This window comes from Sorex fumeus, unplaced genomic scaffold, assembly GCF_029834395.1.
Source record: "Sorex fumeus unplaced genomic scaffold, SorFum_2.1 ptg000055l, whole genome shotgun sequence".
NCBI lineage: Eukaryota > Metazoa > Chordata > Mammalia > Eulipotyphla > Soricidae > Sorex > Sorex fumeus.
Window position 1 is genome coordinate 14,769,015 of NW_026606112.1, and position 284,540 is coordinate 15,053,554.

Here is a 284,540-nt window from a genome sequence, read left to right on the forward strand (position 1 = left end):
TTTTCACTCCTAATTCATCTCCACATTTCTATTTTACTGATACAATAGACTGATTTTTTAAAAATTATGTGTGTATATGTACACACTCACACACACACACTATGAGACCAAATTAATGATTACCACAAGGAAAAGGGGCAAAGGGGTTTATTGGAATGTGAAAAATATGATTGCACTTTCAGTTGTGAACTTTAGGACCTATATGTATATACAGAGATTTATAATGAGGCATATGTGAAATTTAATAGTATAATCCAATGTGACTTCCATTTTTAAAAATTCAATAAATGTCTATGGATGAACGGGCCAACCTGGGCTATATGCCTCTCCCTGGTTTTGATTTCCAAGGAATATAAAGAGGGAATAGAATAAACTGCACATCTGCCTGGGTGATGACAGGAAACAGCACCTTCAATAACCCTGGGGAGAGTGAAACAGAAAGACTGTTTGTAAAGGTGAGGACAGAGATGGGGAAACTCAAAGAACTGCCGGGCTGGGAACTCCCAGGATGAGAAGGACACAAGGAGAGACAGTTACCAGAATCCAGAGATAATGGAAGACTGAGGGAGACTGGCGCTGCAGGCACCAGCTGGAGATAGCCAGAATGACCAGTTCTCAACTCTCTGGACCTCTTGTGGGGTGAATCTGATGAGAAGCCAAGGGGAAGGGGACCCAGGTGATGTGGCTCTCACCACTCAATCTCCCAGACCGGAAGGACATAGGAGGGATTATATCTGGGGTGCAAGGGGAAGTTACTTCTTGTGTGTGTGGTTTTTCTTCACCCCATAAGGACTGTGCAATAGAGAAGTAATTCACCAGAATGATACTGACCATACTTCCATGGTACATGTTGATTTACCAAAAAAATAAATAAATAAAGGATCTCCTAGTCCATTCGCTCCTTCTGACCTCTTTAGACTTTCCTCTTCTTTCTCCCCCGAGTCTCCCACGATGCTGGAAGCTGCAGGGTGGCTGAAACCTGCTTGCACATCTTCTTTTCCAGGTTGCTGCTGCCTCGGGGGTGGTACCGAAGAAACTGGAGGCATAAAACTGAGCCGTGTGCTGAAATCCTGAGCTCAAAGCTGCAGGAGATGGTAGAACAAGAGATTTGAATTTCATGCCCTCTATCACCTGGCCCTGCGTTTGGGAAATGCAGACGCCCTAAAATGCTTATCTCAGAAATGACATGATTCAAGCTCAGAATCTTCTAAAGGATTTGGGCTGCTCCGTGTTTTCCCTGCAGATTTGGGCGTCTGCTTCCTCAGCACACGGTGAAAGCCAGCAGACGTGGGCGCACATATCCCAAAGATGCCTTGAAGCTTTTTATATGTGTTTTGTTTCTTAGGAATCTAATTCGGGCTTTGCCCCCCTCCCCAGCTTCATATCACAGGTACAATCGAGTATTTTCTAAGAAAATCTTTAAAGGGAGCCAGTGGTTAAACATATGGGAAATGTGGGGAGGGAAATTTTTATATTTAACCTTCCCCTCCTTGTTTAAGGAGGCAAATGTCCTGCTCCAATTAGCACCCCATTGCATGGAAAGGTCTAGTGCATAAAAAGGTCCCTGCTCTCGGACCAGGCCTCCAGGAAACAGCAGCGCCAAGCGAATTTCCAAACCCCAGCTGCCAAGTGCTGTCGTTTCCCCAGACGCTGGCCCTTCCCACTGAGGAGGAAACACTGATTGCGGCCAATGTTGCAACAGAGCCATGAAAGATCCAAGCTGCTTCCTGGGAGGGATTTTGCAGCGCTAATTCAGTGTCCTGGAACAATGGAAGCGGAAGCACCTGGTCATTTGGAGGCAGGGATAGAGGGGGTTTCATGCAGTATCACCCTCGTGTTTTGGACATAGCCCTTGAGTTGAGACCTGGAGCTATCTCTGCAGAAGCAGTCAAGTGCTGGGCTCTGTGAGGGCGCTGCTCGATGCCACCTGTGAACAGGTTAGGGGGTAAAAGTGGAAAGCAGAAGAAAATGAGAAATGGGTAAGCAATTGTAGAGGAAGCCATTCAGAACAGAGCAGTGATTCAAGAGCTGACGCTAGGCCTCTGGGGATTCCTCCTCCCCCCACCCCCGCTCTCAGATAGTGTACTCTGCTTGCCTTTCTACCACAGAAGCTGCCCAAGGCCCTACCCCTGGAAAGTATGCAGTGGATATGCAGCTTGGCAGTGCATATGACAAAAAAAAAAAGACTCTGATGAACTCTGATGAGCAGTAGGAGGGACCACTTGATCACTTGACATCCCCTTACTCATCAATCTGCTCAAGCGGGAGCCAGTAAAGTCTCCATTCATCACTGTCACATGCTAGTGTAAGCCAGTGGCATCTACTCATTCTAGGAACACAAACAGCCTCAAACCTATCTTTCAGGGTCTTGACGAAGAAGTCTGACCATCTCGCTGTTGGGCAGCCATGTGATCATTTGACATCCCGTGAAATCCAGTTGGTAATGGCTCTAATACGGTGGTCATCTCCAAACCTCATTACATGTCCAGCCCATCTGATTTTCGGCACCTTGGCAAACGAGACAGCATCCCTGATTCTTGATGGTCAATGGAGGTCGGAATTCTGGATTCTTTCTCTCATTTGAGTGAAGCATGATACTCCAAGCATAACTCTTTTGATTCCTCTTTGGGAGACCCGAATAGCGTTCTCATCCTGTTTCCAGAGGTCTCTGAGGCATATGTTAATACAGGAAGAACAGTGGAATCGAAGAGATGTGCCCGGATCCAGAGATTCTTCATCCTCTTAGCTAATTCTTTGACACTCTTTAAGGCGTTCTAAGCCATTCTCTTCCTCCTGCGCAACTCAGGTACCAGGTCATTCGTCATGTTGACTTCTGTACCTAGGTACACATAACTATTGCATTCGGAGATGTTCGTCCCATTGAGTGCAAATGGAATGTCATGAATGAGACTGTTTCTCATAAACATTGTCTTTGTGAGATTCAGCTGCAGTCCGACCTTTCCACACTCATGGTTGAAGTCGGCCAGCATTTATGCCACTTGGCTGATGTTTGGTGTTATATGAACGATGTCATCAGCAAAGCAGAGGTGGTGTAGTTGCCGACCATCTATCCTGACTCCCATTCCTTCCCATTCCAGTCATCACATGACGTTCTCAAGGGTGGCATTGAAGAGTTTCGGTGAAATGGTATTACCTTGCTGAACCCCTCTCTTGATGTCAATGTACACCTCCCTGTAGAATGGCGAGATCCTGGTAATGAATTTGTAATACAGCTCATGGAGGATCCTGATGTATTGGGTTTGAACGCCCTGTTTGGCTAGGGCTTCCATGACCACTTCAGTCTCAATAGAATCAAAGGCCTTCTTTAAATCAATGAACATTATACAGAGCAGCATCTTGAACTCCCGAAAAACCTCAATGAGCATGGTTATCATTTAGATATGGTCGATTATGCTGAATCCTTTTTGGAAACTGGCTTTCTCGCATGGTTGTCCTTCATCTTGTGTTCTGCCAATCCTATTCAGGATGACTCGCGTGAACAGCTTGTAGACAACAGACAACAGGCAGATCAGGTGATAGTTGCCAATGTCGAGGATGTCTCCCTTCTTGTACGACTCTACGTCTCCCTTCTTGTAGAGTCGTACAAGAAGGGAGACATCCACTGGGATGGAACCTTGCATTCAGACAGGTAGCGTGTAAAGAGCCAAGCCAGTGTATTGATGAGTACTGACGGCAGGTTATTCAGGTGTTCAGGTCTGACATTGTCTGAGCCAGGAGCTGTTCACTTTTTTACCAAGGAAATGGTGTATTGGATTTTGGAAGGAAGAATGGTGGGAAGTACATATCCATCCTGCAGAATTTGGTATGTGGGCAGGTAGACATGGCTATCGAAGAGATCCGAGTAGAAGTCATGGATGATCTTCTCCATTGCCCTTCTGGAAGATGTGATAGATCCATCAGGACATCGGAGGGCAGTCATTTTGGTCTTGTAGTTGGTGAAGGACAGGTGGGCATTGTGAATGCTTTTCCCAGCTTCTGCCACATCTGCCAGCACTGCTGCTCTTCTCTCTTTGAGGTCTTCCTTGATCGCTTCTCTGCACTGCTTTGAGAGCTCAGATGTTTGCTTGTGGTTACATGAGGCTTGCGCCAAGTTACGGTGGCGAATGAGCTCGAGAGTTTTCAAAGACAAGCATCTTTTTGTGTCTATATATCTCTCTCAGTGTTCTTCACACAATCATGGAGGTGCTGAACCAGTTGACTGTATTCCTCGTCAATGTTGTCAATGATAATATCTTCCCATGTTATCGCAATAGTGCCAAAGAGCTCCCAGTTGGTGGTCGTTCTGGGAGTCCTCTTCTTAAACTTAAACTTTGCAGCCCTTTCTCCCAGCTCTGTGAAGAAGGATTTTTCACGAAGGAGGCGGTGGTCCGATCCCGTTTGGAATTTTGGGACAACAGCGACATTGGTCAGGCAAGACCGTCGATTGAATGTGATGTGGTCCATTTTGTTGTGGAACCGTCCACCGGGAGACTCCCATGTCCAACGTTTAGATTCGGCCTTCTGGAACTGTGAGTTACCATGGATGGTCTTGGTCAACATGATGAACTCAAACAGTCTCTCACCCTTTTTTGTTCCATTCTAGGCCATGGGTACCAATGTGGAGTTCTTTGGCTGATCTTCTCAGTCCTCTCTTGGCATTAAAATCACCAAAAATGTATTGTAGAAGGTGTGGTCTTCTTTATAGAACTTCTCCAGCTCCAAGTAGAACTTCTCAATTTCTCCTTCATCAGAATCGGATGTTGGTGTGTAGACAACAAAGATAGAAACTGCCAGCAGTGAGCCACATCTATTCCAGTGTAATCGTTTGATTTGGGTTGTTAGACATTTTAATGAATCAATGTTTATGGCCAAGTTCGTGTTGACAAGGACACCAACACCACTAACACCTCTTTTGTCACATGTTCTGAGGAACATTTCCTCTCCAGTGTCGAAAATGGTGTGATGTGATTGATGCCTTCTCATCTCAGTCAGACCAATGATGTTGTACTTGATCTTTCATGTTTGCACCATCAGGTCCTCTATGGATGCATCCGATGCCAGCATACGTGCATTGAAAGTACAGACAGTCATTTTTGTCCTTCGTTTTGGCAGCCTAGTTTGCCTGAGATTTTATCAGCCTCTCCTTCCTTATCCTTCTTAACGCAGTTGTATTGGTGGCTCTTTCAGAGTCAGGGGAATGAGACTCATTGTATTTACTGGTTTTGGCATATAGAATACACCACAGATAGCTTGCCAGGCTCTGCATAGGAGGGATATGGTCAAAATTGCTCCTATCTTGTGACTACCCAAGACAAAGCCTCTGAAGTGTGCTTGGTCATTCAAGCTGCCACCTACCACGGTAGAATACTCGGATTTTTTCCTCCTCCTTTCCCTGTGCTCCACGATTCCCAGCCCATTCTCTGGCACACACAGACACACTGAAAATGCATATGTGGAAATCAAAGCCAAAAAGCCAACCAAGAACTGCTCTTTAGAGGGTGTCCTTATCATGTTTAGAGCCACTCTGCCACCACCTAATCTAGTTCTAATGGAAGGAATTTGGGCTTTGGATTTCCTAGAGAATCAGGCTTGAATATATGTCTTGTCCCTTCTACGTTCTAGAGCAGTGACTCTGGACAGGTCATTTGAATTTCCTCATTGTTGCCTTCTGTCTTCTCGCATGTTGGGGTGTAAACACAGAAACATCCTGGGTGAACTTAAGAAGTGTGCCAGAGAATGGGCTGGGAATTGTGGAGATTCAACATAAACAAGTGCTATTATCACCTGAGAAACCCATAGTGTGACAGGAAGGTACATTTGCAAATAATTGGCCAAAGTGAAGGAAAGAGGAGACTAGAAAGTGCGCCAAATAGATGCAGTAAGAGGCTGATCTAGAGAATCACACCAACAAGGTGATATTTGATCTGACTGTGGGGGAGAGTTTGGAATTCAGACAGCAGATGATGACAAGAAAAGATGTTAGAGGCAAAGAAGCACACATCACAGATGATAATGATGGGAACAATGTGTGGAAACATGGAGATTTGATTCAATAAAAGCATCAGTATCCTCCCAAATAGAACTCCATCCCAGGAAGTAAGAAATTCCTCACTTCTGGAAAGGTCTGTGGCAATATGAGTCGTGGTTGAGTCACCTCAACTCCTGGATAGTCCTGCAGGAGTCGGATTCAAGCCTGGAACACACTGGAGTTGGAGAGAGGGGTGTAATGAGGGTGGACATGCTCCCACCATCAGATGCATGGGTTGGACCTTGGTTTATAACTGACTGCACACAGAAGGGAAGTGACAGAGCCTCTCAGCCTAGGCCCTATTCCTATGGCCTCTACCTGCTGCCTCACTGCTAGAATTACATGTCTCCTTTCTTGGTTATCATTTTCCAACTTTTGCTTTTGCTTTTTGGCCTGCCCTATTGCGACTTTCATGGAATTTTTAAAAATAATAAAACTTTCAACATGAAAGGTTGAGAACTCTCCATTAGAAAATCAACCAGAATAGAGCTTTTAACCCAGAGGAACCAAAGGATGAATTGAAATGAGTACATAAAATTCACAACCCCTCCCATTGAGGAGTCTTAAGGCAATTTTTACCAAGAGCCAGTGCTCCAGGCCTCTTTGGCAGGTGTAAAGTGCCTTGGGCTTCCAAGAAGCCACACCAGCCTTGTTTTGCAAAAAGCAGGAGCCTTAATCAGCCTCAGTATTAGCAGCTTCCTTAAGTCCCTGTCCTGCTGACTTCTCCCCTTTGCAGCAGCCCTAAACGATGCTGTTAAGTAATTCAGTTTGAAGAACTCTTATGGAGATCAATTTTCCTAATGCACACACAGCATAATAGAGACTGGGCAACTGGAGAGAGGGAAATCACTCGCTTTCTCTCTCGCTAAATCAGAGCGGGAGAATAGGAATTACTGATCGGGCTGGAGCGCCCGTCTAGGCTTCACTTCCCTGTGGATTAACATTTCCTGACTTGGCACTTTGCAGAAAGGTTACAACTATTTATGCTATGCGAAAGCCATGCATAGCAATTAGAACTTCTGTACAGCTTCAACTGGGACAGGGTTGGGATTTCAATGCCTATATCACAGTCCTTGAAGTTTGGATGACAGTTGTCACTCAGCACTGACAGCAAAGGGCCTGTTTTGGCAGAGTTGTATGTCTCCGTGAGTTCGGTTTTCTAAGCTATTTCTCATTGTCTCCACGCACGGTACAAATCTTGATTTCTTCACTAGTTAACCCTTCTATAATACATTTTTATATCCTGAATAAAAAAACGGTTACATTGTAACTTAGCAACTATCCAGCAGATGCAGATCCTGGATAAAGACAAGTCTGGGGAATGTGTAAAGATTTATTGTAACTGTGCAGCATAAATAAAAGGCTAAAACCTAACAGACAGCAAGTCACAACAGGACAAAGCATTGGCTGGTCAAATGTAAGAGGCAAGAATATTCTAGAAACTGGTCAGGAAATTGTTTTGGAAAAGGATAAGCTGCCTGTTCATACATGCTCAGTCCAACAATTTCTGATTATCGTGAGCAGTCCAACTCGGACATGACATACCCCATGGCTGGTGTTTTCTACGAAAGCTGTTCTCTTCAGAGCTCCCAGCTCCCCACTGATACGCCTCTGTGATTCAGATTTTCCCAGTAGCATTTTATTTATATATGAATATATACATACAAACACACACACACACACACACACACACACACACACACATCTGGCCAGAGCCCATGGAAAAGTAGGACATCAGGGACATTAGATCACCAGGCTACTTGAGACCACTTAAAAGATTAGCAATCTCAAAGGGCACGGGACTTGCCTAGAAATGTCCTTTGCTTTCCAGCATCTCATTTGAAAGAGCTTCCAGGAAGAGAAGAAAAGGGATGCGAGGGAGGGAGGCAGTGGGCATAGACGGGACTGCGGGACATCAGACGCATTCACAGGCACTTTCAGAGAACCCAGGTCACCGTGATGTCACACTCTCTTCCCCATTCCTTGCTTTTGTCTGTTTCCAGAGAGGCTGGTTCATTGCACAGAAGCTCAGAATCCCACTGTCATTCCTCTTGCATTCATTTGGAGTCTATTTGCCTGGCTGGCGAGGCCAGAGGGAGAGAGAACATCAGCAGGCTGCTCCCCCTCCAGCTTGCCTCTTTGCTTCTCTGGGTGGTGGGTTCCCTTCTGCAAAGCACCCCTTCTGCTTTCCTCCACAGTGGAGGAAATGAGACTTTCCCCCAAAGACTTGAACTTCATCCCATGTCAGCATCGAATTCAGGAGAGGGCTGACCAATGGTGCTCCTGAGAAGTCAAAACTCCAGGTGGAAAGCGCATCATGTAGCCTGGGGTCCTAGATGACAAACTGGTGGCAGCCCCTGAAGAAGGGCAGACCTGTGCAACAAAAGGAAAAGAAGATAAGGGAGAAGGGGGGAAGGAGAGGAGGAAAAGAACATCTGGGAGGAGTAAAGGGGGAATAGGAAGAGAGGCAAGAGGGAGGAGAAGGAGACAGAGGACTAAGGGAAGGGGAGAGGAAGAAGAAGGGGAGGAAAAGGAAGGAGTAGAGAAGGAAGGGGAGCGTGAAGAATAGGCAGGAGAGAAGAAAGGAGGGGAGAAGAAGAAGGGAAAGGGAGAAAGGGAGAAAAAAATCGGGGTGGGGGCTGGAGTGATAGCACAGCAGGGTAGAGCGTTTGCCTTGCCTGTGGCTGCCTCGGGTTTGATTATTCCCAGCATCCCATATGGTCCCCCAAGCACCACCAGGAGTAATTTTTGAGTGTATGAGGCAGGAGTAACCCCTGTGCATCCCTGGATCTGACAGAAGAAGAAGAAGAAGAAGAAGAAGAAGAAGAAGAAGAAGAAGAAGAAGAAGAAGAAGAAGAAGAAGAAGAAGAAGAAGAAGAAGAAGAAGAAGAAGAGGAGGAGGAGGAGGAGGAGGGAGGAGGAGGAGGAGGAGGAGGAGGAGGAGGAGGAGGAGGAGGAGGAGGAGGAGGAGGAGGAGGAGGAGGAGGAGGAGGAGGAGGAGGAGAAAGAAAGAAAGAAGAAAGAAAGAAAGAAAGAAAGAAAGAAAGTAAAACAAAAGAATGCTTCTTTGTAGATTTTCGATTTTCCTATGGGGGATAAAATATGGATAGTAAGAGTTGGAAGTGGAGATAGAATTGAATAATTAAGAAATTGAAACAAAGGAACCAGATCAATAGCATACATGGTAGGGCACTTGCCTCACAAGGGGGACGAGCACCGGAGGACTGAAAAGAGGGAGGAGGGGAGGAGGAGGCAGAGGGGGGGGAGGAGGGCGGGGATAGGGAAAAGGGAGGGGGCTCCAAGATCTCAGGGAAGAAAATGCACAAAGGAAGGGTTGGCTCTTGAGGCCACGCCCAGGAAGCCACTTGGCCTTGGCCCCGGAAGTCCCTCCCCATGCGTGTGCTGGGCTGCCTTTCTGAAAGCCTGCACTGGAGCAGGTTACACGCCGAGGTCAGATGGGGAACATGAGAGACTGACCACGGGAGCCAAGGGCAGCAGCCCCCTCCTGGGTGTCGTGGCTTTGTGAGCACACAACAGGGGCTGTGCCCAGCAGGCTGGAGCAGACCCCGGAAGGGGGACAGCGGCCTCCAGCCTCCTCCCAAAGGGAACCAGCCCAAGTTCTAACAAGTCCAGACGTGTCTTCCCTTTTGGCCGGGTCCCACGGCTGGTTATGTTGCTGGGTTCCCCTGACCCAAGGTCGCAGCCTCTCTCCTTCCCCTTTCCTCCAAGTTCTGACTGTTTCTGTCTGTTCTCACTTCCTGCCCGCCCACTTACCTCCCACTTTCACCTGGAAAACGCTTCTCTATTCGTCCTACTCACCTTCCCTGCTCCAGGTGTCTCCCAGGTGACCCCAACTGGACCTCTAAGGTCCTTGGGTCACCTTGGAAGCAAAAAGACCACCTAGAAGCCTCTCAGAAGTCCTGAGTGTGAGGACACGGCAGCCAAGGAACTGAACTCTAGCTGAAGAGATGAACCTTGACAAAATCAAGGAGTCATGTTGACAGCCACAGATGGGGCAGTGAGGGACAGGAGAACCAGCCCCCACAGGCTCAGGAAAGCGGGAGCAGCTAAACATGTGGAAAGAAGTCAAGTGTTGAAGACATGAAGAACAGGGTAGGCCAAAGGCATAACTGGGAAAGCCAGAGGGTGCTTGAGGCAGGAAGGATGGCCTTGTGGAGGCAGAGAGGTGACCCTGTGGAGGCAGGGATGACAGCTATGCGGAGGCAGGAAGAGCGGCCGTATGGGCTGTTTATGGAGGAAGAAGAAGAATCGAATTGTTCAGACTGTGAAGATGCGCAAAGGAAAGGTTGGCTCCGAGGCCACCCTTGGAGTGCTCTAGCACATAGACCTGGATTTCTGGGTTATATGTGACGGGTCTGTTCCCATTAGAAATTGTTTTGTGTGTGCAAGTATGTACATTTGTGATTTGCTGCCACATATGCTGATATTGAGAGACTTCCCCCAGCTCCCTGCTTAGGGACCCCTCCTGGTGGTGCTCAGGGAACGCTGCAATGCTGGAGGTGTCACCCAGGCCTCCGGCTAGCAAAGCGTTCTTTCTTTGACCCCGGAATTGATTTTTGCACAGAGATTGAGATGGCAGAGACAGAAAATTACTGAGAGAAACTGTCTCACAGGAGTAGCTAAGACTCCCTCATCACCACTGTCAGGACTTCCTGCTTTCCAATCAGGCCACTTCCAAGAAAGCAGAAGCAACCCCCTGTAAAAACTTGCGCCCAGAAGCCCTCCCCACCCCTACACCACACAGTTGTTCCTCCATCAGGGCCTGTTCACACTTCTGCATCTAGTAACTCCCTACATTTCTCTACTGACTCAAGTCAATTATTTGACCAATGTATGTAGAGGACTGGTAACTATATGGAAAGCTTTGAAAGCTTTAAGGCCACTCGCCCTGCCCCTCACCACTTGTCCCCTGGACACGGGCACAGGGACAAGTTACGTAGCTGCTTTTGAAGTAGGCACTGGGAGGAAGTGGCAGCGATGAAGATACCACAGCTCACCCCGCTTCTAAATGACAAAACAATGTGGGGTGCAGTCAAATGAAGGCAGGAGAAGAGAACTTAGGGCTGGATTTTGAGCAAAGCAATTCAGCTTTATCTAGAGTTATCCTATGGTTTTCAAGTAAAATGTAGTCAAGCCACACTAAGTCATGGAAGGTAATGATGCAAAAGAAAAGAAAGGAGAAGCTTGAGATAAAAAAAAATATTAGAGATGAAAGAGGAAGATGGATGAGAGGAAAGGATAAAGGAATAATCAACACTCCCAAATATAAACGTTTACTGAGAGCCTAGAAAGGGCCAAGTGATTTTATAGGCAATGGGATTAAAAAAATATGAGAGGGGCTGGAGCGATAGCACATCTGGTAAGGCATTTGCCTTGCACGTGGCCATCCCAGGTTTGATTTCCATCATCCCATATGGTCCCCTGAGCACCGCCAGGAATAATTCCTGAGTGCATGAGCCAGGAGTAACCCCTGTGCAACGCCAGGTGTGACCCAAAAAGAAAAAAAAAAAGGAGAGAATATGGATAAAGACCCTCCCCTTACAGAGGATGCAGATAATTAAAAAGTTAAATACATTCCAAATAGTGATAAGGAATACAAATTAAAAGCCACCAACATAATGCTCTGTCACTACTTGATAGCTTTTTTTTCTCTATACAGAAGAGCCACACCAATCTGTGGCTCTGAATCACTGCATCATTCAGATTGTCAGGACACAACAGCTTGGACAAGAGGCAGTGAGGACAGCCCACATCTGTCCCACATTGGTCACTGGGCCTGCCCAAGGACAAGAGACTAGAGTCACTGGGATATTCATATCTGGAACTGATGCCGGAGGGGAGTGGGACTGGGGGCACTGCATGGTTTGGTCTTGCTCAAATTATGGTGGGTGACCCCAGAGGGAAAGCAGAGATGGAAGGAGAACATCAAGCTGGCACCAACAACTTCAGAGATCATCCAATGCTATTCCCTGGCATTTTACTTACAGAAGTGAGCCGAAGCCCTATTCAGAGGGAAAGTATCAGCCTACTGATGTCTGTGGGAGGAGCTTCAAAAAATATGCAGGCAGCATCACAGGGAAAAACGGGGCCAGGGGATTGATCTTCCAGAGAAGCTGCTTTGTAAAAGCCACCAAATATCAACCAGGGTTCTCCTGCAAAAGAGAACCAATAGGAGATTTGATATATTTGCATATTTTATAGACAGTCTGCATTAGGGATATTTAAAAAAAAAAGAAAAGAAAAGACAGACATACTGGGCATAAGTATACATGCAAAATGAGATGTTTATTCAACAGAGGGACTCTTTCCATTGTAAGAGGTGGCAAATCTGATATGCCACACAAGGCAGTAGCTGGAAACACGGTCAGTACTTGCAAGACTGGAAGGCCCTAGAAGACTGAGCAGGGAGTGTGGACCTGCCCCATGCCTGCTGGCCTGCAGGCCTTAGCTGTCCACAGGAGCCAGTTTGCTGGAAGAGACACAAGAAGAGGAGGAAGAGAGAGCTACTCCCTGGACACAGGAGTCTGGGAGGTGGACAGTGAGAGCTGGGGGGGGGGGGGGGGGGGGCACACTGGGCACAGGCAGGACACTGAGCACAATTGGCCTCGAGACAGAAGCACAGAAACCCAGAGGCGGTCCCTGGTGGAGGAGAAGTGGTCTGGAATGAGAAGCATCGATGCTCTGGAAGCCGAGTGGAGCAGCTTCAGGACCAGCCTGGCATCAGCGGGGCTACACCAACGTTCCCCAACTCCTGGCTCAGAAGTGAGCAGATGTGAGAACACACAGACACCCCAGGGGTAGCCCCTGACATATCTGACTTAGGTTCAAGGAGCAGAAGAGCGGCAACCCCAGGTGAAGAGAACCCATCTTCGTCTGCCCATCTCTCTCCAGGAGAGGCGGGCCAGAGCCAGTGGGGAGATGCAGGGGCATGCATTACTTATAAGCCTCCACTGAAATGTAAATTGGGGTGAGTTTATTGGTTCCCTCGGTCTTAAATGGAATCATAAAGTATTCATTGGGTCCAGCCAAGGCCTTTCAGATCTGGAGCTCCACAAGAAATATGTGGCATGCTAAGGTTACATTAATAAAAAATAAATAAATCTGTGTCCAAAAACGCGTGCGCGTACACTCTAAAACTGCCCATTCTGTAGATATTAATGTTTAATGCGTTGGTTAAAGGCAGTCGGCTTTGCAGAGCACAGCAACAAAAAAAGAATGCCGCCACCCTCACTACTTAACATCTCAGTGCACCATACCTGATGTTCTGTAGGGAGGGGGGTGCACAGACAGGCTGGAGATGTCCCTCCCTCCAGCTATCCTGAGGGGTGCTCTAGCAGGGCTGAGGTCCACTCTCTAAAGTTGCTTCACCCAGAAAGTCCCAGCCTGCAGGTAGCTGTTGAGAATGAAAATTCGAGTTCTTCCCTCCCTGCACGCTCAGGAATGCTGGGAGCAGCTGCTGTTTGCAGAACTGCATACCTGAGAAGGCTCTCAAAGAACAGCTGAATCCCAGAAAACACAGTCCACGTCCTGGGGTGCGCAGAGGCTAGTGGAGCCCAGGCCTGGTGCATGGAGGCCTTGATTTCCCACCCCCCCCCCCACGCCTGCTTCCATGCCATGTAGGGTGCAACCACCAACAAAACTGAGCAAGTTTGTTTTATTGAGAGGAAGTGGGGTTGGGCATCAGATAAGACACACAACTCAGAGGAGCCCAAGTCATGTTTTGCTTCGGGCCGCTTGCACCACCTGGGGGTTTTCTGTTTGTTCGGAGGAGTGTTCGGTACACTGACGGAGCCGGGATCGGATCCCACACAGCCAAGGCGGGCGCTGTGTGGCCGAGCCACATCGCTGCAGTGCTGGACTCAGTCCTGGACCAGAGGTTGCAGCGCCCGGACAAGGACAGGCGGCTCTGGTTGCTGCCACTTGTCACTTCTGGTTCCAAGTCAATGCTGCGAAAGACCGGTTTCTCTTCAGCTAATTTGCAGTCAGAAGTCACCTGCCAGCTACCCCCCACCTGGTTATCTCTTATCCTCAGGCACCACTGGGAAGTGACAATGAAATGAGAAGGGACAGGTTCAGAGAACAGAGCTGCCTTTCAGGGCTGTGTACTTAAGCTGGGGGGGTGGGGGGGAGGGGAAAGAGGGAGAGGGGTAGGGAGTACCTCACAGCACAAGCCAATTCAATGGGTACTGGAGGAATGGCAGGGGGGGCCTAAGAGAATAAGAGAGAATTGCCCTCCTTCCTCCCTCCTTCCCTCCCTTCCTCCTTCCCTCCCTCCCTCCCTCCCTCCCTCCTTCCCTCCCTCCCTCCCTCCCTCCCTTTCTTTCTTTCTTTCTTTCTCTTTTTTCCTCTTTCCTTCCTTCCTTCCTTCCTACCTTCCTTCCTTCCTTCCTTCTTTCTTCTCTCACATACACCCCTTCCCTTTCTCTCTCCCCTTCCCACCCTCCCTCCCAGTCCCATTCCATTTCAGTGCATATTTCCAGAACACTGCATCTTCTCTGAGAAAGGAAATGTTGTCTCTAGCCTCCAAAAGAAGTAGGCTTCTCACATCTAGCTTTAAGACAGTTCTGTGCCCATCCCACCCCCCAACCCCAACCGAAGTATGCTGAAGTCCTAGCACTTGACCTTGGACTTACCCACAAGCTGAAAGGGTAGACAAATGACAAGAACATTCTCCTCATCTGCTTGACATTGCTTACTATTTTCTGCAGTACTTTGGCATAGCTTTTATTCCAAAATTTAGATTTAAAAAAATGTCCTCTTACATACAGATGGCCTATAAGAAAGTACTCTAGTCAATCATGATTAGGGAAATGCAAATCAAAACAACGTTGCAATACTATCTCTGACCTCAGTCCAGTGAAAATGGCACTTATCAGAAGTTCTGGAAATAGCCAGTGTTTTTTCAGGGTTGTGATGAGAAAGGAATCCTCATCCACTCACTATGAGTAGAAATGTCATCTGGTTCAACCGCTATGGAAGCAATATGGAGAGCACTCAAAAACATAGGAATAGAATTCCCATAACCTAGTGATACCACTTCTTGGCATCTAGCCCCAAAACACAAAAACATTAATTCAAAGGAATATGCACCTCTAGGTTTATAGCTGCACTTAGTACCATAGCCAAGATATGAAAACAACCCAAATGTCCAAGGACAGATGAAGGGACTGAGAAGCTGTGGCCTATATACACATATACACAGTGGAATACTATACAGCTCTAAGAGCAAAATCATGCCATTTTCAGCAACATGGGTGGAACTAGAGGATATCATCCTGAATCAGACAGAAGAAAAGGGATAGATAAGAAATGATCTCTCTGTGTGCTGAAAGTAGATAAAGGACCAAATACAATGGCCTTTCACTGTCTGTATTGCAAACCTAATACCCATAAATAGAGAGAGAGTAAAAGAGAAATTGTCTGCCACAGAGGCAGCAGGAGAGGTATGGGGGAGGAATACTGGGGATATTGATGGTGGAAAATGTACACTGGTGGAGGGATGGTTGATCAATCATTGTATGACTGAAACATGAAAGTTTTATAACCGTAGCTCATGGTGATTCAATAAAAAAATAAGATAAAATAAAACTTAAATACAAAAAAAAAGAATGATCTCTCTCAGATGAGGGACTTAGAGATACACAGCAAAGAGAAATGAAGGACCAGCAGCAACACAACAGAAGATCCAATTCACACAACTGAATTTGAAGGTCCTGACAGGAAGGGGCCTTGGGTGTTCCTGGGGGAGGGAGGTGGATATACTTCTGATGGCTGAAATTATGCGCATTAGAAATCATCATTGATGCTACTGTAAATCACAGTATCTCAATCAATAGAAAACATTTGGTAAAAGTGTCTTCTCAGATTCCTGACCTGACTTCAAGGAGATGCAAACCAAGCTGTTAAAATTCATGGGTACATCAGTCTTACAGCTGAAAACTCTGGGGCATCCTTGGGAAGGGCCTGGACAGCGTGAGTTCCTGTCCTGCCAAAGGCCAAGGAGCTGCACCCACACCCACAGCGGCCACCAGGCCCATAGCTCAATTACACTGCTTCACAACTAATCTCTACAGAGATACCAAACCAATGAAAATTCCAGGTGTACCGGTTTTCAGGATGAATATCTTGGATCTTTTCAGAGTGGAGGCATGCAGCCACAACCCTCCCACCCTGTACTTCCAGAAGCCATGCCCCAACCCACAGCCACCACCATGTAATCAATCTCATTGGCCCAGTTCACAGAACCTGAAGTTTCTGGACCACCTGTCCACCTATAATTTCACAACATTAACATTCTGGTAGCAGCACACCAAGTTAGACAGGAAAGTAACATAGGAGCCAACTAAGCCCACCAAACAAAAATAGTAATGCAGAAGATGCAGCTAGCAACAAACAGCTTAGTAAACCCTGAGACAAGGATTTACTGACCTCATGGTGAGATACAACAAATTTCACAAATTTTCTTTTACTGAAGTAGTTTTTGATAATTCTATTACCCATTTGGTAGTAACAAGCAATATAATTTTTTGTGCCTGATACAGGGTCAGGTTTGGGGATGGTAGGAGGGGAGAGGTTTGGGGAACATGGGGACAATGATGGAGAAAAGGTCACTCGGATTGTGTGATTGGTGTTGGAACATTGGATGGCCATAACTGTATTATGAACAACTTTGTAAACCGCCGTGTTTAGTAAAGTAAAGAGCCTCCCGTTGATCGTCGATTTGCTCGAGCAGGCCCAGTAACGTCCCCATTGGAGACTTTGTTGTTACTGTGTCTGGCATATCGAATACATCATGGGGAGCTTGCCAGGCCCTGCCGTGTGGGCGAGATACTCTCGGTAGCTTGCCGGGCTCTCCGAGAGGGGCGGAGGAATCGAACTCAGGTCGGCCTTGTTGGCTGCGTGCAAGGCAAATGCCCTACCGCTGTGCTATCGCTCCAGCCCTGTTTAAATAAAGTTTTTTTTAAAAAAAAATCTTCTCATTCCTGAAGGTCTTTGAAGACACAAAAAGAGCATCTGTCAGTGGGCTGGTGAGCAGATTGGCTGAAGGCAGGATTTTCTACAGAGAGAAGCCCCCAAAGTGCCTGGGCTGGAACCCTTGCCTGTCCCAGCCAAGGACAGACTGGGCTCTGCAGGCTCTCTGACTGTCCAGAATGCTTAGAGTGGGCATGACATATTCAGAACCCCACTCATGTCCTGGTTCTTCCTACATGAACCTGCCACATTCTGTTCTAAGGTCACTCACAGAAGACCCAGGACCAGGCTCCTTCCAGGCACACCCCTGAGGCAAATGGTCCAGAAGGGGGTGCCCAAGGAGAGGTGGATCTGTGCCAGGAAATGCAGATGGGAAGGAGCAAGGGACAAAGAGCATCAGGGTCCCTTGGACCCATGTGCCAACAGAATCCACACACGCCCCAGTACCCCTACTTCCTTACCAGCTCAGTCTAACGGGATCTCCATCATGGGTTTGTCTGACAGTTTTTCTCTGTGCATTGTGGATGGTCACGTGCACAGAATTGACTGTCTCCAACTGTCAATCATCCCCCGAGTCTCACCTAAATCACACCCCAGTTGAAGTGATCCCAAACTTGCTCTATAGTTATTGCATTAAGCCTGACTACTTAAGCACAGCAGGGGCAGCAGGGAGGACTCACTCCTGTTCTCTCTGGAATGTGGCTTTATTTAAGGGAAAGGGAGTCACGCTCAGCAGTGCTCAGGGCTTACTCCTGACTCTGTGCTGAGAAATTGCTCCTGGTGGTGCTCGGGAAACCATATGAGGTGCTGCCGATAAAACTGGGTTGGCCAGGTTCAAGGCACATGACCTACCCGCTACAATACCCATGCAGTCCCTGGCATGCTTTAAGATACTTTTTGCTTTATTGCTACAGGAATTGTGTGTGTGATCTTTAGATCTTTGCTTGCTCATACACAAGAGGACTGGTTGTCACCCACCCAATGACATCCTAGTGACCTTTCTAAACCACTTCTGCTCTCTTCCCAGAGAGCAACTCCCTCCCACTGGTGTCCTGGTGAGGTTCCTGGCTCAGTCCTGACTTCAGGCAACACTGCTCAGACTTTGCAGGACAGAGTGCCCAGACTCATCCTTCTCAGGAGGGCCTCAGGGAATCTAGCACAGTCCCTTCTACTGCTTTTTTTTTGCCTTGCTTTTTTGCTTTTTGGGTCACACTCAGCAATGCTCAGGGGTTACGCCTAGATCTGCACTCAGAAATTACTCCTGGCAGTGCTCAGGGGACCATATGTGATGGTGGGAACTGAACCCAGGTCAGCTGTGTGCAAGGCAAACACCCTACCTGGTGTACTATCAGCCCTGTGCAACCCTTCCAGAAGGTGCTTGCCTCACTACACTCCCATGGGGCTTGCTAAAGTCTTCAGAATCTGTTTCGCAACAGTGTCCCGTCCACAGACTCCAATGCATTCATGCCTAGAGTTGCTACACAAATTTCCACCAACTGGCAAGACTGCACACCAGAAGGTCTCCTGTAGTTCTGGGAATATGGGATCTGAAATGAAGGGCTGGGCCGGCCCCTGCTCCTCCAGACCCTCAAGAAGCTTCCTTTGTGGCTTTCAGCTCCAGGGGCTCCACAATCCTCGGTGTAGTTTGGCTGTGGTAGCATAAAACAAACCCTGCCTCCATCATCACATGCCCCGTTCCCCATGGAACCCTATCTCCTAACCCGTCTCTCTTCAGAGGATGCCAGCCACAACCAGCCATCAGCATCTCTTGCTGACACCAACAAAGACTCAGTGTCAAATCAGGCCTCATCATTCCCTGGTGCTGGGTGTCAGGACTTTGTCATACAAATGCACCCAGCTCCTAAGGGGCAGCAGCAGGTCCTGGAGTTGCAGCTGGTTTCCCTACCCTGGCAGAGCTGCTTTGGGTAAAGGTGTGAGGGCGAAGCTGATGCCATGACAAGCTGCAGCTAACATTAAGTCTCAACTAGGCCTCAGTTTCTGTTTCCTCAAAGCAGGACTTGCAGTTTCTTGTAAGCTCCCAGTTGAGTAATTTGCCAAGATAAGGAATTGGGCAGTTGGGTCTGGCCAGTCACGAGGGGTCACTGTACCTCCTTAGAAACTGTTACTAACCATTCCCTAATTGCTGATCACTGTCATAATAGGGTCAATACTAAAATTAGATCAGTATATAAATTATTTCTTCACTGTGAACCTTATAAACTGCTTGTGATTTGGAGTCAGGGTCTTTGTCAAGACTCCACAGCATTGGATAAGACTTGGACCCTGGCTCAAGCTAGCACTGACTCAGGCTAGTAATAAAGTTCCTTTACTTTTGCATTATCATGTGCAGATTTGGTCTCTCCGCAATTAGGGGATCTGAAACTCAGGCACAAAAGCGGCTTATGCCAAGGGCAGGGGAGGCACAGTTGTGTCCAGCCTGGCGCCGGGGAGAGGCGAGGAGCTTCTCATAGACTGCAGGAGACCTGAGACATCGCCTAGCCCAGGGCTTCTTGCTCTCTTGCCACTCACCACTCTTCTTGGCAAATAAGGACAAGCCCACTGAGCATGGCCGGAAACAATTCAGACTCATTACTCCATTGATTTTGAATTCGGTTTTGGCTGTTGTGCTCAGATACTTTTCGCTGTTGCAAAGTTTTTCACAACCCAGACATTATGTAACCCGCTCATGGAACAGTGTTTAAAACCAGGAGAGAAAGGCAGAGGCCACTGCTGCTGAGGTACGGGTGGAGACACTGAGGCTTCAAAGTGGGCAGTGGCTTGCCCAATGCCACAGCACTAGAGGGAATGGGTCAGGGCTTGAGTCAGGTCCCAGATGCCTCTGAGAGCTTCTCTCCTCCCCCAGAAATCCTGCATCCCCTTGCAGGAGGGTTTAAGCTACCAACCCACGTATGCACCCTGTGTCTATCTTCATGAAAGAGGAGATATTTCTTGGATGTAAAGTTTGGAGTAAATGCTTGCCAGAGCCAGTTGCACTAAAACACTGCAAGATCCACCTTCAACCAGATCAAGAAATTATCATCATTATCTTTATTTTTCAACTGATCTTCATGTCCAAGTTGCCAGAGATATCCAAGTACGCATTTCTTTTTCCTCCTGTGTCCAGTTTTAAGAAAAAAAAAACCAGAGAAATTGAATCACAGTTTCAGCTAAATCCATATTTAATTCCTTATGTATTTTTTATGTTTTTTGTTTGATGCAGGACTGTTTACCTAGTTAATAATGGAGTGGAATCTATTGTCATCAAGTTTCTAGACCTTTCTTTCTTATTCAGTCTCGAAGTGCCCCCTAGTGAAAGGTTTTGATATTTAAGAAGCCAAAAATAAGGTCTTTCAGAGAGCAGGGGAGAATTTTTGAAAGAAATAAGCCCAAATTGGGGGTAGAAAGGATTGTCCTCCTGTTTCAAGGGAATTAGAGCTGGATTCTCTTCAAATCTATCTCAAAGCTCAATTCTGCATGCATACTCACTTCCACACGACCCTTGCACAGGAAGGCATCACCCAGAGAGAAGACCACAGAGAAATTTCACAAGCCGCATCCCAGCAGCCTGTCAGCAAGGCCAGACACTCACCACAGAGATGCTGAGGTGTGGAAGGCAGCCAAGCAAGGCCAAGAACATTCACCAGCATCAGTTTGTGTTTGAGCAGCGTTGGGAGAGTGCTTGCAGGAACAGACATTGGAAAGTCGTCTTTTGGTCAATTCAAGTCATACACATGGACTCTGAGACCACGTTGGGTGAGGGGTGTAGAAGCAGAGATTTATGTTCTAAAGCCAAAATTGTACACGTGAAGAAAATTTTGGGGATCCATAGTATTTAATAGGCCCTACCGTTGATCATCGATTTGCTCGAGCCGGCCCAGTAATGTCTCCATTGGAGACTTTGTTGTTACTGTGTTTGGCATATCGAATACGTCACGGGGAGCTTGCCAGGCTCTGCCGTGCGGGCGAGATACTCTCGGTTGCTTGCCAGGCTCTCCGAGAGGGGCAAAGGAATCGAACTCGGGTCGGCCATGTTGGCTGCGTGTAAGGCAAGCGCCCTACCACTGTGCTATCGCTCCAGCCCTGTGTCTGACATATCGAATAAGTCACAGGGAGCTTGTCAGGCTCTGCCGTGCGGGTGAGATACTCTCGGTAGCTTGCCGGGCTCTCCGAGAGGGGCGGAGGAATCGAACTCGGGTTGGCCATGTTGGCTGCGTGCAAGGCCAACGCCCTACCCGCTGTGCTATCGCTCCAGTCCTATTCCCAAGTTCCGATTTCTCATCTCAAAATGGAGATAACAACATTCATGGGGAGCACAGCTCTTGGCACACCTGGTAGGTGCTTGGCAAATGCTGATTCCTTTCTTAGATACAACTTCTAGTGCCTCTGCACATTTCATTAACTTTTTTCATGGAAAAACATGATGCGCCCATCAGGGGAAGAACCTGCAAAAATGTTAATAACTAATAGAACAGGCCATGCACCGGAGAATAAGTGAAGAGAGCAAAGACGTGTGTGTCCCTGCTCCTCTACCTGCCTGTACCCCTGTTTGCCCATCAGCAAAAAGCCATTTCCCCTACCCCTGCAAAGTGCCCAACACAGCCTCCCCTCCTGCCTCCCCTGCCAGCAAAAGCCCTGGGTCCCTCCTTAATCCTAATGAGCAGTGCTACCCACCCACGCCCCACACCCCAGCCTACCCCCCAAAAGACAGAACTTACAAGGGTAAAGGAATCTGCCAGGGGAAATAGTCAGTGGCAGCTTAGATATTCCTGTTCAGTGGCTTCCAGGGCTGGGAATTATGGCCCACAAAGGTGAATCCGTTCTCAGAGCTGCTTCCCCTGGCAACGTCTCTGGATGCTCCCTGATGGATGTGTACAGAAGCCACAGGCACGGCTCTGCACGCCCCATTGGGTGAGCCACCCTGAAAGTCTCCAGGGCTGATGAAAGTTACGTCTGCCCACCCTGACTTAGCCCATTTATCTGCCTAGAGGGGAAAAATATCACAAGGAAAAAGAACGGCCAATTTGAAGACCGAAGTTGCTTTTTCATTATTGTGAAACATTTAGTATAAAAGGATATTTATCACCCGTTGCTTTCTGCATTCCACTCTGGTGGCTAAAAATAAGGCAGGCAATGTCCCTACTCTCCTGAAGGTGTTTAGGATTGTGTTAGCAAAGCTACCAGGGGTCGAAGCAGCACCCAAGGGTGAACCAGAAGCATTACCCAGTGGAAAGTATACACAGCACCCCCGACAGATGCCTAACAAAGACAAAAGCGCATAGGTCAGGGTCTTGACAGAGGACATTATGAGTTCTTTTTGAAACCAATGAAAACACTCACAACATGAAAAGGTTCCCTTTGTAAAACACACCAAGTGAACAATTTCCAGGCCAAACTCTTTCAACCTTCACATTGTCCCTTCGCTGACCCCTCACTCTCTCTCCCTCTAACCATTTCCTTCTAATCATCAAGGATTTGCAGTCATGAAAGTCAGTCCAATGGCCACGCCAGGACTACACAATCAAGAGGCACAGTGACTGATTGAGAAAGAGATTTGTTGTCCTCACAATACTGGGTTGGAGGGTGGGCAACTCACGTCCTCAGCACAACCTCCAACTCTGCTGAGTCAAAGTAGGGCTATTGTAGAGAAAGGGACCAGGCAGGCATTTACAAAGGCTGGGTTGCATATCTTTGGATGCCAGAATAGACAATAAAATCTCCTCCTGAACCCTGAAGGCGCATTCTGTCTTACTTGCAACCTAAGCAAAGGAAAATGTTGTAGATGACTTATGTGAAGTGGGGGGAAGAGAGATAGGAGTCTGGAGAAGGGAGCCATCTCAGTCACCCAGGAAAGTCCCTGGGGAAGTTTAGAACTGATGAGAGTCTGCCAGGAGGACCTGTATGGTAGAGACCTTATGCATCACCAGCCCCACACAGCCATCATCAAACTGCTCCACATGATTCTATGTGATCTACACGTGTGTAAATTCATCCCTGCCACCCAGTTTCTTTGACTGAAGCAAGAAATCTCTCTTTGGAGAAAAAAGAAACTCAGTCCTAATTTCTACCCAAATTTTTTACAGGTTCATCACTTTCCCTTGCAGTAAAGAATTTCAGGATATGGGGCTGGAGTGATAGCACACGGGGTAGGGTGTTTGCCTTGCACATGGCCGAGCTGGGTTCAATTCCCATCCCATATGGTCCCTCAAGCACTGCCAGGAGTAATTCCTGAGTGCATGAGTCACGAGTAACCCCTGTGCATCACCAGTTGTGACCCAAAAAGCCCCGCCCCCCCAAAAAAAAGAATTTCAGGATATGAGGGAGGAGAGAGAGAAAGAGAGAGAGAGAGAGAGAGAGAGAGAGAGAGAGAGAGAGAGAGAGGCAATAGTACACCTCTCCAGTTGAGAATCAGGCAACCTCCACCCCACCCTAGAATGGGGGAATGCACCACTTGCCTTTGCAAAGTTGATTTTATAGTTTTTCCCCAAACTTCCCCCACTGGGGCTTTCTATGTAGATGAGAATTGGATACTGTCAAGGAGCTCTGGACTTTTAGTGGTTACCCTTTATCTTCTTAGCATGGCCTTGTTCCTGCTTGGGCTTCTCCTCTCTGGAGGGCATCCATCCATCTCTGGGATAGCACTGGCACAAGTTAAGATTCTTATATGCTTCGTGTATCCACAAAGTGGATAAGGCCTTCATAGTTTTTTCCTACCTTAGGACTCGCAGCAGAGTAACTTCTTTATATAATATCTTGCTATTATTACTGTCCAAGGATCTATGGCCCTACCTAGCTGCCTGTTTTTTCAAGAAAGAGTGATAACAAGAATTCTTATCTAGGGAAACTTGATGTTCTTCATTTCTTTGGGTTGGTTTCCAATTCGCCACTCACATAGCCCATGCTTTCTGTTATGTTGGAAGAGGAGAGGGTGGGAGAGGTGACAGCTAACCTAGTTAATGGAATTGGTGCTTTTCAATCTGACCTGCAAAAATGATAACCAGTCAAAACAGGTGACAGAAAGGGCTGGAGGTGGGAGAAAGCAAGATGCAAAGGGAGCCCAGCCAGGCAATTTCTTCTTTGACCTCTCACTAAGCCTGAGTGGAAAGCAGGGGCAGTTCTCTCACATGGCCTGTAAACAGAGAAGAGCCAAGGGGACAGGGAACCACTGGGCCATGGTCCACGGGTGGTAGTTCCAGGGACAGACTGCACAGCAGGAAGCAACGGCAAAGGGGCACGAGTTCCAGGCCTCCAACTGCAGACCTCAGACTTGGAAGCCACCCATATGGAACAGGACCAGTCTCTGTACACTAGACCCAGGACCACGAGGGGACAGAACAAGTGACAGCCATGCACTGGTTTGTTTGTTTGTTTGTTTGTTTGTTTGTTTGTTTTTAAAAGGCAAGAGACCAAGACCTCATGGAGAGGACTTAAACCACCCTAAACTTTAACTTTATATAAATCTGGAGTTTGTGCATGCAAATCTTTTTTTTTTTAATTTTATTGAATCACCATGAGAAAGTTACAAGATTTCATGTTCGGGTTACAATCACATAATGATCAAACACCCATTACTTCACCAGTGCACATTCCCCACCACAATCTTCCCAGCATACCTCCTTCCCACCCTCCCCCGCCTCCATGGCAGACAATATTCCCCATACTTTGTACTTTGGGGCATTATGGTTTGCAATACAGACTCTGAGAGGTCATCATGTTTGGTCCATTATCTACTTTTGGCACACATCTCCCATCCCAACTGGTTCCTCAAGCCATCATTTTCTCAGTGATCCCTTCTCTATTTCAGCTGCCTTCGCCCTTCCACTCATGAGGCAGGCTTCCAGCTATGGAGCAATCTTCCTGTCCCATGTATCTACTGTCCTTGGGTATCAGCCTCATGTTATGTTGTTTTATACTCCACAAATGGGTGCAGTTCTTCTATGTCTATCCCTCTCTTTCTGACTCATTTCACTTAGCATGATACTCTCCATGTCTAACCATTTATAAGCAAACTTCATGACTTCATCTCTCCTAAGAGCTGCATAGTATTCCATTGTGTAGATGTACCAAAGTTTCTTTAATCAGTCATCTGTTCTAGGGCACTTGGATTGTTTCCAGATTTAGGCTATTGTGAACCATGCTGCAATGAACATATAGGTACAGATATCATTTCTACTGTGCTTTTTTTGCATCCTCGGGATATATTTCCAGAAGTGGTATCGTGAGGTTATATGGAAGCTCAATTTCTAGCTTTTGAAGGGCTGTCAATATTATTTTCCAGAAAGGCTGGACCAGCCACTGTGGGCATGCAAATCTTTAAACATAACTTAATGGCCAACTCAGAAACAAAAATCAGATTAAAGCTGGCATCACAAGAGCTTCCAGGAAAGAACTCATTCCTCTGGCTTCCTCTCCCCATCCACTCCTGGAAGGAGCACTTTTGCAAGCACATGCCTGGCCTGTATCAGGCTCTGGTGACAGAGTAGTGAAATACAGGCACTATTGGGCCCATCCACAGAAGGAGGAAGGCAGCTCACTCCATACGCTCCATACATGATTGGCTTCTGTCATGAACAGACACAAGCAGAAAATTCCCCCACTTCTCTGGATTGTTCTTATGCTGGGGGAGAAAACAAATTAACAGCAGACATTAGGAGGAAAGAGCAAATGTGATGACATAAAACAGATTAAGAGTTTTGATCCCTGAGCTAATGGATAGAAGAGGGGTCTGGGGTGTCTGGGAGAGAGAAAGGAAGTACTCCCCAACTCCTATTTACTCTGCAGATACTGACAGGTTTCTCAGCTAGGGAGTCTTCATACATGTGACTCTATCTGGCTTAGACTTCCATATGAGGGACCTTGAGGGCAGGGGAGAGTAGCTCAGACTCCAGCCCTGCAGCTTGTCTCAACTCAAAGCATTCTCCGGGCCTGTGTTGACTACAGGCCAATCCTGAGGAAGCCTCTTATGAGACCCTCTGGGAGGCCAGTTCTGAGCGGCACCAGCAACATCCCAGGAAAGTGATACCAGACAGGTACAACTTCAGTGAGCCAGCAGACAGGGGTAGGAGGCCCTTGGAAGTGAATTTCAAACAGTCCTAAAACCAGGGTGTGATCAGGAAAGGAGTTCCCACTTCCAGCTCGAGGTTGAGACTTCAGCTCAAACCCAAAGGCCGGGTCCCCACAGAGGCCTCTGCAGACTCATAAAAGGGCCCTTCTACAGGGAAAGGGCCTGAGCAGACTGACTGGAGACAACTGGTCTCTCCCTGCTGACCATCCTGGTAACAGACTCTTGTCTGCATAGAAAACCCAAGCCCTGGGAAGCCCAGCATAAAAGGCCTCTAAAGCCAGCTTTGTAAAAATCCAGCTGTGTGTACCATTCCCGAAGTCACCCCTCTGTCTGGTGTGCACCTTCTCCCCTTTCTGGGTGACTCCTAAGCGGGCAGGAGGCATTGTCTGCATCCTTCTTGGGCTGGAAAATGTCTTGCTTTTAATTTCCTTGGGGCTGCTCTTTTCCTTCTCCTCTCATACTTTGCAGTATTTTTCCTCACTCTCCACTCCTGAAATTCTTTGCTACAAAAATAGTTTCCGAGGCTGCCCGTGCCATGCAGAATCTCCTGTGGACTTTTGTGAGTCCTGACCTCCTGGGTATTGAGCAGAAGGTTGTATTGGCTGAGCAGGAGGGCAGCAGCTCTCTCCATGTGCCTAAAACTACCTCCCTCGCTCTGGGCTCCGCATGTTCCTCGGCTGCAGTGATTGTTCAGTCTCTGAGCTCAGGCTCTTGCGATGACAATTCTCTGCTGGTGATACTGGCTTTACTCTTAAAACCCAGCCATCAGGAATGCTTGGGGATCACTTTAGACTAATTTTTGGGGGGTGTTGTGGGGGGGGGGTGCTGGGCCACACCCAGTGCTGCTGTGGGCTTATTCCTGGCTCTACATTCAGGAATTACTCCTGGCATTGCTCAATGGATCACATGGGATGCCGGGGATCGAATGCAGGCTGGATATCTGAGAGGCAAATAACCTCCCTGCTGTACTATCACTGCAGTCTCTAGGCCAGTGTTTATTAACCAGCGGCTTAGAGGGCCCCAAGGATCTGATGGGATACCACAGTGAAAAATTATATATATATAGTTGGACAGGAAGGAAACTGGGTTCGGGTCAGGGAAAGGTTGAGAAACAAACAGGTTTACACTGGTGGGCAACTCCAAGTGTTTAATGGTGCTAAACCTCCTCCAGTCCTCATAGTCTATGGAGGAGGAGATGGGGAATTCAGTTCATAAAAGTGCCATTTTAAATCTCACTACCATGAGGGGAAGCTATTCAGATCAGACTATGAAAACGGCTGAGGGACGGGGGTAGTAACGCTGTAGAGGGGGACACAGGTCAGCTAACTGCCTTCCTGGGACGCTAACTCGGAGCTTCTGTGTGTGCCCCGAGAGCAGGAAGTCACACTTGTCACCCCTATATGTGCTTGTCCGGAGAATCAAGGAAAGCCCAAGGGACAGCACTGGCAAACACCGATCAGGCAATGCAGAGGACAAAGCGCCCACAGCAGACCTGGGCACCTCAGGGCACACCTAACCCCAAACAAATGAGGGACAGAACCAATGCCTGAAAAACAGCCTGAGATTTTGCAGGAGAAATAGTTCGTTACCAGGGTGGCCCCTGCACCATCCCAAGAAGTCACAAGAACCTAGAAGAGTGGACTGAAGTGCCAGGAGAGATGGGGTTGCGAAGGCCCAGGAAGAGCTTACTGTTAACCCTGCCCTGCAAGCAGGAGGCTGGTGAGTCCCAGAATGTGATCCCGGCTCCAACCACAGGCTCAAGTGTGACTGAGCAACTCTGCGCTGCCACAAAGTGACATCTCCCTACAACACAGCGTGAGTTCTGCAAACTAGTGGGGGAGACCCCACCCCGAATCGGAGAAGAAAACAGCCAAGTTGACCCCAAACCCCAGTTCAGGTGTTTGCAGCTTGAAACTGGTGCCACTGGAAGAATAGCATGGATTATTTGGGGCTGCATATGAGCGGGAAGCAGACTGATTCTTGGCTCCCTGCACCCCCTCCACCCCATCTTGAGTACCTGGTCATGGAGGCCATTTTTACAGAGAAAAGGGAAGCACCGCTCCAGGAAGCAGGACCTCAGGGGGTCATTAAGTTCCCTCCTGGGCGGACCCCCTGAGGCTCACTTCTACCTTATCTGCAGATCAAGATTTCTTTTTCTTTGTTTTTTAAATTTCTCTTTTATTTTATTGTTTTTGTTCCATACAAAGCTGTTCATAGTTAGGTTTCAGTCATAGAGTGTTCCAACGCCCATCCCTCACCAGTGTACATTTCCCAGCAGCAGTGTACCCAGGTTCCCTCCCATCATTCCCCATGCACCCCCCCAGTCTCTCTGTCTCTGTCTCTGTTTCTCTGTCTCTGTCTCGTTCGTCTGTCTGCCTGTCTCTCTATCTCTCTCCCCCCCACCCCACTTTTGAGGGGCATTGTGGTTTGCAGTATAGTATCTCTCTCTCTCTCTCTCTCTCTCTCTCTCTCTCTCTCTCTCCTTCTCTCCTCCTCCTCTTGTCCCCTTCCCTCCCCTCCCCTTACTTCTCCTCTCTCTCCTCTCCTCTTCTGACCCCCTTTGGGCACTGTCATTTGCAATACAGGTACTGAAAAGTTATTGTGTATATCCCTTTAGCTGCTTTTAATACTCAGTTCTCGTCCAGAGTGATCACTTCCAACTCTTACTGTCATACCGGTCCCTTCTCTATTTTTACCTACCCTCTGCCCCACACACACTGGTGGTTGATTCCAATCATTGACCAGTCCTCCTAGCCCCTGTTTTCCCTGGCCTTAGATATTAGTTTTCTACGATCATTTTTTTTTATATTCCACAAATGAACGCAGTCATTCTATATCCTGTCCTATGTTATAGTATAGAGGAGCAATCTCAACACTTTTCAGCCATCCTTAACCAGACAGATTCTCATTTCTAATACTGAATTCAACTCACTTCCTTTGGCCCAGCTTCAAGGGGAAATGGAATTAAAGACATGTGTGACCCACATTTTCACTGAATACAAGCATGACCCCCTTCCTCCTGCTTCTTGTATCTGACCTGTAATCGCTGTATTACTGACTCCCTCACTGCCAGATGTATCTTAGGGCTACGGTGGCTTGGCTATGCTCTATAAATATACCGCCACAAATATTTTTACACCCATGTCGCAAAGCCCTGCTCTGGTTTTCTTGGGGACTTTGCAGGGCGGGGGGCAGATGAGAGAGATTCCCCCTCTCTTTTTCTTGGGGTGAGAGACTCTCCTGCTTGTTTTTCTTGGGGATTCTTTTTGCAGGGGGTTTGAGAGAAATAGCTCCTGAGAGATTCCAGAGCTTTCCCTCCATCCCACTAGGCCTTCATTGGCAAATCTGTTCATTCCTTGGAGGGCACGGATTACTCTCCGGAATTTGCCATTGTAATCGTTCCTTGAGAAAGCATTTTCACACACTGTTGTGGAGACTCAGACATTCAGACATTCAGAAACCTGGGAAGGGCAAGGAAGGGAAACCTAGTATTTAAGGAGGAAAAACTGAAAACAGCCTGCACAGTTATTTTTTTTCCTCTGGAAGAAATTCCTCTGATAATCACACTTAGCCAGAGGCATTTTAACAAACTCCTCATTGGAAAGGGGATCTGGGGGAGGGAGGACAGTGGGTATGTTCTGCCATGAGAGCTGCAGGCTTATGTTTCTTTGTAGCAGGTATTAATCTCAACGACGTTGGGCCAAGCTGGCTTTCGCTTAGTCAGCACGGCTCCTTTAAGTGACCTGATTCTGTAATTCTGTTATTAGTATGATGAAAATGCCTCTCCTATCCACTATATTTGGTGCTCTCAATGGGAAACTGTAGTTCCACGATGCATTAGCTGCCACAGGATGGTTTACATCAATATGCACCCAGGGAATCATCAGTCCTTGTGCATCAGAGTTGTCATCAGGCATGTGGAGCCCCTGTGGCGGGGCGGCACCTCCCCTCCCTGCCTCAGTGGCATCGGGACACCCACTGCAGCTTTTCCTGCTCACTGGTCTCAGCCACATCTTGCAACTTTTCCTCTCCATCCCTGTCAGTGATGTCAGCTGTGCCCACGGCCCTCCTCGTGTCTGCAGAGCGAGGTAGGGAACTGCCTGTGCTAAAGAGAAAAAGAAGCGTTGATTAGCAAGAGTAACAAGCCCTGGGAAGAATAAATGTCAGAGCAGCGACGAGAGCCTCTTCTTTCTCACCGTGTGAAATTGCCTTAGGGATCTGCCTGATGGACAATTTTCAACACCAAAAGGATGGGGTGGGGGCCGGAGTTGCAGGAGAGTGCAGATTAGATGCTAATCAGGAGGCTTTTGATACCATCCAATGCCCACCTGCTCTCACCTAAACTGGGATTGTCAGGGGATACCTACTCATCATTGGGCGAGAGGCAGAAAATTAAGGCATTTCCCCCCCCCACACACACCCCAGTGGGTGTGCGGGGGAGTGGATCCCACCTGAATTATTTGAGGGCACCAACAAGTGCAATCACTTAACCCCCTCTGCTGAGAACCTGGGCATCCCAGAGCCAGCTGCTGGGGGCTGGGCACGAGAATGCATCCTTTCTCCACCCGCAGCCTTCTGAGTCCTCCCTGCCTCTCCACCACCCTCCACAAGGACCTTGGACCATTCCCTCCTGCCTCGCCTCTTTCCCTGGGAGGCGCCTCCTCTGCTAGACCATGTTCAGGCAACGCTGGGGTCGGGAGTATTCCAGGCCTTTCCAGGCACAGGAGGGGAGCCCCTTGTCCACGCAGCAGCCTTTCCCAAAACCTAAAGCCTTTGGGACTTCACTCCAAACACCCCAAACAAGGCTTTGCAGTCCAGAAGGCATTTCAGGTTCCCTTCATTCAAGCCCTATGTCTATGTTCCTCTCTGAGATGAGTTACTAGGAACACCTGAGAATTGCGCTTCAGATGGGATCTCTGGATACAAGCAGCTTCTCTCTGACCTGGCCTTTGTTCTGGTCTTTCTCTTATTCCTTGGGATCTTCCTAAATAAGAACTGCTTTTTTATTGATAACTTAAGTTGTTCTAAGTTGCATCACACACACACACACCCCACCCTATATCGCCCTCTCCCCATCAGGTAGGGTCATTATGGTGCCAATACACATGATATCTCCATGACTCAGGCTCATGATGATATCAATACATATAACAGTGGGTTAACACGTATTTGAAAAATGTTACACCACATGCTGGAAAGGAAACTTCCCTGGGAAATTAACCCCCCAGCAGCCTTTGAAAAGTATTAAAATTGAAGTCAATTCTAAATCAGTATATGCTAGAGACTTAGACTGTTGCAGATATGATTATACTAGAGGGATACTAGAGGGGGAAGCTGTATTTTCTTTTTTGATCTTACAAAAGATGTGGGATGGGGAGAGGGAGGAGCCATTTAGCGATACTTATAATGAAGCTGTATTACATTGCAACCAAAAAAATGTCCTCTTGAAAAAATACCCTTACATTAAAAAGCTTCGACTGGCTGCTAAGGGCCAGGAATGTCAGAACTGGAAGGCAAAGTAACAATAATGGACTTCAAGGTCTTCACTTGACTGACGGTGAACCAGTCTCAAGGGGATAAAGAGACTTGGCCCCCTCCCCTGATTAGTGCTACTGTTGCCCTCTTTCCTCATGCAACAGTTAATTAAACTTGGACTAACAAAAAAGGGTCAGAGAAAAGGAAGAGCTGATTCCAACAAATTGGAGTGTCGCAGTGAAAGACTCATACTCTCTTCCCTCTGAAACCAGCCTGGAATGTAGCAAGTGCTAAGGACTTGCATTTTTGAAGCTGCTAATAATTACTGCTACATAGGACAGGGCAAGACTCAACATTATAAGAAACACATTCTCTCTGGAGTGAACAACAGTCAGTTCGAAGGACCTCTGACTGTAGAGTTCTTTTCCCATTGCTATTTTCACAAAATCCTTGTTTTGTTTTGCTTTGTTTTTGTGAAGCCAAAGATTAACCAGCTCTTGATGAAGGAAAGGGTGAGGTTGGTTATCTTGAAGATGAACACTACGATTCCCAACTCCATTGTGCTTTAGGAGCCTCTTTCTGGAAACTTCACAGTTACTCTGACAACCTCTTGTCTCCAATGCACAGAATCTGATGGGACAGGAGAGTGAGCACTAAAGTCCTCCAACCCAAAACCCTTGTGACAGTGACATTATGATTTATAAAGAAAATTTATAATGAAAAAATATTTATAAAAAATTATAAAGATATTTTATCTTCCCTCCCCCAACACGGATCCCCTAAAAACAATGGAATTACCTGAGCCGAGAGTGACAAAGGTGTTATTTGTTTCATTAAAAGAGTTACCTTTCAACCAAATCTAAGGCTGGATTGTAATTAGAGGGCTGGAGTTTTCAACCCTACTCACCCCATGTACCCCAACCCTCTTCAGGGGATGAAGCTTGCATCAACAACCACTGGCCAGTTACTTTACCAATCATGCCTACAAATCAGAACCTTCATTAAAAAAACAAAAAGGGCAGGTTTCAGAGAGCTTCCAGGCTGGTGAACACATGCATGAGGTGAAGAAAAGAAGGGGGACAGTTAGAGAGAGCATGGGAATGCCATGCCCCTTCCCAGTGCCTTGCTCAAATCATCTCTTCCAACTGGTGGTTCTACAGTTTATATAATTGTTTAATAAACTAGTAGTCTATTAAGTAAAATATTTCTCAGAGTTCTGTAGGTCTCTTTAGCATATCCACCAACTCACGAGAGGAGATGGTTGGAATATCCAGTCGAGTATGGGTTACAGCAAGGGGCTGTATGTGAGTGTATGCAAGTGTGTGTGAGTGTGCATGTGTGTGCATGCAAGCTAAATAACTAATAATTAACATGGGGCCTGGTAGATGGTTTGAAGTGCTAGAGAAAATGCTTTGCAGGCAAAATTCCCAGGTTCAGTCTCCAGCATTGCATGGACCCCCATGTACTTTTGGAAATCCACTGTTCACCCAAATTAGGACTACATAAAATGCTATTTTTATCATTCACCTGCAATGCATAGCTAGAGTGCTTCGAACTACTTTATGCAGAATAGTCTTCAAAATAGTATCTGCCTCAGACTTTCCTACTGCTGCTAGAATATTCTCTTGACTAAAGCTAGCCCTCCTCTCCATATAAGCCAATTAATGGTCCCAGAACTCTGCCTACACAGAACTAATGCCACATTTTAATATAGTGATGGCAGGTTACTCTGAACATCAAGGCTCCTTGTCTTTCATTTGTCCTTGAATCTCCTCCACGTTCACAATTGTTTAACCCATTAATGTTCAGGAAGGGTCGCCATGTCTCTGTACTGCCTAGAACACAAGATCTTTGCCTAACAATCAAGGTTTCCTGCACTTTCCCAGTTCATGTCCTGGGATAGCAATTATGCAGTAAGTGCACCAAATCACCTATTCATTTATCTCCTAGAAAATAAGTCCTTAGCAATTGTCACTTAAACCTGATTAGAATAGGAAAATGAAAAGAAACCAGGATTTAAATAGATGGGTGACTTTAAAATGAGATTCTATCGAACACACAAAATCATTAGCAAATGTGAACGTGATGGATGGAATATTATTACATGGAGAGCAATTAGGGAAAAGATTCACTGTGTAGCATTCACTTATGAGAAGGTCGTCAAACCACCAACTTCAGGACTGGATTTGTTTTTGCTCTAAGATTCGGGCACTAGCAGGGAATCATCCATCCTGCCTTCTGTCTGCAGAGCTGCTGTGGGGTCCCCAGAATGGCCACCTGCTAGAGATAGAGAGGGAGACGCCCTGAGGCATCTTTAATGGGGTTCACCACAACATGCGCTGCTCCTTGGAGCTGTCACCCAGAGAAAGAATGTTGGGGGCTACAACAAGGAAGAGCATTGCCATCTCTGGAGCTCAGGGAATACATTACAGAAACATATTTGCAAACAGCCCATTTTGCCATTTGGGGGAATTTTTGGTGTTATGAGTTTTTTTTTTTTTTTGGTTGATGCGATCCTAGGAGAAGCAGAGAAGGCTCCCCATGAATAGTAGGGATTTGAAGGACAGTGCTTAGTGTCCGCAAAGCAGGCTAAGCTCAAAGCCAGGGAGTGCGTATAAGGGTTAAGACTCTCTGCTTGCACGGAGCTGATACAGGCTTAATCTCCAGCATTTGATATATCCACTGAGCACTGCCAGGAATGATCTCTGAGTCAGGAGTCAGCCCTAAGCCCCACCAGGTGTGGTCCCAAAACCAAAGATTTTTCAAAAGGAGAAGGCTAGCTTGACAATGAGGTGAAAAGGAATAAAAGTAGTTTTGGTGAGAAAAATATTTTCTGCAAATGATAAAAGTCAGACCACGGGCAGTTTGAGCTATTAAGACAATTAATATTGATCCCACAGCCCCGGCTCCATGTAAACTCACTAACCCAGTTCTACAGATCCTGGAGTTTCTGTAACGACATCTCCAAATTCCACAATACTGACATCCCAGTAGAAGCACACCAAATTAGACGGGAAAGGAACATAGAAGCCAACTAAGCTCAATAAACAAAATCATTAACATAGAAGGCTCAACTAGCAACGAACAGCTTAGTAAACTATCAGATGAGGACTTAATGACCCCAGGATGAACTATAATAATTTTCACAAATTTTATTTTACTGGAGTATCTTTTCTATCATTCCATCAGCCATTTAGTTGTGATAAACAATACAAACTAATTTTAGGGAAATGGGAACAATAGTTGATGGAAGGTCACACTGGTGGTAGGATTTGGTGTTGGAACCCTGAATGCCTGAAACAAATGTATTAAGAAAAACTTTGTAAACCACAGTGTTTAAATAAAAAAAATTTTCAACAAAAAGACAACTAATATTCTCTCAGTAAACTGTGGGTTCTAGAGATTCAGGGATTGCTGAATGGCTCAGCACTTGTCAGAACTTTTTTGTCCTCCTTCATTTAGTCATGTCACCCCTCAGGCTGCCATCAGTTCAGACAGAGCCTCCGCCAAGGGAGTCTTTCACCAGAAGACATTTTCCCAGACCAGTGCTCCCCAGGTGACTTCCTCTTAATTTTGGAAGTAGGTTATATGTCCAATCTAGTGCAAATGGAGTTGAGAAAATGAAATCGGATTGCTATGAATGAGATCCATTTGGAAGGTCCCCGAGGAATGTCATCCTGTTGAGCTAGTAACCAACAGTGCCTATGAATGTTGGAGACACGCAAAGCAGCATGAAGGATAACAACTCATGACCTGGCTCAAAATAAATAGACAACTCACTGCCAGCATGGTTAAAGCCTCTTCTATGATTCCAGCATTCCTCCTCTTTCTTTCTACAAGAGGAACACCAAAAAAGGAATATCTGTCATGATTTGGGGGGAGGGGAAGATTGCATGTCGTTTACTTGCATTATTTCTCTCTCCCCCACCCCCTCCCTATTCCCAATTTTAAGACATATGCATATACTGAACTTTCATGTAGATATTATACTACAAATATTAATTTGCAAATTGCTTTCTTTTGATCAATATTATGTTTGTGGAATTAATTCATATTGATCCAAAGTTCTAGTCCATTCCTCTGTGCTATGTGGAATTCCATTATAAAAGTACACAATTTATTTCTCCTCTGGGATGTTTCCAATATTTTACTATGAATATTTTTCATGTCTCCCAATATATGTGTAAAAAACATGTGCATACTACAGCTGTATACATGTAAATACACACAAAAGTATGTGTGTATATATATATGAATTCATATAGATTAATATAATGGCACATATCTAAAAGTGTAATTCTGGGCATGCATATCTCCAACTTGACTTATTTTTTTTTTAACTTGACTTATTAATGCCAAATATTTCCCCAAATCATTGTACTAATTTTTGTTTCAATAACATTATCTAAAATGATTATCCATTATTTAAGTCCCATTATTCCACTTCTTTGGGGGGTGGGGTGCCTACCAAACACGGTTGAGGGAACTGAGGATCCTTCCTGTAAAATCTATGCATGCTGAAGTGTGTGTGTTTGCGGGCTCTCTGGACAGCTCTATCTCACCGCCCGTGTCCAGTGCTCTTGAGTCGCTGTGTGTGGCCTGGATTGTGATGGCTGTTGGCAAAGGGCAGATGAAGGAAGAACCGAGAGCCAGGCTGGTTTGTTTAAGTTGCAGTTTATTCCAATTCTCTCTTCATTCACTACTCTCTCTCCTCTCCTCTCTCTCCAACTCCCTTCTCTCTCCAAGCTGACACTGCACCCAGTCAGGTTGCCAAATCAGGATAAGAAAGCCCTTCCTATATTCACCGAATACACATCTGACAAGGGGTTGATATCCAGGATATACAGAATACTGGTTAAACTCCACAAGAAGAAAACATCCAACCCCATCCAAAAATGGGGCAATGAAATGAACAGAAACTTTCTCAAAGAAGAAATCCGAATGGCAAAAAAGCACATGAGAAAATGCTCTACATCATTAATCATCAGGGAGATCAAAACCACAATGAGATACCATCTCACACCTCAGAGACTGGCCCACATCCAAAAGAACAAAAGCAACCGATGCTGGCGTGGATGTGGCGAGAAAGGGACACTCCTTCACTGTTGGTGGGAATGTCCACTGGTTCAGCCCTTCTGGAAAACAGTATGGACGATTCTCAAAAAATTAGAAATTGAGCTCCCATTTGACCCAGCAATACCACTCCTGGGAATATATCCCAGAGAGGCAAAAATGTACAGTCGAAGTGACATCTGCACTTGTTTGTTCATTGCAGCGCTCTTTACAATAGCCAGAAACTGGAAGAAACCTGAATGCCCAAGAACAGATGACTGGTTAAAGAAACTTTGGTACATCTGCACAATGGAGTACTATGTAGCTCTTAGAAAAGATGAAGTCATGAAATTTACATACAAGTGGTACAATATGGAAAGTATCATGCTAAGCGAAATGAGTCAGAAAGAGAGGGATAGACATAGAAAGATTGCATTCATCTGGGGGATATAAAGTAACAAAGTATGAAATTAATACCCAAGAATAGCTGAGATCAGCACCAGGAGGATTACTCCATAACTTAGAGGCTAGCCGGGTATCCTAGAGGAAAGGGCAGTTCAGATAGAGAAGGGAGCACCAAATAAAGTATGTTTGGAGGATCCTCCCAGGAGGGGAGATGCATGTCGAAAGTAGACTATGGACTGAACATGTTTGCCACTCAATGCCTCTTTTGCAGACCACAACACCCAAAAGGAGAGAGAGAACACAGGGGATTGCCCTGCCACAGAGACAGGGGGGATGGAGGGATGGGGGTGGGAGGGATACTGGGATCCAAGGTGGTGGAAAATGGGCACTGGTGGAGGGATGGGTATCTGATCATTGTATAATTGAAACCAAAGCACAAAAAATTGTAAATCTACAACTTTAAAAAAAATAAAATAAAATAAAGGGGAAAAAAAAAAAAAAAAAAGCCCTTCCTGAGGGCCCACCAAGTTCCAAGGGAATACCACCTAAAAGGCATTCCAAAGACCTTCCTGACTGCCCAAGGGCAAAATATCTCCTAAGGTGTTTTTCTCTTTTCCTTAGTCCAAAAACTCTGTCAACATCTTAATACTAGTTATTTTTGTTCGGACACAGTAAGAGATAACATTGAGACCTGTAGGGCAGCTCTCCTGGGAATATCTTGCCACAGACTCAGACTACAGCGCTCAGGCCAGATTAACCTTTCCTAACCCTAGCAGGGTCCAAATCTAGTTATTACTTTTTGGATCATGATAGCATTCGTCCATGACCAAGCTCTTATAGTTAACTATGAGCAATATGGCTCTTTGGCCAGGCCCATCTCAATGCCAGGGTAGCACATAGCTTACCGCTTGCCCTGGTTTCATCCAATCCCTCATCGGAACCCTGCTTTTGGGGGCGCTAGGATGTAAAGGCAGCTGAGGCTTAGGTGAGAGAACAAATGCCCAGGAGGAAAATATCACTGAGAGTCACATTACAAAAGCATGTCTTCTTGTGTCCATACAAAAAGGACATTGCTCTGAATAAACTATGCAAAGGACTTAGGGAGAAGAGAAAAACAATATTTACAAGTCAACAGAGAGCACAAAGAAAGAAGTTACAAATAAACACAGAGGAATGAGAACACTGTAATGGGAGCAATCCAATAAACCTAAACTACCTGAGGCTGTGCAGGAAGGACAAAACAGTATTATCCACACCCTCCCATCAATTTTTTGCCAACTGGACTGGTGGGTCAATGTGAGGGCCCAAGACCATGCTCAGACCCTGCCATGCCTGGCCACCAGCAATGAGGGGGGACCCTCCAGGGCTTCAGCCAGCAGTGCTTGTGAGATCATGTGGTGCCAGGGACAGAAGCAGAACCAGCCATGTGTCAGGCTATGCCTCAACCCTGTGCCATCTCTCTGGAGCCACCACTACTCTACACCTTAAGCAAAATGTCACTGTCACTGTCCTCCCGTTGTTCATCGATTTGCTCAAGTGGGCCCAGTAGTGTCTCCATTGTGACACTTGTTACTGTGTTTGGCATATTGAATACTTCACGGGTAGCTTGCCAGGCTTTGCCATGTGGGTGAGATACTCTCGGTAGCTTGTCGGGCTCTCCAAGAGGGGCAGAGGAATCGAACTCGGGTCAGCCATGTTGGCTGTATGCAAGGCAAACGCCTTACCCGCTGTGCTATTGCTCCAGCCCGAGCAAAATGTGATACTGCCAAATATATTCGTGTTTTCCAGTTTGAGAGGGTGAAACACCAGTTCGATGTGTAAATCAGCATCCAGTTTGTTTCTGTTTTCATTTTGCTTACTATGAACTTAAGGCTCTTTCCCTGTGTTTATTGGGTATTGATGTTTTCACTAAATTATATCTTATCCATTCTTGTTTGTCACTTTCTATATAAGTTAATTTTATATTCTTTCAGAAAAAAAACTAATTTTAATGTGAATTGAATGCCTCTATATTTGCCTTGGTTTGTGAATTTGAAACACAATAAATTCCCTTTCTCCATTAGGTTCACAAAGATACAAAGATGCTCTTCTTTCTCTATTTTTTTGGTAGGTTGGGAAGCCATTCCCAGCTGTGCTCAGAGTTTACCCCAAGCTCTATTCTCAGGGATTACTCCTACCAGGGCTCTGGGGACCTTATAGGAGCCCAGAACTGCACTCAGTTCAGCCTTATGCAAGGCAAGTGCCCTACCCACTGTGTTATGGCTCCAGCCCCCCTAAAGGTGTTCTGTTTTGTGATTAAAATTAGACTCCCATAGTTAAGCCATTCCACAACTAGGACTTTAGGGCAAGCAATGTTACAAATGTCATTTCCACTTTTTTTATTAGTGACCAATTGCCAATAGATATATATTCATTCACGGGTGTTGTGCAGTCACCTGAGCCTCGGTGGGTGCCAGCCTGCAGTGCAGGAAGTGTCACTACAGGCATGTTATGCCCATCACACACTGTCTTGACCATCACACCACAGTGTGACTGGAGAGCTGGTAGGGAGCATCTCCTCCTTTGTTCTTCTCTTATTAGCATCAAATAGAGAGGCAGCCCTAGGTCCACCCTGCTCCTTCCTGCAAGCCTGTACACTACTGACTGCTAACTTGCATCTTTTCCTTATTAATAGCCTCTTTCTTGCCTTTAGTTTGTGAGCCACACCTGGTGGTGCTCAGAGCTTACTCCTGGCTCAGTGCTCAGACAGAGATCACGCCGAGTGGCACTCAGGGAACCATATGTGTGCATGCAAGACAAGCACCTTCCCTGCTATCCCATCTCTTTGGGTCTCTTCTGCCTATTAATAGAGACATTGCATAAAAGGTGGGAGGTGTTGTAGTTCAAACTGCTAGATTAGCTATGCATCTGAGGCCTCATCTGAAAACAGACTTCCCCAGTAGCTGAATCACATTCACTAGGAAGTTCCAGCACATCATCTGTGAGCAAGCAGGGATGATGGGTTTGAAGGGTGAGAACTTAACTGCCCTGACCCCAGGAAAGGAGAAGCGGTACTAAAGCCAGGGCGAGCCATAGTTTGCAGGGACTTCTGGAAATCAGAGTGTGGAAGTAACTGCACAGAGGGCTGGGGCTTCCATGGGAGACATTGCACTTGGTTTCATGGTTTCATCTAACTTCCTCTCTGAGCTCCCACCTCTGATCCCCACAAGCTCATCTTACTCTGCCCATCCATCCCCATCTTCACCCTGATGAACTAGAAAGAACTTTCCAGTCTATGTCTTCTGGGCCTTCCTGGCCAATCCAACTGTCAGGCTTCTAATGTAACACTCAGATTTTCGCACTCTCCACTCCTACCACTTATCCCAGAGTAAGTGTTCTGTGGGATCCCTCCTCCCTACAGGCCTTTGAGCACTTCCAGGGGTGGCTGGGGTTACTCCCAGCACTCGGGGCCCAAACAGAACATCACATTGAACTGTCAGCACTGTTGGCCAAAAAATCTCAGGGGGCAGGAGTGATAGGACAGTGGGCAGGGCATTTGCCTTGCTCATGGCCAACCCAGGTTCAATCCCTGGCATCTCACATGGTCCTCCAAGCTCTGCAAGGAGTAATTCCTGAGTGCAGAACCAGGAGCAACCCCTGAATATTGTTAAGTGTGACCCCCCAAAAAATAAATAAATAAAAATCTCAGAGTGTCCCCCAGGCCTCCTGAGCACTGTTTAGAATCCCCCCTCAAAAACAACAAAAACAAAAGGTCAGGGCCTGGAGCAATAGCACAGCAGGTAGGGTGTTTGCCTTGCATGTGGCCAAGCTGGGTTTTATTCCCACCATCCCGTATGGTTCCCTGAGCACCACCAGAGGTAATTCCTGAGTGCAGAGCCAGGGGTAATCCCAGTGCATTGCTGGGTGTGACCCAAAAAGAAATAAAAAGGTCAAATGAACTGTAGAGTCATGTGTCACATAGAGGAGGGTTATTTTAGGACATTTGAGAATGATTTGTCACATCACAAAATCTAATCAAGATAGGAAGGAAGCCAGGAAGTGTCAGAGAAGCCCTCTAAACTAAAACGCTCAGTAGGGTCCTTTGCCCTGAAACAGTTCTAAGTACTGTGCACCTGAGGTCTGAGATCATCTTCTCCTTTGCACACCCTCCCATCCACTCCTGCTCACTCCCAATTGGAAGGCATTGTAAGATTCCTGCCAAAAGGAGCATTCAGATCCCTGTAGCATCTCATCCTTGCTCATTGCCCAGTTGACCTGAACTTAGTCACATTGAGTTTAGATGGGAAACCGCTGCCATTTCCCCCACTCAGCCAAGCTGGCATCTAAGAAAGCAAAATGGGTCAGCCCTCATGAACTTACATCTAAGGAAAGTTCTGTAGCATCTGGCAGACAATTGAACCCCAGAACACTCTGTGCCTAAACATTCCTGCTACACCTACTCTTAAAAAAATGGGGTCACTCAGCAATACCACTCCTGGGAATATATCCCAGAGAGGCAAAAATGTATAGTCGAAGTGACATCTGCTCTTGTTTGTTCATTACAGCACTCTTTACAATAGCCAGAATCTGGAAAAAACCTGTGTGCCCAAGAACAGATGACTGGTCAAAGAAACTTTGGTACATCTACACAATGGAGTACCATGTAGCTGTGAAGTCATGAAATTTACATACAAGTGGTACTACATGGAAATTATCATGCTAAGCAAAATGACTCAGAAAGAGAGGGATAGACATAAAAAGATTGCATTCATCTGGGGGACATAAAGTAACAAAATAGGAGATTAATACCCAAGAATAGCCGAGATCAGTACCAGGAGGATTGCTCCATGGCTTAGAGGCCAGCCAGGAATTCTAGGGGAAAGGGCAGCTCAGATAGAGAAGGGAGCACCAAATAAAGGATGTTGGGAGGATCCTCCCAGGAGGGGAGATGCATGTTGAAAGTAGACTATGGACCAAACATGATTGCCACTCAATGCCTCTTTTGCAGACCACAACACCCAAAAGGAGAGAGAGAACAAAAGAGAATGCCCTGCCACAGAGGCAGGGTGGGATGGGGGTGATGTGGGTGGGAGGGATACTGGGATCCAAGGTGGTGGAAAATGGGCACTGGTGGAGGGATGAGTACTTGATCATTGTATAACTGAAACCCAAGCACAAAAATTTGTAAGTCTACAACTGTACTTCATGGTGTCTCACTAATAAAAAAAAATTTTTTTAAAAAATGGGGTCACTGAGAATTCAATAACAAGGCGATGGTTCACAGATGGCAAGACCAAGGGCTGGCAAGCAGAGTTCTGTCTGTGGAAATCTTGAGACAGGCATTTTCCCATTCTGGACTCCTTCTTTGGGGATTGGATTCAGTCACCCCCCAGTTTCTCCCTCCGGATGTAGAAAAGGAAAGAACACTCAGAGGACCAATCTCGGCCATGCAGCAAAGCCCATACAGTTGCTCAAGGCCCCAGAGACTTGGCCTAACACTCACCAATTACCCTCTGGGACTTTGTCAGGATTTTATGTTTGAAGCATATTTTGCAAGCGGAATGCTTATGGGAGAACAGAACTTGCATAGGAGTAGAGGAGATAACACCCGTGAGCACGTTGGCCTCTGCTGTGCCATTCATGGGCTGCATGAACAGAGTGCCAGGGGCCTCAAATGTGAGAGATTTCAGCAAGACTTGTGTCCCTGACCATGGAGCAGGGTCACTGACAGCACTCGAAGCCATGTTTTCCCTCATCAGTTATGAGGGTGTCTCTTTATGGAAAGGAGGAGCTAAACATGAAGCACACAGAAAAAGAATGCCAAGTGAAGGAAGACCGAGTTCTGCTGCCTGAGGACAGGAACTCACCAAAAAAACCCGTGTTTCCTTTTTTCCCTAGAGTCTCAAAGAGTAGAGAGGAGGTGGGTCTGCTAAGCCAGCCTTTGGCCTCTCCCTGCAGGCTCTGCAAAGATAAATGCTTGTTCCAACCCCAGTGAACAGTCCTTAGTGAGGGCAGCCCTAGCAAAGCCCACCACAGCCCTAGTGTTTCTTTGCTTCTCGTTCCTTCCCTTTGCTGATCAACCTCTGCTGCAAATGACCTTAGAGACGGAAAAGATGAGCATCTCTTAATTCCTTTTTCTTTCCACCCTTTTACTTAGCAGTAAGCTAAAGGTGGAGAGTATTGGGAGAATGTTCCAAGAAATGGACCTATAAAGCTGAGTGAGTTTTGAGTTTTGTGCAGCCTTGTTACTCTGCTGGTAAGAATATATATGCACTGTAGCATTGTCCTCCCGTTGTTCATTGATTTGCTCGAGCGGGCCCAGTAACATCTCCATTGTGAGACTTGTTGTTACTGTGTTTGGCATATCGAATACATCACGGGGAGCTTGCCAGGCTTTGTCGTGTGGGCGAGATACTCTCGATAGCTTGCTGGGCTCTCTGAGACAGGTGGAGAAATTGAAGCTGGGTCGGCCACGTGCAAGGCAAACATGTGCATAAGCTTGTGCATAAACTTGTGCACACTGCAAAATATGCCTTATGTCATTTCAGTAATTATATGAACAAAATGCTCTTGTATTTCCACTTAAAGGAGGCATTACACACTATAAGGATAAACAATAAAAATCATATTAATAATTAAGTGCTTAATTTTTTGTTATGCAGAACATCAAAGAGCAAGTATAAAATGCTAGGACAAATTGAAAAATGGACCACAGAAGAAAGGATAAGCTCCATATTTCATTACCTTTTTCCTGCTTGCGGAAAAGAAGGACCTACATTTTTATTTTATACTAGCCCAGCAAATTATAGCTCTGGCCCAGTTCTGGAATCAGACAAGGGCTGCAGAAAACATTATTTCCACTTGGTGCTCTGAATTTTTGGCTTTTTCCCAACTCCAAAATCTGGATCTCCCTGATATTGTTCCTTCTAACTATTTCTATGCATATTGCAAACACAAATTTTACATAATCACAGTGCTCAGGTGTGCAAAAATGTCACCTTTTTCATTCCTCCATAACTGATATAAATTTAGCTCTCGAGACTCCATTCACCAGTGATGGAAGAAAAACGTTCTGCTGATTCAAGGAAACTCAGTGACCTTGAGAAGTCGAGCTCCATCAATTCATGATACTCTCCCTGCAAATTCCCCAACACAAATGTATACCCTCACCATCCACACAGATAATGAGATTCAGCCATACACACACACACATAAAAATGAACTCACATACACACACAGGCACTTGCAAATACAGAGACACTGACATTGACAATAACATACATACACATACAGGCACGCAAGTACACTCAGAGACTCGGATATAAACATATGTATACATACATGCACACGCACGGACATATCTATGCAGATAGTCATAGACACATGCAGAGGAATGTCTAGGCACTATGACACACATACACTTGCACATAGATACACTCACACAGAGATTCTAGCATAAAACTACACACACATAGACAGGAGCATGCAAACACACACACACACACACACACACACACACACACACACACACACCTTCCTCCAGGGAAGACTGGAATCTGGGAGGGAGGATAGGAACTGGAGCACAGACTCTGCCTACAGGATCCAGGGGTTCGATCCTCTGTACCATGTGATCTACCAAGCAACACCCTGAGTGACCTTAAGCACTGGGTCTCGTGTGGTCACAAAACCAAAGCTAAAAGCGGGGCAGGAATGCCTGGCAGCAGCCTGGAACATTCCTCTAGCCCGCTTGCTTCATGCTATACAAACCCCCTTTCCTTATTACTCTTCAGCCAGGGCCCCTGGACTGCACCAGAGGCCTCTGCTCACACAGTCCTCACACTCATGCACTGTCTTAGCCCAGTTGCCCACCTCAGCCTCCCCTCGCTTCTCTGGAGTCCCTGGAGATGTGAGCTGGACTCACATTCAGGGTGGCTAAACGATGGCCCAGGGACCAAATCCAGCCTGCTACCTGTTCTCCTAACTAGCATTTTATTGGAACACAATTAGGCCCATTCATTGACATTCTGCCCATGGCTACTTCCACTCCACTGGGGCCAAGCTAATTCATTGTGACAGAGAGCATACAGCCCACAAGCAAAGACACTTATTTACTGACTCTTTATAGGAAAAGTGTGTCAGCTCCTGGCCTACACGCACTGGTTGTATCTTGCGCTCACTGTTATTCCAAGGCAGGAATGAGTCTTCTGCTTGAGCAGGTTTTCTGATGCAGGAAGCCAGGCTTAAGTTCTCTGTCACTCTGTTGAATCCTCAAAACTCTTCCTAGGGTCTCCATCCACCCTTGGGTGTGACCACAGAAGTGGGATAAGGGGCGAAGAGGGGGCCCAGGTAATCTAACTCATCCAGTAGGTCAGTTTCCATCTCGCCTGTCTAGGGGGCAGACTGCCAGTGGGAATGACTCAGGACCTCTGTAGCCAAGACATGAGACGACCAGGGAGAGGTGACTTCCTCTCTGACTCCACACCGGTTCCTGGGTGGGTGGGAGGTCTTATACATATTCACACAGAGCAGAAAGGTGAAGGATCTTGAGGGGCAGAGCCCAGAACCCGGGTCCTGAGTCACCTGCAGCTAATGTCACAGCTGGACACAGTCCATGTGAAGGAGGGACAGAGACTTTGTACATAAAGAGGGACTAGGACAGGGACTGGAGCAATAGCACAACGGGTAGGGTGTTTGCCTGGCACGTGGCTGACCTGGGTTCAATTCCCAGCATCCCATATGGTTCCCTGAGCACCGCCAGGAGTAATTCCTGAGTGCAGAGCCAGGAGTAACCCCTGTGCATCGCCGGGTGTGACCCAAAAAGAGAAAAAAAAGAGGGACTAGGACACCGTCCATGGGAACGAGGCACCAGGACACTATAAACTTTCCTCCTAAGAAAAAGCAACCAGGAACATAGCTTGTTTCCTATGTTTGCAAAGCCACTGTATTAGATCATTTAGATATATTCTCTTATTTAATTCTCATCCTCACATCTACCTGGCCAGAGAAAGATTATTTATTATCTTTGGGGGGGAGGGAGGTGCAATGAGATAACAAGCTCAGAAAACACAATGTGTTTTCTTCAGAGGAAGCCAGAAGGCAGAACAGTGTCACATCACAGATCCACAGCCCTTCAGAATGATCACATAAGGGAGACTACACTGTCCCCCAGCAGCTATCGGCTGGAAGTGTTTAAGAGAAAACTTATGTGCTTGTTAAAATATATTGTGCAACAGGAAAATTAATACACTTGTTCAGGCCAGCTAAGTGCCATACTTTGTTAGGACTTTTTACTGGAACTTCTAGGGTTCAGGCTTACATTTTCTCCATGAAACATGATGGGCCAGAGGGTTAGTCCAGAGGATAAGGCACTTGTTTTGCACGAGGAACCCTGGTTTAATCCCCACTGAAGCTGGTGGGCCCCCATGTGTGACTTATGTGAGGCAGAGAGGAGAAAGACGGTCACATTCTCCTGATCTGCCTCTGCCATCCTAGAACCAACTGGGAAAACTAGGGCTAATAAATCTGTGATGATCCCTGAGCATCATAGGCCAGGGACCCCCCCCCCCAGCCCCACAGGGTGGCTGTCAAGCCACAGATGACATCTGCTTGGCACAGGAGTTGATTCCTGCCACTTGATTTCTCCAGAAGCCACAGACTCAGGTTGGAGTAAGGAATTGCTCTTTGCAGCAAAAAGGAAGTCAGTCCTAGGCCTTATGCTGGGTTACTGGGTTCTCGGCTTACCTCGAAAAAAGAATTTTAGGAGTATATGAGCAGTTAAGTAAAGACAGATGTTATTTGGAGGTTTTTACCAAGGGGAAGGAAGAAGAGAAAGTGAGAGAGTAACATGCTCAAGGGAGAACGTGGGTTTCTCCAAAGGCAGAGAGAACTCCTACATACATCCCAGCATTAACTATGAAAGCATGAAATTACATATCTCAAGAGGGGATATGTGGGCAACACATGTGTTTGGGTGCTAATATGTGCTCTGCCAAATGGGCACAAGCAGTACACGGTTTGGATAGTATCAGTGTGCACTTCCTTTGTTCAAGGTGGCTTTAATAGTGCTTTTCCAACATGCTCCCACATGGGCTTTCTAGCTAGCTAAGAGTCCATTATTAGGTGGTAGAGTTGAGAGTGGTTGATGGTCTTTTAAATTCCTTTGCAGGTCTTTTGTTCCTGTTGGAGCTTCTCGGAGGGGGATTCTAGCCTTCTCTGGGTCTGTTGCTGGCGCCAGGTGAGGGTCTTATCAGGCCTTGGTTCCTGTATTGCAGCCTTGGCCTTACCCTCGGAATTCCATTGCCATGGGCCCTTCCCTGTCTACTTCCCTACATCACCGTCACTGCAGCAGATAGTCTCCAAAGTACCACCAGAAGTGATCCTTAAGCGAGAGCAAGGGGTAAACCCTGAGCACCACTGGATGCCCAAACCTCCCCACCAAAAAAAAAAAAAATTCAAAACCTAATTCTGCACAAGCTTACAGCAGCAATGCATTGATATTTTTTGTTTGTTTGTTTGTTTGTTTTAACACCGTCTGGATTCCCTGTGGGGCTTTAAATGAAGCATCTCCTGTACAAGTGGAAATGGATGCTTTGTCTTCATCCCTATTTTTCCCCCACCCAACCCCACCTTCCCATTTTCAGCTCTGATACAATCCTATGGAGATGCTGATAAGGGAAAGGAATATTTTGACTTGTTTGTTGCTTTCAATGGCAAATCCCTGAGAAATACCACAGCAATTGTGTTGAAATTCACCTGGGGGGTAGGGGTGAATGTTTCTGCTTATTAGGAAACAATCTTTGCAACAGGAACAACCTGTGCAAAGCATGTAGAGATCAGAGAGGAGAGGGGCCCAGAGGACCTGAAGTTATTCATAAACTCTTGAGATGTGCTAATGTTTCCAATTTGAGAGGAAAGTAAAGGAAGCAGAGTGGGACCATTGGAAAGAACTTGCCAGTTGAACAGTTTAGACACCCACTGAAACTCTGGCTTTAGCTTGAACTGGAAAAAAACAGTTAGAAAGTGTGTTACCAACAGTTTACTACAAATTATGCCACAAGCCCCCTCTATTCTTGCAGCAACCCTTTGGGATAAGAAATGATCCCAGTTGGATCCCAGAGAGATAGGGTAGGGGTTAAGGCACATGCCTTGCAGGCAGCCAGCCCCCTGCACTGCCATGGTCCCCGAGCATCTCTGGGTGCAGTTCTGGTGGCTGCCAGCACCAGGTTACAGGATATTAATCTCCAGCACCACATCTTCCAGTTCTTGCATTGACCCCCCCTGCCCAGTTGGGTGAGAACGTCCAGACGGGGGCCCCAAGCCTTCTGAGCACCACTTGGGAGCCCCTCCCAAAACATTATTTCTATTTTAGATATGAGCAAAAACAAGGCAAAAGATCGTGCACTTCCCTTGGTCACTAAGTTATGAAGCAGTAGAGAGGAACTTTAACTCAAGGAGGCAGGGGCATGCAGCATGGGTGTACACACTCAGTCTGCCACGCTGATACCGGCAACATTGTCATCGCAGTGTTGATGTCCAGGTACTCTGGGATTTTGTTACTTTTACATAAGGAATGCTTTATCCTGATGCACTGATGATCTAAAATTCATCGCCCTGTAAGGGCAGCTATCTAAGAAGGTGACTGGAGCACTTTCCTCTGAGGGACCCATTAGAGGAACTGGGCAGAGATGAAGAGGTCATAAGTTATGACCAAAAGAACGAGACAGACCTGGTTGCCTAGGCAGGGATGGGACAAGGCCTCAGGAAAAATTCGTGCATGTCCATATGGAACTTAACACAACATCCACTGCAAAGGTCTGAGCCACAAGGCCATCGCAGGTCCCACGCTGGGCACATCTGCCTTGATAGACTGTCACAACCCAATCTAGAAACTCCATTCTTTAGCTCATCTCCTTTTGTCCCATCAGTGTGTTATCTTGCCTGAAATTTTCCTGCATAAGTGGTCTTGTATTCCTGCTCAGGGGCGTAATTTCAGGCCAGCTCATCTAATTACAGTGTGTCAATATTAATTAAATCTTCTTTTTTGCCTTAAGATTGACACGGTGGTAAAGCGAACTCCTTTACAACACCTCTCATTTGGCTTTTCCTGAATTGTGCCCTTTCATCATAAATCTGTAAACTTAAAACAACAAATGTATTATTAACCTTATTTCAGAGACCCATAAATCTCAAAAGAAATCAAAAGATGCAGTTAGGGCCGGTGGTATGGAGGTAAGTAGGAACCCGTGACTGAGATCTCTAAGCCTGCTTGGATCTCGACTGGGCCTCCTCCCCCCAGGTCCTGAGTTTTCCAGTAGCTTGGCAGTCACACCCACAAACTGCCCCCAACACCATGTAATCTCATCAACCACCAACACCCAGAGACTATAAACGAAAGCTCCCTGAAGAGAACGACACAGAATTTTCTAGACATTATACTTATTCTATCAAAACAAAATGTCTAGCATTGCCTTTTTGGCAGGTTTGAGTGGTGGTGGGACTCGTGTCAAAATATGGAATGTAACCAATGTAGAGAGAGAGTATGGGGGAGGTTGTCTACCACACAGGCAGGGGAAAGGTTGGATACAGGTGGGGGGAGGAGGGAGGGGGATGTGGGGGAATACTGTGGATTTTGGTGTCAAAAATGTGCACTGGTGAAGGGATGGGTGTTTGATGACTGTGTGACCAAAGTTCAAACGTGAAAACTTTGCAATAAAAAGAGGGGAGAAAAATAAATTTAACATTCTGATTTTTAAAAAATAAACACAATCCCAGGCACATGCTAACCCTAGGACTGTCCTGGTATAACGGTCATCACACTCAAGACGCATCTATACAGCCTCAGAGCAAAAGTTAGTGCTGCCTCAGTTTGGGTTTCAGTCGGAAATTCAGAAAGTGACAGCTGATTTTCAGGGAAGCCCCCTTACATCTCGGTCACTCCAAGAGCTTCTGCAGAGGCGGGGACAAACCTGGGGCCCTGCCCACAGCCAGCCTGGAGGATGACTGGCTTTCCTCTCACCTGACACCTCTCACTTGAGTGCCTCCGATTGGCTGGCCATAACCCAAAGCCAGAGGGGAGCTGGAGTTCCCTGCAAGTCCCCTGCCTGCTTCACAGGACACAGGAGAGCAGCCAGCGAGGCAGGACACAACAGCACTGACCGAAATGCTGAACAGTCGATTTACAACCACAGGAACTGGCGACACACACACACAGGTTGAAGCACTTGCCTCACACATGCTCAACCCTGGTTTGAGCCCCAGCACTGCCAGAACCAAGAGTTCCCAAGCACTGCCGCATGCGACCCTAAAAAATAAAATTAAAACTAATCCCAGTTTATATATCTGGGAGTAGTAAAATAAATTTTGCGGCATTTTCTTGGTGTAGGCTTTGGGGCCACACCCGGGGGGTTCAGGAATCACTCCTGACAGAGGTGGGGGACCATCTGGGACTGGATCCCAGGTAGCTGCATTCAAGGCTGGTGATTTCACTGCTGTGCTCGTTCACTGGCCCAAAAGAGAGTTTTGTTTTGGGGATTGATAGTGGCAGGGACTGTACCCGGGGCCCCTGCATCTGAGGCACCGCATTCCAGCACTTTCACCTCCTCACCCCTACAAGAGATTTATTTTTGAGGGATGCCAACAACGAATGAATACTGAGCTGACTAACAACCCATTTGAACTCATGCACTTGCAAAGACCTGTTCCTTTGGCTCTCAGTTCTCTGGATCAGCAATTCATACAGAAAGCCTCTGTCTTGGGCTTCTGGTCAGCTCCTGGGGTGAGTGGGATGAGTTCTAAGGTCTGGGCCAGCCAGTGGCTGATCAGGGCAGGAAGTAGAACAGTGGATCTCTCAACCTCCTGCCAACTGGCCTAGGGCTGCGCCTGAAGAGGTAGGCAGAGTCCCAAGACCAGAGATCCAAGCTGCAAATCCTCCTGCTCCCCAGACTCATACCTGGCAGCACATCATTAGGGGCCCATTCCAATGGCCATACGAAGTCAAAAGCCCCCAGCCCTAATCCTAAGGGAAGAGAAACAGCCCCCATGCACTCATGAGTGTTCCCCCAAAGTGATGTTCTTATGAAGGAAGGGGAAGGACACAAAGAGAAAGGATTGCTATATTTTGTGAACATTTAGAAGATTCGCCCAGCAAAGAAGTGGGAGGGTGGAGCTCAGCTTTATGGAAAAAGCCACCGGCAGGAGGCTGCCCACAGATCGGATTGGGGGGTGGGGTCCTCTCCAGGAGAGGGCACAGTGGGAAGTGCTCCTGATTCTCAGTCACTCACCCGAAGCCCCCCGAGAATCGTCCCCTAGAACACTGTCCTCCCCTGTCGACTCCCACCGCCCCCAAGAAAGCCCCAGTCCTAACCTCTGGGAGGCTGAAATGTCTCCTCCACTGTAGCCAGGCCTGGAGGGGGGGTGGAGCCTCGTCTGACAAGTTGGGACCAGGGGACATTCGCACCATCCAGCTCTGGAAAGACCACAGCAGGTGTCCCCACAGCCTCCCCGAAGTCATTATGGCTTCTGAGCCCACTGAATTGCTCGCTAATCACAATTCCTTGCACTCCGAGAAAGCTGTCCCTCTCCGGACTGCCAAGTAATTTACAGTCGCTTATTAATTAATTCTCAGGGCCTCCCCCGGAGAGGACAATGTGGAGCTGACAGATGTGTGAAACGGGCCCAGAGAGGCAAGTGCCATTCAGCCACGGCTCAAGGTCAGTGGTCTGGCCGCTCCCCACACCCAGTCCCTGCACCACGGCGCTCCTCGAGGCTGGCCTCCTCCCAGCCCTTCCTGAAGAGTCTGAGTTTCTCGGATCAATTATAAGAAGTTTGCTAGTTCATTTCCAGGGTGACCGGACTGACACAATAGGGTGTCAGCAGGTTTATGATTCACACTGGGAAATGGCACTGGAGTGAGCTCAAACAGATTCCCTTGGCCTCTGTGCTCTGCACAGGGCGTGTTTGCAGAACCCGTGGAGCTGGGCTGTGAATCTACCAGAGCCAGTGAAGTAGAGCCTGGGAAACACATGCTACCTCCACCAGCCCAGTCTTGCCTCAGCCTCAGCTAGAGAGGAAGGCGCACGCACTTCTCCCAGCAGACAGCATTGATACCACCGGGTGCCCACATGTGAGGCCGCTCCCCTCAGCAGCTGAGCAGAGTTATCCAAGCAAGAGTCTCCAAAGCTTCTTGGAGATTGCCCATGGGCATCTTTTCCTCAGCTAGTTTCTGCATTATCTGCACTCAAGAACGCTTACGCCCAGTGCAAACCAGCCCTGGCTGAGCAGGTGAGTGTTGGGACAGGGAGAGGCTGCAGCCCTGTCTGAGAGGCCCAGGATGGTGGATGCTCACACTGTGCCACAAACAAATGGGGAAAGGATGGGGCTAGGCAAGAGCAGCTGCTGGCAGCACATGACCTGCTGCAACTTGGATGGAACTGGAAGATACCATGTTAGGTGAGGCCAAGTACAAGATGCTCTCAGTTACCTGTGGTATAGAGAATAACAGGACGAGGGAACTAAAGGTGCAAGAACCCTGGGACCTGGAGTATAGAAACGAAAGGCAGGGGAGGAGATGGAGTTGGGGGGATAAAAAAAGGGGATATGGAGGGAAAACAGAGACAAGGGACAGGGTCCTTGGACTCAGCAAGGATCTGAGACACTACTGAAAGCAGGAAGAAGACAGGCTGGGGTGGGCGAGCCACACTGATCGGGGGACGCTGCCACATTATTACTGACAGCTTTGTAAGTTACAGTGCCTAAACAAACGTTGAAAGAAGGAAAACGAAAATGAAATTTCTTGTTTGAACAGTGGAATTAGGAGCGAGGTACCAGGTAAACTAATTGTTCATTTAACTGGTCATTTTTAATCTTGCAGTAGAAAAGGTATTTGTGCAAAAATTGATTGTCCTGTGCTGGTGGATTTGTGAGAATTGTATAAGAGATTCCCATACAAAGTCTAAATGATTGAAAGTGAGTTTACTGTACAGATAAAGTAGATGGGTCCGGGACCCTCCCCATGTGTCCAGGACTCTCCTTTACCTGTGAATGATGTCACTGGCCCTGTCTCTTATGCTGCCCCATCCCGTGACCAACTTCCCCATCTCGTCTATGCAGTCTACTCACCTCCTGTGGACGATGGCCAGGCCCTGTCCCTGTGCCTCTCTCCCTATCCTGGGTAAGGTCTCCAGGTCACGACCATAAGCGCATGTGGGATATCTCTGTGTTCTGTACCTGCCGCTGGGCCTCCCAACTCTACCCCAGCAGTTCCTACCATCCTGTCCAGGATTTCCTACTCTCTGGCCACGGCCACGTGCTCCTAGGTGAGACTCCTGTGCTCAGCATCTTGTCACTACCTGGGCATCCGAGCCCTGCCCGAACCTGAGCTTTCCGGGCATCTGCGCCCTGCCTGGATTTTGCCCCTGTGTGGCCCTGAGTGACTCACCTGTACTGACCCATGCCTGGGCCCAGGAAGAGAGGAGAAAGTCCAGAGAGCAGAGGCTTAGAGAGAGATTGGGCTGGGGGCTGCTGCCAAATCCCACCCCTCAGCCATCCTGTTCTCCACTCTGATTGGCTACCTCTTCCAAGGGCGGGGATTTAAAGTGATCTATTGCCCATGCCTCTGCTCCTGCTGTATTAAAGGTATTCAGTCAAGATAGATAACTGAATGAAAAAAAAAAAAGGATAAATAATAATTGGGTGCTTTGGTGGGAGATAGTAGGTGATAAAAGGGAGCCTCCAGCCAAAGTGTTTTTCACTCTCCCCAGTGCCCAGATAGACAGCAGGACAGCAGATTTTCTCACACAGTGTGACTGTGGCTAGAGACTAAGGAAAGCTGAGGGGACAGGAACCTCTGGGATGCAACCCTACAGCGGCCCAATGACAGGTTACAAAGCAGCGGCCCCCAGCCCAGGGACACGGTGACCTGCAGGGTACCAGCTGCAGAATCCAGAGCAGGAATATGGACAGTGGACAGAAAACAACATAGGACAAGACCAGGCCATTGCAGACTAGACAACCCGGAGACACGACCAAGATGGCACACTCTGAACCAGGAGTCCAGGGACAGGAGGAAAGAACTCAGGCAAAAGGAGACACCTGACATGGGGACGAGACCTGGATCCATCTACTTAAACTCTACAATAATTTACAGTCCTTAATCCTCTGAGTTTTGTGTGCAAACCTCAAGCAATACATGCAATTCTCAAGACGCCTGGAGCTCAGGAGTTTATCCACTTTCCTGACAGCTCTAGCAAAGGAGGACACAGGGTGACAGGAAGTAACACTGGCAGAGGAGGACACAGAGCGACAGGAAGTAGCAGTGGCAGAGGAGGACACAGGGGCAAAAGGAAGTAACACTGGCAGAGGAGGACACAGGGCGACAGGAAGTAGCAGTGGCAGAGGAGGACACGGAGGGGATGACAGGAAGTAGCACTGGCAGAGGAGCATGCAGGAGCGACAGGAAGTCTTAGAGCCCCAGTCAGACAGGTGGTGAGGAGGGGTCTGCAGGCCCCAAGAGTTGAGGAGGGGCTGTAATGTCTCGGCATGGGGGACTGCTCCGGGCTGGGGTCAGCCATGCGTTCAGTGCACGGGTGAGACTTGGCTTCCTTCCACCTTTCATCAGTCTCTCTGAGCCCTTCTGGAGGGAAAGATCCAAAGTCAAAACCAGCAGAACGATCAAGAAGTTCCTTGGATGGATGCTTCCCTGTCTCCCTCTCCCTTCAGACCTGCTGGGCCTGGTGTCCTTCCCATTCCTGGCAGATGAGGGAGCAATCCTGGACAGTGGTCTAGGAAACGTCTAAAAAGGCCTTGAGAAGCCCCCGGTGCAGGTTGCCCCTGTTTTAGGCTGCTTCACTTTTTTGCACTTTGCAGTCTCAATGCGCTGGTTTCTGTCCTGAGAATTGAGGCTTTGGTAGCAAGCCTATACCCCTGGCGCCATTTTCCCAATGCCCATATCACGCCTCGGTGTCATATTTCATTAAGACACACACATTGTATTCTTAGGCGTAACCCAATGGCTTATTTAATAAACTCTAACGTACACGACTTTTATTTGCGGCATCATGCTTTGCACTGCTGTTAATGAGAAGGTTCCGTGAGTGACTCATTCCAGCACAGTGCCCTCCTCTAAACTGCCTGCTTCCCTCCATTTGCCCCAGTGTCCCTGGCCCTCTCTGCCATATGTCTAATTCCTCACCTTCACTCCCCTGTGGTAAGCTTCCTACTAAAGATCAGTTCTCAGTTTCTGTTGCCTTTGGGCATTTATTACTCCTCTCGCTTGTTTCTTTATATCCCACTTATGAGACCGAGCGTTCTGTAAACACAACTTTTAGATGCCCAGGGAAGGCTGGAGGGGGGCACTTGCTTTCACATGGCTGACTCAGATACAGTGCCCGGTGCCCACACTGCCTAGCACCCGCCAGGAGTGACCCCTGAGCACTGTGCAGTGTGTCCCCAAAAACAAAAGCAGGTGCAGTGGGAAAGCAAATCAATATCTGTGACTTACTGATTGTGTGATTAGAATGGGCTGATTCCCAGCTCGCCAGATCTCTGAAAGGCCCTGGATTCTAGCTGTGGGAGCCTGACACGGAGAAGGTGAAGACACCCTTAGCAGGGACACCTTCAGTAATATGATCCAGTGGTGTAATCCAGGGGTTCAAGTGAAGCATGTGTCAGGCAGAGGGAGGAGAAGAGGGCAGGACGGGGCCCATCATTGAGCCTGGGCAGGGACAAGACCACACCGTACACCTTTGTATGCTTCTTGCTAATGACACACTTCTTGATTGCGTCCTGTGCTGAGATTAATCTTCACTTCTCTGCTTTGCAGGGGAATGGGTGCCCTAACCAGAGTTCTATGGAATGGCTCACCACTGAGCATTTATTATCCTTAATTCATCATTTCCCCTCCCACCTGCCCTCCAGCACTTTATCTTCTTGATTATTCGTATTTGGCAGTTTCTGATCTTATCTCTGCTCCCACACAGCTCTGGGAGAAACTACAATGGCTGCATCTTATCACAGGCATCTGAGATCTGTGACTTAGTGTTGTAAAGAACAACTGGAATCACTCTAGAGCACTTGACACACCCTTGATGCTTTATTTCTTAAAATATCATCTCATTTGGTGGCACACTTGGCCATGCTTAGGACTTACTCCTGGCTCTGTGCTCAGGGATCACTCCTGGTGGTGCTCTTGAGACCGTATGTGGTGGCAGGAATCAAAGAGGCAAGCTTAACCCTGTACTGTCTCTCCCGCCTTCATTCTTTCTAGCTGCCTTCCAACTTCATTTTCTGAGTTGCCAAGTCGAGTTGCCCAGACAAACCTATATTTAGTATTAGTGGTAATCTTAATGACTACCAGCCCTTTAAATTGTGCTGAATGATTTAAGTTAAAGGGAAGAAAATCAACACCAACAATGAGGGAAACAAAGATAGAAATGAGGCCCAATGTTGAGATATAGGATAAGGGAACAGAATCATAGTGACATGCTTCTCCATGCTCACCATGAGGGTAGAGACTAGTTATTTGTTTATTATAAAATCCTATAGTTTTAGCGGTTTTCAAAAGATTCATCAAATCAGTGCTCTCCATATTTGAAAAGGAAGATAATGCCATCCATAAATTTGTCACATAAGAGGCACATACTGAGACAGAGCAATGTGATGGCAATACAATGAGATGCTACCAAAAAGTGGTCAATGGGGGTATGGTGCTGCCAGCAGGTCAATCTGTACCTGTAAGGCGAGTGCATCAACAGCCTGATGGCACCTTCAGACTTCTAGATACCCAAGATTGCTGCTGTGCCTTTGGCCAGACCCCAAAAATTTGGGGCAAAGTTTATCAAGAAAGTAAACGGCCAAAAGTTAGGTATGTGGGAGACACACCCACAAACCACCTCCGGCTCAGCTATATAATTGGAGGCATGGTCTCTCTGGTTCCTGATTGAACTGCTTAACAGCCATGATCCTTTCGTATTTGGCAGTTTCTGATCTTATCTCTGCTCCCACACAGATGAAAGTACTGTACCTTCATCTGCAGTAATTCAGAAACAAATCTCGAAACCCAACAGCTTTTGGCAGAAATGTGTCCGGTCCCTGCAGTAGGTTACCAGCACCATGCCACCCCAGGTGGGAATAGGTTTCGTGCCTTGGCCTGTTCCCCATGGCGGCCAGTGGCCATCATCCTCCAGAGGCCTCTGAACAGTCAGGTTTGGGCTGGCAGTGACAAGACAAGCAGGGCCTCACAGGATGGGGGTGGAGCCGCCCCTTTCCTCCCCACTCCAACAAGACCTCAAGTCGCCACCCACAAACAGCCCCTCTGGCTCCTGATCAAGCTGCTTAATGACCATGATCCCAGAGACTCAGAAACAAATCTCAGAACCCAGGGGCTTTGGGCAGAAATGTGTCTGGACCCCGCAATAGGTTACAGCCTCCAAGCCATCCCAGGGGGAAAAGGGTGCTGTTCCTCCGTCTGTTCCTCCTTGGCAGTTCGGTGGCTGCCATCCTCCCGAGGCCACTGGACAGTCAAGTTTGGGCCCTCAGTGACAAGACACGCAGGACCTCATGGGATGGGGGTGGAGCCGGCCCTTTCCTCCCCGTCCCAACAAGACCCTGAGTAACTGCCCACGAGCGGCCTCTCTGGCTCCTAATCAAGCTGCTTAATGGCCATGATCCCAGAGACTCAGGAACAAATCTCGGAACCCAGCAGGTTTGGGCAAGAAATCCCTCCAGATTTAATTGTTAAGATTTCGGAATTTCAAAGTTGTGTGGCCACTACTGCAGCTGCATGACATCATATGTTATTCATAACCAGCAACAGAAAAAAACTGTCTACTGTTGCCTTTTTGGCAGATCTGAGTGTTGAGGTAAAATCCCAAATAATAATGGTGGGTCTCGTGTCAAAATATTGAATTAATCAAAGTAGAGAGAGAGTAATTTGGAAATTATCTGCCCCACAGGCAGGGGGAAGGTGTGGGATGGAGGAATACTGGGTTTTTGGTGGTGGAGAATGGGCACTGGTGAAGATACAGGTGTTTCATTGTATGACCAAGACTTAAACCCGAAAGCTTTATACAACTGCTCTCATGGTGATTCAATAAATAAAATTATTTTAAAAATGGGGAAAATAAAAGTAAGGTGGAGTTCATGCACAATTCAATCAGTCTAATTAGTGGCAGAATAGCAGTACTCCTACATAAAAAAAATAGAGAAAAAAAGTGGTCAACAAAGTGTATAAAAGAACTCGAGAAAGAAGAACAATGGTCCCTTAGTCAAGAGTGTGCTAGCATGGGGTCCTTGGATGGCCAACCAAGACCAGTGGACAGGTAAATTAAAATGGATCCCATGTAAAGTGCAATGTTTGACTAAATAGCGACTATTTTAAAAATATAGCATCTAGGGAGTTATCAGGTACACTGGAGACAACTCCCTTTTTTCCCGGTGTAGTTAGAAACAGAGGATGAAAAGAAAGTCTTCAGTGAAGCAACAAGAAATTCTAATTCCTTACCAGAACATCCATTACCTGTTCTCTATCTCCACCCAAAACCAAAGGTACCTGCAGAAAAAGCCTCACTTGCAGCCATCACTCCCTCTTCCTGCCAGGTGGTGCTAAGCGTGACACAAATCTTTCAACCGCCTCTTTCCCTGGAACCAACACAGCCCAGCAATATTCTCTATCTCTCTCCTGTGAGGGAAAGTACTGTACCTTCATCTGCATTTTATTCTGAGCCAAACACACTTTGGACAAATCAAAAAGAGATGATGACTTGCTGTCAGCAATGTCGTATGGCTTAATTAAAGACAGTAATGACTCCAGGGATAGGAAAGCTGTTACAACTCCAAGCCAGCCGGTGCCTAGCATGTTCCTTCAATAAGCAAGAGAGGAAAGAAATCGAACAGAACAGTGCAAGAGCAAGAGAAGGTCGCTGCGCCAGACAGGGTGAGTCCTTCTCCGATTTGGAAGGGAGAGGCAGAAAAAATCCAGAAGCTACAGCCTTAGTCGACAGAGCTGCCTTCATATCTGACCTAGGGACACACAGATCACAGATGTCCTCACACAAGCAACCCACGGTGTAAGTAGGTAACCCAAAGACAAGCTCTCCACAAGGGAAGGATGGCTGGACTTCACTCACATACACACGCTCACATACCCATGCATGCACACATATGCACACACTTCAGAAATATTGAAGGGGATGTCAATAAACCATTTTTAAAACCTTATTTTATCACTGCAAACTCAGACTCCTGAACCTCTGAAGTCAAAAGCATCGTATGTATTTGAGGAAATCTCAGTGATTCAGAAACCTGCAGACATCTCCTGATGATGGACCGAGGCATGGCTAACAGCTGGAGTTGGAATAAGCCCTGTGTCACAATCCCCCAGTGCTCCCCAAATGCCCTTTGCCATATATCGCTGATTACAATGTAGGAAGACAAACATAATAGGTTTATTCAAATTAAACTGCACAATTGGGAGACAGGTTTGCATTTTGCTCAGCAATAACCCTGGCTTTATTTATTTAGGGTAGAGCTGCTTGAAGAATATAAACTGACCAGATATTTTGGTCCATAAAAAGGAGCAGCCTTATAAGTCTGGAGCAATGTAAAGACCAGAGGAAGAACCCTTCTGACGATTTCAGCATAAAGTCAGAGCACAAAACAGAGAGCTTCAGGCTTCCCTGGCTCTGCTTCAGAACTCTGTCTGCCTGCCTTTAAGTTGAGCTCAGCCACTTAGGGTTGCTGCCATGAAACATTCTCTCAAAAATACATCAAATATTAAAAGCCCCGTTTTGCAGAAAAACACTTTACACGCTGAAAAAGGGAGAGTCCCATTTAAGCAGAGTTCCCTTTGTTTTCTACCCAGAGAGACTCCAGCCTCTTCCTTCATCTCTTACATTTTATGAGGAAAAAAAAAAGATGTTCCCTTCCTTGCAGAACTGGCAAGAAACCAGCCACAGTGCTGAGATCACGTGGCACAGAGGAAAGGTAGGAACTGATCGTCAGGGGCCCCCAGGCTCATTTGGGAAGTCTGCGATGTGCAGCAACACATCTGTGACCTGGATCCTCACTGGGGGCTGCAGAAAGCCAAGCAGAACTAAGAGCTGAAGCCGTGAAGCCTGAGGCCAGTTAGCTGTCCTGTCTCTCCTTTCCTTGGAGAAACTAGATCCTTATTTCATCCTTTTGGGAATCATTTGTTCTTTTAAGAATCTTTAAGACTCACAAATTATAGATTCAGAGATTTGGATTTTTTAAAGCATGCAATGGAGTGGCTAGAGCGATAGCACAGTGGGTAGGGCATTTGCCTTGCATGTGGCTCAATTCCCAGCATCCCATATGGTCCACAGTGGGTAGAGCGTTTGCCTTGATGCTGGGTTCGATTCCCAGCATCCAATATGGTCCCCCAAACACAGTCAGGAATAATTCCTGAGTGCAGAGTCAGGAGTGGGGGGCGTGGGCCAGGGCTCTGGGGTCCGTGTACGTCTCCCACACCTCAATGTGTGTGACCCGGAGTGACAGCCACATCCATCAGCTTGTTCATCCAGTCATCCCTCACGAAGCATCAGGTGCTCCCTACCCTGGGCTCCCAAAGAAACATTCTATCACTACCCTGACACACAGACGCCCCTTTGAATGCAAGGCTTCCCCCGGGCCCCTTTAAAGAAGTTTCTGACTTTACTCTGGAAAGCATATTATTTTACCTTCACCTCCATAAGGTCGTATTCCTTTCTTTCCATTGCCTTCGCAGAGCTTGGCCAGGCCTGTGACTCCCTCATTGCAATTCCCCTGAACACCGCACCGAACGCTTCATTTTCATTTGCAGACTGTGTCTACTTATTGGGGAGATGGTTTTCCATGGGGACATCTTCACACCAAATCCAGGACAGCCCAGTTCTTCTTCGTTTCCAGTTCCCTCAAGTCATTCAGCCTTTGCAAATTCTGTCAATTATACCCTGAGCATTTGGATGGGAAAGCTAAGTCTAGCCCAGGACTTCCAGGCCTGAGGCAAGATGAGATTGTGCCAAGGCAGAAATGCAGACCTCAAGCTTCTTATAACGAGATCCCGCTCGCCAAAGGCTATAAGCGGTGAAAATACATGCTCTGCATAAAACGTGGCTTGTCTTCAATTTTTTTTTCTTGAAACTGGGAAGGCAGCTGGGATTTTAAGTGTTCCAGAAGAGGTGGATATTTCACTGCTTTGGCACAGATTTCATTTAACCCCAAGGTCAGAGTCACTGAAATCTGGACCCAAAGATAACCATGCCCCTGTACTTGTGGGAGAATTTTTTAAATGACCTCAAGGCAGGTGGATGGAAGATCTAGAGGCACCTGGACAGAGGAAATCTCTGTCGAGGACGACTTAGTGAAGGTGAGGAGCCTTGCCTTGTGGCGATTTACCACCATAAAGCAAATCCAATTGGTACCTTCGACCTCTGTCCGGCAGAGTCAGTTGCAAAGAATGAGACAGACAGCTGGAGCGTACCCAGATTTCGAGCTAGCCTCCCCAGCAGTGAACCAAGAGATGCGGGGCTAGCCCTGACACGTGAGCCACTGCTTATGTTAAAGGGCTCATTAGAACACTTTGCAGGTACATTAAGAGCAAAGGCTGGACTATTTAGGTAGCTGTGCCTATGGCGTGAGGAAGTTAGCATACCCTTTAGCGTGTAGCACTGAAGTCAAGGCAATCTCCTCTCCTGCCCGGCTGCACATTTGCAGCCCACATTGTCTAAATGAGATATTAAAGACATGATAATCTCTTTTTATTGCCTGGATGCACATTTGCGGCCCTGATTGTCAAAATTAGCTAACCTTACCCAGGGGACTCTCCTGACCTTGGGGTTATAGTGAAAAGGATGATTTCCCCCCCTTGGCCATAGTCCAGAAGGACACAGAAGCAAGAGGTAGTGATAAAGCATGAGGGGGACGAGAAGAGTGAACGATCACCACACCCACCCTTGATTTGTGTGTGACACCCCCCCCCCAAAGAAAAAAATCACAGAGCGCACAAAATGCTTAAAGCAGGCACTTGTTTAAAAAGATAATGGAGGGGCTGGAGCAATAGCACAGCGGGTAAGGCATTGGTCTTGCACGGGGCCGACCCGAGTTCGATAACCAGCATCCCATATGATTCCCTGAGCACAGCCAGGGGTAATTCCTGAGCGCAGAGCCAGGAGTAACCCCTGTGCATTGCCAGGTGTGACCCAAAAAGCAAAATAAAATAAAATAAAATAAAAATAAAAAGATAATGGAAGAAATCCCCCCACCAAACATTGATTGAAGAAAAAGAAAGTAGTAAAGACATTCCCACAAATGTCAGAGTGGAGCGGGTAGTGGTGGAGCATGGCTACAAGCACTGGAGTACTGGAGCAGGTAAGACCCCACCTTGCAAGGCAGCCCAGAAGGGAGGTTCCACAGAAGGGAGTACCTGGGCAAAGTTGGCAAGAATAGGGTGTCAGCACCAGGTGTCTAGCCTTGAACCTCACTCGATCTCCTAGTCACATGAGCCCAAGACACAGAAACTGTCACGTATGCTTAGTAAATCATACTAACCACAGCATCTAGCCTGAATTGGGATTGGATGGGGGCAAAGCAGAGTTGGAAAGGTGATAGGCCAATAATGCTAGCCTTTATGTTATTGGACTTTGCTGTAAAGCCGAGACCCTCTATAAAATTTGTGTGACTTTCGCAATAACGTGAGTAGCCACCAGCTGCTCCCGGAGGGTGTTTTCTCTGCATGCCTATCATCCTTCGTACACAACGTGTCCTGGCACCATTGGGGAAAAACTGTTCCCCAACAGGTGGTGGTGTGTGGGTGTCCAGGGGTGCACCAAGTCTGCCTTGACTTAACCTCTTGTTATGGTTTTCAGACTTCCCACCTCTCCTAATCCTTCCTTTCCTCCTCCCACATAGCTGGGGTCTGAGGACCTCAGCATATTTGGCCCCTTTCCTGGGTTGTCGCAGTAGCTATAAACTGCCATGTGCTGACAGGCACAATTTTGATATGTTAAAGTACAATAGCAAAGATGTTTGCTCAGAGGTCATCTGAGACTGACCAACACTCTGTGCCCTGGTTGTAACAAAATGGGCAGAGACATTGCAGGGGGCACCCAGAACTCTGGTGAAGGTTCTTAGGACCATAAATTAAGTCAGCGCCTGACTTGAAGACTCACGGTCTCTTAGCTTTGTGCCTGCCTCTCGTATACTTTCTATCAGCCTCCCAAACAGAGGCATGAAAGATAGGAGGGTTCTGCAAGGGCCAAAGGCAGGTGTGACAGAGCCCCTCATCAGCAGGGTTGGGTTAAGTAGGGCTGCTTCCCAAATTTCCAGGGAAGAACCCCACTCCTGCTTAGTGGGGTACACGTGACCTGTCCCAGGGGCCCCTTCCATAGAAGTCAGGCTGAACTCCAAAGCCAGACTCAAGCAGGAGGTGCACATTGCAGGAGAATGGTAGAAACCAGGGTTCTGGGTAGGAAGGTTTTGCAAAGAGGATGGAAGTGGGGTTGTTTCTCTCAGATAGTAGGAGAGGGTCACTGTGAACTTCAGTTTTTAGGACAAGGCAACACCCATTCCAAGGACTATAAGATTTCAAGTGAAATCATGACAACTGTCCCAAGGGTACATGGAGAAAGGCTCACTTCCTGGTGCTCCAAAAGAATAAATGTCCAACAGTCAGCTGAGTGCTTCCAGTTGGCCATGGACATCCCCTGACCCCTCCATCCACATACCCCAAGCTTGGGGGACACTGGGAGACCAGGCCATCAGGAAAACTCAAACACCTGAAAATGTTAGGAGAGAGGGGTCTCCATGGAGTTCTTCCCCAAGAGTTTGGATGTAATCAAGGTGATGGTGACAAGAAGTATAAGGGCAGGAGAGATAGTACAGGGTGAAAGTACTTGCCTTGCATATGGTACTTGCCTTGCATATGGAAAGTACTTGCCTTGCATATATATGCCTGCATATAGTACAGGGTGAAAGTACTTGCCTTGCGTCTATATAGATGACCCTGGTTCAATCCGTAACACTGGATATGGTCCCCTGAACATGGCCAGGAGTAATCTCTGGACACAAAGGCAGGGAAGCTTTGAACATAGCTGGTATGGCCCAACCCTTGCCCCAGCCACCCCCATCCCAGTCCCACCCCTCACTCACACCCCTTTGAAAAAAAGCATCCATCCGACCTTACATCAGTCCAAAATGTAACCAAGAGTTTGGGGGACTCAGGTTCCATCTTCAGTCCACAAGTAGATTTACTGGGACCCCAAAAGACAGCACTTGGCCATCCCCAAGTACCAAAACCCAAATCTGAAAACAGTGACTATGCCTGAGGATAAAACTGAACACTTAGGATTTGCCACACACCAAAGCAAATGACATGGAATAAACTCGAAATGGAAGATTTAATTAGCAGCTGCACAATGACTGTGCTCTCTAGCCATTAATCTGACTCGCACACACAACTTCCCTTCGCGCACTTGCATTGTTTGTGTTAGAGGCTGACACAATGCTCGCATTTGTCTCCTTCTGTATCTGTCCAAGAGCCCCCCACACACACACCCCTTGTAGAACAGACTGTTTTCTGCTCCCTCACCTCCCACAGTGGTGGGTAACATTCATTAGCCACAAAACAAAATCAAGATACTGCTCCGAATGAAAAGCGTTTGATGTTCCCGAGCACACGGAGAGGGGCTATTTTTCCAACACCCGCAGCAGATGTGGCAGCTGAATGTATGTGCGCTCACAAACCCGCCGTGAACAGCCCGCATAATCGGAACAATTACACATTGCAATATGTTCACTTTAGTCTAATCAGCCCCGGCCATTCTGGGGAGGGGAAGGGAATAAATCGGATTGTCCTTTTGTTCTTTTAAATATTGCAGCTTGTGGACTCTACCTGCTCACTGATAAATTTGACATTATTGAAAAAATACTGTAATAAATTTAGAAACAAAGATTAGTCCCACTGAAAAAATTATACAATGAGCAGGTTGAAGCAGGAATAGGCAATAGCTAAGACTATACTGCCATCCAGAGGCGTTGAGGAGAAACTACAGCACCTTTACTTCACAGAGACGTGAAAACAATCTAAATAACAGAGGTGGTAGCTCTCTTGATGGCAGAGAAAAGGAGCCTCAGGTTTCTAAATAGTAAACGCCTGATGATTTTATGTGGCTTAGATCAGTGCTCTCCAAGCCTTTCTGTTCAGTCACTTTCCTGGATCCTGCGGTATTGGCTATTGAACGGACTCACAGCTCAGCCAGCGCTACACAGGGACCAGAATGAATGACTGGGATGTCAAATGCCTTTGATCAGTAATAAAAAAAAAATATTGTATACTTCAAGGAGAGTAAGGAGAGAGAGACAGGAGGTAAGAGGCCGAGGGCGGGCCCTGGGCACATGGGTGGTATAGAAGTGTGATGTATTTATCAATCTAAACTACAGAGCAACAAAGGCACGCGGGTCCCCGGACTGAGATCTCCAAGCCTACTCGGATCGGGGCTGAGCATCCTCCACCCAGATCCTCCGAATTCCAGTAGGCAGGGGTCACACCCACCAACTGGATCTCTGGCGCCGTGTAATCCCATCAACCGCCAAGACTCAGAGACTATAAAAACCAGCTCCCGGAACCGCGCGGCCGCGACATCTTATTATGACATCTTATTATCTCATTCCTACTTTGGACAAACTGGCAGGCTACCGAATGTAATCTGCCCACAAGACAGAGTCTGGCAAACTCCCTGTGGCGTACCCAATATGCCAAATACCAGTAACAATGATGGGTCTCATTCTCCTAAAGAGCCTTGAATTTAGCACTTTCTTAAACATCTCAGGGTTAGGATGAAGGAGACGTTACTGGGGCCTGCTCGAGGCAATCGACGAATAACAGGATGGTCGTGATCGTGATCGTGAAACTACAAAAGAAACAATACTGTCAGCAGGAGATCCAAAAGTCAGCCACCACATTTTAAAAACATACAGTCAAGGAGGCCGCTGGAGGAGGGGCATTGGGGACATTGGGACATTGTTGGTGGGACTGGGCTGAAAACATAGTATGCCTGCAACTCAACCCTGAAGGACCATGGAAATCACGGGGCTTAGAATTTAACTTTAAATTGAGGGGAAAGGGACCACACAACATGATGCCAAGCTCTGCATGTGTCTCTACTGAGCAAATAAAGGTCTGCAGGTTCAGACAAAACATCCTTCAACTTTCAGTGAGTAACTGATGGAACTGATGGGCGCTCTCTGGTTGATGGCCAAAGTGCCAAATCCCCTGAGGCCAAGGTGCAAAATCCTTGAGGCCATGGGTTTACATGGTCAGAGAACCGAGAGTACCAGTATCATGATTTATGTAGCTGAATCGCATAACTACTGAAGGAGGAAGTCTGTTACCCCCTTGCCCACTGCTGCTTGTAGCTTCATGTTAGCTGACTTAAGTCTACATTTCAGACATTCTTGCAAATTCCTGGTCTCTGAGACTGGACCCTTTCCCATAGACTCTTTCCCATAATTTCTTCCCCGGCTCTTGGGCTCACAGGACACTCACCTATAAATATCAACCCCAAATACATACAGGGTGATAGTTATATCTTAAAAACACAGATGGGCCCTAAATTAACAAGACATCTCTGGGATACAAATGGGAATCTTTTCACACAGAGAAACACTTTTCCTGTGGGGGGGAAAAAAACACAAAATGAACCCATACTTAACAGAGTCCTATACTAAGTTCCTCCCCTAATGGGGAGTTTCTCTCTCTTCTACTTCCTTTCCAATAAATGTTTATTTTCTAACTCTGAATTTAAAAAGCATCTTTATTACTTGATAGTTTCACTTTTGAAAATATTGAAGAACCTGGGAATCACAGACCAAGACAGACTCACCACTTCTGTTATCAGTATGGATGGACAGAGGAACAAAGGAAGGATCTTGCACGAGGAGGCGTGGAGAGACCTGGAGGTTGGGACACGGTGGGTGGGTGGGTGGGTGGGTGGGTAGGTGGGTGGAGAAATGGGTCTGTTCAGAGTGTATCCCCTCTCCAAATTCCCAGCACACGCACACTTTTTCTTTCTTTCTTTCTTTCTTTCTTTTTTTTTTACTGAATTTTGACGAGCCTCATGCATGAAGGAACCGGCAGAGGAACCCAGGTGTGCGGGACCTGGGGCTGAAATCTCCAAGTCTGCTAGGATCGGGACTGGGTCTCCTCCACCCAGATCCCCCATCTTCCAATATGTGGGTGTTACACCCACCAAGTGCTCCAGGCGCCCGTGTAATCCCATCAACGACCAAAACCAAGCTCCAGAAAGTGAGCATGCAACCTCTTATTGTCTAGTTCTCACTCTAGACAACCCGGCAGGCAACTGAGAGTATCCTGCCGACACGGCAGAGTCTGGCAAGCTCCCTGTGGCATATTCGATATGCCAAAACCCAGTAACAATGATGGGTTTTATTCCCTTGACCCTGAAAGATCCTCCAATGCTAAAATCTCAGGGCTAGGAGGAATGGAGATGTTCCTGGTGCCTGCTCAAGCAAATCGATGAACAACGGCATGGCAGTGATATAGTGATACAGTGATACTGAATTTTGTGTTCTTCTTGTTCCAGCAGTTTGTGAAAAGTAAGCTGCAGCTCTGTCCAGTTAGGATTGTGAATTGACCTAGTTCTTTGCTTGGTTCTTGGAGTCCTTTTGCTCCTTTGTTTTCCCTCCTCCCTCCCTGGTCTCCCAGCTTCTTTGTCCATGGGCACAGAAAAGCATGACAGGAAGAGATGGATAGTGAAGTGAAAGAGGGAGGGAGGGAGGGAGGGAGGGAGGGAGGGAAGGAGGGAGGGAGGGAGGGAGGGAGAAGGGAGACTGTGGGCACGGGAGTAATGCTTTAGAGAGAACAGTCAGAACTGTTTCACTTCAAACTGGAACACAGGCTTCTCAAGACGGGACAGAGCCTCTCAGGTTTTCATTTCCTGTTCATCAAAGCTCGGGCATGTGCCTATATGCATTTTTAGGTGATTTCTCCCTTCCTGGTGCATTAACTCCATCACTGTGAAATGCCCTGGTTTATACGGAAGTATAATCTTCGCTTTGAAGTCGACTTTGGGTGGAGTTGCTAGAGGCACAGCCGCTTTCTTATACTAAATCACAATCGTATTATTTTTCTTCTTTCTTTTCTTTTTTTTTAATGAATGCACGACAATTTAAAAAGTTATTTATTGTTGAATTTTAGGCATACAATATTGCGGTAGGATCCTGCCACCAGCATCCACCTCCCATCACTGTTCCCAGGTGTATTATTTCTACTCTTTTGTTTACAATTCCAAATACATGTATTCTGGAATTTAAATTAATATATTTATAAATGGAATATTGTTAAGTCTTAATTTTCATTCAGTTTCAACTACGTAAATCAAGACTTCAGTCAATTCACTAAGTATTCATATAACTGGGCTCATTTCTATCCAAAGGGCTGGAGTGATAGCATAGCGGTAGGGCGTTCGCCTTACAAGCGGCCAACATGGCCGACCCGAGTTCGATTCCTCCGCCCCTCTCGGAGAGCCCGGCAAGCTACCGAGAGTATTCGATATGCCAGACACAGTAACAACAAAGTCTCCAATGGAGACGTTACTGGGCCCGCTCGAGCAAATCGACGACCAACGGGAGGGCCTTTACCTTTACCTTTACCATTTCTATCCTATTTGTTTCCTCTTGTTTCCAAACATTCTTGTTTTAGTGTTTCTCCAATTCTCCTTGTTTATTTCCCCTTAGGTAATAAAATTTTAAGTATTCTAGCACTTCCACTGAGATTGGGGCTGGGGTTCACCCTGCAATGCTCAGGGGCTACTCTTGGCTCTGTGATCAGGGGTCATTCCTGCGGGTGCAAGGGCACCATATATGGTGCCAAAGATTTGAACTGGGGTCAGCCACGTGCAAGGCAAGTGCCTTAACCCCTGTATAAACTCTCTGATTCCTGTTAATGGATTTAGCTTTCTCTTTTTTCCAGTAGTTGCTCCAGTGCTGATTTTTCATTTCATTTCATCATCCTGTTAATCGTCGATTGCCTCGAGCAGGCCCCAGTAACGTCTCTTTCATCCTAGCCCTGAGATTATATTCAGGGCTCTTTAGGAGAATGAGACCCATCATTGTTACTGGTATTTGGCATATTTGGTAGGCCACGGGGAGTTTGCCAGACTCTGCCCTGTGGGCAGGCTACATTCGACAGCCTGCAAGTTTGTCCAAAGTAGGAATGAGATAATAAGATGTCGCGCGGCCGCAAATGCGGCCGCGCGGATCCGGGATCTGGATTTTATAGTCTCTGAGTCTTGGCCGCTGATGGGATTACACGGCGCCAGGGGGCCAGGTGGTGGGTGTGACCCCCGCCTACTGGAATTTGGAGGATCTGGGTGGAAGATGCTCGACTCCAATTCGAGTAGGCTTGGAGGTCTCGGCCCCGGAACCCGCGTGGCTTTGTCCCTCTGCCAGTACCTTCAGGTGTGCGGAGAGTGGTCTCAGCATGGTGATGGCTGGTCCTGGAGGTCTCCGGCTGCCGTAGCCCTGGCCGGGGCGGGGAGGAAAGCTCAACCCGCTCCCCTCCAAGGGACTCCGGGAAGGAACACCGAGGCGCGGGGGCAGAGACTGCACTGCTCTCGTCCGGGATCTGGATTTTATAGTCTCTGAGTCTTGGCCGCTGATGGGATTACACGGCGCCAGGGGGCCAGGTGGTGGGTGTGACCCCCGCCTACTGGAATTTGGAGGATCTGGGTGGAAGATGCTCGACTCCAATTCGAGTAGGCTTGGAGGTCTCGGCCCCGGAACCCGCGTGGCTTTGTCCCTCTGCCAGTACCTTCAGGTGTGCGGAGAGTGGTCTCAGCATGGTGATGGCTGGTCCTGGAGGTCTCCGGCTGCCGTAGCCCTGGCCGGGGCGGGGAGGAAAGCTCAACCCGCTCCCCTCCAAGGGACTCCGGGAAGGAACACCGAGGCGCGGGGGCAGAGATTGCACTGCTCTCGTCCGGGATCTGGATTTTATAGTCTCTGAGTCTTGGCCGCTGATGGGATTACACGGCGCCAGGGGGCCAGGTGGTGGGTGTGACCCCCGCCTACTGGAATTTGGAGGATCTGGGTGGAAGATGCTCGACTCCAATTCGAGTAGGCTTGGAGGTCTCGGCCCCGGAACCCGCGTGGCTTTGTCCCTCTGCCAGTACCTTCAGGTGTGCGGAGAGTGGTCTCAGCATGGTGATGGCTGGTCCTGGAGGTCTCCGGCTGCCGTAGCCCTGGCCGGGGCGGGGAGGAAAGCTCAACCCGCTCCCCTCCAAGGGACTCCGGGAAGGAACACCGAGGCGCGGGGGCAGAGACTAAAAAATCCAGATCCCGGACGAGAGCAGTGCAGTCTCTGCCCAGTGCTGATATTCATCCTCATTTTACCAAGCATATTGAACCACTTTGTGTTGAAGTTGGTGGGCCCCCAAATATGATGCAAGCAGGCAGGTAGATAGGAGATGGCCCATGGCATGGAATTTCTGACAAGTAATGAAACCAATGGCCCCGAAGTTGCAAGAATTAAAGCGTCAGGCTGATAAGCTCTTCCTGGCACTAGCAACAGACCCAGAGTAGTTTGGGCCCCCTCTGAAAGAAGCTTCAGCAGGAACAAAAGGCCAGGAAAGGAATTTCAAAGCAGGTCAGAGACCACTCCCAACTCTACCCCTTTGTAGCAACAGACTCTTACCTAGCTAGAAAGCCCCACATGGAAGGAAGGAGGTTGAAAAATCCCTATAAGTCACCTTGTATGAAAAGACCCGCATCCATATGCTGCCTGAGCCCATGTGCTACTAGGGCCCACGTGGCTGAGCACATGTGGCACCTGAGCACATGTGTTGCCCACATCTACACTCTCTTGAGATGTGTGCTTTCATATCTAATGCTGGGATGTGTGTTGGGACTCTCCTGCCTTTGGAGAAGCCAGTGTTCTCTCGAGCGCATTACTTTCTCACTTTCTCTCCCTCCTTTCCCTTCCTAAACCTCCAAATAAAATCTTTCACTTCACAGATCATCTGAAAGTCTTTTCTGGGAGAAAAGACAAGGACCCATTAACCCTGGGTGAAGCCACAGGGGGGCGGCGGGGAGGCCATCGACTTCAGTGTGAAATATAAAATGCTTTTAAAGAGTATGGTGTCATGCTTCTCCCCTATGTTATTGGTGTTAGATATTTTATTCTGCATGTTTCAAATTCCAAAATTCAATGTGCCCTTTGCTTTCACTTGCGTTTTGTGGCCAGAAATATGGTATAGGGGTTAAGGTACTTGGCATTGCAAGTAGTAGACCCAGATTCAAAATCCGGCACATACATGATCCCTTGAGCACTATCAGGAGTGATCCTCAAGCACAGAGTCAGGAGTAAGTCCTGAAATCACTAGGTATTTCCAGAAAAAGAAAAAAGAAAAAGAAAAAACGCCAAAGCACATAAAGTTTTGTTTTGTTTTTTAATTAGGAGAAAAAAATTAAGTACATTTATCCACAGATTTGCTATTTTCAATTATTTGCAAGAAGTTTTTCCCTGGATGTTATTTCTCTTTAGGCAAAATTAAATTAAAAATTTGGTGGTTTATCATTTCATGTAGTACAGATCTTATGGCAACAAATTTTGTTTTTATTTATCTGAAATTCTATTTCATCCTAATTTTTGAAAGATGTTCATGCTAGATGGAGAATTCTTGGGTGATGATATTTTTTCCCTTTGTGTTTTAAAGATGCCAAACCACTGCTTCTTGGAAGAAGTCTTTGTCATATGCATCATTTTCACTGTAAGTAATGGGTTTCCTTGGCTGCTTTTAAGAGTGCATCTTTGTTTTCAGAGAATGACTATGATGCATCTAAGTGGAGTTTTCTTAATACTTGCTTGGAATTTGCCGAGCTTCTGAAACAAATAGGTTCATTATTTCCGTAACAAATTTGAAACATATTCAGGAATATATTTCCTACCCTCCTTACCCTCTCATACTTTGCTTTTTCTGCTTCTTTTTTAATATACTTGCCGGGGGGGGGGGGGAGAACTCGGGACACGCCGGGTTCTTTCCTGGGGAGCTGGTCTCAGGGCCCTTGTACTCATTCTGGTCGCCCTGCTCAGATATCTGTTTGTAGGAGAGAAAAATACAACTCTCCTTTTGGAGCCATGCTTAGCCATGCTGCAGAATGCAAGCCTGTTAGAATAAAATGCAGGGGTCAGAGAGAGCACAGGTATCCCGAGATAAATACCAGGAGGTTCACTCCATGGCTTGGACGCCAGCCTCACACGCTGGGGGGAAAGGCAGTTCAGATAGAGAAGGGAGCACCAAATAAAGGGTGTTGGGACGATCCTCCCAGGATGGGAGATGTATGCTGAAAGTAGACTATAGACAGAGCATGATTGCCACTCAATGACTCTTTTGCAAACCACAGCCCCCAAAAGGAGAGAGAGAACAAAAGGGAATGCCCTGCCACAGAGACAGGGTGGGATGGGGGGCACGGGGGTGGGAGGGATACTGGGATCAGTGGTGGTGGAGAATGGGCACTGGTGGAGGGATGGGTACTCGATCATTGTATAACTGAAACCCAAGCACAAAAGTTTGTAAGTCTACAACTGTACCTCGTGGTGTTTCACTAATAAAAATTAAATTAAAAAAAAGAGAGAGAGAGCACAGGAGTTAAGGCAGTTGGCTTTGGCCATGGCTGACCCCAGCCAGATATGGGTTGCCTCATAAGGCCTGAGCACAGAGGCAGCAAACAAATGCATTCCTTCCTCTCCCTCCTAGGCTAGGCCTCGCTGCCATCTGTTAGTGCCTGGCACCCACCCAGTCCACCGTGCAAAAGACTGTGGCTGGCTGAACATCAGTCCCGCAAGGCAAGTGCACAGAGTAGAAGAGTGACTGGCCCAGAAACACAGAGCAGAGATCTTGTTAATGCCCCAAATCTGGAGAAGCTCCTTGCTTACAGCAGAGAAGACAGCAAACATTCCCTGATACCACCAGAAGATTCTGAGAGAGATCTGGGGAGAAGGCAGATGCTGCTCCTGAAGTAAACCAACTCTCGAGAGAGGGCACCTAAAGGGCATTTGGAAGAAAGTCCCCCTGTGCTTCTAACACCCTGGCTGAGCCACCGCTCTGTGCTTCACAGGTGGTTGGATTACACCTACCCCTAACCACCCCCCCCCCCCCCAGTGATATGGGTTGCCTCATATTTCCTGAGCACAGTGGCAGCAAGTTCAAACACTGACACCTGCACCCCCATGATTGTGGAGACAGAGGTGCAGTGCACATGCATGTGCGCACATGTGACATCACACATACAACCAAACAGGGAGGTATTGAGCCATCTGCCAGTCAGGAAGGACTTCATCAGCAGGGAGCCATCCTGGTACGTAAATGGTAATTTGACACTTACTGATGGGTTTCTTCAACAAAGCAGGTGAGGATTGTTTATATTTTTGTTGTCATACTCCCAGTGCTCAGCACATTCAAAGCTCTGGCTATGTAATTATTGAAAGAATAAGCTCCGCTAACAAGAAACCACATTCATTGCCAGGTACAGACAATAAACAGTAATGCTGAGCTCAGGAGAGGAAGTAGAACACCAGAACTGGATAGGTTATGTGAGGCCAAAACACCTAAATAGTGGTGTGAGAGAGAGTACTGGGAGTAAAGCACTGCCACATGCCCGGTGACATGAGCACTGCCAAAAGTGAGCCCTGAGCACCAAGTCATATATAACCCCCAAGCACAGCCAGGTGTGGCCAAAAAAATTGAAAATAAATAAACAGCCTGACTCAGTCTTTTCTAATAATCTATTCAGAATGCATGGAGCATTCAGAGTCCAACTCAAAGGCTGTCTCTCACAGAACAGTACCATCCTGAACTCCTCTTTTCTCAGAAATTTCATAGAAGACAATGAAAAAAATCAACAGACAATGCACATTTCTCTTGTGCAGGTGTTTTCTGATTGTGATTGTGAATGCCTGTGAAATGTGGAAACAGAATGCCCATTATTCATCTCCCCATTCACCAAAAATGTCAATGTTTAGTGCCTCAGGCAGGTCCTGAGGAGCCCTAAGACAGAGGGCTGAGTTTCCTTTGCTGAGCAAGCAAGCAAACCTACTCTTGTAAGGACCTGGGATGAGTGCTGAGCACTTACAAAGTGCCAACTCACCCAGATCCGGGGCCGGCTGGAAGCCTTCCTAGACAGCAGAGTTAAAAGATTTAAAAGTTACACGTCTGGCCTTTAAGCCAGCCGCACATGCTAGGGGAAAGGGCAGCTCAGACAGAGAAGGGAACACCAAGTAAAGGGTGTTGGGAGGATCCTCCCAGGATGGGAACTGCATGCTAGAAAGTAGACTACAGACTGAACATGTTTGCCACTCAATGCCTCTTTTGCAAACCTCAGCAACCAAAAAGAGAGAACAAAAGGGAATGCCCTGCCACAGATGCGGGATGGGAGGGGTGGGAGGTTTACTGGGATCATTGGTGGTGGAGAACGTGCACTGGTGGAGGGATGGGTACTCGATCATTGTATAACTGACATCCAAGTACAAAAACTTATAAGGTCAACAATTGTACCTCATGGTGTTTCACTAATAAAAAAAATTTTTTTTAAAAAGTTACACATCTACGAACAGATACCAAAGTTCAGGCAAAAGCAGCAGCCGTGAGCTAGAAACTGAGGAGGAAGCTGCCCGCCTCATTGAGAAAGCTGCATGAGGCGCCGTGGGACCGGTGAGGGGATGCTCAGAGGGAAGGCGAAGATGAGGAAGCAAGCCCCGGATCATATAGTGCTCTACTGGTCTCTGTCGAATTTGAGTTTTTCCCCTACAGGATCTGGAAAAACAAATATTTTTAGCTAGGAAATATGTTTTGCGTTAGACTAAGATTAGCAACCGTAGCAATGACAGAATGCAGGTGAGGTTGAGTTTGGTTAGTTAACTGAAATTAATGGAATGAGAAAAGGCGGCAAGGCCTGGGACAGTAACTAGAGATTCTGGCTGAGATATTCAGGGAGTAACCTGACAAGTTTTGGTGATGTGACAGTATATGCACCTTTCCTCCCACTCTTTCCCAAGGTCCCAGTCCCAGGCCTATTTCCAAAGGCAAACTCTGATACTTCAATCTAGGGTGGCACCTGGATTTCATCTGATCATCTTCCACCAACCGCCCTCTTTTCATCTCGTGTCACTGTATTTCCCGACTGAGGAACATCGTGGGTGCTCATAGAAACCTTTTTCTGAATCACTAATCATTTTAAAGCAAAATGAAACAAACAAAAAGTCTTATTCTACAAATGAGATACCTAGGGGGTGCCATCTTCAATCTCAAGGATCAGAAAGAGCCATCATTTTTCAGCAGTTAATGATCCCATCCATGGGGGCTGAAGTGATAGGACAGGGAATAAGGCATTTGCCTTGCATAGAGCTGAGCCCATTTCAATCCCCAACATCCCATATGGTTCATTGAACACCGCCAGGAGTAATTCCTGAGTGCACAGTCAGAAGTAACCCATGAGCATAGCCAGATGTGACCCCAAAAGCCAAAAAAAAAAAAAAACCACCCAATTCCATCCATAGGCAATTAGCCCACTAGCCCACATGGATATTTTAGAACTCGGATGCTTCCATTAAAGAGGAAGCCCTTCATTAAAAATAAACACAAGATACTCTCAGCATATCTGCTGTAACCTGAAGAATAGCTGCTGCGTAAGCATTCAAAGCTGGAATGCCGCCGTCTACAGCAAGAAATAAGACGCAATGTTGACCCAGAGTCCTGCTTCGGCAGGCTCCCACAATCTGCTTTGCACCCTGGGAATAGGGGGAAGGGGAGTTTCCAGTGGCTACCCCTGGTACACCCTAATGTCCTTACTAGGTTCTGGAAACTGCCTGCCCCACTTTCAGCTCCTGGTTCCCTTAGGCTGATGCAGCATATCCAGTGAAAACAGTGAGCTAGTAGAGAATCTACTGGGAAATTTTCTGTAATTCATGGAGGGATCCTCGATCCCTCTCCACAAATGAGAAATTAGGATCTGGAACTGAGATCTCCTGCAAGGGGCTGTTTGCACTGACAATAAACACCAACAGTGATGACTGTCCAAAGGTCATCTCAGAAGCTTGTAGGAAAATGCCTTCACTGGACTGAGGGGGAAGATCTCAAAATGTGAACAAAATCAAATGTTTTTCAACAAGGACTATGCCCTACTTTAGGGCTGAGAGAGGGGCAATCTTTTATCAGTACTATCTAGATTTATACTAATGCTGCTTCTCTTTCTGGTAGACAGTTCTCCAAAAGGAATATCCTTAGTTGTATTTTGCTGGAACAAGAATACTGGTTAGGAGACGTCCTAGGACTTAGGGATTTTGACCCTCGAATTTAGTTGTTTAATCTTTCTATAAAGAAGTAAATTAGCAAATTAAACTTAACCAACCTCAATTTAATAATATGAGCTATAGCTCCTCTCTGTATTGCCCATAAGTTTCCATTTCCCTAGCATTCAGTTCACATTTTCTGCCACTGTCCTCCACACAAGGATCTCCTTTAATGACTCCCCTTTTAAAATATCAAGCTCTTTCAAGACTGATTTCCGTCTCAGTTCCTTCGGGACGGATCTCTGTCTTCCTACTTCCTTAGCACATCAGGATACACGGTACATGTAGATTGGTACCGTGTTGGTACAGGGTTGAATAGAGTACGTGGATTCTAGATCGCAATACCTGTAATATCTGGGGAAAGATAAGATTTCAACCACAAGAACGAAGTAAAGCTCTCATTTAAGACCTGAAAATGGGAGATCAATCAAAACAGTATAAACTTGGATTTCTTGGCTCACTTTTTAAATAAACATAAAAAAGGACTGAAGTTAGTAAAAAGAAGTCTCTGAGTTACATCTTCCATACTATTTTTGAAAAATCACTGGTTTATACATGAACAAAGAACTTCATTGTAAGTGAAGAACAGTACATATGCAAGTACTACATTTAAAACATGTCAAATTTTAGAAAAACACTACAACTCCCAAGAACTTAATGGGCAACAGACACGAACAGACAATTCACGAAAATAATACAGAACATAAAAAACTTTCCAACTTCACATTACATACCTATTAAGCGAGCAAAGCTTTAACCAAATGGATATTCAGAAATGATACGAAGTTAGGGTACTCCCACACTAACGCGCTGTGTGTACATGCATATAGACATACAGAATATGTAAGTATAAACAAAGTATCTTCATACTTTGTACACTTCTAAAATATGTATTTAAGAAATCAAAATGTTGATTAAAATTTGTGATGACTTAGAATAAGGTTTTACCACGTTATATGACCATCAGCAAATTAAATCATTTTGTAAGCTTAGTTTCCTTACCAATGAAATGGGAACTGAAAAAGTTAAAAAAAAAAAAAGGAAAATCAAACAGTACATGCCTACAAAGTTGGTGTAAAGATTAAATGAGAATGAATTTTAAAGGTACAAATAATGATTGACATAAAAAGTACTCAGTAAATGTTAAATGGCATTATTATACTTATCAGAAAATTGTGAATAACCAAATATCATTTAAAGAATTAGTCTGAATTCATACAATAGCACACAATCTTAAAATACTGCTCATGAAAACTTTTTTAATGATGTTGGAGCAATGCTTGTAATGTATTAAGTAAAAAAGTATAATATAAATTTAAGTGTATTACTGTGATTTCGGGGCTGGAGCAATAGCACAGCGGTAGGGCATTTGCCTTACAAGCGGCCAACATGGCCGACCCGAGTTCGATTCCTCCGCCCCTCTCGGAGAGCCCGGCAAGCTACCGAGAGGATCTCGCCCACACAGCAGAGCCTGGTAAGCTCCCTGTAACGTACTCGATATGCCAAACACAGTAACAACAAGTCTCACGATGGAGAGACGTTACTGGGCCCGCTCGAGCAAATCGATGAACAACGGGAGGACCATGACAGTGATTTCAGTTATGTATAATACACTATCAATACGTATAACATTATTTAGCCAAAAACATATGCAAGTATCAAAAGCAATTGGGGCAACATAATTTCACCTGTGTGCATTTTTCTTCATACTTTTCTATGATGAATCTTCACAATAAGGATGATAGTACCTTTTAATTAAATTAGGAAAATGTCAGAGTTTTATAGCACTGTACCACTGTCACTGTCATCCCCTTGTTCATCGATTTGCTCAAGCGGGCATCAGTAATATCCACATTGTGAGCCTTGTTGTTACTGTTTTTGGCATATCGAACATGCCACGGGGAGCTTGTTAGGCCCTGCTGTGCAGGCGGGATACTCTCGGTAGCTTGCCGGGCTCTCCGGGATGAAGGAATCAAACACGGGTCAGCTGCATGCGAGGCAAACACCCTACCCGCTGTGCTATTGCTCCAGCCAGTTTTATAAGACAAAAAAAAGGTTAACAAGTGGGTAATTTTAAAAACCTATAGTCAACTCTTAACATGTAAACCCCGTAACACAGAAGTGGTGGCTTTCCAAGGCATAATGATTTGCTTTGGAGTTTACAAATATACAGCACTGCTAAATAAAATACAAGCTGATTATCACTTGGTTGAATCTGCTTATAAATCTGTGTGGGATTTAACACCAACAATGTCCTCCCCGACTTAGGATGGCTTGTGGTCTCTACACAGCCTCTTCCATCTCAGCCAACTGCATAGTCTGGTTGCCCATGTGGTACCCATTCAGAATTCCCCTCTGACCCTAAGTATTGAGCCTTGCTGAGAGCTCCTGAACCCATTCACTCTCCTCCCCACCTCACTCCAGGCTTCAGGACTAGCTTTTACCTTTTCTATCCACTAATCCAGGGGTTCTGAACCTTTTTCCAACCATGGCTCCTTTCCCAATCTTGTTCCCTTCCTGGGGCCTCCTGTTCCTCTGGCTAGTCCGCAAGTGTTAGGTTGTATGCCCGCCCCCCCTACACTTTTCATGTTCTACATTTCCACCTGTGGCACCCACCCTGAACATCCTAGAGGCACACAGTGGGGCTTGTGGCCTTGAGACACTTCACTAAACTATGAAGTTTTCATCCTTTTGCAATTTTCAAAGGGAAGGTTCTTTCAAGGGGAAAATTCCTCCAGGTCTCTGAGAAGGAGAGGAAACACAAGGTGTATTTATTCCCACCATTTGGAAAAGTCTTTCCAGAATGCTTTTCAGCTTTTAATGCATTATTTGCCCCCTTTTATAGCAGTTGTTGAGTCTGTTGCTCAACATCTCCTTTTGGGTTATCTTCCCTACTGACCTGTGCCAAATAGCATACTCAGTCTATTAAATATATGAATGTCATATATTCATCTCAGCCAACTGCCTGGTCTGGTTGTGCATGTGGTACCCATAAGGTTAAGCACCTTAGCAGTTCTCAACAATTGTACTAGGGAGACAATTCACTGTATCACTGTCATCCCGCTGTTCATCGAGTTGCTTGAGTGGAAACCAGTAACGTCTCCATTCGTCCCAGCCCTGAGATTTTAGCAGCCTCTCCTTACTCGTCTTTCTCAATGCTGCTGTATCGGGGGCTCTTTCAGGGTCAGGGGAATGAGACCTGTTATTGTTACTGTTCCTAGCATATCGAATATGCCACAGGTAGCTTGCCAGGCTCTGCCGAGGGATAATATTAAGCGCTCATAATTAACTGGAGATTTCAGGACATTTTATACTCAACACAATTTTTCTTTGAGCAAATCTCAAAGAAAATTCCTATTCATTTATTAACAATTTCTTCTATCCTGCACTGGATGATTAGGTATCCAAATTTTAGCCAGAATGCTTAAAAAAAAAAAAAACTCTAGATAATTCCATTATTTACCCAAATACCCATCCAACTTGTATTAACCAGATGATATATCACTTAATTTAAAAAATTTAAGCAGAAACTTCCCAGATTGTTAATGTACTCAGTAGCACTATGTGATAATCTTCACAATAAATGCAACCCTTATAAAACCTGTCAGTTTTATAGAATCCAAGCTTTACAAATCAATACAACACAATCTAAATGCACCATATATTTGTATTTGTTAATCTTGATATTAGAACATTTAAACATTTCAAACTACATAAAAATATGACAAACAATATAAAATAGAAATTTGTTGACAACTTACTTCCAAAACATCACTATTACTTATATTGCAATTAAGCAACAAGAAGGCTTATACAGTTCTCCAGAAAACGTAGTGTTTTTAGTGAAGTGTTATCAACAAAAATCAGCACAGTCCCACACAATAATGTCTCCAATTTATTATCATTTCCACAGTACAAATTTTTCACAAACCATATATCCTTTGCAGTTATTCAAAGTCTGTAAACAAGTTTCCGAACCCCCCAATGCCCCCCACCCCACTTCAGTTTAAGCCTGTGAATGTTTTAAGTCCTTCAATCAAGTTTCAACTCTTCGACTTTCATAAGGAATCAAGAGCCTCCTCTCTTAAAATTATTTATAGTTTATCATACAGCCTGCAATGCAGTAAATCACAGTGAAAGCCCTGGGGAAAACAAAACAACATGATCTTTACAGCAGGACTTGAAACTTTATAATATTAAATGCAGTTAAAGAAGCTTCCCATAATAAAAGCGTGGGTTTTCATTTCCAGAAATCAAGTCAATTAGAAATCCTAGGTTCTACTTAAAAACCCATTTTGATCTAAAAATGAAAACAATCCCCTATCCATAGTCATTTTATAAACTCTATACAGTTTCACTTGCAGAGATTTGTTTTTTTCCAGTCTGGAAAACAGTAGTGCAATTAGTTTTACTTCTTTTAAGTCACTTAGTCCAAGATGTAAATAGCTCTGTGGAAAGATAAGAAGATGCTCTGGTAAACAAGAAATTTTTTGCAAGCCCATGCTGGCTTACTAAGTTCATTAAAGCTTGTAAGTCCATAGTGGCTTCCACAAAATGTCATATATACATCACTAAGAACAAAGCAGAAATAAATAGGCAGAATGACTGTAAACTGTCTCATCTCAATGATTTTTTTTTCAGTAATATGATGACTGATTAAAGAGTCATTTAAGTAAGCAGACAGTAGACAGCTGCCCTTAAGGACAATCCACTGTGCCCTTCACTCTGGAGAGCCCCAGCACAGTTACATTCCTAAAATTAAAACAAAACGGGTGAGATCAAGGTTTCAAGATGCCACTTCCATGGAATCCCCAATCAGTCAGTCAATTCACTTGGATTTCTTCTTAAAAAGGTTTTTGATTTTAGATGGCTTTTTGCTTTTCTCTCCATTGTGACAGAGGTCATGCGGGATGCTGCTTATCCTGGCGACGCTTGGGGCCTCCTGGGCTGGTCGACTGTCGTTGCCAGCCGAGGAACATGACGTGTGGCGAGGCTTAGGCACCGGGATGCCGCTGGAGAGCTGGTTCATGCTACAGGATTTCTCCAAGATGCCGTTGTACACCTTGCTCGCAGGGCTGAAGATCATGCTCTTGGTTTCGGTCAGGCCCACACAATCAGGCGACCCCCGGGAGAGATCTGCGGCCACAGGTGAGTCGCCCCGGGACGAATCCTCCAGGGAAAGCTCATCTCTTGAAATCTTCCGAGGAGACAATGTTCGGTATATCTCAAGGCTCGAAGGAGGAGACTGTTTCCTTCCAATGGAAGAATTTAAGGAGTCACATTCGGAAGCGGTGTCTGGTACTTCCCTGGATAACAATAAAAGCCAAGGTAAAAAATTCTGAATACGCCAAAGAAATCAAGATTATCCATCGACATTCTGACTGCAACTAAAAACTAAGAAATTTCAATTTCTTAACTTTCAAAGATGGAAGAGGGAGAAGTGCATAAAATTTCTTTATGCATTTCAACAAAATCACTACTAAACCACATGGCTTAACAAAACTCAAAGTTAAATTTGAAGAAGAACTGGAATAATGAAATATTACCACCTAGGAAAAATAATCTGTTATGCCTTCACTTGTCAAAGGAGATGTTTACATTTCACAGTTATTTGTGTTTTCCGCTATATAAATTTTGGTTAGTAACTCTGGAAATTTCTGAGTCTCTTAAATAGACATAATATGGTTTCCTACGGAAAAAGGAAAGAAACATACAAAGCTAAAAAATAAGTTCCCCCAAACTTAATATAAAAAAGGAGGGAAGGGAGAGAACAGATTCAATAAGAAAGTGGAGAGGAAATGAGAGCCAATAACAAAAGCTATTAAAAAATACCTATAAATCCTCTCAGGCATTTTCCTTTGTAAATTTTACCCCTTTCTTCAGTTAAAGAAAAAAGGAGGAGGGACAGAGAAAGAAATGAAAAAATAAGGCTTATGCCCTTAAGTCAATATGTAGCATTCCTTCCAAATATAACTCAAATTCAGCACTTGTTTCTCCCTCACTGTACAAATACATCCCTCTTCCTAAGCCACCTTGAAGTCACTTCAATGACTGCAACAGATTCTGAGCTATTCTAGTTCCATTCTTTTCTTCTCTATGTAATTTTTTAATTGAGGCAACACTGGTTTATAACACTATATGTTTCCATTCTTTTCTTCTCTATGTAATTTTTATACAGCACAGTTTTGTTATTAGTATATACTAACCTCACGATCACAACCCAAGTCTGTATTTTCCGGCACTGCCATATAAGAAACTCCCTTTAGCTGCTTCCACCATTCACTGCCCCCTCCCCTCTGGTAACTATCTGCATCTATTCTGCTTCCTCTCTCTTACTTTTGGCTCTCTAGATAACCACCAGTCACAGCCCACCACTTCCTTCTCAAATCTTGTCAATGTTTCTCATCAAAAAAAAAAAATAATAAATCCAAAGTCCATGTCACAGCCCACCAGGGCCTTGGTTATCCCTCCGCCTGCAAACACCTTCTGCCTCATTCCTCAGGCCTCACTTGTCCCCCATGACCATCCTGTGACTCCCGCGGGGCTTGCACCCCATAGGCCCTCCACAGCTAAGAGTGCCAGCCTGTCCTCTCTCCCTGGATCACTTCCAGTCACTGCTCAAGTGCTGTCTCCCTACAGAGATGTTTCTCCAAACCACACTGTCCCAGCCGCATTCTCTGCCTTTTAATCCGTGCTTATATCCCAGCACCAGCCACATTCTCAAATACTTTATGGTAATTTGTTTATCATCTGTTTCCCCAAGAAAAAGGAAAGAGTTAATGAGGACAGGATATCTTATTACTTTCTTTCTCTCTCTCTGTATATGTGTGTGTGTGTGTGTGTGTGTGTGTGTGTTTTACTACAATAATGAAAAGCCCACAAGAAAGCACCTAATAAATAAGTTACAAACAAGTGAAGAGATAAACAGATGGAAAAAAAAATGAGATTTGGAAGGAAAGGGATCACATCTAACTTTCTTTTATTATAGATAGAAATCCTGACACAAATAATGTTCATTCCATGAAAGAAAAGAGCTAAGAAACAAAAAGTGGAGTCAAGGTAAAAAGTAACTGGCAAAGAGTAAGTAAGAGGAGGAAGAGAGCTGTAGACAGAAGAGAAAGGTGAGCACACATGATTATCATCTACCAGACAGAGCTAAGTCAGTACCTTGTCTCACTTGTCCTGGCAGATCAAGTTATTAGCAAGTGCAGCACAGCATGGGCGAAATGCATATTTATAGAATGAATGAGCTGAACAGTCCCTATCCTTGCATGACCTGTGACTACTAGCATTATTCGTGACAGACATGCATGTTTGCTGGAGGGACAGCATTCACTTCTGAATGTATTCTATGTTGATATCATATATTTTAGAAATACATTAGATTGAATATATTTATTTGTGTCCATCATATTACTCACATGTGGGCATAAAGATTCTCTTTCTTAGACTATCAGCTCTCAAAAACTACAGAAATCCCTGGGCAAATAAAAATGTAAATAAAGGCTTTATACAATATAGTTACACGTGCTGCATAATTTTCAAACGCTTTCTCGATCTAATAACAAAGACTGCTAGTAGAGGGGAAGAAACAATTTTAGCAGGAAGAAATGATCAGATTCAAATCAATCCTTCATAAGATCTTTGCTTTTCAGTATTCTTCTAATCAGTCTATTCCTGATCCCTAAAGTAAGTCATTTTTCAGGCTCAAAAACTCATCTCTCAACAATTTGTTTGTTTTTATTTTTCAGCCACACCCAGCTGATCTCAAGGCTTACTCCTGGCTCTGTGCTCAGGGATCACTCCTAGAGCAGCTCAAGGGATCAAATGTGGTATCAGGGATCAAACCCAGTTGGCTGCCTGCAATGCAAGCACCTCATCTGCTCCAGCCCCTAGTTCCGATTTTATAAATGAATTTTCTATTCTGCTATGTTGTTTGGCTGAATGCATGCGTATGAAATTTTAAGCTAGGTTAAAAATATTTTTAAGATTAGTCCCTAAGTTCCAAATATGTGTTCAAGAATACAGATCTAAATTAGGAGATCTTGAGATTGTATCATTAATCCACTGTCCCAGCTTGAGCCAATCACTTAATTTGTCCGGTCTTAATTTTTTTGTTAAAGTAACAGAATCTGATTAATGTCATTATCATTTTTGGTTCTAACAGCTAGTATAAAACAAAGTAATCTGAAGTGTTGCTTCTGATGCATAATCAGTCAGATATGAAGTCAGATGCTAGATAAATTTGCTTTTCTTTGGCTCACACCCAGAGATACTCATGGGATACTGCTGGTTCTGCACTCAGGAATTACTGCTGGTGGTTTTAAGGAGTCCATATGGGAAGCTGAGGACTGAACCCAAGGTGGCCACAAGCAAGGCAAAAAAACACCCTCCCCTGCTATACTATGGCTTGGGCTCCAAGATAAAATATACTTTAAAAGCTTCCCCTTTTCCCATTTCTTTGGAATGCTGAATTTAATTATGTGCACCATTTACTTATTGTTATATTTCTTCTCTACCCCCCACAGTGACGTGTGATTGAATTCAAGTTATATCTAAAACCCATGTAACAAGAATTTAGTTCAAGTTGAGGTTTAAATGAAGGTATATCCACATGATGCACAGATTTATGAAAGAGCCCTAAAAAAGAAACTGTTATTATTTTTTTGAGGATTTTGGTGGCTCAACACTTAAAAACACTGACAACGAGGAATATTTTTGACTTATAAATTCATGTACTCATATTTATAAGCTAAGAATTTTTGACGTTGCTATTTGAAATGAGAACTGAACATTTTATCCATATGAGAGCAGAAATCCTCTTAGGTTTTCCTTGAAAACTCCAAGCGTTTTCCTACAAATTTCCATAAGCCATATGAAATCATTTTTGTCAATAGTCACTGTAGGATAACACTGTTCTGTCCTTCCTGCATAGCCTCAGGTAGTTTAGGTTTACTGGGTTACTCCCATCACAGTGCTCCCATTCCTCTGTGTTTATTTGTAACTTCTTTCTATGTGCTCTGTTGACTTGTAAATACTGTTTTTCTCTTCTCCTTAAATTCTTTGCATAGTTTATTCAGAGCAATGTCCTTTTCGTAGGGACACAAGAAGACATGCTTTTGTAATATGACTCTCAGTGATATTTCCCTCCTGGGCATCTGTTCTCTCACCTAAGCCTCAGCTGCCCTTACTTCTTAGCACCCCCCAAAAGCAGAGTCCCGACAAGGGATTGGATGGAACCAAGGCAAGCGGTAAGCTATGTGCTACCTGGCATTGAGATGGGCCTGGCCAAAGGGCCATAATGCTTAACTGTAAGTTAAGAGCTTAGTCATGGACAAATGCTGCCATGACCCAAAAAGTAATAACTGGATTTGGACCCTGCTAGAGTTAGGAATGACTAATCTGGCCTGAGCACTGTAGTCTGAGTCTGTGGAAAGAAGTTCCCAGGAGAGCTGCCCTACAAGTCTCAATGTTATCTCTTACTGTGCCCATACAAAAATAGAATTGGTATGTTGATAGTTATTGGACTGAGGAAAAGAGAAAAACACCTTAGGAGGCAATTTTCCCTTGTGCAGTCACGAAGGGTTATGGGATACCTTTGAGTTGGTGTTCTCTTTGAATTAGGTGGCCCTCAGGAAGGGCTTTCTTACGTTGATTTTGCTACCTGACTGGGTGCAGTGTCAGCCCAGAGTGCGGGGGGAGCTGGAGGCAAGAGAGCTGGAGAGGAGAGAGCAGGGTGGCAAGATGGACCACGAAGAGGCTAGCAAGGAGGACAGAGAGAGAAGAATGTAGAAGAAGAATACAGGAACAAGCACGTGGAGAGAGAGAGAAAGAGAGCCCAGGCTGCGAGATGGAGCGGAGAGATGAGCGGGAGAGACAGGAGGAGACCAGAATGGGAGGCTCAGAGACTGGGACTGGCGTGTGGCAAGAATGGACTAAATGGCAACTGAACAATCAACTGGTGTGGCCCTCGTTTTGTCCACCATCTGCCCCCTGGCCCAGGCCACCCGGGCTGGGTGAGCGGCCTCCCTCTGGCCACCCTCAAAGATTTTTTACAGGTCACCTTGCTGGTTGGCTATAATTATTTGAAAAGGTATCCAGAAAAGCTAATCTTAAAAATATTAACCACAAAAGCTTCATCAAATTCTCCAGTTGCAACAAAAATAGGAAATATAAACTATCTCTTTAGGTATATGGCAGAAAGATTATCTATATCTTCACTAGATAAAACAGTAAAATGTGAAAATGATTATTTAATGATGTCAACCTAGACAAAATCACCTGCTAAATACCTATAAAAAAACTACTGAGTACATCAAACCTAATCCCACTGGTTTTGTTTCTCATACGAAATTGCTGGGGGCAGCTACCAATGAAGCTACCTATGAAGATGCAAACAAAAAGCAAGTGAACAGCATGCTGCTTCAAAGAGGAACAGTGTTTCGGAAGAGACTCCCAATTGCAATATATCTCACGTAGCACTGGAATGTGTAAGGTAAACCAGAACTTGGCGTTGCTATTCCTATCCCATAGAAAAAAATTACTCGAAGTATGACTGTTTTTCCCTCTTCAAGTTCCTGAGATGTTTCTAAAATCTTGGTAATCTGCTATATCTTGTCTGCTAGTAAGTATTAGCACCAAACAATCATTAAGAAGCACCAAAAAAAAAGCACCAATATTTTAAAATTCAAGGCCTGTTTGCTATTTCCTTGACACCTAAGCTCATAAGTGTCTATTTCACATGGGAAATTATTCATAAGACAAATTTATGTCAGAGACTTGAGGCAACTGCATGCGGTGGCCTCTAAGCAGCTGTATCACAAAATATCTGTGACGGGCAGAATTCTAAGAAAGAGCCCAAATCCCAGCCCCAGTGTTCACACAACTAATTACTCTCAGTGACTTATTCACGAAGGGACCGTGCCAAAGCAAGAGAGTCCCCATGCCACTCCATCGTACTAGAGAGAGATTACTGTCCAAGTGAGCCTTTTCAATTTGGGTGTAGAAGTCAGACAGAGAAAGACAGATATGCCAAGCAAAGAAGGGATTTGACAGAAGGAAATGTCTGTTGCTGGCTTTGAAGGTTCTAGACAGCAAGGAAGAGCAGCCCATCTCTAGCAGGCCAGAGAAAGCACAGAAGCAGGGACCCAGTGCTGATAAGAACCACAGGTAACTGCCACCGCCACGTGACCCAGGAGGAGGACCCCGTGAGCCACGTAAGGAGCCAGTTCAGCCAACTCGCTGATCTTGTCCTGTGAGGTCTTGAGGAGAAAACACAGCTGCCTCAAGCCTGGATTCTACAATGCGGAAAAGAACTGCCAGCTAAATAAATGCGTAGGGCTCGAAGCTCTCAAGTTTGGGGTTCAAGTACTATGCAGCAAGAAAAAAAAAAAGCAAACATTCTCTCTCCCCGCCACACACCCTCCTAAGACCCGTCCACCCAACACACGGACTGTGCACACGTGGTGCCCGGCCAATACCATTGTTTTTCGGCGGAGAAGTAAATGGCCTCCTCCTCCTCTTCGTTTCGATACAGAGCAGGGCAACTGGACACTGAGAGGATATCTGGATCGGGGGAAGGCAACGAGTGCTGGGAGTGCTGGGGGTGGTGGGGGTGCCGAGGGAGCGCCGGGTGTGGAGCACGCTGGGACTGTGGCGAAGACGGCACAATGCTGCGACGGGAGCGACACAAGCTACTGCTTCTGGCTAACGATCCAGCGGGCTTAGCCATGGTCCCTGGAAACCAAGACAGACACATCAAAACGCTCATAAAATCTAACACCGCTTTCACGACACACGGTACGGACACAGCGCCCTCCGGTCTAACCACTGAAGTGACTACAATCGTCACCATCCTCCACCACCTATGCTCTTCTCTAGGAAGCTAAGAAGGAGAAACAAAAATCAGACCTGAAAAATAAACAAGTGAACGGGGAAACATCAGGCTGTAACAGGAAATGGGACATTATTTTACCCACAGGGCTGACAAGGTTACCCAAGATAACAAATGCTTACATTTTAAAGAATCAGAATGGCATACTTCTAAGCAAAATGTGTTTTTTTTTTTTAAATCTCTGAAGAATACTAACAGTAAAATGAAAGAATCAGCTCCACTACCCAGCACTTCTCTCTTGAGATCTCATACCTGTCATGGATAGGAAGAATAAGTCAACCCTTGTTTCTTCAGCACTTGGGACTGTAAAACCAATGGGAAATGTTCAGTCATCCTTTTCCTGCTACCAGTCCCGGTTTAGATCCTTTTGTGCAATAAATAAACTTCCATACCCGCTTAACTGACTGAATGAGTAAGTAATCCGTTGCTTTCATTAACAGACAGAGCTTCCCAAAGAAAGACCTTCTGAACTATCAATTGTTCACTCTTGGGTAATGCTACGCAGTTCAGAATGTTTTCTTGGTGGTGGTCTCACACGCTGATAATGTACAAAAACCCTGCATTTACCCCCTTTTGAAGCCTGTACTTCATTAAGGGCCATGAACTTTCCAGATCCATTTCAGGTGTCACTTCTGGGCATTCTTCCGTCTATTTCATCTTACTTAGAAGACCTACAGTCCAACCTAAATAGAACTGCAACCTATCAGGGTGTTTTCATCTCTCCTCACCTAACATGTCCTGCTACCTCACTCCACCACTCATACGCCTCATCCTACTATCACTCACCGCTGTCCCATTTTTGAAACTATAAATCAGGAAATCACATATCTAGATTCTGACTATTTCTAACCTTCCTAGAAATTCACCACTCTCTTCCATCTACTTCCCTGTCCCACTGTCCATCTCCCTTCCGACTTCCTACAGCCACTTACAAGTTAATGCTGTGAAGAGTGAAAATCAGATTGAAAAAAAGGGAAGGGGGGAGAACAGCCCCCATCTCCCCCCAAAATCTCGGACTGTTTTACAGCTAACCCTTTAAGGGAAAAGAATTAGAGCTATGCTGTTTCTTCCTCTCAACTCATTCTTCAGCCATTTAACTGCAATTATTCTCTGTAAGTTCATGATCTGCTTCCTCCTACATTAAGTGAATGTCTCAAGTCTTGACATCTGACGAGCAGCATGGGTCAGAAGTACTTTCTCCTTTCCCTGACTCCTGAGCACAGTCTCACCTCCTTTGCTTCTCCTTTAACTGTTGCAGACTTGTTCTCATCCTGTTCCATTATTATTTGTTTGAAGTATTACCGTTTAGATAACACAGTTACCTAAACAGTGTTTGTCTTTCCATTGTCTATTGTTGTTTTTTGTTTTGGGGCCACACCTGGCTAAGCTCAGAGTTTATTCCTGACAGGGCTGAGGGGACCAGATTGGGTGCCAGAGATCAAACCCAGGTCAGCACTCTACCCGCTGTACTATTTCTCTGCCCCCTCTACAACTCTTGAGCAATTTCATCTACTTCCATAACTTCAATCATCACCTGCATTCCACAGCTGCCCAATCTAGAATTCACTTTAATCCTTCTCATAAACTTTAGAATTGCCTCTTTGACACTGGCTACCCCCAGAGAAGTCCACACTGAATTCAACATTCTCCTACTTAAACTCACTCCTGTTTTCCTTAAGAAATAACACCATTATCCACCAAGTTTTCTTACCTGGAAATACAGATATTTCTGACTCCTTTTTCTCCATAACTCACATCTATCAAAAAGTGTTACCAATTCTACCTCTTGCCATCTCTCTAAACTTCCCAATTCTCGGTGTCTCTTCCTTCTATCCACATCCCTCAGTGCCCACCAATCACCATCTGATTCTCCTCAGCTATACCATCTCCTGTTTAATCTTTGCCTCCAGTTTATTTTTCACACTGCAGCTTACATGACAGCACACATGATCATCCTATAATGGAAATGAAATTTGCATTTTATTGCATAAAACCTTTAAATGGCTTCCCAATACTTTTAGGATTAGAATTAAGTCAAACTCCTTACCAAAGCTCAAAATGCTCCAGCTATCTAGCCTCTATTTCAAAACTGGCATCTCTCTTGTTTATTCAGGAATATTAGGCACAGAGCACTCCCCCAGCTCCTCAGAAATAAACTAATTCTTCCTTCATGCCTCTCTTCCCCCAGAAAACTCCCCCTCAGCTCCCATTTTAGGACTTTACTAAACTGACAATTCTCCCAGGAAGCTTCCCAAGCCCCTCCAACTTTGAGGTCAAATTGTACCAGCCTGTGCTCACATAGCAGCATCACAGTCCATTTCCCCAATGACATAATTCAGCTCAAATTGTTTGTCCTCCATCATTCTCCATCAGACTGTAAGTTCCATGAATGCACTGTGTACCATGTTCAACACTGCATCATAGTTAGCAGCGTTAGACCTAACCAAAAAGCAGATGTACAGTAAGTATTTATTGAAAAGATTCAAGAATAATTCCAGTGAAACTAGCCAATAACTTAATGTATTTAAGGAGAAAATGAGCTGAAATTAAAAAGAACATTTTCAGAATTCCTTTTGGTCTGGGGGGGAGTGTCAGGAGGTTTGGGGGGGTACACCTGGCAATGCTCAGGGTTAACTCCCCACTCTGCAAGCCAGGATCTCTCCTGGAAACTCAGAGGAGCGTGTAGGGTTCCAGGAACTGAAGGCATTTACCATGTGCAAGGCAAATGGCCGCCTCGTGTACTGTACCTCCAGCCCCTATTTTCAGAATTCTTGACTACTGAATTACTATAATACTACATAAAGTCCTACATAAAGCTTTTTCCAATACTACACAAAGCTTTTTCCAATCATAAATTGTAAAATATGGAAATAGTTGTAATTTAGTGAGCAAAAAGAATTTTCTCTCAGTTATAATGATTCACAGATTGGAGCAATAGAAGAAACCATGAAAATTTTTAATCCAATGACCTTACTTTGCCAGAGAAACTGCATTCTACAAATATTATACAGGAAACTATATCCTACAAATAAATTACATACAAAGTGATGCAAATAAAGCAAGTTCCCAAACTCTCAGTATATACTACAGACATTTCCACTGATTACTGGTTATTTCAGATATTCAGCAAAACTTAAAGATTCAACATGACCGACATGTGGTAAGAAAGTCTAAGAAGACTCAGGATTCACTCTTTGGAAAAATGAATACTATACAGAAAGAAGGAAAGATGTTAAATAATGTTTTAAGAAGAAAGCAAAGAGCTTACATGAGGAAAATGTTAACCAACTCTATGAAAAAAATAGCATGAAGATGTGAATCAACATGACTAGAAACTGTTCATAATTCTAAATCTTCTCCAAGCATTTTGTTCTTATATATGTTGTCACCTGTGCCTGTAAGTATGTACAAATCCCTCCCATAGAATTACATCCAGCTTGAACTAAGAACTCTTTTGTTGCTCTAAGGGGCCAATCTACACACTATGTACAATTACACCAGCCCAGAATGCATATAGGATTAAAAATCAGTACACTTCAAACTTGTAACTAACTTTCCTCTAGATAACGTATGTTTTGTGATATCTTCAGGCTATTATTAATTCTTAAAGAAGGGAAAGAGCCATCTCCACCTCTGACTTATGAGTAGTTAAATGAAACATTATAGTTTATTATACAGAAATTTATTTCCGAGGTAATTATTTATTCTAATCATAGGTAAATACACCCAATACTGGCAAACTATGTTTTGTAATATGTTTCTTGAGGCAGAGAAATACAATTTTGTCTCAAAACATAGAGTCTTCTCAACAATCCAGAACAAGAAGTGATATGTGGCATTGGGTTTTTACAATATATGGCAAAAATAACTTGATCAACTTTTCCCAGTCCTAACTAACACCTTAAATACCTTCAGACACTCCAGTATACCGAGTACAATCTCACTAGAGTGTCCAATGCACAGCTCAGTCTACACAAACAAAACAAATTTAAATTCTAAGATGCCACAATAGAGAAACTAAAAGCAGGAGCTGACAGGCCTAAGAACAAGGCTGCAAGTGCTGTGGAGATTCTCAGCCTCCAGATATGGGTTTTAACTGGAGATATAAATGAAGTCTTGGGCCATAGGAATCTATTTTTCAAGAGGGTTAAGAAAGTAACAGGCTAATTTCAAAGGTGAACAGATGAACACAGGCATATATAAACAATGACCAATAAGACAATAAAAATAATGGCCTGTGGAACATTCAAAACATTCAAAAACATTAACATATAAGATGGGAAACGGTAATTAAAAGTAAATGATCAAGAGATCCATTGAGGAAATGACAAAAAAAAGCTGCAAAGAGGTATGGAAAATAGAAACCACAACAGAAGTCTAAACAGGTCAGTAGGCAATCAATGTGATTAGATTAAATTTATCTTAGTTGACAAGAGATTCTCAAACAGGATGCAAACTTAAACCAGATATTGCTGTTTTTTATACAGGTAAGTCTGATGACAGAAAAATGCCCCCCACCACCACTTTAAAGACAGAACATTTATAAAGGAAAAAAAAAAAGGTAGGCAGAACTAATCTAGAAAGCTACTCTAGTTATTTTAAAGCGAGAAAATACAAATTTGAAAGCAAAAAATAGTAATTACCGGAAGGCAATATTTGCATAATTATTAATGAATCTGAAAGAGAAAAACAAAATTCACTATTTCTGGCTTTACTGGGGGAAAAAAAAACCTCAGGAAAATTCAGTGTTTCTCGAATGTGATCTGCATATACTCACAAGGATTTCTGGGGCTGGAGAGAGAGCACAGAAAGTTAAGGCACTTGCCTCATATGCTGGCATCTCCAGTTCAATCCCCAGCACCAGCAACACATACAGCCCGATGAGTACTACCAGGAGTGACCCCTGATTACAGAGTTAGGAGCAAACCCTGCGCACTGACATGTGTGGCCCAAATAAACAAATGAAAAATATCAACACTTTAGTCGTTAATACCTCTGCAACAACCAAAGTATGACTGTTTAAAAAACAGGGGAACCAGTACCCAAAAAACTACCCCTCCCAAAGTTTCTGCTATCAGGCTCCTAGAGATTAATCTTTTACAAAAAGGGTTTGCAGAAATGTATTGCCAAGATTTCACCTTTTACTTAAACGTATACAAGAGGGGCCAGAGAAATGCACAGGAGTTTAGATACATGCCCTGCATGCGGCTGAGCCTGGTTTGATTTTGGCACCACATGGTCCCCCAAGCGTCTCTGGGTACAGTCCTGGAGACAGGACACCACTAAGGTGGCCCGGGTAAGCCCTAAGACGGCAGGCCTGAGGAACACAACATCTTAGGCTCTTGCATTGAACCCATGACCTGACTTGCCAAGAATCACAGAGGGAGGCCTGTGGGCCACTTGAGGACGTCCTAGGAGCCATCCCACAAGAAGAAAGGCTTTATAAAAGCAGATCTCAAGAAACAGAACTGATGAATACCAGGCCGGAGCGATAGCACAGCAAGTAGGGTGTTTGCCTTGCACACAGCTGACCCGGCATCCCATATGGTCCCCTGAGCACTGCCAGGAGTAATCCCAGAGTGCAAAGCCTGGAGTAACTCCTAAGCATCGCTGGGTGTGACCCAAAAAGGGGAAAAAAAAAAAAGGTCAGAGCAATAGCACAGTGGGTAGGGCGTTTGCCTTGTATGCAACCGACCCAAGTTTGATCCCCAGCATCCCATATGGTCCCCTGAGCACTGCCAGGAGTAATTCCTGAGTGCAAAGCCAGGACTAACCCCTGAGCATTGCTGGGTGTGATCCAAAAAGGGAAAAAAAAAAAAGAACTGATGAATACCAACTATTTCCAAATAAATCAGTAAATCCACAGAAATTTTAATAAAAGCATAATGAAATTATTTAATGGAATCTCATAAGCAGGTCCTAAACTCCGTAATAATTGGCTAAGTGCAGATTCTGAATCCAAAACATAAGGGAATATTTAGACTGATGACACATCAATACCAACTATAAAGCTAAATATAATAACTAAAGCAGAATGGTACCAGTGGGACAGAATATTTTAAAGGCCTTTTATGTATTTATGGAGAGAGCTGATATTACAAGTCAGCAGGGACAGAACAGGAAAAGCTGGGACAACTGTTTACTCATACATAAAGAGGTATATTTAGATTTATGCCTCACAATATGAGCAAAAGAATTTCCAGGTGGATTGACAGACTAGGGGACTAAAGCAAAATGTTAGAACTTGTAGGAAAGCAAACAATCCAAAATAACATTTAAAAAATCAGATTCTTAGGTTTGTCTTAAAAAATTTAAAACATTGTGATTTATAAGAAAAAAAATATAGCACAGTAAAAAAAAATAAAACTCTAGAAGATAATATCTCAAAAGTCAAATAACCAGGTACGATAAAAACTCTTCGAGATCTATAAAGAATCTTGCAAAGCATCTGCAGAAGGAACAACCAACTAAGAAGGGAAGAAATCCAAACGGCAAATGCCAACAAACACATGATACTCGAATTCGGTGGCCATAAAGGAAATAAAAGTATTAGTAAAAGGAAGCATCATATCACATCCTTCAAGATAGAAGGCAAATAAATCAGATTATTCTCGATTTTGGTGACGATACAGGCAGACACTCTAGTCGTGTGAACTGACAGAACCACTTTGAGAGCAGGAGATGCCTTTCCAATGACTAAGAAATGCAATTCTCAGTTTTCCCCCAGAGAAATCAAAGCTATGCACAAGGAGAAACTACAAAAAATGCCAATTATTGCATTGTGTGCAGGGACCGAGAAGCAGAAAGACCCCATCTCAGCAGAAAAATGAATAAAGTGGTTTATTATTATAATAAATATATAATGATGGTAAACTCAAATAGTGAAAGTTTTTTCCCTATTTTTGGAAGTAAAATAGAAAGGAAAAGGAGGCATGTGAAGGAGAAAACAAGGTGTTCAGGAGAGGATGCTAGATTCTCCAGCGGGGAGAGCCATGGGTACCTCATAAAATAAAAAGAGGATTACACACACCAGGTGGGCATGCGGGTGACCCCCAAAAGGAGAAGTACCTAAAATTTAATTTCTGCATTAATATAAAAAAATTCTAAAACGTACGTATACACAAAGAATTACAAAATGTAATCCACAGTTGAAAAACATGTAAATTTTTAAACACAGTAATTGCTTATGGATATGTCCTACTAAAACAGTAAAAGGCGTCACAAAATTTAAAACCATGGGAAGGAAGACAATGGTTTATTTAAGAAAAACCTAATTAAGAACAAATACTAAAATCTGTCCTTGAGGGCTGGAGCAATAGCACAGCGGGTAGGACATTTGCCTTGCACACGGCCGACCCAGGTTCGATTCCCAGCATCCCACATGGTCCCCTGAGCACCGCCAGGGGTAATTCCTGAGAGCAGAGCCAGGAGTAATCCCTGTGCATCTCTGGGTGTGATCCAAAAAACAAAAAACAAAAAAAAGAAAGAAAAAAAATCTGTTCTTGGTGACAGAGCAGCAAACTTTTCACAGTAATATTTAGTACTCTGAAAGCTTTAACTACAGTTAGATATATTTATATACTTAATATGTATTTAATGTCAGAAAATAAAAATGATTTAATAATATATGTCAAAGTACCTTAAGGATTTATATCATATACAAGATATTTAAAGTATATGGAGAATTCCTGCTATGCAAACTGAGCAGTACTATAAAAATCAAAGGAAGAAAAAAATAGATACGTAAAATAAAAAAAATTTGAAAATCAAAGCAAAACAGCTGCCGTGGTTCCTACCCACACAGAACTAACTTTTGATAACATTCCTCCCCATTTCTTTAAATACATAATTAAACATAATATTATTCTGAGGATAGTTTTACAATCTCTTACTGTGTTTTTAATGATTCACTGTCATTTATCACATACCAGTGGCAATTTACACATACCAACAGCAAAATTTTAAAGTCACTCAGGGGAGTATGCAATCAAAAGCCTTCACGTACTCTCAACACTAGTTCTGTTGCCAAGAATTTCGTTTTCTCCAGCCCCAAATTATGCTTTTAAAACTAAACAGACTGGAGTAGCAGAGTTGTGCCACTGGGTGGCAGCAGCGCTCTTAAATTGTGGTCTTCCTGCAAATTGCCATCTTTCTCCAGTGTTAATTCACTTGAACACAGTGTTCCTAAAACATCGTCATAATGAATTTTAAACCAACTCTTGTACTTTTTCACATGTAAGACCTCACATTTTTCTGTTAACTACAATCACATTAATAGTAAGTGCTTCTTTTTACTGCCCATATGGATATATATACTGATCTGCCTCCCCTTCCAAAAACAAGGAGGTGCTTTTTTAAAAAAATTTTTATTAGTGAAACACTATGAGGTACAGTTGTAGACTTACAAATTTTTGTGTTTGGGTTTCAGTGATCAAGTACCCATCCCTCCACTAGTGCCCATTCTCCACCACCACTAATCCCAGTATGCACAGGGAGTCAGGTGCTTGCCTTGCATGCAGCTGACCTGGGTTTGATCCCCAGCACCCAATACCAGCCCGAGTCCTGCACGGAGCGATCCCTGAGTGCAGAATCAGGACAAGCCGACCTTGGCCGATGTGGCCCCAAAACAAATATTAAAAGGGAATTAGGGGCTGGAGCGATAGCACAGCGGGTAAGGCGTTTGCCTTGCACGCAGCCAACATGGCCAACACAGGTTCGATTCCCAGCATCCCATATGGTCCCCCGAGCACCGCCAGGAGTGATTCCTGAGTGCATGAGCCAGGAGTAACCCCTGAGCATCACCGGGTGTGACCCAAAAATAAAAAAAATTAAAAAAAGGGAATTAATTTAGGGATCCATTTTGATGCCTACTTCAAAACTGGAACTGAATAATTACCAATTCTAAAAAGCAATTATAACTTTTTAAAAAGCTATTCTTTTCAAACAAAATCCGATACTAAATCAGTTTTGCAATTTTTATAAGGGGACTGAATTAAAATTAACAAATTAATCAAAATATTCAAATTGTGGAACCGGCCTAGACCTATATGAAACTACAACCAACACTATATTGAGCAGGTGAATTCAAACTTCCAGCATTCTATTAGCTGCTTTTACGCCTCCAGCCTCCTGGCATTTCTGGCTGCTATTAAACAAAGATATAAAGCCACAGAACTGAACATAAGCAATCACCAACAATTTATCTGTAATATTAGTTCTTTAAATGATTTTTAAAATTATAACAGTTTAAAGTCAGAATTTCTAAAAAATCTTTGACAACTGGACAGAAAAATTCAAAATAGAAAACACTCATTTCTCAGATTTTTCTTCAAAAATTAAAATTCCTTTATATGTTTCCAACTAATTATTAAATTCCACTGTATGTTCTTTGCATACTCTGTTCTACCTAAACTTTTAAAGACAGTCATGCACACTATGAAAATGAAGCATAAAGGAAGTGCTCCATACTTCTTAAGTAAGTTCCAGTATGAGAAACTTTAAAATCCAAATTCTGTATAACTGCAAAAAGACAAAATAATAAATTCTAATTTTTTTAAAGAAATAGTTCAATTTTAACCTCCTACTGAAAAATATATTGCAGACAATTTTTTTTCCAAGAACAGAGCATATAGCAAAGCAAAAGTATTTTAAAAATTTTAACGATTAATGCTTGGGAAAAGCTTTAAGAGGTACAAGGTTGTGTGCATATATACATATCTTATGGGATTCTCTGGGCTCAACTGTCTAGCAACAGAAGGTTTTGTAAGCACAGTTTAATTATATTTAAAGATGAATTGATTTAGTATTTAATTAATTATACAACAAAGTAGTAAAATGATAGATTCCAGAGAGTCTGCAGCAAGGCCTATAGCCCTTGCCTTGAGTTCTGCTGATTCCAGATTCAAAGCCCTGACACCACGCATGGCTCGGAGTGCCTTTAAGGGTCACTCCTGAGAACAAGGCCAGAAAGAACCTCCCAAACATCACTGGGTGTGGTGCCAAAACAGAAGACTACAATTCAAACTGGAAAAGCAAAATACTGAAAAACAAGCCTACTATGAATGGCAACTCAAACATAACCAAAGGCAATCAGACTGACTGAAAGTCACAGTCAATTAGTTACACATAAAATGCAGGTTGGGAATTCAAAAAAAAAATTGTTTAATTCAATCACCGTGAGAGAGTTACAAAGTTTCCATGTTCGAGTTTTATTCACAAAATGATTGAATACCCATCCCTCCACCAATGCACTTTCTCTACCACCAATGACCCCAGTATACTCTCTTTCCAACACTCCCCCTGCCTCTATGGAAGACAATTCCCCAATACTCTCCACTTTGGGGCATTATGGTTTGCAATATAGGAAATTCAAATTTTTAAGATCCTACCCAATTTTTTTACCATTAATCATCTCTCATCTATGGAATGTGAGAACACATAGTATGGGAATAACAAATGGTCAAAGAAAACAGGACCTGAGAACTGGCTTTCTCTTGCTAAACTGAGCAAGGACATGGAGTAGGGAGCAGGGGAGGGGGACCCAGAGACAACGATGGAGGGAGCAGGAGACTCACGGAGGGAGGATGCTGGAACCCTGTATGCAAGGAACCCTACCACAGTTTTCAAAATAATCGTTAAAAAAATACTCATAGTCGAAAGTCCACCAAAAATACCACTCCCTGCTCAACTCACCACTTACCAGGAAACTGTGACACTATTGGCGGTGTGTCCTCATCTAAGTCATCAACTCCCCCAGCAATTGGGTAGGGAGGAATGGAGACTCTGGGCATCACCACCCAGCTGTGATCTGAGTACAGGGAAGAAGTCAGGCTGGGGAGTCCTGAGTTATGGGCTATCTGAAAGCCACAGATCTTCTCGATTTGCTGCCAGCGAAAAAGTCGTTCTCGTAAACACGTTGTCAACTCAGAGAGCGCTTTCCTGGAAAAGTCAATACAGGAATTACTTGTTGCACACCTTGAACATGGCACTCGGGGTGTGAAAAAAAAAGCAGGTCAACTAACTAATGTCAAGAAGCACCTACCAATCTTAGAATGAGTATAAATCAGGTAATTATACAGGGGAAAATGAACAATTTAAATATAAATTTTCTATAAATTACTCACTGCAACAGAATAAAAATAAACATCTAAAACGACATTCTTACTTTGCTTCCAGAATCTTGTGGTCTACCTCATCGAGAGAGGAGCTATGTGCAACATGCAGAGTCCCAAAGACAGTGCTTCTCTTCTTTTTAATTTTCTCTGCCTGAGAAATGAAGAGATGAATAAGGCTAAGTCTGGAGTCAGGGGAATGCGCATATACTAATGAAACTCCCTTTGTTTTGACTACATTAAATACAATTTAAAAAAAAACAGTAGAAAAGTGTTAGTGAAGATATAGCCCTATTTTCCAAAGTTTTACAAAGATGGAGCAGAAAGCATGCTTTCTTAAGTCAAGATAATTCAGAACTTTTTTCTGAAGAACTTTCCTCTTATTTTTACAAGCTTAGAAAGATCTGAATATCCTACTAAAACTAAACAGTGACATTAACTATACCATAATGGAGATGTTAGTGAATAAACTAAGCTTTTGAAATTTTTTTTACTTGAAATCAGATTAAAACTTATTTCACACAATTTAACAAATCAGACAGTAACGTCTAGTAACTACTAACCTGAATCAGACATGAAGCAGCAACCTAGAGGAGAAAAGCTCTGTATAAAACATTTATGGTAATAATAGGAATGACTTTTTTTTTAAGTGACACAAAGGTCATTTTGAAAGGTAAATACATTTCTTAATAAAGTGATTTAACTTTCCAGTCTATGATTAAATCAGCTTACATAATATGTTCCAAATCATAAAAAGAATCTGTACTAATCAAATTTTTACTCAGATCTTTGTATCCCAAGTGGCTAATCCTTAGAAACTTAGCAAGTTTTGAAATATAGGAGAGTACCTCATCCTTAGCAATAGCTAACTGCATTTCAGCATTTTGTCTTTTAATATTGTAGTACTGTACTTCTACTTCGTGTGTTAATTGAAGCCATTTCTGAAGTGCATCGGGAACAGACCAGCTACTTCTGAGTTCGAATTCTTTTTCAGCCTTTTTAAGAGCCATTCGAACCTGGGAAAGGAGGAGGGAAGGGAGGCAAACGGGGGAAGAAGGAAGGAGTGAGAGGGAGGGAAAAAGACCGAGAAGGAAGAGGAAGGAAGTGTGACAAGAGGGAGAGAAAGAGAAATGTATTAAAGACATTTAACTGGAAGGTCAAGGGTAGTGCACATGCCTCCTGCCTCACATACATAAGCCCTGGGTTAGACACAAACCACCATCAACAATTACGACCTTCTGCTACTTCTACTTAATTTCAGGTACAGCCCTGAAGGCCCTCCAGCACTGCGGGGGGGGGGGGGGGCCCTTCCACCTCAGGGCCCCAACAGGGCCACCTCCTCAGGCCTTTGCAATGAACTGACAGGGAATCACTGATGGGGCACCTGGCCTGCTGAACTCCACTTAGAACATGCACTAAAGGCATATGCCAGAGTGGCTGAAACCCGTCACATATGCACGCACCCACACCTTCCAAGTGGTGCAGGAACTATCGAGCACCTGGCTGCAGGAACATTCTGGCTACAAACTTGTTTTCCTCAACAAAATGTCTATTCCAAAAGAACGCGCAGAAGCGTGTTTGATCTGAACAAATGCAGCTTATTCAGATAAGTGTTAACATCTGCCAGAATAAACTAAGGAAAAGTACTACACACAAACTTCTGATAAAGAAACAGAACAGCTGTCCGAGAGACTGCTGAAGCAAATTACATCCAAGACTTGAAACAAACTGCAGATGAAGTATTCTTTTCAAAACTCCCAACTGAAAAATCCAAACAACAACGTGGCACTAAGAAGGCCGTCCAAAATACAGACAGGTGAAAGAAAGGCTAACTAGCAGTTCCTCACTGGCAAATCCGAAGCCACTGTGCCCGACAGACATCAGGGCAAAGTGCTGGAGCCAGCCCCGCGCTGAATAAGACACTTGGCTAAGCGGTGTGGCGTCCCAGCTAATCTCTCGGGAAGAGAAAATTTGAGCTCTGGTCCTGTGACACAGGGCTCTACAAACTACTACGTAAACTGAAACCTTTTCTAACAAGATTCTAGAGCTAAAATGGCCATATAATTTTCACCGCCAAGAAATAACATGAATCCAAACATTTCACTTTTTACTTCTTTTATTGTACTTTCCTTACCATTATATCATATTTATTTCTCCTAAAATAGTTCAATAAGTATTCAGCATAGAATTAAAATTTTTATAGCAGAGACTGAACTGTCAATCCCTCAAAAATTTCATCTGACCTTCAATAATGGCAATTATTTTAACTGTTTTCTAGTCTGCTATTTATAGGTTTATCATTCACCTAAATTCCAACCCTTAGCTTAAATTGCATTGTTATTTACAGGAGACCAGAAGTAGTGAAAATTATGTCATAGCACTGACAACATGAGTCCCTTTATTTTTTAAACATTACAAAATTATGTTTTAAGCTTAAAATATTTTTAAATTACACTATTTTTCACTCTTAAGAAAGAAACAACAGTAGGTTAAAATACGGTATCACAGGAAGAAACCACCTAAATCTCTCAAACCTAGCTTCAAGGCTCAACTTTAGAATTTATTACTTCTGTGATCTTCAGGTTCTTTATTATGCAAGGTTTACTGCCTCATATGGCTGAGAGGCACTCTGACATCTCCTGTCTATAGATAGGGTTCCTGAGACCGGTAAGAACAAAATTACCTAAACCACACAAAATACAGAGAGTTAGTTTATTCACCCCAGAGCTTTTGTTTTAGGAAAAACAGTTCTATACAAAATGTGCATCGTATTTAATTCTAATTTTGAGAAGTTTCCCAGCTAAACTTACTTTTATAAACAAAGTTTTTAATAGCAGTATATGAAAACACATACGTTGGAGTAAGTATGTATTTGGAATAAAATCGTGCCTCTGTCATGTAATATCTATGTGGCTTAAAAAAAGTTATTTAACTTTTTTTTATGCATCTCATGTGTAAATAAGGATAACAACGCACTGTGAAGACTAAAATTCATGAATAAAACATTTGCCATATGCACAGCATATACTGCTGGCATACAAGACATACAAAATAGTTTCTCTTATTACTGCAGTCATGTTGGACAGAGTTCTTTTTTTTTTTCTTTTTTGGGTCACACCTGGCAATGCACAGGGGTTACTCCTGGCAATGCTCAAGGGATCATATGGGATGCTGGGAATTGAACCCATGTTGGCCGCTTGCAAGGCAAACACTCTACCCACTCTGCTATCGCTCCAGCCCCAGCGACAGAGTTCTTTTAAAACACCCATTTCTCTTCTTTAAACCACCATTTCCTGGCTCAGGTTCCCATTGGGATCATTGTATGTCTGTGCTGGGACACACAGAGGAATCTTGCGGGGAAGAGAGAGAGGGGAAATATGATCTATATATACCCAAACTCTCAAATTAGAATGTTTGGGGTTGGGGGTCCTTTGGAAAATCATGTCTTCTCCCTCACTATGAAGCAATCATTTGTAAAATTCTGCAACAGGTTTATGATCCATTACAAAGAAAGAGTTAACAATCTTTTCAACTCTGGGAGCAAACCAAGAGTTAAAAGTCTTAGTACAGCACTTCTACATCTCCACAGGGACTTCTAAGAGTAAAGAATAGCACTGTAGCACTGTCCTCCCATTGCTCACTGATTTGCTCGAGCGGGCACCAGTAACATCTCCATTTTGAGACTTGTTACTGTTTTTGGCACATAGAATACACCATGGGGAGCTTGCCAGGCTCTGTCGTGCAGGCAGGATATTCTTGGTAGCTTGCCGGGCTCTTTGAGAGGGACGGAGGAATTTAACCCAGGTCGGCCGTGTGCAAGGCAAACGCCCTACCTGCTGTGCTATGGCTCTAGCCCGGAGTGAAGAATCTGATGCCTAATTCTTAAACACAGTATAATTTTGCCTAGAACTCTTTTTTGTTAGTGTCCTTGATTCTATTTTAAAATTCATTTATTTTTAATTTTCTACCATAGTTAAAGTAACATGGTAGCAGGGGCTGGAGTGGTAGCACAGTGGGTAGGGCGTTTGCCTTGTACACGGCCGACCTGGGTTCAATTCCCAGCATCCCATATGATTCCCTGAGCACCGCCAGGAGTAATTCCTGAGTGCATGAGCCAGAAGTAACCCCTGTGCATCACTGGTTGTGACCCAAAATGCAAAGAAAAAAAAATCACTGCACCACCTGATCACCAAGACTTCCTTGATTCTTTATTGCATTTTCTAAAGATAAGGATTGTCTTATAAGGTAAGGTAAATATCTCCTGACCACAAAATACGCATAAAAATCAATTTAAGAGAACAAACTCCTCATAAGGAAAAGATACAAAAAAACAGATGGCTGGAGTGTGAGGGAAAAGAATAACAAATGAGATGGCTGTGTTCAAAAGAAAATAACAAATGAGATGGCTGTGTCATTCTTCCAAGAATGACAACCCTGAAGAAAACAGCACTGCACACTAAACGATTTTCTCATGAGTTGAAATTAATAATCATTCAACACATAATTTTAATCATGTCATTCTTATTTCTCAAATACCATCCCACGGAAAAAATACAATATATACAAAGTAGGAGGCAGAGTACCTGGGCTCCAGACCCTGCTCTAAGAGTGACTCATTCTCCTACCATGGGCAAGTCCTTTAACCTCATTCTAATCCTCTGTTTATCAACAAAAAAAGGGACAAAGTCAGACAACAGAGACCAAGCAGAGGCTGGAGTGATGTGCTTTGAAGAGGAAGGGAAGAACCGTGGGCCAAGAAATGCCGGCAGCCTCTAGAAGTTGGAAAAGGAAAGGAAAGCAGATCCTCCCCTAGAGCCTCCAGGAGGAATGCGGCTCCACAAAGCTATTTTAGACACCGACTTGGAAAACTGTAAGGTAATACGTGCGTTGTTTTAAGCCACTAAGTTGGTGGTAATTTATTATAGCAGAAATAGGAAATAAATACACCTGGTGATAATTAAATTCTCCCAGTGGCCACACCTTTTTCGAAAGAACTGTGCAATGCTGAATACCTCTATTCTATCCCGAGTACACAGTCTCGGAATGGGTACTGTCCAAGATATCCTTCAAACAACTCCGGAATTTTGGGCAGGTAATTTTCCTTCTAAAACCACGTAACAGGATTCAAGTGGATATTAAATAGAGACCCTTTTATCTTTTTTTGGGGGGGTCTTCTTGGGTCACACCCAGCAATGCACAGGGGTTACTCCTGGGTCTGCACTCAGGTATGGGATGCTTGGAATTGAATCCAGGTCGGCCGCACGCAAGGCAAATGCCCTACCCGCTATGCTATCACTCCAACCTGGAGACCCTTTATCTTTACAGGAAGCTTTACATTAGATAGACTCGTACAATCTATCTAAGTAAAAAATCTAAGCAGCAGTCAGTCATTGAAATATGTTGCAGATACTAAAATTTTAAAAACAACTTACACTGACTCAATTATTAACATGACAGGGGATAAGGTGTCATGAGTGGGTGAATACAATGGTCACCGTATCTTTAGTTACTGCATTTTATCATACGGATTTAGATCATCAGTGCTGACAGTACAGGGAAGGAAGTAAGATTAACAAATTGAGAAATAGATATAAATGCAGTTTGGGGGTCACAACTGCTCCCAGCATTGCAGAGGAAATCAGGTGGTGCCAGGGACCAAAAGCAGAGCCTCTGTACAAACAGGATGCTTCCAGCCCTTTGGGCCACCTCCCCAGCCCAGTGGAAAGGTGATCTTGGCTGGGTACACAGTGGAACTAAACGTAGGAAGTACAGAATAGAAGGACTGGCTTCTGAGAGAGAAAACAGACTATACTAACAGACATTGTAAGAAAATTTAAATACCTGCTCCAACTCCTGCTCTGCATACTGACGTCTACTCAATTCACATTCAGCTCCCTCCCTTAACTCTCTCAGTCGACAAGCTTCCTCCTTGGCATAATTGATTTCATCCATCATTTTTCTCTCGAGATTTTGCTTTTCTACAGCAACATTTCTGTTTTCTTCCTGCGCCTTTTCAAGCCTTGTAGAATAATAAACATGAAAATTTTCTTATAAAGATTTGTAAACTTTCATTTCTGAATAAAAAAAACTGTGTCAAGCAATGAGCTATGTTTCTATCAGAATTCAGTGTTTTACTTATTTCTATGCTATCATGATATTTCTATTATTAATCTTAAATTTGGATAACAAAACAGGGAGTCAACTATACACCATTTTGGTTATCTTGATCTCAAAATACAGGACTAACAAGGAAACACTTCTTAACAAAGCGACTTTTAAATGATGTGTGACTATGTTAAAATGTTAAACAAAAGTAAATACACTGCACCTATATCTTATTTACTTCTACTAGTCTCTACACATGTTTTCCTCATATACACTTTGTGACAAAAATACTTTTCGGAAAATGAAACACAAATACAATCCTGATGTGTCCCTAACTAAACCTACGTGTATGAACAAATGCCCCTATCACATTACAAATTGTATTTTCCTGCATAAATAATGACAATCTTTTTTCTTCACTTACCTTTCTTGCAAGTCCATCAGACTTTGTTCTGCAGTTTGCAGGCTCTCTAAATCTTTCATCATTTTTGCAACATGTTCTTTTGATGTTTTATTTTGTGTGTAAGCAAACCAGCACCCTCCAACACCAATTACTATGGAAACCGTGAGTATAAAGTCCTTCATCCAATTATGAGGAGGGCCTATGAAGAGAATGAAAATTAATCAAATTACTCTTTGAACATAATAGAACATAATGTACTGAGAAGCACTATGGACATTTCATATATACGCTCTACCTTGCTAAAAATTTGTTCTTCAGTGGCCCGAGATATGGCTAAAAGTGGTGTAGTTCAATCCCCAGTACTGCATAGCTCCTAAGTACAGCCAGATGTGGCCTTGAGGGCCCCCAGACCCGCTGGACAGAGCACTGCCTCCTCACTTCACCTGAGCGCTACACCATCAGCATGCACAGCAGAATCATGGAGCAATAGAAATGGGTGTAAGTGCTACAGATAATGAGTCCTTCAAAAGCTCATTATGCTGGCTGTTACAACCACCTGATACGACAGACCTATAGGATGGCAGTTTTGCTGCTGCCGGCAGTAGCCAAATGACTCAAGTCCTCACAAACCCTGAGAAAGCAATAGAATCTCCAACCGCATATTATCAGAATGGTCGGCAGCAACATGAAAGGGATCACAGAGAATATCTCCACTCTTATGCTCACTCAACTGTGATGCATTGAAATAAAAAAGTGGAACAATATTATTTACCAAAAAGCATTTTCTCCAGGCATGTAAATGTAGCTGTGTAACCAATGAATCAGTGTTTCTCAACCTGAGGGTGATACTGACCCCTAGCAGACATAAGGGTTTTGCTTGTTGATATTAGGAGGGTAGGAAGAAGGGAAGAAGAGAACTATTTATTATTGGTACAAAGTGGTTAAAAAGGCAGAGATGTAGGGCTGGAGTGATAGCACAGTGGGTAAGGCGTGAGTCTGGCACGTGGCAGATCGGGGTTCAATTCCCAGCATCCAATATGGTTCCCCGAGCACCTCCAGGGGTAATGGAGTAATTTCTGAGTGCATGACCAGGAGTAACCCCTGTGCATCGCTGGGTGTGACCCAAAAAGTAAAAAAAAAATAAATAAAAATGGCAGAGCTGCTGTGAAATATCCAGTGATACACAGGACATTCTCTTCCTCCTGACCCTTTCACTGATAATAAAGAATCCAGCCCCAAACTTAATTAGTGCTGCGGTTCAGAAGCTGTGGTTAAACGGTTTTGAGTACTATCTTGGTTGGCTTTTCATCAGAGCTCTCTGGGTTACTAGAAAGACGGATCTCCTTTCCTAGCAGGTTGGGTATGATGACAGCCCTCAGAAATATTGCTAAAGTCAAGATTTCTAAAGGGAGAGGTGAGGAGTCAAGGTCTACTGTATTTACTGGCTTTAAAACACACACACACACACACACACACACAGCTGTCACTATTCTCATTAGCTGTCATATACGTGTATGTGTACGTACATGTATGACTGCATGTGTATGTATTCCCCAGCTGTGCTCAGAGCTTACTCTTGGCTCTGCATTGAGGATTCACTCCTGGCAGGGACCATATGAGGTACCAGGGATTAAACCTGGGCCAGTTGCACGCAAGGCAAGTGCCTTACCCACTGTATTATCTCTCTGGCCCTATTTTGTGTATCTGATAAAATGAGGAGCCCTCTGGAAATGGCACATTTCGGTTCCTAAGTTTACAAGTCGAGGGTTCATTGATGTTCTGCATAATATGAAAAATAACATGCTTTATGCCAGAGAGCCACAAGGTTGTATATTTCCGGAGCATAAACCCTCAAGAAATACAACAGAGAAGCCTATAATCTCAAAAGGCTATTTTTCCATTTCTACTTCAGACAGTAAAGGGTAAAGCTCTGGTTTGAGCTCCAATATAGACCCTGCCCTGGGTGAAACAGAATCACCAGAAATAACAGACAGGCACAAACCACACACCAGCAAGTTTTTTAAGCAAAAACTCAAAGTTTTTAACAAAACTCTGTTCTTTTGATAATTCCAGCTTTCTTTAAAAACCTAACGTATTTACCACACAATAATTATAAGACAAACACAGTAACTTCTTAGCTGATTTTTTAGTTAAAGTGGAGCGATAGCACAGCGGTAGGGCGTTTGCCTTGCACGCAGCCAACATGGCCGACCCGAGTTCGATTCCTCCGCCCCTCTCGGAGAGCCTGGCAAGCTACCGAGAGTATCTCGCCCGCATGGCAGAGCCTGGCAAGCTCCCCGTGATGTATTCGATATGCCAAACACAGTAACAGTAGTCTCCAATGGAGACGTTACTGGGCCCGCTCAAGCAAATAGAGCAAACTTTCTAACATTCTTTGGAACTAGTTTGGTATCTTATCAAATGCCAACATAATGCTTTTTTTTCCCCCTGAGGGAGAAAGCAGATGGTTCTTCCATTAATAAAATGCTCAATTTCTGACCAAGTTGTACACAGAAACAACTTTAGTAGTTTAGTATCTGTCAACTGTTCACTTAAAAACTAAGAAATCTCACAAAAGACAGCCCTGTGGTGGATTCGGTTGAAACCTTAGGACATGGACAATGTTAGAGGCATCATCTCCGTGGAACGCTTGGCATTTCAGCGGCGTTCTATTTCCTGGGGTCTGTATCTCCACCAACACTCACACGAGGGAAGGGGAATTCCAGCTGCTTCACCAGCTGCTCTTTCAGCTAGAGTCAAAAAAGAGTCGCCAGGAAGTTATGGAACCATCCAACCAACTCCAGTAACTCTTTTTCACTTGTTTTCTGGGTGACACTCAATGATGCTCAGGACAAATCCCTTCCGCTGTGCTCAGGGGATCATATGTGGTGCTGGGAATCAAACCAATGTAAACCACATGCAAGGCAAGTGCCCTACCTGCTGTACTATCTCTCTGGTCCCAGTAATTCTGGTTTTATCAGGACTACAGCCAAAGGGGAATCACAGAAGGCTGCAAGATTCCGATCTCCAAGATTAAATACATGCTAGTTGTCCTGAGTTTTAATTTTAAAAGTAATGTTTCTTGTATAATTTTATTTTACCTTTTTTGGACTTTGTAAAATAGTATGATCCCTCTAAAATGTGGAATTCAAATACTTTACCCCACTACGATATGTTTTAATTAAATGAAATAAATTATGTCTTCATGAGGAAAAGAAAAAAAGCATACATCAGGGTTTATCCTCCTTACAAAATGTGATGCAGCAATTTCATGCATAATCCTCTTCAAAACAATTTGAGAAACAATCAAATCACATTCTCCACCTTGTGTTTTAGCCAGAATCATCTGTTACTGTGCAAAGCTTCAAGTGGGACTTTGCTTTTGATCCAGATCTTTAAAAACTGCTTTCTTAGCAACTAATAAAATTAAGACAGGATCCATTATTTCATGCCATCAAGTCAGTGAGACTGCACTGTTTGAAGAGTTCTGCAATAAATATCCAGCTATTGCAAATGCAAAATTAAGCTGCCTTAGAGATCCTCTAGAATTAGACATTTCATTCTACATTATCCATAACATAATTTTTACTACTTTTTTACATCAGGTCTGAAAACGTCATATTCCATTATTTCATGGAAAGAACATCTAATTCTATAATCTTTAGTTTTGAAATAGCATTACTTTTACACACACAAAAAAGACAATTCTTAGCAATCTACTACTTTTGAACTTTTTCCTTCAAGTCATGCATTCTCTGGTTATTCTTTTGCATTATACTCTGTGAGAGCGAATACTAACGTGTTAGAGGTCCGAATAAAACCACATCCAGTGCCTTGAGCTGCAGTTTTTGTCTGTGACTCCGGTCGCTGATTTTCAGCTGAGAGATCATAAACGAAGGTTCATGCACTGCTATCCTGTTCATTTAAAGAATACACACACGTTAAATAGAAATATTTCTAGTAAATTAATTTACACATCTGAGCAATGTGCTTCTTCCTTACTGATTATTACTGTCAGAGTTCATTAGTGTGTACTGTAGTACTTTACTACATGTTATCAAAAACCTTTTCAAAGTGAACTTAGTTGCACAGAGACTGGATATTAATGATTTGGTTGCTATATCATGTTTGTTTTCTAGAATTGTCTTCTGCTGTAACTTAACTACGATTTAGAAATTTATCAGATTCAGAGCATTCATAAGTCCCTTTGCCATTTTGCTATTATTATACAAATTGTCAATAATTAAGTTCAATAGCAGACAATTTTAAATAGCTCTCAATTTAGAGCATGTCATGTTTTTTATAAGTATCTTTAAAATCTGTACCTTTACATTCTAATATTTATACTTTTAAAAGTCCACGATGATATGAGTGGAAAGCAAGAAGTCCGCCCTGCTTGGAGTATAGTGAAGGGGTTCATGTAATAATAAGTACTCAATTTATCAGCAATGAAGAAAGCGTGTCAGGAGCCAAAAGGCAAAGATGAAACAAAGGAAATTAAATCACTTTTTTTGGGATTTCAAATCCAAGCAGCCAGAATTCAACTAAGATCATATGGCAACTAAGTTTCATGCGAACAAAGATCTTATAACACAAAGTCTATTCATAATAATATAATCACTAATAACAATGGTAATAAAAACAAGCATGTACTGTGTGCCAAGTCCTGTACAAAGGGTGTACAAAGGGTGTAATTCAAAGTCAAAAATTCCTAAAATATATGTCAAATTCCCATTTTATCGATGGGGAAACTACACACTTAAGAGGTTCAGTAACATGACCAATTATGTAGTCACTTAGAACTACAGTAGAGAGGGCCTCAACCCCATACGTACAATTCTTAAAACTACCCAAAACCAAGATTTCCAACTCCACAGCCATTTTTGCTGAAGAAATGCAACACATGGTGAACACTGCCTGAAGTCCGGTCCTAACCCCTGGCTTTAAACAACCGGATTTTATTTTGGAAAAGATTAGAATGTCCAAGTATGGAAAAACTACAGGACTTACATGAGACTTTTTACAAAACTGCAAAGAATAAAGGATTCTAACTTTGCCTTTACAAATTATCTTCATCCTCATCAAGTAATCTTCCCTGCCAGCTTCTGTTAAGCCACTCACATGACACATATCAAACTGCTGAAAGCCAAAACTACCTCTGCATCCCCCAACCTGCATTGTGGTAGGCAAAAGTAGATGCTTGATATGTTTGTATAAATGAATGAATGCATGTAAGGATGCACGAATGAATTTAGAGCAATGCTACCAACTGACTAAATTTAAGAGAGACAATGAGATGTTGTAAAAAGGAAAGTATGTAACAGAATTTTATGCAAGGTTCTGTAGGAGCCCAGAGGTGGAAGTGATTCTACCTGAGAGGGTGAGGATGTCAGGAAAGTTCACACAGGTCTGAAAGGAATGAGGAGGCATGTGTCAGGTGAGCCTACAGCAAAAGGCTTAAGATAACCATTACAACTCACATAAAATCAGCACAATTCTGACTATTTCAGACGTAACACTATTTTCAGGTCAGAGAGGAAACAATAATGAGGTGCTTATGCAAGGACACTGCTAACATGTACCATACATTCTCATCAACATTGTCACAAACAGCTCCCATAGCTGGGTTTCTTGCAGGAAGTTATGCAACTTACAGAGTTGTTCCGTTAACTGATGCGCCCCCTTGAAGGGACTCATCTAGTGCCTTTACCATATGTGAGAGGACTGACGAAGGACACTCCACTTTTCCTTCCTCCTCCCTTCACAAAGGCTCCACTGGGCTGATGTGAAAGTTGAACTTTTACATTTAAGCTTTCCTTTGACAGAAAACTGTTGGCTATTTTAAAACACTGATATTAAGTGTGTGCTATTATCTCAATCTGAAGTATCGCTGGTGACCTTTACTTTCCCAAAAGAAAAGAGTGATAAGTACTGCTGAAACACAGAAGAGCTTACTTGATTTCATGTTACTGTTACAGAAAGAATCACCCAGGGGTCAAAGAGTTAGTAGAGTGGTAAAGGCACATATACCACAAAGCCAACCCTGGTTAGAGTTCTGGCACATGGTCCCCTGAGCAGGGCCAGGTGGAGCCCGAGAGATTCCCCAACTCTACCCGAGTGGCTCATAGTCCCCAGCATCGCGTGGGCTGAGTGGCACTACTATATCCTTAGATCCCCTCAATCCTTTCCCCCCAAGAAAATGATCCCCAAATAGACAATATAGAAAAATGCCACGAGTCCCTCATAACCAAGATGAACACATGCCTTAAAAAAAAACAGCCCATTTTCTTTTTTAATGCTGTTATTCTGTTTTAACTTTGGAATGTCACTTAAAAGGAAAAAAAATCTTTCTTATACCTAGTACCCAACTGTACCATAAACATAAAAGACACGTAATATGCCCTTGTTTAACTGACTCTTATCCCTGTAAGTTCGTCTTTGTTGTCGTCTGTAAAGTAAAATCAGAAATACTAATAATGTTCATAATTCATTTTAAAGGAGACAGAAAAAATATTGAACTTGATCCAAAATACAAATTTTTAAGCAATCACTTACTGAAACATGGCATATAAACAAACTAATTGGAAATACAATGTATATATTACACCATGTGCAACAGTAATTAAAAAAATTGTTTAATACAAGGAAAAACCTAGAAAACAAAGAAATAATCTTTTAAGGTTAATAGAGCTGTAACAGAATCATTGAAAATTTTAATACTGGAATCTTAAATGGTATTAAGTTAATCATTTCTTAGAAAATATAATTTTAAAAACCACTTACAATTAATTATAGGAATTTCAACTAATTTCAGACATTGCAGAGATAACGGGCATCCTAGGCTTTTATTATCAGACCTACTCAAACACTGCTTTGAGCAAAATACTAAACTTCACTGACTTTTTTCATCTATAAAATGGGGATAATAATACATTCTCCATTCCAACCTGAGAGACTTAATTGAAGCAAATCTATGTAAAATGCATCTTGAATAGTTGTTTTTATTTACTAAACTTCATTTTTTAAAGTTACAACAGAGTACACTAACTGGCTATTGTTATTAACATAATATACCAGTTAAGGACTATCTTCCCATTAATATTTTCATATAAATCGATCTGGATCAAATGAGTAGGTTTCTAATTTGCCTTACCCCGTAGTCATGGTTTTTGTTACTATCTAAAAAAGATATAATTAGCTCATCTTCTAATTCTCAAAATTACTTTCCATGGGAATAAAATTTTTTAAAAAGCCTTTAATTAGGTAAAAAAAAACATTAAAATTAAAATAGGAAAAGTTGTATCTTGAAACTTAAAAGAGTAGATTTATATCATTTCCTTTGAGTTGAGCTCTTAATCACAGAAGTAACTTAAAGATTTAGCACTGAAAAATAACAAAGATATAATTCTTCAGGAGTATTAAGCACATTTTGGTAATAAAGACTCACCTGGGAAGCGTTGTTCCTTTGACATTATTATCTCTAAAATTCTTCTCATACTGGGGCAGTTCAACAAATTCTATCAACCACTGCAGGGTATCCTCAAGGGTCCAATTATGAACTATAAGAGATGAAAGGGAATGACAAATTTTAAATAAAACCGCTTTCAGAATTTACGTATATATATATAAATGTACATACACATTATGCAAATTACTATGTATGTATATATAATTAAAATGTCAGAGGAAATATTTTACTTGAATTTTGGACTCTATCCAACCAGCATAAAATGGTAAAGCAATGCAGATGGACATACCTCCTGCCCTTACAATCCAGAACAGAGAAGACACAGAAAAACAGAACAAAGTACTTGCATGGATAAATTTATACAAAATGAAACATCTGTTACTTCCCTGTAGAAAATTTACCAGATCTCTATTTACTCATTCTTTCATGTAGTCCATCATCCATATTCCACAGTAAACTTCCTGCATCAGGTTCCAGTCTAAGCATTGTGAATACCATAGTCAACAAAATGGGTATAAAGCCCTTTCCCTATAGAACTAAATTCTTTTCAAATGGGGAGAAATAATTTGGGGGGGAAAAAGGGAAGAGAATAGGAAAAAATTTTTTTGATTTTCTCCCTTAGATGATGGATGCTCACAAACTCACTGTGGTCCTCACCTCATGATATATGTAAGTCAGAAGGTTATGCCATACATCTTAAACAGTTTAATATGTCACTGATGGCTCAATCAAACGAGGGTGTAAGGAATTAATAAGAGGATTCTCAAATGCAAAACATATTATTACATAATAATTCACAAGCACAGATAATTAAAATAAGAATTACTTAATAAACTAATAAAGTTTCAGACGATTCTACTTGTTTAAGTTTTACAGTTTCAGATGATTCTACTTGTTTAAGTTTTACAAAATGAAGTGAGAAGAATTCAGGGAGTTTAAAGAGTTTAAAGAAAGGAAAATGTCAGGTTATGCATCTCTACGAGCTGTTATCAAAACTGAGACCTAAATATTACAAGGGAGTAACACCTTAACAATCTGGGAGAAAATACCGGAAAAAGGGAAAAGAAAGCAGAAATTGTATCTTAAAATAGAAATTAATTAGCTGTATTTGAGAAACAGTTAAGAAACAAAGGTTCTAGGTAATAAAAGACAACAATTTTCTGATAGTTCCATAATTACAGTAAGAGGCATAGTTTTCAAAACACCGCTCTTCAATGTGAAGGATGGAGGATTAATAAGGAACTAGATACATAAGGAGATTATTCCTTACATAACTGTTCAAGCAAAAGAAGGTATTACTTAGAATTACAGTGCTATTATGAACACGGTCATTATGAAAAATGATCAGATTCAGGCCATAAGCTGGGGATAATGCTGTTAGACGTGCTGATGAAATGGATGGCGGCTGGGAGCAGCAGGAAAGTCATTAGGAAGGATAGAGTGCAGTACCAGTAACAGATTCAAAAGAATGGGGAGTCATGTGAGGGCAGATGTTCAAGACCAAAAGTTTTGATCTTCAGGTATGCTATATCTGAAGTATGTATTAGACATTTAAGAATAGACAGACACCAGTAATCAGTAAACAATATCCACAGTTTAGGAAGAAGTGAGGTCAAGAACAGTAGTTATAAATTAGGAGATGTTTACTCAGAGAAATTAGATCACCAGAAGAACAAAGAAAGCTATTAGTGTGTACTAAATGACTGGTCCTAAACTCTTCAAAAAAATCTTCAAATATCTTCAAAAAAATTTTTTAAAAAGCTATTAGTGGGTACTAAATGACTGGTCCTAAAATCTTCAAAAAACCTTCTCCTAATACTCAGCCTTAATTAAGCCCCTTGTGTGCATTTTCTCTCTTAAGTCCTTTTTAAAAACTTAGGAGACATTAACATGAAGCTCTCCATTTGGGAGATGAAGGGTTGAGAAGTTATGGAACCAAGACCGTCAGCACCAGGACTACGCTTGCACTCAGGCCAACTGACCTTGGGACCCGAGTCTTTCTGAGAGCAGTAATATTAAATAACAGAGATATAAACAGCAGTTAAACTCTGGAAGCACTGCAAACAGTCAGCTGAAAGAAGACAATAATGAGTCTATCAAAAAGAATGGATGTCAGTGCGCTGGAATCAGTTGTTCTAGGGACTGAGCGATGACTCAGTGTAAAGCACTGTCTTGCAAGCATGAGGCCATGCACTGGATCCTAATGGCACCGCACACACTGAACAGATTCTGGAAGCCCTGCTGTCTGAGATCCCTGGAGACATCAGCAATTTCTGACTCAGCCTGCAGCCAAGTGTACAAATATGGCACAGCAACTAGAGAGTGCCACCTCCTGCTAACACAGGAACTGCAAGGATGTGCATCCAGAAGTGTAATTCCTGATCATCAGCATGGGCGAGCGCTGCTGCAAGCCCAGCTAGGACCAGAGCGTGACCACACCAGTGAACAGTGTGGCTCCCAGTGAACATGTGAGCAAGTACCACAACCAAAAGCAGTGCAGTTCCTAGCCATCACAACTGTGTGAGTCCCACAATCAAGTGCACCACCCCAACATCAGAGGAAGGAATGGAGAGAAAAGGAAAAGAAAAATTAAGAAGTCCACACTGCCTGCATTTGAGGGTTCAGGAAAGCAAACTGCTCAAGGACACAGAAAAGGTCAACGTCGAGTGAAGCAAACACATGAGCAGTTAAGAGCAGATCTGGGAATTCAACTGTGTATAAATAAGTCTGAGAAAATATCTGATAAACCATAGAAAATTATTGATTTTGCAAGCAAAGTTGCCTTTTCACAGCCTGCCCTTTTTGTTAAGTACTTTTATAAATCGTAAACAAAAATTCATTTAAAAAATCATATATGGTAACTGATAGATTTCTATCAAGATAAAGCTTTGAATTATAAAAAATGGTCCTTTCCTTACAAGTATCAGCCAAAGGTTCAGGCCTTGAGTGCTTTCCATGGACTTTAATGCAAAATTCAAACTAATCCTCTTACTCTAAAGTTTCTTCCGATCCAAGATGAAATGCCTTGAGAATCACCCTGGCTCCTCTGCCAAGAAACAGTGTAACTGCACATCACACACCCACACAAAAGCCTCCACCAAGAACACCATTTCCGTGGCTGTTCTGCTGATCGAAAGCAAAAATCTGATCTCAACACTAGCAAATCAAAAACATTCTCTTGGTTCTCAAAGAGCCAGCACAGAAAGAAAGGGAGGAAATAAAATGAACATAAATACATATATATCCCAAGTGCCCAAGTAATATCTAGGCAATGGAAAACAATTATTTGGATGAAGCTACACTACTTTTTGTGCAATCTGGTCCCTTTGGTGATGCCTCAGGACTATCTTCACTTCCCTCAGTCAACATTTATTCTTTATGTTTTTATTCTCTGCTCCAAATATACAACCAGCAGAGACCAGTTCAGAGTGTGTCCGTCCACAGGGCCTTTGCACTTCCCATTTTCTAATTATCCCTCTTACTCAACCTCTCTATTTACTTTATTGAACCCTTTCCAGCTAGTTAAAACTTACAGCTCCTCAGGGAAAGCTTTCCAGACAGTACTAAATGATCATAAATTACACTGGCTTTTTTTGCATAGGATGTCATGAGTTATAATTTTTGCATAATTATTATTTCAACATCGGGCCCACCAATGTGTACTTTCCTACACCTCATTATTTCATACCAGCTATTGGTGTAATTTGTCCAAGAAATTTATTTGAACCACAAGTTTACTTGAGAAGTATTATAAAAAACCTACACATTTCGGGTTTATAAAAATCTACATATATTCATATTTTAGTGAGGAGACCTCAAAATAGACATAGAACTTTATCTGTATTATTAAAGCAAAACAGATTTTCTTTTAAGAACTATTAGGTTCCTTACCTTCCAATTCTCACTGTTCTTTCAGACATACTGTTGCGAAACAGCTATGTCACAGAAAGCAAGCCCAGGGGAGTATGCTATTCCTTTCGAACACATTTTCCTATCTGCAGAGCTTTTTAGACATTATTAACTGATACGGCCTTGGTCCAAAATTGTGGGCAACACTACATATTTATTGCTGTCTCTGAACAATCTGCAGCCTCTAGTTTCAAGACCAATGGAAATAACCTGGAGATGGAAAACGACTGATTCCAGTCTCAGCTGCACCACTGTGATATCACAACGAAGTTATTTAACTGCAACTCCCATTTCTTCACTCACAGAATCATGCAGTTGAGCAAGATCACCTTTAAAAATCATTCACATTCTGTTTCTATGATACCATTATGACAAACTAGAGCTGGTGTTTAAAATATTACTGATCTACTAGTGTAGAACCATGAATGACAGAATATTGAAAAGGAAAATGTGACTGAGAACATTCAGAACAGCAGTTAACATTATTTACAGGAGTTTTATTTTTGTTTTTTTCTTTAGGGCCACACCCAGTAGTGTTCTGGGCTTACTCATGACCTTGGGCTCATGAATAACTCCTTACAAGGATCAGGGAACCATAGGTGAGGCCAGGGATCAAACAGGTATCGGCCACAAGCAATGCAAGCGCCTTACTGGCTATAGTATTTCTCTAGCCCTTTTACATGTTCTTTTTAAACCCCACAAGATATGGGGCCAGGGAAGTACACTAAGCGATGAGGGTGCATGCTTTGCATATACAAAGCCCTAAGCTCAAGTCACACCACCACGTGGTTCTTAAAAATAAACACGGCGATATTTGCAGTGGTATTTCAAATAATCACAAAACCATTTGGAATTATTTTCACCATCATGTGTAATCTAAAACTTTATGAAGGATCGGGGGTATGGTGCCACCAGCAGGTCAACCTGTACCTGTGAGGCGAGTGCATCAGCAGCCTGATTGTGCCTTCAGACTTTCAGATACCTCAAAATTGCTGCTGTGCCTTTGGCCAGACCCCAACAACTTGAGGCAAACTTTACCAAGAAAGTAAACGTCCAAAAGTTAGGTATGTGGGAGACACACCCACAAAACACCTCCAGCTCGGCTATATAATTGGAGGCATGTCCTCTCTAGTTCCTGATCAAACTGCTTAACATCCATGATCCCAGAGACTCAGAAACAAATCTCAAAACCCAACAGCTTTTGGCAGAAATGTGCCCGGTCCCTGCACTAGGTTACTGGCGTAGGGTCACGCGAGGTGAAAACAGGTTTCGTGCCTTGGCCTGTTCTCCCTGGCAGCTCGGTGGCCGTCATCCTCCAGAGGCCACTGGACAGTCAGGTTTGGGCCCACAGTGACAAGACACGTGGGGCCTCACGGGATGGGGGTGGAGCCGGCCCTTTCCATCCCATTCCAATGGGACCCCAAGTCACCCTGCCCACGGACGGCCTCTCTGGCTCCTGATCAAGCTGTTTAACGGCCATGATCCCAGAGACTCAGAAACAAATCTCAAAACCCAGCAGCTCTTGGCAGAAATGTGTCCGGTCCCTGCAGTATGTTACCAGCACTGGGCCAACCCAGGTGGGTACAGGTTTCGTGCCATGGCCTATTCCCCCGAGCGGCCCGGTGGCCACCATCCTCCAGAGCCCACTGGACAATCAGTTTTGGGCCCACAGTGACGAGACACGTAGGGTCTCACGGGATGGACCCGGCCCTTTCCTCCCCACCCCAAGACCCTGAGTTGCCGCCCATGAAAAGCCTCTCTGGCTCCTGATCAAGTTGCTTATTGGCCATGATCCCAGAGACTCAGAGACAAATCTCAGAACCCAGTGGCTTTTGGCAGAAATGCGTCTGGACGCACAGCAGGATGCACAGCAGGTTACTGTCGTCGGATCTCCCCAGGGGTGAAAGGGTGCTGTCACTCCCCCTGCTCCCCCTAGGCGGCTCAGTGGCCGTCATCCTCCAGAGGCCATTGGGCAGTCAGGTGTGGGCCCTCAGTGACGAGACACACAGGGCCTCACGGGATGGGGGGAGAGAAGATGACACTCCCTCAAAGAAGACATACATACAGATGGCTAATAAGCATATGAATAAAGTGCTCTTCATCACTAATCATCAAAAAAATACAAATTTAAGTGTTAATGAGATATCTCACACCAATGGGATTGGCACACATCAAAAACACTGTAGTGCTGGCAGAGATCTGATGAAAAAAGAACCCTCATTTACTGTTGGGAATGTCATTTGTTTCAATCTCAATGAAAAACAGTATGACTTCTCAGGAAATTGAGCTTCCATATGACACAGCAGTTCTACTTCTTGGCATCTACCCCAAGAACACAAAAATATTAATTTGAAAAAATATTTGTACTCCCATGTTCACAATAGTCAAGATTTGGAAACAACTCAAGTGCATAACAGCAGATGGGTGGATAATGAAATTATGATATATGTATATATATATATATATACACACACACACACAATATATATATATACACACACACAAAAACACACAATGGAATACTACTCAGTTATAAGAAAGGTAGGAATCATTCAATTTACCACTATTATGCTGAATTAAATGGGTCAAAAGAAGAACAGCAAATTATATCTCATATGTGGAATATGAAGAAACACTCCACATATGGGAATAAAATATAGCCAACGGTAACAGATCCAACAAGTTTACCTATAGAAGTTTGGAGAGAGAGAGAAGAGAGAGGGAGAGGGAGAGAAAGAAATAGAGACAGACAGACAGAGACAGAGAGTGAGTCTGTGTGAAGGGGAGGTGGAGGATTGGGATATGGTGGTGAAAGGAAACCTTGAGACAGTGGGAGGACACCAATGTGGTAGGTGTGTGGTGTTGTAATATTGTATTCCTAAAACATTACTATAAACAGTAAATTATGGTGCCTTAGTAAAAATAGTTAAGAGTAATAATAAACATTTCAAAGATTTTGCACACCAACATTTGAATAACTGGGTCTAGAGAAGAAAGCTGTTAGTAGTAGGATGTATAATAATACAGAGAATAACGAGATATGTGGGGCTGGAACTAGTAGAGATGAGGAGACTAGCATTTCTATACCCACCCAGTTGAAGCTACCTTCTACAAACGACAGGATCAGTCAGGCATAGGTACATTCCTCAGTTATACAAACGATATTCTAAGTAAAAGAAGTACTCCAGCTAAAAATGGTATCTTCCTCCCCTGAATTTCTTCAGTACTTACTATCTCTACTAAATGGCATATTGGATATGTGCTGCCTTATTTTGTAACTATTTGTAGAATTATATCTTCTAGTCTTATTCTACTATATATATTGTAGGCTTCTGTAATACAGGAATTGAGTTCAGCATAAAGCTACCATTTAAATACTGGCTGAACAGATAACTGGCTTGCTTCTTACAGACAAGAAGCTGTTTTGCTTCCAATTAAGTGCCTACTTGCTATCCCAAAGGTGTGTACAGACTATTCCTTAGCTGTGTGTGAAAGACAAACACTACAGTTTTCATTATAGATGACTTCAAAAAAACCTCGAAACAAAATCACAGAGACCTATAACCTCCCATGTGAGAGAAGGTGCCAATTTGCATCAGTGTGTTTGTCTGCAGGAGGAGGAGAGAATCTGTGCTTTTAGTCTGTCCCTAGCTAAAGTGAACATAATACAGAAAAATCAGAGTGAAAGGTAAATTTCAAAGGCTATAAATTGTATGTATTTGAATGCTTCTTTCAGCTATAAAAGGCAATCTTATAAAACCAGTGTACTTGGCCATATACTTGTATTATGTTACAAGACTAAAAATACTAAACAGCTTAGTGAAGTACCACCATATAAGTTTTCATCTGTTATATTTAATGTAAGTACATGCTGTCCTGAAAACCTTCTAAGATGTTCTGTGAAATCACCTAAATACTATTGGGGGAAAATAATTTTTAATTATAAAATCTTTGCGTGTGTGTAAAGACATTAATAATAGCAGTAGCTTTACATTTTGTGAGCACATGACAACTTCCTGAAACTGCTAAATATCTCACTTATTATCTTATTATCTCATAAAGTTCTCTTATACCTTTATAAAACAGGTTTTATTACTACTACTATAATCTTTGCTTACAGATCAGGAAGCTAAGGTTCAAAAAGAGTATGAGTAATTTTCTGAACTCACATACCTAGTAGTAAAGATAAGAGTCAAGACCATATCAGTAAATTTATTCTGCATTTCATTCTTTAATAATTCTCCTACTTTAAAAAGAATCCTATTTCCAGGTCTGAAACAATAGTATAGATACGGTGCCTGCCTTGCATGCAGCTGACCTAGGTTCAATCCCCAGCAGCCCCAGACCCTGCCAAGACTGATCCCAGAGCACAAAGTAAGCCCCGGGTAGACACGGTCGCATGTGGTCCAAAAACCAAAATAATAATAATAATAATAATAATAATAAATCCATTTCTGAAACTATTAAAAAGCTCCATATTTTAAAGTTTTTCTAACATATCAGCTAAAAACCTAGTAGCACTTTGAAAACAATCTCAGTCATTGATATTTCTATCAAATACTACTTTCCGAAACACACATGCATGCCACTACCAGACTCTCTTACATTCGGTTACAACTAAAAAATTTCTAGTTAGAAACCCTCTAAAGGCTTTCTTTACACTGAAGAATTTAACTCACCATGGGAAAATGCAATTAACCTATGGCCTCCACCTAGGAGGACTCTAATAGGGGAAGGGGGCACCCAGCAGGAGGAACCTGAACCAAATGAGTTAGAAATGTAACAAGTAACTTTTAAACTCAGCACAGATTTTGTGGTGTCTTTGCAAGGGAGGTATTAGATGATCAGCTGCTTGGCACAGTCAGGACAGGCTTATCTTTAGCACACTGCCAGACGGGGAGCGTCTGGTTTGCATGTCGGTCAATGGGGCATGTCTTTTTAACATAGACGAAATTCTTGAAACATACTAGGCGTGGACACACCCTGAGAGTTGGGAAGTTCCTTTATCAGAACTCGTAGCAAAAGAAAAGAAAAGCTACTAGTACACTTGCTCTCATGCTTTTTATCATGTCTTGATTTTAGAAATGAGCTCTAGTCCAACACTGGTACAATGGAAACTAAGGAAAAGTCTCACTGTTCTTTTCTATTGTAAACTGCAATCTTGTTAATTTTTATGTAGTTTTACTGAAATATCATGGTTATTATTATGCTATATATATTATGAACATGAAGATGGTGACAAAAACATCTCTAAAATATTTAAGAAAACTAAAGATAGAAATTGAAACACTTTGAAGATTAAGAAACTAATTTGCAAATAATTTTAGGAATAATAAAAATGCTCCAAAATGTAAATTATAATCACAGATAAAGTCAGAATTTTTCTTTTAGTTTCAGGAATGCACTTTATAAAGTATTCAATAAAAACAATAAAACTAATAATTATAAGGGAACTAAATGTTTAACCAATTAACTTTTCCAAACTATCTCATTACGGTGTCACTGAAGATACTAGTATCTTAGAGAGTGAATGTTTAATATTTCCTTTATACTCAGTAAATATCTTACTTTTCACTGAATTAAGAATAAAAAATTCTTATCAAATTAAGGCAATTTTTTAATAAGAGACAGTATTTATGATTAATTTCTCCCCTCCCAACATGGAAAACAATGTCAAAAAATACAGCAGGCACTAAACAAACAAGAAATGGATGATAATGTTTTAGGAAATCAATTAATTCTGATAGGAGAGTGGATGGAAAAATTATTTTTCAAGGTTGCCAGCATAGTGTCACCTTAATTCACTCTTTTGAGCAGAATTTCTTGGTAAAACAACAAACTTACAAAAGCATGACTAAGCATCATAAAATGAAAGAATGCTGTTTTTCAAATAATATGCTTAATAACAACTAAGTTCCTGTTTTCTAAATTATAGCTTTATAAACGTTTACTTTGATTTTTTGCTATTAAAGTGATTTTTAAATGCTCCATTTTTCTCTGAAATTTAAATGTTTCTTGAAATGATTTTCTGTACAGTGATTTGGGATTTTATTCAGCAAATATTTACTAAGTGCACAAGTAATTACTATTGGGCACAGGGGGAAAAAAAGCAAAACATCAGAGTCAAGAAATTATTACCAAGACTAGAAGAAAGCTTGGTACAAGGAAAAGTATTGACTTTCAGAGGGAGTTCAAGAAAAAATGAACACAAATGCCCCGTTAATAAGTACCTTCTTTCAAAATAGAACCAAACGCAGGCCACAAATTGGGCTTTCACAGCTTGTCACCACACAATCTCCAAGTATAAAGAGACAGTACAAATGAGATATCTCACACCACTGAAACTGGCCCATATCCAAAAGAACAAAAGCAACCGGTATTGGTGCGGATGTGGTGAGAAAGGGACCCTCCTTCACTGCTGGTGGGAATACCGACTGGTTCAGCCCTTTTGGAAAACAGCATGGACAATTCTCAAAAAATTAGAAATCGAGCTCCCATTTGACCCAGCAATACCACTCCGGGGAATATATCCCAGAGATGCAAAAAAGTATAGTCAAAATGATATTTGCACTTGTATGTTCATTACTGCACTGTTCACAATAGCCGAAATCTGGAGAAAACCCGAGCACCCGAGAACAGATTACTGGTTAAAGAAACTTTGGTACGTCTGTAGCACTATAGCACTGTCCTCCCGTTGTTCATCGATTTGCTCGAGCGGTCCCTGTAACGTCTCCATAGTGGGACTTTGTTGTTACTGTGTTTGGCATACTGAATACGTCACGGGTAGCTTGCCAGGGTTTGCCGTGCAGGGCAAGATACTCTCAGTAGCTTGCCGGGATCTCCAAGAGGGGTGGAGGAATCAAACTCGGGTCAGCCAGATCGGCCACATGCAAGGCAAACGCTCTACCCACTGTGCTATGGCTCCAGCCCTTGGTACATCTACACAATGGAATACTATGCAGCAGTTAGAAAGGATGACTTCATGAAATTTGCAAACAAGTGTTTCTACATGCAAAATATCATGCTAAGTGAAATGAGTCAGAAAGAGGGGGACATAGAAAGACCGCACTCATCTGGGGAATATAAAGTAACAGAATGGGAGAGGAACAGCCAAAAATAGTTGAGATAAGTACCAGGAGGTCTGCTCCATGGCTTGGAAGTGGAGCACATACTGAGGAAAAACACAGGTCAGATAGAGAAGGAAACACCAAGTGAAGGGTGTTTGGAGGACTCATTCAGGATGCAAGACATGTGCTGAAAGTAGACTATAGACTGAACACGATGGCCACTCAATACCTCTATTGCAAACCACAACACTCTAAAGGAAAGAGAGAGCAAAAGGGAATGCCCTGCCACAGAGCCAGGGTGAGGTGTGGGGGCGGGGGGTTGGGAGGGCTACTGGGTTCATTGGTGGTGGAGAATGGGCACTGGTGGAGGGATGGGTACTTGATCATTGTATAAATGAAACCCAAACACGAAAGTTTGTAAGTCTACAACTGGACCTCATGGTATTTCACTAATAAAAAAAAAAATTTAAAAAAAGAGACAGTACATTCAAAACTTGCTAATTCTAGTTTTTTTCTACAGTAAAAAAAAAAGAAACTATACAATACAGTGATTAAAAAATTCTCAAGATAATTTTATACTGGAAATTTCTATATGATCTGCAACTGTGTATAATTTTTTCAGTACAACTAGTATTTTAAAGTTTCGTTTAATATACTCAGCAGTGATCTAACCAATAACTGCTAAATGTTTGTCTGTTCGGCAGGTTGGTTTTGGCTTGGGGCATACATCCAGCGGTTCCCTGGGATCACTCCTGGAGAGACTCAAGAGACCATATGGGATGCCAGAGATCAAACCCAGGTCAGCACATGCAAGGTAAATGCCTTACACCCTCTGTACTGCCCACTATAGCCCTGTAATAACTACTAAGTTTAACCTAATCATTATTAATGCCAGAACAAGTTTCAAGAAAGAATTGCTTGTTTTTTGAGTACTGACACAAAGGGTAAAACACTGAAATGCTCAAGTGCCACCTCATTCACTGGGGTCTTCTATCAGCAGCCAGAGGTTTTAAAAGGAAAAATATAAATAATGTGCTTCCGACATAAAAATAAACCCAGGGAGAAGAACTCATTGATGTCTCATTGCATACTGCTCACTCAGGCTTTTCTCTGAACTGTTCAATTCAAATTCTTAAAACCATTTCACAATGTTTCAATTGCCTGGTAGTCACCAGGTTCCATATGAGGATAGGAAGATGGTTTGGGTTGGCCAGAGGATAATGGTTAATATCCAGGTGGTGGCTCTGGGAAGAGAGAGCTCCATACACACTAGGGTCCTCAATGAGAAAATAACCCAATGGGGTCAAGAGGCTGGCTACAGGCAAAGTGCCGGCAAAATAAAATAAACTGCTGATAATAACGCCAGGTTGTTCACTGTCAGTGAAAGAAGGCACTAATAGTGAATGGTTAGCTCATGACTTTTAATAAAGAAAATTAATATGAATAATGTGTGTCTTAACTCTCCACTCAGAGGGTAGAGGAACAAGACAACAGTAGCAACAATGACAGTATGCAAATCTGGTATCTAAAACCACCACAATTAGTAAACAGGACTACTTGGAGGGATGGTTTTTTTCAGGGCTCGGGCTGAGATGGCAAACATGAGACTAGACATCTTTTTCATGCCAGAGAAGAAGGAGCCAAACTCACATAGAAAAGAATATCAAAGACAAGGACGTATGGTTCCAATCTAGCCAAATTTGGGGCAAATACGAAAGCAGCAAAGCAACCCCATTGAATAAAACACACGTTACTAATGTAGATCGTTCTATAGAACAGCCATAAGATTTGAAGACCACTCACTGTCTCTCATTTCTTTTCTACAGGTATCTGTTGTCTTCTACCATCGTCTCTCAGAAGCCTGAGAGAGATCTCAACAGGCACGGCTGGCATGCAAAAGGCCCAAATTTGATCCTGCACATCTCATGTTCCCCCATAAACACCATCAAGAGCGACCCCAAACACAAAACCAGAAGTTGCCCCCTGAGAGATACCAGGTGTGACTCAACCACTAAGTAAGTAAATCTCTTCCTTACAGTTAAATGCAAACAAACAAAGGAATGTTGGAATTGAAAAGATTTGGCAATACTGAGATAAATTCAGGAGACATGCACTCATGGATAATAAAACCAAGTGAATGAAAGTAATAGGAGTAATGTGCTTTAGACTGTCTTTATTTCTCCACATAAAGTTTTACTAATTACTATGGAGGGAACAGTAACATTAGAGCTACAGAAGCAAAACAGACATTATTTTAATTAAGTGATCAAAGACAGCAATGTAACTTTTTTTTTAAATGACACCATCTACACTAATTTAGAATAAAAAAAATCAGTGGATTGATGGTGAAATTACATGCATGAAAAACCATTATTAACAGTCTGTAAACCACGGACTCTCAATCAAAAATTGTTTTAATTTTAAAAAAAACATTTCCATGACAGTTAAACTCCAAATGCATAAACAACGTAATCATCAAAATACCAAGCTCTGATTTGAATATAGTATACAACATGACACCTTGGGAGGTGCATTCGAAAGCACAGTAACTTAAATCTTGAATAGAGTTTCAGGCAGGAAGGAACTGGAGGCTGACTGTAGAATTGAGAGCATAGTCTAATCATACTGCCAAGTATCTGCCAAGAGCCCTCTTGAAGAATATTCCTTTTAGTTCTCTGCAGTAAGAATAGATGCAATCCTGAGGATATATGTTACTCTTGTCTCATGAATTCTGTGATTGATTTTTCCCCTTTATCTGCTGCTTGTAACTTTAAGAGTTCATGGACATATTGTACTTGTTCTTAATTTTATTTTCGTGACCTATGTTTTTCCTGTTTTACTCTCTTTATCTGAATATATTAAAGTGTCTTGAAAGTAGAGAGAAGAGTGATGAAAACGGCTGGTAGTTTTGACTAGTGAAATATAACTATTGGCATAAAGCCATTATATTTGGCAAAAAAGTCATTATTAACCTTCAAAAATCTACCAGTATATATTTTGGTATATGGAAATTTGAAAATTAATAGAATAATTTCTTTTAAATTTTCATTTGCTGAATTGAGATCATTTCCAAATGCATTGGGAAGTTGTGGAACAGAACAAGGAACTCTAACGTAACCTTGTCCAGAGACAGTGTTTTAAGCATTTTAGGTGTACAAATTCGTTTCATCCATTTGGTAGGTGACTCTTATCCACATTCAATAGAAAAAACCAGGACACAAGTTAAGAACTACAATTAACAGCAAAAAATAAATGTGGAATAGCAACTTACATTATCTCATATACACTAAAAGATTTGTATTTGTGGTATGTTCATTTTTAAAAATATTAATTTTAGTCTGAAATTACATTTCTTCACTTATTTTAATATATATCCCTAACGTCATCATGTCTGAGAAAATCTTGTCCAAAATCGTAGAGTTGTCCCCCTAATAAATCCTCCCCCCACTACAAATTTGCTTTCTTAAACTCTAAGAATAGTAGCACTTACCTAATATTTTATCTTCCTCTATTTCTTAACATTTCATCTGTGCACATGTAACAATATAAGGGCTTAACAATATCATATAAAGATAACAAATATATGATCAGGACTTTCTTTTCAAAGATAGTCCTTATCTTATATTTCCTAGTATCCTACCACAGTGACTGCTTTATATACTGTGAATGAACAAGTAAGTACTGCACCAACAGATGACATAATGACAATGTCATTCTATCTTCTATGAGAAAAACTTTTTGAATTTCTCTTCTGATAATGCTAATTACTTTTAATTTTTCTGTTTTAGCTTCAGAAGCACATACTTTAAAAAAACTGGTAGATTTTTATCAACATTTAGAGATCCATCTGCATCTGGATGAAAATTTTTATGAGTATTAAGCAAGAAAGTAAGGGCTGGAGCGATAGCACAGCGGGTAGGGCGTTCGCCTTACACACGGCCAACATGGCCGACCCGAGTTCGATTCCTCCGCCCCTCTCGGAGAGCCCGGCAAGCTACCGAGAGTATTCGATATGCCAGACACAGTAACAAGATTTACAGTTCCCCTTTTTCTCTTAGAAAACAAACATCCATGATCAGAAAATGTTTTTTCCTTTACATTTCATCTTATGCAACAGTAACATTTTTGCTGTCTTAAACATGAAAAAAATGATCTTGTTCATTGCTGGTTAGACTCTATAGACTTTATATGCACTTGAAAATAGCCATTATACATATATAATAAATTGTAAATCACATAAATATATTATATATAAACCCCTATAATTTTTCTCAAATAATTTCATTCAATTCCTTTCAATTTCTAATACAAATAATCAATATCAGATCATTAAGCCTGCACAATGTTTATTCAATTTGTAAGGTCTACTTATAGTGTCCTTTTAATTAAAGTAAGACTCAAGTAAAAGGATGGGACCAATTCCCCACGAATTAATTTACCTAATTTGTCAAAATCATATGAAATCCAACATTAGTTTTCAAAATGGGTCACATCTACATTAAAGTGATCCCGTACACAAAACTGATCAAGAATTCTTTACACAACACACACACAGTATATTTCACAATGAAATTTTTCCAAGTGAGACCAGAGTCAAACCACTTTATTCTGACTTCCTTATTCAACTATTTTCTCCAGCTAACATAGACAAGTATAATTCATCTTTATCCCCAGCATCCAGTACAATGTCTACTGGATGCATAATACAGGGTCTTCTACATTAGCTAGCACATGCACAACTGAAAATAGGAATCATATCAATTATAACCTAAAAAAATCACATCATTTCACATGTGACTTTTCCTAAAATTTTCAAGTAACTGCAAAGGACCACAAAACAGACTGCCTAAACAGTAAGCTATGAACATCTCAATTCACCTCTCCCTCCTCATCTTCATGCACTCTGCTCTTATTTCATAATTTAGCAATCTCAATCCTACATAACACCGCTTTCCATTAAGCGGCCAGAAGTCCATACATAACTTATTGGGGGCAAGGCCTCCCAAAACAGTGTCCAGGAGACTCAGAAAGCCCACCCCAGAGTTCCTGTGACTTCTAGCCAACCAGACCAGCAGTTTAATCTATCAGCAGTTCCCAAAACTTTGAAAAGAATCATTTTTGTTTCCCAAGGAAAATCCTAAACATACCAGTAAAAAGAAGTAAGACTGACCAGGTGAAAAACTGAAGCCTGCACATTCAGTATGCTCTGTCCCTGCTTACTTCCAGGGAACCTGGGCATATCAGTCTGATTTAAAAGCCAAAGATCCATCACCAAGACCCCACCTATAAATGACCCAATTCAGCAGGACCAGGGAGATTGTACAAGTAAGACACTTGCCTGGCATGCAACTAACCAGGGTTCGATCCTGACAGCACATATGTTCTCCCAAGACCTGCCAGGAGTAAGCCTAAACACCGCTGAGTCTGGCCTTTTAAAAACCAGACCAAAAAAAAAAAAAAAAGACCTCCTTTAGTAAATAAGATGAATCTAATAAGAGTTAAGAAAATTAATCCAATCATTAGAAAGTTTTAGAGTGGCTTATTCCACACCACTCTTCTCTCTTATTTCCTGTGCAGCCATTTTAGCAAGAGTACCAAGACTTCCAACTACTAGGCCTCATGCCCTAAAGAGAGTACGTTAGAGAGAAGGGTTTGGAAAGAATGAGGTGGAGAGAAAGTCAGTCAAGCCAACTTTTCAAAGCCTAAGGGAAAAATCATCCCACCATAAAATCATAAAACCTGGTGGTGAGCGTAGTATTGGAATTATTCATACATAAAACCATCATTGATATTACTGTGTATCACAGTAGCACTGTCCTCCCGTTGTTCATCGATTTGCTTGAGCTGGCACCAGTAACGTCTCCACTGTGAGACTTGTTACTGTCTTGGGCATATCGAATACACCACGAGGAGCCTGCCAAACTCTGCCATGTGGGCAAGGTACGCTTGCCAGGTAGATTGCCAGGCTCTCCAAGGCGGGCAAGGTAGCTTGCCAGGCTCTTCAAGACGGGTGGAGCAATTGAACCTGTGTCGGACACGTACAAGGCAAACGCCCTACCTGCTGTGCTATCACTTCAGCCCACAGTACATCAACCAATTAAAAAAACAATAAAATCTTAGGGGGTGAAAATTAAGGTGAAAATCTGGGGTGGGGAAGAGATTTAAAAGGCTATTCAAAATCTTTACAAGGGTCTTAAGTAGTCTGCCTTGCACGCCTCTAACCCGGGTTCAATTCCCAGCATCCCATATAGTCCCTGAGCATGGCCAGGAATAATTCCTCAGTGCATGAGCCAAAAGTAAGCCCGGAGCATAGACGGGTGTGACCCAAAAAGCAAAAAAAAAAAAAAAAAAAAAAAAGTAAAATAAATAAATTAATATAAAAGGGTATTAAGTAAAAGCAAGCAAACATTCTTAACAGTCACAAAGTCAAAGTATCTTCTTAAGGTGCACTCGCATGGTGAAAAACCAAAAAAGGGTTTAAGAAGAAAATCCCCTCAAATTGAAATAAAAACAAAACAAAGACCCATGCTGCCTGAGGCTGACACACATGAGGGAAGAAGAGCAAGGCAGAGAGCAGCGAGAAAACATAGTGAGTAAGTCAATTATATAATCTATCTTAGAAGGTGATATATGATATGGGAAAAAGAAAGTGTGAAGCTGAGTAAGAGGGACTGAGAGTGTCAAAATACAAGAGCAGGGACAGGGCAGGGAAGCTGGTTGGCAATTTGAAACAGAGTGGTCAGGGCAGGTGGCCTCACTGATGAAGCAAATAGCCCTAAATAATGACTTTCATAAAGGAGGTAAGGGAGAGAGGTCGGAGCACAGCCCTATTCCTGCAGTTACAGAGCAGCAGGAGTCCAGCTGGGATGAAACACAGTGAGCTAGAAAGATGGGCAGGAGGAAGAGCCGAGGGAGGAGTGGACAGATTATACTGAGGCTCACAAGTTTCTTCGTAACTAGCATTGCCTCTCTGAGCCTATACAGGTACTGAGCAAATGTGATTTCACTTTTAAATAGATTACTTTGAGAAAAGAAGAGCACGGGAATAAAACGGGAGAACATCAGGCAGTGACTAGAACAATTACCCAGGCAGGAGATGGGGGTCAAACAACAGTAGGAACACAGCAGTTGGATGAGAAGCCATCAAGCAGTTTTTCAAACACGACTATGTGGGCTCACTGAACTTATCACCTACCTCAATTTTAAAATATATTAGAAACAGACTTGTTAGCAGATTTCCAAGTCTTTGGTGATAATTACACATTGCTGAGGCATCCCATACCTCATATAAAGTCTGCTACTGATTTTTCCATCACTCTAATGCTCTACCCTAGAAACTCATATTCATTTATTTTCATTCCAATCTAAGTTCACATTACTTGAAAATGATACGGGAAAGAAAATTTATATCACTGACCGAGAAAGATACATAGATTTTAAATTAATTTTCTTTGTCAGTCAGTGGTGTAATTTATTTTTCCTTCTTTCCTTTTTCCCAGACTATCTGAACAGATGTTTCTTTTAAACAGTGAAAATATGTAAGCAAGTGATAAAGCTTCTATATTAATAAAGTATTTAACATTTGAAGGTGTATTTTATTGTGTTTTTCCATTTCTAAATGACAGCCCGGTGAACTTTATGATTTCTTTATACCCCCAACTTGGAAATGTAACCTGGTTTTATTCTCATTTTATTATTTAAACTAGCAGAGAGAAACACAGAATGCAATATAATTGTCTATGATTTTCAAAAAAGTAGGAGCTTTAGAAAAAAATATTTTGGTCGACTGTTATTCAAAAATTAAACAGGTTTAACAGACTTTTAGAAAAAAATATTAGCAGCTTTCTAGTATCAGGCATCAAGCTGAGGTCTTAAATCACAGACTTTTCATGAAGTCATGAACTTTACATACAAGTGGTACAATATGGAAAGTATCATGCTAAGCGAAATGAGTCAGAAAGAGAGGGATAGAGAAAGATTGCATTCATCTGGGGGATATAAAATAACAAAATATGAGATTAATACCCAAGAATAGCTGAGATCAACACCAGGAGGATTACTCCACAGCTTAGAGGCCAGCCGGGTATTCTAGGGGAAAGGACAGTTCAGATGGAGAAGGGAACACCAAATGGAGGGTGTTTGGAGGATCCTCCCAGGAGGGGAGATGCAGGTTGAAAGTAGACTGGACTGAACATGTTTGCCACTCAATGCCTCTTTTGCTGATCACAACACCCAAAAGGAGACAGAGAACAAAAGGGAATGCCCTGCCACAGTGGCAGGGGGGGATGGGGGGATGGGGTGGATGGGGGGGGAGGGATATTATCCTGGTGGTGGAAAATGGGCACTGGTGGAGGGATGGGTATTTGATCATGGTATGACCGAAATCCAAGCACAAAAATTTGTAAATCTACAACTGTACCTCATGGTGTTTCACTAATAATAATTAAAAAAAATCACAGACTTTTCTTGACCTCCATAAAAGCAATGTTCACTGTTTTTAATCAAGAGTTACCAATGGGGAAGCAGAGCACTAGAACAGATTAGATATTGTAATCACCAAAGCAGTCTTACCTTCTGACGTTTTCCACTGTTTCCATAAATCCTCAACAGTTATATGCTTGTCTTCTCTGTGCAGATGACTGTGCTTATTAGTAGCATCTTTATATTTCATATCTTCTCTGATAAACTACAAAAAGAAAGCACTAAGATTAATATTCTTAACACTTTCCAATAAAAACCCATTACTCTAATTATATGGGCTAATAAATTTTTAGATTATTGTGCTGTTTCTGATTTTTCTATATTTACTGATTCCAAATACACAATAAAATCATACAAAAAAATATTTCAGAATACACAGTGTAGAAAGTACAAATTTTCTATAGCCCAAGTAAAAGGATATAGCAAACCCCATATGAAGTCACTTGTCCTAAGCCCCGCATCAACAAGGTTTTAAACCTAGCTTTATTATAACTTCATCATCTGCTCAGAAATGTCACCTTTAAATATACAATCTGGAATTTCCAAGCATCACAAAGAAGGTAACCTGCCTGACAGACCCCTTCAGTGCCTCCCCAAAAATTTTACAAGCTATCCTTTTTGATCTTCCACTTTGTATAACTCTTTGGAACTCTTTCCTTCTTGTTAGAGGGACTATGCCTGACTTATAAATTATTTATGAATAGCTATTTAGATACTTAAATTTATTCAGAGGAAACTTTAACAGCCCCCGAAATTCGAAAGCCTTATTTCTATGAATTTCAATTAGCAACAATAAACATCATCTTCAACAAATGAATATCAGGACTGACCAGAGAAGATCAGAGGCCACCTGGGCTAACTGGTCGGGTATCGCTAGGAGTGGCCCCCAGAGCCTCCTGAACAATGCCCACCCCCTCTTCTTCCCCCATCTACCTCCCCCTGTCAAAAAAAAGTGAAATTGCCAAAAGAAGACACTTCATAACATAAATCACATGAAAGCACATCTGTATCTCCTAGGTATGTGACCTTCCAGCCACAACATGTGATTAGAAACCACTGTAAATAGGGACCCGAGAGATGGTATAGTGGCATGCAGCAGAGCTGGGTTTGATTCCCAGCATCTATATGGTACCTTGAGCTTACCAGGAGTGACCCTTGAGAGCAGAGACAGGAGGAAGCCCTGAGCATCTCTGCGCTTCCAAAAGCAAAAACAACAGCTCTCCCCCACTCTCCACCGAAAAAAAAAAATCCACTGTAATTAGATATACTTTATGTCAAAACCAAGTTGGAATGGGTTGGGTTTCTTTTTATTATTTATTTTTTGTTTTGTTTTGTTTGGGAATCATACTTGAAGTACTCAGGAGTTACTTCCGGTTCTGCACTCAGCAATCCCTCCTGAGATGCCTGGGATAGAACCCAGGTTGGCTGTCTTTGAGGCAAGTGCCTATCTGCTGTACTATGTCTCCGCCCACCACCCACTACTCCCATCCCTTAGCAAGACAGAAATGTTTAACTGAGCCAAAATGCACAAAAAATCGACAGTTTCCTTTAAACACTCTTCCCAGTATCCTACAGAATAGCATACTATTCTGATTATTCAGACTTTTATGTATCTTAAGAAGCTGCAATAAATGATAAAAGATATTGCAGAAATTTTTAGTTTTTAGTTATCAGTAACAATATATGATTAAATGATAAGAACTTATGTGCTGAAATAAGTTAAGAACTTGGAAAACTGAAAATAAAATTCTAACACATAAATCTTCAAATATTTTACAGTAAATAAATTGAGTTCCTTTATAAACACACCCAATTCGTATGCAAACTAATTACAACAAAGTCTGACTTCATAATGCAAATAAAGGAGTATTCCATAAATAAATGACTGAATATTCTTTAAAAAAATGGTAAAGGACAGCTCTTAGAGTAATAGACTATGACCAGACAATAAAAGATACGCAATGTTAAAAACAACTACAAGTTGTAGACTACAACAGTGATTCTCAAAGTGTGGTCCCTGGACAGGTAATAGCAGCATTACCTGAACGTGTAGAAAGGTCTCATTCCAGACCTACTTAACCAGAAACTGAATGGAAGCCAAGTCACCTACGTTTCAATGAGTCCTCCAAGTAATTCTGAGCACAGTGGACTTTGATGCTACAATCTGAGTTTCCAAAGTAATTTAAAAAAATCTACATTCTAAAATGCTTTAAACAAATTATGATGGTCAAAGTTATATAGCAGTTAAAGAAAAGCTATATTTCTGATCCACACCCAGCAGTTCTCAGGGACTATTCCTGGTGGGACTTTGGAGAACATATGCGGTACAGGGGACTGAGCCTGTGCACGCCACCATCTGTGTACAGCAGTGCACAGCACTGCCTTACCCACTATATTATCACTTTGGCCCCAAGCAGAGCTGTATTTTTGATTTTCCCAACTCCATTAAAAATTAAGGAGCAAATAACAAGAAAAAATATATAACATATGTCCTAGAAAAAGTATAAATAATTTTAAATCAGAATTCAAAATTGTAAGAAAAATATGGAGAAAAAATTTCATATTCATCAGGATTAAGTTCAACTTCATGAAACAATTTACAACAAGCATGGTCTAAGATGACACCATTTTATTCTTTCATATAAAAATTTATGGAGATTAGTTAACCAGGTGGACACTTTGCAAAGTGTTTCAGAACCCCGGCTTCATCTAGCTTCCTATTCTCCCATACCATTGTGTGTGATTCAAAGTGGCTTCCCAAACTTCAACTATACAATTGCTTTCCAATCATCAGGAATGATGATGAAAAAGAGAAGACATCTTTTCACTTTAAAGGCATTTCTCTGAAATAGCATAGGTAACTTTTAATTATATTCTGTCTGCATGGAATTAACACAGTTGCACTTTGCTGCAAAGGATGAGAACTGTCATTATTTTAAAGGGTTATATTTGCAACAAAAAATGCTATCTACCATTATTAAGAAATATGGTGAGAATTTAGGAGACAGTTAATAATTTTTTCTTGGGAAGTGAACAGGCAGTGTATCTGTTCTGAAAAAAAATGAAAATATTAGAAGATAGTTAATATTAAAATGAGTTCTTAATAAAAACAAAGTGTGATCCTCTTTCCAAAATGGCACTTAAAAATAGTATCTTTGATAAGAATGAAAGGAAGTGGACATTCTTCCATCCAGATAGTGAGAAATAATTGGTGCAGTATTTTTATTGTATTTTATCTCTGGACTGGAGCAATAGCAGAGTGGGTAGGGCATCTGTCTTGCACACGGCTGACCTGGGTACGAGTCTTCCCTCCCTCTCGGAGAGCCTGGCAAGTTACCAAGAGTATCCCACCAACACGGCAGAGCGTGGCAAACTCCCCGTGGTGTACTCAATATGCCAAAAACAGTAACAATAAGTCTCACGGTGGAGATGTTACTGGCACCTGCTCAAGCAAATCGATGAACAACGGGAGGACAGTGCTACAGTGCTATGAAGGTCAAAACTGATTTTAAAGAAGATTAGAAAGAGCCATGACAGTTAGAAATCAAATAAAAAGAATAAAATTCAGCAATTCAAAGGAGAAAATACTGAGTCTGAGTTAGTCAAAATATAAAATAACAAAAGTAATAAATACCTAAAGAGAAATACAAAACATTTTTTAATGAAGGCAGTATTTAGTTCAGATGAGATTTTCTCAAGAGTAAAGAAGGCAATATAATCCTTTTAGCATTTAGGACACAGAGTTGAAGATTCTAGCAAACAAAATGTGAGAATGGAATTTAGTACAGAAGTCAGAAGTGAACATACACAGAAGTGATAATTAAAATCATGAGCCTAAATAACTCTTCTGAGAAAGCCAAAGAAAAGGCCCAAAGCCAAATAGTTTATGGACAAGACTCCTGGTTTCTGGCTCCACATGCAAGCCACCACATGCATGGAACTAGAAAGTTGCTCCTCCCTCCTAAGTACAAGTTCAGGATTGGGCAAACTAAAAAGAAAATAACTTTCGTGGATCCCTAAGATAAAGGCAGACATAGGGCAAACCACTGCCACCACATCTGTAGACACCAAAAGGAAGCCTCCACTTAACTAACTGGAACAGACTAACAGAAAATAGCGCTGGGGTTGGAAAACCTGAACTATAAATAAATTTCTGAAGACTCAGCACACACAAATCTTAAAGTTTGAAAACCTCAGGTATACCCAATCAGTGGAGCAGGAGGACCCCAAATACTGTGAGGTTTTCCTCCAAAAGCTCAACCCACAGAGATGGAGGTCAACAATGCCTTCAGCTGGAGTCTAGACTATTTCTTTCCCAAGCCCTTGAAGGGTGTAAATTTTTACAAAACGGAAGTGAAAGTCAAGTAAAATTCAACTATTTTATAAAAGTTTTGACTCCATGAAAATACACAGAGCTCCTTAATTAAAATTCGAAAGAAAATGTGGAACTTATTTAGCAAAGACTCTTCAAATCATTCTAATCAAGGTAAAATATTTTATCAACTGAACCTAATAATAGCCCAATGTTCAACCCACTGGGCCTAGTCACCCTATAAAAAGACCAGAGGAGCAGTAAAACAGAAAGCAATCCATCACACTTGATTTAAGACCAGTACCAAGTCATGAACAAGCTAGATCGGAGTGGGAAGGTCAGGATAGAAAGGGTTAATCAACAGGACCATCTTTTCTAGCTAAGTTTATGCACTCAAGATAAATAAATAAGACCCATAAATAAGTAAGACTCAAACCAAATGTAGAAAACAAGCAAGTAGGAAAGAGCTGGCAACAATACCCAGAGGTTTTCCAACTAAAATTAAAGTGATTAATAGGACCACAATTCAAGAATATATAAATGAAAGACTTTTTTCAGTGTCTAAGGCTCAATACTGTACACAAAGGTCAAAGAGAAACTACACAGGTTAAGGGCACTTAACTTGCACACAGCTGACCTAGATTCAATCCCCAGCATCCCATATGGTTCCATGAGCACTGCCAGAAGTCTTCCCTGAGCACAGAGACCAGAGTGATTAATGAGCACTGGCAGGCCTGGCCCAATACAAGAAGCAAAAAACAAACCAAACCAAAAAGCAAAATTTTTTTTAATTTTTATTTTTTAACTTGGAACTGCATCTAGAAAGTAGATAGAATTTGAGAATGTTGACTGTGACCCAGCTCTCCTTACATACGTTACCTAAGTAACAATCTAAGTCTTAGTTGACTTTTCTATAAAATAAGAATACCACCTCTCCTATTTTTCACAGAGGGGGTGGTGGTGGTGATAATCACTGGAGATAATGTGAGACGGTGTAAGTGTTTTGTAAATCATGATGTTATAATCGACATATGTCAAAATTATCTGAGAATAAGAACAATTTCCCTTACATCCTCTGACACAGTACAGTACATTACCTCAAGACCACTCAAACAACAGTCTATAGCAAAACACTCTTCTGAAGACCATATAGTTAATTGCTACAACACTAAATCCTGGGAGAAAATCTGGCAGGTCAGACACTGGAATAATCCACAGCAAAACAGACTATTATATAAAATTCCTTCAGATCTGAAAATTTGGGAAAGCCAGAAAATTTACGACTAAAAGAAATCTGAACATCAGTGGCAGGGTCAAAGAGTATTATTAAAATAACACAGAAAATACTGTTAGCTATATTATTTCTAGGGAAGAAAAACCCCACTCAAGACTATGAAAAATAGAAAAAAATCACCAACTCTATCATGTTAGTAAAAAACAAGCTCTACAATGTAAAGTGAATTAAGCTGAGAGACCAAGCAATAGTACAGAGTAAGGCACACCTGAGTAATTTCTGAGCACAGAGCCAGGAGTAATCCCTGAGTGTCACTGGGTGTGGACCAAAATCAAAACAAACAAAAGAATTAAGTTGGTAAACGAAATAGGAACAGAACCAGGATTTACGAACTTTACAAAACCAAAGATGACATAATATTTAGATCAATTTAATAGCAACTCAGAGCAAGACATACCTAAGGTTAAGTAAGATGGAAAGTAAGCGGTGATAAGACACAGAGTGAGGTATTTATACAGCCCCATTTGCCAGGGACAGCCCTTCCATCTGCTGTCCTGATGTTAACTATTAATAGCACTCTCACTCTCAAATCTATTCCAGTTTGGGGGCCTGAAGAGAGAGTACAGCAGGTGGAGTGCTTGTCTTACATGCGGCCGACCCAGGTTGGATCCCAACCCTACATGTCGTCTGCTGAGTACCAGGCAGGAGTAATCCCTGAGCACAGAGCCAGGAAGCCTTGGAACACTGTCAGGTATGGCCCAAAACCAAACCAACACGCAAACCAAAAATACTATTCAAGTATGGATGATGAATTATACATACACTTTATCTACGATAACAACAATGTAATGCAGATAGCACTGATGCTAGAATTAGTGCTGCATTGTATCTGACGCAACTGTGAAATGGGAATAAATAGATTCTGTGCCCACCTAAACGCAAAAATCTTTCAGAAGATGAGTTTGCTACACACACACAAAGTATTACATAAATTCAACACCACACTGTCACTGTCCTCCCATTGTTCATCTATTTGCTCGATTGGGCCCAATAAAGTCTCCATTGAGAGACTTGTTGTTACTGAGTTTGGCATATCGAATACGTCGCGGGGAGCTTGCCAGGCTTTGCCGTACGGGCACGATACTCTCGGTAGCTTGCTGGCCTCTCCAAGAGGGGTGGAGGAATCGAACCCGGCTCAGCCGGGCTGGCGGCGTGCAAGGTAAACACCCTAGTGCTGTGCTATCACTCCAGCCCCAACACCATGCTGTGACTCTGAAAATGCCCAGGGAAAGGAGGCGTAGTAGAGGAGCGAGACTGGCAGTACAGTCAGGCTAGAACTGAGGAAGTCCAGATGCAGGTCCCCAGTCACACGCCCACTGCTCTTCCCCCTCTCCATCTGTAACCACATTTCCTATGGAACTCTTAAGGTGAACTGAAAAGTAATGACACAGGAATAAGAAGAGCTGCTTTTTCTCTGAAACTACAGCCTTACCAGGTGATCTAGTGGAAGGAATTTTGAAGGAGTTAAGAGATTTACTAGCTGATACTGATACAGTGTTGTGCAGAAAAATGCCTGTTTATCCTAAATGCAACTAAACTACACACTGTCAATGGTGCTTCTCATATGATGTGCGACCAAGGGAGCACTGTGGGGCCAGGAATCCATCTTCATCAATCAGAATGTAAGGGTCAGTGGTGAGTCAGTCTACTCTAGTCTTCCTGGGAGTGGGTGCTGCCATGCTCTACAGGGCATGAAATAAGGTGGCAGTACAACTGGGTACAATTTTGTCGAAGGGGTGACAGTACCACCATGGGGGTACAACTGGTGGGCACTTCATGATTGCTTGCTTAAAAAAAAGATAGAATTGGGGCCCAGGAAAAAGGGATCAAAACACTTGCCAAGATGTAACAGCAAGGAGAATTGGGAAGAGAATAACCCCTGAGCTACTGGTATGGCCCAGTGACCCCCTCCAACCCCAAAATAAAGTACCTTTAAACTATTCCTATTTTAATAACCTAAAATATAATTTTAAAGCACTATCCACTGTTCTCCCGTTGATCGTCAATTTGCTCTAGTGGGCCCAGTAACGTCTCCATTGTGAGACTTGTTGTTTCTGTGTTTGACATATCGAATACGTCACGGGTAGCTTGCCAGGCTCTGCCGTGCAGGCGAGATACTCTCAGTAGCTTGCCAGACTCTCCGAGAGGGGCGAATGAATTGAACCCGGCTTGACCGGGCGGGCTGTGCACAAGCCAAACGCCCTACCACTGTGCTATCGCTCCAGTCCTATCAAAATCTCAATTTCTAAGATATATCCTATTTAAAAAAAAAATGAAAGGTTTTTAAGAACATTTCACAATGAAGTCTTCTGAAGGATGTTACACCACTGCCACCATCTTTAGCCTCAAGAATTCCATGGATTGAGTCTTTCATATCAAATTTCTTCAGTCAGTGGAGTATAAAAACAAACCAGAGTAAGTGGCCCCAAGAATGGCTTCCACGGATTCCTCCATCCTTGTAGGCATGACCCTGAGGCACCTCTGAAATACAGCATGGCAGAACAGCAAATGGCAGTCCCTTCTCGGGTCTCTCCCTCCCCCCTCGTGGCTCCCCAGCTTGCCCCTTCCCCTCTGATCACCACCCACCCCAAACTCAGCCCTGCCCATCACACCAAGCTTCTCCTTAGATCCTCGGAGAAAAACCCACTGCAATGCTACAAACTGCCCAGTAGAGTCACAACACAGAGACTCAAAGGCAAACTATCCAGAGGAGTGGCCTCTGGATTTTTAAAGCACAGAAACCAAGATAAAAAAAGGATATTCCTATGAACCATTAGTTTGGGGGAAAAGCTGTCACACACAAAATAGATCACATAAATATTGAAATGTGAAATTTACTTTGTTTATTCACTTACATACTGTGTGGCCCATGAGTCAAAATTCGCTGATCTAATTTTTAAATGTTTCCCTTTTTTGCTCAACTTTTACTCTCCTTGTTGCATACACATATCTACATCATTAACTGTTTTCTTAGAAGAATACAGAAAAACAGTTACAAAGGTACTTTTCAGGTAGAATTACTAATATCAGAAAATCAGAAATATTAGGTCCAATCATATTTTTCATTTAATTTACAAGGGGTGTATATGTATGCATGTATGTATATAGAATTTTACATGCTATACATTAATGTAATGCATATATAAGTAAAACTGACAAGAACCAATATTCTAAAACTAACCTTTGGGGGGGTGGTGCTAGGGGGTCTACAACCAGGGGTAATCAGAGTTTACTCCTGGCTCTGTCCTCACGGATCACTCCTGGTGGGATAAAGGACCATATAAAATGCCAGGGATTGAACTCAGGATCAGCCACAAGCAAAGCCAGTGTCTTAGTTGCTGAACTAGCTCTCCAGTCTCAAAACTACTTATTGTAAACAACATAAATAAAAGGGAAGGAATTCAATTAAAAGGAAGAAACATTAGAAAAAGGAAAGAAAATTTTTTTCAGCCATTACTCCTGGCTCAGGAGTTATTCCTGGCAGTGCTCAAGGGACCATATGAGATACCAGGGATCAAACCTGGGTCAGCTGCGTGCAAGGCAAGTGTTCTATGGGCTGTAGCATCTCATTAGTTCAGGAAGAAGAAACTTTTAAGCAAGGAAAGGACAAAGTAAAGACAAAGGTCACACATACTAGAAACTAAAATATTTTGCAATCACAAAGTAGACAACAACATAACAACAATGTGAATTCTCATGGCCTTAGACCACTTCTCACTACTGTGCTCCAGACAATAAAACAATTAAATTTTAATACTTTTTAATTATGTGTTGGATCAAGTATCTATACTTTTCACCATATTGTCAGAATAAACCAACTAGACTGTAACCAACAACTCAAATATTCTGAACAGATCACAGATTCAGCATATACCAATATTTAATCTTTTTGTTCATGGGCTAGGAGAATATTACCTAGACAATGCTTTATAGCCTTGCAAGCCTCCAGCCCAGCCGAGCCGGGTTCAATTCCTCTGCCCCTCTCAGAGAGTCCAGCAAGCTACCGAGAGTATCTCGCCCGCACAACAAAGCCTGACAAGCTCTCCATGACGTATTCAATATGTCAAACACAGTAACAACAAGTCTCACAAGGGAGACGTTACTGGGCCCGATCGAGCAAATCGATGAACAACAGGAGGACAGTGCTACAGTGCTACAGTCTAAATACTTAGTCTAAATACACAGTACACATCAATGATATGTAAACATTTGTGGACCCTTGTGGGTTCATGAACCAGTGTTTGAAAAATACTTACAATTTAAAGAATACCTTTCAATCAGGCCTATTATAACTATCCTATTTACAATCACAGCCATTGCTCATCTACCTGCCCTGATCTCTCTTTACCTGCTTTGTTTTTAAAGTTTGTCTTTGCATGCCCAACAGAAAGTTAACTGAAGGATTAAAAATTTACTTGAATCTTTTGTGTTTGTTCCTGATATATCGCAAGACCTATTTGAGTATCTGGCATATAAGAGACCTTCAAATATTAGCTTAATATTAAATAAACAGAAAAAAAAGCCTTTTCATCTGACAAAAAAATTAAACAAAGCATGCATTAAAGATAAAAACTTGTTTTGAACCAGAATTTTCAAGTGTCAAATTATTTTTAAAAGTTTAAAAAGCATTCCAAACCAAAAAATCACAAAACAAATTCAGTATTTTAGAACTGCTTTAATTTTTAAGTTTTCTGCTAAACTTCTGACTTTCCTAATGATGTCTACAAGCAGCCCATAACATTACAACTTACTTTAAGGAAAAAAAACTTCATATAAGAACTGGAGGCATGGTACAGCAGGTAAGCCATTTGCCTTGTTTGCAGCCAACCTGGATTTGGTCCCTGGCACCCCATATGGTACCCCGACCCCAACCAGGAGTGATCCCTGAGCACAGAGCCAGGAAAACCCCAGAGCATGTTGGCCAGATAAATACAAGAAAAAAAAATGCAGATAAATACAAACCAAAGTGTAGCTACAGTGAACCAACGGGAAAATAGTAGTCTGAGAACTGCTAACGCAATGACTCATTCCTCATGTCATATCATAATCTCTACATCAGTGGTGAGCAACAGAAATTACAGCCAATAAATATGCTTTTAAACTTTTGAGAACTCACACTGAATAAAGATAAGTGAAATCAAAGTGGTAGTTTATATATTTACCATTTAACATAGAACATATAATTATACATTTTAGAGTTAAAATATTCTACATTAATTTCCTCATACAAATCTTCTAATTTAAAATGCATTTTACATGAGTAGCACACCTCAGCTTCAATTGCCAGAACTGTGGCTAGTACCACAGAGGTAGGATCCTAACAGATAGACACACACTGCTTTTAAACATCATTAGAAGAAACACAGGAAGGAATTATCTCCTGTTTTTAAATATAAAATATTAAAGAGAGAGAGAGACAAAGAAGAAAAGTGTCTGCAATAAAGGCAGGCTGGGGATGGCGGGTTGGGGAGAGGTGTGGAAAAAGAATATGGGGGATATTGGTGGTGGGAAATGTACACTGCTGGAGGGATGAATGTTAGAGTATTGTATGACTAAAATCCAATCGTGAAAGTTTTGTAACTGTTATTCACAGTAACTGAATTTAAAAAAAGATTTTTTAAAAAGTGAACTTTTCATACAAATAGAACTCCAAGCTCTTTCAGTTTAAGGTTTCTTTTGGATTTTTTTTTGTTTGTTTGTTTTTTGCTTTTTGGGTCACACCCAGCAATGCTCAGGGGTTACTCCTGGCTTTGCACTCAGGAATCACTCCTGGCAGTGCTCGGGGGACCATATGGGATGCTGGGAATCAAACCCGGTCGACCGCGTGCAAGGCAAACGTCGTACCCGCTGTGCTATTGCTCCAGCCCCTCAGTTTACTATTTAAAAGTTTTTAGTCCTGTCCTGGTCCACTAGTGAATTCTTCCAAATCTTTAAAGAGGACTTACTCCCAATCCTTTTTAAGCGTTTCCCGGAAATTGAAGCATCAGAAACACTTCCAAACAATATGTATGAAACATATATCATCCTGATACCAAAAGCTGACTGAGATACCACAAAGAAAGAGAATTATAGGTCGATATCTCTGATGAACACAGACACAAAGATCCTCAACAAAATCCTAGCAAACAGAATCCAACGACTCATAAAAAAGATCATATGCCATGAACAAGTAGGATTCATCCTGGGGATGCAATGATGGTTTAACATTCACAAGACAATCAACATAATCCATCACATCAATAAAAGATAAAAACCATATGATTATATCAATGGTTGCAGAGAAAGCATCTGACAAGATCCAGCACCCATTTATGATGAAAACTCTCAGCAAAATGGGCATCGAAGGAACTTTCCTCAATATAGTCAAAGCCATCTAACACAACCCACAGCAAGCATCATTCTCAATGGGGAGAAACTAAAAGCCTTTCCTTTAAGATGAGGCACAAGAAAAAGTTGCCTGCTCTCACCAGTCCTATTCAAAATAGAACTGGCCATGGCAGTTAGGCAAGAAAAAGATGTCAAGAGGTCAAGCTATCACTATTCACAGAGGATATGATACTATACTTAGAAAATCCTAAAGACTACAAAAGAGAAACAATAGGTTTGTATAGTAAAGCGGTATACTATAAAATCAACACCCAAAAGTCCATGGCTTTCCTATACAGAAATAATGAAAAAGAAGAAAGAGATATTAAAAACAATCCCGTTCACAATAGTACCTCAGAAAATCAAGATTTTCTGAGATTTGAAGTACCTTGGAATCAGCTAACTAAAGAGGTGAAGGACCTATGCAAGGAAGATTACAAAACACTAGTTCAACAAATAAAAGAGGACTCTAGGAAATGGAGACACATCCCCTGCTCATGGATAGGCAGGATTATTAAAATGGCAATACTCCCAAAAGCACTATACAGATTTAATGTGGTCCCTATCAGGATACACATGACATTTTTCAAAGAAATAGACAAAACAATAATAAAATTCATATGGAACAATAAACCCCCACGAAAAGCAAAAGCAATTCTTGGGAAAAAGAAGATGGGTGGCATCACCTTCCACAACTTCAAACTGTACTACAAAGCAGCAGTAATTAAAACAGCATGGTATTGGAATAGAAACAGACCCACAGACCAATGGAATAGAGTTCAATATTCTGATCCAGACTCTCAAATCTATGATACCTTAATCTTTGACAAAGGAGCAAGAAATGTGAAGTGGAACAAGGAAAGCCTCTTCAATAAGTGGTGCTGGGAAAACTACACAGCGACCTGCAAAAAATGAACTCTGACCTCTGTCTAACGCCAGACACAAAAGTCAGATCAAAGTGCATTAAAGATCTCAATATTAGACCTCAATCCATAACATACATGAAGGAAAATGTAGGCAGAACCCTCCATGACATTAAAGCTAAAAGTAGCTTTAAGGATGAAACACCACTGACCAAGCAAGTGGAAACAAACATAAACAAATGGGTCTACATTAAACTAAGAAGCTTCTTCACCTCAAAAGAAATAGTGACCAAAATACAGAGAGATCCCATGAAATGGGAAAGAATATTTACCCAATACCCATCTGATAAGGGATTTAATATCCAGGTTATACAGGTCACTAGTAGAACCGTACAAGAAAAAACCTCCAACCCCATTAAAAAATGAGAGAAGAAATGAACAGAAGCTTCCACACACACACAAAAAAAAAGGGGGCCATAAGGCACATGAAAAAATGCCCCACATCGCTAATCATCAGGGAGATGCAGATCAAAACAACGAGCTATCGCCTCACACAACAGAGACTGGCTTACATTCAAAAAACAAAAGCAACCAGTGAAGACATGGATGTGGTAGGAAAAGGATGCTCTTTCACTGTTGGTGCGAATGCTGACTAGTCCAGCCTTTTTTGGAAAACAATACGGGTATTCCTTCAAAAACTAAAAATTGAGCTTTCGTAGGACCCCTTCTGGGAATATATCCCGAGGGTGCAAAAAAGCAAAATAGAAATGACATCTGCACCAGTATGTTCATTGCAGCACTGTTCACAACAGCCAGAATCTGGAAACAACCCAAGTGTCCGAGAACAGACAACTGGTTAAAGAAACTTTGGTTTCTGCACAATGGAATACTATGCAGCTGTTATGAAAGATGAAGTCATGAAATTTTCTTATAAGTGGATGGTCATGGAGAGTATCATGCTAAGTGAAATGAGTCAGAGAAGGACAGATATAGAAGGACTGCACTCATTTGTGGAATATAAAATAACATAATATGAGACTGACACCTGAGGACAGCAGACACAATGGCCAGGAATACTACCCCATACTTGGAAGTCTATGTCACGAGCTGGGGGGGGAGGCAGCTGGAACAGAGAAGGGATCACTAAGACAATGATGGTCGGAGGGATCGTTCAGGATGGGAGATACGTGCTGAAAGTAGATAAAGGACCAAATATGATAGCCTCTCATTATCTGTATTGCAAACCATAATGCCCAAAAGTAGAGAGAGAGTATGGGGGATACTGTCTGCCATGAAGGCAGGGGATGGGTTGGGAAGGGCGGGGGGGTGGGGGGGTATATACTGGGGACATTGGTAGTATAGAATGTGCACTGGTGGAGGGATGGGTGTTTGAACACTGTATGACTGAAACTCAAACATGAAGGCTTTGTATCTCAAAAAAAAAAGTTTTTAGTTCTAACTTTTATAGAAAAATGCTCAGAATTTTACTGAAATTTAGAAGAGTCAATAAAAATCCCAAACCTAAAAAAGTAGGCATGCTTCTTTGCCATAGATAATAGTAATGCCTCACACAAATGAGTTACACTTAACATTTGATGATAATACAAAGAAGATCAGAAACGGGAACAGGGAGAGAGCTCAGAGGAGGGCACATATGTCCTGGCCCTCATGGCCCCAAGTCCCACTGGACGTGAGCAGTACAGCATCCGAGAGCCAAGTAACCACCAGGTCCCCAGGCTGGGCATCTCTGGAAGTAGCCCTGAAATCCAAGGCACTGCTTAGAAGGCTCCCCACAAGAAACAGATTAAAATAACTTAGAATTTTAAGAAGTACTTATCATCAAATGCATATAAGCTGTCAAATACTCCATAAGCTTAATACCTGTCTACATATGATACGTAATTTTAGCACATCTTTCTTTGAAAGGTGTTTTAACGAAAATCCAAAAGGCAGGGCGGAATAAAGCTTCATAGAGTCTTTTACAATCCTGATACAGTGAGAAATATATTTGGTTCTTGTTCCTGAGCTCATGCTAATGAAACCAGGGGAGTGGGGCTAGGGAGGAGGAAACAAAGGAAGACCGGGCTTAGACAGTCTCGGGATTAGGCCGGTCACCAGAAAGACCAAGTGATTAAAAGGCTGGAATTTTCCTACTGACCTCTGCAGAAATTAAGCCAATAAAAGCCGAGATCTGAGATTCAGAGAGCATGCAGGCTGTGAATATATGGATGTGCTAGTAGGTGCTAGACTAAGGTTAGTGTGCTCAGAAAGTTAGAAATGTATTTTCCTTCTCCTTCTCCAAACCTCTCTTTCATTTGGCTACTCTAACGTTAGATCCTAAACCATAAACCAGTTCAGTATAAGTAAAGCTCTTTCCTGAGTCCTCTGCATTATCAAACCCAAAAAGGAGACACTGGACGCCCCATATGTACGTAGTCAGTAGCAAGCATAAATGGCCCAAGTTCTGTGCCAACTCTCTGACATGGAAGCTGTCAGCCAGACTGAGCCCCTGAAAGCACAGGATCTTCAGCAAACTGTCGTTGACAGTGTCAGAAGTGAAGGAACTACTATACACCCATTTGAGGCTGAACAACTGGCTGGGTCCGAAAACATCCAAAGGGGCTAGAGTGGGTAGGGCGTTTGCCTTGCACGTGGCCAACCCGGGTTTGATTCCCGGCATCCCGTATGTTCCACTGAGCACCGCCAGGAGTAATTCCTGAGTGCAGAGCCAGGGGTAACCAGGAAGGAAGAAAGGAAGGGAGGGAGGGAGGGAGGGAGGGAGGGAGGAAGGAAGGAAGGAAGGAAGGAAGGAAGGAAGGAAGGAAGGAAGGAAGGAAGGAAGGAAGGAAGGAAGACATCCCAAAAAATCACAATATCTATAACCTGATAAATAAATTATGAAATAACTTTTATTAGTTTTTTTTTAAATAAAGAATCTAGTCTTATCCTCAGCTCCAAATTGACTTATCTCAGTAAGTTCATTTGCAACTTCTGGAATGCTGCTTTATCTCCAAAGCTATTTTCAGCTTTGGAAAGTGACCCTGTATACAATCTTTTCAAATATTTTATAATAAAGCACTTAAAATTAAACATGGGGCTGGAGTGATGTATCGTGGGTACAGCCCTGTGTGGCCAAAAAAGAAAAAGAAAAAAGGTGGAAATATCAAGGCTAAAATTTATAAACATCAAGATGAACCTGAGTTGTAAGAAATGAGAAAACTAAGACTCAAAATTTCAGTCATCCTGTCTTAAAAAAAAAATACAGCAAATATTTTTCTACCTACTTCATCACTTTCATCGACTTCAATCCCACCGTCTTTGTCATCGTCCATTTGTTTGTGTATTGTCTGGAGCGCTTCCAGACTGAATCGATCCTCTTCTGTGAAGCAGGGTGGACTCAGTGACAGGCAGGGATCTGAAACAGAACCAAGGACAACTCGTAAACTGTCATGCCACCACACAGGTTATCAACAGAGAATACAACTTTAAAGAAAGCCAACAATAACATTTCAGAATCAAACTACCAAGTTACCTTTACCAAAGGGGGAAAAAAAAGCATACATATATATATTTAGAAAGACAGAAAGACAGATAGATTGATTGATTGATTGATTGATTGATTGATTGATATAGACAGGGACTGGAGCAGCAGTACAGTAGGAAGGGCGCTTACTTCCAAGCCAGGTTAGATCCCAGGCATCCCCAAATGTGCCCTCTGCCCACCAGGAGTGATCCCTGAGCACAGAGCCAGGAGTAAGCCCTAAGTATAGCTGATTGTGTCCTTCCCAAAACACGGTTGACTAGAAAAAAATAGTTCCAAAAAAATAGTTTATTTGATATTAGGCACTCTAACTACGAGTGTCAGCAGTTATTAACTTCATATCGTCTGCATTTCTCCACTACCTGTAGCCATTTTCTTCTTAATCAACCAATCTATGACTTCCCAAATACATGATCTCCCTCCCTCTAAAAACAGAACCAGGTGCTGGAGGGACAGCTGAGTGGCAGCAACTGCTTGCTGCCCTGCCAGCACAGACCCTCGTTCAGTCCTCTGCGTCACCCACCAGCAGGGAGCCAGGTGTGCAGCTGAAGATGTGTGTAAGGATGGCGCCCAGGAGGACAGTGACCCCTGGCAAGCTTGTGTGAGCATCACAGAATCCCCCTCCCTGCATCCCTGTAAGAAAGAACCTACAATCCTAGGATCCACACAAGCGCATGGTCCACCATGGCCAGGTGTGTGAGCACTGCAACCAAGCATGTGTGGCATCCCAACTATTATCTCAACAAGAAAGGCTGAGGTTGAAATGAAAACCTAAAAACAAAAACCAGGGAGATAGAGAATGGAGCCTGTGCTTTGCATGTATGAAACTCATACCACATAATCCCCCACACACAAAAGACCAAGGGGTATGAACCTGGCGATCCCCAAATCCTGTCAGGCTGGCCACAGTGCGGCTCTAGCAGTGTTGACCTGTGCATTCTGCATCACTGGTCCAAGCAGCGAACCCTCAGGTCAGCACCACTCGGCCAAGCACTGCTTGGGAAAGGCCCCCAGGCCACCCAAGTACCACTGGGGAAACCCCTATATAACATGAGTTGGTGCCAGGAGATAGTGCAGTGAGAGTGGTGAGTTGAGGCAACTCAGTACGCCAAGACCATAAGTGTTAACACTGTTGTGTTGACTTGAAACCGCTAACCTAAACTTTAATAAATTTTAAATTAAAATAGTAAAACATTTCATTGCTGCGAAAAAAATAAAAAAATAAAACAATGAAATTTGATTTTTCAAAGTCTACTTCAGTGTATGACTTCCCCCACTGAAAAATTTCATGAATATTAGAGATTGGCTCCCTCTCTGAACTCTATTACAGCCATTCAAAAAAATACCCCCTGAGTACCTACTTATATGTAAGACACCAGAAGTAGCACAGTCAACAGGAGGGGGAAAAATACTCAGAAAATTCATTTTCCAGTAGGGGAGTTGAACATAACAAGAAGACAAGAAAAAACAAGAGTGGATATAAAATGCCAAGTTTTAATTTTTTGATCTCATATTTATGATCAAATATTCTAAATCCTCAATGTTATACTTTATCAATCTCTAATTTCTCTGTGTATCATTTTGCCCACACAGTCAAGCTTATGAACAGATCAGACCATACTCTTACATTCCTCACAAGTTTCTAACACCCAGAGTTTGGCTGCACACATTCTGGGACTCTGATAAACTGGTACTGCAGGTACTGTAGCACTATAGCACTGTCCTCCCGTTGTTCATCGATTTGCTCGAGCGGGCACCAGTAACATCTCACAACAAATTGTGAGACTTGTTGTTACTGATTTTGGCGTATGAAATACATCACGGGTAGCTTGCCAGGCTTTGCCTGTGGGCAAGATACTCTCGGTAGCTTGCTGGGATCTCCGAGAGAGGCGGAGGAATCAAACCCAGGTCGGCCGCGTGCAAGGCAAATGCCCTACCCACACAAAATAAAAAAGTTCAAGGCTTCTGCACCACGCAAACCAGCAAGAGGCATTACAAATTAAGGAGAGAATATGCCAAATGCAACACAGCTAGCAATCAAGAGAGAGAGAGGGCACGCGAGCTACAGCAGCAAATGGTGTTGGGTACCACTGAGAACAAGAGATTCAGGTGGAAGAGAGTGTGGAGGAAAGAACAGTCCGGAAGAAGAAGTAAGTCCAAAATTTTAACAGCAGCCTTGGGGAGTTCTAAACAACAGTGGCTGAAGATCTAGGGAAGGAACGAAAAGACAAAAGCATGTGGGGCGAGGGCAGAGAAGGGGGACACAAAACTTATTATGTGCAGTGGCATGAAAAGAATACATAACGTTTACAATGAAAGGCAAGCTCTGATCCATGAAAAAGAAACAAGAGGACGAGAGATCAGGTAGGAGATTTATATGGACTAGTTAGGCCCCTGAAAGTGGTTTTCCATACAGAAGCATTTGGATTTTAATCTCCCGAACTATGAAAAGTCCTTAAGGGATTTCAGGAAGAGGACTGCTACGATCGGATTCCTTATGGGAAGACCATTCTGGCGACAGGGGACAAGCAGCTGTCAGGAAGTGCTCCCGTGTCCAGGCAGCACTCAACAGCCCTGGCCTCCCAGGAACCGAGGCGGCAAAGGATGACGCTAGCTGCCGTGCTTGGCAGACTGCCAGGTTGGAACAGCGTAAGGAAAGGAAGACAGGAGGCAAAGTTATGACAAGAGTGACCTATTTCTCCACATTAAACTGTATTTCCTTCTCATACAATTACTTACAGCCCGGAAGTCCAACCAAATGATTGTGAATTCTAAACTCCACTATCGTTCCCAAGTCTTTTCGTCATTCCTTTCTCAGTTGTATCCCTTCAAGATTAATTCAGCACACAGGATCATTTTTAACTACAATTATTTTCAAACACATAAACAGCTGTAAGAAATCTGTGCTCATAATGAATCAAGCATAATGGTACTAAAGACAACTGCTAAGATACTAAAACCATTCTCCTTGGCAAACAACTTACAAAGACACCAGCCTCGGCTTCCCAAAATGCACCAGCGTGTAATCATGTACGCCATAGCCAGAACATGTTCCTCCTTTCAACAAAATTCATTCATTCATTTCACTATGATCATGGAATGACCAGAATGTGTCAGGCCCTGGGCTTGGTTACTGCATCCACTGAAAGAAGACAAATGTCCTCCTCCCAAAGCTCCCCCACCCTCTTCTGGTCATGCAGTAGGGTGTGATGTATCACATGGGCATTACATGCTGAGAATCCTTTTGTCTCTGGGTCAAGAGTAGCACTTTCCACTGAAGTAAAAAGGAATCAGCTAAGCCTTAAGCACAGTTAGCCCACCAAGGCTATTTAAAATCCCACTTTCATAGAAGGACTGCACTCATTTGGGGAATATAGAGTAGCAGAATGGCAGCCTAACACCCAAAAATAGTAGAGATAAAGACCAGGAGGATTGCTCTGCAAGGGACCACCAATTAAAGGATGCTTGGAGGGTCCGCTCAGGATGGGAGATGCGTGCTGAATGTGGACTATAGACCGAACACGATGTCCACTTAAAACCTGCAATGCAAACCACAATACCCTAAAGGAGAGAGCAAAAGGGAATGTGCCTGCCACAGAGGCAGGAGGGGAGGGGGCGCAGGGGGCAGGCGAGATGGGGTGGTGGTAGTGGGAGCATCCTGGGAACATTGGTGGTGGAGAATGTGTACTGGTGACTGGTAGAGGGATGGGTACTCGGTCACTGTATGATGGAAATGTGAGCACGAAAGTTTGTAAGTCTGTAACTGTACCTCACGGTGATTCACTAAAAAAAAAATTTTTTTTTAACTAAAAAAAAAAAACAGGGCTGAAGCAATAGCACAGTGGATAGGGCATTTGCTTTGCATGCGGCCGACCAGGGTTCGAGTCCCAGCATCCTATATGGTCCCCTGAGCACCGCCAGGAGCAATTCCTGAGGGCATGAGCCAGGAATAATCTCTGTGCATCACCGGGTGTGACCCAAAAAGCCAAAAAAAAAAAAAAAAAAGAAAAAATGAAAAAAAAGTCCCACTTTATCTTCCTCTACTTAAAACCAAAGGAATGTACAGATTCTGCTTCACCTAAAATGAACTATCTTCTACATTCTGGGCAGCAGTGCTATGTTAGGTACACAATTTACTGTCCCTACACCTCTACATTATTTCCATTTCTCGGGTTAGATAATAAGACTCGTGAGTAACTTTTTCTAGACTGTATCCCTAAAGATTAAAGTTAGGGTTCAAGCTGAGTTTCTGGAACTCTAACCCATGAAGGGTAAAATTCCATGCCTGGGTCACAGATGAGGAGACAGCTCGGTGGCTAACGCATCTACTTTGCAAGCCGCACCACCAGGCAAGTTTGACTCCCCAGTGCCACTGCATGCTCGAGTGCAGTCTTGGCAGCTCTGCGGTCAGAGACTCCCCAGCACCAGAGCAAGTGTCAGTCATACTGAAGCCAGGCACTGGCTCGGCCCAATGTGAGCGCCACAACCAAAGACGAAATGATGTGTCAGCACTGCAGCGACTCCAGCACTATCACCAGAAAAGCTTCTCACTTGGTGGGATGCAACTCCACAGGGATCACACAGCTAAAAGGAATCATCGCAATGTGTTACGGTTTATGATCAGTAAATGTTTGCCTTGCACACCTGTCCAACACGCTTATATACACAGGGTCACATGCAAATGTTTTGAACTGAAGGGGTCAAGAAGAACCTGAGAGATAGCCCCGGGCTTAAGGCACTTGTCTCGCAAGCAGCTGACCCTGGGGGGGAGAGGGGGGTGGAGGGGGAGAGTGTGAAAAGAAAGAAACTGTATCAGGTCCCCAATGTCTGAGAGAATAAAGCACCTCTTCCCGGTCCTGGCTGAGGAGCTGAGCGCAGCATGCAGCAAAAATGTGTGCACGAAGAGGACCACTGTACACTTCAGGATTAGAACTGCCATCAAGAAGATACACCAGGGGCCAGAGCAATAGTACAGCAGGTGCGGCATTTGCCTTGCACGCAGCAGACCCAGTTTGATGCCCAGCAGCCCCTCCAATCCCCAAGGCTGCCAGGAGTGATCTCTGAGCACAGAGCCAGGAGTAACCCTCAGCACTGCCGGGTGTGCCCCACCCCCCATCCCACCCCCCCAAAAAAGTACATACCTATACTTCCTGTTTTAATTTCCTTTCGGTAGTAATGTATATTCCTTATTATTTCAGGGAGTACACACTAGCCCTGAAAAAAAATTTCTGTACGTATACCACAGTGACTAACATAAAAGCTGAAAGGCCTAAATATAAGTAAATATTAGAAGCGAAATAAATTAACTTCTGAAAACATGTTAGTTATCTCATAATATACAAATGTCAGGCTCTAGTTTAGAAGCTAGGCACGCAGGGCCTGAGATACAGCACAAGACTTAAAGTCAGGCATCACGTGAGGCTTATCCTGGTTTGATCTCCAATACCACATGGTTTCCTGAGCACCACTGGGAGCATCCCTGCAAGCCCCCAACCACCCTTGGGTATGACCCTGTTAAGTTTCAGCCCCTCACAGTGAGACGGGAGGGTCCCTGACCTCCTCAGCATCTCTTAGGAAACCCTCACCACCGACAAAAAAAAAAAAAAAAAAAAGGAAGCCACGCATGCAAATGTACCACCAAATAAAGCCAGATATGGCATAAGAATTGATCAGCATGTCAGTTGGCCAAACTAGGGAACAGCCTGTCCTGAAAACAGCAGAGACAGCCTAACTAGGGAAATGCAGCGACTATTTAAAGTGACAACAGGAGAAAACACATTAATAAGCTGTTCCCTGAACTCCTCCACTTGCAGTTTCCTCCACCTGCAAAGCTCTCCCTCAAGCACAGCCATGGATGGTTAACTGCTTCCTTCCCAACTCTATCTCCCCAAAGACCACCTCATTTCCCTACCTAAAAGAGCCTTTCCCTTTCTTGGGCTTTTTTTCCACCGAAATACTGTGCACCATATTATATCTTTGTTGATCTGCCTACTCCCATGATAACCGATCATGAGATGACAGCTTCATTTGATCGTCCTCTTCCTATGCACTGTCTGGCACAGAGACAGCACTCAGGAGGGAAAAAAATATTTACTGAATCATTTACCTAATGCTTTTTAATAAAACACCTCATGTTTTTTCACTCTAAGTGTTGGAAGAGAAAGATAATTCAAAAAAAATAACTGGTTGGACATAAAAATTTATAAAGCATCCAACTCTATGACACCACAGTTAAATTTAAGCAACTGATAGAACTCTGATAAGATTACTTTTCTGATTAAAACTATTCAATGGTCCCTAAAACCTGAAGTACAAAGTCCACTTTATTTATAGTCAAATATCACTACTCAAATATTTACTGAACAAAATAAATGACATATTACAGAAAATCACCCGGGGGGATTTTTATTTAAGATGATCTTACTCTGGTAGTATAAATAGAGCCGTATGAAGGCAAGGGCTGAGTTTGCTGTATTAATTATATTTTTAACATTTTAATAGATTTTTATTATTACTACACTTGACTATATCAGGCAATTCCACCTGAATGTCTGACAATTACACTTTTGGAGGTGTTAAGGAAGAGAAATTAGACGTTAAGGAGGCGAGCTGGAAAAAGGGAAACGAGAACAAACTCAAACTGGAAACAAAACATGCTCTGGCCACAGCACATGGTTTCTCTGTGAAGTCTCGCCACTCCCTGGCTTCCCTCAGGCTCTGCTCTCCTCAGCAGATGCTCCAGGAGATGCAGGGGGAGGGACGGCAAATAACTGAACTGCACTAGCCAGTACCAAGAGCAACGCACTGGCCTCTGCTGGGCCAACAGTTCCCCAAAGGGAGAAAGAAAAGCTGTTAGAGAGAGGGGTGAGAGAGGGGAGGAAGCAGTGCACTTCTGTGAAGCGGAAAAGGTGCCGGAGCCATCACTCAGTCACTGATGGGCTCACAACCTTAGCAAGAAAGTCTACACAAAGACACTGATGATTTTTATTTCTCTGTTCCTAAGGGGCCACCTCCAGAAAGCACGACTGACTGACGCCACTCTGGAGGGCCCTGGGGTGGGGACAGGCATGCAGCGCCAGGGACTGAATTTTTCTACATACTAGGAACATGCTCACCACTTTAACCATCTCCCCAGTCAGAGAACCTTTAAGTGGGGCTGTGATGTAGCCCAAATATAACAAAGAACTGCAACTAATTTTGTATAGTGCTTTCTCATGCAAAGCATGTGGTCCTACAGAATCACTTTTCTTTTAAACTGGAGAAGAAGTAATAACCTTAGATTACATACACTCTTACAGCCTTAGGTTACATCCAAAGATGCCTATTCTAAGACTCTAGGTAGGATGTAAAAGAACATAAACTTCAGCCATGGTAATGATTTTAGAAAGAATCACACTAAAGCGGCAACTGACAAAGGATCATACTAAAGTAGCAACTGACATATGAGTTGTATATGACTGACATTTCCAACCTAAAAGTCACCCCCTCTTCTTTTTAATAAAACCAAGGTACACTTGGAGCTGGAGAGATAGCACAGCGGGTAGGGCATTTGCCTTGCACACAGTCGACCTGCATCCCATATGGTCCATATGGTCCCCTGAGCACCGCCAGGAGTAATTCCTGAGTGCAGAGTCAGGAGTAACCCCTGTGCATTGCCGGTGTAACCCAAAAAGAAAAAAAAAAACAAGGTGCACTTCTATTTGGTTAAGACAGACAACTAATTCACAAAATGCGTCAAAAGCGATTTGTTATTAGGCCTTGAATTGATCAAGGATCAAAATACCCTATGTATTTTATCATCCCAGTTCATTTGACAGATAGAGGGGATGCAATTATGAATCCTAAGATATAAACACTTTGAAGCAATAAGTGAACCTGAAGGAGTAATCCAGTGCTCAGAGCTAGCTTCCCTCCTTAATACTTTTCTACTTTCAGGGTCAGCAAATTTCAGAGAGAAAAGATCAACTTAAGAAGGGGAGCAGGGCTGACCCTTAATCACAAACTAGTGGCTGTGGTCTACTGCCAATGTGGGACATTATGGGCTGCCAAGAACACGGCTTACCATGCCAGCAACTGCTTATGAATCTCGTGATTAGGATTTTCCTGAGTACTACCATTTGAGAGAAAGTTTTAAAATAAATGTTTCTTGTATTTAGCACTTCCATTAATAGTTCATGCATTGATCCCATCAAATACATCGATCTGAATATTCTTGGAGTAAAAACATGCAGATCCAAGACTTTGGTGTCATGTTAAATCAATAATCCAATTTAAACAAGCAGGAAGGGACTATCTCCTTTCTCCTCTCCTATCTTTGTTAGGGCAGTCTGTCTTACTCCCTTATGTTCCCAGGGTCTAGCGTACACCACTGAGGCCTACGGCAGGGTTAAGGAATGCTAAACAAAACCACTGATGGTTTCTATTTTTCTGTTTCTAGAAGGCATACTGCCACAAATTCACTTACTAGGTACATATTTTCAGACCATTTTTCGATTCACTGTCCTTTGACTTTTTCATTCATATCTATTTCCCCATGTGCCACAAAAAGGTCCTTTTTTCTTACTTCAAAACGTTTCCTACTAAGGATCAGGGAGATGTGCAAAGGGTTCATGCGTGCTTTGCATGCAGGAGCCCTGAGATCTATCCCACCACAGCATGGTGCCCCAACCAAGCACTCTTGAAGCAACATCTGAAAGTAGCCCCTACGCACTATCAGATGTGGGCCCAAACACCCCTCCCTCCCACTCTTCCAAAAGTGTGTGCTAACCTTCTTCAGGCCCAGAGGTAATGCCTCTGCCTTAAAACTATCTCAATAAGCAACTCATCAACACAGTCCTCTACCCAAAAAATATCTACACCTACATTCATGGTTAACCAACAGCTTCTTTCTGTGCATAGAAATCTGTGAGCCGAGGAGTACTTAGGTGGCTTTTCACTTCTAGTTTCACTGACAGCTGCTGAATGTTTTTCCATTTTGTCTTACTGCTAAATGACTCAAGAAAGCAGTAAAGTATCTCCCTTTAATGTACCATCTGTTGCATACGGGGAAATACTATAAGCTATGTATTTTATACATAGCTAGTAGTATTTTAAAATTAAAAAATGAACAGGTGTATGCATTCACTTATTCACTAACTTCTCGTTTCCCAGAGTGCTATAAACATATAAATGAAAATGTTATTTTAAACAAAAGGAAAGAACTTGGGCACACACAGACACAGAACTACAGAAGCAATTACCAACTTCCCTCGAAAGATCAGATCCAAAAGCAACTGAAAAACACAACTGAAAACAACAGGATGAAATTGAGAATCAGGACTCCAAGAAATCGGGCTTCAATAAAACAATAATCTCAGGCCACTAATACTATTTATACACATGTAACTTTGCATATTTTTATTTAGTTTAGAAGGAAGAGCATAATTTAAACTTAGAACCACAACGCAAATCCGGTAAATTCCACTGAATTATAAACTTAAACATGCGCAAATCGGTACAGTTTATGTACATTTTACAAGAAGAAAAGAAGGAAGCAGCAGTACCACCCCCACCCTCACTCTCACCCCCCCCCCACCAAAACACAATTTATAGTGAACCAAGCTCATTAACGTTATGCTACCTGTGTCAACATTTGGGAAACAGAGAGACCACTGTTATGACAGGGACTGATCCAAAGGCATAGCACTACTCCACGCTCTGAATGGAACTTGAGAACTGGGGAGAATGAAATGACTATCCCAAGTTTGCAGATGGGAAAAGCTGAGCAAGTTCTGGGACATGGGGGGCTGGGGGAACTTTCAATTAGTTCCCATCCTGCCACATACTGTATGAGGGAAACTAGATAGCTTCTTTGGCTTAACTCCCTCATCTCCAGCTTAGCTTCTTAAATTGTAGGTCATAACTGAACATGAGGGTTGCTCTAAAATGAATTTCTATCTGACTTTTAAGTCATAAATCTTTGAGTAAGTATACCTATTTAACACTCCTATATATCCAGAGTTGTGTAAAAAAAATTCCCATGGGGAAAGGGATCAGACTGGGAAAAGGTTACAAAGCCCTGAACTACAGAACAGGAATTATAATAACCTTGTAAGGCTGGTATCAGAATTAAGGGAGGCAAATATATTTACACATTGTGGCACATATTTAAAGTTAGTACTAAAAACACTAACTGGAGGAGGCCAGAGAGATAGAACAAGGGTTAAGGCACTTTCCTTGCATGCAGCCACACTGTTGGATCCCCAGCACTGCACGTGGTCCTCCGAGCACTGCCAGGAGTGATTCCTCACCACAGAGCCCTAAACACAGCGATGCGTAGCCAAACAAGCACCACAAAAGAACACTCAACATCCACCTATTACTAAGATGCAAAAGAGGAAAGATGCCCAATGGAAATTAGCTGAAAATCGCCACATTAGGAATTCAGAGCTGGAATCTTTGAATAAGAAAATGCCCTTTTATATCCAGAAGTTTGGCTGTGGGCACATTAGACGCTTCTGTTTGCGCAAGCAATTATTTTTAAAAGTTCTTAAATATTTCTAAGTAAAACAAATCAACACTTCCAACTGGAAAACAGAGTTAGTTACCCAACTTGATCTCAGCAACAGACATGGGTGCTTTCTATGTACTAAGAGTTGCAGAACAACAGAAGGAAGACTTACAAAGCTATGCCTCATTCATAATGGAAGAGGGAAGAACTAACAAGGTAGGTCTGCAATGTCACTGCGGTCACAGTAAAGGAATGGCGCCATAGCTATGGGCCTCAAGCACTGCTAATGCCAATTACTCCACGCTTAGAACTGCTCGAGGCCAAACCTCTAAGGTCATTCTTAACTACTTCTCTCATATATCCCCCATCAATACCAAGACTCCTGTAGACTCTACCTTCAAAATACCATCCAGACTGTGCCATTCACTTTCTATCATCACTGTCCTCACCCTTGAATGGTTTCCCTTCCCTCCTTTCATAGCTAAGTCCGTGGTCATTCATTCTAATCACTTCCTGGCAGACACCTCGAACTCCCTTGTCCTTCACTCACTACATTAGACTTTGTTGGCAAAATGATAACCCTGGTAAATATCTCATTTTCATCCACTCTGCACCTACAGCCGTGCCGATTGTGATGTCTTAAATCCCTAACTACAGATCGCAACTGCACCCGTAATGCCACTTGGCATATTTTTAACTCCCTGGTCTGTCGGCCACCACACTCCCTGTCACACTTCAATAGCTTCTCCCCACCCATACTCAAGTGATGACTGCTTCTTATACTTCACCAAAAGGAAATAACGGCTTCGTATTTTTAAAGCAATGTGATGAGAACTTCAATATACTCTCACGACCCACTGAGCTACTACCAGTTTCAGTACTTCATATTGTATCCCTGGTCCATTGTCACAGGTAAACTATTCAAGCTCCCACATAATGCCAGTCTCTGAACTTGTGAATTAAATCTTAGCCTTCTACAAGGACAATTGCCACTGACCAACAGATGCAGTTCATTCTCCTGCCTTTAAAAAAAAAAAAAAGGTAAATGCCCTCCACCCCACTTCACTATTTCCCCAAATATTTGTTCCCCTTTGCAGAAAAGGTCCTTGAAAATGCAACTTACCACTTCTCACTGCCTCTCCTTGCTTTCACTCTTAAAATAAACTCCAACCAGGCCTGCACACTCCACAGTACACCTAAACTGGTTTGGTCAAAAGTCATCGGCAAGTTCTACTTTACTAAAGCCACAGCTCAATTCTCATCTCTCATGTTACTTGATGAGTAAGCATCGGCAACAGTTGGTCAGTCTTTTTTTTTTAACCTTCCAGATATACTGATGGTAGAAATTATACTAAGTTTCTGCATGATCAAATAAAACTAAACACATTTCATAAACTTTTTACCCCCATTAACAACATAAAAGCTTTCTCACAGCCGACCCAAGAAATTCTACCTACCACATGACACATTGGAACACTGTCCCTTCCAGCTCAGGACAAAAGGAAAAGACAGGATTCAGGGTGGCATCAAGTAGACAGAAACTGGCCTAAAAGGACACAGTGTCAAAAAGACTGACAATTACTGCATTCTTCCTACCTACAGAACTCAATCAGCAACTTCTAAGAAACGATTTAGAGTGATCTGGAATGGAATGAAAGAAGTCATTCACAAACCAGTGCTGAGTTTTTTAAGTAATATTAGCTTTGTTTCCTGTAAATATGTATGTGACTGTGTAGACCTATAATGAAAAGTCTTATTTACATTATTACCATAATCCAGACATAAGTCTATCTTGGAAAAAAACTGTCATTAAAAGGATGTGATTTATATCCTAAATAATCTGAATGCACAGCAAAGTTCTTTGCAGATAAGCATATCACATGATTTTAAAAAAAGAGAAGAAAAGGGGTCAGTCATCTGTTTTTTGACAGGGAAGGAAAGTGAGACCAACATATGTAAATGGTCTAATTATTTAAAACTATGTAGACTGGGTAGGGCATTTGCCTTGTACACAGTTGACCCAGATTCAATCCCCAGCACCACAAACGGTGCCCAGAGTCTGCCAGGAGTGATCCCTGAGTGTAGAACCAGGACTATTTCCATAGCTAAATTCCCATTCCCTTCTCACCATCTCTACACCACTGGAATCAGAAACAACCTCATGACTTCTCCCAGCGCCTCTCAAGAGTGGCCTCCCTAGCTCTGATACTTCCACATTACAAAGCATCACACCTTCCGTGACCACCAGGTCCTTTGAGAATATGAAGCTGGTCACATCACCCCTTCTTCTGAAATCCCTCAGGCTTAATCTTCCAAAGGACAAAGTTCCATCTCCACAGCATGAAATACAAGACGCACTGTAATCCCTAGAGAATCACTCACCAGTGATTCAGCCCCCTCTAATATAGCCTTCTTCATCTTCTGAAATGTTGGGTTTTCCTACTCTTTGGCCTTATAACATTTTATCCATCCCTATTATACCTGAAAGTAACTGCTTATCTGTCAATCTACCTTATCCCAGAATATCCACCAAGGAAGGGTACCCCACCACCTTTGGAGTCCTGACTCCAATTCTCAAGTCCACTACTACCTAGCCATCTAATCTGTAGCAAACTTCTTAACATCACTGGTTGTTAGTTTCTTTCTCCATCCGTAAATTTAGCATAAGACATTCAGCTTTGCACTCCTATAACAGCAATAAAAACACAAATAATGATATTTAATTCTGGAAACCCTGCAGAATATGTAGTTCTGGAAACACTGCTGGGTATTGCTGGCGGGGAGAGCAAAGCTCATGCGAGCACCACATCCAGGAGCAACCCCGGCCACTGCAACAACAGCAATGAAGGATGAGGATAAGAGGCACAAAAAAATTCATTTTTAAAAATGTATTTTTTAAAAAGAATTTAAAAACTCGTTTTCTACAAAGATGACTGGAATTTTAAAGCTGCATTTGAAAATCTGGGCTTCTCCCTTTACTGTGTCCCTCCTCATTTTACAAGAAATGCGCTCCCTGGAAAGGAAAGGCAAAAAAGAAAGGAAAAGAGTGAAGTCTTAAATGGCAGGAGAAAGCAGAACTGGAGATAAGGATGAGCAGTTGAAAGTCACTGTGCCAGCCAGAGGGGAAGGGAGGGGCTGGGATCCCAGCACACTGCAGCACTGGCAGACCGGGAAAGACGCACTCTTCCCGGGGTCAAAAAGACACAGACACTGAACAACATTCTGAGGCTTCTGAATTTGGAGCCACTAATCTTCCCATTAGAAATGTCACCTATGAATTAGAAGGAAACCATTTTATCAAAACTCCAGTTTAGAGGCGACAAGAAGGTAGAAACTAATGAGCTTTAAAGGAATCTTTTACAATTGAGGTATAAAATAACACTTTGCAAAATGATTCCGAAGGTTCTTCAAGTAAAACTGCAACTGAAGAATGTCAAGTACTGAATTACGCAGCCACTATAGGGTCTGACTTCTTATTATATGAGATGAATTTTAATCCCTGAAAAGTAAAACAAAGCTCTCCTTGTCCAAATTCTAGGGTGGAATTCAATTAACTACTTTGACAGCAGTTTTAATTACTGGTAACTTAAGAAACCAAAGGCTTAAAATTCCTTTTTCCATCTAATGTCACATGTACCTAACCTTTGGGTATGATACAACTATGTACCTAGAGAAGTCAGGCTTCTCTAAAGCAGCTAATAATGAACCTGAAGGAAGTTAAATTAGGAAAGCCTGAGGATTTATGAAGCAGGAAGCCTATACTAGAATGGAGGTTCCCAAACAGAGGTTCCCTCAGGTAGCACCAAGGCTACCACCGCCACCTCCCCCACAATCAAAATGTCTCCCAGTTTTGAGTGAGATCTCCCACTGCTGGAAACACCTCACGAGTAGCTCTACTTTCCCTTATAAAACTGGGCAACTCAAATCAATTCCTCTCATTTGAATATTTTACCTCTACTGACTCTTAAAAAAAAAATTTTTTTTTTTTTTTGGTGTATACAGCTCTTCGTTATTTGTTTTCTTCTACTGCTTTAGGGGGATGTGTGCCGGTTTGGCCACACCTAGCAGTACTCGGGGATCACTCTACAAAGTGCTCAGGAACCAAAGGCTATGCTGAAAAATGAACCTTGGTCAGCTGCATGCAAAGCAATGTACCTCTGTACCAACTTTCCAGCCCGCTTCTCAGTTAAGATCAAAACGATGAGATGTAAATAGCTTGTTTAGAAATAAGGAGTTTGAAGGGCTGGAGCAATAGTACAGTGGGTAGGGCATTTATTTGCCTTGCATGTGGCCAACCCAGATCCAATCCCCAGTATCCCACATGGTCCCCCTGCACACCACCAGAAGTGATTTTTGAGTGTACAGCGAGGAATATCCCCTGAGCACCTCTGAATATGGCCCAAATAAAAATAAATAAATAAATAAACAGAAGAAATTTGAAGCCTAGAAAAATTAAGATCACTTTCACTTTCCTCCCGTTGTTCATCGATTTGCTCGAGCGGGCCCAGTTACGTCTCCATTGGAGACTTTGTTGTTACTGTGTTTGGCATATCAAATACATCACGGGGAGCTTGCCAGGCTCTGCCGTGCAGGCGAGATACACTCGGTAGCTTACCGGGCTCTCCGAGAGGGGAGAGGAATCGAACTCGGGTGGACAATGTTGGCTGCGTGCAAGGCAAACGCCCTACAGCTGTGCTATCGCTCCAGCCCAGAAAAATTAAGATAAATACCCAAAACAGTGACGGAAGAACCAAAATACAAACCTAGCTTTGTAGTTCAGTCTTCTAAGGTCCCTTTATTATTCAGAGATCTTATACATCTGAGAAGTTTAATGCACAAATCTAAAATCTGTATTCAAATGGTAGCCTGCTTTTCTAAAATGCAATTCTATTTGCACATAATTTAGTTATAAAGGACAATTAAAAAGGATACACATACCCTCCCCCCAAAAAAAACAGAGGTGAATGTTGCACTGCTCCACTCAAACCATTCCGTACAGAATCACCAGGAGCTGCAGTTTTCATTTGTAACCACTTGCTTGCCACCAAAGACAGACACCCCTACCACCTTCTTCCAAAGCAGCTAGAAACAAGACCACCTGGTAACTGTTCCTGCAAGGAAAATTTCAAACCCAGATGTTTCATTATTTCTAAGCTCTGTCAATAATGAAGGAAAAAGAAATTCTAAAGACAAATTCCAACAGAAATTTTCACTCATTTTATAGTGAAACATTTTTCACATTTTAAAGACAGATTTAAGAATATACTAAAACTAGAATAAGTATAATTAGAAATGAAATTTTAGAGAGGGATAGACATAGAAAGATTGCATTCATCTGGGGGATATAAAATAACAAAATATGAGATTAATACCCAAGAATAGCTGAGATCAACACAGGAGGACTACTCCATAGCTTAGAGGCCAGCCAGGTATTCTAGGGGAAAGGACAGTTCAGATAGAGAAAGGAGCACCAAATGGAGGGTGTTTGGAGGATCCTCCCAGGAGGGGAGATGCAGGTTGAAAGTAGACTGGACTGAACATGTTTGCCACTCAATGCCTCTTTTGCTGATCACAACACCCAAAAGGAGAGAGAGAACAAAAGGGAATGCCCTGCCACAGTGGCAGGGGGGGATGGGGGGTATGGGGGGAGGGATATAATCCTGGTGATGGAAAATGGGCACTGGTGGAGGGATGGGTATTTGATCATGGTATGACCGAAATCCAAGCACAAAAATTTGTAAATCTACAACTGTACCTCATGGTGTTTCACTAATAAAAAATTTTAAAAATTTTAAAAAAAAGAAATGAAATTTTAAAAGTCTACCTCACTTGTGAACAAACAGATCTGAAAACATTAGCAAATTAAATCCAATAATCTACAAAAGGATACATCACAATAAAGCTGATTTTATCCCAGGAATAGAAGACTGGTTTACATTAAAAAAATCAAGTAATTTACATTAGCAAATTAAAACTCAAAACAGAAAACTCAAAATGACCACAGTAACATATACAGAAAGCATTCCATAAAAGAGAATAATGCATGCTAAAACTTTTGGGACTATAAGGGAAAATTCTTAAACTGAATTTAAAAACCTACACAAAACACATTCTGTATGGTACATGCTGCAAACACTGCCTCTGGTGTAAGGAACAAGTGAAGGGTTACATTATCCCCTTACTATTCAAGTGTTATCAAGGTTGTATAACACTGCAGGAAGGCAAGAAAAAAATGAAAGGCAAAGATTAAAAGGAAGAATAAAATAACTGCCATTTGCAGATGATAAAATCTAAAAGTCAATAAACAGACATCAAGCTACTTCTAAAGATTTACAGTGATAGAGAAAATATCAGGGGATTAGTGCCTCTGTAGATCACTCAGGCACCAACTCTTTACTCTGAAAAATGATAAAAGGGAATGGGGCACAGGGGGGAAGGGATTGGGGTTTACTTCCTCCCTTTCCTGCAAGAAACATACTTCATGGAGACCAAAAAATGAATAAAACTTCTTGATAATCCAGCACATACATTTATTTATTGGTCCAAGACCCCTCAGTAGACATTACAGATTCAATAATTAAATTCAGTAATTAAAGGTCTAAGAAAGGGCTTGAGCATTCAAACAGTTAGGTCTAAGGCAGGTAAAGATAGCCACGGGCTTCGAGAATTTGGAACACTAAATCTTCGCACTTGATATGGAAGGGTTCAGAGAGCAATGCACCTTACCACGACCGTGAGCAATAAACTGTAAGCCTCCGCTTCACTGAGAACTCAAAACTGCGGCTGCTCTTCTCTGCAGGCTAGCAATGACAGCGGGAACAAATACTACTGAGAGAGTCATATGCAAAAGGGGTCCTGGAACCTAAGAATTCAAGGAGCAAGTAGGCAGTGTACAACAGCCAGACACAAAGGTTACCTCACTGGAAAGCACAGTCAAGACAGCAATGAGAACATCCTGGCCATCAAACATGTATGACACTGGTTAGGTGATATGGCACCCTGAAAGGAGTGGGTTGGCTACTCTATCAGAGGTTCCTAAACTTATATGATCTACAGCTCCCTTTACAGGGGCAAAAGGAAAAAGTCCCTCCATGGTCCCTCTGGAAATCTACCTTCTTTAAGCGAAGTGCACCAGCGGCTACTCATGCCCCATCACTCCTGGGGCAGTACCTTCCACTTTGGAAAACACTGTGCTCACCTGATCTGTATAGGCAAAGGAATGTTGGCCAAGTGAATAAATACAATATTTAATTACGGAAACCAAAGTCAAGGCCCTTCAGTAAATTCCAAAATTTCATCAAGTTTACTGGCTGGGACCCCTTTAAATGAGGGGAGGATTAATTTCCCTGGGGAACCTCTACACAGGGAAAAAAATAATCTATTTCTTTTTTTAATTTCATTTTGTTTTTATAAAATTGTTCACAATAATTTGTTACATTTAATATTCCAAAGGGCTGGAGCAATAGCATAGCGGGGTAGGGTGTTTGCCTTGCACGCAGCCGACCTGGGTTCGATTCCCCCATCCCTCTCGGAGAGCCCAGCAAGCTACCGAGAGTATTCCGCCTGCACAGCAAAGCCTGGCCAGCTACCCGTGACGTATTCAATATGCCAAAAACAGTAACGACAAGTCTCACAATAGAGACATTACTGGCGCCCGCTCGAGAAAACTCCATGAACAACAGGATAGTGCTACAGTGCTAATATTCCAACACCAATCCCACCACCACTTACACCTACTCACCACTATGTTTCAAATTTTTCCACTCCAACCTCCAAACCTTGCCCCCAAAGCAGGACATAATTTATTTTGTATTGAAAATCATCCATTTCTTTCTCCCAAATCCCCTCAAAGTGAGGATTTTCCCAGAATGCACCAGAAGAAGGAAAATGAGACTTTCAGGGAGTATTGAAACTGACATGAATTCCCAGGTCCCCCGTATGGCACTGTGGCCCATGTGTCTGAGTAGAGATTGGCGATGTCACCCAGTGATCAACAGAGTTTTAACCTGGGGTTGGTTCACATTAGTATAGCAGGTCCCCCAAATGCATCGATCTGTTATTTTTCTAGTTCCAGAGTCCATGACCAGAACATGAAGACTCAGCAAATGAGCTGAACATCCACATCAGTTCCTAGACTTGTGGAGTGAGGGCTACAAGAAGGGAAATGCCCAAGAGAGGCTATTAGAACCTCTTGAAGACAGTAGTTCAAAAACAGTATTCGGTATTCATGGAGGCGCTAAAGAGACTGCAGCTATCACCAAATATTTAAAATACGAGGGCCATGTCCCCTTTCAACTTATCTACCTGGCCTGTGCCAAAAACAGAGCTTAGAGAATGCCATTATCATAAACATAATTGTATAATGACTCCTATTTTAGCAGCTATGCTGTTTGTGTCTGGCCCTTGTTTAGGCAAATTAACACACCTTTATACCTTGTACGTAGACAGAAATCTAACAGATGCTTTTTTTTTCTCAATACAGTAATAATAAAGAGAACCAACAGCCATTTGTGTTCATTTGGCATGTACAGCGCTTCCCCTCACTGCCCCGTCTCAGGAGTGTGTTCTTCACCAGCCCTGTGATTCTGCAGTTTATTTTGCAGGAATCTTGCCAGTCTTTCCCTTCCTTACACAGGATGTAACACTCATGAAAGTACTAACCAGATCCAGTTGGCAAGAAGTGGCAGCTACCCTCATCTTAGTGGTAAAACATTTGCATGGCAGACAGGGAAGTAAACTGTACATTTGCATGAGAAGTAAATTGCACAACCACTAGGGGCTGGAGCAACAGTACAGCAAATAAGATGCTTGCCTTGCATGGGACCAACCCATGGTCTAGCTCCAGCATCCCAAAGAATGCCCTGAGACCCACCAGGAGTGGTTCCTGAGTGCAGTCAGGAGTAAATCCTGAGCACAGCTGGGTGTGGCCCAAAAACAAAACAATAACAACAAATAAAAAATCTGTACAACCATTTTGAGAATTTGTACCTAAGTGTAATTTCTAGAGGTCTAATACTATGATGCACTAAGAAAAAGTGAAGTTGCTGCACCTGCCCCCCCTTCTACAAGTGAAAGTCAAGACTTAGTAGACCAACAGATATTTTGTTTATTCAAACCACTGGATTTTAGAAGCAACACACTCCTATCTGGTCATACTATACTACATTGGTCCATTTGCGAAATACATTATAGTTTTCAAAAAGTACAGAACCAATAACGTGCATTTATGTATACAATTATATACACACATATACTTATAGACACACCTTACATATATTATAAAATGAGCATATTATGAGGAGTATGGGAATAAACATGAATTAATTTGTGTTAAGGAATTGGTCCATTTAACAGTGGTGGCTGATAGTCTAAAATCTAAAATCCACAAGCCCTTAGGATTAAAACTCAGACTGGAGTAGATGGTAGTCTTTGCAAAGGACCCCAGGTGCATCCCTCTGTGATACTCGATCACCTGACTCCAACAACTCAAAGCTGCAGCCCAGGGGTGCAGTGCCGTTGGGCCCGGCAGTGGTGAGGGCCAATCATGGCCACTAGTGCTGCTCACTTGACCTGGCAATGCTGAGGGGGGAAGAGAAAGGTATGGTCAAGTACTGCCAGGACTTGAGCTTCTATCCTTGTATGTGCACAGCATGGTTCTCAAATTCAAAATCTGTAGAAGAAAACCAGCCACCATTCCTGATGATACAGTCCTTTTGTGGGAAATTTCAAGTTTTTGCTCTTAAGCCTTCAACTGATTGGATGAGGTTCATTCATATGACTGAGATCAATCTCCTTGATGTACTCATAGTCGACTGGCTCAGATGACAGACAGGCCGTGAAATTACTTTCATGACCAAGAATCTGACCAAACACCAGGGCACCACAGCCCAGACACATAAACAAAGAGAACTTGCACACAGCCTTATTCTTTCAAGCAGGGTCCAAAAGAAGAGAAGACCCTCCAACAAGTCAGGCTGCACTGCCTCGGGGGCCCTATGATCCAGCTTTTCCAATCGTGCTTTAAGGACTGGAAGCAGAAACACTATTTTAGAGTCCTTCGTTATCGCACATAGGTCAATCACAACTCAGAACCTGAGTTTTGGTGCCAGCCTTGTCATCCTCTAAGGATCTGGTCTGCTACTGGGCCTGGGTAGATACCAATGCTGAAAATGGCCACCCAGGTATGAGTCCAGTCGGTGAACTCATAGACCTATTAAGAACTGAGTGTTATCTGACCCGCCAAGCCATAATGTTGGACATGTACTGCAGCATCAAATGAAAGCAGTGTATAGAAGAGCAAGTGGCCCGGAGGGAAAGCAAAGTGGATAAAAGCACCTGCCTTATAAATACAGGGTCACACGGACAAATCCCTGGTGTCCACACAGGTTGATTTCCGTATGCATATGTGACATATATAGAGATATATATGTAGATGTATAGTAATATATCCTCCCTTCCTCCCTCTCTTGCGCGCGTGCTCTCTCGCTCATGCGCTCTGTCTTGCTCTCTTGATCTCGCTCCTATGACCTCACAGGAAGCTCCTGAACATCAGGTAAGTGAAAGAGAAAAAAACCTGACCCACAATTATAGAAGACTCTGCACATGATCCGCACACGATACACAGAAGTGGGCAGAGGCAGCACGACAGCCCCTGTCAGAGACATCACTGAAGGAGTGGTGAAAGAAAATCCTCCTGGTACACATACCTGACTCTTCAATCTGCGTGGAGGAAGAAATGGCCAGAGGTGCCTCTCTGCACCACTTGATTAAATGCAGCAATGTCAATCTATCTGGCCAGGTATCTGGATGAACATGATTGGGAAACTGGCACCAGGGTGATCTAGTCCAATGTTTCTGAACCTTTTTCAGACCGTGACTCCTTTCCAACCTTGCTTCCTCTCTGGGTCCCCTGTAGTACTGGCTAATCCCCTTGTATCATTGATGAGATTTAAACCATGGCCTTTCGAATGTTCTGGGGGCTACAAGGAGCCATATGGCCCCTGGTTGAGAAATGATGATCTATAAAAGTGGTATTTGGATGAACCTCTTGAAAGGGGGAGGGGGGTGGGGGGATGAAAAAATCTTCATCTCAAGTGAAAGCTTGCCAGAGGGTCAATCATAGGACAATCAAGTGGAGAGGATGACCCAAGCTGTCAATTAGACAGGATGACCCAATCTATACCAATGAGTCTCTCCCTGGTCACACCTATCACTGCCCAAAGCACCCAGGAATGGGGGAAGGTGGTTAAGTCCTACCTACCATGCCTAGTTGGCTGCTATCACTGCGAAATGCCCAATATGCCAGCAGCAGCAGCAGAAAATACACTCCCCAGGGTGTTCATCCAGCTACTATGTGGCAGGCCAAGTAAAATGAATAGCACCCATCATGGAAGGGGGCACTGCCATATAGCACAGCGGGTAGGGCGTTCGCCTTACAAGCGGCCAACATGGCCGACCCGAGTTCGATTCCTCCGCCCCTCTCGGAGAGCCCGGCAAGCTACCGAGAGTATTCGATATGCCAGACACAGTAACAACAAAGTCTCCAATGGAGACGTTACTGGGCCCGCTCAAGCAAATCGATGATCAACGGGAGGGCCTTTACCTTTACCTTTACCTTATGGAAGGGGGCAAGGTTTTCTCATGCTAGAAAGGATCCTCTTGATGAAGATTTGCCTTCCCTATTCCAATGTTTTGCTAACACCATAGTATTCCACACAGAAATGCCTCTTAACAAGAAATTCACTCCACAGCCCATAAAGTATAACAACAATGGTTCCAAGTCCATGGAATCCACTGATCTAACCATGCTTTCCCATTACCCTGAAGTAACTGGTTGACAGGGGTCCTTTTGATTTTTTTTTTATTTTTATTAGTGAAACACCATGAGGTACAGTTACAGACTTACAAATTTTTTTGCTTGGGTTTCAGTTATACAATGATCAAGTACCCATTCCTTCACCAGTGCCCATTTTCCACCACCACGGGTCCCAGTATCCCTCTCACCCCACATCCCCCCCCCATCCCACCCTGTCTCTGTGGCAGGGCATTCCCTTTTGTTCTCTCTCTCCTTTTGGGTGTTGTGGTCTGCAAAAGAGGCATTGAGTGGCAATCATGTATGGTCTATAGTCTACTTTCAGCATGCTTCTCCCATCCTGGGAGGATCCTCCCAACAGGGGGTCCTTTTGATTATCCAATACACAGCACTGGTTTTCCCTTAGTCAGGAGTCAAGATCATGTCCAGTGACTGTATGTTTTGATGATCTGGAAGTCTTAGCTCCCCAAATTGGGAGCTATGCCAATTCCACTAAGCTGAAATTAAAATTACCATCTAAGTATTTAGGGCTCCTCTGTCTTTGCATCCTCTCTTTTTCTGCTGTGGTTCTCCACGGGAAAATTGAAATGTGATTACACAATGGTAGTAAGAAAGATTAAACCTGGATACAGGAGCTCCTTTTAAGGTGACTCGATACCATGCCCTATAATTAAAGCCAGCAGAAAACTACAACAACCCGATTCAGGGAGGATTACTAATGATCCAGACACTTCAGGAATGAAGTTTTGGGTCACACTACCAGTCAAAGAACCATAACCAGGTAAGGTGCTTGCTGAAGGCAAAGAGAATATGGAATGGGGAGTGGAAGAAAGTAGTCATTAACACCAGCTACGACTCTGAGAGTTGCAGAAATGAACAGTGCAATTGTTATCAGTATTTTTTCCCTGCATACAAGGCAAACGCCCTCCCCACTGTGCGATCACTCCAGCCCAGGGGCTGGAACGATCGCAGAGTGGGGAGGGTGTTTGCCTTGCATGCAGCCGACCCAGGTTCGATTCCTCTGTCCTTCTCGGAGAGCCCGGCAAGCTACCGAGAGTATCCTGCCCGCATGGCAGAGCCTGGCAAGCTCCCTGTGGCTTATTTGATATGCCAAAAACAGTAACAAGTCTCACAATGGAGACGTTACTGGTGCCCGCTCGAGCAAATTAATGAACAACGGGAGAACAGTGCTACAGTGTGCTATTTTTCCCCTATTTTGTTATGAATCTGCTTAGAGATTTACATATTAAGCAAATATTTTTGTTTCCTTCCCTCCCTTAATCCCTTATGTATAACACAAGCTATAGAAATGCTGCTACATCATAGTGTCTAAGTTAAAGGCTATGGAGAAGAGTGAGCCAGGACTCTGCATCCTCTCCTAAGAAAAGTCTTAGCCTGTATCCAGTTGTATGCAAGAGAATTACGATGTTAAGCTAGATTCAGGATGCCTCTGTTACAATTTTTACTTGGAGATTAAATATGTTTTTTTAGAAGATGCATGTGAATGCCAAGTTGACTGTAATGGTCAGTTGTGTGTATGAACTTAGTTAAGCTATAGTATCCAATTACCAAGTCAAACATTAATTTAGGTATTACACTGAAGGTAATTAGTAGACAGAATTACTATGTAGAGTCAGTTCAAGCAAAAACATTTACTTTCCAAATGTAGATGGGACTGATCCAATCAATGCATTGGAAATAGCAGAACTGAAGCATCAACTCGTAGGTTTTGGACTTAAGAGTCCCTATAATCATTTGAGACATTTCCTTGAAATCAATGTCTATATATATATATAATTTTATTAAATTATAAGTATTTAAATTTTTAATGTTATAGTTAATGGCTATTTTATATAATTAAACATATATACATATATAGATCATATACACACATATATACACGAATACACATATGTAGATTTTCTACCATTAAGAATAAAAAGCAGACTTTTTTCATTTTGACTCAAAACCCATATAAAGTACAGAAAATTTTCAGCTTAATTTAGTAATGAGCCAAACACCCTCTCTCTTAATGGAAAAGGCTGCTTGAGAATTGAGAGTTCTCCGCAACTGAAAGCATTTTATGAGCAAATAAACATCAGGTATACACTAGGGGTTCTAAGAATCAGAACATCTGAGCATTCAGACTTGTCCACCCTTTATGATATGATGGTTCTGTAATCATGTTACTCTTATTGCAGATTAGCAAAATTAAAAGAACCTCAACCCAAGTGGAAATTACTTTTATTGCCACTTAGTCTTATGTATTAAAACCAAGCTTCAACTTCTGCTCATCTTACAGACCCTAATGGGCTTCATTATTTGATGTATTGTACTTACTGCAAGCCAGAGAATTTTAATTTTTATGGCTCACGCCGAAGGGACCAGAACAAAAAGAAAGCAGCTATAAGTTTTTTCAAAGAATACTTTGATACTTCCATGTAGTTTACATGTTAACCCCTTATTTTTTTAATCTTTTTAATGCAGTAACTCTAGTTTAAAAAAAAAAAGAAATGTTATACGTTTAATGGCTTTATTCAGAAAAAAATAGTCATTTTATGAACTATTATTACTGCCATATACTGTGCCTGTACGCTAAAATTCTCACCTAACCTTTTCTACCTTGAGAGACAAACATGGTTTTTTTTTCCTCTGTATTATACCCAAAATAAACTCAGAATATTCAGAATATCCTGACAATCTAATGAACAGCAGAACCAAGATTCTTACTTGTATGCAAAGCCTTGGTACTTGGCATAGGTAATAACTGTGTGTGTTATAAATGTTTAAATTTGAACAACACAATAAATACAGGTTCAGCAGATAAGTGAATTATTTGGGTAAAATGAAAAACTATTACAAAAAGAATAAAGCAAAAGAAACTATTTCTAATTAACTTCATTTATCTAGTGAACACTAGTAATAGATTCATTCTCTCTAGTACCTTTTCAAAATGAATTAAGCTCCAGTTATACAATGAGGCAAAATAATGACAGAAGGTAGTAGAGATGAAAATACAAGCTTAAAATAATCTAAGAAATCATACAAAATCAAAAGGTTAAATACCTAAAAACAGTAGAAAACTAGTTAAAACATAAATAAAATAAATAAAGCTTTTGATGCAGTGCTTAAATATACTGGAGGTAGGGGAAAGTATTTGTAGTTAAACCGGCACAGAGAGAAAAGCTAAAATTCAGAAAGAGGCTGGAGAGATATTAAAGTAGGTAAAAGCCTTGCAAGTGGCTGCTCCAGATTTGATCCCTATCACCTGATATGGCCACCAGGCACCAGAAGGAGTTATCTGAGTACAGATTCAGGAGTAAGCACAGAACATGGCCAGATGAGGCCCAAAAAGAAAAAAAATAAAAATAATTTTCTAAAAATGTCAGAAATGAAGGATAGATGAGATTATTGACCAAAGGAGGGGGGGGGGACACTAAAATAAACCTTAAGCTTTAAAAGAACTGAGGATATGGAGAAAAGCAAAGTTCTCTCTGGTTTGGTGCTAGGCTATCTCATACTATCCAATACTATCCAAAACTATAAAACTTTTACTCCAATGTCTCAACTCCTTACATTACATTAGCACAGCTTAAGATGTTAGAGTTTTATATCACAATGACTTTTTTTAACTGCGATTTTTAGTTTTTATTTTATATTGTTTTCATTTGAAAGCCACACCTGGAAATGCTCACGTTTTTGTCCTGGGCCCACTTCTGGCTCTGCACTCTGGAATTACCTAGGCAGTGCTCGGGTGACTATCAGGGTCAGCCACATGCAAGGCAAATGCCCTACCCATGATACTATTGCTCCGGCCCCTCATAATGATTTTTATATGCAAGAAGCCTGATTTTCAGGGCAACAGAAGGATTGCCAAGATACTTTGTTTTCACATCTCCAACCACGTGGATTTCCTACCAGCTAACAGAAGAACTCCACCACTTTCTCCTATAAACAACAGTCTTCCTGACAGATCTCCCTACCCTGATGAACCCTTTTAGAGTTTAATCTCAAAAACGTAACTAAAATGCAAGTCAGGCCACATCATGCCTCATCTTGAAACCCTGCAGTGACTCTCCTCATTCAGAGAAATGCCAAAGTCCTTCTATCAATCCACAAGGCACCTTCGTTCTGGTCTTGGCTCACCTCTGACTTACTCTCAAGTGGTCCCTACACCTCCCAGGTTTCCGTGAACAGCGTCTTCAAAATCAAAGCAACCCTCACACACCCTCTCTGACCAGAAGCACATATACACTCAAGCATGGCAGTCTCCATCCCCCTCACCTATTTAACTTTTCTCAACAGCATGAACTCCTGACGTGTTATACCCATTAACATAACAGACTATGTCTTACCACTTACATGTAAATCCACTGTTTTCTCTTAGTCATTGCTCTGGACCTAGAGCCATTTCTGTAAGTGCTTAAAAAACATTTTGAACTAAAATTTTAAACACCCTTCTCAATTATGTGACTATATTCTGCTAAATAATAAAAGCTTTAACCAAGATAATTCTAATACACTTTCTGGTTCTCCTTTTATTCCTCCACTGATGTGGTTTCACAGTGACTGTGAAAGGGAAGTGAATGCTCTGTCTATGACATGCTGCTCCTTTTCCATTTAACCACAAATTACAAGCTTCCAGACTCTCGATTTCCTTATTTTCAAAAAGAGAGGAACTGGTCCAAGGTAATCAATCAGCTTCTAAAAAAAACAGTACTTAAAACTCAGATTTGAAAGAATGTCTGAATTTTCTTTAAACCATCATAGCATCTCTCAGAAGTTGCAATAAATGAACTGTGTTCATTTATATGTACATATAAAAACTTATATGTACACATATTAATAGATATGCCCCTGAGTTGTTATAAGGTGTACATTTATAACTTTAGGTGCTAAACTGCAATTCATTTTCATAATGCAGGTTAGCATTAGAACTTACATTTCCCTGTTCCTAAACTACAAGCACAGATTACGTTAATCTGAAAGTTCCTTCTGATGTTATCTAGGCAAAATACAGATAAATCTGGGGGAAACCCCCACAGAAATCCTCAGGAAGAAAGTTCCTTAAAGAAGAAATTCGAATGGCCAAAAGGCACATGAAAAAATGCTCTTCGTTACTAATCATCAGGGAGATGCAGATCAGAACAACAATGAAATATCATCTCATGCCACAGAGACTGACACTTATACAAATGAACAAGAACAACCAGTGCTGGTACGGATGTAGGGAGAAAGGGACCCTCAACTTATTGCTGGTTGGAATGCTGAATGGTTCAGCCCTTTTGGAAAACAATACGGACATTCCTCAAAAAACTAGAAATTGAGCTCCCATTCGCCCCAGCTATACCAGTTCTGGGAATATACTCTGGGCGTCCAAAAACACACGGGAGAAACACAATCTGGACCTCTATGTTCATTGAAGCACTACTCACCATAGTCAGAATCTGGAAACAACCTGGAGTGCCCGAGAACAGATGTATAGATAAAGAAAACTATGGTACATCTACACAATAGAATACTACACAGCTGTCGGAAAAACTGAGGTTATGAAATTTGCCTATAAATGAATAAACCTGGAGAGTATCATGCTGAGTGAAATGAGTCAGAAGGAGAGGGACAGATACAGAATGACAGAATTCATTTGTGGGAAATAAAATAATAACAATATGAAACTAATATCCAAGGTCAGGGAAAATGGGCCAGGAGGACTGGTCAACGGTGTGGGAAATGGAGGGTAATTAAGAGAGAAGAGGATCCATTCTGGCAATATTAGTAGAAATGATCACTCTGGACAAGAGCTGAGTGTTGAAAATAGGTAAAGGGATATAAATGATAACCTTTCAGCATCTGTATAGCAAACCATAATGCCTAAAGTAGAGAGAGAGAGAGAGAGAGAAGAGATGTGTCTTCCACAGAGGCAGGGTGGGGTGTAGGGTGGCGTGAAGGGGTGGGAGGGAAACTGGGGACATTGGTGCTAGGAAATTACACTGGAGGAGAGATGGGTGTTGGAACGCTGTATGACTGAAATGCAGTCATGAACAATTTTGTAATGCTCTATCTCACGGTGATTCAATTTTTTTAAAAAAGGAAAAACTTAAAAAATCCTCAGGAGATCATCAATATGTATTTTATAGAGAGAATCCGAGACACTACCAATAGTATGACAACCCAGGCCTCACTATACATCTTTCAGCTAGCTTTGGAAGATACCAAAAAACTAAAACTATCCAAGGAATGTGATATTATCACATGTTGATGATTCCATATTTATATTACAGTCAAACAGTAAAGTTCTGTTGTAGTATTGAAGTAAGGATAGTGGTAATGCTACACAGTGATAATAAAGGAGCCAGAGGGATTTTAGAAGTGAAGACAATGTATATTTCTTGACCCAGGTGCTAGTAATACAGGAAAGTTGCATGCACACACAAAAAAAACAAGCTCACCTGTGTACTATTTCTGCCCTCTTCTACACTGTTATACATAAGTCAAAAATGTAAAGTATTACACCAGTTCACAGTCATGAAAGTTAAGGTTAAACAGCCCTCCACAGATGGATAGTCTTAAAGAATACTTTCCAAAGAATGTGCTTTCTGCAAGTGAACTAAAGGCTAGCACTGATCTATTAAACTATAGCCAGTAAAGGCAAGAAGTCAATTACAAATTTAAAAACAATAAAATGTTTTGCCAAATGAGTTAAGCTGTAATTAGTCAAGAGTCCAGGATGGAGTCCTGGTGGTGGAATCCCCTCTCCTTGCCAGCTCTATGCATATATACTTAACTTCTCTAGGTCTGTTGCCTCACCTATGAAATGGAGAACTACTTCATAAGTTTGTTATGAGAACTAAATGACAGGTGAGCAGTGATATTAACCAAAAGCTCCATCTTCAAATAACTTCTGGAGAACACTTTCTTATAGAGCAGCCATCTTTAACCATTAGTTCATCTTCTTAAATAACCTGAAATGGCTCCATGGTAGCAATAAAGCATACTGATGCCATTCTGGTTCTTTTAAAATCCTTTATTCCAAATTGGTGGGCTAGGAGGACACACCCAGCTGTGCTCAGGGCTTACTCCTAGCTCTGCACTCAGAGAACCATATGTAACACCAGGAATTGAACGGGGGTCAACCATGTGCAAGAAAAATACCTTAACTAACTCCTGTACACTCTCTCCAGCCCCTAATTCAAAGACTTTTAAGAATTATGTAACTTATTTAAAATACTGCATTAACTGAGGGAGAAATAGGTAGGAACGTAAAATTTTGTTGTTTGGTTTCTGTTTGGGGGCCATACCCAATGGTCCATAGGGGTGACTCCTGGCTGTGCTCCAGGAACTAAGCAGTACCAGGGCAAGAACCAGGGTCCACAGCATACAAGGCAAACACCGCAACTCCTAAACTATCTCTCCAGCTAGAAATGATATCAGCAGCTAAGCTTTCTAAAAATCAGTAGTATAGCACAGCAGGTAGGGCGTTTGCCCTTGCACGTGGCCGACCTGGGTTCGATTCCTCAGCCCCTCTCAGAGAGCCCTGCAAGCTACTGAGAGTCTCGCGTCCACATGGCAAAGCCTGGCAAGCTACCCATGACGTATTCGGTAAGCCAAAAACAATAACAGCAAGTCTCACAATGGAGACAATACTGGGCCCGCTCGAGCAAATCGATGAACGGGAGGACAGTGCTACAGTGCTATGTAGAAAATATTGTGTTACATCCTTTTCTTACATTTACTCTGTTCACCACAACTCAATTAAGAATAGTGTGGCCAGAGAACTGACAAGACTGTGGCACACAGGAGCAGCTTAAGGATGTTTGTCAGGAACTGAATGATCATAAAGATGAACTCTTCAGCCCAACTGTGTCTAAGCTAATTTTAGAGCAAGCACCTTGCCTGATAGAGAAATATAAACAACTCTGTTGTGTAATCCCATTATTTTATTCCACTTGAAATAACTTAGGTTTGCTGAGACATTCTTCATGTGCTAGGTGTTAATCCAGGTGACAATTTGTAATCCTTTGTTAACAATAACATCGTATGTCAAAACCTGACTGGATAATTTTGTATTTCATGGTGATGAAGGGGGAACAGTAACTTTTCTGAGAGTAAGATAAATTCCAATATCCACGAGATGGGCACCCAAAAGGAAATAATATTGCAATAATAATTTTAAAATATTATAAGAATTAGTTTTAGAGATGACGCCTCACTCAATATAGCGCCATTATCTCACATGCAGCCTTCTGCCTCCATTACAAATGGGGCATTACTTGATACAGCACTGAATACTTCAAATAAACAAATATAAAGAAACTCTCATTTTAAATTAACTTTCAGAAAGGTTTTTCATACTGTATTCATTGCATAAATCTGCTTTCAATACTGCATGGCACATAGAACAAAACTGTATAACTGTTTTATTTACCCACACAATACAACTTACTGGATGTTTAACACTTCAGACAAAATGCTACTCTCATGAAGGGCCATGATCCATAGACTCACAAAAAAAAAATCTCTCAGAAGACAGCCAAAAGCTGCAAAGATGGCTCTGAACCCAAAGTCACTTCCAGTTGTATCCCCAATTACTGGAGTACACGGCCCCACAAAATTTCATACTCTGCTACACTGATGTACCAAGAACAGCACACCATATCTGAGGGGGTGAAAGGCAAAAGGCAACCAATCGCTCTTGATAAGAAAAAAAAAATTAGCACACAAGGCTCAACTTTTAACAACATATTAGTAATCTCTTATATAAGGGCTCCAGGGTGAGATACAACAGTCTTCACACACTTTACGGAAACTTTTGTGGATCATTTTTAGCACACTATTCATAACAAGTAATACAAAATTAAATTATTTAGGATGGGAAAGGGGGAATGCTACTCAAGTCTGTGTTTATACAACATGGTTTTCTAAGACATTGTGACACGGCATTTTTCTACCATTTCCTAAGGGAACAGGGGGTACAAGACAGTAAATGACAGTTCATTTATTAAATACTAAATAACATACCACACAGTACAGGCATCCAGATGTAGGTATGTGTGCATGCGTATAGTCTTATTTCTATCACGGTCTTGAAAGACAGAGATTATTTTTTTTCCAAAGAAAGAACTGAGGCCTGGAGAGAGAACTCAACAAGAAGCTAGAGTTCAAGTTTTGCAAGCCAGAGCCCCAGGTTCACTTTCCAGCACCACAGGGTCCCCAAAGCACTGCTGGGCATAATCTCCAAGCCCCAAAAACTCGGTGTGCAAATGATGAAAATGCTGGTTTATGTTACTGTAAAGTCCAGGTTTTCCTTTACTCCATCTGATTTTATGCTCCCTGTCCTTTTCCTCTCCAAAGTTCTCAGATCCCCAGTCCAAACCATGGAAGAAATACAGGAATAAACATCTTTGGCTGACCAGACCTTAATTCAATCCATACAAAAAAACTAGCTACATGAACTTCAGACTATGCAATTAGGTAGAATGAACTTCAGAATTTAGATAAAAGGGTCAATATTCACAAAGAACTTGGAACAGAAAAGAAGCCAAACATTGGTAACATCCATGGTAACTTAGTTGCTCCTCCAAAACCCTAATTAGGAAATATAAGCAGGCTAGAGAAATAGTATAAAAGGTAGGGTGCTTGCCTTGTGCATGGCCAAGGGGAGATTTGATCCCTAGTATTCCATATGGTCCCCTGAGCTCCAATAGGAGTGATACTTAGTGCAGAGCCAGTAGTAAGCCCTAAGTACAGCAGCGTTATAGAAAGAGAGAAAGAGGGAGGTGGTGAAATATAGATTGATTCAAAGGCAGGAGAGACAATACAGGGGGTAAGGCACTTGCCTTGCATGCAACCATCTAAGGTTCGATTCTCTGTACCACAGAGTCCCCCCAAATATCAGCAAGGATCACTCCTCAGGACAGTCAGAAATAGCCCCTGAACATGGCCAGATGCAGCCCAAATCCCAGGGAAGGGGAGAAACAAACCAAGAAAGCAAGAAAGGAATGAATTCAGGAAACTGGGTTTCTAGATAATACAGAATTCAATAGAGGCAAAAAGAAAACTACAATAGTCAAGACAAACAAAACCAAAGAAGATGGAATTATAGTTCATCTCCAGGAAAGCACAACCATTTCAATGATATCACATTTTACAAAAATCACCATAATGGAATGTCAGGAAAGAATCAGTCATCAACCTTTCATTAGTTTAAGAGATCTGATGCCCAGATCACGCCAAGACTCAATCCTAAGGGCCGATGTATGTTTAACAATACACAAAAGAGAAAACATTCAAACTCTTGGTAAGTTTTCATTTCTTTTAGAAATGAAGCGTGATTGAGCACTCTAAAGAGCAAGGATTATTTTTTAATAAAAACATCAACTTGCGCTCAAGAACACATTCCTTCCAGAAAGCAATTTAGCCATTATATATGTATATATAAAAATATATATTATGGCCGGTAATGTAGATCTTTTTAAGGTTTTTAATCTAATAGTATGCTTCGGGGAATATATCCCAAAATACAAACTGCAGAAAAGGCGTCTGCACTGAAAATTTCCATCACGCACCAGAGTGGCACAAGGGCAACATTAGGGCAGACTCAGCTGGGGCCTCGCACACCGCAACAAATTTTTGCTAACATTTCTTTAACTGCCCAGAAAAATGAAAAGTGGGGGTCTTTTAGCCAGAACTGGGACCTTTACTAGAAACAACCTTCCCATCTCAGTAACTTATCTGAATGGCTCCAATCTGACTAGAGAGCACTGCTCTTTATCATTTGAGGCTCGCTCCTCGCTTCCTGAAGTCCTGGGTCCCAAGTCCAATTCCTTTGTCTAGTTTTTCGAGTCCACTGGATATTTCCTTTTCCAGTCTACTCATAGCCATGTGGATCCCCCTACATACAATCACCTTTTCTCTCTGACAGACCTATCAATTTGATCATTCAACCTGCCTAAGAACTCAGAAAGGTGGGGGGGAGGGGTCATGTGCTCCTCCTCCTCCTCCCTCACATGACACAGAAATGTCTACAACAACACTTTTACAGAAAAACTGAAAATAGGGACAAAGAAAAGAGTTCAGGGCGGGGGGAGGGAGGAAATCAGCTTTCCTGGCATTGTCCCAAGCTAGTCCAATCTCTTGCACCACATGGTGCCCAAGCACTAGGGGTTCAAGCAGGAACACATTTCAAGACTGCAGCACTGAAGGCCCAGTTAGCCAAGTATCACCCAGATGGGCCCCCTGACTCCCAGTGCACTCCTCGGGAAGCACTCTGAAATTAAAATTTTTCAATTAATCTATCCAATAACAAGGATAGGCAAAGAAATTGTATCTTCTATCTCATTTAACAATTTAACTTAGAAATTAGAAAGCAGAGTTGTTGAGTTTTTTGTGTGTGTTTGTTTTTTAATTAAACCACCATGAGATATACAGTTACAAAGTTGTTCTTGACTGGGTTTTGATCAAACAATGTTCCAACACCCGTCCCTTCACCAGGAAAACAGTGTTTTAAAAGCAAGATGAAAATTACAACTACATAAATCGCAATTATACAAAACAGTCTTTAAAAAAAAAAAGTCTCCAGTCTGGGGCTGAAGAGATAATACAGTGGGTAAGGTGTTGACCCTGGTTCAATCACCAAATTCCATAAGCACCGCCAGGAATAATTCCCGAGTGCAGAGCCAGGTTACCCCTGAGCATCACTGGGTGTAGACCCTAAACCAAAAATAAATCTTTAAAAATGAAAAACGGGAGGCATCTAGTACAGGGGTAAAAGCTTGCTTTAGACACAAGAGACCCCAGTTCAATCCTTGACACCACATATGAAGGTGCACCACCAAGAAAGATCAGTGGGAATAAGCCCTGAGCACTGGCGGATATGGCAACTGTCCTCCCCCCAAATAAAAAAGAAAAACAATACCAAACTGTATGAATTATCCAAAAGTTCTGTGGATTACCTCTGACTGCCACTGTCACTGTCCTCCCATTGTTCATTGATTTGCTCGAGTGGGCCCGGTAACGTCTCCATTTTGAGACTTGTTGTTATTGTGTTTGGCATATCGAATACATCATGGGGAGCTTACCAGGCTCTGCCATACGGGCGAGATACTCTGGGTAGCTTGTTGGACTCTCGGAGAGGAGCGGAGGAATCAAACCCAGCTTGTCTGGGTTGGCTGCACGCAAGGCAAACGTCCAACTGCTATGCTATAGCTCCAGTCCTACCTATGACATATCCTGCTATTAGCAAGATAAACATGCGTGCAAATCTTGGCAACTCACATTTCCATAAGCACTGATTAAATGTGACTTAGTAAATTCAAAATACAAATACCAAAAAGGGAATTCACAAAATGCTTTATTTACTGGGGAAAAAACTAAAGGCAAGAGGAATTATACTTCTAGGTGATCACTGAAAGATGTCTAAGAAAGGCACAAAATCAAAAACTAAAGTCAGTCATGGAAAAATAGCTGAGAAGGAACAGCAAGCAAATAACCAAGATACGTGAATTATCAAGTTACAGCACTCAGAAACAGAAAAAGAATTTGGCGCATTTTTGCATCAGAAGGACATCAGTGTGGGAGAAGAGAGGACGTCAATGAATCTGGAGAGGTAGGCCAAGTAAGATGTTCTTATAATTTATTGTACTGATGATGGGAAGTCACTGAAAGGAACAAAATTATTTTATGTTCGTTTTTTAAGGGTTTCTGAGAGAACAGCTGAGAGGAGAACAAGAACACTTAGTAAGAAGTTAGAGAGTTGAGCTATGACTAATGCTCAAAGGCTTCGCATGGAGAAGGCCAAAGTTGATCCTGAAGATCCCTGAGGATGTCTGGAGTAGCTCCTAGCACTGCTGGGTGTGACCCAAAAACCAAAACAAACAGAAAGCTACCACAGAAATCTCAGTGAGCATAAAAGGTGGCATGGACTAAGAAAGACACCGACATACATCAAGAAAAAGTCAAAGAAACTCAAGAGACATATGAGTGATTTGAGGCTGGAGAGATAGCACAGAGGGTAGGGCATTTGCCGTGCATGCGGCTGACCCAGGTTTCATTCCTCCATCCCTCTCGGAGAGCCAAGCAAGCTACCGAGAGTATCCCACCCACACGGGAGAGCCTGGCAAGCTCCTCGTGGCATATTTGATACGCCAAAAACAGTAGCAACACGGCTCACAATGGAGACGTTACTGGTGCCCACTCTAGCAAATCGATGAACAACTGGAGGACAGTGCTACAATGCGTGAGTGGTTAGATCCAAAGCATTCACTCACAAAAATGGTCCGGAGGTTGGAGATAAGGTCCCAGAACAACCAAGTAGAGCTCCGGGGAGTCTGACTGAACCAGTACTCTCAAAACTTACAGTGTGTTTGTAGTAAAAGAGAAATAGTTAAGGACATTATGAAATACCTACAGATAACATCACTAATGTTTGTGGAAATTTTACTTCCCTTACTATCAGTGAGGTAACAGATATTGCACTTCAGGTTTTCAGTTTCCTAAAATATTTAATAATTCTTCAATTAATAACTAATAATAACTACTACTCTCATGGATCTGTTAGGAAAATTAAATGTGAACCTTTTGAAACACATCACAATGACTGGACTCAATAAATTAGAGCTGCTGGAAGTTACAGCAATTCTATCTCAGCACTGAGAATAGAAAAAAATTAGTTAATAAGGGTGGCTGAATACTCAGATTATTAAGTGGTGGGACAGGAAGTTACACCCCATTCACCTGACTCAATCACCAGAAAACCATATTCTTCACCACAGGTAAGCACACAGGCAAAGCTCACTGCTCAGAGGAAAGGCCAAAATACAGGTTCACTGACAGCAGGAGTGACAGGAAGCGCTCTTGGCCCACGGTCTCACACCAGAACAAAGTCCCACACTTTAGGGGACCCTAAGTCCTCTCTGAGATGCAAGACAGAGAGAATGAGAAAGCCCCTCTACCGAATCTCCCGCTCACAAATCCTACCTGATAATCATAAATAAAAGATCCAAACGCCAAATACCAAACGCCACTCCACTCCCAGCACTGAAGCATCTAAGCCATACTGTCACTGTCACTGTCACTGTCCTCCCGTTGTTCATCGATTTGCTCGAGCAGGCCCAGTAACATCTCCATTAGAGACTTTGTTGTTACTGTGTTTGGCATATCGAATACATCACGGGTAGCTTGCCGGGCTCTGCCATGCGGGCGAGATACTCTCAGTAGCTTGCCGGGCTCTCCGAGAGGGGCGGAGGGCTAGCTGGGGATATTCAAAGATTTATAAAGGAAACTTACCCAAAACTTTGCCTCGTTTTATCCTAGTAAATCAGCACACCCTGGACCACTGTGGAGCCTAAGAGTATTATAAAACAATTCCAAAGAATGAAACGATCAAAGCTAGGTAGCTACCTTGCTCATGATGAACCAAATACTGAATAGCATACTAAAATAATCATCATTGTACAGACGACCTGCTAAAATCTAAAAACAGGTTTGAACCAACTCACACACTGCAGAAATTCTAAGCCCTCCTGATAATAAAAGAAAGATATATGGAAATGAATTGTTCTCAACAGCTGTAATATGCAAATAACTCTTTAGCAGAGTATTTTCTTTCAAACAATGTAAGCATTTAAAGGACTGCAGGAGACTGTTAACCCTTACTGCAGAGTCTATTTTTCCCACAAAATCCTACCTTAGTTCAATTTCAAAATCTACCAGGATCATCATGACTAGAAAAGAATTATCTATAAACATACTGAATCTTGCTTTGGAATGTGTATTTAATTAAAAACAGCTACTGCTTATCCAGAGATCTTAAAAAACTGACTGAAGGCCCAAAAAAATTTTTTTAAAAACTTATTTATCTTATTACCTTTTTATTCCTGAGCAGAGTCCATTCTCATGTTCCTTCATTATAAATTCAAAACCCAAGATTACATAACAATTTTCACTCCGTTGCAAATATACAATATGAAGGGAAAAAGGCAACTTGAGCTATTAATAGTTAAATATTTCAGATTTATGATACAATAAAGGCCACCTATCTGAAAAATTTTGAAGACTTCAATGTATAATTACTAAATTTTCAGAATGCTATAAAAGCTGGCTGATAATTTTATAAAAAACTTTAAACAATTTATCACAGATTTTTATGTTTAACTAAATTCAGAGACCAATACAGCTACAAATTTTTAAGCATTTTAAAACAGATGCTTTAAAAATGTAACAAAAGGAAAAATATAGCACAAAGAAGTTACTAGATTTGGGTTCTGGTTTTAGATCTATTACCTTGCACTGAATTATATTTATATATACGTGCATTAAATTATACATATATATATGCTTTGCTAGGACTCAAAAGAAATTTCTCATGACTCGTGTAACTGATATTCTAAATGAGTAAAAATGGACTAATAAATAAAACCAAAGTACCACACAACTTCAGTTCCAATAGCCTCTGGTGACCAGGGAATAGTGCACTCGGAGGTGACTGGAAAGAGAGAGGGCTGCCAATGTGCTATTCTGCATATATCAAAACTACAACTGCACAAAGAATAACCGCAACAATAAGAGTGAAATCATGAGAGCAGAGATTCCATTTGTTTCATTTTCTATTCTCTAGCCAAAAAAGGTGGGGGGAGCGGGGGAGAACATAATGTTCAACCAAACATTATACTCTTCAGTGCACGGTACAATGTAATCTTCCAGTTGGATTCATCCCTAACACTTGGCTCCTTTACCTGCGTTATTAAGCAGCACTCCAGCCGCCCCATCCCTCTGCTGCAGAGACAGGGCACCAACACACGCTTAGCTGTACTGCTGGCGGGGGTCAGGCATCTGGCCGTGCTGCTCTCACCCTCCCCACAGGGCTCATCGGGGCCCCACTCATTTAGTCACGGTGCTTGCACATCATCACATTCTGGTGACAGCATTCATGGGCACCAGGAGACTCCTGGAAGGGGTGCTCAGACACAATCACCTTCTGTGCTCACTCGTACCTGCAGTGCTCACACCTGACTGCACTGTTGTGGCACCAGGGGTCCCAAAGAGCAGAGCAACTGCGGCTGTGCTCAGCACACATGGGCAGTCCAGGACCAATAATTGATCTCACAGCTTTTTTTTCCCCTCCTTGGATTTTGGGTCATACCTGGACGTGTTCAGAGCTTACTCCTGGCTCTATGCTCAAGAATAACTTCTGGTGTGCCTGAGGGACCGTATGGTGTGTTAGGGATTGAACCCTAGTCAGCCACATACAAGGCCAGGCTCTTATTCACTGTACTATCTCTCTGGCCTCAAGGCAGGTAATTTTTGCCAGATCATCCTTCAGGAGCCCTAAATATTTTTTAAGTCTGGAAGATTACAAATCAGATAAAACTCTTTTTAGTAAATGCATTTTAACTACCCTAAGTGATCAAAAAATGTAAAGTTAACAACTAAAGTCGAGTTTGTACATATATGCCTATATATGTATATATACATATCTGTATATGTATATATACATATATATAGGCATATGGGCAATATATTATTCTAACTGCCCAGTTTATAGAAGTACAAAACTAAAACTTTGGGATGGAGCGACAGTACGACTAGCATGGTGTTTGCCTTGCACAGAGTCGATCTGGTTTCCATCCACGGCACCCCATATAGTCCCTTGAGCACGCCAGGAGTAGTTTCTGAGTGCAGGGCCAGGAGCAACCCCTGAGCATCACTGGATGTGAGCCAAAACACTGAAACAAGAACAAAAGAAAAGAAAACTAAACTAAAACTTGATCCTGTAACATTTTTGTACTGTAAGTCAGTGGATACAAATAAAGAGTAACTCTTCCCCAAAAAAGGCATTTAACACATAAAATGTTTCAATACAAAGACATCCCAGATAAGTACAGATATTGATGAGTCAATTATGATAATTCCAGACTAACTACCCATATGTATCAAAGTGTTGGACATACTAGGTCAAAGTGTTGTTTGTAAATCATTAGTCACTGCAGAGATGTGATAAGGCATGAGCAACCACCACAAATTGCAATGAATGATCAGATTTCAGTGAGAGTCTTCATCAGATATAACTTTTATAACATCGTAGGTGCTTCAAGAAGATTATGACAAAGAAGACGAAGAAGAAGGAGAAAGAGAAGGAAGATGAGGAAGAGGGAGAAGAAGAAATTAATATTTTTGAGAAGGATGTATATTTTAAAGTCAGAAAAACTTTTAACTGTACAATTTTATCTGCATGCATATAGATTTATTCCATTATTCTACATATATGAATCTCAATTCTTTTTCAATATAATAAAACCTAGTCTATAAGAGTGCAATAAAAAAAGTGAAATATTCCCACCCCCCCCAAAAAAAAACTTGGTAAGATCCACTGTGATGCAGCATAAGAGGACACTCTAGTAAACAATACGTGCAAGTAAAAAATAAAAGAAAGAGTAAGATGTGTTTGAATAATACACTTGGCCGAATCATATAAATGCTAAGAGTTTATAACCATGATCAACTTCACAAGTTTAATCTGGCATTCATGGGAAATACCAGCAACTCGATTAATGAAAGTAGTATATATAAAACAGTGCTGTAGGAGCGTTACAAAATGACTGCTTCTGCTTGCACAAATGTTCTACTTCAGAATTAATGTGATAGCAATCAGAACTGAAAGTAAGAAAGGACCACATATGACTCCAAAAATTGTGCTTTGTTGCTCAGATAAACAGCAGTATCATTAAAAGAAAAATAAAGACATAAAGTAATGGTTTGGGGACAAAGAAAAATCATGTAAAAAGAAACGTCATTTACTGGGCACTTGTTTCTTCTTAGACACTTATGATATGCTACTTTATTTAACCTTCACAATAATCCAGTGAGATAACTATACTCCCATTTTAAAAATAATGTAAAAAAAATTCAAAATATTTCCCTCAAAACTCGCAAAGGTAAGTCTTTCCTGCCTAAGAGAACCTCCATTTCATTCAAGTATGGGACGGGAACATGCAGCCCTAGGAGAATGAAAAACAACTATTTGAAATAAGAAAATCCTAAGTTTCTTTGTCTAATAATGCAGGGCTGAACTGAGATATCAGTTGGAATATAGTAGGGACGTGTTTTGGGGGTTGGCAGAAGGCAGGGGAGAAGACTTCAGATGTGTTTTTGTATAACAGAGATCATTAGGACCCATAAGGTTGCAAATCAGAGATAGTCTGAGATCCCTCCCATTCCTTCACTCCTATTTCCTAACCCATCAGCAAGCCAAATCAATTCTAACTCCAAAGTATCTTTCAAGTGGACTCCTAAAACCACCCTCCAGGAAACCTCACTGTGTTCACTACTGCATCCAAGAATTCATTGCTCAAAAAATCCATCTGAAACAGCTTTAAAGTGTAAATCACAGAACAACTGGAAATCCTGTGTTCTGCTGGTGGGACTGTAAAATGGTACAATTACCACAAAAAGGCTACTCAAATTGTTAAAACATAATTGCCAGGCCTAGGAGATAGCTCAAAGGGCTGGAGCACAGGACCCCAGATTCAATCCCCAGCACCATAAGGTCTCCTGACCAGTGGTGGAACAGCCCATATGACCCAGCTATTCCACAACTAAATTTATATCCTAAAGAACCGAAAGTAGAGACTGAATAGATCTTTGCACACCTGTGTTAAAGAAACACTATTCACAGCTGCCAGGAGGTAAAAGCAACCCAACTTCTCATCAACAGATGAATAAATTCTGTCCTAATGTAGTACATATATTAAAAGAAATATTCATCCTATTACCACTTGCTACACTAATGAATCTAGAGAATATTATGTGAAGTGATTATCTGATTCCCCTTAGAGGAGGTATCTTAGTAGTCACGTTCATATGAATCGGGGTAGAATGGTGGTTGTCTGGACATCCAACATCGAACCTATACATTAAACAGCAAGCATTAATAGATATTAGACTGATAGATAAAACATCAAAGCGAGTTCACAGAAATAGAAGTAGAATGGTAGCTGTACAGATATCCGACATCAAATCCAACATCAAACCGATAGATTGAAATAAGACAGTTGTTCAACAATCAGAGAGCACTTACACGTTCCAGACTCTGTTCGAAGCCCTTTACACAGATTAACTCGTTTACTCTGCAAGTTCATTTTAGAGATAAGGAAATTTAAACACCAACAAATTAAATCACCTAGCTGAAATTACAAAATTACTGTCAGGCTGGGATTCAAGCCCAGGAAATGCTGCTGCAGTCAAGTCCTTAGCTGTCCTCTTAATCACACTGCACAACGACATGACCCAGATAAAAGTTGAAGATATAAAATGTTATTCTTCTTAAAAAATCATACCCTATACTTAGGACAATTCATGAAGAAAAAAGCACAAGTGGGAATTATCAATCATTGAAGATACCATTTCTGAAAGTCACTGTTTAATTTTAAAACAGTAATCTTTAGATAGGAAACTTTTTAATAGTAAATTGTAATAAATAAACTGGTTATTTACCATCACTGGATCTTTGAACAACTAATATCTAGAATTTAACATCATGGGAATGTTTATTCTATTTCTCCATATACATTTTCTAATTCAATTCCAATCACATCCTGTCCTTAACATAAAGGTTCTTGGCACTAATTTTTTTTTAATTTAAAATTACTTAATTAGAAGTATTTGAAGAGATAATTTAAGAAAAATTCTAACTTTCAGGGTCGGAGCAATAGTACAGGGGGTAGGGCGTTGGCCTTGCAACCTAGGCCAACCTAGGTTCAATCCCCAGCATCCCATATGGTCCCCTGAGCACCGCCAGGAATAACTCCTAGTGTAGAGCCAGGAGTAACCCCTGAGCATCACTGGGTGTGACCCAAAAGAAGAAAAAAAAATTCTAACTTTCATTATATGTAGCATATATTATGTGATTATAATAACCTTTGTATATTTTATGCCTAAATTATATTTATAATATAGGATAAAATATACAAATGTCTGGCATAAATTTGAATGGCGAGTATAAATATGAATGTTCATTCACCACAAGCTGGACACTGACTGATCTGCCTTCCTGAGAATACAGCGAGTCATAATTTCCATTTAAAATCCTCAAATCCCAAAATATTATTTCCCACTCAGCTTCCTCTTCTCAGACCATAGATCTATTTTATGCTTTTTTCCTATGTAATCTCAATAAACATCTATAATTTGGGGGAGGGGAGTGACTATAAAGAGGGACATGGAACTGTTCACTAATATCCCACTTCTCCACTTCAAAGTTGGAAATGCCATCTTTATAATGGTATTAGATTACATAGCACATACCCTATGTTCTTATACCCCCATCACAATATATCATCACCCTTTTAGGGACGCATCTCCTAGAGTATGAGGCAGGGTCAATATCTTACTGAGCCTGAAATTCCAAACAGCGAACTTGGTAATTTGCTCACACAGAATCACTAAAACTTTTTGTTTGCTTATTTTCACTTAATAGCATATAAAGTACAAAAGAGCAAAGAAAAGAGAACGACACTTCCATCACCCTTGTTTAAAAGGGAGAAAGTGAGCTTATTTTCAGTATAGCAAATGTGTAACAAGAAGTTTCTAATAGATATTTTTAGCAACTGCAACAATGCTACTAAACTACCATGACAGTCACTCCTCAATAAAGGTTACACTTTTTTTAATCATTTTATCCATTTTCAGGCAGTTTCTAAGTTTATATTATGCTTGCAATGATTTAAAACTGATCACTTTCAGTATCTCCCCAATCCTCACATCGTACGCAGCACAAAATAGTTGCTTAATGTATAAAACTATATGCATGGGCATGTGAACACACAAACAGATTCACTGAAGTCTGCCTAGATCATTTTGGCCAAGACCATTTTCAGTTCATTGAAGTATCCAACCTGACAGATAAAGAACCAAACCTGGATGCACATCTGGGGAATGTTTCATAAAGCAAACTCAAAGAACAACCTAAGCCCACAACTGAACAGAGATCTGAAGTAGGTTTTATTTTTACTTTGGGATCCAGAAACAGAAAGAAATAACAAACACTAACATAGTTTGTGGATGACAAGTAACGAAGAGCTGAAAATCACAGTAAGAAAACAGGAAAATTACCAACTTCTTATTAATGGAAAGCACAGTACTTTACTGCTGAAAAATAAAAATAAAGAAATGTTAAATTATCTATTACAGGGCTAGAGTAACAGTACAGCAGTAGCTAGGGCACTTGCCTTGCACACAGCTGAACCGGGTTCAATTCCTGGCATTCTATATAGTCCCCTAAGCCACACCAGGAGTGATCTCTGAGTGCAGAGCCAGGAATAAGTCCTGAGCACCACTGGGTGTGACCCAAAACAAAAATTATCTATTACTCAACCTCAGATAGATTTGAAAACAAGAAAGTATTAGTACAATTTCATGGAATGTAAAATATAGTTTGTCAAAGAGCAGATAAATATCTCAAGCACTGGTCTACAAAACTTTTTTACTGAGAACCACTAGAGAAATAACTACAAATCACATTCATTCCTCAAAGAATTAGTGATCCCTGTAAGCATTTTTTTAATCACATAAGAGACTCACTTCATGTACCGAAGGTGAGCGTTCATGAAAACTCCCAGCTCCGTGCTCCGGACTGCTCTCAGCAGTGCTCAGGTAATCACGTAGTGCTGGGAATCGAACCTGGACCTTCTGCATGCAAAGCATGTACTTTGCCCATCCAGAAATCTCTCCAGTCTGGTTTCATGTATTTTAAATGGAAAAACCAGCATTTAATTTAGTAAGAATAATTTTTAGAGGGTCAGCTCCTTATAATGACATGTCTAAGAAGATCAAAGAGAGAAAGAAAATGAAAGGGACTTGGTGGGGGGAGAGAGTATATTATGCAGAAACTAAGATCCATTAAGAACACAGACATACAGACTTTCATTTTCAAAAAAAAAAATACTAGGACTGATACTAACCCATGTGTATCAGTTCAAGCAATGTATCTGTGGCATTCTATGCATCCCGGATCCTGGTAAGGAGAGCTGCCTCTGTTTTAAAAGAACACTCAATACCCACCATTTGAAGGTTCTACAACTATTCCTGGTCTTAACCCTAACATTGTTCCACTTTACTTGATAAGGCTGGCTAAATCTAGTAGAAAGGAAATCAGTAGTAGGACACAGCCATGATATGATGGTTGTGCAGTACAGCTTCAAGAGCCAAATGAAACAAAGCCAAAATAGTCATCAATCACTGGCCAGGGTTTCCTACCCCCAATCATTCCCTACCCCCAACACAGAACTTTCCAAGTACTGAAGTTCTCTGAGGAGGAAATGTTCAACCAGACTAGAGGAACACAAGTCTGATGACACAGACTTAAAAGACAAGGACCCTTAAAAGCAGCAACAAAGAAACCAGTCAAAGGAAAGCACTGCTAAAGGTAAGATTAGGAAATGGAAATGGAAAGGACTGAGTATCTAATACCCCCTAACACAGAGATGTAGAAGGACTCGGAAAAGAAAAAATTCATTTAGCTTTGCTGGTGGGCATCACTGTTTAGGATCAAGTCTGAAAATCAAACAGAAATAAAATTCAAAAGTTTATCTTAAAACAAACACTCCAGTATTCTGAGACACTTACTCAATCCTCCCTTAACTTTTCCATGTCCTAATCCTACTTGTAGTAACCATTCTCTTTTGACTGCTAGGTAAGGGTGGTAGGGATGAACTCTTAGGTATTATATTAACCCAATCTGCAAAAATAGAGAACACTAAAAAGTGATGATATAGTAAATATATAAATCAATCATCATGTAAAGTCAATCATGTACCAAAAAATAATAATTATCTGACCTAGGGACCTTTGAATCAAATACAATAATACATGGTATTCTTATCTATTGTCAAATGTTTGTACAAAAATTTTGCTAAATAATTCTCCAAACTCCAAGAGTTCAAATTTAAAGTACTTTTTATTTTTTGGACTTTCTATAAGCATTCCCTTTTAAGAACAAAACAAGTGGATTACAGGATCACTCACCTATTTTGCACATGCAAACACACACACACACACACACACACACACACACACACACACACACACACATCCCACCACAGCTACAGCTAAAGATTGGTGAAGAAAATGACAAGTAAAGGAAACAGAAAATGGCAGCTTAGCTTCAGAATAGCATAAGCAATATTCAGAAAAGAAAAAAATTTAACAAGAGGAATAAAGGTTTTCTAATACTAGGTGAACTATACTATGAGTTAAATTTTGCTATATTATAAACACTAGAGGGTATAAACTTATTGCTAAACAGTTCTTAAACAACATACATACAAAACTCAAGCCTTGTACATGGTAGGTACATATTCAATCCCTGGCACCACATATAATACTCCAAGCCTGTCAGGAGTGATCCCTGAGCTTAGAGCTAGGAAGGAGTAAGCCCTGAGCACAGCCAGGTATAGCCCAATATCCATTTTTTTTAAAAATGAAAATAGTATTTCACAATTTTAATTTTTAATCCTTCCAAAATTTTTAAATGTGCACTTTATATTTCTAATTACATATCAAATTATTATCATGGAATTTCAAGTAAAAGACATAACAGAGCCTAGGAGACTGATAAGGAGGGAGAGCACGTGCGTACCACATGGAAGGCCCTGAGAGTAATCTCTAGCAGGGCCCACAGTGGCTGCCGTGGCCTCAGAGCACCACTGCAGGTGGCTACTTTAACAACAAAAGTATATGTGTCTGGATATACATGTATATCACATGTAGCACTGGAGAATGCTGCGTCAATTCATTTATTTCAAAAAAGAATATAGAAGTACTTCCAAAATTAAGATGCTTTTAAAAATTCTGACCAGACAAAATTCTAGGGGTTGGAGCATTAGTTTAAAGAATTGAGGCACATGCCTCAAATGCTTGAAGCTCCATACTTGGAACCTACCAGGTGCAGGCAGGTATGGATGACCCAGCACTGCCAGTTTGTGTCTGTGGTGGCCCCCAGCATCACAAAGCCTAAGGGACATCACATCACTGGGAAAGCGAGCACAGCATCCACGCTGGCCAAGTCACCAGGATTATTTCTTGAGCACAAACCAAAAACCCTACATCCCACCTGCCCCAGAAAAATTATATACATCCTGCATATTTGCAAATATTAAAAAAATCACATTTTGTGTGTATCTGTGTATTTCTGTACATGTGGTTGTGTACATCAACTATTTCCTGGGAACCATATCCCAATAAGATTAATCACTGCCCACTGGGATGAACTCACTGGTAGTTCAATCCTTTAGGAAAAAAAAAAAGCAAAATTAATGCTTTGAATTAAAGTACTGCTTTAGATCAGTCACGAAGTCCTCAGTCACCATTCTAAGTTGCTTCAAATTTCGATCAAGGTTGAAATTTTCAATCCTCCAAGAGCTCCTTCTCTATGTGTATATGTGTTTATATGTATGCTTATACAATTGTATGTGTACATACACATACTATATGCACACATATGTATATATACAACTTAAGTCCTTAATTACCTCGCAATTTATATTTTGATTCCATCTTATCAAAGCAATTGTACACTGAATCCTGAAAATAGCTTTTAAAAAAAGGAAATATGAACAATAATGCATTATGACAACAGGTCTGTTTATTTTGATGCGTAATCATAGCCTCTTACTACATAAGAAAACTCTCCCAAAACTAACCACACAACAGATAATTCAAAGGCAGGTTTTTTTTTAGAAGTTGTAAGCAACTTATTTTTAAAGGACAGTAAACAAGATTTCAATGAAAAAAAAGTTTTTTAGATTTCAATAGAAAGAGACAAAATTTTATCATAAATTTTCTAAGGGTAAATATTAAAAATCTGTAGGGGAAAGATTTTTGTTGTTGTTATGTGACGGTGCTGATAAGAATATTCAGTTGTATGATAACTTTAATATTAAGTCAGAGCAAACAATCCTCTCAGAATTCAACAATTTTTCTATTTCAAATTTCACAAGAAGCAGCAGTTTATTAGCGGAGGTCTCGAATCCATTTCTATCCACTTACAATGGCTATGACAACACAGCAATTTTTAAATTCAACTTAAATTTAAGCTCTACTTCCTGAAGTGTACAGTAGCAATAATTATATTCTGTACTTAGCACAAAATCTACGAGTGGAAACTATAAAAGAAAGCACAATTTATACACTCGAAATAGGAAGACACCCTATACAGACCAAAGAATTCAGAGAAGTTTTCAATGTGCTCTAACTTTATCATGACTTCTGTTTACCTATTGGAGATACCAGTGCTCTCACTTCATTATATAAACTCATTTAAATGATTTAAGTTGAATTTGTATGCTGCACTGCTTAATTCTTTTAAATTTTGAATGGAAACGTTCTACTGGTTAAAAATCAAAGGAGAACATTAAAAAATAAATCCCTGGCTTAGTACTTATTTTAGTAAACTTACTTGAAACACTCCATTTGTGTGCTATATCATCTTTTTCTCCAGTAAGGACCGCCTTCTCTTTTTCAAAATGCTATAAGCAACTCAAAAACTTTTTTTCCCCTGATTTTCTGGGCACTCTCAGCAATCCCCAAGGGTTACTCCTGGCTCTGCACTCAGGACCTTCCTGATGGTGCTCAGGGGACCATATGGGATGCTGGGAATCGAACCCACGTTGGCCTGGTGTAAGGCAAGCACTCTACTCACTGTATTATTTCTCTTGTCCCTAATTCAAAAACTTTTAAGCAACCCAAAAGGAGTATAAAGCTTATCAAAATAAGATTCCACATGAAGTAATTTCCCTGATATGATCTAACGAGTATACAATATGTTGTTAGGTTTTTAACTACTATTTTCTAAATCATCTGCCCTTCTAATAATTACATATTGACAATTCAGGCAATTACTTAATAATCAAGTTTTTCAGCCCAAATATGCATGTGGCTTATTTTATAACCTATAGTTTTGTCTGCCTACTTGCTCTTCTTCACATTTTTATTTGTAGAATTAAAACTATACTACCGCAACACTACCCAACTTGGTCCTTGCAAGTCATACAACGCTCCTAATGTTATTTGTTTTGTAATCATTTCATCTGAATTGCCCAGGGATCGACCGGTTTGAAGTTTCAAATTCCATTTAAAAGGGCTTGATAAGTTTCTGGGCAATGCAAGTTAAATATTCTGATCATTATGTTCTGCACTCTACAACTTCCAAAGAGCTGAACCCAGAGGGGAGGATTCTCTCCCGAACCGTAAACATCCTGTTACAGAACTCGGAGAAATGGCTGCTTTGCAGAATACAGCGCCCGAGCGCCACTGAACACCAACTGTTAATAACTCCCAAACGCCTGTTGGACTTTGTTTAAATTAACGATGGGTCATCATCCTGTTCCGCTTTACTTTTCTTCCTTGGTCGAGTTGCAATTAATGGAGGAAACCTCCAGATGGCTTGTACTCCGAAAACAGCAAAATAAAAGCATGACTTTAGCTTCCACTGCTTTTCCCAAAGAAATGAAGAGTATCCTCAACCACCCACCTCTCCATCAGAGGTGCCTGAGTCCGGTTTAGGCTTTCAAAAGGGCTACACTATCCTGCCTGGGCTGAGCAAACGTGTTTGCAAACTTTTAAACAAATGCAACAACGTTTTCTTTCTAAATTTAAAAAAAAAAAAAGTGCTCGGTGCTTTCAGGCAGAGCTGCCGCCGGACTCCAGGCCAGCTAGTCCTCCAGCGTTTGATCAATTTCAGGTCGATTTCTGGTCCCCGGCGGAGCTGGCAGCAGCCCCCCCCACCAACGCCTCCCCATCCTTCACGACGGCCTCCCATCCTCCCGCCGCTCAGTAACGCCCGTTGGCGCGCGAGGCTCCCGCAGACTGACAAGAGAAGCTCCAGCACCACGAGGTGCTCAGGCTCTCAAAGAATCCTCCTTCGCAGCCTCCCCCGGGACCCAGTCAGTGCTCAGCCGGCTCCGCACGGCTCAGCGACTCGTCGCCGGCCGCCTTTCACCAAAGCATTGCACCCGGGGCGGACTCAGTACCGCAGCGCGGCGGACTTCTCCGGGCAGCTTTTTTTTGCTTTTTTCTTTTTTTTTTAAGAACGAAATAAAAAAGATACAGCAGCACCCCGCAGAGCCCCAGCTGGCGCCTCCGCAGCGCCAAAGGGAGAGAAAGCACCGCAGTGCTCGGCTCGCAGCAGCCCCCGGGAGCCCCGACGCGGGCGGCGGCGCGGTTCCGTCCAGGGCGGGGTGGCAGGGGTGTTGCCGGGGCGCGGGGAAAGGAAAAGGCGTCGGGAGTGGGGAGGGACCGCCCGGGCCTCGCGCCCGCCGCCGCCGCCCCCCGGCCCTCACCTCACCTGTCAGCAGCGCGGGGCTGTCGCCCGCCGACGAAGCGGCCGAGCCCGCCGCGCGCCGCCCGCGGAGGTGCCGGGGCACCAGCTCGCATCCGTGCGCCGCGCCGGCCAGCAGCAGCCCGAGCAGCGGCAGCAGCAGCAGCAGCAGCGGCGGCGGCGGCGGCGGCAGCGCGCCGGGGGCCGAGCCGGGGCCGAGCGCGGCAGGGGGAGCGCGCGGAGCCGGAGCCCGGCGGGGCACCGGCGCCCGCGACTCGTCGGGCCGCCCCCGCTGCTGCCGCCGCCGCCGCCGCCACGGGCTCGGGCTCATCCCCTCGGCACCGGCGGCGGCCTCCGGAGCTCGGCTCCCGGCTACTTGCATTGGTTCCGATAGTCTTTTTTTTTTATATATAAAAAAAGAAAATAGGTGAGGAGCAGAAAGGTGCGGCTGGTCTTCAGGCCGAGCGCGACACGGCGCTACTGCGGCAGCGAGTCGGGAATCCGCTGCTCTGGCGCCTGCGAACAGCAGCCCCAGCGCCCGCGCCGCCGCCGCCGCCGCCGCCGCCGCGGCGCATCCCCCCGCCCCCTCCGGCCCGCGCCCGTCGTAGTACCACGCTCGGCCCCCGACGCCTCCACCCCTCACACACTCGCTCGCATACCAAGCCCCCGCCTCCTTCGGCGCCTCCAGGGCGCACGCGCGGGCCCGTACCACCGCGCCTGCGCGGCCCCGCCCCCTGGGCGGAGCTTCCCGGGCCGGCTTGATCTCCAAAGCTTTGATTGAACCTCCCCAAGTGGGGGTGGGGGCGGGAGGGCCAAGATCTCCGCCAGCTCTGGCTCGGGTCCTCACGGGCTGCCCCCACCGCGGCCGCCAGAGAGAGAGGAAGGGGCGAGCGTGGAGCGGGGAAGAGGAGGGACCTCCCTCCCGGATCTCCTTTTGCGTCGGGCGAGTTCTAAGAGTGGGGAAGGCAGCAAAAAAAAAAAAAAAAAATAGTTGCCTGGGTCAGGAAAAGCTTGCAATCGGAAACGGCCAGGTCTCCAGGATTTCAGCGGAGGTGGGGCTTGCAAACGGCAGGCACTGTGGAAGTGGAGGTTAGCCTAGCCTAGCGTTTTATTTACTTGTCAAACAAAGCTTCGGTACGTGTGTCGGTGCCAGGCATTGTTCTAAGCGCTTTTCAGTTTTACTCATTGGAGCTCCAAACTTACTGGGTGGGGTTAACGTTCCCACGTTTGCAAGTGGAAAAACGACGGCCCCCAGCAGTGGTAAAGTAAATTTCCCCCAAGATTCTACAGCTAATAGAGACAAAACCAAGTTTATTGAAAATACTTAGAAAGAATTGCTTTAGCCTCTGACTCCTCGTGTTCAAAGATTGCCTAAAGACTCGCGACTTCCCCACCCCTTCCACGTAGTCATCGCTATCCATTCAAATAGGTTGGCAGAAGAACCGTGTTTCAGGCTTAGCGTGTGCATGATTATACATACACACACGCATTCTCTTACAGGGCACCAAGTTATTTAAAAATTTGCTGAGGCAGGAGTCTTAAATATAAGAGCCCTATTTGGTATTTGGTTTTAGTTTTTATGATATGTTTTTTATTTTTTCCAGGGATAGGGTTTGTTTATTGATTTTCTCAAGTGAAGAAAATACTCTGATTATACAGTCTTCATGAATAAGTATGAAGGCAGATATGCATTTCAGTGCAGAATCAGGAATTTATTTGAGGCGTATCTCTCAATTATTTCATATGTGTATATATGACCCATCACCCATGGTGCTGGAGGTAGAGCAGGAGAGAAGCATGTGGCCACTGTCTCTGTATGTCTGGATTTGGGTGCTCAGGGTTAACCCAGCCCTGAATACTTGAGGGACTATTATCTTGCGGGGGATAGACTGGTCCTCACACCTACCAAGTGTGTGCTCTCCCTAACCCCACAATTAGTTCTCAGCAGACTGCTTGGGGACATGGTGTTTAAATCACTGTTTTTATAGAGCCACAGGAAGATTATTTTTACCTCTGCTGAGAGGCACAGCAATCAAATCGCATATGTGCCAGCTAAAGACCAGGAAAATATATACAGAAAATAACAAGCTTGTTTCTTACCCTGCAGGCAACATTTCATTCAATATTTACTGAGGGCCTGTATGTCAGAGAGTGTGCTGAATAATGAGGATTCACCTGAAAATAAGAGACACTTGAAAAGGTCAATTAAGTCATACAGAGGCGTAAGATAAGCAGGTCTTACCTATGAAACCTTACATTCTAGCTCAGGAGCTTAAATATACAGCCATTAAACAATTAGAGATGGCAGTTAATAAGTTGCTAAATTGGATAGGACAAGTTGTGTTAAGCTCTAACAGCAGTGGAAAACCACAACAAATTAATAAATCTCCAGGGCCAAGCTCTCTTAAATAAGATTATTTCTCTTTTTTTTTTTAAGATAGGGATAATATTGACACTGAGAGTGTATTTGGATGGGGATTATAATTGTGTTTATTCCTCTCACTACTTGAACAAAAAGAGGTGACTGGGAAATAATAAACCTGCAGCCACTGAAAGGCCATCTCTCAGGCAGGCCAAAATCCAGAAATATTTTTAAAAATATTCCGTCTCATTTCACCTTTGACAGAGTTGTTAAGTTTCTGACGCTTCCAAGAGTAGTAAGAATGCATTTTCTTGTTGAACAGAGGTGCAGTATTACTGTACAGCTAACATAAACCCAGTACAGAAAAGAGGAAGACTGCCTCTAGACTTACAGTACTCCCATTTCCAAGGCAAATATAAACACAGGGTTCCAGCGAAAGCAAGAGCTTCCCTTTCTTCTCAGCTTCCAGGTCCCGCCTCTCCAAGCTCTGACTTTCCTTTATCCTTGTCTCCCTGAAGCTCCCCTTTTTCCTATAGCCAAATCCCATTCAAACTTTCACTTTGCGCCCCCTCTCCTTGATCCCTCCCTGACTTCCAACCTAAAGTCCAGGTTATTTCTTAACGTCCAAACCTCATCGTTTGCCATTTATTTACAATACTTATGTCTGGTTTATGACTAATATATATGACTAATACATGTATGGATGACTTCAAGTTTCTGATGAGCAGCCCTGAACTTTGGAACAGGAGAACCTGGTAGAAATGGCAGCACCATCATGTTCCCGCTTGTGATCTGCAGCCATGCCCGACTGTGCTTAGTTGCCTGGGGGGGCTGTGGGGGAACCAGGCAAACTGGGCACCCCTGGGGTTAGTGGTGATGGTGACTGTAGAGTGAAATCACAACGCCTCTGCATGATGCCTAGCAAACAGGGAGAGACTTTTTTTTTTTCATTTTTATTAGTGAAACACCATGAGGTACAGTTGTAGACTTACAAATTTTAGTGCTTGGGTTTCGATTATACAATGATCAAATACCCATCCCTCCACCAATGCCCATTTTCCACCACCCTGGATCCCAGTATCCCTCCCACCCCTGTCGCCCCCATCCCACCCTGCCTCTGTGGCAGGGCATTCCCTTTTGTTCTCTCTCCTTTTGGGTGCTGTGGTCTGCAAAAGAGGCATTGAGTGGCAATCATGTGCGGTCTATAGTCCACTTTCAGCATGCATCTCCCATGCTGGGAGGATCTTCGCTCCCCTTTATTTGGTGGGGAGAGACTTTTTCTCAATCATTCCCGGAGACTTGGTCCCCGGCACCAGGCACGGTTCCTGAGCTTATTCCTATTAGGATATGCATGCGCCTCGCACTTGGGCACTTCTGCATTTCATTTCCCGACAAATCAGTCGCTCACGCCAAAAGGCGCGCCCAGCTCCGATGAGCGCGGCCGGCTTCTCAGCAGCACAGAAGCCAACCGGCCTCTGCCCACGCTCCGGTTCCCTACCCAGCTCCTTCTTCTCCCCTTTCTCCCCCGCAGCCGGGATGCGCCACCTGCTCCAACCCGGAGAACCGGATCTGGGCCGGCCGGGGCCCGCAGCGCGCCTGCGCCAGCCCGCGGATCCGCGCATGCCTGCCCGCCAGGTGCGCGAGTGCTGGGGCTCCCGCGGTTCCGGGGCGCCGCTGGCCCGCGCCGAGCCGGCTTCCGGTTCCCACTGCGGGGGCGGGGGCGATGACGTCACCGCGTGGGTGGGCGCGACGGGCTGCGGGTGGGCGTGCAGCAGACGCGAATGGGGAATTCCGTCCCGCGGTTCACCGGGTGAGGAAACTGGCCCGCCCACCCGGCTTTCCCGGCCAGCTCGGACCCCGAGAGCGAGTTCGGTGGAAGCCCTGTGGGCTTCGATTTCCTGCCTTTGCCAATCTGGAGGGGGCTTGCCCTTGCTTTGCGTGGTGAAACCCCCTCCCTCGGAGGAGGGCCGAGCGCTGTCTTGTCACTGATGGGATGCTCGACTGCACGCCAGCCGCTCTCTGTTCCGCTGTGGACCCTTCCCACCACAAGCCCGCAAAAACTTGGGAAACCTCTCCAAAGCGATGTTTCTAGGATGCCCCGGGATCTGAACAGTGAAGCTTTTGGCAAATAATAAGGTCCTCAAATTGTGGAATCAATTAAAGCACTAACAGGCGGGGGGGTGGGGGAGCTCCCCATTGAAGATACGCCTTAGGAGGTTTCTCTCTAAAGTCATTAAAGCATAGGATATTCCTCAGCTATTAGTGGAGGTTGCAAGCCCCATCCGTGCATCTTTCTCTGAGCTTAGGAAAGATGCCTTTTAAAGAAAAAAAAAAAGGTGAGGAGGCCTGTTGTACAGATAGTAGTAAATCCAAAATTTCTTAATGTGATAGCTAAAAATATGTTTATTACCTTACAGGTCTTTTAAAAGCCATCCAACAGAGCAAGAAAAATCAGATTTGCCCACCAAAGCCTAGGGCTTATGGCATAAAATGAAGAGGTGGGAGGGGGGGGGGCAAGTTTGGCTATACCCCGTGATCCTAAAGGGCTTACTCTTGGTTCTGAGCTCAGAGATCACTCCTAGTAAGCTGGGGAACTATATGTGGTGCCGAAGATTGAACCCAGGTCAGCTGTGTGCAAGGCAAATCACTACCCACTATAATATCTATGCCCAGGCCCTGAGATGATTTCTATTATTAAAGAGAATGTTTGGGACTGGAGCGATTGTACAGTGGGTAAGACGTTTGCCTTGCACACGGTCGACCTGGGTTCGATTCCCAGCATCCCATAGGGTCCCCTGAGCACCACCAGGAGTAATTCCTGAGTGCAAAGCCAGGAGTAACCCCTGTGCATCGCTGGGTGTGACCCAAAAAGCAGAGAGAGAGAGAGAATGTTTGCCCTGCTACTTAATTTGAAGTGTTACACAGATACTATTGACCACATAGTATAAGTGCTGAAGCAATTGGAGTGCTGACAGATCCTGTAAAAAGATGAGTAGAGTTGTGATGAAGATAAAAATAATGGTAGTCATAATTGAAAATAAGGAGAAAATAAGAATTGCTTTGCTTGCCCACAGTTTAATTCTTGGATAGTAAAGATGGTTCTGAAGACAAAAGGCCAATTATGCAACAAATTAAATATAATGTGGCTATGTTCTTGTCAACAAGAAACTGGAAAAGTGGAGGAATGGGAAAACTTCGAGTATGATCAAAGTCTAAGCTGCTTAGCAGATGCCAACTGAACTATTTTTTGGTCGTTATTTTGTTTCATACATGCCACTCCTGGCAGGGTGGTCCTCTGCTCCCCTTTCTACTGCTCCTGGTCCTCAAGGTTACTTCACTGAGACTGTCTACAGTGTCCAGGTCACATTTTGAGCAGATGGAGCTTCAACCTCTTCCACTCCTCATAAAAGAATCTCCAGGTTTGGTGTTCCTCTCCATGTCTGTTCTCTTTCCTTCTGTGCGCTGTGGAGAATGCTCTGCCCTAAGATTTGGGTGATAATATAGACAATTACCTTCAATTCAATTCAATTCATCATCCTGTTAATCGTCGATTGCCTCGAGCAGGCCCCAGTAACGTCTCTTTCATCCTAGCCCTGAGATTATATTCACGGCTCTTTAGGAGAATGAGACCCATCATTGTTACTGGTATTTGGCATATTTGGTACGCCACGGGGAGTTTGCCAGACTCTGCCCTGTGGGCAGGCTACATTCGATAGCCTGCAAGTTTGTCCAAAGTAGGAATGAGATAATAAGATGTCATAAAGAAAAGTTCTGATAAGATGTTGCGCGGCCGCAAGTGCGGCCGCGCGGTTCCAGGATCTGGATTTTATAGTCTCTGAGTCTTGGCCGCTGATGGGATTACACGGCGCCAGGGGGCCAGGTGGTGGGTGTGACCCCCGCCTACTGGAATTTGGAGGATCTGGGTGGAAGATGCTCGACTCCAATTCGAGTAGGCTTGGAGGTCTCGGCCCCGGAACCCGCGTGGCTTTGTCCCTCTGCCAGTACCTTCATGTGTGCGGAGAGTGGTCTCAGCATGGTGGTGGCTGGTCCTGGAGGTCTTCGGCTGCCGGAGCCCCAGTCGGGGCGGGGAGGAAAGCTCGACCCGCTCCCCTCCAAGGGGTCCCAGCGAGGGACACCCAGGCGCGGGGGCAAAAGACTGCACTGTTCTCGTCCGGGATCTGGATTTTATAGTCTCTGAGTCAAGACAATTACCTTGAATTAACAAAATAAAAGTGCTGGCAGGGACATGATGGTGATAGGGATCCAATCTAGACCCCTGCATGCAAAGCCTGGGCTCAGTTTCATAAGTCATCTCTCATGCTCCAACTAACCTAATTTAAATCATGTAAAACCAAATGTCAAGCCAGGTACTAAAGGAGATGTTTCAGGCGAACTGTGGTTCCCTGGATTCAAAGTACCAATCAAATATTCCTAAAATCACAAAGATATTATCTAGTATGGTCTTACCAATCTTCAACTTCAAGTAGACAAAATATATCTATTTTAGAAAGATGCCATAAAATTTGAATAAGATCACATGTGGGCCTATTTTAAAGGTACAAAAAGTTACTTCCCCCCATCTAATTTTGGGGAAAATTCATTAAAGAGACAAGTTTAACAAGTAAAACAAGTTTCTTAAGTTTGAACAAATAAAAATATGGTGGTAAATTCAACCATTTAGAATCTAAACCCCTCATAAGCAGAGGAGGTCTTTCATCTTGGATGTTGGTACTAGGAAAACTAAGAGTTTGGTGGAGAGGGGAATCTTATTTAAATTACAAAATCTTTAAGAATACAGACTGTGGGATTTGCACAGCTCTTTACTATGTGACTTTGGATGAATTAAAAGGATATTAATCTTAGTAACTCAACCAAAGTTTCCCCTTTGATTAAAAAAACAAAAAAAAACATATTACATAGAATGGGTTGTTTAAGAAGGTAAAATTAGACCATAAAGGTGTCTGGAGCATTACCATTATTCTTTAAGTCCTTGAGGGTGTTGAGGACAAGAGTCTTTTTTCCAATTAAAGTGTGAAAAAGAGGAAAGTGGGAAAAGAAATCACAAGAAAAATGTTTTAGAGAAGTTACAAAAGTCAGTTCATTAAGTTTGCTGCGCTGTCTGCCGGAGGGGACTATCAACGTGATAGTTTTACTAAGGGTCCCAAGGAAAGGAACCTGAGGTAAAGGCTCCTGTAACAATAATTTCTTAGAGAAGACCACCCCTGGGAGGAAAAAAGAGAGAAAAGAGGTAGGGAAAAAAATCAAGGAGTTGAACTACTGCCTGGCCACAACTCTCCCATGTCTCCATGGAGGACTTGGGGTCCACAGTGTTTTGGAACAGAGAAAGAGAGAACAAAGGAGTTTGGTTCCTCTCCATCAAAGTTACTGCCAGAGCCCTGACACTCCCCGGCTTTTGAACCCTGCCACTTCCTCTTCTAGGCAGCTGGTCTTGAGGCCAAATCTCTCGACAAGGATGGCATAATCCCTGTCTGAACTCAGCAGGTGAAGTGAATAGAAGCTGATAGCACCTACATTGTCACCTACAGTTGTGGCTTCCCCCCCTGAGTTCCACACCTCTGGGTCAGTGCTCTAGAGCACCAGAAGAAAGAGGGGGCTCAAAGCATTAAGCAAGGCATTATTATTAAGTCCTGCCTCAAAGCAGTACAAGGGATCTGGGACAAGAAAAGAATCACAACCACTTTTGGGGGGGAAGAGGGAACACCCAGAGATCCTCAAGGGTTACTCCTGGCTCTGTGCTTAGGAATTAATTACTCTTGGAGGTATGCAGGGCACCATATGGGATGCCAGGGATAGGATCTGGTTGGCAGCATGCAAGGAAAACGCCCTACTGGCTGTACTATTGCTCAGTCTCCCAGCATCACAACTTTTTGACCACCACCACCTAGACACTGAGAGGCTCTTCAAACTCCCTCTCATGAGTATTGAAAGATCCTCCCTGCTTCCTGGTAGGGTGCAGTTGCTCTGTGGTAGTGTTCTTCTTTGGAATAATAGCATCAATCAAAAACACCATCCAGGAAGCACATAAAGTAGATCAAGGAAAAGTAGAAGATGTAAAGGTTAAATTAGAGACCAGAAATGACAGGATTTTATGGACCATAATTAGTTTCTCCCTCTGAGTTTGGAAGTCGGTGGAAGGTTTTAAGTACAAAATGTCAAAATTGTGGCTGAAGAGATAGTACAGTGGGTAAAGCATTTGCCTTGCATGTGGCTGATCCTAGTTCAATTCCTGGCATCCCATATGATCCTCTGGGTACCTCCTCCCCCACCCAGGAGTGATCTCTGAGTGTAAAGCCAAGAGTAACTCCTGAGCATTGCCCAAAAAAAAACAACAAAAAATAATAGGATCATTCATAGTTGCATCATGACACTAGCAGGTACAACTACCAGAAGATTCTTGTCACAAACACAAGAAGGAAAAAAAGAAGGCAATATTTTATAGGATCACACTGCACTGCACTGTCCTCCCATTGTTCATTGATTTGCTCGAGCAGGCCCAGTAATGTCTCCATCAATGTGAGACTTGTTGTTACTGTGTTTGGCATATTGAATACGTCATAGGTAGCTTGCCAGGCTTTGCCGTGCGGGCAAGCACTCTCGGTAGTAGCTTGCAGGACTCTCCGAGAAGGGCAGAGGAATCAAACCCGGCTCGGCTGGGCTGGCTGTGCGCAAGGCAAATGCCCTACTGCTGTGCTATCGCTCCAGCCCTTATAGGACCATTCATAGTTATATCACGACTGAGAGATTCCTGCCACAAACACATGAGATAATGTGGTAGTTTAGGTCTAAATAGTGCCAGAAGTGATGGTCAAAAGTGTAGACTTCTTGCTGCTATCTAAAGGCAGAATCAACAGCCTTTACTGACTTACTGTATATAAGGTTTTAGAGAGTAAAGTCAAGTATCACACTGAATATTTTGCCTCAAGCAGCTGGGGAAAAATGGAGTTGCTGTTGACCATGTTGGGGAGACTGAGAAGAGCAGATTAGAAGCAGAGGGTGGGTGGTGACAGAGTAGCAGCTCAGTTCTGGATAATTTAAGCTCGAGAGGTTTTTAGGCATCAGAGTGGGAACATGAGTGAACACTTGGATATAGAAACTGAGATAGAGAAAAAAGGTCCAGGCTGGAGAGTTAAACTTAGAAGTTATTGACAATGGATTGAAGTGAAAACCATAAGATTGTACAGACACACTTCCCCCACATGGATCCTTAAAAATACAAGACATATTACTTACCGTGGGCTGGAGTGATAGCATAGCTGGTAGGGCGTTTGTCTTGCATACGGCCAACCCAGGTTCCATTCCTCCGCCCCTCTCAGAGAGTCTGGCAAACTACCGAGAGTAATCAGCCTGCACGGCAAAGCCTGGCAAGCTACCTGTGATGTATTTGATATGCCAAAAACAGTAACAAGTCTCACAATGGAGATGTTACTGGTACCTGCTCAAGCAAGTCCATGAACAACGGGAGGACAGTGCTAGAGTAATATTACTTACCATAGCAGGGAGCTGATTCATAGACTTCCCTGCATATAGAGGTGTCACAAAATAAATACTTAAAGCACTTCAAAGGCAGATTAGCTAAATTAGTGAACAAATGGTCCAGAGAAAAATTATTAAATTAAAGGAAATTCAGTAGCATGGGTTTAGATCACTTGCATGCGATGTTTGAGATGCCAAAGAGTATATTTTGAAGTGGGGGGTGTCTTGGAGAGGTGGGAGAGAAACTGGGTACACTGGTGCTGGAAAATTACACTGGTGATTGGGTGTTGGATCATTTTATGACTGAATGCAGTCATGAACAATTTTGTAAAGCTCTATCTTACGGTGATTTGGTGAAATAACATGACTAGAGATAAAAGAAAAAGAGCTAGCAAATGTTAATCTTCTATTTGAATTAATTACCTTTACCTAGACTCAGTTTTCTGCTTAACTTTAACTTGACTAAAGTTCATTTTATGTTGAAAAAGAAAAAGTATATTTTGAATTTAAAAGTATACTTTTACCAAAAGAATACTTTACAAAAAGAAGCAAGTAACTGTGATATCAGTTTTGAGATCAGGCTACTGTGATGGACATTCAGAATATAAGTTATGTGCCTCTGTTGATTTACTACAGTTGCTATAACAAAGTACCTCAAACCAAGAGGCTTAAACAACAGAAATGTACAGTCCTGCAGTTCTAAACACTAGAGGATAAAAGCCGAGATTTGGCAAGACTGGTTCCATTTAAGGACTGTGCGAGAAGAGTTAGTTCTGACCTGTTTTGTTGACTTGTAGATCTTCTAGTATCTTCTAGTCTCTTCACATTATCTTCCCTCCCTGCATGTCTGTCTCTAAATTACATAAGAACACTGATAATGTTGAATAAGAGCTCAACTGAATGAAATCACTTTAATGTGACTTCTTCTATAAAGGCCCTATATCCTAATAATGGTACATGCTGAGAATAGAGGTCAAAACTTGCAGATATTTGGGTTAAGCAATACCCACTTAAAAGAATAAAACTAAATCTATTAACTGTCTTATCACTTAAATATTAGATCTGGAGAAATAGCTCAAAGGGCTGGATCTCATGCTTTGCATGTGTGAGCCCTGGGTTCAATCCCCAGCCACACATGGTCCCCTGTGTACCACAGGAGTAAGCCAGAGCATCAAACCAGAAGTAAATGCCAACACTGCTGTATGTGACCCCATCCGCCCCTTGGTAAAAGCTTAAAATTCTGGTAGGTGCTGTGTCTAATATAGTAACTCATAACTGGTAAACAATGAAAGTTGGACAGTAAACTAAAAATTTGGTTTGACAAAATACTAGTGATTCTGAAAATGAAGTTAATTTTAAGATTCTTAAACAAACCTTCCATTAACATACTACAAGCCATGAGTTGGCTTTAAAGTAATGAAAGTGTCATTCTCCTCTAGAGCCAGAAATAACTGTGTCGGATGATTCCACCATCTGAAAAAAATGATTTAGGACTTAGAGCTGTTGTTATCATTGAGGCTCTTTCATTTTCATAGCAAATTCATTTCTTCACCACATATATATTAGGTTATTCCTCTTGCCAATCCTGTGCTACTTGCTGGGCATCAGAGATTTAAAAAATAAAATGTGAAGGCAGTGCCTGCTCCCAAGAAACTTTTCATCCAATGATAGAGCATATGACCAAAGATTTTACAGTCAAAATCTGATGATGGTAAAAATAGAATGCTATATACCCACAGTCTTACTGGGGAGCTAGAGAATTCTCCCTAGGGAAGATAAAAGTTGAGATAGCTTTGGAGGCCCTAAAGCTGTTTCCAAATCAAAGGCTAACACAGGGGGAAGTGGAAGACATTACAACTGAAAGTAGTAGACTCTGAATTTGAATCATTTTGGGGGTTGTTTGTTTTTGGTTTATGGAACACAACTAGTGGTGCTCAGGGAATAGACCTGGCTCTGCTCTCATGGATCACTCCTAGTGGGTCTTGGGGAACCATATGGGGTTCTGGGGACCAACCCACATGAAAGACGAGCACCCTACCTGCTATACTGTCTTTCCAGCCCCTGAACACCCTTTAATAAAGAGAAATTTCCTTCTAGAAGATAAAATATTTGGTCTTTGAAAATAATTTTTTTCACATTTGCCTGCAAATGAATGGCTGAATAAGTAGGCTTGGAATTTTAAGATCTGAGACCTACAGTGCGTGCGTGCATGCGTGTGTGGCTGCGTGCGTGCATGCGTGCGTGCATGCGTGCGTGCATGCGTGTGTGCGCGCAGTGTATTTTAATATGGAGCCCCTTGGATGGTTCTTAGTATATCATGTTATAATTCGAAAGGATTAAACCTAGAAGCTCATTTCTATGAGTTTTTGTTCTGTTTGGATTTTTGGATTTTGCGCCACATCCAGAGGTATTCAGGGCTCTGCGCTTGGGGTCAAACCTGGACCTCCAAATGCAAAGCATGCATTTAGTCTAATGGGTTATCTCTACAATCCCTAAAAGCTTATTTTTATTCTGTAAGCAATAACGTTGGACAGATGGAAGAAAGATAAAGCACTTTATACCCAACAAGATCAGAGGTGGGTGGAGGAAGAGCTTCAGAAAAGTTCAGTGGCATCTTATGATAAAGTAAAAGAAACTTACTGTGGTAACAGACTTCAGAGAATTTGATAAGTGATATTCATACATAGGCTGCCAGGAGACTCAAAAATCAATCTTCTTTGAGATTTCAATAATCATATAGAAATATATGCCTCTATAACAGCTTTTCTTTCTTAGTTTATATTCCTCTGCTCTATCAAAATAATGACTATACTTAGAAGTGAAGAATAAAAAATAAAAGGTCATTGAATTGGGGATACAGTTCATTCTCTCTCCTCATACAGGCAGACACAAAAATACAAAAAGTATATAAACAGAGCCCCTGGAGCTCAGTGTGCAGAATTCTCTCCCTACCCTCATTCTTTGGTGGTTTTCAGTCTCATTGTTTTTGTCTTATTTTTGGTGTTTTTCAGTCTCATGGTTTCAACCTATTTTTAAGACTCCCAAATTCATTTCTCTAGCTCTGATCTAACTGGTGACCCCATGCACATATGGACAAATCCACTTGGAGAAGCTAAATAATATCTCAAATACCCATGGTCCAAATCCACTCTGCTGATATATTCACCCAAATGTGCTGCTTCTAAGGGCTCCATTTCAGTCTGCCTCTGAGTTCCTTCCTTGCATTCAAACATGAAACCACTCAGCAAATCCCTACTGACTCCACTACCGTTTTTCACCTCTACAACTCCCACTGAGGTTCAAGTCTTTTCTTGGATAATTGCAATTGCCTCTAAACTTGTGCCCTTGCTTTTCACAAGCACCCACCCTTGCTCCCAGCCTCAAGTCTATTCTTGACACACTCTGCAAGAGATCATGTTATTCCTCTTTTTAAGAAGCTCAAGCAGCCCATTTCACTTGGAGTAAACTCAATATGGACCCAACAGGGTCCTGCATTGTATGAACTGCCCTCAATGACAGCTCTGATTTCATTTCCCATTGTTTTCCTCTTCATTCCTTCTGGAATAAATCAGGTACTGCCTTGCCTCAAGGCCTTCTGTTTTATAACATTTTTCCAATAGATATTCACTCCGGTTTGCTCCCTCACCCGTATCTTTCAGCTCTTAGCACAGATGTCCCTTCTCAGTGGGGCCTTCCCTCGCTTCTCAGCTAAAAATCTCAACCCTCATATCCACCCACAGATACTTTTTCACTTCCTTGCCTGCATTACTTTTCTCCATAGTCCTTATTGTTATTCAAAACTTTCAATAGAATATATATATATATAAAATCATCTTGTCTGTCTCACTGACAAGAATTATAAATTCCATGACTATTAGCATTATATTTTCTTGGCCTCAAAAAAACCTCACATAGACTCAGTGTTCAATCAGTATGTGGTGAATATTGAATGGATCAATGACTGAACAGACCGATCTCAGATGCAAACAGAAGTTCTGCAGAAGATTGAAAAGTTAAGGCAGGTCACAGTATCACTGACATATGGGTGGAGGGTGGAACTGTGTTCAAGGAACAGATCACTCAGAGAATTTATATCATAAGAATAAAGCTTTGAAGAGACTCCCTGGAGAAGATAGAGAAGGAAGTATAGTGGAGACCCTGGAGACTGATAGCAAGAATGTAGAAAGAAGAGCCAGGAACAGTGAGAATAAAAATGTAAAAGAGGGGTCAAAAGTGTCAAATGTTGCAGAAATATGTGTCCATATACATTAATTAGCTATTTGAAAAAAAATGGTAATGTATATCATCTTATCTCAGATAACCAACTCCAGGCAAGTGAGGTGTTGAATGCAAAAAATTAGTGAAGACATATGTTGTTGATGGAAAATAAGTGGAAATTATATTTGTTTATATATAAAATATATTTATTTATATATAAGTAAACTTATTCACATATAAAATAAAAAATAAGTTGATGGAAAACACACTTTTGAATCTGTTCTACATTTCATTTGGATCTCTGTTCCCAATTCCTAGCACATGTAAGTCAGGCAACAAATATATTATAAATTAATTTAGTAAAATGTTTCTCTTAAAATATAGCTGAAGAATTTTAACTAGTAGATGAAGAATATCATGCTAAATGATGTCAGACAGAAAGGAAGAAATAGATACAGAATGATCTTTCTCTTATTTGGGTCCTGAAATTACACAGAAATGTAGCAAAAAGGTGTCAAATGCAACACAATAGGAGAACTGATCCACACAAAGGAGTTGATTGGATAAAGGGGTTTGAAAAGAAGAGGTATTAGGGTCCCTAGGGGAGGGAAGTGATTACACTTGTGATGGGTGTAGTGTGGGAATTGTGCATGGGAAACCACCAAAACAGTATAAAAATTTCAAATTAAACTATAAAAAAGTAAAATTAAATTTTAAAGTTATAGCTGAAGAATTTTAATGACACAGATAAGAGTTTATAAAATAAGTGAAAAAAGCAGTACATACAAAAACTTGTATGTACAAATTGGTTTTGATGACATAAAACAAAGATTCTTTTTTTTTTAAATGTGCTTTGACTTTGTTTTATTTAACTCATACATTACATAATAAAACATTAAAATTATTTTAGATGCTGGGAATAAATATCTGGTGATTAGGAAGTGAAGTCCCCCTTAAGCTGAGTTGCATTTTTATTGTTAAAATTGAAAACATTCCAACTTGCATGCACACAAGAACTTCACTCAGGGCTGGAGAGATAGTACAGCAGGTAGGGCACTTGCCTTGTATATGGCCAATCCAGGTTCGTTCCCACCACCCCCATATGACATGGGTAAAAGGTTTTACCCATTCCTGAGCTTGCCTGAATCAATTCCTGATCACAGAGCCTGAGCATCATGGGGTGTGGCCCCCAAACATTAAGAAGGAAAGAAAAAGGAAGGAAGGAAGGAAGGAAGGAAGGAAGGAAGGAAGGAAGGAAGGAAGGAAGGAAGGAAGGGAGGGAGGGAGGGAGGGAGGAAAAGAAAGAAAGAAAGAGAGAGAGAAAGAAAGAAAGAAAAGAAAGACAGACAGACAGACAGACAGAAAGAAAGAAAGAAAGAAAGAAAGAAAGAAAGAAAGAAAGAAAGTTCCTCATGCTTTTCCAGAGTTTATTGAAGAGAAAAGCAAAAAGTGGAAAAAAATGTAATAGCACCATTAATAAAAGTTACCTGACATGGAGGGACAAAAATAGGAAAGTTATTTAAACAAAATACACACAAAAAGCAACTGTAGAATCATAAAAGTATAACCAGCTGGAGCATTTAGTGTAGAGTCAGACAGGTTTACAGACTTCATAACTTTTTAAGTTACCCTTCTAATAAAGGATATTTGTCATGATGATCCTGGGTCACCAACCACAATGTCCGCTTTGCACAGTTTGTTCTGTGAAATGTTACATCATATAACAGGTTAAAAGGATTTTTATTAAAATGTTTAAAAAAACATTGAAAAGTTTCATAACTTGAAGGATAAACAAATTAAATTTTCTGGAAAACTCTCTGAGCTGGAATCCCTCACCTCCCTAACACTATGAAGAAAAAAAAAATGTCATTTTATGTGATGATCGAAAATTCTTGTATTGATATTAGAAATTGAACTTTTTAAAATCTGAAGTACTTACTATCACTTTGAGGGGAAACAGCTGATTAAAAGCGTGATTTCCTCAATCCTTTTCCAAAATTTCTCACGTAATGGGTGTTGTTTTTGTTTATTTTTATTTTAGAGTCACATCTAGTGGTGATTGGGGCCGCTGTTAGCTTGGGACTCGGGGGTCATTCCCGGAAGTGTTTGAGGAACCATACATATGGTGCTGGGGATAGAATCTGGGCCTCAGCATGAAAAGATATGCTGAAACCCTTTGAGCTGTCTCTCTGGTCCCTACCCTAGCATTTCACAGTTACTTCAGATGATTTTTCTGGACACTGAAATAGTGGAATCTGTAGTTCTGCTGTTGGAGACCCCAAGCCATCCCAAAGAATATACAGTCTTCAGCATACAGCTGTGTAATAAAAAACCAAGCTTTCTGGGGGAAAAAAGAAAGGAAATGAAGTGAAATGAAAAGCTTCAATAACACCAAGTCGACATTCCTCTATGGCCAAAGTCAGAGCCTCACTGGGCAGGTGCTGTTCCCCTGAATGCAGCACGTGTGCGCCCACGTCCTTGACAGGCATCCCATGACTCACTTCAGCAGCTGCCTGGGCACTACCTAGGACTCCCTGTCCCCGAGTCAGTGGCTCTGGACACATGAGCTCCAAATCTCAGGTCTGTCCTGCGTGTTCAGTGCTGCAGAAATATTAAGAAGAGGGAAGCCTAAGAAATAGGCCACTGGATTTGGCAAGCAGGAGAATATTGCTAGCATCCTAATAAGAACCATCTGAATGGAACTTGGGATGCCAGGATGGAAGCCAGATGGTACTGAGCTGTCAAGTGAATGGGAGGTGATGAAGCTGAAACAGCCGGGGTTGAGACACTTTTCTCTCTCTCTTCCCCCCTTTCTTTTTTGTCATAGAGGAGGGTGATGGAAAAGTAGTTAAAACCCACCCAGCGATCCCTATTCCTCCCCCAGCCTCCTTCCCACATTCTCTCTGGTACTAAATAAAGAAGTAAAGCAACATGACATGAAGGAAGATCTCTGTTTGATATTTTACACTTAAAAAAAAGTTTGAGACCAGGAGTGAAAATGAACTGGTTTTCAGATTCCCTTTGAAGGGTAATATTTGTGACCCATCCAGAGTGTTTACTGCAGCCAGGCTTGGTGGTCAGAAAAATCTAATATTAGACCTCTTTAGAATACCTAATATTATGACCACAGAGGTTTTTTTTTTTTTTAATTAGTGAAACACCGTGAGGTACAGTTGTAGACTTACAAACTTTCATGCTTGGGATTCAGTTATACAATGATTGAGTACGCATCCCTCCACCAGTGCCCATTCTCCACCACCAATGACCCCAGTAGCCCTCCCACACCCCCACCTCATCCCCTCCCACCCTTCCCCGCCTTTGTGGCAGGGCATTCCCTTTTGCTCTCTCTTTCCTTTATGACCACGGAGTTTTTAAAGGCAAGTTTCAAAAGAAATTTGTTTTGTTGACATTAGGGAAAGAAAGCAGAGTTAGACAGTTTTGGTGTTATTTAAAAAAAAAACTCTAGATTATGACTTGACAGCTATCTATTTTTTTTATATAACAGGTCAACTGCTCAACACCTAAGGGGTTGTATAGCCCAAGCAACATACCCCTTTCTCAACTGTTGAATAAACTAACCTTAAAATAAATGCTGGCATCTGTTTCCACCTACTGCACTGTTGTCTGGATATTTTACAGACGTGTTTGTTCATACAGAATGTCATTTAGAAAACTGGTATTCAAGTATGAGCACAGTTGGGTTTGGATTGAGAGGCACTACCTTTTATAAAAGGTTTCAGTTGGTTCCCAAAGCTGAACTTCCTGCAATTGTCAGAGCTGAGTTCCTCCTAGTTGGTGTTAATGAAGAAGTTCTGATGTGTTAATGAATTTCCACCAGGTAATTTAGGTCAAGTTTTTGAATCCTTGCAAAGTCATCAGATGCTAACCTTGACTTCCGTCCCTTGTCAAAGCACAGGAAACCTGCTCTCAGAGTTCACTGGGGTCCTGTGAGATAAGTAGCTTTCAATACTTAATGGTGTGTATTAATGTGATTTTGTCACTTTGAATGTCAAGCACAAGAGTTAAGCACAAGACTCACATTTTTATATGTCAAATACTCACCTTTTTATGTTTAAAAGTTTAATGAGTTGTATAGTTCTTTTAGGATTGTTTTTGAAGATGTTACCAAAGATTTGAAGCACCATTACTCTACAACGTGGAGCATCATTCTTTGACAATGGCAAATTACTTTAGATTCCACAATAAGCTGATACTGGTCACACATCATCCATTAAGGCAAGGCAGTAAGCTGACTTTGTACGCAGAAACCCAACAATGGGCCAATTCTAGACTTCCACTGGAGGTGATCTGGGAACTATGTGGGTAAGTGAATGAAGGTGTGGTGTGGGAGGGAAGGACTTCGTGATATTCAGAGGATTGTGGGCATCATTTTTTCCCTTTGTGGTGGCAGGGATCATACCTGGACTCCATTAATGCAAGGTATGTGCTTGATCTCTGAGCCAGTTCTCTAACCCCAGGAAAATGGATGTTAAAAGGACTAAATGGATAGTTTAATATGCTATTCTCTCTTCATCATGTGTCACCCTCTCTTCAGCAAATAAAATCTAGATTTGTTCCCACAACATCTTTGGAACTGATATATGAAGACCTTGCCAATTTTTCTTTAGCTTTTCTCCTTCCTGACACCTTGCAAGAAGTAAATCCACTTTTCATGACGTATTCTCCACTGGATTGTGTGGCACAAAAGGGTCTGGGACCTCCTGCTCCCTACCTGCCTTCCTCTTCTCAGGCTCCTTTTGAACCGACCTTCCTCTCACCTCCAGCACTGCAGCCTCCCGCCATCTGTTCATATGCATCCTTGTGGGCTTGACTCCTCTATTCTTGCCCTCAGTGATCTCATCCAGGATCGTGTTTCTCTTCCCTCTTGTGTGAAGATGAATACCAAATCATGTTAAATAGCACCACCTCTTCACCCAGCTCTACACCAATGTCAGTGAGTCTTGTGGTGGAAAGAGTGAGGACATTGGAATGGAAATCCAGTGAGAGGACAGGCAAAAACTCAAAGTGCTATAGAAAAGCCAGTTGCTGTTTTCTGTCTTGGAAGTCACGTTCATTCTCTCTTCCTGACTTCTCTTAGGGCCCTCCCTTTCTTTCAGTTAACAGGGAAGAAATTCGGGTGCCATCTTTAATTTTTCTCAATCATGCAAACAAACCCATTAGTCTCTAGATACCATCTTTCTGCCAGTTTTTTGGTTTCTTTTGGAAGGGGAAGAGGAGTCTCCTAAGCAGTGCTCAGGAGGTCCAGGGCTCCCTCTCAGAGCTTCCCAGTCAACCAGGCAAGCAGTTCAATCAAGGGTCCAAGGATGTGGTGCAACTTGGGCTCTGTGGTGGACTCCCTTGTGGTGTTTGATAGACCTGGCAATGCTTGAGAGACCATGCAGTGCCAGGGACAGATCCAGGGTCATCCACATGCAACACCTTAACCTCTGTACTATATTTCCAACTTTTTTCATTCATTCCTTCTTTCCAACTCATGATATTCACCCCTAAGCAGAACAAGCTACTCATGCTGTACTCCTATCACAGCATCTAACTTATCACCACAGTGACCCTCTATTTGGTCACTAAAACCAGTGCCCTTTGTGTTCCTCCACTACAAGGCCATATATTCCTCTGTGATTTTCTACTTCTCTTTCCTCTATTCAATCACTATTTCCAGTCGAGATGAGAAATGAGCTAGAGGTTGAGTTTGAATGTCAACTACCAATGCTTTGATTCATTGTACCTAAACAATGAAGCCTCCATTAAAAAAAAAAGAGGAATGGACTTCAGGTAACTTTTTGTGGGTTGCTGGAAATATGAAGATAATAGGGAAAGGTGCACTTAGAGGGAACATAAGAATTTCATCCTTTTCCCTGTCCCTTGTCTTATGTATAACGTCCAATTGGAGCTTCCTTAGTTTTATTCTTTGTAATAAATCAATGATCTAATGAATACCTTTAGCTCTGTATGCTTCTCTAGACAATGAACCAAACCAATCAAACCTGAGGAGGGAAAGTGTATTATAATCTCTAGTGTATAGACAAAGGTGGTTAGAGGGGTTGGAGCGATAGCACTGTGGGTAGAGCATTTACCTTGCACGCAGCCGACCCAGGTTCAATTCTTAGCATCCCATATGGTCCCCTGAGCACCACCAGGAGTAATTCCTGAGTGTAGAGCCAAAAGTAACCCCTTTGCATCACCAGGTGTGACACAAAAAGAAAAATATGGTGGTTAGAGGTCCAGATAACAACGGGCTTACAACTGGTATCTGAAGTAGAATGAGAGCTCAGGAGATTGATCCTTTAGCCTCTGGTCTCAGATCCTATCTCCAGCAGACAGTGCCAGAATCAAGATGAATTGACTTTAATTCACCAGACCTTACAGATATCCAAGAGTTGCTTGGATATCTGCAAGTTGTATGGGGAAGCTTCTACACATATTGGAACCAAACTATAGGACACCTATCCAGCCCTATCTCAATTTCAGGGCAATCCTGATCTTCATTCAGGCAAGAATAAGATCAGCTCTAGGTGTTACAATCATGGGAAATTGATTTCACAGATACAGGAAGCATTGAAGAATGAAAGGGTGGAGGATAGAGATAAATAGGAATAAAATGAAATCGCTGGTAAACATCTTTGATTGAAAGTTTCTAAATCCACAACAGCATCTCTGCCATTTCTCAGCTCTAGATGGTGCCTGCCTGAGCCAGGCTAAAATTAATGAAGGCAATGCCTTGGTTGGGGTCTCCCCTTTGGAATCCCCACCCTCAACCCCACTGCTGCTTCAGAGTTACTCATACTCCAAACCAAAACAGGAGTTTTACCTTTGAGCCCTGACGGCAAGCAAGTCTGGGAAACATAATGTCTGAGTTCCTGTCTGTGCTCTAAAAGCATATTGTAACACAGCATAAACGCCATCTGCATGTTCATTGCAGCACTATTCACAATAACCAGAATATGGAAACAACCCGAGTACCTGAAGACAGACAAATGAATAGAGAAACTATGGTACATCTACACAATGGAATACTATGCAGCTGTTAGGGGAAATGAGGTTATGAAATTTGCTTATAAATAGATGGACTTAGAGAGTATCATGCTAAGTGAAATGAGTCAGAAGGAGAACAGATATAGAATGACTGCGTTTATTTGTGGGATATAAAATTTTTTAAAAAATAACAATATAAAACTAATATCCACAGCCAGGGAAAACAGGGCAGGAGGACTGGTCAATGGTTGGGAATTGCCACAAGGGTGTGGAGGATGGAGGGTAATTAAGATAGAAGAGGGTCCATTATGACAATACTATGTTGAAAATGATCACTCTGGAAAAGAACTGAGTGTTGAAAGTAGGTAAAGGTAAGTATACATGATAACCTTTCAGCATCTGTATTGCAAACCATAATGCCTAAAATGAGAGAAAGAGAAAGAGGGAGAAAGAAGAGAGGTGCCTGCCTTAGAGGCAGGCGGGGATGGGGAGTGACTTGAGGAGGTGGGAGGGAAACTGGGGACACTGGTGCTGGGAAATTACACTGGAGGAGGGATGGGTGTTGCAACACTGTATGACTGAAACGCAGTCATGAACAATTTTGTAATGTTCTACAATGGGTTGGAGCGATAGCACAGCGGGTAGGGCGTTCGCCTTACAAGCGGCCAACATGGTCGACCCGAGTTCGATTCCTCCGCCCCTCTCGGAGAGCCCGGCAAGCTACCGAGAGTATTCGATATGCCAGACACAGTAACAACAAAGTCTCCAATGGAGACGTTACTGGGCCCGCTCGAGCAAATCGACGATCAACGGGAGGGCCTTTACCTTTACCTTTACCTATCTTACAATGATTCAATTAAAAAACAATAGTAAGATTGTCAATAAAATAATAATAATAATCAAGCCACTGTCCTCCCATTGTTCATCAATTTGCTCAAGCGGGCCCAGTAACATCTCCATTATGAGACTTGTTGTTACTGTGTTTGGCATATCGAATACATCATGGGTAGCTGTGATCCAAAATGAAAAAAAAAAAACACGTGTCTGTTCTGAGTCAGATTAAAATAATAATAATAATAATAAAATCAGATTGTAGAAGGGAGTCAAAGGTTTGCATCTGGACAAAGGACCCAATTTAAAACACCATGTCTGTCCTATAGTATCCTGACTCTTCACCTCATCTTACTCTTCTGCTTCCCCTCAGGTAAAAGTCACTTCTCCCTCTTCTGACATGTGTTGGTTTGTTTCTTTGGCTTAACTTGAAGTCTATTTACTGAAGAACCTGTCCATGCGAGACACCAGGCTGGGGCTTGAAAATATAACTACAACAGAAGTGGTTTCTGTTCCCCTGAAGCTTTACGGAGTTTGAAGTCTAATTAGGAAGACACACAACTGAGCACTTAGTGACAGTGTAGGTTGATCAGTAGAACTTTAAGGGACACGGAAGTGTTGAATGGTGTTGAAACAGTATTGAAACTAAACTGGGAGGACCAGGAAGGGCTTCTGGAGAAAGTCAATGTTTGAAGCCCAACAGGTCATATGTGGAGGCCTAGAGGGGGTTGGGGGAGAGAGACAGAGACAGTCAGAGACAGAGACAGAGACAAAGAGAATTAGCTTCACATGAAGGAATGCAAGCATGTGCAATGCAGTTGGCACAGACATTTTGAGTAGAGAAGGGGAAAGAGGAGAATAAAAAGACGTAGGATGAGAAGAAACATCAGGTTTCACATCAAGTAAGGCCTGGAAACCTGCATGAAAGGGATGAGACTTTATGCTGGAGACTGTGGAAGACCGTGGAAGGTTTGTGACAGGGATTTGACATGATCAGACATTTGCTTTCAACAGTTCCCAATCATTTTAGAGCAGGAAGCAGAGTGAAGGAAGACAGTGGACTTATTTATGAAGCATGAAAGAAAAACAGAATAGTGACTGAGATTCAGGTATGGCACTGGAAAGAAATGGGAGAGTTTGAGAGAGATTTGGTAGAAGCCATTAAGGAATCATGGGTGGTGACTATACATTTATCTTGCTTTGAACAACTGGATGGATGGCAGTTGGGGTGAAGAATAAGAGGGGTGATGGAGAATATGAAGGTCACCTATAGTTCCTCCATCTTCAAAGCCACTATTATAGCATCTTGAAATACCTCTAACTCTCATATCTGCCTAACTTGTTACACAATGCTTAGGATGGCATCAGTCCTCCCAGATAATAGGATGATGCTCCCATCTCCAGAGTCTCTGTCACTTTTCCAAGGTCTCTTTGCCTTATATGATACTATATTCACTCATCCAGGGTCATCAGAGAGAGAGAGAGTAACAACTCAGCTTTGGAAGACAGTGGTCTGAGCACAGAGGATCACACAGAAAAGACAGTGTAGGCTAAGACAATCGGGAAGAAGTCCACTGCTATATGAGAACATTCTAGACCCAAATTGGTGCAGTTCCCAGCACAAGTCAGAGACACACCAAGTCTCTGTGGTCCCAGGCAGATTTTGGGGGAGTCCCTGCCAGGCCACTAAAAGTTCACCATATGTTTGGTGTCAGAAATTACACACCTATAGAACTTCGATTATCCATGGAAGATCTATCAGGGGTGTGTGTGCGGGGGGAGGGGGAGTGGAGGGGCCGGCCCACACCCAGTGGTGCTCACAGCTGCTACTGACTCTGTGCTGGGGGTCACTCGTGCTAGTGCTCAGGAGACTGTGTGGAACCCAGGCCTCCTCCATTCATGTGCACTCCAGCGTGTAGTCACTTCCCTGGCCTGCCATTTCCTTACAATGCACGTTTCCTCTACCAACTTCCCCATCTGCTTTAAGATACTAAGAGGCTTTTAGTTTTTTTTTAATGTAGGAGTACTGCTATTTATTCAGCCACTGATTAGCTGATTGAATTGTGCATGAACACCACCTTACTTTTTTTTCATTTTTTATAATTTTATTTATTGAATCACCATGAAAGCAGTTACAAAGCTTTCGGGTCTAAGTCTCGATCATACAATGAAACACCTGTACCTTCACCAGTGCCCATTCTCCACCACCAAAAACCCCAGAATACCCCCAACCCACACCCTCCCCCTACCTGTGGGGCAGATAATTTCCACATTACTCTCTCTCTCTACTTTGAACACATTCAATATTTTGACACCAGACCCACCATTATTATTTGAGATTTTACCCCAACACTAGGATCTGCTGAAAGGGCAACAGTAGACAATTTGTATTCTATTGCTGGTCATGAATAACATATGATGTCGCGTGGCTGCAGTAGGGCCATGTGATTTTGAAATTCTGAAATTTTAACACTTAAATCTGGAGGGATTTCTGCCAAAAGCCACTGGGTTTCGAGATTTGCTCCTGAGTCTCTGGGATATGGCCGTTGAGCAGCTTGATCAAGAGCCAGAGAGGCCGTTCGTGGGAGATGACTTGGGGTCTCGGTGGGGTAGGGAGGACAGGCCCGGCTCCACCCCCATCCCTTGAGGCCCAACAAGTTTTATCACTGTGGGCCCAAGCCTGACTTTCCAATGGACTCTGGAGGATGACAGCCACCGAGCCGCCAGGGGGAAGCAGGCGGAGGGACAGCACCCTTTCCCCCCTGGGGTGGCCCGGCGACAGTAACCTACTGTGTGGTCTGGACGCATTTCTGCCAAAAACTGCTGGGTTTCGAGATTTGTTTCTGAGTCTCTGGGATCATGGCCTTTAAGCAGCTTGATCAGGGGCCAGAGAGGCCATTCGTGGGCAATGACTTGAAGTCTCGTTGGGGTGGGGAGGACAGGACCAGCTCCCCCCCCGCCATCCCGTGAGGCCCAAAATGTCTCGTCACTGTGGGCCCAGACCTGACTGTCCAATGGCCTCTGGAGGATGATGGCCACTGAGCCGCCAAGGGGGAGTAGGCAGAGGGACAACACCCTTTTCCCCTGGGATGGCCCGGCCACAGTAACGTACTGTGTGGTCCGGACGCATTTCTGCCAGAAGCCGCTGGGTTTCAAGATTTGATTCTGAGTCTCTGGGACCAAGGCTGTTAAGCAGCTTGATAAGGAGCCAGAGAGGCCGTTCGTGGATGATGACTTGGGGTCGCGTTGGGGTGGGGAGGACAGGCCCGGCTCCCCCCCGCCCCCCCCATCGCACGAGGCCCAATATGTTTCGTCACTGCGAGCCCAAGCCTGACTGTCCAATGGCCTCTGGAGGATGATGGCCACTGAGTCACCAAGGGGGAGTAGGCGGAGTGACAACACCCTTTCCCCCTGGGGTGGCCCAGCGACAGTAACGTACTCTGGGGTCTGGACACATTTCTACCAAAAGCCACTGGGTTTTGAGATTTGTTTCTGAGTCTATGGGATCATGGCCGTGAAACAGCTTGATCAGGAGCCAGAGAGGCCATTCATGGGCGACGACTTGGGGTCTCGTTGGGATGGGGTGGACAGATCCGGCTCACCACCATCTGGTGAGACCCTGCGTGTCTCATCACTGGGGGCCCAAACCTAACTGTCCAGTGGCCTCTGAAGGATGGCGGCCATTGGGCCGCCGGGGGGAACAGGCCAAGGCACGATACCTATTCCCACCTGGGTTGGCCCAGCACCGGTGACCTACTGCAGGGACCAGATGCATTTCTGCCAAAATCCGTTGGGTTTCAAGATTTGTTACTGAGTCTCTGGGATCATGGCCGTTAAGCAGTTCAATCAGGAACCAGAGAGGCCATGAAGAGGTTTTTAGTTTTAAAAAGATCTTCTTTGCTTGGGACTAAAATCATCATTAAGTTTTTACCCAAGAGATAGTACAGCAGGCAGGACAAGTTTTCCTGTTATAAGTGTCCATTTACTGGATGTTTGGGAAAGGCAGAAGCACAGAAATAGAAAACAAATCTGTGGTGGCCAGAAACTGGGAGTTTCCAGAGAGGTCAATGACAAAGGGGCACAAAGGAATTTGGTTGGGGGTTGGGACCACACCCAGGGGTACCCAGGATCCCTGGTTCTGTGCTCAGGGACCATATGGGAGTGCTGGGGATCAACCCAGATCAGCCATGTGCAAGGCCAGCACCTTATGGGCTGTACTATCTCTGCCCCCACAGGGGAATTTTTGTGGTGGTGGTTTTTTAGAATTTGGCTTTGTGCCAGCATGCACTTGTCAAAACTCCCACAATTAAAAAGGGTAATTTTATAGCTTGTAAATTAAGCAAGGTTCAGTAAACCTGACTTGTAAAAAATTAATGTCTTTCCTTCCAACTAACTTGTACACAGACTGAGGCCCCTGATTTCTTCACTGTGCTGCTTTTTACAATGGTGTAAGTGAAGTCTGATCCCTCTTACCCATTGGAACTGGTTAACCCAACAATGTAAACTCTTCTTGTCTTCATAAGTCTGCAACTACAATTTCTGATCCTCGAGGACAATAGACAAAGATGATTGAGATTGTTAGGGGTGTTCCTTCCGGTAACCCAGCACACATTATTTTTATTGTTGCTATTGTTGTGGTCATTTGGGGACCATACCAGTAGGGTTTAGGAATTACTCCTGGCTCTGTACTCCTGGTCAGGGAACCATACATGTAGTGCTGGGGATTAAAGCAGGAATAGCAAGCGCCTTATTCCTGGTCCTATGTCTCTGGCCCTCCACCCATTATTTTGGAGGTTGTGTATTCTAACCCAGAGGAGTGATTTGAATTTTGACAGCCTCCTTGCCAATCTTTTGGATCGACTTCCCCTCTCCTTCATCTAAGCTCCACCCAACCCTTTCCCTTTTCCTCTTACTTCCTTTGTTCGGATGTCACTGCGGGTTATTGTGAAGCCAGAGAGAGCGCAAAGCTAAATGTTAAGCAGGAAGAGAAATGTCTGTTTTCAATGTGGAAAGGAGACCAGAGTCAACTTAATGTTTCGCCTTGGAAATGGAAGGAAAGGCAAGAAGCAAACGAAGCGTTCGCAGTGTAAGAATTTCTTCTCTCCACCGTTTGACAAGCAGCAGCCTGAATCTGGCAGGGTCTGCCGGTTTGTGCCTGCAATGCCAGGAGCCTGTAATGTTAAAAGGTATTAAGTTTCTAGAAAAAAACAGACGCTTACCTGTGGAAGAGCGGGGAGGGATTTCCCACCCATTGTGAGGCCTTAGGGCAAAAAGTGTTGTATTACATAGACTTCTGACCCCGCCCCATTCCCAAATCATACTTCCTTGAGTTGCTTGGAAGGCAACTCAAGGTTTAAAGAATCTAGTTTACTTTTTGTCTATAATAATAGCTTATAATAGCTTAGGAAAATTGGGCATGTGGAATTATTGGTTATAGGAGCTGAATAATGCCCTTAGCTTCTGACAGTATGTAGAAATATTTGTTGAAATGGCCTTCTTAACAAAACAGTCAACAAAACTGTCAAATGCTAGGATACAATCTAGCATTTTGTTTTTGTGAAATGAACTGAAGTTGGTATAAGGCATGAACCAGGCAAATAGGTGAGGCTTATTGTCTTCATTCAATAGTACTTTAAAATCATTAAGATAGGAATCAGCAAACTGCGGAGTTGGTCTAAATCTGACCCACCATCTGTTTGGTAAGTAAAGTTTTATTAAACATCATCACCCTATGTTTACATATTGCAAACAGCTGTTTCCATACAATAGCCATGTCTTGTAGCTGCTTCATAAAACCATGTGGTCTAAAAAGCCGAAAGATGTTTCCTATCTTTGCAGAAGTTTGACCAGCTCTGCCTAAGAGATAATGTTTTCTATAGTCAGTTTCAGAATTGCTGGAAGTCCTGAGCTCAGACCTTATTCTGGAGGTTGAGATGGAAAGATAGCGACTGCTTCTCCATCGGGACACCTTACCCTTGAAATAAGAGTGTCTACTAGCTACCTTTCCTTATCATAAATTTTCTTTATCTTCCTTTGCCCCTGTGGGGGGAAAAAGATTGAAAAAATAACTTCTATACTGTGATAATTTCTCACTCTCACTGGCACAAATATTTCAATTTGAAAACAGAAAGAGGAAAAATAAGTTATTGTATTTTTGCCTAAGATATTTTTTAGAAAATATTTTTTAGAAAATATCTTAGGCAAAGTTTCTAGTCAGCCCTCTTTGTGAGATATACAATTTGTGAGCATTTGCCTAAGTGATCTTCATGCACATGCAACAGTAAATAACTTGTTCAAGAAAGTAATCATTCTTACACTTTTGTAGAACATCAACATTTTGGAGCATTGACAAAGATCGATGGCTCATCTCTTTGGACAAGAAATGCACATAAACTGTGTGTGTGTGTGTGTTTTTAATTTTCAGAATAGGGACTGGAGTAATAGTACAGTGGGTAGAGCATTTGCCTTGCATTTGACCAACCCAAGTTCAATCCCCGGCATCCCATATGGTCCACCAAGCACCGCCAGGAGTAATTCCTGAGTGCAGAGCCAGGAGTAATCCCTGAGCATTGCTGAGTGTGACCCAAAAAGCGAAAGAAAAAAATTTCCAGAATAGAAGATTGAACTGAAGGACCACAGAGATAGAACAGGAACTGAGGTACTTGCCTTACATAGGACTAATGCCCGTTCCATCCCCAACACCATATAGGGTCCTCTGAGCACCACCAGGGATCACTCCTGAGCACAGTGACCCCCTATCCCTCAAGAGTCAGACATGAAACATATCCCAGGATTATGTAATTCCTGCACAAGTCAGAGTTCCCTGAAAACCTGGGCCCTAGCTGCAAGGACCTGTTGTTCTCTGTCTCTCTCCCTCTGTTTTGTCTACTCACTTGGGTGCAGCTCAGGTCTAGAGATACCTACACTGCAGAGGAATGCATGTCACATGCACTAAAGTAACGGAAATAACTAACTCAGTCAAGCTGAAGCTGAGAACTTTCCTGTGAGATCTGTAGATCCAGGACCCACAGTGCTCAGGAACCCCAAGCAAACATGGACGCTTCTCATTTGCACAGGGAAGAGTGGCGTATTCTTAGACTCAACAGTGGATTTGCAAGGACCTGGTGAGTGGAGGGAAAGGCGATGGTATCTTTTCTCCAAATTCAAATGTCAGCTTGAGAGCTCCTGAGGTGGGCTCACTCACAAGTATCTCTTGGGGACCACAGACACTGTAGATCAGGAAGCTATAATCAGAAGCCATGGTCACTAATCAGTAAGGCTTGTTCCTCGAGCTCAGCATCTAGCCAACTTCTTCTTCTTTTTTTTTTTAATTTATTTTTTTATTAGTGAGACACCATGAGGTACAGTTGTAGACTTACAAATTTTGTACTTGGGTTTCAATTATACAATGATCAAATACCCATCCCTCCACCAGTGCCCATTTCCCACCACCACGGATCCCAGTATCCCTCCCACCCCCCCATGCCCCTCATCCCACCCTGTCTCTGTGGCAGGGAATTCCCCTCTCTTCTCTCTCCTTTTGGGTGTTGTGGTTTGCAAAAGAGGCATTGAGTGGCAATCATGTTTGGTCCATAGTCTACTTTCAGCATGCTTCTCTCATCCTGGGAGGATGCTCCCAACATCCTTTATTTGGTGCTCCCTTCTCTATCTGAGTTCCCTTTTCCCCTAGCATGTGTTGGTAGCCGACTCCTTACTTTTCAAAATGGTCGTGGAGGAGATGAGGGAGCTATTGTCTCAAGATAAATTCTAATCATCCTGGGGCTGGAGCGATAGTACAGTGGGTAAGGTGTTTGCCTTGCATGCGGCTGACCTGGTTTTGATTCCCAGCATCCCATATGGTCCCCTGAGCACCGCCAGGAATAATTCCTGAGTGCAAAGCCAGGAGTAACCTCTGTGCATCACCGGATTTGAGCCAAAAAAAAAAAAATTCGAATCATCCAGACAGTGGGCAACTTACAGCCTGACTGCCAGGGAAAGGCTGGACTTGCCCTGGGCCAAGTTATTCCTCACTCTTTGTCTTCAAGCATCACCAGAACATCACAGGCCAAAACATCACAGGAGTCGGCACAACAAAGAACCTTGCCCACCGTTAATAAACTGCCACCACACACATTGGGTTTAGTGGGAAGGGCCTGGAACTGGGAATGAAAGAAATTGGGAGTAGGTTTGAGCTTTGTCACGTGTTGATACAGTGGCCTCAGGCAAATCCTGTAACTCTTTGGGGCCTGTTTCTTCACCCACAAAGAGAGTGTCTAGGTGGGTTCTGAACTCTGTTTTGAATCTAAGGTGTGCTTCTGTGATTACTTGAGCATACCTTGGGGCATCCAAAGAAGCTTTGACTCCTACCAGCATTCCCAGGAGGGACTCAGCCTGTGTATAGTTTAAACAACTACACTGCCAGGAGGCTTTCCCCATTAAGACATTTGGTGCGCGGAGCATTTTATAATAAACTTCCCTTGAGCACACTTAAAGCTCCATTAAAAGGCTCCCGTGCTTTTCAGAGTGGACTGCCTTCTAATGACCTGTTATTGGAGTTTCACATTTCCTTCCAATCTTGAGTCCTAGGTCTTGGTGGATGCCCTGGGCAAAGCTTATAGCTCCAAGAAAGATAATTCTTTGATAAAGTTTGTAGATGCAGTGACTAAGGGATATAAACTAAATGGATTTGTCCTTCTCTCCCTTCCTGAGTTCTTCCCACTCTGGCATCGCATTTGAAACGGTAATGTGAAAGCTAACATTTACTGAGTGCCTGCCTAATTGCCAAACACCATTCTAAGGACAAACATGAAATGGGCCTTTTATATTTTAGACACCATCCTAAATCCTGTATGTTTGTGAAGTCGGCAAATTCTTCCTACAATCCTAGAAGACAGACACATTTTTTTAAAAATCAGTTTTTTTCTTCAAGGAAGAAAAGGAAACAGGGAAGTTCGGTAACTTGTCCAAGTGTATACAACATATTAATGGCAAAAAGCAAGATTTGAAGGTGGTTGGGATTGCTGTTTGTTTTTTGCTTTTTGGGTCACACCTGGAGATGCACAGGGGTTACTCCTGGCTCTGCAGTCAGGAGTTACTCCTGGCGGTGCTCAGGGGACCATATGGGATGCTGGGAATCAAACCCAGGTCGGCCGCGTACAGGGCAAATGCCCTACCCACTGTGCTATCTATCCAGCTCCCGGGTTTGCTTTTTTTTTAAAAAACAAAACAAAAATACAGTCCCTATGTTATATTTGATCATGCATGGATTTGGAAGCAATACTTAGAAGGTTTGAAAGTGTCATTTATTCAAGTATTTTACCATCCAATGAAAGGTTAATCTTTAGAAGATTTGAAATGACAAACTGTTTCCATTAGTTTCAGTACAAGAAGCAGCAGTAGCACTTCTTCATGGAGCAAGAAAGGTTCTATGCCTGCTTTCTTTTCATCTTTTTTTTTTTTTAACCCACAGACAATTTCTGGAAAAGAAAAGAAGTCCGAAGTGTTTACTTGAGGCCATGCCACAGCTCACATGTCAGGCTGCTTTTGTTTAAGGCAGCTGAGACTGAACCCTCGGAGGCAGAGATTGATTTCCCGGTGGGCATGCATAAGTCTTCTCCGAGCCAGCCATAATCAAAGTGAGCATCCCTTTGTTCATGCTCATAGCTTTCTGATCATCTGCCAAGTGCATCCTAACTGAGAATTAGGCTCAGCTAATTCTCATGGTACCACACACCTAATGAGAGCCAGAGCTAGGTGATTCGGATCTGCAGGGCTTGGACAGTTTCCCTCCTAACTTCTTAAGCTGAATGACCATCAAGCCAACTAGGACCACAGAAAGTATTTCAGTTTTTCCTTTCTCTATTCCTTCCTTCCTCCCTCTCTTCCTTCTCTCCTTTCTTTCTTTCCTTCTTCCTTGCTTTCTTCTCTTTCTTTCCCTCTTTCATTTTTGAGCCACCACCATCTAGTTCTCTCTCTCGTTCTCTCTCTTTCTCTCTCTCTCCTCCTTGGGTCAGTGATCAGAGCTAACTCTTGGTCCTGTACTCAGGGATCCTCCTAGCCCTGCTAGGCGACCATATGTGTGCCTGGGATTAAATCTGGGTTGAACGTGTGCAAAACAAAGATCCTAGCCACTGTACTATCTTTCTGGCCTTAAGTTTTCTCTGTTAAGAATTATAAGTTAATCTCTGCTCGTCTCAAAACCCAGTGAAATGTCTTAACCACAAAAATAATATCGTGAGTGTGTGGCTGGGTAGGTGGACACTGGTTCCCATGTTTTTTGACCCAGATAAATGCTTCGGTGACTAAGATGAGAGGTAATAATAGTAGCACATTAAAAACTGAGTCTTTTAATGAAGTGAAAGTAAAAATAGAACATTATTCATCTTTGTATTTGTCTTTTATTGGGATAGGATTTGTGGGGAGGAGTGAAGGAGATATGGAGCAGTAGGCAGTCCACTTAGCTCTCCCAGAATTAACAGGAAAGGTCAAGCTATAGTGGTCAAGTTAAAAATTAGTTATCTTTCCCCATGATACAACTGAATAAGCACATTAACAGTTTATAAAAGAGGTTGTGAAACCTTCTAAGGAAAAAAAAAAAACCCTACTATTATGTAACCAGTTCAGGGGAGAGAACTTGCCTCGCCTCCTAGCTCAGCAGGGGGTGAGCTGCATGACTATTTCATAACTATTATTACTTGTCTGGGAAGGTTTATCTTTAATTGCTAATAACACCACACGCTCTGTTTTCTTTCTTCCTTCCTCTCCATCTACGTCACCACCCACACCCAGAACCACTGCAAACATTGACCCAATGCTGGACACATCTTTCATCAGTGAAAACAACACCGTCTTTTCTGTCTACCAACAGGATTCTAAAGCCTGAAGTTTCATTGATCTAGCCATCATTTACTGGATTTTGCTGTTAAGGTGGTTCACTTTCTAGAACAATCCACTCCAGCAAAACAGAAGTGGAGGTACATTTTCAACGACTTTCCAAGTGAGCATTCTGAAAGGCATTTTGAAGAAAAACAAGAACTATTGATGTCTGTAACAACCCTTAATAAGGCTAGTTTCGTTGTTCAAAATTCACAGCCTCTTAATATTTTGTTTTCTGAGCAATGACCACCTACTGTGAGCTCCCCATAAAAACACTGATATTAACTTTAAATTGTTTAAAATACACTGCTTTTCATAATTACCATTATGAAATATGTGTTTGATTTCTGGGCAGAAATGCTCTGATATTAAGGATAGGTGATGCACTAGAGCAAGTGAAATTTTACTTGCAGTGGGAATTAAATTTCATACCTATAACACAAATATGATCTTCAAATAGATTTTTAAATGCCCTTGATACATATTTGCAGGGGTGCAGGCGAGCCATGCCCAGTAGGGTGCTGGAGCTAGTTCTGGCTCTGTGCTCAGGAGAGCCTCCTGGGTTTTCCGGGGATCAGAGATGGTGCAAGTGGTTTGAAAGGCAAATACCTTAACCCTTAAGTCCTCTCTCTCCTACCCTCAATATTTTATCAGAGAGTGTGGAGGTGAGCTTAAGCCCCAACTTCTGCATAATAACAAAGAGGCGTTGGCTACATTATTTAATCTCTAGCTCTAAACTGCTTTTATTTGTCTCATGACTACACCAACATGCCTCTTAAGTTGCTGCACTGAACTCACAACAGATCAGTGATGCAGAAAATTGTGAGCAAATATTCAGCAATAGGTGTTTCCAACCAAAATGTCTTCACTCCCTTGGAGGGTTGTGTTTCCTACTGACAGAAAGTGCAGGGACTGTGTATTTGGAAAACAACAAACTGAACTGACAGCATCATGAAGCATTTACCGTATCGACCCAGCTCCTTCAAGAGAGGAGAGATTAGAAAATGCGCAAAGGCAAATCAAGAAAACATCCACACAATTAGCTAACCAACATAGGAAGGAAACGGTCATCATCTTCATTAGTAATGAAGGTGACAAAATAGTCAGTGAGGCTCATATGCGGTCCCTTGAGCACTGCCAAGAGTGATCCCTGAGCACAGACCCAGGACTCAGCCCTGAGTACTGCTCCCAAAACAAAACAAAATAAGCGAACAAATAAAAATTAAAAACAACGAGGAAACGATTTCCGTTTATGTGCTGTGTAGGCACTGTTATGATTCACATTAGCATTCCTGAATCAATTAGGTCTCTTGTTGCAAGAAGCAGTGAAGTCGGTTTGAACTGACTTGAACCACCAAGAGAAAGTACTGGTTGAAAGTTCAGAAATAGGACTGACTTCTGGTGAGTTTAGTGGGCCAAGGATTGGCTAATAGAGGCAATGGAGGCAGGTTCATCTCCAAATTCCGCACCACAGCTCCTGGCTCTCTATTCTCTCCATTCAGACACCTCAGAGCATCATATCACATCTATCCGGTCGGGAACAGAAAACGTCTTTTAGTAATTTCCACGTGAACCCTGGGATGGCTCCCTCTCCTCTGCTTCCAATTGGAACCATTTGAGAAAAACTGGCGGAAAATCTTCAAATGTTTGGTAGAATTCACCAATGAGTTCATCTGGCTCTAGGCTTCTCCTTGTTGGAGTTTTTATTATTATTATTATTATTACTGACTCAAAACTCCTAACAAGCAGCAATGAATCTGTCTCTTCAGATTTTTGATTTAGAAATAATTCAGTCTAGTAGGCTGTATATTTCTAGGAATTCATTTTTTTCCTACTTGTATGGTTTGTCAGCATATAACTGTTAATAGCAGTCTCTCGTGACTGGGGTATTCCTGTAGTATTAGCTGTAATGTCTCCTCTTTCGCTTCTATTTACTTGAGAATTCCCTCTAAATGAAATTTGTCTCATTTGTTTCTTTGTCTTAAAACAAGGTTCTGGCTTGGACAGCTTACTTTCTGCTGAACTTCTGTGACATTTATCTTCATTTTGTTCTCTTCTTTTTTCTACTAAGTTTGGTTTGAGTTGGTTCTCTTTCCTAGTGACTTGCGGTGCAAAGTTACATTGTGAGTTGAGCTCTTTCTGAGGAGGAGGGGCTCCTGGCTGGGCTCAGGGTTCACAGCAGAACTTGGCATCAAACCCAGGACTCATGCATACAACAGATGTGCTCTACCAGCCTGCTGCACTGTCTTCCTGATTCTCTTTTTAAAATTCTTGGTGTCTTTTTGGTGTGTGGGGCCCTCCCAAGTGGTGCTCAGGGGACTTGGGACCACTCCCTGTGATTCTCAAGCAATCTGGCCAGCAGTTGGTGGCAGGGTACACCCAAGGATTCATTGTTCAGGAGGCTATGTGAGACCTGGACCTCCATTTCCTTCAGGTAGGCACTGAGCTCCCTGAGGATGGATGGGGACCCCAGCCCTGACCAATCCACTGGGTGGGAGAAATAGGACCAGTGAATCAATTAAAATTCATTCAGGGAGCTGAGGGAGGTGTGGGACGGGTAGAGTTAACCCCATCAGTGGGAATGCAAAAGGGGGTGTCCCTGAGGTGAAGCCAAGCAGGGTGGGGCGTGGGGAGGGAAAACTCTGCTCTGGAAAGGTCACTAGCAAATGTCTATCCCAACTCTGGAGGAGTCTGACATCTTTTAAAATGCTTCCTGGTTGCTCATTTTTCAAACAGGCAGAATTTATTACCATTGATCCTGCTTGGGTTTAGCACATCCCTGGCACTGCAGAATAGTTCAAGCTTAAAAGGATTGAACGAAGATTTGTCCTTGTTGCCCAGCTTCTCTGCTCCACATTTCCAGTTTGCACCTTTGGAACGTGCCTGCTTGTACCAAGAAGCAGAGCGACAGTTTCAGCCCACGGGCCACCTCTTTTCTTGCCTTGTCATAACCTGGAAGCTGTTGTGTTCACCCCCACCCCCAGCCCCCAGAAACCCATAAAACTCAGTTTTAGGTGACAGATGGGGCTTGGAAATGTCAGCACACAGGGAAGAGAGAGGAAGTGTCAAGAGTTTTGCGCTCCAGTTTCTTTTATTTACAGAGTGAGTCCAAAGTCGTGCTGGGAGAAAAACAAACAAAACCATCCCATCTGTTTCAGATGACATCTGTCCATGAGGACAGCCACGGACTTTGAGGTTTGAAAGTTCTCAGTGGATGGCACTGACCAGGAAAGCAGATTTTTTTTCTTTTCACCCCCAGGAGGACATTTATATGATGCTTTTCTGAACCAGCTTCCTGGGTGCTCCATAACTGTACCTCTGCTGGAGAGAGCAAATAGAAAATCCTCCGTTACTGCCAGCCTCAGAGAGGAAAGAAATCATCACGGCTAATGTTGCAAAGGAGGGACAGCTTTGAGGGTCCTGTGATTCTAAACATTCTGCACACACAACAGTAGGGCTTGGCATATGATGTGACTCACTGATCTGCTCATCCATGTGGCAACTGCTGCAGAAAAATTCCCCATCTTGTCTTGCATGAGTCAACGAATTCTGCAAAACTAACTAAATAAATAAACTCAAATGTCAGTGAAAGCATTGCTTCCTTCAGGGTCCAGGCAATGAGGCAGGCAAGGAGTGGGCCACTGTAGAAGAGGTCCCCCCGGCCCCCCAAACTGCCACTTAACCAGAATGGGGTCTCCTACAGAGAAACCCATTGTAAGTAGAGGAGGGAATTGGACTTTTAGTGGTGACTAAATGTAGGAAGTATACATGCTGATTTGTAATTGGTGCATCCTGAAACATAGCATGCTACAATGCAATGTTATTTCAAAACGTGGGTTTGAAAGATAGTGCAGTGGGGAGGGTGTTCATCTTGCATATGGCTTACCCAGATTTGATCCCCAGCATCACATATGGTTCTTCCAAGTACTACCAGGAGTGGTCCCTGAGTAAAGAGCCAGGAGTAGGCCCTGAGCATGTTGAATGTAACCCCCAAACAAAAATCCAAACCAAACCCAAACAAGCAATTTTTAAAAGAAAGAGAACCGAACTGGTTGTCTATGCACTATTGGACAGAAATTTCCAGAGTAGCCAAATAGAGTCCCACTATAACCTGCTGGCTCTCTAGCACACACACCAAACATTGGCCATTAATCAAATGCCTACATTAATGGATGATATATATATATAGAGAGAGAGAGAGTCCTTTTTATGAAATTTTTTTTTCTTTCTAGTACTAGTTTATTTGTGGGATTGTCTACATTCAAGATTAAGGTTCTAGAAGATTCCAGGGGCTCATAAACATGGCCTAGTTCCCAAAGAAAACAATGACCAGCCCTAAAATACACAAGGGACAGAGCAGAGTCAGAATAAATAAGTGCTTATATAAATGCCCATGAAGCACATAGTTATACCAATTGCATTAACTGCTGAGTTGATTATTCATAAAAATTTCATTGCATTTGAAAACCTTTTTTTAAGATTAGATTTTTCTTTCACTTTGGAAGAAATCCCAAGGGTGCAATGCTGATTGCTGAAAACAACACCTGATTGTAAATCAAAAGTGTTGCTCTTTGCAAAATAATTTCAAAAGCAAAATAACAACCCAGAAGAAAATTATAGCCTATTCTAGGGTCCAGCTGATTTGAAATATGGGATTAGCCTCAAGCAAGATTTGCCCTTAAGTTCCTGGAGATTTGGGCTATGAACTGTTTTGTTGTTATTAAGAAGAAGAAGAAGAAAGAAGGAAGAAGAAGAAGAAAGAAGAAAGAAGGAAGAAGAAGAAGAAAGAAAGAAAGAAGAAAGAAGAAGAAGAAGAAGAAGAAGAAGAAGAAGAAGAAGAAGAAGAAGAAGAAGAAGAAGAAGAAGAAAAGAGTATATAGATATAGAGATCATTAAACTTTGGAAATTTGAGACATTTGGGCCTTCCTGGATGTCAGGCCTAACTAGAAGTTAGATTTAGGGTTAGAATTGGGGCTAGGGTTAGGGCTAGGGATGTGGAGAGGTTAGATGGAAAGTATTCTGGTTTTCCAACGTAAAATGGGAAGTGAACCATTTTGCGATGGTTCTGTGGGGTCTGGAGTGATAGCACAGTGGTTAGGGCATTTTCCTTGCATGAGGCCCATGTGGCCGACCCGAGTTTGATTCCTTCACCCCTCTTGGAGAGCCTGGCAAGCTACTGACAGTATCTCACCCGCTCGGCAAAGCCTGGCAAGCTACCCGTGACGTATTCGATATGCCAAACACAGTAACAAGTCTCACGATGGAGACATTACTGGGCTTGCTTGAGTGAATCGATGGACAATGGGAGGACAGTGCGACAGTGCTGTGGGGGCTAGTGGGAAGGACTGTGCCTCTTCTAGAGTCCAACTGATTTGAAATATGAGAGTAGCCTTGGGCAAGTTTTGCTGTTAGGTTCCTGGAGGGTTTTGCTAAAAGGTGACACATTGAAATATGTCCGCCAAACCTTAGAAGTAGGAATTTTCAAAAAAAAAAAAAAAAACAGGGGCCCAGGCTCAGGTCAGTGGTAGTCCATCCGTCTTGCATGCCTGAAATCAAGAGTTCGATCCCTGGCATCAGTTCACATGCTGAGTGTGAACCCAGCAGCATTGCGATGGTTCTGTGGGGTCTGGAGTGATAGCACAGTGGTTAGGGCATTTGGTGATATCCAGCAGGGCACAGCAAAGTATGTGATCTTTGCAGCATTGCAATCAAGTGCATTAGACGCACTGCCACTAAAAATGTGAGAGCTGTGGTCATCACGACAGCAACCAAAGGTGAATGGATAAGGGCCAGGTGGAATTCAAGAGAAAAGTGAAAGATGGTTAGAACGCCAAGGTTTTCCCAGTGGTTGTGGGAGTTGCTGATTGGTTACTCACACTCTTGCTGCAACAGCAGTCCTCTCCTGGGTGTATTTTCACCTGGACCCCTGCACCTCTCCCTTCTTCAGGGTCGCACAGAGGCAGCAGCATGCAGAGACTTCAGCACGGTGCCAAGTAGAGTGATTCCTATTTATTTCGCAACTACTCAACGGATTTTCAAGTGCCTACGACAATTTAGATGATATCTGAACACAGAGAATACAGCCAGGAAAACAAATAAATCCTGCCACTAAGATGGGGCTCATGCTCTCATAAGGGCAAGGATTATCATCAACTACGTTAAACGCTAATCTCTTAGGTGGAGATAGAGCTCTGGGGGCAAATCAAACAGACAGAGGGTCCATTTTTAGACAGAATGGTGAGAGTAGAGCTCATGGTTAGAGGGGTGGGGTGAGTGGTAGTTATTTGAGTTTAGAAATACTCAAAAATGTCTGGCAGAAAATCTGCAGGGAAAGCATTCCAGGCAGAGGAAAAAGCAAGTACAATGCCCAGAGGCAGGTAGTTTGAGGAAGGGGAAGAGACCAGAGAGGGAAGAGGAAACGAGACAGGGTTAGTATCCGGGAAAGACAAAGGGTTTGAGACCAGATGGGATCCACTGGGAAGAGCTGAAACTTTGGTCAGATGGAGAGGGGAGACGCATGCCCCTTGATGTTGGTGGGCCCCACAGGTGGCTTATGTGAAGCAGGGAGGAGAAAGATGGCCACTTTTTCCTGATCCACCTCTGCCACTGGGGACCCAGGGTTACTAGGTTCTTGTCCTGCCCCACAGAAAAGAATTTCAGGAGTAGATGGGCAGTGAAATTACACAGTTTTTATTTGGAGGTTTTAAAGGGAAGCGGGGAGAGCAAGTAGGATAGAGTGGAGAGTAACAAACTCAGGCATAAAAGCATGAAAGTACACATCTCAAGAGGGGAGATGCGGGCAACACATGCTCAGCTACTGGCATGTGCTAGGCCACATAGGCAGAAGCAGCACATGGGCTCAGGCAGCATATGTGCGCCCTTCCTTTGTTCAAGGTGGCCTTTTTCTCTTTTTTTTGCGTCACTCCCAGCAATGCACCAGGGTAACCTGGCTCATGCACTCAGGAATTACTCCTGGAGGTGCTTGGGGGACCATGTGGGATGCTGGAATCCAACCGGGGTAGGCCGAACCTGAGTAGGCCACATGCAAGGCAAGTGCCCTACCTGCTGTGCTATTGTTCCAATTCTCGAGGTGGTCTTCATAGAGTTTCTCTAACCCAGCCCCACATAGGACTTCTACCTAGGTAAAAGTCCTAGGGAGGTTACCAAGGGGGTTGGGAGTGGTGATGATGGTCTTCTTTGAAATTCCTTTCCTGACTTTTGTTTCTGCAGTAGCTTTTGTTGGAGGGGGTTGGTCCAGCCTCCTCAGGGTCTGCTACAGACTGGCACCAGTTCTCCTTGAGGTCAACGCTATTACTTCCCAGGAAATTTACTGCCATTGACTTGGGAGGGGGCCTTCCCTATCTGCCTGCCTACATCACCCTGACTCATCTATTCATGCTGATCTGGCTGCAGGGTTGAGCAGAGAAAGGGACCAGCACAGACTGGAGCGAGCATAGCTCTGGCTGACCATCAGGGTTTTATCATAGGCCAGCACTGGCGGTCTGGCCCTGGGTCTATGGTAGACATGAGGCTGGACTGGCTAAGTTTTCTGCATTTCGCTGTTTAACCCCTGTCCTCCTCTTGCATCAGTCTCCAAAGGGTCCAGGGAAACTGAAGCAAACCGAGTTGGCCCCTGGGCTCTGGAATCCTGTGCATTCTCACCTTTAACTCATGCCCCACTCAGAAAGTTCATCTGCTCATATACCACCTCAGGACCCAGTCCCAGGAAGGAAACCGGATGCCCAGGGTCAGGCAACCTGCTCATACACTGGAAAAAAAAATCCAAGGACTCTTTTGTTTTAGGAACCAGCCAGTTGCTGGGGATTCTTTTGTCCTTGGGAGGTCACAACCTGCCTTTGTTGTATATTAGTCTCCCTGGCACCTGTTTCTCTGCGGATGGTCACAGCCATTGTTTCCCAAAGCAAGGATGAGTTTTCTCCCAGTGGACTAACCCCTGGGTTTACCTTGACCTGGACTAGAGGAAGAGCAGCTTTTTCAGGATGACTGTGTAACACTCCCTTTCCCCTGGGAAGGGGCAGTAGTGAAAACAAGATCTAATAGTGTAAAAGCAGTGTAGACCTGTTTTAAAATATCCATAAAATATAAGAAGAAAAAATAAATAATTAAAATTATGAAAAAAAATAAGGTGGAGTTCATGCCCAATTCAATCAGCTAATCAGTGGCTGAATAAATAGCAGTACTCCTACATAAAAAATAAAATAAAATAGTCATAAACATTTTTTAAAGTGGAAAGAGAGGTTGGGGATATGAATGAGCAGATATATGCAGGCCTTGCATGTATGAGGTCCTGGGTTCCATTCTCTTTACAAAGGAAAAAAAAAAAAGAAAGTGAAAATTTCTACTCTTTAGGTGAAACCATTGGAAATAGTTTAATGTATTGTATTCCAGAGTCTGGGTGCTTGCTGATCCCCTCCAAAATAACTTCTTCATTAAAAATTATAAAGATTAATAATCCCCTCCAAAATAATTTCTTCATTAAAAACTATTTTTCTACATTTTAATTCACTTTGGACACTAAGGATTAAAAATATGTTTAAAAATCACAAAGACAATGAAGGTAGCACTGTAGCACTGTCGTCCTGTCCCATTGTTCATTGATTTGCTTGAGCGGGCACCAGTAACATCTCCAATGTGAGACTTCTTGTTACTGTTTTTGGCATATGAATATGCCACGGCTCTGCTGTGCAGGCGGGGTACTCTCCATAGCTTGCGGGGCTCTCCGAGAGGGATGAAGTTATCGAACCCTGGTCGGTCACATGCAATGCAAATGCCCTACCCACTGTGCTATCGCTCCAGCCCACAAAGACAATACTAGAATAAAATAATATTCTATTGCTTTTGAAATGCCATGTCAAACCAACCTGTACATAAATCAAGACAAAGTGAGTTTTAACATAGCAGTGTGAAGAAATTATTCACATAATTCATCACCGATAGGACAATTGTATGTTCACATGACTATATGCCCAAAAAGCCTTCAACAAAATAAATATCTACTTTGAAAGCAAACTTATCAATTTAGGGATAACTAATGATCTTTGATCTGAAGGAAAGCAACTATGAGAAAAGCATCAACCTGTAGCATAAAAATAATATTCAATGCAATAATTTAAGAAAGAAAAAGGTTCCAAGGAAGATCTGAAATTGCCACCATCCATAAATAATTATGAACTCAAAGACTAACAGAATATACAAAATAATCAGTATTAATAAGTGATTTAACAAGGCACAGGACCCAAAGATTAATTTAGTAATTACTTTTTAAAGCTACTCTAATAGGGTTACTCTATTTAAAATGTGACACACATAATTCATATATACACTAGCATCAAGTTTAACAGTTTATATGGATGTGTACACCCATCTGTCATGTTACACATATAGACCTACTTGTGTATATAGAAAATATTTCTTATTGCTTTCATGAGACAGAAATATTTATCACAGAGGGCTGATGCCAAATGACTTCTTTAGCTGGAACATGGTGTTGTATTAAAATACAGTTTAGCAAGTTAACAAATTAGCAGGTAGTTGTATGTGTTGGATAATTTGAGAGAACTTTTGTCCTCTCAATATGTCTGTAGGCGTATGTATTTACACACATATACACACAGATTAGACACATAACCACACACTAGCTAATTGATCAAACATACCATGGAGCACTAAATCCTAGGCACTTCTATTTGTCACTGGTGTCTAGAGCAATATCTCAATCATGAGGCCTGAGTGCCATGCCCAGTACCACAAAGAAACAGCAAGATCTCTAGGGTTCTAAGACAAGCTTCTGTCATTCAGTCGCATCAGGTCAGGGTTTGGAGTCAGCCTGGCTGCCTTGGGCTGCACCCTGATAACCTGGAGACGCAGTGAGCGAGCTTCCTGCTCCACTGCTGGATGTGTTCTCCAGATACTAATCACCTAGGAGGACTCTTCCTTCCACCACGTCAGACTTCCCCCCACCCTCCTCGCTTGTCAGCTCAACTTAATGTCAGACTCAGAGAAGTGGCAAGAATGGTAAAAAGACTGATCACTTTCAGCCCCCAAATATTTTCCACATCTGCATGATGTATACACACAGAGACACATACATACAAATGCATCCACGCGGACACACAAACACATAGATACCCACCACCCTTTGTACTTTTTGTTTTGGTTTTTACCAGCATGGTCCTTCGGGGGCAATATCTGGTATCAGGAATATAACTGGGGACTGCCTAGTTGAAGGGAAGTGACTTAATTCCTGTCCCATCTACCAGCCCAACTCCCCACCCCCCAAACTTTTTTTTTCTTCTTGTATTTATTTATTGAATCACTGTGGGAAAAGTTACTAAGCTTTCAGTTTTAAGTCTCGGTCATACAATGATCAAACACCTGTCCCTTCACCAGTACTCATTTTTCACCACCAAGAACCCCAATATACCCTCCCTCCCACCCCTCCCAATGCCTGTTGAGGCAAATGATTTCCACTTAACTCTTCTCTACATTGATCACATTCATTATTTCGACAAAAGATGCACCATTATTGTTTAGAATTCCCCCCCGCCCCCAACAATCAGAATTGCTGAAAAGGCATTGTGAAATACTTTGTTTTCTATAGCTGGTTATGAGAATCATATAATCTCGCATAGCCGCAATAGCGGCCTCGTGATTTTGAATTTCTGCAAAGAGCCAGATAATTATGAGATTGGTTTTGTGTGTCTGGTGTTATGGCTGTACTGTAGAGCTGCTTGTGGGGGGCAACTCATGACCTCTGTAGGGCGCGAAGGAGGAGCTGGTACTGTCCCCCTTCCAATGAGACTGCAGCTGCCCCGTCAACGCTGGCTCATATCTGGCTTTCCAATAAACTCGGAGACGGCGGCCATCTTTCTGCTGGGGAGAGAGGGGAAGGCGGAAGGGCGCAACACCCTTTCCCTCCCGGGGAGGCATGGCGCCACAGCATGGTCCATTCACTTTTCTGTCGCAAGCTTCCAGGCTCTACCCACCAAACTTTTGACCCAATTTTTTTTTTGAGCATCAGTTTACCACTAGGGTCACCAGTTTCTCTTTGTCTGATATTTCCCTGCTTTTCGCAGCAAAGTTCTGCATCTCAGAAGGACTTAGATCCAGGAAAACAGAAGCTGGTTGCTCAGTTGCAGCTGTTTCCCACTGACCTATAAACGCTTCCATGCATGTATACTACAAGGATCAAAATCTGAAAATGAACTTTGATAAAAACTTTTCTTTTTAGTTTCTAAGTCTCTCTCAGATTTTGTCAATCTTCCCATCAAGCCTTATAAATAGAAAATTCCAGATCATGTGTCATACACATTTCTATGTTTCTTTCCTGTTTCCTTGAGAATTCATTCCTCGACCTTTGTCTTTTGTGACATTGACATTTGTGGAGGATATTAGCCAGATACTAGGTAGACTGTAGATATGGGTTTCTTTCATATAGACAATGTTACAATGTAGACAAGGTCACTAAAAAAATACTAATAAATATAGGTTGGTTTGGGGGTCATATCAGGTGGTGCCCAGTGCCCACAGTGAGCTTAGAGCAATATTCAGGGAACCGTCAGTACTAGGGATTGAACCAGGCTCCCTCCTGCAAAGAATGTGCCTCAGGCCTTTGAGCCTTCTCCTCTGTGCCCCCGAACCTAATATATTTACTATGCGGTCTATAGAGGAAACGCCCGTGGGCCCCTGACGAGAAGCTATGGAGAGAGCTCCTCTGAATAGATCTTCTATGACACTGACATATAAGGAACATTCATTTTGTTCCATAGGCCTATAGAGGGCAACCCTGGGCGGGGGTTGGGAAGTGGAGGAAGAAGGACAGGGTGTAGCACTTAGGTCTTTCTGCCCCAGAACCTAGTAATGTGTAGGATTCACTACTTTAGTTACTAGACATATTATGGAGGTGTCATGCCATTACTTAAAGAGTAACTGCTACTTTTTTTGAAGTCTAACTATAAATTATCAAGAGGAAGGAGTGTTACACCAAGTCATCATAATTAAATGTAATTACCACAATTAGTCGAAGCAAAATCTTTGCCTTGCAAAGTATTGTCAAGTCCTGTAAGAATGTCCTCCTTAATTCTAAGAAATATTTGGCGTAAGACTTCAAGGATAAAATAATTTTGACAGCTTTCTAAGTGCTTAAGATGAAGAGAGAATCTGTTTAGGCATTCGACTTGGTAAAAAGAAATAATAAGGGCTACTGGGAAGTTAAATGTCTCAATGAATTATGTACGTGATTATCCGATTTCCAGAATGTGACTTGCTTTCTGAATCTCTGAGCTGGTTTAGGCTAAATTGAGTATGTTGCTCACAGGCCATTTTGGGATAGGAGGTGGAAATTCTGGAAAATCAATTAAGCATTCAAAGCAACTTAATCTTGTTGATTAATCCCTCTTTATGTGAAACACCCAAGTGGTGTTGGAATGACCAGCTTCAGGAAAATGATGAGTTGAAGATCATTCTGCTGAATTTTGGCCACACACACACACACACACACACACACACACACACACAAACTTTATCTAGAATTTTTCTAAAACCGAAATAATAACTTCTTATTGGTAAGACCTATCTATAGGTAACATGGAGAGTATAATGAAAGAATACTATAGGATATAATGAAAAAATCTTACCACTGGGCAAGGATGAGGGGGTAATGGAATGAAGGGGAAACAAGGCATTGGGTCAGTGGTGGACAGGAGCAGGCCCTGGGGGCAGATGTGGTGCTGGAATCCCTTCGGCATGAAACCTATATTAACACTTTTGCAAACCATAGTGCTCAAAATAAAATTAAACAAGCAAACAAAAATCTACAGGCGATTCTTGCTGGAGATGGAGTTAGAATTAGGAAGCAGAGAGAATTTCAATAATTTTCAAAATAGACTAAGCAAGCCTGGGTTACAGCTTGGCAGTAGGGTCTCTGCCTCAAGTTCCCTAGGCCCTGGTTTCCATCCTTAGCACCGCAAAACCATGAAGCAAACCAACAAGCAAAACAGACCAGCCACTGAAAAAATGGGATCAGATGTTGAAGATTTGGAGGAACACTAAAAACGAAACCCCAAAGAATTCTGGAAAGGCAGGAGATGAAAGGGAGAGCTCATCCATGCATGCACTTTGATCTGAAGCACTGCGTGAACAGATGCTGAGAGTGAATGGTAGACATTGGGACGAGGCAGCTAGAAGAAAGAGGGTAAAGAAAAGAGAGCGGGCATTCCTCTTCCTCATGCCACCTCTGGCTTCAGCTCAGGGTATATGTTATTTCACTTGATATGAAGTGGTACAGATGGCATGTTGCATGCCCCTGAGGTTCAAGCCTTAACCCCTTCATGGAATGCCGTGGGATCTTTGGGAGGCACTTAAAGTTAGATGAGGCCGTGAGAGTGGTACCCTCCTGCTGGGAGTAATGATCTCTTCAAAAAGAGGAACAGAGGCCAGAGTGATAGCACAGCGGATAAGGTATTTGAGGTATTTGTCTGAATATGGCCCACTTGGATTTGATCCCCAGCAACCCATATGGTCTCCCGAGCACTGCCAGGAGTGAATCCTGAGTGCAGAGCCAGGAGTAATCCAAGGATTGCTGGGTATGGCCCCAAACCAAACAGAGTCTTCTCCAGAAGATGCAAGAAGACAATGGCTATCTGTAGGCCCAGAGAGTGTTCTTACTAGACTTCAGATTTGCCTGTGACTTCTCATGGAGGCCACCCCGTATTACTAGTCAAGACTGGAATAAGACACAAAGCAAATATACTTTCATGCAAACGAGTTGGAAGTAGGATATTCAGAATAATTCAACAGTCTAAATGCCTAAGAGGGTTCTGAAATTATTTGTGTTTCTTTAGAGTTCCCTAGATGTTTTCAGAGACCTTGATTTGCTCTAGGACCTCAGTCCCTTTTGAAATGGGATGTAGTAGTCCCTTCTGATGGGTTCCAAGGATGCGAAACAAGAAGCATTTTGGGAAGCAACTGGCACTAAAGTTATCTATCCTTAAATTTAACTTGATTTAAGGTTGGTAAATTTTTCTGGATTCCTCTGACTTGTCAGGGCTTAGCTACTGTGCTGCTGGAGCGAGGGCTCATTCTAATAGGTCCGAATGGGAGACTCACAAAGTGGGTGCTGATGAGCCGAGGGCAGCCAGGGCACAGAGAACACCCAGAGATCTACAGCAGTGGGATGCAGTTACTGCCCATCAAAGCAGAAGAGGCCAGAGAGAGCATCCAGGTTAAGGCATTTGTGGTGCCTGTAGCCGGCCCTGATTTGATCCCCAGCACACTGCATTTGTTTGTCAGAGCACTGTAGGAGTGATCCCTGATTACAGAGCCAGGGGTGAGCCCTGATCACTGTAAGGTATGTACCCCCACCCCAAATCCCCCCCACCCCGACAAAAAAGATATCAGAAGCAGGGGAAGCAGAGGGTGTTTGTTTTCTAGTGCAGAGAGGGTGAGACTGGGAAAAAGCAGCTGCCCAAATGCTGGCCCTGGTTCGGGAATAATGCCCTCACTATTTTCCCCGGAGGAAGACAGTGGAATGAGGCTGTTCATCCTGTGGGTGATCCCCTTTAGTGCAGGGAAGAGTGGGCGTACAGGAGGAAGACACAGTGGCAGAAAATGAGGAGGGACAATACAGTGTCACTGAACTGGAGTGTCCTAAACGATGCGTGACATGAAAATCATTCCTAAACAATGCATGAAATGAAAATCATGTTAAACATATTTAGATAGAGTTGTTCCCCTCTATCTGAAGTCCTCTGAGGATTGGTTGGTATTCCACAAAGTTCTTCTTATGTATGGCCGTCCAGCATCAAGTGGCGAAACTTAAGCATGTCTGTCCTGCCAGAGCTCCCAGTGGAGATAAAAGCACAGCAATAACTCTCCGTTCATTCCCATACATTTTTGCTTCAGAGAAATGCTGTTGACTGTGGAGGAGGGATTAGGGACCGCTGGTTTGATTTTCTGAAGGCACCCCAGGATGGCGCCACATTTTAGTGTCATTATTATGCATGCTGATTGTCTCTGTGTCATCCTTTTACTCCTGGATCATTCAGAGATATTTCTGGGATCTGGAAACATGACAGTTCACCTTCTATAGAGTCTTAACATTATTAATTAGAAAACAGATCGGCAATTTTCTTTGCAAAAGAGTCTCCTTCCTGGAAATGAGTCACAGCAGGATTCCTTTAAATAGCCAGCATCCCGGTAGTTACAACTTGGCTTGTGGACAAAAAACAAACAAAAACTATCACATCCGACTTCTCAAATGGCCTTGAATGCTGTGTCCAGGGACTCGGGAGCAAAGAGAGGCCGGCTCCTGTCTCCGCCCTTGGACAAGTTGCTGCTTTCCACGGTGCCAGGGTTAAGCCGAGTGGACACGTTTCTTGGAATTCAGTGAGGGAGATCGTTAGTGGTAAGTGTGCTGGAGGCAATCCTGGTCTCGAAATCTCTGAAAACCATGGTTCTCAGAAGGACTTAGCAGGAAGCCTCACCCACTCACGGAGGAAGCCGAGGAAGGAAGGAAGGATGGCAGCGCTGGGGTAGGGAGGAGATTAAACAATAAGCCAAATCGCACAGGGCCTTGGGACTGCGTCTCTGCGGCCAGAGGAAGTGCCCTTCCCACTCCACGCCTTCCCCCGCCCCCATGGTACCTGTGCTCAGCCGGGAACATTCCTCATCCCCAGGGACTCCCACAAGTCCTGCTGTAGGACATTTAGCCTTAGGGTCCCCTCTGCCCTACTCTAGCACCCACTTTCAGCACCTTCCGATCCAAAGCTCCTTCTCCAGGGAAGGAACTGCTGCTTGCTGGCTCCCTGCCCCCTCCACCCTATCAGAGGGTCTTTGTCCCCTCCAAAAGGACAAGATTGGAGCACTTACTATCTTGCATTTATTCAGAGCCACTCTGGAAGCACTGACCGATCCTTCAGTTCCACAAACCGTCATTCTCATAAGGGATAACCAGAGAGCATGCAAGGGGCTGGGGTGCAAATAACCTATATAAGCTCTGGTCTCGTTTTGGGTGTGGGTTGTGGTTGGGGCTTGTTGCCTCTGCTTTGGAGGTTGCTGTTAGTGCTGAGATGTGAGTTTTGTAAAATGATGAGTGGAGACACTTGAAGACCTCTGGTGGTTGAGGTGCTCAGCTCACTAGCCCTCCACAGCACCCGCCGCAAGTCAAGCTCGCTGCAGCAGTGTGGGAGAGCCAGGTTTGGCTAGTCCCAGAACATCACCCTTGCAAGACCTGTGCTTGAGCCACGTCCCCAGCCTGGGGTTTGAGAATCTGAGGACAAATATAATTCTTGGTAAGGAGTTTACAGCTTAGTAGCGGAGAGGAAACGGCCAATCTCAGAATGGGAGCACCTTGGAGAGACAAGATGCCCAACCTGGGTGTGTGCTTCTGGGATGGCCTTGAAGGCTGAGACCTCAAAGGCAAGCAGTAGGGGGACCAACGAAGGATGTTCCTGGCAGTGAGTACCGCTGGCTCTGGGCCAGAGACTCAAGGGTTAGAATATATTCCAAGAACTGCAGACAGCTGAACTGATCTGGTGTGTGGATCTCACACAGGAGGGTGCAAGGCAGAAACGACAGTGCAGGGAGCCTGAGCCTGGGCTCATCGTGGAGGGTCTCCGCCACCTCCACAGCCAGTTACACCCAGTGTAGTCCTGTTGGCTAGGAAGCAACTGCAGAAAAGAGATGCTCAGTGGTGCCTCTTGTCAAGACATTACTCGATGTGTCAGATTGAGTCACCACAGAAGCTGAATCTAGGACAGAGATGTAAGTGTGAGCAGGATGATTGGGAGTTGGGTGGTGGGTGGGGGGGAGAATGGCCCAAGGCTTCCATTTGTGCGGAAGTGGGTCAGGAAAGTGAAGGGACTTGAGGCAGGTAGCCCTACAAACAGCTCGGCTCAGCTCAGGGCTCCAGGAAACTGTCAAAGACGAACCAGCATCATCTTACTCAAGGGGAGAGGAAGGTAGTCTGGAGCTCTTGGGTGCTCAGACACCCCAACTCTGTGGCCTTCCCCATGTGGGTGGGTCCCCCCTCCCCACCAGCAACGGGACCTTCAGGTTAAGGAAACTGGCAGAGGCACTGTGCTCAAAGAAACTGCTTCTGTGGAAAGAGCACACCAGCAGTGGGGATTGACTGTCTTTTTCTTGTTTTTTTCCTTCCTTCCTTCCTTCCTTCCTTCCTTCCTTCCTTCCTTCCTTCCCTCCCTCCCTCCCTCCCTCCCTCCCTCCCTCCCTCCCTCCCTCTCTCCTTCCCTCCCTCCCTCTCTCCTTCCCTCCCTCCCTCTCTTTCTTTCTTTCTTTCTTTCTTTCTTTCTTTCTTTCTTCTGTCTTCTTTCTTTCCCTCCTTCCTTTTTTCCCTCCTTCTTTTTTGCCCTACTTCTATTTCTTCCTCCCTCCCTCCCTCCCTGCTTCTTTCTTTCTTTCTTTCTTTCTTTCTTTCTTTCTTCTTTCTTTCTTTCTTTCTTTCTTTCTTTCTTCCTTCCTTTCTTTCTTCCTTCCCTTATTTTCTTTTTTATTTTTGGGTCACTCTCTTAGAGTGCTCAGGGCTTATTAGCTCTGTGCTCACAAATCACTCCCGATGGGGCTCAGGGGACCATATGCAATGCCAGAACCTAACCCAGAATCTAACCCAGGTTGGATCTGGATCACTTCTGGCAGTGCTCATGGATAAATGGTGCTGGGAATTGAACTTGTGTTTGCCACAGACAAGGTCAGTATCTTATCCCCAGGCTATCTCTCCAACCCCCTGAGAAATATATATATATATATATATATTCGTCATTTGGACTCTCTGTTGGATAGCATTTTGTTTTCATGATCTGAATGGATGAAGGTAGATGGATATCTCCTATATTCTTAGCTGTAAAATCTACATAGGTAGAGGGAGGCCAACAGAACTCAAATTGTTGGAAGACGAGCAAAATGCCAGGCTATTTAGAGCATCATTGCTCGACAGATGGAGCAACCAGGACCCAGCGAGGCAGCAAAACATGCCCAAGGTTATATATTTGCATGTGTGAATCCATTTACAAACCTACATCTTTAACCAGTGAGGGCAGTCTGGAATAGAATCTATGACTCAAAATCTATGTTCTTCTATGCTACAACAAAGGTTGCTAGATTGTTAAGAAAATGCATGTCATTCCTTTTAGAAACATAGCAAACGAGAATTCAATATTCTGGAATTTGGAGGTTCTAGAGAAGCCTCTTGCATTTCACTATCAACAGTGGCTGGTAGCCAGATACTCGTTCACGTGCCACAACTTTTTACTTCTTCACTGTATAAATTTGGACTATTTATTCAACAGCCTTGCTCCTCAGTTTCCCCATCAGCAAATGAAAGTTCAATCCTAGTCCCCTTTCCTCCTGGGGGTGTGATGGACACGAAATGCTGCTGAGGGTGCCTGGACCATGAACAAACCCCTCTGTAGTTCCTTTTCCATGGATCTGGGCGGCTGTTGGTGTCTGTCTTACGTCTGTGAGCTGTGACATGACTTGGGGACAATAGGGGGGTGGCCCTGCTAAGGATCCAGGGCCCAAGGGGGAAGGTTCTGGGGGGAGGGGGCTGTGTGCTTTTATGAGCCAGGGGATCTGAGACTGTGCCCTGAAGAGGGGAGAGAATGACCTCAGGAGGCGAGGGGGTGAATGCTGGGGGATGGGTGGTGCTTGTCTGAAATAAATTTTGGTCTGTGGTTTCTTGGAGCCATTTTTATCATGGTCAAATGAGCCCCTTGGGGAAAGGAGGCCGCTCCCTATATAAATAGCCACGAATTGAGAGAGGGAGGGAGAGGTCTCTCAAGAGAGGGCCAGGCGGAGACTTCCTGAGCTCAGAGCAGGGCCCCACCTGGTTTACGGGGACCCCGGAATCACCAGCCCAGCTCTGAGGTTTTTGTAGCCTTTGCTCCTGGTCACCTTCAGGTCAGAGCCTTTTTTGGATGGACCCACTCACATTAGCTGTCTTTAGCTTAAGAAGGGTGTTACTGGCCCCTTCCCCCACTAAGTGGAGATGGGGAAAGCCCTGGAGCCCCACTCTGCCTCTCAAGGGAAACTTGTCTGCCAACAGCCCAAAGAGCTTCCTGGTAATACTACAGGGGAAAGTAATGGGATACCACAGGAAGGGAATGGGAGTGTGTGTGTGTGTGTATGTGTGTGTGTGTGTGTGTGTGTGTGTGTGTTGGGGGAGGGATATATCAGTATATCAGTCCCCAGACCCTCCCTCCATTGGTGGGCATTGGATGATCCCCCAAGGCTGCAAGCAAAGTGGCTGAAAGCAATGGAAATGGCTTCCCCAGCAGCTTAGGAAGTTAGAAGTCTGAGTTCAGGGCTCTGTGTGTGTGTCTGTCTGTGTGTCTGTGTGTGTATGTGTGAGAGAGAGAGAAAGACAGAGTGAGAGATAGAGATGGAAGGAGGAAGAGAGAGAAAGAGAGAGAGGAAGAGAGAGCAAGAGAATGAAAGAGTGAGAGCAAGAGTGAGAGAGAGAGAGAGAGAGAGAGAGAGAGAGAGAGAGAGAGAGAGAGAGAAGCAGGGCCACACCATGCTCTTCCTTTTGCTGGATTCTTCCACATTCTGGACCTGCACAAACCTATGATGAGTCTCTGTCCCTCTCATCACCTGTACCTCTCTGAGTCCATGTCTGTGGGAGTCTTTCACAAGCCCCCCTTAACCCAGCACAATCTCTCCTACATGCACAGCCTCTTGCCTGGGCACACGAACTCAGGAGAATGCCTCTGAACCCACAGCAGGTGTCTAATATCTGATACCTGCCAGCTCACTGGAGGATAAGATGAGCAAAATCCCTTCCATCTTGTAGTCTGCTAAAGAGGTAAACATGTAAGCAAATTGCCGTCATCCCTTGAGATGAATAGCAGCGAATGCTTAACATTGAGTAAGTACTTAATGAATGCCTGGAACTACTTTAAACTATGCACATTTTCCAAGGATGAATGAATGAATCAAGGAAATGCAGTGTTGCTATATAATCATAGATCACTCAGTGATGGGAATGTGTTCTAAGAAGAGCAACATTTGTCATGATGCGCATGTCAGAAAGTTGGTGATTTTTTGTCATGATGGGAATATCATAAAGTGTGATAACTCAGACAAGATGATGGCCCCTATGGTGCACCTATGCTGTAAGGTACATTTCCACCTTGTTTCCTGCCCAGGGCCCTTCTGTCTGGCTGATTGGCCACCCGAGTCTTGTGTCTTGATCTTTTAGTTAACTCATTTTCACCTGTGATTCCCTTGGTATATCCTTGTCATATGGCTGGTATTGCCCGTGGCATTCACTATCATGTATGGATTACCTCCTTGAATAGAACATCAGCAAGTGACAAACCTTCTCTCTCTCCCTCCCTTCCCCTCCCCCCTCAAATTCAAAATATTATGGTTAATATCACTCAACCACATAAAAGCAGGAAATTCTGCCATTTGCATCAAATTTGAGAGACTTATGCTAAGTAATGTAAATCATCTGTCACTGTCACTGTCCTCCTCTTGTTCATCGATTTGCTTGAGTGGGCCCAGTAACATCTCCATTGTGAGACTTGTTACTGTGTTTGGCATATCGAATACGTCACGGGTAGCTTGCCAGGCTTTGCCGTGTGGGCGAGATACTCTCGGTAGCTTGCCGGGCTCTCCTAGAGGGGTGGAGGAATCGAACCTGGCTCGGCTGGGCCTGCCACTCGCAAGGCAAACGCCCTACCACTGTGCTATCCCCCCCACAAAGGGGGGAAAACAATGCCCCAGTGACAGCACCTTGTCAGAGAACTTAGATGTAGAAACTCTACAAAGGTAGATTAGTGGCTGTCTGAGATGAGGGAAATGGGTGGAGGTGTGCAGAAGGTACACCTTCCCAGCAATAAGCTAAATAACTCTCCGGGACGTGATGCCCAGCATGACTATACCGAAGGACAGAGCATCATATATTCAAAAGCCACTAACAGAACACATCTTCAAAGTTCCTACCACAAGGGGAAAAACTTGTAACTTGGTGAGGTGGCAGATATTTTACGGCTTATTGTGGCAATCTTTTTCTTTGTGTTTTTGTTGTTGTTGTTGTATTTTGTTTGTTTGGGGGGACCACACCCACCTGTGCTCAGGGCCTATTCCTGGCTCTGTGCTCAGGGATTATTCCTGACCCCAGGAATGATTAGGGGATCATTCCTGATCAGGAGGTTGTATGTGGTGCTGAGGTCAGGTGCATGCAAAGCAAGTCTGCTGTACTCTCTCTCTCTCTCTCTCTCTCTCTCTCTCTCTCTCTCTCTCTCTCTCTCTCTCTCTCTCCCCTCTCTCTTGCCCTAGGATGCACAGGTACCCAGAACTACATTGTACCTCTGAGCTGAGCTCCTGGCGGTATTCACTTCCTGGTTCTCACCTCAGCTGCCTAGTAGAAAATGCTGGAGACTGTGCTCAAAATACAACCCTGGGGTCTCCACCCATCTTCATACAGTGCAGGCATGGGTGGTGTAACAGCAATGAAGCATTCTTTGCTTACTTTTATGAAGAACTTCCTGTGTGCTAGCTAGCACTTTCCAGTCCTGTTTTCTTAATCCTGCAAAATTCTATGACATTGCTGTTCTCTTCCATCTGTAACAGATGAAAACATTAAGACTTAGAGGGCTCAGCAATTTGCTCAAAGTCTTCTTAAAAAACAAAATTCAGCCTAGTACATTTAAATATAGAATTGGCTTCCTTCAATGACTTAGGATTTAGGCAGCATCCCAGTTAGCAAATAGGAAGGAACTCTGAAGAGTTGTCAGAGAAAGAGAAGGCATTTCTCTTAGACATCTGAGAGGTGTTAAGAGAGAAGGGGCAGCAGAATAAGGCATTGTTGCAGGTGACATCATCTTCCTTGAGGGAGAGGCGGGTGGGTCACAGGCCTTAGTGCTGACCACCTGCATGCCAAGAAGTCACTGCATTTCAGACAGATGTTGATGCTGCAGTTCATTTAGGTATGAAGCCTCAGTTTACTGACTTGGAGCTTGCACAAGTTACTCCATTTTGAGCTTCGTGCTTAGGTTTTTCCAGGCCCTTAGAAAATGAGAAGTGAGGAGCCGGGTCACCTGACCATGGGTCATAAATTGATTCCATGAATCTCCTATAGGATCCCCAATCCCTGTCCTCTTTTTCTGTTGCTAATAGTTTCCTTCAGAAAAACACACATACCCATCTTTAGCCTCTTGCTTTGGTCCAGGTTAGGGTGTTTCAGTTGTGTGTCCATCTCCTCTTTGCGTAAATATTTACATGGGATTTAAATTTTGGCCTCTTTGAGCTTTCTAAATAAAAAAGGAAGCTCAGCCTCTGAATTGTGTGTGCTGCTTCCTTTTTACATCAGAGCCCCATTTATCAAGGACGCCAGGAGTGCTCTGAAGTGGAAGCGGGCCAGTGGCTGAGGGCAGCCCCGAGGCCTGGCCAGACCCCTCAGCAGGGCCTGGACAGCACAGTTGGCCTGTGCTGTGACCTCTCCTAGCAGTGTCCCTCCGGAACAAACATGGTTCCGGCCCAGCCTCTACAAGGTTGTCACTCTGCTGAAGCCAACCAGCTGCTCTGGTGGAAGGCTTGGAAGGAGTCTCAGCCCAGACACATTACAGGCTCGGGAACATCCCTGCAGCGCCTATCCAAGATCACAGCTGAGCACTGTTTAATAGCTGCTGGTTTGATTCCCTCCTGCCCCCCAAGTGTTAAATCCCTGGGACCTCAGAGAGAAGTTGGCCCCCTGAGAGATAAGACTACCCACTGAATTTCCTGTGAATTCATTTGAATGCATCAAAATGCAGAAGATTCCACCTTTCTCGGCCTGGTCCCTTCCACTTACTTCCCTTTAGGGATGATCAGACTGTAGGGTATCAAGACCTAGAGACAGGCAAGAGTTTCTTACTGAGGCCTGAGAGTGTGGGGGTTCAGGGGATTCAGACCCTTGCCTGGCAGGTGACTGTCTCCAGTTCCATCTCTGCACCACGCCACATGGTTCCCGAGCATCTCAGGTTGCAGGGCTGGACACTGCCAGGGTGACCCAGGTAATCCCCACTGCAGATGCACAAAATCATCAGGCCCAGGAAACTGAGAACTACCAGGAGGGCCCCCTCTGCAAAAACAACAGAAAAGATTTCATTCTGAAGGCTCAGGCACACACAGCTTGTGAGGGGCCATTTATGTAGCTCGGTGGTCAAGCATTTGCATTGCTTGTATCAGACACTAGGAAGTAAGAGAGGAAGGAAGGCAGGGGTGGAGGGAAGGGAGGGAGGGCAGGAGAAAGAAAAAGAAAGAGAAAAAGGGAGGAAGAAAGGAGGGAAAGAGGAGGAAGAGATGAAGGAAAAGAGCTGTTCTGTAAGTCCAGCAGAATCAGAAAGGAAACAGAAACATTTCCCTCTCCTCTCCTTTTCCTAACTGTCCTCTCACCCCCTGTTCTGCCAGAAACCCCACCAGCTTGCCAAGAGCCACCCAGGAACAGATTTCCTTTCTAATTTGCTGCATCTGCTCACCCCTCCTACTCCCTTCTGAGCCCTCCAAGGCACTGTTTGCTGCAGTGGGCCCAGGAGGCCTGGGAGAGCCCTGAGCTGATTCGGGGGCTCCTGGCACACTCTTCCAGAAACACAGAGTCAGCCTTCTGGACTCTACCCAGCAAAGAACCTTTCTCAAGACCCGGGGCGAGTTGCAAAGTTCGTGGGGGTAGTTTATGGGTTTGTGCTCATCTAGTTCATGCCGATGACTTCGCTATGTTTATCTGGGAATGGTTCCGGCTCGAGCCCTGGGAAGGCAGGAGCCTTGGGTGGTATTTATGATTCAGTAATTGCCTTGCTGTGGGGCCTGGCTCAGGAAATCCTCCTTTCTGGGACTGCATTTCTCCACTTGGGAAACAGAGCCCCTTTCTGTAACAGCTTTTTGTCATGGCACTGACATCTGCAGATAAAAGATTAAATCTTTTCTTTGACTTTAACATTCCGTGTTAGGGCATGAGAGATAGTTCAGTGTGTTGAGCACTGGCCTTGCACAACGCTGGCCCAGGTTCAATCCTCAGCACCCCAGATAGCCTTCAGAGCACCACCAGGAGTGATCCCTGAGTGAAGAACCAGGAGTAACCCCTGAGCACTGGCAGGTCTTGGCTCAAAACATAAATAGTATGAAAGCCTAAAAGTTCTTGCGGTGGGGAAGGGGGACACTTGGGTCACACCCTGCAGTGTTCATAGATTGCTAACTACTGCCTCTGTGCTCAGGAATCACTCCTGGTAGGAATCTTTTTTTTTAATAAAAAATTTGTTGGATCACCGTGAGATAGTTACTAACTTGCATGATTGTGTTTCATTCAAACAATGCTCGAGTACCCATCCCTCCACCAGTGAACATTTTCCACCACCATTGTTCCCAGTGTCCCACCCTCCATCCCTCCCACATCCGATTCCCTGCCGCTGTGGCAGGTACAGTTTTTCTTACGCTCTCTCTAACTTTGGGCATTGTGATTTGCAAAACAGATACTAAGAGGTCATCGTGTTTGGTCTTTGGTCTACTTTGAGCACATATCTCCCAACCTGGGTGATTCCTCCAATTATCATTTACTTAGTGGTCCTCTCTCCATCCTAACTGCCTTTCTCCCCAGCACGTGGGGCCAGCTTCCAGACCATGGTGTGATCTTCCTGGCCCTTATCTCTACTGTCCTTAGGTGTTAGTCTCATATTATGCTACCCTACATTTCGCAAATGAGTGCAGTCATTCTATGTCTGACTTTCTCTTTCTGACTAATTTCACTTAGCATGATACTCTTCATGTCCTTCCACTTACATGCGAATTTCATGATTTCATCTCTTCCAATGGCAGCATAGTATTCTATTGTGTAGATGTACCAGAGTTTCTTCACCTGGTGGGAATCTTATGCAGTTCCAGGGATCCAACTGGAGTCAGCTGCATGTGAGACAAGTGTCTTGTCCGTTGTGTGCTCTCTGTGGCCCCTCATTAAACAATTCTTATCAATGATTTAAATCTCCCTTCCCTCCATTGTCAAATATGTTGCTGATGTGAAGATGGGGTGTGTCACACACAGCTGCCTGTGGTGTCTGCACATTGAAAGCTGTGCCTTTGGGGACTTGCACAAAGTACAGAGCTCACCCACTTGGCCATGGTGCTCCCTGTAGGTTGCGGGGGTGCTCACACACTGCTCGCTGCGGTCAGGCTTTACTCCTGGCTCTGTGCTTAGGGATCATTTGTGATACTCTGGGATCATTTGTGGTACTGGGGATCAAACGGGTTGACTGTGGGCAAGGCAAGTTCCTTACTCACTGTACTAACACTTGGCCCCTAGCTGTATCTTTTTAATGATACATAGGACTCTACAGTGGCAGTATTACAATTTATTCAGCCACTCCTATATGAATGATACTCACTTTGCTTCCAATTGTGTTTTTAAATAACTGTTTACAATGTAATCTTCTTCTTTGTAAATATGTCCTTAGGTTCTGAAGTTCTTCTTACCAGATGGATTCCTGAAGGGGGATATTTGAGTATTTGTGTGTTTGAAATCATAGCAGATGTGACCATATTGCTGTTCAATGAGGCTGCATTAATATGTATTTCCGATCACAGATACACTCAAGTCCCCACATTCTTCTTAGTTAGATTGTCTGTTTTTCATTTAATTACTGTAAATTGACATCTATTGTGTTTTCCTTTGTACCTTCCTGATTGTATATGAGTTTGAGCCTCTTGTCATGTAGAGCCACTTGTATTTTCTTTTGCAAAAGTCTTCACTATCCTGGTGATAGTCACTGGGAATCGCTCATTCACAGTCTCCTGTCATACTCTTGACTCTAGTTTCAGCAGGATGGTCCTTCTGCCACACTTATTAGTGTTTAAGAGCACTGTGTAGTGATGCAGGCAGGCGTCATACCTGTCCCAACTCTGTATTGCTAGTTCTCATCCTCTCTCCCACTGAGTAGGATATGACTTCTTTCCCAAATGTTTTTCATTTTTACCTGCTTAAAAACCTACACGTGCCCTTTCATAGCATTCAACTTTACAATCTTGATTAAAAATCTCTCATCCTTCCCAGATCTCGTATGAGATGTTCCAATAATTTTAAGATTTTTTAATATTTTGTATTTATATTTTATATAGGCCTTTGGGCTGGAGCAATAGCACAGTGGGTAGGGCACTTGCCTTGCATGCAACTGACCAGGGCCGACCCAGGTTCAATTCCTCTGCTCTTCTAGGCGAGCCCGGCAAGCTACCGAGAGTATTACACCCGCACGGAAAGACTGGCAAGCTACCCGTAATGTATTAGATATGCCAAAAACAGTAACAACAAGTCTACAGTGCAGTGCTAGATAGGCCTTTAAACTTATCACCTCTCATTTGAGATGAGCGAGGGGTCTCTTAATTTTCTTCTCATCAGTTATTTTAACTTCCTTATCGAATACCTAATTCTTTGACACTCAACTGAAAATTACTTCGGGCATGTGTGTCACACATGACAGAGTCAGGGCTAACCATTGCTTTTGGGAGGTCACTTCCAGAGTTGCTTGGGAGACAATGTGTATTTGGGATCTAACTGGTCATCTGCATGTGAAGCAGACACCATATCCCCTCTACTATCTCCCAGACTCCACAAAAAATGTATTTTTTACTAAGGCCAAAGAGAAAGCTTAAAGGGGTAGAACACTTGTCCTGCAAGTGGGAGGCTGTGGTTTGATCCCCCAGTATTACCCGGTCATGCAAACAACCCCTTAGCTGATGACTGATCTCTCTGGCCCCACCCATTATTCAGTAATTTATCACACCAATTCAGTTTTACCTTTGAATCACCCCAGGAAGTTTTCTTGGAGCTGGACCCCACAACCCCAACCTAAGCTACAACACATAACTGTTTTCTATGTCAATGAAATTTATTCCTCTGTTGCACTGTGGCATTGTCATCTCGTTGTTCATCGATTTGCTGGAGTAGGCACCAGTAACATCTCCATTCGTCCCTGTCGCATGCTGGTGTAGCCCAATGGCGTCTGCTCGCTCCAGGAATATGAAGTGAGACTTGTTACTGTTTTGGGCGTATAGAATACGCCACGGGGAGCTTGACAGGCTCTGCCCTGTGGGCAGGATTCTCTCAGTAGCTTGCCGGGCTCTCTGAGAGGGATGGAGGAATCGAACCAGGGTCGGCTGCATGCAAGGAAAACGCCCTACCCGCTGTGCTGTTGCTCCAGCCCATGAAATTTATTTCTCTAGACATGAAAATATGCCTATCCTTCCCTCTCCATGCTGTTGTGATGATGGGTGTCACACACTCACTTGCACACCTGCTTGCCAAGGCTACACCCCTGGTCTTGGTGCTCCGTGCATCATATGCATCATTTTAGCCACTTGCGTGCTTACACGTACCTGACAGTGATGCCTGCAACACATATGCTCTGTTTTGATGCCAAGATCCCAATTGCACCTACTCCCCTGGCTAGCAGTGAGAATGAAACTCAACCTGGTGCTTGCAAGGCAGTACTTTTGCCACTGGCCATTCGAGCCCTTAAAATATCTGCTCCACTTATTCATTTGTCTATCCTTCAGCTCCAGAGAAATATGAACAAAGCATGTGAAGACTTTTGCAAAAGAAAATACAAGTGGCTCTTAAAATATGTTCAGTTTCACTCTTAATAAAATAAAATGCAAATGAAGCTTATGCTTATGCCACTTTCCATTTCTTAAATTGCCAATAATCCAAAAGTTTGGCAACATAGCACGTTGTTGAGGCTACCGGCAAACATATTCATTTCTGATAAGAGACAAGTCCTTGGCACAAGCCCTCTATAAGGATATTTGGCAAAATCTCAGATGCATGTTCCCAGCAACTGTACTTCTGAGAAATTACTTCATGAACATATTTTCATTATGGATAAAAGGTGTACGCACACAAGCATACCACAGTATTGCTTGGAGAATGAAAGTTAAAGATAAAACGAAAAATAAAATAAAAAACCTTAGTTGGGGCTGGAGAGATAGCACAGCAGGTAGGGCACTTGCCTCGCACGCAACCGACCCAGGTTCGATTCCCAGCACCCCATATGGTCCCCTGAGTACCGCCAGGGGAAACTCCCGAGTGTAGAGCCAGAAGTAACCCCTGTGCATTGCCGGGTGTGACCCAAAAAAGCAAAAAAAAAAAAAACACCTAAACCTTAGCATTCAATAATAGTAAGGCTAATTGAATTATAGTGTGTATATATATGTATATATATATATGTATATATATATATATATATATTAAGAACCAGGAGTAACCCCTGAATATTGCCAGGTGTGGCCCAAATCTCCTGTCACACAAAAAATCTTGGGGGTCGGAGAGATAATATAGCAGGTAGAGTGTTTTCCTTATATATGGCCAATCCAGGTTTGATCTCAGACATCCCATATGGACCCCCAAGCACTACCAGGAGTAATTCTTAAGTGAAGGCCAGGAGTAACTCCTGAGCATAGCTGGGTGTGGTCCACAAAAAAAATCAAAAATAACATTGGAGAGTTAGTAAGGATAAAATGCAGGTCAGTATGTATACATTGTGTAAGAAACCCCAAGATTCAGTATTTTTACCTGCTTGTATGTATGTATGTACAGAAAATTCTGGAAGGATACACATAGGGAGGAGTGGGTATGGTACTTGCCTTGCACATGGCTGACCCAGGTTCTATCCCAGATTATACTACATAGATAAGGAACAAGAATGGGAGAATAGCTTTCCCTTTATGATAATTTCCTTAATTTTATATTTCACTTATTCAAACTTTTGTCTTAGCTATTTTCAGGCATTTAAACATCCACGTAAATTTTAAAATAATTTTATCCAAGTCCCTTCTTAACACTGCTGGTATATCAACTGTACCTGAATTTGATTTATATCTCAGTATTGGGTAAATGGATGTTGAATGATGTCTTCTCAACCAAGATGAACTATTTTTCCATTTGTTTAGATGCTTTGATATGATGTTACCATTTTCAAAAGTGCCCTTACTAAAGGGTATTTCTAGAAAATTTTTTATTTTGTTTGGAATGAAATATCTTCCCTTTTTTTCCATGTTAATAATAGGAAGAGGAGACACATTTGCGTTGTTTTGTTAATTCCAGCAGCATTTTTAAGATTAGCTTGGGTTTTCTAGGTATATCTTATCTACCATAGCTACCATATCTTCAGCAGACTAATAGACTTTTGCAACATTTCTATCCATTATTTTATATTCTCTTCTCAATGCCATTTTAGGACAATGTTAATAATGATGATTATGGTTTTCTGTTCAAATTCCTGACTTTGATGGGATTGGTTTTAGTACTTTGCTGTTTAGGTTAACATTAGGCAGAACAATATTCATTGTTATTTTATTTTATTTGCATTGTTATTTTGTAGGTCTATTCAACACAGGGACAAGGGAGATGGCTCAAAGGGCTGGTGCACATGATTTGCCTGCTGGAGGCCTAGGTAGCATCTCCTGAACAACAGCAGAAGAGACCCTAGCTCCTGAGCATTGACCCTGCCAGGACAGTCTCTGAGTACCATCAGATTTTGCTCCTATCAGGAAAGTGTTCAACATAGGCAATTCCATGTGATTCAGTACAAATGTTTGCTCTTGGCTCTTGTTTTCACTCTTTTAGCTGAAGTTTTTTTTTTCAACAATGGCTTCTAAATTTAATTAGGTATCTTTTTTGCTGCTATTGGTAGGATCCTTTGATTTTTCACCTTTAAAACTGTGGTTGGCTGTTACACTGGTGACCCCAATGAAGCAAATACTTCCAGAATTACCAACCATGTGACTTGGGCTAACTGGACATAAGCAAGCATTAAACTATCAGAGCTTGAACAGTTGTGCTATAGAATTGGTCCTCTTAGAACATCCCTTCTCAGCAGCCAAGCACTCTGCTGTAATGAAGCATGGCTCAGCTACTGAGTGTCTAGGGGCCATCTAGGATGGTCTACTCACACTGACCTCCCAGTGGAAGACAATCAGGAAGAGAGTCAACTGCACCACACGAAAACTGTACAGCTGAGCTAGCGAAACCACAGGGTCATAAGAAATAATGCAGTTTTCTTTAAACCACTAGGTTTGGGCTCACTTGTTAAACATTAATAAAGGATTGAAAGAATGTTGCAGTAATAAATTATGCTGATAGATTTTCTTGCACTAAACTAACCTTGAATTAATAGAGTCAACTCAACTCTACTCGACCTGAAGTTCTTTTGAATGATGCTTGGAGTCTCTTGACTGATTAAAATTTGGTTTTGCTTTCATTATTTTCGACCACAGCCAGTGATGCACAGGGTTTACTTCTGGGTCTGTGTTCAAGGACCACTTCTGGCAAGTGTTGGCGGTCCATATGTAGTGCTGGAGATCAAATCTGAATTGACTGCATGCAAGGTAAGACTACGTGTTGTACTATCTCTCCAGCCCCTGAGTGATTTAAATTTTTTAATTTTTAATTGATTGATGTTCTTTTTAAAAACGTTTACATTTTCTGGTATAATATATAGATTCTGTCACATATATAGCTATGACATACACATACAAACATATGCATACATATATGCATATATGGGCTGGAGAGATAGCACGCAGTAAGGCAATTGCCTTGCACTCGGCCGGCCTGACGCAGCCGGGCTCGATTCCTCTGCCACTCTCGGAGAGCCCAGCAAGCTACCGAGAGTATCACGCCTGCACGGCAAAGCTTGGCAAGCTACCTGTGACATATTCGATATGCCAAAACACAGTAACAACAGGTCTCACAATGGAGCCATTACTGGGCCCGCTCGAGCAAATCTATGAACAACAGGGGGACAGTGACAGTGACAGTGATATGCATATATGTATATATATGCATGTATATGTGGTGTGGGCCTAAAATTATATATGCATAGTTTTTAGAGTAAGCTCAGGGCTTATTCCTGGCTCTGCACTCAGGAATCACTGCTGGTGGTACGGTAGACCATATGGGACCCTTAGGATCAAACCCAGGTAGACCATATGCAAGGCAAGCGTCCTACCTGTTGTATTATCATTTTGGCCCATATAAAGGTAAAGGCCCTCCCGTTGATCGTCGATTTGCTCGAGCGGGCCCAGTAACGTCTCCATTGGAGACTTTGTTGTTACTGTGTCTGGCATATCGAATACTCTCGGTAGCTTGCCGGGCTCTCCGAGAGGGGCGGAGGAATCGAACTCGGGTCGGCCATGTTGGCCACTTGTAAGGCGAACGCCCTACCCGCTGTGCTATCGCTCCAGCCCAATAAACAAAATTATTTTAACGTTCTGTTATCCTTTGAGATATTTAATTTTTATTGAGATATAATTGACATATATTATTGTGTGGTTTAAGGTATACAATATTGTTCTGATGCATTTTATATTGCAATGCCAATTACCACCATACTGCTAACATTAATTATCCACTTTTAAAAGTTAAATCTCAACTGTGATACCATCTGGTACAAATGTGTTTTAATGAAAGTTTTAAAGTCATCATTTTCATCATCTCTGTGATAATAATATTCATTTAATTTTTCTGGTTCTTTTGACATTTTGCAGTTTGCTTAAAAATTGTGCATTTCCTGGTCTTCTGTTGAAAAATTGAATGCAAATCAAAGTAGAGAGAGTAAAGTGGAAATCATCTGCCACACTGGAGAACATTCATATAATCTGTTAATTAGTCTTTTAATGTCATTGAAATTTATGTTTTTGTTATTTTGTGGACTTCTATTCAATTGTTATTTTTTTCCTCCTCCTCCTCCTCCTCCTCCTCTTCCTCCTCTTCCTCCTCTTCCTCTTCCTCTTCCTCTTCCTCTTCCTCTTCCTCTTCTTCTTCTTCTTCTTCTTCTTCTTCTTCTTCTTCTTCTTCTTCTTCTTTTTTTAAGGTCGAACACGCCATTTTGTCGGTAAAAAAACGAACAGCACCCGGCCCAGACAAGGTCAGACCTGAACACCTGAAGAACCTGCCATCAGTACTCATCAATACGCTAGCTTGGCTCTTCACACACTACCTGTCTGAATGCAAGGTTCCGTCCCAATGGAAAACAAGCAGGACTATACTACTGTACAAGAAGGGAGACATCCATGACATTGGCAACTATCGCCTGATCTGCCTATTGTCTGTCATCTACAAGCTGTTCACTCGAGTCATCCTGAATAGGATTGGCAGAACACTAGATGAAGGACAACCATGCGAGCAAGCTGGGTTCCAAAAAGAAGTCAGCACCATCAACCATATCCACACGATAACCAAGTTCATTGAGGTTTCTCGGGAGTTCAAGATACCACTCTGTCTAATGTTCATTGATTTAAAGAAGGCCTTTGATTCTGTTGAGACAGAAGCAGTCATTGAAGCCCTAGCCAATCAGGGCGTTCAAACTCAATACACCAGGATCCTCCATGAGCTGTATTACGGATTCACTACCAGGATCTCACCATTCTACAAAGAAGTGATCATCGATGCCAAGAGAGGGGTTCAGCAGGGTGATACCATTTCACCGAAACTCTTCAGTGCCACCCTTGAGAACATCATGAGACGACTGGAATGGAAAGGAATGGAAGTGAAGATAGATGGTTGGCAACTACACCACCTCCGCTTTGCTGATGACATCGTTCTAATAACACCAAAACATTAGCCAAACAGTACAAAGGCTGGCCAACTTCGATCGTGAGTGTGGAAAGGTCGGACTACAGCTGAACCTCACAAAGACAATGTTTATGAGAAACAGCCTTGTTCCTGATGCTCCATTCGCTCTCAATGGAACAACCACCTCTGAATGCAACAGTTATGTATACCTAGGTCGAGAAGTCATCATGACAAATGACCTGGCACCTGAGTTGTGCAGGAGGAAGTGAGTGGCTTGGAACGCCTTCAAGAGCGTCGAAGAAATAGCTAAGAGGATGAAGAACCTCCGGCTCCAGGCACATCTCTTCGATTCCACTGTTCTTCCTGCATTAATATATACCTCAGAGACCTGGGCCCTATGAAAACAGGATGAGAACGCTATTCGGGTCTCCCAAAAAGGAATCGAAAGAGCTATGCTTGGAGTATCACGCTTCACTCAAATGAGAGAAAGAATCCGGAGTCCCGACCTCCGTCAACGCTCAAGAATCAGGGACGCTGTCTCATTTGCCAAGGTGTCAAAAATCAGATGGGCTGGACAAGTAATTAGATTTGGAGATGACCGCTGGACTAGAGCCGTTATCGACTGGGTTCCACGGGACATCAAAAGACCGCGTGGCCGCCCACCTACCAGATAGTCAGACTTCTTCTTCAAGACCCTGAACGATCAGTTTGAGGCTCTTCGTGTTCCTAGAACATGACACTAGCATTGGGCTACACTAGCATGTGACAGGGAGAAACGGAGACGTTACTGGCGCCTGCTCTAGCAAATCGATGATAAACGGGAAGTCAAATGATCAAGTGATCAAGTGAAGTTGGATGCTGGGAGATGGGGATGACTATTCTGCCACATTCCCAGCCTAGATTTTGTCTTTATAAATTTCATTTTTCTTGTTTCATTTGATTATGTTCTTACTTTTTTTTCCTGCTTTTTGGGTCACACCCAGCAATGCACAGGGGTTACTCTTGGCTCTGCACTCAGGAATTACTCCTGGCTGTGCTCAGGGGACCATATGGGATGCTGGGAATCGAACCCAGTTTGGCCACATGTAATGCAAAAGCCCTACCTGCTGTGCTATATCACTCCAGCCCTGGTTCTTTCTTTTTTTAAAGCTTAATTTTAAGTTCCAATGATCGAATAAATTAAGCACCAAATAGGAATAACTAAGCAACAATAATTCTTGACTAAATATAATTTTTCTTGACTAAAATGTAATTTGTAAATTTAAATCAACAGTGTAGAAAGGGTACCGATATTCTTTTTGCTCTTTCAATGTGAACTTCATTTTTTTTTTTGTAAATAGAACAATTCTCCTCTAGCGACAATCTGTCACTTACCCTCAGCCACAAGATGTTGTCTCTAAGCAAAAGGTAGCAGTACATAATTCAGGTCCAGCTAATCAAATTCTGCTACTGCTCACTCATGTTGGTTGGCTCAGGGATGGACACATGACTCAAGGCAGTCCAATCAATTATCACCACAGGGTTTGTGTGGCCTATTGGGAAAAAGAACTTATCCTGGGAAGACTTCTGTTGCTATGATGCAAGAGAGTGAGGTGTTGAATGGAGGCTATCTTGTTGCTAATAGAAAATAGCAATTTTTCTATTAGAAAAAAATAATTTTTCTATTGCTATTAGAAAATCTCTGTTTGAGATTAAAACCAACACAGAGGAATATAGAGACAAAAGTGTTGGAGTCTTAATGGCATTAGATGAATGCTCTAACATCTTGTCTAGAGTAGATGATCCTTTTGGAACATTTGAATTACCTGAACAAACTTTCATCTTTGGGGACTGGAGCAATAGCACAGTGGATAGGACGTTTGCCTTGCATGCAACTGACCCGGGTTTGATACTCAGCATCCCATATGGTCCCCTGAGCACCTCTAGGGGTACCTCCTGAGTGTAGAGCCAGGATTAACCCCTGTGCATTGCTGGGTGTGACCCAAAAAGCAAAAAAAAAAACCTTTCGTCTTTGTTTAGTAAGTTTGAAACTGTACCCTGTCACAGCACTGGAGGAATCTTGATAACCACAAACCATGTGTCCCCTAGATGTCTCTTGGAGGAGAGGGGCCCAACCACTGCTGGCAGGTGAAGAGGAATAAAATAGATCTCTTTGGTTTCTTATTTTCATTCTTTATTTGGGTCACACCCGAATGCTCTTCTATCCCACCATATGCCCTGGGTACCAGCCCTCCATAGAACTTAGGTCTGTTGTATGCAAGGAAAGTATCACACTACTTCTGCTCTCTCTCTCTGTCTCTCTGTCTCTGTCTCTCTCTCTGTGTCTCTCTCTCTCTCTAGTCTCTGGTTTCTTGTTTTTGGTTTTGATGCGAGGAACCAAACCCAGGACCTCAATCACTGAAAGCATCTGCTCTACCACCGAGCTACCTTCCTGGCACAATATACCTTTTGTAAATTCTCAAAGCAAGAATTATTGGGAGTTGAAAGCAATCAAGATCCTGGAAACATTTGCTTCTCCCGCCCCTTTTTTAAATTAAAGAACTGTAATTTGCTAAGTGATTGATAATTGAATCTTAGGCATATAATATTTCAATGCCAATCCCACCACTAGTGTCAACTTCTCTCCACTAGTTTTCTCATCTTCCCTCCCCACCCTTGCCCCCACCCCATGCCTGCCTGTCAACTTGACAGGCACGTTATAGAGTCCCAGTGTTTGCATCTTAGATCTCATGTTTTTTCAGTGTTGTTGAGCCTGTTTACCTTTTCTTTAACTGAAACGAGACAGGGACTGATATCAGGAAGAGAGCTACCTCCACAGAGAACTTTCCATCTGAGAGATTGGTCTGTGTGGCATATTTGTAAGCAAACTTCTCATTGTTCTGTGAATCTCTTCCTTCCCCTTTGAAGAACCCAGCTTCACCCGCTTTTGCTGAGGCTAGTTGCAGAAACTTCCATTGCCCAGTTGCCTCTGGGTCTCCTATCTTTGAGGGATTTCTATATTACGTGATTGAATTAGGTTTTCTCCTCTTAGGCTGTCTTTTTAGGGGGCCGGGGGTGGGCAGGAGGGAGTCTCAGGGCAGAGGGGAAATGATTTTCTTCTTCACAGCCACCCTTCCATTTCCTGCTCTCACAGCACCCCCTCTCTTCCTGACCCCCTCCTCCTGGGAAACACCCACCCCTTTGTCCTATTTGGCATGCAACTTCCACATTATTTGCTTCTCCAAATCTTCTAGTTGTCTGTTAAATGTTCATTTTTTTTAAAAGAGGAACAGAACTGCAACAATATTAAAAAAATAGTTTTACTTTGAGAGCTGACTAAAGTTTGAACTTTTTGATTTGGACGGAAATCAGAATTGCTCACACTGGGGTTACAGAATCAGCTTCTGAAATGGCCCCATTTGCTTGCAAAGGCAGGAAGGCTGCAAAGAGACAGATTTGGCCAAAGTCAAAGTCAGTGTGGCGGTGGAGGGAACTTGAGTGGTCAAGTCAAGAGCTGTGTTCAGAGTTGGGGGAGCAGGGACTGAAAGCTTGTTTGACCCATGGGGCGCGGACCTGAACTTCAAGGCGTGCCCTCAGGACCCGGTTCCTGTGTCCCTTGCAGAGCCTGTAGTCTGGTGTTTCTTAGTGGAGGTTTCCGCGATCCCCTCCTTGTACTCCGTGTATTTGTGAGAGCAGCTAGGAACCATCTTACTAGATCACTGGCTTGATATAAAATCTTCCCAAGCCATAAAGATGACAAGGTGTAAGGGAAAGGGTGTGCTATGCCCCTGTCCTCTCTTAGGAGGGTGGTTATTAGCTACACAAGCTGGTGTTTGGGGGCTACTCCCAGCTCAGTGCTCAGGGCACCACATAGTACTGGGGATCAATGCAGGGCACCTGCACCTAAGTCATGGACTCTAACCCCTCCCCTGTGCACTTTGAGTTGGGTGTGGTCTGTTTGGGGACCACACTCATTGTGCTCAGAGCTTACTTCTGATTCTGCACTCAGGGGTCACTCCTGGTAAAACTCAGCCATATGTAGACTATATTTGTACCTGGGATTGAACCTAGGTCTACTCTGTGCAAGGTAAATGCCTCCATTGGACTGTCTCTCTGGCCTCCCCGAAATCACAATCACACCCCCACAGAGAGGAGGGGTGACAACTTAAACATTCCTCAGAATAAAAGGGTAAACTGACGTGAATCTTTAAAATTATGACAGAAGGTGAGGCTCTGGGAAGGCTGCTTTGCTAAACCTTGGGTTTCTGGTGACATCAAATAATCAGATCATTTCTATTGGTTGAAGGAAAACCTATTCCTGACCTTATTCTTCTGCAGCGGGAGCGATAGCACAGCGGTAGGGCGTTTGCCTTGCACGCAGCCAACATGGTCGACCCGAGTTCGATTCCTCCGCCCCTCTGGGAGAGCCCGGCAAGCTACCGAGAGTATCTCGCCCGCACGGCAGAGCCTGGCAAGCTCCCCGTGCTGTATTCGATATGCCAAACACAGTAACAACAAAGTCTCCAATGGAGACGTTACTGGGCCCGCTCGAGCAAATCGATGAACAACGGGAGGGCCTTTACCTTTACCTTATTCTCCTGCAGTGAAGGCTTCGTTTACAGCTGAATACTTTCCAAGCTATGTCTGAATTCACTGTCTATTCTTCGTCCTCTGCAATCCCCACTGTCTGTCTATCTGTTTGTCTGTCTATCTGTCTGTCGCTCCCACTTTGCTCCTGCCCATCCCTGGTAGCTTCCCTGCTGCTAATCCAGCAGTCAGTTCTCTGCTCCAGGCACGTGCTTGATGAGCCTCTCCTGGACAGACTCTCTCGGGACATGCTGCATGCCTGAGGCTCCACGCTCACAGTTGCCAGCTCTCATCAAACTCCCAAGCTGACTCTTGTTCCCTAGATCTTTTAGACCAGAGGCCCCGCACCCCCACTCTCTGAGGCCTGCTCTGTCCACCTGTTGTGAAGTCGTGATCTCCAGCCAGCTTCAGAGCTTTAAATATACCATCTATACGCTGTCAACTCCCCAGTTTCTGACTCTGACTGGGAACCTTTCCCCTGGATTCCAGCTGCATACTTGCCCTCCGCCCTTGGGTGATGAATTTGCATCTCAAATAGAACACACCTAAAAAGGACACCCTCTTTCCATGATAAACATGTTCCTCTCCCATCTCATCTGATCCTAGCTCTGTCTTTTATATTTTTTTGAGGTGTAAAACTATTGAGCCTTGATTCATTTCCCTTGTCTGTTTCACCTCACATCCAATGAGTCAGAATTATCTGACTCTGTGTCCAGGCTCCATGCAGAATTTCCCCTGGTACCATCCTGTGTGAATGGCCCTCAATCCTCATCCACCATCTCTCATTCGTAGGACTCCTTTTGGCTCCTTGATGGCTCCTTCTGCATTTGGCCGTTCTCATTCCCTACATAGCAACCAGAAGATCTAAGAAATGAGACTCTGGAAATTTTCCCCCCACCCCCTTTTTGCAGTTCTTTTCTCTCTTTTCAAGACTTTTGCAATACCTTCTTTCCTTTCTTCTCTCCCTCCTCTCCTTTCGTTCCTTTCTGTTTTGGGGCCACATTTCACACTTGGCTGTGCTCAGGGCTTACTCCTGGCTTTTCACTCAGGGATCACTCCTGGTGGGTCTCAGGTGACCATGTGGGGTGCCAAGGATCAACATGTTATACAGTACCCTCTGGCCCTCTTTTTGCAATTCTTACTAGTAAGTTTCTGGTTGTTTCTCTTGATAACTTTATCCACCTACCCATCTACCATCACATAAAAGCAGTCATGGAAACAGGTCATTTACATTCATATAAGTGCTTTTTTGAGGAGATCTCCATGTATTAAATTCTTTTACTTCCCCCCCTTCCCTTTGCTAGACTTGATGATGGTGCTCAGGGTGGGGAAGGAGAGGGGCCTATTCACGCTCCAACGCACTTGGTTGTGGTACACTGGCGATCACACACTGGTGTTGGGGTCCCGAATAGCAGAATGTCTGGCCTTGCCATTGGAATGTGTGTGGGTACTGGGGATCAAACTCCAGGCCTCATGCTTACAGGGCAGGCATATTAACTGTCAAGCCATCGTCTCAGCCTGTTCATTCTTAAAGGATTAATTGATGAAGAAATCTACCTGGATTTTCTGTCTCTTACACAATGGAGGCTCATTTTCCATACAAGTACTAGTCCAGCCCAGGGGGTTCTCAGTCATCTTCTTCTGGGCGATGACAGGGGTGCTCTGGTTCCTTTGACTGGCGACTCGGTCTCCATTGAGACTGGATTGCTCTTAGGCTCTCAGCCATCAGGTGGGATATGAGAGAAAGCAGAGGATCACTTAGCAAGCTCCATGGGCTAGCCTGAATCCGTGCCCTTCACCACCTCTCATTCCTGTTGTTGGAAAATTCCATCCCTCTGCAGCCCTGAACACAAGGCAGGGTGGGGTTGGGGAGAGACTCTGGCTGTGGAAGCAGTTGGCTCACATGGGTTTTTGTTCATGATGGGGATGGTATTCAACACGGGAGTAAGCTAAAGCCTAGAAGGCTTAAGAAACTTGCCCAAAGTGTATTAGTGGGCAGCACTAGAGGCAGAATTTAGACGTAAGAAAGGGGTGGAACATGCCGGCTTCAGAACAACTGTGCTCCACAGCTCACAGAGGCCAGGTCAAAGGGCATCACAGTGTACGGGGAGGTTCGGGGAGTATCAGCCCTCCGAGCCCAAGCAGGATTCCTAGTTCCCTGTGCGCTTACAATCTGCTGTTTGGCTTTAGTCCAGGGTGAAGTGGCAGAAGGTCACTGGCATCCCCACCACAGCCCCCAATCACCCCTGAGGGTCCAGGAAGCTGCCTCAGCCCCAGCCATGCTCAGATCAGCCCTCCTCCCACCAGCTGTGCTCCCATCAGCCCTCCTCCCACCAGCATTACTCCCATCAACCTTTCTCCCATCAACTGTGCTCCCATCACCCCCTCCCATCATCTGTGCTCCATCAGTCCTCCTCCCACCAGCTGTTCTCCTACTAGCCGTCCTCCCTTCAGCTGGGCTCCCAACAGCTGTGCTCCCATTGTCAAGGCCTCCTGAACAGGTGGCAGCTCCTTAAGTATGTGTTTGGAGGGAGGCAGGTGAGCTGAGCCAGGGGAGGGGCTGGAGGCAGCCAGACCTTCACAGTGCCATGCACTTCAGACTTGGGGGCCATATTCACAACATTGCCTTATGGTGGGGGGGGGGTCCCCTGGGGACTGGGCCATGGGCAGGGCCCTGGGCTCGGCAACTCTCGACTACCACCAGCAGTGGGCAGGTGTCTGAGTCACATGGTCTCTGGGCAAAATGAGTTTCCACGGACTGAGACAGACAGCGGCTTGCTTTCCTCTGTGTTGGATCAGCTTGGCACTCAAGGAAGCTGGTTCATAGCAGGAGGGTTCTTACCGCACTAAAGTCATAAACCCACCAAAGCGGGCAGGATTTCCTGAGTGGTGTCCTGTGCTGCTCGTCAGCGTCAGCTTGACTTAAACCCAGTGGTGCTCAGCGGCTACTCTGGGCTTTGAGCTCAGGACTGAACCTTCGCAGTGCTTGGGGGACCATATGTGCTGCCAGGGATTTGAACCGGGGTGAATGCCTTAATCCCAGCCCTCTAGGATGCTTTTCCTCCTCCTCCTCCTCCTTTCAAATAGTGTGAATCTTCTTGCTTTCAAAGCAGCCAAGAGAGATAGTACAACAGGTAAGGCACTTGCCTTGCAAAAGGCTGACCTTGGTTTGGTCCCGGGCATAGGTCAGGAGCTCCTGAGCACTGCCCAAGAAAACAAACATAAGAATCCTTTGGCTGGTGCCTCCAGGGGGGAGCCCCACCTTCAGGTTTCACGTGGGTCCCCAGACTGGTGGCCTGAAAAGGTGCCCTGCCTCCTCTCCTCCAAACTTGTGATTCATGGGGAGCAGGTGGCTGCAGTGGGGATTTAAGGGGCCTTTCTCCCTGGTGCCAGCTAATCTCCCCAAACCAGTTGCTGCTTAACTGTCAATCTGGGGTGTTGGTGCTGCTTTGGGGGCTGCACTGGACAAGGGAGAGCTGGCAGTGAGGCCCACTGGTCTGTGTGAACCATAAGGGGAACTAGGAATCCTGTGAAACCAAACTAATCAGAAACTCAAAGTGCGGCGCATATGCTGCCCAAGCCCATGTGCTACTTGTGCCCACATGGCCAAACATATGTGGCATCCGAGCACATGTGCTGCCCGTATCTCCCCTCTTTTTTTTTTTTGCTTTTTGGGTCACACCCAGCAATGCACAGGGGTTACTTCTGGTTCATGCACTCAGGAATTACTCCTGGACATGCTCGGGGGACCATATGGGATGCTGGGAATCGAACTCAGGTCGGCCCATGTGCAAGGCAAACGCCCTACCCGCTGTACTATCGCTCCAGCCCACCGTATCTCCCCTCTTGAGATGTGTACTTTCATACTTTCGTGTCTAATGCTGGGATGTGTGTAGGGGCCCTTGGAGAAGTACGGGGGTTCTCTCTTGAGCATGTTACTCTCCACTCTCTCCCACTTTTTCTCCCTCCTTCCCTTCAAAATCTCCAAATAAAATCTGTTTTGGGAAAAGAAAGAAGAAAGAAAGAAAGAAAGAAAGAAAGAGAGAGAGAGAAAGAAAGAGAAAGAAAGAGACAGGCAGAAAGAGAGACAAAGAGAGAGAGAAAGAAAGAGAAAGAGAGAGAGACAGACAGAAAGAGAGAAAAAGAAAGAAAGAAAGAAAGAAAGAAAGAAAGAAAGAAAGAAAGAAAGGAGGGAGAAAGGGAGGAGAGAGAAAGGAAGGAAGGAAGGAAGGAAGGAAGGAAGGAAGGAAGGAAGGAAGGAAGGAAGGAAGGAAACCCGAAGCACAGAGTCCAAGGTTGAAGAAAATGGAGATGTCATGGAGGCCGTCTGAAGAAGGAAGAGGGCCCTGAGGGATGCTTTTCATTTCAGGGCTCCCACCTGACTCCTGGCACGAAAGTCAGGACTCACGGTGCCTGGGGAGGTGGCACAAAGCTGTGGGGCACATGCACACGAGGCCCCCAAATGCCATCCCTGACCCTGGAAGCCCCCAGCATGCCTGGCCTATGTAGCACCACTTCTGCCTTCTGAGCACTGACTCATGGAGCCCAGTGGCCAATTATCATACTGGATGCCCTGAGCACTGCTTGAGATCCTGCCCCCCTCCCCCCATGCCCAACTCCCCCTCCAGGGCGCCAGTATTTCAAACCCAGGCTTCAGCTGACCTCTCGGGTCTCAGTTTCACTTTGCTTCCCTCAGCAATGCCCAAGATGCTTCCCACTCCTCTTGGTGCAGCCTTGCCAGGGCTGTGTGCCAGGCAGGAGCTGCCGTTGGCCCCCACTTCTAGCCCTGTCCTGCTGCCCAGCACCTGCCTTTACTTCCGGGTCCACCTGGGCATGTTTCTAGGCCATTCCACAGAGCTGGACAATAGTTTGTGTGACTGAGCGGCCCCCACACACCAGGGCCTTCTCTCTTCTTCCCCATTCCATTCCCTCTGCATGCTCAGGAAGCTGGCATCACCCATTCTCTCCTAGCGGCATGGAAGTTGATGCAATCGCCTGACCCCACAGACAGTAAGTGACATGAGGGCTCTCCCCCAATGTTAAAGACTCTCAAGTGCCCGAGAGATACAGCAGCTCAGGATCCATCTCCTGCGCTGCATGTGTCCCTCCTATCCAGCCACTCCAGTACTCCTGGAACCAGCAGTGATCCCAGAGCACAGAGCCAGGAGTGATCCCAGAGCACAGAGCCAGGAGTGATCCCTGAGCACAAAGTCAGGAGTGAGCCCTGAGCACTGAGCCAGGAGTGATTCCCGAGCACAGAGTCAGGAATGAGCCCTGAGCACAGAGTCAGGAGTGAGCCTTGAGCACAGAGCCAGGAGTGATCCCAGAGCACAGAGCCAGGTATGATCCTGAGCACAGAGTCAAAAGTGATCCCTGAGCACTGCTGAGTATGGCCCCCAAACCAAATCAGGCAAAAATACCCTAACCATAGCTTTGCTGCTGGACCACAAGGGTTTCTCTGGCCAGCTGTACTGAAAATACGAAAGACAGACGCCACCTCAGAAAGTCTGGCTGCAGCCCTTAGAGCAGACTGGGCACTTGCTGTCACTACCTGCACCCACGGACAGACTGAGAAGACAGAGCCCACGTGCCCAGCTGGTCAGGAACCACGCTATCCAGGGCCAGGGAACACCAATAAGGAAAAATCAACAAATCAACAAAGGATTTTCTTTCCCTCCCTCCCTCCCTCCCTCCCTCCCTCCCTCCCTTCCTTCCTTCCTTCCTCACTCTCTCTGTCTCTGTCTCTCTGTCTCTCTCTCTCTCTCTTCCTTTCTCTCTTTTATTTTTTGTGAGGGGAAGTGGGCAGGACTAGTGACCCTCAGCTCTCTGGCCCAGCGACTCAGGACAAGCCTGAGGATGCGGTGTTGCTCAGGACACAGGATATCAATGCTGGGGTTCTTGCGGCAATACCCAGTGATGGTCAAGGATCCATACAGTGCCTGAAATTAAGCTAGGTTAAATGCCTGCTAGCCATGAGCCATACAACTGAGTATCTCGAAACCCCAACAACAAAGCTTGTCTTCCCAGAGTTGTTAGCCAGACTCTCCTGGGACCTAGAGGAACCACATTTCCTTTGCTTCCCAAACTTTTTGACAAGCACACACTGTCAGGGAGAGTAAATGTGAAAATCCTGCAGTGAGCCCATGATGCTGGCCTTGAGACTGAATCACAGGAAATGCCACATGCAGTTTCCTAAGCAACCCCACGGCTCTTTCCTTCCTTCCCCGCTGCCCGCCCCTGGGGAGCTCAGGCCCCCCCGTCCCCCTCACTGCAGCTCAGACCCAGGGGCAACTTGGGAGCATCAGGGGGCAGTCAGGAGAGCTGCTGGGGCCACTGTAATGCTGGACAGAGGAAATGACAGTAGTGCATGACTGAACTGAGCAATTCTAATTGTGCAGACACCTCCAGGCTATGGCCTGGTGCCGCCACCTGCACTCATGACTGTGGGGTGCTCGTGTCTTCAACCCAGACTCAGTCCTTCATCCAGTGCTGGCATGTGCCAGAGTGACCTTCATCAGCTTCAGGGGGATGGTTAACATTTTCAGAGCCATGTAATCAGATGCTGTTTTGACTAAACTATGGGGAGGGGGGGGGTTCATCAGACAGGTGTCCTGTGGTTTCTGTAGCCCTTGCGTGTCCAGTTTGGCAAGATTTATCTCATTGTAAATGCTTTTATTTGGGAGATGTGTTTGGGGGCACACTGGAGGTGCTTCTGTGTTCTGTGTGGGAGTCACTGGCCATAGTTGCTCCAGGTTGGTCACATACCCTGCATTACCACTACTGTCCACAAAAGCTCTTTCTGTTTGAGGGACACACCCAGCAGGCCTTATTCCAGGTTTTGTGCTCCCAGATCGCTCCAGACGGTGCTGAGAGGGGTCTATGCAGTGTGGGGGATTTAGACTGGAGTCAGCCATGTGCAAGGCGAGCCCCTAAGCTCCTGAACCGTCTCCTCAGCCCCAGAAGCGCTTTTCAGCTTTTTAAAATTTCATCTTTTGTTTTTAGGTCACATTTCACAGTTCTCAGGGGTTACTCCTAGTGCTGCACTCAGTGCTGTACTTGGGGGACTCCATGCCAGGGATCTGACCCAGGCTGGCTGTGTGCAAAGCAAACTCCCTGCCTGCTGTACTATTGCTCTGGTCTCTAGAACCACTTTTTTAAAAGTACCATTGCATGAGAGTCCCTTTCTCCCCACATCCACCCCAGCACTGGTTGTTCTTATTCTTGTTGGTGTGTGCCAGTCTCTGAAGTGTGAGATGGTATCTCATTGCTGTTTTGATTTCCACCTCCCTGATGATCAGTGATGTAGAGCATTTTTTCATGTGCCTTTTGGCCATTTGTATTTCTTTGAGGAAGTTTCTGTTTATTTCTTCTCATTTCATTTTTGGGGAAGTTTCTGTTCATTTCTTTTCCCCATTTTTTGATGGGGTTGGATGATTTTTTTCTTGTAAAGTTCTACCAGTGCCTTATATATCTTGGATATTAGCCCCTTATCTGAAGAGTATTGGATAAATATTTTTTTCCATTCCGTGGGCTATCTCTGTATCTTGGTTATTGGTTAATGCAAAAGCTTCTTAGTTTAAAGTAGTCCCATTTGTTTCCACTTGCTTGGTCAGTGGTGTTTCGTCTTTAATGATACCTTTAGCTTCAGTGTCATGGAGGGTTCAGCCTAAGTTTTTCTCCATGTACCTTATGGATTCAGGTCTGATATTGAGGCTTTTAATCCATTTTGATCTGATTTTTATGTCTTGTGTTAGAGAGAGGTCTGAGTTCATTCTTTTGCATGTAGCAGTCCAGTTTCCCCAGAACCATATGCTGAAGAGGCTTTTCTTGCTCCACTTCACATTTCTTGCTCCTTTATCAAAAATTAAGTGATCATATACTTGAGAGTCTGTGTGAGGATATTCAACTCCATTCCATTGGTTTGTGGGTCTATCCTTAGTCCAATACCATGATGTTTTAATTACCACTGCTTTGTAGTACAGTTGTTGATGGGAATGCCAATGGATGCAGCCTTTTTGGAAAACAATATGGGCATTACTCAAAAAACTAGAAACTGAACTTCCATATGACCTAGAAATACCATTTCTGGAAATATACCCTGGGGGTTCATATTAGAAATGTCATCTGCACTTCTTTGTTAATTGCAACACTGTTCAGAATCTGGAAATAACCCAAGTGCCCATGAACAGATGACTGGTTAAAGAAACTCTGGTACATGTACACATGGAATACTATGCAGCTGTTAGGAAAATGAAGTCATAAAATTCACTTATAAGTGGATGGACATGGAGAGTATCATGGTGAATGAAATGAGTCAGAAGGAGATGGACACACATAGAATGATGTCACTCATTTTCAGGATATATATATATATATATATATATATATATATATATATATATAGCATGAGACTAATACCCAAGTACAGTGGAAACAAGGGCCAGGAGGGAAGGTTGGTCCATGGTTGGAAGCCTGCCTCTAAGTGCTGGGGAAGAGGGCAGTTGGTATAGAGACGGGAACACTATGGCAATGATGGTTGGAAGTGATTGCTCTGGACGGAAGATGTGTGTTGAAAGTAGGTAAAGGACCAATCATGATAGCCTCTCAGTATCTGTATTGTAAACCATAATGCACAAAAATAGAGAGAAGGAGAGGAAGAAGAAAAGTGCCTACAATAGAGGCAGGCTTGGGGGTGGTGGCGGGAGGGATACTGAGAACACTGGTGAAGGGAAATATACACTGGTAGAGGGATGAGTGTTGGAACATTGTATGACTGAAACCTGATTATGAACAGCTTTTTAAGTGTGTATCTCATGGTGATTCAACTAAAAAATAAAATAAAGTGAAATAATTGGGGAAAAATATATCCTTCCTTTAGAGTAGAGAATTCTTCATTCCTGAGAGAGGCACTTTGGGAACCAAGGTACAGAGCTTGTGTGTTACAATGGCCAAAAAATAGTAGAGGGAGGTGGGGAATGAGACAGTCCAAGGGAGTAACAGACTCCTCTGACAGGCAATATGACCTTGGTCAAGTCCCCTCACGTGACTGAGTCTCAATTTTAGCAGAGGTGGAATCAGGGAGGGGGTGATGCTCTTGTCTCCGGGGGTGGTTGGGAAGAATGAGAGTCCTGCTCTCATGGCTCTTTCCACAAAGCTGAGCTTTCACGAATGGTGGCCATGGCCAGTACCAGCTTCACGATTAGTGTGTGTCCTTTATTTGTTATTGGAGACAGCATAAGCTGGTCTCAAGCCCAGATTTCTATCCAGGCTGTTTTCCTCTCTCTGAAGAGAATGTACGGATGTTTTCCCCAGCAAAGCACGATTTCTCCCCTCATAAATTCAGAGAGTGCTTTGTCCTAGAAGACAAACTGCCATCTAAGCAATAAAAGGAGATGCGAACATGTGGTTTGGGTCTAGGGTTTACAGTTTTATGTCTTCAGAAGATTCATGGTGCCCAGTTTAAGTCTGGGGTCACCTTGAATGCCCCCGTTTGGAGTCAGGAGTTAATGGGACCACACACAGCTCACACTGCTTCACAGTCCGAGGCTATTGGAGGGCACCTGTCAAGTGGAGGAGGCTGAGGCGTCACCAAGTCCTTGGAAATGGCACCAACATTCACCATGAGCCAAGCACTGGGGACTCCACTTGCTAGGATTCCTGTTCTAGTTTGAGGTCCAGGTGGGGGCTTCCCTTGACCTTTTCCATTCCAGAGATTTTCCAGTGAGGCTGGTGATAAGAAGGCCAGCCTGGGTCTCCTGGGGTCCTATCATGTATAGGGACATAAGTGACTTAGATAAAAATCTTGAATCACTCCAGGGATTCGCTGATCAGGAGTGCAAACATGCCAGCAAGGCAACCTCACACACCTTCAGCACGGTAACTGTTCACTGCTACAGAGACCCCTGGATTGTTTAATGGGGGGGGGGGGACACAGATGGTGATGCTTAGGGGTTACTCCTGGCTCTGCACTCAGGGATCATTCCTGGTGGTGCTAGGGGGTCCATATGGGATTTCAGGGATGGAACCCCGGTCAGACACGTGCAAGGCAAATGCCCCACTCATTATAATAGCATTTGGCCCTGTACTCTTTAGTTTAATTTAAAGGGATATATATATATATATATATATATATATATATATATATATATTTGAATTTTAGGGCCACACCTGGCAATGATAGGGGTTTAAAACTGACCCTGGGGCTGGAGCAATAGTACAGTGGATAGGGCCTTGCATGCGGCCGACCTGGGTTCAATCCCCGGCATCCCATATGGTCCCCCAAGCACCGCCAGGAGTAATTCCTGAGTGCAGAGCCAAGAGTAACTCCTGAGCATTGCTGGGTGTGATCCCAAAAAACAAGCAAACAAAAAAACACAAACTGGATCTGTGTTTAGGAATCATTTCTGACAGTGTTTGGGGGACCATATGAGATGCTGGGGACCCAATTTGGGTCAGCTGCATGCAAGATACGTGCTTTACCAGCTGGACTATCTCTATGGCCTGGTACTCGTAGACTCTTGATCGTTTCTGCTCTGCTGTGGTCATGTCTCAGCCTAGGCAGAGAAGGGAGAGGGTCCCCGTCCCTGCTCCAGCTTGGTGTGAACACGTTCTTTCCAATCCTTTCCTTACCTGCTCAGGACATTGAGGATGAAAGACAGGAGAGAGCATTTCCTTTTTTCCCCATTTGTTTTAATTTTTCTGCAAAGGACAGGGTTGCACACACTTGGCTGTGCTAATACACATGGGTGCAGGGGTCATCGTTGTTCACATGCTTTGTTTTATCTTTGGGCCACACTGGTGGGGCACAGGGATTACTCCTGGTTCTGTGCTCAGAGATCACTCCTGGTGGTTGCTTGGGGGATCATATGAATTGTCAGGGAGCAAACCAGGCTTGGTCACATGTCAGGCAAGAGCCTTAACCCCTGCACAATGTCCCTAGCCTAGTGGTCATGCACTTTGATTGTGGGCACACACACACACCAGACTGCAACGTGAACACCTGGCTGTGATCCGTGGGGGTCCCAAGCAGCGGGGTTATTGAAATGGTTCTTGGACAAGAGTGGTGATGCAAGGGATCCAACTCTTAGCCTTATGCTTGCAAGGAAGGCTCTCTGTCCCCTGCTATCCTGGTCCCCAGGAGAAACACATGGACATCAGAGTGACCGAGTGACCACAGATCCCATCAGATCAGCACACAGCGTTCCAAGGAGGAAGGAACATGAGTCCAGCTCTAAGTTGGGTCCCAAGTGATGGGTACAGAAGCCTGGAGGCAAATTCCTACACGAAGGGGCAGTCAGCAGAAACCTTCCTGCCACAGCTGCTGATCCCTACCCATTGAGTGAAGACTGTGGAGTAGCTTCCCCTGAGTTAAATGGGGTGAAGAGCTCTGTGCAACACCCCCTCAGCCTCCCGTCTGATCTCTCCCCCACCTAGCTCTTATTTTGACATTGTGTTGCCAATCTTTACACTACTGTTCAAAAAGCATACCCACTTTATTTCTCAGGGATGACTAGTTCTTTTGCATTTAGAAGGCACCAATAGGGTTGGATAATATTTCTACCAAGTGTTTTCTTTTTTAAGCACTTCTCTTTTTTTATGTGGAAAAGAGATATTTCAATCTGTTCTCATCTTTCTGGCCTATTCCAAGACGATTCTCTGTAGGCCTTTGATCTGAAAGCAGATCTATCTCCCTCCTACGTCCCAACAGAACATGCTTCTCTAATGCTGGCTTCAGAGATCAACATCTAGAATCAATCACTCCTCATGCCCGTAATTAAATCTTCAACTGGGAGATGGTATGGTGAGAGTCTTCATGAAAAAGACCCGGGTTTCATTTCTCCTGTCGCAATGCCAGTTTTCCATAATCTGACCTTCTAAGGACCTCTGTGCCCCAGAACCTTGCTTCAAAGCGGTGTCTATATTTTCATCACCTGCATGCGCAAGGTGACGACAGAGAACTATCTTAGGTCATTAAAGATGTTGGCTCGGGCTTCAGAAGAGACAAAAAACAGCCCTACAGTGAGCTGTGTTCCCCCTTTGAAGCTGACTTGAGTTGTCTTTTCTTGTTACAAGGCATGGGCTCCAATGGTAGGATTATAAGCACCTCCATTCTTGCAGACCATATTTAAAAGCAGATTTGATAAGTGACTCATCCAGTCTGCAATAGAGTTTTGCAATAGAGTTGAGAGTCATGTGTGATCATAAAAACTGTGACTACTCTCATCAATAAGAAAATGATCTATTCTCTTCCACGTGTTCATTATTTATTTATTTGTGTTTATTTTGTGTTTTCTTTTATTTTGTCGTGCTCAGGACTTATACCTGTCTCTGTGCTCAGCAATCACTCCTGGTCGTCTTTGGGGATCATATGTGGTGCCAGGGATCAAACCTAGATCCGTTCATTTAATTTTCAAGGAAAATCTAATGGTGCAATCCTTTCTGGATCTGTGACACATTTTATTCTTCTCCCCAATTGTTTATCTTGCATAAAAAAGTGAAGGGTTGTTTTAACGCCACCTGTTCTTCTGGAATATAGATGAATAAAGGATCCATTTCAAAGAAAGCCTGACATTGCTGTGAAGTGTTGATGTTAAATGAAACTCAGGCTACCCTTCCTTAAAAACAATAAATAGTAAGGGTAACAAAGATGCAAAAGTGTGCAAACCATAAAGAGTTTAACTCTAGGTTTGAGGTTTAGCTAAGACAACTTTATTATTTTGTTTGTGGGGGGGTGGGGGGCTGGAGAGATATCACAGCGGGTAGGACATTTGCCTTGCACGCAGCTGAGCCGGGTTCGATTCCTCCGTCCCTCTGGAGAACCTGGCAAGCTACCAAGAGCATCCCGCCCGCATGGCAGAGTCTGGAAAGCTCCCGTATTGGATATGCCAAAAATAGTAACAACAAGTCTCACAATGGAGACGATACTGGTGACTGCTCAAGCAAATCGATGAACAATAGGAAGACAGTGCTACAGTGCTACAGTGTGTGTGTTGGGGGGGTGGTAGGGGGGTCACACTCAGTGTTGCTTAAGGCTTACTCCTGCCAGGCTCTCTGAGAGGGATAGAGGCTTTTAGGGCGGCCTCTAATTGCCCTTGCAGGTGTTCCCATGGTTCAAACCACATTTGAACCCTATCAAATATGGTGCGGTAATCTTGGAAGATGGGTATTAAGATGACTGGTTAAAGAAACTTTGGTACATCTACACAATGGAGTACTACATAGCTCTTAGAAAAGATGAAGCCAGGAAATTTACATACAAGTGGTACTACATGGAAAGTATCATGCTAAGTGAAATGAATCAGAAAGATTGCGTCCCTGATTCTTGATCATTGATGGAGGTTGGAACTCTGGAATCTTTCTCTCATTTGAGTGAAGCGTGATACTCCAAGCATAGCTCTTTCGATTCCTCTTTGGGAGACCTGAATAGTGTTTTCATCCTTACCCAGCCGCCGCCATGCTCCAGGGCACTTTCGGGATGCTTGGGCTGAGACTCATGCACAAGTGAAGCCCCACAGAACCAGGTAAGCGGAACTCTGTGACCTTGGTCTCCAGGCTCAACGGAACTGGGAACAGAGATCCTTTGCCTGCTCCCACCAATCTCCAGAGACCAAGGGATTAAAACCAGAGCCCCACCCTACCCTGCCCTGTCTACTTCCACCACCTCCGGTGACTCAGGGATTACACACAGAAGACCCACCCTACCAGTAGCAGATAAATACTCATCTGCAGACCTCCACTACCTCCACTACCTCTACTACCCAGCTGCTGCCACGCTCCAGGCCGCTTTCTGGACTGACACATCATAAGACAATTAATACCTATCTTGCAAGATTACCGCATCATATTTGATAGGGTTCAAATATGGTTTGAACCATGTGAACACCTGCAAGGGCGATTAGAGGCCGCCCTAAAAGCCTCTATCCCTCTTGGAGAGCCTGACAAGCTACTGAGAATATCCTGCCCGCATGGCAGAGCCTGGCAAGCTATCTGTCGCATATTCGATATGCCAAAACCAGTAAATACAATGGGTCTCATTCCCCTGACCCTGAAAGAGCCACCAATATGGCAGTGTAATATGATCTCATTAAAATAGTTTTATGTATGTACACATGGTAGTTAGATCCATGTGCAGAAAAAAAAGCTTTAAAGGAAATATACTAAAACAGAAATTAATTATCTCTGAGCTTGTGTTTTTTTTCCTTTTGCATTTCTCTGTATTTTCTAAAATTTCTGCATTTTATATCTAAACATGCAGTTAATTTTTAAATTTAATTTAAACAATTTTATTATTATTATTATTATTATTATTTTGGTTTGGGGGCCACCTATGATGATACTCAGTGGTCAGTCCTGGCTCTGCACACAGGAATCACGCCTGGTGATGCTTGGAGGACCAAATGGGATGCCAGGGATCCAACCCAGGTAGGCCACATTCAAGGCAAGTGTCTCACCTGCTGTACTAAGCTCTCTGCCTGGAAGCATGCAGTTTATTATTTTTTAGCTAATTTTACTTGCTCAAAGTTACAAAGTAATTCATAGTTAGGTTTTGTGCATACAATGTTTCAACAATGATCCCTTCACCAGTGCCCACTTCCAAAGCTCCCCTTCATTTGCCTCCCACCCACCTTGGTAGGGTTTCATAAATGACCTTTCAGCATCCATCTCCTCCTCCCAGTTGAATGCTCGCTTTCCCCACCCCAACCCCCATTCCTCTGCCCTATCCCCATCCCTCTCCAGGCCTATTCCCAGTTCTCACGTTCTTCGTTTCCATTGTCTTTGGGTGTTCCTTTTTCCACCAATATGTTTCTTTATATCTCATATATTAGAGAGAATATTCTGTGGGTCGCCTTCCTTCTGCCTAACTTGACTCTGCATGACACCCTCCAAACCCCTCCGTGTAGCAGCAAATTGCATGACTTTATCTTTTCTGGTGGCCAAGTAGTATTCCATTGCACATATGTGCCAGTTTCTGCTCTGAGTCATCTATTTTGTGTGACACATATTTTGCCTAGTGTGGATTGTGGTGGAAGGAACAGAGGGGTGCAAATGACTTTTCTCTGTTCTGTTTTTGGGACTTTCGGGTATATTCCAAGTGGAATTGCTGGGTCTAATGAAAGCTCAATTCCTAGTTGTTTTTTTTTTTTAAAGGAATGTTCATACTGTTTTCCAGAGAAGCTGAACTAGGTGAGATTCCACCAGCAGGGGATGATAGTCCCTCTCTTCCTGCATCCATGCCAACACTGGCTGTTCTTGTTATTTTGGATGTGTGCCAGTTTCTGTGGTGTGAGATGATATCTCATTGCTGTTTTGATTTGCATCTCCCTAATAATTAGTGATGCAAAACATTTTTTTCATGGATCTTTGGGCCACTTGTATTTTGTCTGTGAGGAAGTTCCTGTTAATCTCTTTCCTCCATTTTTTTAATGGTGTTTTTTTTCTTGTAGAGTTCTATCAGTGCCTTATATATCTTTGATATTAATCCCTTATCAGATGAGTAGTGGGCAAATAATTTGTCCCACTCTGTGGACTGTCTTCGTATCCTGGTCATTATTTTTTTGAGGTGCAGAGTTTCTTCACTTAATGTAGCCCCATCTGTTAATCTTTGCTTCCTCTTACTTGGTCAGTGGAGTTTCATACTTGACGATACCTTTAGTATCTATGTCACGGAGAGTTTTTCCCAGTACCGCTTGTTGAAGAGGATTTCCTTGCTCTACTTCATATTTCTTGCTCCTTTATCAAAGATTAACTGATCATATACCTGAGGGTCTATCTCAGAATATTGAACTATTCCATTTATCTGAGGGTCTGTCTTTATTCCATTACCATGCTATTTTAATTAGTATCACTCTGTAGAACAGTTTGAAGTTG

General features: G+C 43.3%; 1 protein-coding gene across 3 annotated transcripts; it reads right to left on the reverse strand.

Annotated features, from left to right (window-relative positions):
- Nucleotides 1-79,994: 79,994 nt before the first annotated feature.
- STIM2 (stromal interaction molecule 2) lies at nt 79,995-199,395 on the reverse strand. 3 transcript variants are annotated; one of them, XM_056125581.1, is made up of 13 exons: nt 198,790-199,395; nt 148,898-149,028; nt 132,869-132,983; nt 113,301-113,412; nt 109,653-109,768; nt 105,875-106,052; nt 105,187-105,364; nt 100,194-100,361; nt 99,909-99,932; nt 99,399-99,499; nt 98,934-99,172; nt 87,822-88,077; nt 79,995-81,647 (listed from the first exon to the last, which is right to left on the reverse strand). In XM_056125581.1, exons 1-13 carry the CDS (start codon nt 199,142-199,144, stop codon nt 81,170-81,172), a joined length of 2,451 nt encoding a protein of 816 aa, XP_055981556.1. In that variant the 5' UTR covers nt 199,145-199,395; the 3' UTR covers nt 79,995-81,169. The 3 variants fall into 3 exon arrangements, with proteins under 3 accessions (XP_055981556.1, XP_055981557.1, XP_055981558.1); XM_056125582.1 differs by lacking the exon at nt 99,909-99,932; XM_056125583.1 differs by lacking the exon at nt 87,822-88,077 and having other exon boundaries at nt 81,472-81,647.
- Between the last annotated feature and the right edge of the window lie 85,145 nt (nt 199,396-284,540).

What these genes read in the sequence shown, in the direction of transcription:
- STIM2 (XM_056125581.1), bottom strand. Translation starts at nt 199,144, where the DNA reads ATGCAAGTAGCCGGGAGCCGAGCTCCGGAGGCCGCCGCCGGTGCCGAG. An exon ending in ACAGTGGAAAACGTCAGAAG is followed by an intron (nt 113,413 to 132,868) that starts GTAAGACTGCTT and finishes CATCTCTTATAG; the next exon opens with TTCATAATTGGACCCTTGAG. An exon ending in TAGCTATTGCTAAGGATGAG is followed by an intron (nt 99,933 to 100,193) that starts GTACTCTCCTAT and finishes TTTCTCCTCTAG; the next exon opens with GTTGCTGCTTCATGTCTGAT.